Genomic DNA, 286,599 nt, shown 5'->3' on the forward strand with positions numbered 1-286,599 from the left:
CAAGAACAAATGGCAAAAGAGATGGAGAAAATTGGAATTGGATCTCAGGGAAATGAAGGACAACAGAAATATAAGAGACACCGGTGTTCCAAGAGAAGAGGAGTAAAGGGCCAGGAAGAGTAGTTGAGGAGATAATGGGGGAAAACTTCCCAACCCTTATAAAAGACATAAATATCCAAGTCAAAGAATCCCAATGATCCCTAAATGGATAAATACGATAGTCCTTCTCCAAGATACATACTAATCAGATTCTCAAATGGGGAAGGGAAGTGGCAAGTCCTGAAGCCAGTAAGAGAAAAGTGATTCACCATATAAAGGGAAGCCACATCAGACTGAGTTGGACTCCTCAGCAGGTGCCATGTTGGTGAGAAGGCAGTGTTGTAATATAGATAAGATCCTGAAAGAGGAAGACTTCCAGCCGAGAGTTCTTTATCCAGCTAAGTTGTCCTTCAAAGGTGAGGGAGAGGTTAAAATTCTCACGGACAAATGCTGAGAGAATCTGTCAACAAGAGACTTACACTGCAAGAAATACTAAAGGGAGTTCTGTCAGCTAAACTAAAAAAAGAAAGGAGAGGGAGGTCTGGAGGAGGGCACAGAACTGAAAAGTACCAGTAAGGGTAGCTTAAAGGATAAAAAGAGTAAAACGGAAAATAATATATAGATCTGACAAATAAAGTCCAAAGGATAAGGTGGTGGATTCAAGAAACGCCTTTGTAGTAATAAATGTAAATGTTAACAGACTAAACTCAGCGATGAAGAGATACAGATAGGCAGAATGAATTAGAAAAATATCAATCTATATACTGCTTACAGAAGACTCATTTTACACCCAAAGATGCGAATATGAGTAAAAGGATTGAAAAAGGTGGTCCATGCAAGCTGTAACCAAAAGAAAGCAGAAGCAGCCGGTTTGAAATAGTTATGAACCCCAGCAAAAGCCAGGCTCAGTCTTGAGGGGCCAGACCCATTGCTTCGGGTGGAACTACCTGATTAGGTTGTTGCCGTGGAGATCTGAGGCACCCGGTCTGTGGGCGAGCCCTTCTGATTAGATGGAGATTTCTTCTGCCCATTCAAAGTGGGACTTGTTGAGTTCACTGGAGTCCTTTAAAAGGGGAGACATTTTGGAAACACAGAGAGGAAGCGCAGACACAGACATTTGGAGATTCTTGGAGTGCCGGCAGAGAGAGCAGACACCTAGACACAAGCATTTGGAAATGCAGAAGCCCAGGAAATGCCAGGAGCTGAGAGAGACGACAGACGCTGGACAGGAACCAGTGCTCAGCGGTCATCGCCATGTGCCTTTCCGTGAGCTGCTAAGGCAGAGCCGGGAGAGAGCCAAGGGAAGCTAAGAAGAGAAACCCAGTGTCTATCCCCACAGAAGCTAAGCAAGGACGAGATGATGCCGGACGTGTGACCTCCCATGTGACAGAAGAAACCTGGACGCCATCCGGCTCTTTCTTCAGAGTCATGGTACCTTTCTCGGCATGCCCTAGTTTGGGCATTTTTAAGGCCTCAGAACTGTAAACTGGTAACTTCATATCCTCTTTATAAAAGCCATTCCATTTCTGGTGTATTGCATTCCGACAGCATTAGCAAGCTAAAATACTATACAAAATCATATTAAAACACTATACTAATATCTAAAACATTATATTACTATCAGACAAAATGGACTTTAAATGTGAAGATGTTGTAAGAGACAAGGGAGGACATTCCATATTAATAAAGGGGCAGCTCACCTAGAAGAAATAACAATCATAAATGAAGGAGCACCAACACGCATGAAGCAGACATTGACAAAACTGAGGGAGCCTTAGATGGTTCAACAGTAGTAGTGGGAGAATTCAACACACCACTCTCTTCCGTAGACAGAACAACCAGACAGAGGATCCACAAAGAAACAGAGAACCCAACCAACATGATGTATGAGTTAGATCTAACAGACATATATAGTTCGTTACACCCCCAAACACCAGAATATACGTTCTTCTCTAGTGCTCATGGAACATTCTCCAGGATACATCACCTGTTGGAGCACAAAACAGGTCTTGGTAAATTTAATAAGACTGAAAATATTCAAAGCACTTTCTCTGGCCACAATAGAATGAAGCTGGAGTTTAATAACTACCAAAGAACAAGAACTTTCACAAATATATGGACATTAAATAACACACTCTTAAGCGATCAATGGATCAAAGAAGAAATTGCTAGAGAAATTGGCAAATATCTGGAGACAAATGAAAATGAGGACACAGCATATGGGAACTTATGGTATGTGGCAAAGGCAGTGCTGAGAGGGAAATCTATTGCCCCCAAATGTCTATATTAAAAAGGAAGACTGGAGACCCAGGTTTGATTCCCAGTGCCTGCCCATGAAAAAAAAAAAAAGGAGGAAGAATGAACAAACACCAAGAATGTAACTGCTCACCTGGAGGAACTAGAGAAGAAACAGCAAACTAACCCCAAAGCAAATAGAAGAAGAAAAATGACAAAGATTAAAGAAATAAATGAATTGGGTAACAAGCAAGCAAACAAAAACAATAGAAAGAAGCAATAAAATAAAAATTGATTATTTGATAAAACTGGTAAAGTTGATGGACCCTTAGTGAGACAGACAGAGAAAAAAGAGATGCAAATAATATCAGAAATGAGAAAGGGTCATTACCATGGAAGCTGAAGAAATTAAAAAAAAAAATAAGAGAATGCTATGAACAACCATATGCCCAGAAACTAGACCACTTAGATGAAATGGACAAACTCTTAGAAACACAGAAACAACATACACGGACTCAAGAAGAAATAGGAGATCTCAACAAACCAATCACAAGTAAAGAGATCCAATCAGTCATCAAAAACACTCCTACAAAGAAAAGCCCATGGCCAGATGGCTTTATAGGGGAATTTTATCAAACACTCCCAAAAGAACTAACAATAATCCTCCTCAAACTCTTAAAAAAACTAAGAACAAAGAAACATTACCTGACTAATGTTATGAAGCTAACATCACTGTAATACCAAACCCAGTAAAGATGCTACAAGAAAGGAAAGCTACAGGCCAATTCCCTATGAACACAGAGGCAAAAAGCCTTAACAAAATACTAGAAAATCAAAGTCAGCAACACATTAAAAGAATTATATACAACGAACAAGTGAGGTTTATACCAGGAATGCAAGGATGGTTCAACACAAGAAAATCAATCAATGTAATACAGCATATTAACAAATAGAAAGGGAAAAATCATATGATCATCTCAATTGATGCTGAAAAAACATTCAACAAAATTCAGTATCCTTTTCTGATTTTAAAAAAAACCTTCAAAGGGTAGGAATAGATGGAAACTTCCTCAATATTGTAAGGGGCATATATGAAAAAACCCATATTGAGCACCAAACTTAATGGTGAGAGATTGAAAGCATTCACCCTAAGGTTGGAAATGAGACAAGGATGCCTTCTGTCACCAGTATTATTCAGCATTGTACTAGAAGTTCTAGTTGGACAGGAAAAATAAATAAAAGACGCTCAAATTGGAAAGGAAAAAGTAAAACTTTCATTATTTGCAGATAACATGATCCTATACTTGGGAAATCCTGAGATATCTACAACAAAGCTACTTGAGCTAATAAATAAATTCAGCAAAGTGATGGGATCCAAAAGTAGTGTACAAAAATCAATAACATTTCTATACATAAGTAACTACCTGATTGAGGAGACAATTAAGGAAAAATCCATTCATAATAATACCAAAATAATCAAGTATCTAGGAATAAACTTAACCAGGGATGTAAATGAACTGTACGTGGAAAACTATATAACATCACTAAAAGAAAATTTTAAAATATCTAAATAGATGGAAAGACATTCCCTGCTCATGAATAGAAAGGTTAAATTTAATTAAGATGTCAATTCTACCCAAACTGGTCTACAGATTCAATGTAATACCAATCAGAATTCCAACAACCTACTTAGAAGACTTGGAAAAGCCAGATACCACATTTATTTGGAAGGGAAAGAGAACTTGAATAGCTTTAAAAAAAAATCCTAAAAAGGAAGAGCGAAGTAGGAAGACTAACACGTCCTGGTTTTAAAACTTATTATAAAGCCTCAGTGGTCAAAACAAAACGGTACTGGCAGAAAAATAGAAGCATTGACCAATGGAATTGAATCAAGAGTGTGGAGGTAGACCACCAAATCTATGGACAATTGGTCTTTGACAAGGCCCTCAAATTCACTGCACTGGGACAAAATAGTTTTTTCAATAAAAAGGCATGGGAGAACTGGATATCAAAAGCTAAAAGAATGAAAGAGGATGCCTATTCTTCTACCCTATACAAAATTTATTCAAAATGGAAAAGACCTAAATATAAATAGGGAAAAAGCTTCAAGACCTAGTAATAAGAGGTAGCTTCTTAAACTTTACACCCAAAGCACAAGCAACAAAAGAAAAAAGATAGATTGGAAATCCTCAAAATCAAATGCTTCTGTGCCCCAAAAAACTTTCTCAAAAAGGTGAAGAAGCAGCCAACTCAACAGGAGGAAATAATTGAAAGATGAAAGTTTGATATCTTGTATACATAAAAAGAATCATACAACTCAACAACAAAAGAACAAACAACCCAATTCTAAAATGGGCAAAAGATATGAATGGACATTTTCCAAAGAGCAAATACAAATGGCTAAAAAACACATGAAGAGATGCTTATCTTCATTGGCTATAAGGGAAATGCAGATCAAGACTACAATGAGATACCACCTCACACCTATAAGAATGCCTGCTAATAAAAAACACAGGGGGACTTCCAGGAAGATGGCTGAGCTTAGCCCTGCTCCACAAAAAAGTTAGAGAGGAGACAGAAGGGTGACAGAGGCGACGGTTCGGGAGTGCGGCTGACCTGGGACAGCTTCAGCACCACATGGGGCAGCCCTGGTTGCAGAGGCCGAGGAACTGAGAGGTAGAAAGCTGGGGCCTGGCACAGAGGTGTGGAGCCCACGAAACTGCATGGACAGGAGTGCAGGACTAGGAAGTAAGCCAGGCCACGTTCCTTGGACGTGCTCCCCTCACCAGTGCAGCCCCGTGACCGGTAACTCACCCCACCCCCCACACACCTGAACCCTGTCACCCACTCCCATTCCCCACACTCCAGGTGCCCCCACTCCACCAGCCCCCAGTGCACATACCTACCCCACATCCCCACCCCAAGTGCAGCCCAACCTACCTCTTCTGTACCCCTCCTGAGCACTACCTCCCCCTTCCTGTTCCCTGCAGGCCGTTGCCAGTGCATAAAGTCTGCAGGCACTGACCTCCATACCTAGGCTACCCCTGCCTACCCCGCCCAGCCCATACTGTCACACAGCCTCACCCCGCCCTCCCTGAGCTCAGCACATCTGTTTATGGCACTCCCTGGCACACGTATGCACACGGACCCCCAATCACATCATTCAGCTCTGGGAACCACACTTTACAGCAGTCCTAGAACCGCATGTGCACAGCACTCAGCCTCACTGCCCAGCTCTGAGAAAGTGCCGACCTGCGCAGCCGGGTTACATCTGCCCCCAATCCATGAAGGTGTAATGCCAACCCACTGCCACAGCTCTACGCATGTGCACAAAGGGCCCCGTGCCTTAGATCAGCACACACCAGGGTTATGTCCCCCAGACTGGTGCACCCACGCAGCTACATCCTCCCAGGTTGTTGAGTGTTCACAAGCATCAGTGTAACATTCCCAACTGGCACCTATACCTGCCCTAAAACAAAATCACCACACTGAGTGCTCCACCCTGTACCCTGCTCCCCGCTGTACAACCATCCTGCAAACACAAGGCCTTGAACAACTGAAAGAAATCAACTCCCAAAGTAAATCAATCAAGATATTTACATGCCATGAGGACAGCAGACGATCACTAAGCATGTCACAATGCAGACAGATACAGCCCTGTGTAATGACCAAAATAAAATACCACAGGAGACACAGACATTGGGACAACTAATCAAAGATGTTCATACAACTCTACTTAATAAAATAAGTGGGCTGGCAAATGACATAAAGGAGATCAAGAAGACAGTAGAAGAGCACAAATTGGAATTTGAAAGGATAAATAGAAAAATAGCAGATATCACAGAGATTAAAGACTCTGTTGACCAAATAAAAAACATACTAGAGACACACAGCACTAGATCTGAACACACAGAAGAAAGAATAAGTGATATAGAGGACAGGATAATTGACTTTGAAGACTCAAAACAGGAAATAGCAAAAAAGATGGAAAAAATTGAATGGGAACACAGGAAAATGATAGACAAAAGAAAATGCACAAATATAAGAATCACTAGTGTCCCAGAAAGAGAAGAGAGGAGTAAAGGGCTAGGAAGAGTAGTTGTGGATGTAATAAGAGAAAACTTCCCAACCCTTATAAAGGACATAAATATACAAGTCAAAAAAGCCCAAAAAACTCCAAACAGAATAAATCCAAATAGGCCTTCCCCAAGGCACATAATAATCATTTTGTCAAATGTTGGAGAGAAGCAGAAAATCCTGAAAGCAGCAAGAGAAAAACAATCTACTACATACAAATAAGACTGAGTTCAGACTACTCGACTAGCACCCTGGAGGTGAGAAGGCAGTGGTATGATATATTCAAGATCCTGAAAAAGAAAGACATTCAGCCAAGAATTCTGAACCCAACCAAATTGTCCTTCGAAATTGAGGGAGAGATTAAAGTTTTCACAGACAAAGAAGTCCTGAAAGAATTTGTCAACAAGAGACCAGTCCTACAAGCAATACTAAAAGGAGTTCTGCCAGCTGAAAAAAAAAAAGACAGGAGAGGTAGGTCTGGAGGAGGGCACAGAATTGAAGAGTACCACTAAGGGTAATTTAAATAAAACACAGAGAAAGAGGGAAAGAATATACAGATCTGACAAATAAAATTAAAAAGATAAGATGGTGGAATCAAGAAACATGTTTTCAGTAATAACTTAGAAAGTTAATGGACTAAACTTACCAATTAAAAGATACAGATAGGCAGAATGGATTAAGAGACATAATCCATCTATATACTACTTACAAGAGATTCATCTTAGACACAAGGATACAAATAGATTGAAAGTGAACGGATGGAAAAAGATTTTCCACACAAGTTGTAAACAAAAGGAAGCAGGAGTAGCTATGCTAATATCAGACAAAAATATAATTTAAATGTAAAGACATCATAAGAGACAAAGAAGGACACTATGTACTGATTAAAGGGCAATTCACAAGAAGATATAACAATCATAAATGTTTATGCTCCCAATCAAGGAGTTTCAAAGTACATTAGATAGACATTGGAAAAACTGAAGAGAACGATAGACGTTTCAACAATAATAGTAGGAGACTTCAATACACCACTCTCCTCTATAGACAGAACAACCAGACAAAAGATCAACAAGGAAATAGAGAAGTTAAATAACTTGATAAATGAATTAGACCTAATGGAGATATATGGCCATTGCACCCCAAAGCACAAGGATACACGTTCTTCTCTAGTGCTCATGGAACATTCTCCAGGATAGATCATATGCTGGGGCACAAAATAGGTCTTTATACATTTTAAAACATTGAAATTATCCAAAGCATTTTCCCTGATCACAATGGGATAAAGCTGGATCTCAATAACCACCAAAGAATGAGAACATTTGCAAACATATGGAGATTAAATAACATACTCTTAAACAACCAATGGGTCAAAGATGTAAGTGCTAGAGAAATTAGTAGCTATCTGGAGATGAATGAAAATGAGAATACAACTTATCAGAACTTATGGGATGTGGCAAAGGCTGTGCTGAAAGGGAAATTTATTGCCCAAAATGCCTCTATTGAAAAACAAGAAAAAGCAAAAATCAAAGAGTTAACAGCATACCTGGAGGAACTTGAGAAAGAAAAGCAAAGTAACCCCAAAGCAACTAGGAGAAGAGAAATAACAAAGATTAAAGCAGAGGTAAATGAATGGGAGAACAAAAGAACAATAGAAAGAATCAATAAAACCAAAAGTTGGTACTTTGAGAAAATGAATAAAATTGATAGGCCACTTGCAAGATTGACAAAGAAAAAAAGAGGATGCAAATAAACAAAATCAGAAATGAGAAGAGGTGTGTTACCACAGACACTGAAGAAATAAAAGAAATCATAAGAGGATACTATGAACAACTGTATGCCAACAAACTAGACAACTTAAATGAAATAGACAAATTCCTGGAGACACATAAACATGCAACACTGACTCAGGAAGAAATAGAAGATCTCAACAAATCAATCACAAGTAAAGAGATTCAATCAGTCATCAAAAATCTTCCTACAAAGAACAAGTCCAGGGCCAGGTGGCTTCACAGGGGAGTTTTATCAAAACACTCAAAAAAGAACTAACACCAATGCTGCTCAAACTTTTCCAAAAAATTTGAGGATAAAGGAACTCTACCTAACTCATTCCATGAAGCTAATACTATTTTAATATCAAAACCGGGTAAAGATGCTATAATCTCCCTAATGAATATAGATGCAAAAATTCTCAATAAAATATTAGCAAATTGAATCCAACAACACATTATACACCATGACCAAGTGGGGTTTATACCAGGAATGCAAGGATGGTTCAAAGCAAGAAAATTAATTAATATAATACAGCACATTAACAAATCAAAAAGGAAAAATTACATGAGCATCTCCATTGATGTTGAAAAAGAATTTGACAAAATTCAGCATCTTTTTCTGACAAAAACATTCCAAAAGATAGGAATTAAAGGTAACTACCTCAATATGATAAAGGAAATATATGAAAGACCAATAGCCAGCATTGTACTCAGTGGAGAGAGACTGAAAGCTTTCCCCTAAGATCAGGTACAAGACAAAGATGCCCACTGTCTCCACAATTATTCAACATTGTGCTAGAAGTTCTAGCTAGAGCAATCAGGCAGAACAAAGAAATAAGAGCATTCAAATTGGAAAAGAAGAAGTAAAACTCTCATTATTTGCAAATGATAGGATACTGTACTTGGAAAATCCTGACAAATCTACAGCAAAGTTACTTGAGCTAATAAACAAATTCAGCAAGGTGGTGAGATATAAAATTGATGTGCAAAAATCAGTAACATTTCTATACACAAGCAATGACTTAGCTGAGGAGTCAGTTAAGGAAATAATTCCATTCAAAATAGCAACTAAAAGAATCAAGTACTTAGGAATGAAGTTAACTAGAGATGTGAAGGACTTGTACACAGAAAACTACATCACATTGCTAAAATAAATCAAAGGAGATCTAAATAGGTGGAAAGACATTCCCTGTTCATAGATAGGAAGGCTAAATATAGTTAAGATGTCAATTCTCCCCATGTTGACCTAAGATTCAACACAGTACCAGTCAAAATTCCAACAGCCTACTTTGAAGATGTGCACAAGCTAACTACCAAATTCATCTGGAAGGTAAAGAGACCCTGAATAGCTAAAAGCATCCTAAAAAGGAAGAATGAAGTGAGAAGATTAACACTCCCTGACTTTAAAACCTTTATGAAGCCACAGTGGTCAAAACAGCATGGTTCTGGCACAAAGACAGAAGCACTGACCAATGGAATTGAATCGAGACTGCAGAAATAGACCACCAAATCTATGGTCAACTGATTTTTGACAAGGCCCCCAAATCCTCTGAACTGGGATAAAATAGTCTTTTCAATAATTGGGCATAGAAGAACTGGATATCAATAGTCAAAAGAATGTAAGAGGACCCATATCTTACACCCTACACAAAAACTAACTCAAAGTGGATCAAACACCTAAATATAAGAATTAGCACCATAAAGCTTCTATAAGAAAATGTAGGGAAACATCTTCAAGACTAGTATTTGGAGGCAGCTTCCTAAACTTTACATCCAAAGCACAAGCAACAAAAGAAAAAAAATAGATAAATGGGAACTCCTTAAAATCAAATGCTGACTTCCGGAGAAGATGGCGGCTTAGTAAGACACGCGGATCTTAGTTTCTCCTCCAGGACAGCTACTAGGGGAGTAGAAACGATACAGAACAGCTCCCGGAGCCATGACAGAGATAAAAAAGACAGCATACCCCATCCTGGAATGGCTGACTGGCTGGGAGAACCCGCTCCGGTGAGATTGCCGAGGGGCGCGGGCTTCACCGGGCGGGGCGGCAAGCGGCCGGAGTCACTCCCTTCCTCCTTCCCGGGCCGGCTGGGAGAATTGGACAGGCAGTCCCCTCAAACCGTGGCGGCTGGCACCCACACCACGCGCGGCCCCCCGGACCAACTGAGAGAATTGGATCGGAAATCCCCAGGCCATGGAGAATGGTGACGGGGGGGGGGCCCTTCCAAACCCGTGACTCCCCGGGAACGGTGCACACTCCTGGGCGGGCCGCTGCGGCGGGCGCCCTCCCGCCACGCTTGTTGCCCTGGGCTGACCAGGAAATTCAGATGGGCGCTTTCCCGGGCTGCAGCGGCCAGCAACCCTCCCCACGTTCGGACCCTGGGCCGGCTGGCACTCTTCCAAGCCGCTTCGGCTAGCGAACCTCCCGGACAGCGAGAGTTTTCCAAAGTTAAAGGACCCACAGCATCTTTTACTGGTGGGACCCGCAGACAAACGTGTGCCACGAGCGCCACCTACTGGGCAGGACAAAAAAAAAACAGAACCCAGAGATTTCACAGAAAAATCTTACAACCTTGTTGGGTCCGACACCCAGGGAAATCTGACTAAATGCCCAGACACCAGCAGCAGAAGATAACTGTCCACGCTCAGAAGCTTGAGAATATGGCCCAGTCAAAGGAACAAACCAATAGTTCAAATGAGATACAAGAGCTGAGACAACTAACGCTGAATATACGAACAGAAATGGAAAACCTCTTCAAAAATTAAATCGATAAATTGAGGGAGGACATGAAGAAGACATGGGCTGAACATAAAGAAGAAATAGAAAAACTGAAAAAACAAATCACAGAACTTATGGAAGTGAAGGATAAAGTAGAAAAGATGGAAAAAACAATGGATGCCTACAATGATAGATTTAAAGAGACAGAAGATAGAATTAGTGATTTGGAGGATGGAACATCTGAATTCCAAAAAGAAACAGAAACTATCGGGAAAAGAATGGAAAAATTTGAACAGGGTATCAGGGAACTGAATGACAATATGAAGCGCACAAATATATGTGTTGTGGGTGTTCCAGAAGGAGAAGAGAAGGGAAAAGGAGGAGAAAAACTAATGGAAGAAATTATCACTGAAAATTTCCCAACTCTTATGAAAGACCTAAATTTACAGATCCAAGAAGTGCAGTGCACCCCAAAGAGATTAGACCCAAATAGGCGTTCTCCAAGACACTTACTAGTTAGAATGTCAGAGGTCAAAGAGAAAGAGAGGATCTTGAAAGCAGCAAGAGAAAAACAATCCATCACATGCAAGGGAAACCCAATAAGACTATGTGTAGATTTCTCAGCAGAAACCATGGAAGCTAGAAGACAGTGGGATGATATATTTAAATTACTAAAAGAGAAAAACTGCCAACCAAGACTCCTATATCCAGCAAAATTATCCTTCAAAAATGAGGGAGAAATTAAAACATTCTCAGACAAAAAGTCACTGAGAGAATTTGTGACCAAGAGACCAGCTCTGCAAGAAATACTAAAGGGAGCACTAGAGTCAGATACAAAAAGACAGAAGAGAGAGGTATGGAGAAGAGTGTAGAAAGAAGGAAAATCAGATATGATATGTATAATACAAAAGGCAAAATGTTAGAGGAAAATATTATCCAAACAGTAATAACACTAAATGTCAATGGACTGAATTCCCCAATCAAAAGACATAGATTGGCAGAATGAATTAAAAAACAAGATCCTTCTATATGCTGTCTACAGGAAACACATCTTAGACCCAAAGATAAACATAGGTTGAAAGTGAAAGGTTGGGAAAAGATATTTCATGCAAATAACAACCAGAAAAGAGCAGGAGTGGCTATACTAATATCCAACAAATTAGACTTCAAATGTAAAGCAGTTAAAAGAGACAAAGAAGGACACTATATACTAAAAAAAGGAACAATTAAACAAGAAGACATAACAATCATAAATATTTATGCACCGAACCAGAATGCCCCAAAATATGTGAGGAATACACTGCAAACACTGAAAAGGGAAATAAACTCATATACCATAATAGTTGGAGACTTCAATTCCCCACTCTCATCAATGGACAGAACATCTAGACAGAGGATCAATAAAGAAATAGAGAATCTGAATATTACTATAAATGAGCTAGACTTAACAGACATTTATAGGACATTACATCCCACAACAGCAGGATACACCTTTTTCTCAAGTGCTCATGGATCATTCTCAAAGACAGACCATATGCTGGGTCACAAAGCAAGTCTTAACAAATTTAAAAAGATTGAAATCATACACAACACTTTCTCGGATCATAAAGGAATGAAGTTGGAAATCAATAATAGGTGGAGTGCCAGAAAATTCACAAATACATGGAGGCTCAACAACACACTCCTAAACAACGACTGGGTCAAAGAAGAAATTGCTAGAGAAATTAGCAAATACCTCGAGGCGAATGAAAATGAAAACACAACATATCAAAACTTATGGGACGCAGCAAAGGCAGTGCTAAGAGGGAAATTTATTGCCCTAAATGCCTATATCAGAAAAGAAGAAAAGGCAAAAATTCAGGAATTAACTATCCATTTGGAAGAACTGGAGAAAGAACAGCAAACTAATCCCAAAGCAAGCAAAAGGAAAGAAATAACAAAGATTAGAGCAGAAATAAATGAAATTGAAAACATGAAAACAATAGAGAAAATCAGTAAGGTCAGAAGTTGGTTCTATGAGAAAATCAATAAGATTGATGGGCCCTTAGCAAGATTGACAAAAAGAAGAAGAGAGAGGATGCAAATAAATAAGATCAGAAATGGAAGAGGAGACATAACTACTGACCTCACAGAAATAAAGGAGGTAATAACAGGATACTATGAACAACTTTACGCTAATAAATACAACAATTTAGAGGAAATGGATGGGTTCCTGGAAAGACATGAAAAACCAACTTTGACTCAAGAAGAAATAGATGACCTCAACAAACCAATCACAAGTAAAGAAATTGAGTCAGTCATTCAAAAGCTTCCTAAAAAGAAAAGTCCAGGACCAGACGGCTTCACATGTGAATTCTATCAAACATTCCAGAAAGAATTAGTACCAACTCTCCTCAAACTCTTCAAAAAAATTGAAGCGGAGGGAAAACTACCTAATTCATTCTATGAAGCCAACATCACCCTCATACCAAAACCAGGCAAAGATATTACAAAAAAAGAAAACTACAGGCCAATCTCTCTAATGAATATAGATGCAAAAATCCCCAATAAAATTCTAGCAAATCGTATCCAACAACACATTAAAAGAATTATACATCATGACCAAGTAGGATTCATCCCAGTTATGCAAGGATGGTTCAACATAAGAAAATCAATTAATGTAATACACCATATCAACAAATCAAAGCAGAAAAATCACATGATCATCTCAATTGATGCAGAGAAGGCATTTGACAAGATTCAACATCCTTTCCTGTTGAAAACACTTCAAAGGATAGGAATACAAGGGAACTTCCTTAAAATGATAGAGGGAATATATGAAAAACCCACAGCTAATATCATCCTCAATGGGGAAAAACTGAAAACTTTCCCCCTAAGATCAGGAACAAGACAAGGATGTCCACTATCACCACTATTATTCAAAATTTTGTTGGAGGTTCTAGCCAGAGCAATTAGACAAGAAAAAGAAATACAAGGCATCAAAATTGGAAAGGAAGAAGTAAAACTATCACTGTTTGCAGACGATATGATACTATACGTCGAAAACCCGGAAAAATCCGCAACAAAACTACTAGAGCTAATAAATGAGTACAGCAAAGTAGCAGGTTACAAGATCAACATTCAAAAATCTGTAGCATTTCTATACACTAGCAATGAACAAGTGGAGGGGGAAATCAAGAAACGAATCCCATTTACAATTGCAACTAAAAGAATAAAATACCTAGGAATAAATTTAACTAAAGAGACAAAAAACCTATATAAAGAAAACTACAAAAAACTGCTAAAAGAAATCACAGAAGACCTAAACAGATGGAAGGGCATACCGTGTTCATGGATTGGAAGACTAAATATAGTTAAGATGTCAATTCTACCTAAATTGATTTACAGATTCAATGCAATACCAGTCAAAATCCCAACAACTTATTTTTCAGAAATAGAAAAACCAATAAGCAAATTTATCTGGAAGGGCAGGGTGCCCCGAATTGCTAAAAACATCTTGAGGAAAAAAAACGAAGCTGGAGGTCTTGCACTGCCTGACTTTAAGGCATATTATGAAGCCACAGTGGTCAAAACAGCATGGTATTGGCATAAAGATAGATATATCGACCAATGGAATCGAATAGAGTGCTCAGATATAGACCCTCTCATCTATGGACATTTGATCTTTGATAAGGCAGTCAAGCCAACTCACCTGGGACAGAACAGTCTCTTCAATAAATGGTGCCTAGAGAACTGGATATCCATATGCAAAAGAATGAAAGAAGACCCATATCTCACACCCTACACAAAAGTTAACTCAAAATGGATCAAAGATCTAAACATTAGGTCTAAGACCATAAAACAGTTAGAGGAAAATTTAGGGAGATATCTTATGAATCTTACAATTGGAGGCAGTTTTATGGACCTTAAACCTAAAGCAAGAGCACTGAAGAAGGAAATAAATAAATGGGAGCTCCTCAAAATTAAACACTTTTGTGCATCAAAGAACTTCATCAAGAAAGTAGAAAGACAGCCTACACAATGGGAATCAATATTTGGAAATGACATATCAGATAAAGGTCTAGTATCCAGAATTTATAATGAGATTGTTCAACTCAACAACAAAAAGACAGCCAACCCAATTACAAAATGGGAAAAAGACTTGAATAGACACCTCTGAGAGGAGGAAATACAAATGGCCAAAAGGCACATGAAGAGATGCTCAATGTCCCTGGCCATTAGAGAAATGCAAATCAAAACCACAATGAGATATCATCTCACACCCACCAGAATGGCCATTATCAACAAAACAGAAAATGACAAGTGCTGGAGAGGATGCGGAGAAAGAGGCACACTTATCCACTGTTGGTGGGAATGTCAAATGGTGCAACCACTGTGGAAGGCAGTTTGGCGGTTCCTCAAAAAGCTGAATATAGAATTGCCATACGACCCAGCAATACCATTGCTGGGAATCTACTCAAAGGAATTAAGGGCAAAAACTCAAACGGACATTTGCACACCAATGTTTATAGCAGCGTTGTTTACAATTGCAAAGAGATGGAAACAGCCAAAATGTCCATCAACAGACGAGTGGCTAAACAAACTGTGGTATATACATACGATGGAATATTATGCAGCTTTAAGGCAGGATAAACTTATGAAGCATGTAATAACATGGATGGACCTAGAGAACATTATGCTGAGTGAGTCTAGCCAAAAACTAAAAGACAAATACCGTATGGTCCCAATGATGTGAATCAACACTCGAGAATAAACTTGGAATATGTCATTGGTAACAGAGACCAGCAGGAGGTAGAAACAGGGTAAGATAATGGGTAATTGGGGCTGAAGGGATACATACTGTGCAACAGGACTAGATACAAAAACTCAAAAATGGACAGCACAATAATACCTAATTGTAAAGTAATCATGTTAAAACACTGAATGAAGCTGCATCCGAGCTATAGGTTTTTGTTTTGTTTTGTTTTGTTTTGTTCTTACTATTATTACTTTTAGTTTTTTTCTCTATGTTAACATTCTATATCTTTTTCGGTTATATTGCTAGTTCTTCTAAACCGATGCAAATGTACTAAGAAACGATGATCGTGCATCTATGTGATGATGTTAAGAATTACTGATTGCATATGTAGAATGGTATGATTTCTAAAAAAAAAAAAATGGACAGCACAATACTATCTAATTGTAATGTAATTATGTTAAAATACTGAATGAAGCTGCATCTGAGCTATAGTTTTGTTTTTTTTCTTATATATTTTTATATTTTTTATTTTTATTTTTATTTTTTCTCTATATTATCATTTTATTTCTTTTTCTGTTGTTTTGCTATTTCTTTTTCTAAATCGATGCATATGTACTAAGAAATGATGATCATACATCTATGTGATGATATTAAGAATTACTGATTGCATATGTAGAATGGAATGATTTCTAAATGTTGTGTTAGTTAATTTTTTTAATTAATAAAAAAATGAAAAAAAAATCAAATGCTTCTGCACTTCAAAAGACTTTGTCAAAAAGGTGAAGAGGCAGCCAACTCAATGGGAGAAAATATTTGGAAATCACATATAGAAAAAGGTTTGATTTCCTGTATATACAAAGAAATCATATAACTCAACAACAAAACAACAAACAACCCAATTATAAAATGGGCTAAAGATATGAGTATGCATTTTTCTGAAGAGCAAACACAGATGGCTCAAAAGCAGATGAAGAGACGCTCATTTTCACTGGCTGTAAGGGAAATGCAGATCAAGACTACAATGAGATACCACCTCACACCCATAAGAATGGCTGCTATTAAATAGAAAAGTAAACATTGGAGAGGATGTGGAGAAACTGGGACACTTCTGCACTGCTGCTGGGAATGTATAATGGTGCAGCCACTATGGACGTCTGTTTGGCGGTTCCTTAGGAAACTAAATATGAAATTGCCCTGTGACCCAGCAATAGCACTACTTGGTATACAACCAGAAGAACTGAAAGCAATGACACAAACAGACATTTGCACACCAATGTTCATAGCAGTATTATTCACAATCACCAAAAGATGGAAACAAACCAAATGCCCATCAACAGACGAGTGGATCAACAAAATGTGGTACATACATATGGTGGAATATTATGCAGCAGTAAGACAAAGTCCCTTAAGGGACAGGAGAAAAACTATGGAACAATTGAACTTTACCACCAGGGAACCCCTGATAGTGTCTTAGGCACTAGGGACTCTCAAGTCAACAGGTCAAGTCCTTGATCTTGAGGCTTGCTCTTATGAAATTTATTTCAGTATGGGAGAAGCTTAACCTATCTATAGTTATGCCTCTTTTTTTTTTGCTTAGATGTGGCCTCAGTCTCTCTAAGCCCAACTCTGCAAGTGAAATCATTGTCTTCCCCCCTACGTGGGACATGATATCCAGGGGTGAAATTCTCCCTGGTGATGTGGGAGATGACGCCCAGGGATGAGCCTGGCCCTGGCACTGTGGGATCAACAATTCCATCCCGACCAAAAGGGGGAAAAGATGTGTAACAAATAAGGTATCAGTGGCTGAGAGAGTTCAAATAGAGTCGAGAGGCTGCTCTGGAGGCTGCTTTTATATGCACTTCAGTTAGACATTGCTAATTGTCACAGTTGGCCAATCCCCGACCACCATCATTCCTGTTAATCCAGGGCTCTATCTGAGACCCTATGAAAGCTGCATGTACTAAGTTTACTTCTCAAAAACCTAAAACCTTCAGATGGTTCCTAGGCCAGAAATGTCCTGAGACCCAGAGGGCCCAGCCTCTCCAAGAACATCGACCAGTTCCGTCCCCCTACCCATATTGTCACAACACTTTTCAACAAGAGAAAGAAAGGGCAGAGCCCAAATATCCCTAGAGGTTGGGAGAAGAATCAAAGGAGAAGGAGGAGTTTTAACAGAGGAGACAGGATTTAACAAATGAGTCTGACGGCTGAATCACTATATTGACATTTCTTTTCATCTCCAGAGTCTAGGAGCAGCTAAAGGGAAAAACCTGAAATTGTGGCGCTGTAGCCCATACCAAACTCTGAAATCTGTTCTGTAACTAATTGTTAAATGCACTTGGAAATTTATTGCTTTTTTGTATATGTTATATTTCACAATTAAATATGTTAAAAAAGGAAAAAAAAAAAAAGGAATGGCTTTTCTGGGGTACTTAACAGTTTCAAACCAGCACAACCTTGTCTGGAAAAGATCATGTTATATGAAAACAAATGCTTTCCAAAAAACAAATGCTAAAATGATGAATACCCGGAATGAAAAATGAGCCGAAAACTTCAACTGACACGTCACAAAGGAAGATAAATGTGGAGAGCAGCACGCACGGGAGAACACGCTCGGTGTGGCCGGGGACGCCCAGCCCCCAGCGAGACCCACTGCAAACCTGTCATAGCTGCTAACATTTAGGAAAGTGAACACACCCAGGGTTGGGGTGGGAGCAGCTGGGATCCCAGACGCTGCGGACAAGTCGTTAATGGTGTAGCCACCTCGGAAAGTGGCCTGGCAGCTCCTTAGGAGACTGAGTTCACACTTGGTGTGCAACCCAGGAAGTCCAGTCTGGTAACCAGGAGAGATGACAACATGTGCACATGTTAAGGAGAAGTTTTATTCATAAGCCCTGGGACAATTCCAATGCCCCTCAAGAGGAGACTGGATAAAAAACGTCCCTGCAGCTGTGCTGGGGAGAACAACTTGGCAATTTAAAGAAACAGCGACTGTACATGGAGCAATGTAGACAAATCTCAGAAAGAGCTGGTGGCGTGAAAGAAGCCAGACACATAGTAAATGCCTCGTTAATTTGCAATTGCAGAACAGGGAAAATTAATCTGCGGTGGAAAACATCAGAGCACTGACAGCCTCTTAGTGGGGGTGAACTGCCTGGAAGGGGCCTAAGGAAGCACAGGGGAGGGGAGGGAGAGGCCAGGTCTAAGTTGCGAGGTCCGCAATGGCCCGTGTCCACAGCCACCGCCAGTACACATGATTCTCTGATCCTCGGCGCCGTCTTGTTAGGAACCTCCACCCCGGGAAGGGCACAGCGGGGAGAGAGGAGATGTGCAGGCTGGAGAGCAAAAGAAGGACGAGGCAGCGATCCAAGTGGACCTGGCCTTGAGAGTCCAGCAGCTGGGACATGGCATGCCACTGGGACAAGTCACTGCCCACATGCTGCTGGTGAGAACGCTCTCTCATGGGGGCAGGGCTCCCACCCGCACCCCCCCCCCAGCTCTGCAGACACCCCCAAGAGACATGCTGTTTTCATTTCCTTGATTGCTCAAGCAATGCCATGCGCCAGGCTGGCTTGGACATTGGGGACGTATCCACTCACCACTTTGAAGCGAAGGAAAGTCCGAATAAAACATCATCAAGGTGATGGTTCCTTCCAAAGCCTGGCGTCCCGGGGCTGCGGCCGGCCAGGCACACAGGGCCCCTCCCAGGCCCTCCCCTCCTCGCGGTGCCAGGGCATCGCTGCATCCTGCTCCCCAGCTGACCTGCTCTGTCTGAAGGTCACCCTCACGGAGGGCTCCATGCTAGGACTAAGCCGCGCCCCGGTGGAGGTGGCCCCCGCTGCCCGGGGTCCACAGTCTCAGGGATGGACCGGGCATAGGGGCACGCTTCCCCGGCGCATGTCCACCCCAACCCCACAGCCACCCTGCTCACCCCACAGCCATCCTTTGGGCCCTTTGCCTGGACCTGAGACGTCCTGGACCCGCCCTGTTCTCCGTGTGACCAAGCGCAGCCCACGCGCAGTAAACCCTCCCTTCGGCCGTCTCAGCTGGAAATGGAAAAGGAAAGTCTGCACATGGACGGAACCCTCCCGCTGCCCATCGTGTGTTAGTTCCACCCCCGTGAGCACGCGTGTCCGCGCAATCTTCCCTGCGAGAGGAGAGGCCGCGAGGGCGGGAGGCTCTGTCTGGAGAGGGGAAGGGGCCGAGGCGCGGGGCCACGGGTGCTGCTCGGGCTGAGGGGCAAGTCGTCCTTCAGACAGTTCACTGAGCAGAGACCCAGGTTGAACGCCGCCCGACGGCCAAGGGCCCTGCTTTCCCACGGACAAAGTTCCACTCGTGCTGAGGCCGTGATGGTGGTGGGAGGCTCTGATAAAGAGCCTGGAATAGGGAGACTTAAACAGGAGAGAGACATTTGCCCCACGTCTCGGTCTGAGCCTGAGCTAGGACGTGGCTTCCTCCATATCATCGAGCCCGGCCTTCTCTGCCTCGTCCCGCCTCCTCAACACGCTGCCTCCATCCTGTCATCCAAACCGGCTGCCTCTGTCCCTGCCAGCCCGCAGGAACGGGGCTGGGGGGCTGGAGGGCACCCCCCCTCCCCAAGGGCTTTCCCAGGAGCTGTACATCCCTGTCTGCTCCTGTGGCATCTGCCGGAACTTACCCCCATGGGCACACTTGCAAAGGACAGGGACATGCAGCCTTTACTGGGGGCTGCCACGGACCCAGATAAAATTGAGGGGCTCAGTTACCAGAAGAAAAGGGGGCATATGAGTGACAGGCTCTGCCTCAGGGCGCAGTGTGTTCAGCCCAGGTGACAGGTTGAACCTGGTCAAGCTCTGGTCCATGCTCCCCAGCCTCCCTTGCAGCTAGGGTTGCCGTGCAGACTGACCAGGGAGTCTGCTCGCAAAAGTCTGGGCTTATTGTTTCTATGGCAAAAGGGTTCCTTCCTCCTTCTTCCTGAGCGGTGCAGAGACAGTGTCAGGAGCTGTGGCAGCCATGCTGTGACCATGAGGTGGCGAGCCTGCCAAGGCCAAGAGCGTTCCAGAGAGCCTGCCCAGATGATGTCAGGTCATTAAGCAAGACCAGCAGCTGTGCAGGACTGATGCAGTGACGTAAGAAAACCCCACTCAGTTCCTGTTACTGGGAGCCAGGTGCATTCTGAAAAGGGCAGTGCATTTGCCTGGTGAACCGACCCAGACAGCTATCCCTAAGGTAAGTTCTGAAGGCTTAGTGGGCTCAGCGAGTTCTCTGGCCTTCTTCACCCAAGCTCAGGACTGGAGATGAGATGGGAGGACAGAGCCTGTGAGGCTGCTTTAAAAACCACGCCCGGTAGGGCAGGCCACGGTGGCCCAGTGACAGAGTTCTCATCTGCCATGCTGGAGACCCGGGTTCGATTCCCGGTGCTTGGCCATGCAAAATCACAAACAAGAAACCAATGCCTGGTAGTTCCACTTCTGGGTATATACCCAAAGGAAATGAAAATGGGGACTCAAGCAAGGTCCGCCGTCACCCAGTGCCATCGGATGAAGGGACGGACACAGCGTGGGGCAGCCTGCCCTGGAATCCTCCGTGAGAAGGAGGGGCGCTCCGCCACGTGCCCACAAGGACAAGCCTCGGAAACACTGAGCTGAGTGCAATCGGTCAGGCACAAAAGGACAGAGCAGGTGTGATCTGACTTATATGAAATGTCTGGAAGAAGCAAATCCACAGAGACGGAAGCAGATGACAGGGCTGCAGAGCTGCAGGGCTGCAGGGCTGAGGTGGAGACGCGGCTGCAGGGGCGCACACTTTCTGTTGGCAGCGATGGAAAGTTCTGGCAACGAAAGGTGGGGGTGGTAGAGCCCCATTGTCAGTGTAATTCAGTACCACTGAGTGCAGAACTAAGAACCTGTAAAAATGGTGGAAATGCGAAGTTAACTGTTTTATATATATCACCAATAAAAACAGTTTAATCCCCGTTGCTGACCTCGTGGCTTTCCTTCCATGTGCCAAGCTGGAGGTGGAGGCGAGAGGCGGAGGGCGTGTGTCAGCCCTTGGGTTTCCCTGCGCAGAGCTTCGTCTCCCTCCAGCACCCACCTCAGGGAAGAGGAAAGAGCAGGGTCCTCGAGGCCGTTCTCCTTGCCTGCACTTTTAAGCAAATTTCTGGAAACCTCAAGAAAAAAATAAAGACAGGGAAATAAAAACCACCACTTTCATGTATGGCTAAAAACACTGTGAAGGGAATGAGCGAGCTTCCGAGAGCCAGGCCCGAGGCTTGGGAGGGCGGCTCGGGCGGGAAACCCGCGGGCAGGCGCGGGCAGTGGGCAGCACGCAGTGGGACGCAACCTCACCCTAGGGCACCCCGAGGTCTGCCTAGCACCTGGGACTCGGAGCGCAGGTGATGGTGGGGTGGCTGCAGAGCGGCACACCTGTGGGCACTCATACCCGGGGGCTCTGACAGGGCGCTGACCTGCCTGAGGGGCGCCCACTTCCACTTCCAGGGACAAAATGACATTTCCTTATGGCTGGGCCTGTCCGGGTTGACTCCGCTGCCCCTCAGGCAGCCGGGCTCCCTGCCTGGGCAGGTCCCCACCCTCAGGTCAGCCGTCCGGGGCCCCTCCCCAGGGGAGACCCACACCCACCCCATGCCACTCTCCAGAGGGGCCGGCATGAGCCGCGCCCCCGAGGGAGGTCAGCCCCCAGCAGAGGCGCCGTCCCAGGGCCACCCGAGCACCGTGTGGGCCCCGGGGCACAGAGACGCTCCCCTTCCCTCCTGCTCCCACCCTGCTCTGGAGCGTCACAACACCTTGACCCTTTTTACCTTTTTTGAGTTTTCTCAGTATAGAGGGTTGATAAAGGCACAAGAGCTGCATCCAAGACCTAAATCCCAGAACTCGGGTCTTTTTTAGGGATCTCCAGATGAGGTCACTCTGCACTCAAGGTGGGCTCCAAATTCAGTGACCATTGTCCTTACAAGAGTCACACCGACACCTACGCATGCCTGAGAGTTACTTCTGGAGGACCTCTGCTGTTGCGCAGACGTGGCCTCAGCCTCTCTAAGCCCAACTCTGCAAGTGAGATCATTGCCCTCCCCTCTACGTGGGACATGACATCCAGGGGTGAAAGTCTCCCTTGCAACGTGGGAGAGGACTCCCAGGGATGAGTCTGGCCCTGGCACCGGGGGATCAACAATTCCATCGTGACCAAAAGAGGGAAAAGAAGTACCAGAATCGAGGTGCTACTCTGAAGTTCCTCTTATGCAAGCTTCAGTTAGACATTGCTAGTTGCCATGGTTTGCCAAACCCTAACCAAAACCATTCCTGCAAACCCTAAAGAACACCCAGGGCTCTGTCCGAGATTCTACAAGTTTCACACAGTAGGGTAACTTTCCAGAAACCTGCAACCTCCAGATGTGTCCCTGGTCCAGATAAGTCCTGACCTAGAGGGCCAGCCTCTCCAGACCATCAGCTAGTTCCATCTCCCTACCCCTTATTATCAACAGTTCCTTCCAACATGAAAAAGTTAGAATGGGCATAGCGCAAATACCCCTAAAGAGTGAGAGAAAGATCAAAGGTGATGGTGGAGTTATACAGAGAAGATAGGATTTAACAATGAATATGAATGCTGAATCATTAAACTGATATCTCTTTTAGTCTCCAGTATCTTAGAGCACCTAGAAGTAAAAACCTAAAATTGTGGAATTGTCACCCATACCAAACTCTGAAATCTGTTGTACAACTAATTGTTGCACTGTGACTTGAAATGTATTGCTTGTTTGTATATATGTTATTTTTCACAAAAAGAGAAAAAACAAGTAGATTGTGATGATATGATGACACTGTGGATGACTACATGGTATGTGATTATATAATATATATCAATAAAAGAAGTAGTGTAAGTAGTAGTTCACGCCCAGAGCAGTGACTGAGGGAGGCGAGCCCCCTAAAGCTGATGAAGCTGCCACGTACTCACTGCAGAAAGTTTGGAAAGCACAATAATGTTCTAAAGGAAGTAAACCTCACTCCACCCAGAAAATATCACTGTTAACATTTTAGTGCTTCCTTCCAGGATATTTCTATGTAAATCTGCTTACACCATTGCCTTTGTTTAATGTGCAGCCTCTTATTCCCGCACTTAGCCCTGCAGCGTCCTCTACGACCAGCCGTGGTGTGAGCGCGTGTAACATGTCCCAACACACAGAGGCACCCCAACATGTCCTTGTCCCTGGCGTACATTTAAGTGGCCTCGAGTTTTTCATATGATGCTATGACGAATTATGCAAACAGCTTTTATCGTATGAAGGAATATCACCTTAGATAGATCCCCAGAAGTGAAACTGTTTATCAGAGGGTGTAAATATCTGAACAGCATCTGCTACATTTTGTCTAATTGTTGTTGAGAAAAAGTGGAACCAAGGGCAGAGGCAGGGGTTGGCTTTGTGGCAAGTGTGGCAGTTTGGATGTTCTCAGGTTTAAAAAACATCTTTGCTGCTTCTGTAGAAAGTGAAAAATTGTGAATTGTGGTTTCAATATGCATTTCCATGGCTCTGAAACTGATTAGCTTTTCACGTGGTGGCCCCTTGTATTCCTTTGCCTTGTGGCAGCAGACACAAGGCTGAGAGTTTATGAAATCTTCTTCCTGACCCCCGTATGTCAGGGCTAATTCTCACCGACTGGACATGAGGGCCAGTGACCTGCTTTTGGAGGGAACCCTGGGTCCCTAGGACACCAGCTGGGGGGTGACGAGCAGGAGACCCTGCCCACAGCAGACTAGCTCAAGTGTAGGCGAGGCATTCCTGCGTGGGCCACCAAGACGCCGGGGCAGACGGGACTCTGCGGCCGAGCCTGGCCTCTTTTGATGCAAATATTTGCATTGTGTTCATGTATCGCCATGTGACAAAGTACCCAAAACTTAGTGGCTTAAAGAAACAGTAACCATTCCTCAGTGCTCTCAGCTTTGGAGGACTTTGGAAGGGGTTGGCCAGGGCTCTGGCTTGGAGTCCCTCGGGAGGCTGCCGTGACACCAGCCGGGCCAGAGATTGGAGGGTCGATGGGGCCAGGACGCCTCCGGGGTGACTCACTCATGGAGGCCTGGGTCCCTCCCCCCGCCGGGCTGCCGGGTGTCCTCGCGACGCGGCGGCTCTCCTGGGACAAACCGTCTGAGAGGGAAAGGCAGAGGCCACTGTGCCCCTGCGCCCAGCTCAGAGGTCCCACGGCGGCCTCTGCCTCTCTGCACCGGCCACCTCCCAGGGACAGGCAGCGTGAAGGGAGAGCACGCGGCTGTCCCCACCCAGCCAGCCCACGACACGCCACCTCCTGGCACTCACCACCCTCGTGGAGCCCACTCTCAGGAACTGGGCCTAACAGAGCAAAATCCGCCCTGTGTGCAAAGAGTCTCCTATCAGGGGAGGATGTCCGTTGCATCATAGGTTTTTAGAAGCAAAAAAAAGTAAATGTCTGTCAGGTTAGCTAAATCTCAATGTGACCGTAAAATAGAATCGTGTGCTGCATGGAAGGGTATGTGCGCCTGGGAGGGTGCGGGCGAGGGGTCCACAGGAGCCCCACGTGGCCGCCGCGCTCCGCCAAGGCCACCTGTCTGCATTGTCCAGGGGCTGGGTCCGGGGCTGGAGCCCAGGCGATGTGCCGGCTTCTGCATCCTCGCGGGTGCTTTGGGCCCGTCCCCGCCCTGCTGCTGCCAGGACAAGGATCGAGGGGCACCCGCGTCTGAGCCCGCTGCCCAGCGCCTCCGGGCGCCTGGTGTCATTTCTCTTATTGCAACACCAAAATGAGGACAGCTGTTTTCCGGGAGATGGAATTATTTCCTTATTTTCCTTACTGTCATTTTCTGTGATGAGCATACTTTTACACAAGGCGTAGGTTTTTAAGCCTATGTTTAAGGGAAACACGTTTTTGGGAAGTTCAGAAAGGAAACCGTGACCGCCTCCTCACCAGGTCTTCCGTGCTCAAGCCGCCCTGCCACCACCTCAGGACACGCTGGCGGCCGCCCTGTCCCCCTCGGCTGCACTGCGGCACTCCACGTCGCTACATGTCTGCACGATGAGCATGTACAGGGCTCATCCCCGTGAGCGCACGCAGCTGTGTGCCGTTTTCCCACAGCTGGAAATTGAGGGCATTTATACAATTTTCACATCTGGAGATCAGGGGGAAGGTTACTGCCTCTCTCAGCTGGATTTGCCTGTGCCAGGCTGTTGCAGGAGCTGCAGTTACCTGTGCACGTGCCTGCAGGAATTCGCCTCAATCCTATTCTGGAGTCAGTGCGTCCAGCCTCCCTCGTAGCTAGGGGAGGCAGATGAGATGTCAGCAGAATTTACTGAGTACGTCATTTGGAAACTCCTTAAGAAGGGACAGACAACCGGAAATGAGCCTCCCCACCCCCTACTCCCACTTTTTGCTGTGACCGTAGGATCTCCAGCAGCCATTTCAGCTGTGAGATTGCTTTGAGAGTAGAAACTACAAGCTATGCAAGGCGGAGAGGAAAGGTCCTCAGTAACACTGTAGAGTGCCAGCCCAGCCTTAGATTGCGTGTGTCCAGCCTTCTTGCAGGTGAGGAAATATATAAATCTTGTATTAATTAAGTCTTTGAATTTTAGAGTTCTGTTACCAGCAACTGAGCCACTTCTTAACCCCTCCAAAACATTCCTAGCACTGGTTTCAGAACATTAAAATGTTTTTTAAAAATGATGTGTAGGTGTGAGACGGATATGATTGTTGTTTAATGTGCATATTTTGCGGGCTGTTAGGGGCAGAAGGCATAAGGCGGGCAACGCCGTATAAGCTAGAAAGGTGAGGCCTTTTCAGGGAACATATAATTCACTTTCCTGGAGACTGACAGCCTTTCTGCTCCGACCTCACTGAGAGAAGGAAGGTGAGGCCTTCGTGTGGGGGCCCTGGATGGCAGGGGGGGCATGAGTGCTGTCGGAAATGGGGAACCCTTACAGCAGGGTATCCCAATGGAGACAAAACTGCTTCCATATCTCCCTCTCCTTCCCTCTCCTCCTCCTCCCCTCTGCTCCCTCCCCTCCTCTCCCTCCTTTCTTTCCCCATCCCTGGCGCTCTCCCTGGTATCGGTATCGGGGAGTCCCCTTGCCCAGACAAGGCGGCTTCCTTGCTGGTGAACGTGGACAAGCGGCTTGGACAAGGAGCTGGAAAACTGGAAAGCAGACACCGCCCAGGGCAGCAGAGCCAGCCCCGCTGGCACCCTGTGAAAGGCTATTTCTGTCCTCCCTGCACGCAGACGGAGCCACGCCTTCCCTGCCTGACAAACGCCCCCTTTGTGCTGGGTGCATTTCCATCAACACTGAGACGCCCCCGGCAAGGGCCGCCTGCACGCTGCCCGGCCCCCCAGCCCAGGCCCACAAGGCCTGGATCCACCAGAGCAAACGCGGTGCCTTGGGGAGCAGCCTGGAGCCCCCAGTCCCACCCAGCACAGGTGACCTCGGTGCGGACAGCTCAGGCCGAGCCAGCAGCTGGCCCCGTGGAGGCCCCACTCAGCCGGGCCACGGGGCTGGGGTCCTGAGCCCTCTGGGCAGCTCTGCCCCTGGGAGTGGGCCAGCTGCTCTCAGGCCAGGCCTCCTGCCTGCTTCTGAGGGAGCAACCCAGGTGCCCACCCCTGGGCGCTGGCGCAGGAGGGAGCATCCTGCAGAGAGCAGACCTGCAGGATAAACATATATGTAAACACAAGAGATCTACGACAGGAATTGGCTCACGTAACCATGTCAGTTGGCACGACAAATTCTGCAGGGTGGGCCTCTAATTGGAAACTCTGGTGAAGGTGCAGTTGAATTCCCCAGGAGAAGCGGCGAGCAGAAGTAGAGGCAAGAATTCTTTCTGATCTCTGAAATCTTACTTCTTGTCTTAAGACCTCCAACTGATTGGACGTGAGGCTTCTGAAGCCTCCAGCTGATTTGGATGAGGCTTCTCTCATTCCGAAGGCAATCTCCTTTGTTGGTTGTAGATGCGATCAGCCATAGATGCAATCTGCTGACTATAGATGCAAATCCATCTACGAAATACCCTCACGGTAACCATCAGGCCAGTGTTTGCTTGACCAGACCGCGGGACTCCACACCCTGGCCAGACTGACCATCACACTGAGCAGGTCATCTCCCTGCCCAACCCTCTGCATCTACTTCTTCTGCATCTATTTCTTCTGGAGTAGAGATAATAGTTGAAATATAATATATACTTGAAATCTGTATGTATGAAGTGACATATATGAAATATAATACATATTTGAAATATAATATTACAAGTTCTAAATATCATCCTTGGTTAACAGCAAGGAAAGGAACTAGAGTTTTGCAGTCAAAGCAGTATTTCCAAGAAAAACTTGGAGAGAGAAACTGTTGACACAAACATTGTGAGACCACAGAGCTCAGGCGAGTCATTCAGAGCAGGTGGGCACTGGCCGGAGGGCAAAGGGCAAAGCGACATGGTTAAAATTAAATCACCTGCTCCCTGCAGTGGCACCCTTGGCAAGCGAGATCATCGGGGCAGCTGCTTTTCAGAGCTCAGTGGTCTCTGGATTACGTCTCCTTAGCTGGACTGAGTCACGTCTACCCTGAATCGAGATGCTGCCCTGAGTTAGTCCCTCAGCCCCAGACTGGAGTCAGTGGAGGGTCTCAGCAGCCTGCTCACCACGAGCCCAGATAGCACCAGAACTGCGTTGCTCAGCCCTCACGACTTGGGAAGGGTTTCCACTCTAGACCTCTTCAATTTGTGGATATATGCAAGTAAAATAAATTCAAACGGCGCTTTCTGTTATCGTGCATTCATTTCCTCAATAGCATGCCATTAAATTAGGCGCCTCCACAACGCGTCAGCACCTGCCTGGAGTGAAGGGGCTGTGGGCGGGGTCTGGCTCGTGGCAGGGGCTCAAACGTGGGGTCCTTCCCTTCCCTTGGCCCCTCGGTCAGAGCCACGATGTGACAGAAATCCCACCCTCAGGGGCTGCTGAGGATGGCCCAGACCTCAGGCAGGATCCCGGCACCAGCCCATCAGCGCCGCTGGGAACTGGTTAGAAATGCAGATTCCGGGCCTTTACTGCCCGGCGGCGTCAGGGGGTGGGTGGAGATTCTAGCCCATGTTCCAGAGAACAGCCTGAAGCCTCAGTCTGGCAGCCCCCTGCCCGCTCTGCAGCAGAAGCGGCTGATCCGTGCTGGGCTCAAGTGGACTGGGTGCAGTTCTCAACTCTGCCCCTCCTGCCTCGGGAGCCTCGGTTTCCCCACCCAGTGTGAAATAATGCATGCCAAGCTCAGAGCATGGGCCCTGGTGGGGACCCGCTCCTTCATATCACACAGGAGCAGGAGCCCAGAACTCACGGGGCTGCTCTGAAAGCCGGCAGGGACTGCTAGAGACAGCCCCATCCTTGACTCTCAGTGGGCAGGGTCTCTGGGGGTGGCAGGACCTAGGAGAGTCTTTTGGAGTCCCCATTTCTAGCTGCCTGTGCTGGATAAAATCAAGTTTAAGCAGTGGAAGAGGTGGGGAGGTATGCCCTAGGAGCATCTGGGAGGGCTACCTGGAGGAGGTGCCCTCTTCCCAGACCTGAAGGAGGGCTTTGGTCCTGGTTGGGAGAGGGCAGGGAAGACGGGACGTGCCGTCTGGTAGCAGGCAGGGGCCTCTCCACCTGCACGCCTTCAGCAGGTCGTTTGGGAGCATCTAGACACGGCCCTGGGCTCTGAGACCCACCTGCTAAGGAGGAGCCGCTGCTGCCGAGGGGGTGCGGCTTGCCCAGGGCTGGGCCCTCAGCCAGGCCTGCTCCCGGCAAAGGCCAAGGTCAGCAGCCAGGGCTGGGCTCTTGGGCCAGGCGGCAGGGAGGTTCCCGGGCCAGCCCGGCTCTCACACCGACGTCTCCTCGCCAAGCCACAGAAAACCCAGCCTGCCTGGCCATGCTCCCGCCCTCTCTCGAGACGTAGTAGCTCTGTGGCCCGAGCCAGTGGTCACTTTCAGGACCAGGAACGAGGAGGCTGCCCTCAGCAGTGAGCTAAGTGCATCTGGGCACCGTGCCAGGAGGCCGGCAGGAGGATGTGGCTAGACATGCCCGGGCAGCCCCGGGGGTCAACAGAGCCAGGGCTCTGGTCAGCCCATCGCTGAGCTGCTGGTCCAGAGGGCAGACTGGATCCACCCATGTGTTCCCACAGCCACAGCTTCCTGGGCGTGGCTCTGTGCCGGACCCAGGCTGGGGTCCCCTGGCCTGAGGGATGCCGGGGAAGGAGGCCGGCTGGCCCTGCCCCTGTCTAAGGCCTCCGTCCGGTGCCCTGCCTCCTAGGGCTCAGGGGAAGGGGCACACACTGCCAACATAAACACACACGCCAACAAGGCACTTTGCAGTCCACACACGAGGGGGTGACCAAACAGGCCACAGGATGGAGGCGGCTGGGGGTTACTGTGGGTGGGGCATCTGTGGACCCCTCGAGTGGAGGAAAGGGGAGTGCACAGGCCCTGAGGTAGAAAGGAGCTCGATGGAACAGAAAGAGGAGCAGATGGCTGGAGCAGAGAGAGTCAGTGGGGAGGGTTGGGGGCAGAGGATGGAGGGGTCTAAGGAAGCCAGATCGTGCAAGGTTCAGAAGGGAAACTGTCATGAGAAGCTTCCACAGGGAGTTGAGCTGGCCAGTGACATAATCTAATATACTTTTCCAAAATAGGATCAGGACCAACTGTGAGCATTAAAAAAAAAGAAAGAAAGAAAAAAAAATGTAGCAGCCTAAATATTTCCTTTCTCACCCTTAAGAAGTCTGGAGGTGAGCAGTCACTGGAGGGTCTGTGCTCTGAGACACGGAGGTTCTGTCTTCTGCTCTCATGTGCAGGGTTCCTGTCCCTGACCAAGTTCTCCTCATGGTCCTGCACAGTTGCTGGAGCTCCAGCCATTGCACTGACATCCCAACCAGCAGGAAGGTCTCTTTCCTCATGTCACACGTGCCCTTCCATTGGCCACATGTGAGGAGGAGGGCTGAGAAATGCAGTTTTTATTCGGGGGGGTCATTTGCCAAACTAAAAATTAGGGTTCTGTGACCAAGGAAGAGAGGAGAACAGTCAGGGGGTGACTATGCTCCTGCATTTTTGCTCTGGTTGCTGGGGCAAGGGCTTCACTGGGCACAGACACACATAGTGCAAAGCGGCATTACACCCGGCCTTGGGGACCCTCAGCCAGGGAGAGAGATGCAGAGGAGAAGGGACCAGCGAGAGCGCCAGGCTCCAGCAGAGGAAGCGGGCTGGCTTGCTGTGTCTCCCATCTCTCCCCACCGTCCGTCACGCCAACCAGCGTCCTCTCGCGTGATGGGCGTGCACGATGTGGCTGGTGGCCCTCCAAGGCCAGCCGTGTCTCACGGGGTGTGTTAGTTTACAAGCTGCTGGAATGTGACATACCAGAACTGGAATGGCTTTTAAAAAGGCAAATTCAATAAGTTACAAGTTTATAGTTCTAAGGAAGAGAAAGTGTCCAAATTACAGCAATAACAAAAGGGTGCCTTCACTCAGGGAGGGCCAATGGGTCAGAGGCCCCTCTGTCAACTGGGGAGGCACGTGGCTGGCATCTGCTGGTCCCTTGCTCCTGGGCTCTGTGCTTTCAGCCTCTGTTCCTGTGGGGGTTCCTCCCTTTGCTTCTCCAGGGCTGGCTTTCATCTCTCGGAGTCCCTTGGTTCTCTCCAGGTTCTGACTTGCTTAACATCTCATGGCGATGTCTGCTGGGCTCCAAGCATCTCCAAGCATCCGTGTCTCTGTTCTCCACTGCCAGCATCTGTGTCAGCTCTGCTCTGAAGTTTCTCTGTTGACTCTGAGGCTTCTGTCATTTCTGACTCTCTCTAAAATGTTTCCTCTTTTAAAGGATTCTAGTGAACTAATTGAGACCCACCTGGAAAGGGTGGAGTCACATCTCCATCTACTCAAAAGTTAACACCCACGATTGGATGTGTCACCACTCCATGGAGATAATCTAATCAAAAGTTTCCCCTGCAGTACTGAATCAGGATTAAAAGAAACAGCTGCCTCCACAAGACTGAATCCAGACTAAAACATGGCTTTTCTGGAGTACACAATACTTTCAAAGTGGCACACAGGTGGACTTGAGCAGACGCCTCATCCTTGTGGGCAATGGAAGAGGACGCGGTGAGAAGAAGCCGGAGAGGGAGCTGGCCGTGGGACAGGGCGGCCAGCATGGGACGCCACAGGTTTTGGGGCAAAAGCGCTGCCCTGCCGACACCCTGGTGTGGGGCTTTCGGCCTCGGGTGCTGCCAGCCCGTGGCTTCCCCTGGGATGAGCCCACAGCAAGGGTGGCTTGTCGTGGCAGCCCGGAGACTGAGACCCAGGTCCCCCTTCCCGGCCGCTACCCACCAGCTGCGAGCACTCCACCGACCGGCTTTCCGCAGGGAGGGGCCTGGTGAGACGCCCAGGGGCGGCAGGAACGGCCGGGACCCTGCAACCGGGCTGCTTGGGGGGAGGGTGGCCCCCCGTGCACAGGGACAGGGTGGGCTGGGGCAGAGGCTGGCGCCCCTCAGCTGGTCCGGCCCCCTCCCCACACCCCCTCGGCCCCGGCCCCGAGCCACTTCCTCACAGCTCACCCCGGCTCAGACCTGTGACCAGGACGCGCCCCAGAACCCCACAGCCCCTGCCGGGGAGGCTCTCCCCAGACACAGGAGACGCTGAAGCCAGGTGGACCCTGGGGACAGGCGTGGGCAGTGTCCCTTGAAAGCTGTTTGAGTTGGGCCAGCAGTGGGTGAGCCAAGGGAGGGAGGCCTGGGGACAGTGGGAAAGTGACGTGCCACTGCCAGTGAGGACGCCCCACAGGGGAGACCCCTCCCAGGGCCCCGTGCACCTCGTCCACGCGGCTGTCCTTGCGGCTGCCCGGGGAGGGTCCGGCCACCTCTGCCCCATCTGCCAGTGAGGAAACTGAGGCTCAGAGAGGTGACCGGCCTGTCAGGGGCATGCTTTCCACGTCCTGTGGCTTCACAAACCCAGTGGCTAAGTTCCGAATTGTCAGGGGATGAGCCGTGCCGGCCCCCATGTTCTAGAAAGCAGGACCCAGGGCTGGGGGAGCCCACGGGCCCCCCTTGGAGGCTGCCTGTCCCGCCCCTGCAACCAGCACCCTGCTGGTCCCCCCCACACCCACTCAGACATAGCAGGGGCGTGCAGAATCCATCAGGGAGTGCCCCCCCAGTACAAACCAGGGCTGGGCGCCCCCCCCTAAGCTCTCTCCCCTGTCCTCGCCCCCTCCCTGCACACCTGGCCCCTCCGGTGGGTTTTGGGAGCTGCCCCTCCAGCAGAACCTGCCCTGGGGCTTCCTCCTGGCCTCGCCCGCCCCCTGCCCGAGGAGGAGCGACCAGGCCTGTTCCCGGAGCCCGAGGCCCCCCACAGGTGGAGATTTGGCTGCCCCACGCAGCAGGGGCTGTGCGAGCCCGTGGATGACCCCTACCTTTGAGCGCCCGCCTCTGCTGCTCGCGCACGTTCCGACGGGGGCCAGGGATCCAGGCTCGCTCACTGGGGACAGTAGCAGGCAGCCCACGGGGTGAGGACAGACACCACGGCCGGAACTCCTGCCCAAGGGGCCATGGCACCCCAGACCTCCCGCTGCAGCTCTGTGCTCCCGCGTGCTGGGTGGCAGGGAGAACAGCAGGTCCCAAGCCGGCCACGTTCTCACTGTGACCTGGGGGAAGTGACCATCACTCTGGGCCTCAGTTTCCTCAGCTGCGAAATAGACCCACAAGAACTTCTCCTTTACAGGACAGCCAGGAGCAGGTGGGAGGCCCCGACGGGAACAGCTGAGTCTTCGGTGGATTTGTGACTGGACAAAGCAGTGGATTCCTGCCCAGTGGGCTCAGTGACCAATTCCTGAGACCCTGGGACTCCAAAGAGAGAAAGATTTCATTACTAGGCAAGTAGTAGGAAAGCAGATGGCCTACCAGCCCAAAACCAGTCTCCCAAACTGCAGTAATTCTGATCGCTTTACAGCATCAAAAGATGGGCAGGTTCTAGGATAATGAGCACAGTGGCCCCAGATGATGTAATTAGAGGTGATCTGATTACTGAGTTTGCATGCATTGATCACATGCCAATGACAGAATGTATAACAAGGAAATGGCAGCCTTCATATGACGCTGTGATCTTTAATATTATGACGAGGTCTAGGAGACATGTCGGCTAAAGTCTGAGCTACTACGCATGTCAGGTGGGCCCACCTTGGTGAGACCAAGTCTTGGTCATCCAGATAACCCTCTATATACCAGAAAATAAGAAGGAATATCTACACAATAATTCAGTAAGCAAAATCATCCCAGTTTCTCAGTTACAACTTCTTCCTCTCATATGATATTTTCTCTCAATCTTGAGGGATATCTGGACGACGACTCTTCTAACTTCTTCATGCTAAAAAGGGGCATTGTCATTAAGGGTAGAAGGATGAAACTGGTTGTTCTTGGAGAGACTGGTTATTTTGGGTTTCAGAGCGTACCGGGCATTGGAACAATCTGGGGCTTTAAGTGTCTGGAAAAGAAACTTAATAGGTAAAACTTTTCTAGATCCCAGGGTATCCCCGAGGGTTTCCAGGAAGACTGTTGGTTGGGGGTTGCCATATTGTGGCAGTTTATAATATCTGGCTGAAATTTGCATAATAGCAGCCCCAGAATGACCTCTCAACTCGATTTCTTTTTGCCCTTTTGGTCAACTAATCCCATGGTGTCAGGGCCACGCTCAACCCCAGGAATCCTGTCCCACATTGTCAGGGAGATTTACACCCTTGGAAGTCATGTCCCACGTAGCAGGGAAGGCAGAGTTTGGCTTAGAGAGAGACATGTCTGAGCAACAAAAGAGGTTCTCTGGCCACGACTCTTAGGCCCTCGGGCACTAGATATAAGCAGGCTCAGCTGCGCCATTTCAGAAATGTTTCATAAGGGCAAGTCCTACGGTTGAGGTCTCGGCTCATTACATTGGGAGCCCTTATTGCTGAGGAAGTTTAATAGTTTTACTTTTTAGGTTCCATGTCAAATTAAGCTGAATTAGGTTGCTTAAACAAACTGACCAGACAGGTCAAACTATGTAGAGTGCCACAGAAAATTTACAGTTTGGACAAAACAACATCTCTTCTTTTGGTCTCACACAGAAGTTAAAGTTTTAAAATACAGATATTATCTTTTACCCTGTATTCTGATTTAGCTCAGTCTAAACCAGATCAGCTTCATTCACATTTTTGATTGAAGTCTGATTTCTTTTTCAGTTTTTTTTTTTTAAGTTTCTGTATAGAATAATGCTGACTTTCAGAGCTGGAGAATTCTAACTTGAGTCTCAGGTGTCACACTGATACTTAAAGTGCCAGGGAACTACCCTCTTATACAAAGACCAAATCATCTCAGAATTTTAGAAATAATAGTTAAAGTTCAAAAGTAAATGCAACAACTGTAGGAATGTACAATTTGAGCCCTTATTTTCTTGTAAGTATTTTTAAATGAAGTTACTTTCAGAAATTAAAATATTTGACAGTTGTCCTATACTGACAAACCACACTGGAGGTTTTATCCTGTGTCACCTTTACACATTTACCAGAGGTGTGTTAATTCACAGATCAAATATAATTTATGTATTTGTCCTGCCTCTCTTCTAAAGTCTCTTTGTGTGGTAGATGGAGCTCTCACCTCCAGGTGGCCACATCCACTACTTGAGCAGCCTTGGAGCAAAGCAGTGTGACTGATGAGAAAGTCTGGCTGACTCTGTGAGCTGTAGCCTTTTTCTAAACAAACTAAATCAATTATGTCATGGTCAGGTTCATGTGTCAACTTGGCCAAGGGGTGGTGCCCGTTTCTGTGGTTGGGCAAGTGCTGGCCTGTCTGTTGTGATGAGGACATTTCATAGAATTACATCATGATCACGTCAGCTGCATCCACAGCTGATTCCATTTGTAATCAGCCAAGGGGAATGTCTTCTGCAATGAGTGATGCTTAATCTAATCATTGGAAGCCTTTTAAGGAGGATTCAGAAGAGACAGGCTCTTCCTGTTTCAGCTGGTGAGCCTCTCCTGTGGAGTTCGTCCAGACCCTCCATCGGAGTCTTCAGCTTCACAGCCTGCCCTGTGGATTTTGGACTCTGCGTTTCCACCGTCATATGAGACATTTTTATAAATTTTATATTTGTGAGTGTTCCCTGTTGATTCTGTTTCTCTAGAGAACCCTAACTAATACAAATGACTAAAAATAGCATACTATTGTTTAACATCATACAGATACACTGTCAAGTTTTTAGGAATTTTTATACAATCTCTAAGTATATGAATACCATTTTACCCATACAAATTAAGCTAATGAAAGGATAGAAAATCCATTTTAAGTATTGCAGTACTTCCCAAATACTTCCTATGTAATATGTTAAACTACTTAAGAATCTCACTTTTATAAGGTGAAAGAAAAAACTATTTGTAATAGTTTTCCTTTAAAAGTGAGATGAACAATTGCAACTAAAAGAATAAAATACCTAGGAATAAATTTAACTAAGGAGACAAAAAACCTATACAAAGAAAACTACAAAAAACTGTTAAAAGAAATCACAGAAGACCTAAATAGATGGAAGGGCATACCATGTTCATGGATCGGAAGACTGAATATAGTTAAGATGTCAATCCTACCTAAATTGATTTACAGATTCAATGCAATACCAATCAAAATCCCAACAACTTATTTTTCAGAAATAGAAAAACCAATAAGCAAATTTATCTGGAAGGGCAGGGTGCCCCGAATTGCTAAAAGTATCTTGAGGAAAAAAAACGAAGCTGGAGGTCTCGCACTGCCTGACTTTAAGGCATATTATGAAGCCACAGTGGTCAAAACAGCATGGTATTGGCATAAAGATAGATATATCGACCAATGGAATCGAATAGAGTGCTCAGATATAGACCCTCTCATCTATGGACATTTGATCTTTGATAAGGCAGTCAAGCCAACTCACCTGGGACAGAACAGTCTCTTCAATAAATGGTGCCTAGAGAACTGGATATCCATATGCAAAAGAATGAAAGAGGACCCGTATCTCACACCCTATACAAAAGTTAACTCAAAATGGATCAAAGATCTAAACATTAGGTCTAAGACCATAAAACAGTTAGAGGAAAATGTAGGGAGATATCTTATGAATCTTACAATTGGAGGCAGTTTTATGGACCTTAAACCTAAAGCAAGAGCACTGAAGAAGGAAATAAATAAATGGGAACTCCTCAAAATTAAACACTTTTGTGCATCAAAGAACTTCATCAAGAAAGTAGAAAGACAGCCTACACAATGGGAGACAATATTTGGAAACGACATATCAGATAAAGGTCTAGTATCCAGAATTTATAAAGAGATTGTCCAACTCAACAACAAAAAGACAGCCAACCCAATTACAAAATGGGAAAAAGACTTGAACAGACACCTCTCAGAAGAGGAAATACAAATGGCCAAAAGGCACATGAAGAGATGCTCAATGTCCCTGGCCATTAGAGAAATGCAAATCAAAACCACAATGAGATATCATCTCACACCCACCAGAATGGCCATTATCAACAAAACAGAAAATGACAAGTGCTGGAGAGGATGCGGAGAAAGAGGTACACTTATCCACTGTTGGTGGGAATGTCAAATGGTGCAACCACTGTGGAAGGCAGTTTGGCGGTTCCTCAAAAAGCTGAATATAGAATTGCCATAAGACCCAGCAATGCCATTGCTAGGTATCTACTCAAAGGACTTAAGGGCAAAGACACAAATGGACATTTGCACACCAATGTTTATAGCAGCGTTATTTACAATTGCAAAGAGATGGAAACAGCCAAAATGTCCATCAATAGACGAGTGGCTAAACAAACTGTGGTATATACATACGATGGAATATTATGCAGCTTTAAGACAGAATAAACTTATGAAGCATGTAATAACATGGATGGACCTAGAGAACATTATGCTGAGTGAGTCTAGCCAAAAACTAAAGGACAAATACTGTATGGTCCCACTGATGTGAACCGACATTCGAGAATAAACTTGGAATATGTCATTGGTAACAGAGTCCAGCAGTAGTTAGAAACAGGGTAAGATAATGGGTAATTGGAGCTGAAGGGATACAGACTATGCAACGGGACTAGATACAAAAACTCAAAAATGGACAGCACAATAATACCTAATTGTAAAGTAATCATGTTAAAACACTGAATGAAGCTGCATCTGAGCTATAGGTTTTTTTTTGTCTGTCTGTTTGTTTGTTTGTTTGTGTCTTTTTTTCTTTTTCCTTTTCTTTTTTTTACTATTATTATTATTTTTTCTCTATATTAACATTCTATACCTTTTTCTGTTGTTTTGCTAGTTCTTTTCCTAAATCGATGCAAACGTACTAAGAAATGATGATCATGCATCTATGTGATGATGTTAAGAATTACTGATTGCATATGTAGAATGGAATGATTTCTAAATGTTGTGTTAATTTCTTTTTTCTTTAATTAATTAAAAAAAGTGAGATGACTCATTTTCTGAAATAAAGGATAATAAGGTCAATGACATTAACAAGGATATTATCCTGATTTAAAATCTTTGTCTTCTAAACAGAGTAAATGAAGGGTTAAAAAAAATTTTTTATAACTTTTCATTAAGAGCAGACCTAAATATTCACAAAGTAAAAAGTAAATTTTAGTTTTATATGAATACATGGTTTGACTCAATATCTCTTTTTCATAAAAGATTATGAACAGGCTTATCAATTTCTGGTCAGCATCAACTGTAACAGAGAGAATTCAGTGTTTTTTTTTTTTGCATGGGCAGGTACCAGGACTCGAACCCAGGTCTGTGGCACGCAGGTGAGAACTCTGCCTGCTGAGCCACCGCAGCCCGCCCGAGAGAATTCATTTTTATACACCGTCCCCAACTTCCCACGTCCTTCAGGGCTTGTAGTCAGATACAAACAAAACCCACTTTAATCAGAAAATATGATGACAGTATTGAAAGTAAGAAATCCATCCCACCTATGGTTTTGATTTATCCAGACTGCATGTAATAAGATAAATTTGATAACAAATTCACAAGACTTTTTGAACATGCATACTTTCTTCCAATAACAGTACTCATAAAGGGGAGAAGAGACAGAGATACTACAAAATAATGGAAGAAGGAAGAAATTTATGCTCGGGTTTGGAACACTTCCAAGCACGCATATACCTCATACTCACAACACACAGATGATTACTTTACAATATGCCTAAAATTTCTCAGTCCAATACTACCTCCAAAATTCAGAAGAGCCCAAGTTGGAAATACAATCAGTTTTTCAATAATTAAGGGATTTATATCTGGAAAAAACCTCAAATTTTTCTCAGCACTATTCCCAAGTGGCTTGCTTAACGTCTCATGGGAAGGGACCTGGTGACATCTGCTGGACTCCAAGCATTTCCACACACCTGTGTTCTGAACTCTCCAAAACGTTTTCTCTTTTAAAGGACTCCAGTGAATTAATCAGGACCCACCTGGAACGGGTGGAGTCACATCTCCACCTGATCAAAGGGCACACCCACGACTGGGTGTGTCACATCTTCATGGAGATCGTCTAAAATTCTGCCTTACAATATCGAATAAGGATTAAAAGAAACAGCTGCCCCCACAAGACTGGATCCGGGTTAAAACATGGCTTTTCTGGAGTGCATAATACTTTCAAACTGGCACATTAGGTCATTCTTTATCTATCTGCTTTTTAAATCTTTCCAGCATTTTAATTTCTTTATTATCACTGTCTTACATTATGCCCTAGTACACATTTATTCTAACTAGAATATGAACTCTTTGAAGCTAAGAATTATGTCTTCTCATTCATGACAGCACTTACTAACAAAACTGTACTGATTGACACTAACACAGCCACTACAAATTTGCTTTCTCCCGCACACTGGGTATTCCAGCTTGCGAGCTGACGGAATGCGATACACCAGAAACAGAATGGCTTTTGAAAGGCAGAATTTATTAAGTTGCAAGTTCACACTTCTAAGGCCGTGAAAATGTGTAAATTAAATCAAGTCTATAAAAATGTTCAAATTAAGGCACCAACAAGAGGTGACCGTCACTCAAGAAAAGCCGATAAAGTTCAGGGTTTCTCTCCCAACTGGAAAGGCACATGGCGAACAAGGCGACATCTGCTCGCTTTCTGTCCAGGCTTCCTGTTTCATGAAGCTCCCCCAGGGGTGTTTTCCTTCTTCACCTCCAAAGGTCTCTGGCTGTGTGGGCTCTCGTGGCTCTAAAGCTTTCTCCAAATTGGTTTCCTCTTTTAAAGGATTCCAGTAAACTAATCAGGACCCACCTGGAATGGGTGGAGTCACATCGCTATGGAGATAATCTAATTACGTTTCCATCCTGCAGTGCATGAGCTTTCACACCCGCACACTGAGTAACAAATGTCAAAGGAATCAAAAAGCCAAAGTCTTTGAAATCCAGATAATCGAGGTTACAAAAATCTCATTTATATTTCTTACTTATCAGCAAGCTTATATAAATTTAGGGAGAACATACTCAAGCAGAATAAAATTGCATTTGTTTAATTCAAAATTTCATCATAAAATTCCCTCTATTACAGGTTAAAAAAAGCTCTTTGTTTTCATAATATCTCAAAATTATGAACAACCTTAAAAGGGCATTGACTACTGGGTTCTGGAAAATATACTGCAATCGTTCAATTTGACCCAAGCCTAAATCCAGGAAAACTTTTCCATATCTCTCAAAGACCTTTCATTTGACTTACTAAAATGTGGTAATTAGATTTTATTCAGGTACTCCTATCCTAAGGCTATTCGTATTTAAATAATAATCTGATTGCTGCTGCTACCATTGCAAAGACATTACTGGAAAAAATAAATGTAACAGACAAGGCCTGTTCTGCAGCACCTTCTGTGCCTGCTATTTCTGATCTCTAGGCCCAGGAAAAGTAATTCTAAACCACACGCCCCCCTTTCTGCCCCGGCATCTCCCTCGTGGCAGCCTTAGCTGTAGGCCGTGGGGCAGGGCAGGAGAGACAGAAAGAATGGAGTCTGGCTTGCTGAACTTGCATTTGAAAGTTGTAGGTGAAGGCAGTGGAATTTCAGAGTTTCCTCGCCTCTGTTTTAACTATTTCTAATTATTGGGTCCAGTTCAGTCAAGGCTGGGACCGGACAATTGCAACAGGCCTTTGCCCTCTGCAGAGGCCGCCGTTCGGGCGCCTTCCACTGCCCTAGGGAGACTCCAGGGTAGTTTTTCTAATGTCCAGGTTTGTTCACTGAAATTCCAAAACTAAGGCTTGCGCCCTGCTGCCCAGGTTTTACTCTTCTTCTTTTTGGTCTTTTAACTTCGGAATTACTAATGCATACATTTATACTCTTTAAGCAATTCCAATAGAGCTCTTTAATAATAATCATAATAATTGTTAATTTGCTATTATCATCCAGAGGTGTGAGACCACACATAGACAAAAATAGAAAATTAGCCCCCCAAAAAACAGAAACACAGAAATACTCTTGAGAGGAACAAATAAAGGATTAAAAACACATCATCTTATCCCATTATCGACCTTTTGGAGAACAAATTTAGAGCCATTCTCAGGCCATTTCCCCTATATTTCACATTATACTGAGTTCAGATTGAGTTACAGAAATAAACCTCTTTCCTCACTGCTCATAACTAAAATCTTTTCACTTTTTCACAAAATTGAAATTGTACAGCCCACAGGTTCTCATTTTAAAGAATTTCCGTGATCAGTAATCAGTTAGGAGTACTGACCAACACAAACGCAGTAAAACACCAACTAACAAGTCTGAAGACGCTTAACGTTTACTTCAGTAGCACACCAATTAATAACTAGACCGAACACACCAAGTGACAATTAGACAGGCATTAAACACTCAGCACACCGATTAACAATTAAGCATGCATTAAACTATACCAGGTAACACACTGGCTAGCAGTTAACCAGGCCTACTTGATTTAATTGCACACCAGTTAATTGCTGGATTACTTATTTTCCAGTTTTTCAGCAGACAAACTCAGGTCAGGGCCGCTAACCTCGTACAGAAAACAGAAGGGGTAGTGGTCAGAGCAAGGAGGAGTGCTCTGGAAGTGGGACCCAGGCCTGCAGGTCCAGCGGACTGGACCCTCCACACCGACTCCCTGATCCACTCTTGCCCAGAGGCCCCACCCACCCAGCCAGGCGTCTGGATGTGGAATAGGATGGTTTCTCTTAGAAACTTCTTAAGGTGCCAAAAGGGTCTGGAGTCCCAGCAAACACGGCAAAACCGGTCACTGAGCCTGCAAACTAACGAGCGCAGAATGGCCGCAGAAGGCGCGGTTTCCGTGCTTACCTGCTCACCAGGCCCTAGCCCCTCAGGCAGCTGCCCTCCTCGTGTCTTAGGACCCTTCACAGTTGTGAAACTGTTACTGGACAGACGCGGCGGATTCTTGCCCAATGCCCTCGATGACGGGTCCTTGAGACACCAGGTTCCAAGGAGAAAGAGTTTACTACCAGGCACGCAGCGGGGGAGCAGAGGGCCGTGCCCCAGCTGCAGTGACTCTGCTAGGCCACAGGAGAGGGCGGGCAGCTTTAGGACGGGAGCACAGCAGCCCCAGAGGGTGAGCGTAGAGGTGGCCTGGTGGCAGTGGGGCAGTGGGGGCCAGTGGGCGATGCAGGCCGCGGGGTGGGGTGGGGAGGTTGTCCCTGCCACTGGGTGTCACCCTCGTGCCTTGGAAAGGGGAAACGCACTAAGCGAGCCCATCGGGAGCCCGCCAGGCACGTCCTGGAGACGATATACTTGAAGATCTTGGAGAGGAAAATCTGTTCTCCTTTTGAGTTTCTGGAGCCCAGGACCATCAACCTGTCAAAAGAGGACGCGACCCGCAGCAGGACTTGTTCAAGGGACACCACGGGGCAGTTGCGGGGCTCGAGCATGACCCCCTGACCGCACAGACAGAGAGGTATGCTGCAGCGCCCGGGGACCCCTGGGTGAGGGTGCTGGGCAGACTGGGCCAGCCTGTGGCTGTGGGACAGATGCCTGCTGAAGAGGTCGCCGCTGGCGCCCCGCCCACAGCCCCTGCTGCCCTTCCTCTCCCCCAGCGGCCCCGTGTGGACGCTGAGCGACGCGGACTCGCGTGTCTCCCCGAGGGCTCCGGTGGGCATCCCCCCCACAGAGTCCACCACCCACAGAGCGTCGCGAGGTCCAGCCCCTCCGGACGCTGCAGCTAAGCTACTGAAAGATGAAAATCCTAAGCGAAGGAGGGAGCTGGGCAAGGCTCCAAGCTTCTCGGGAGCTCAGACAGAAATGAGAGGTGAAGATGCTGGGGGGAGAGTGACCAACCGAATGGCCTGGGTGGGCTGAGCCCCGAGCTGAGGCCAACGGGTGATGGCGCAGAAAGTCACACACGAAAGTGAAGGAGGACATAAGTGTGCTACGGCTCCGGTCTCGCCCGTCCAGCGAGGAAACGAGGCCGTGTGTCCGGCCAGGGGCAGCTTGACCGTGGTGAAGCAAACGCCCGACGCGGCCGGGCAGGATCTCCCCGTCGGAACCACGCATGCTCTTTGATTAAGCAGCTGGTTTCTGGAGCGGAAACACGGAATCTTGTTGCTGAAATCCTAAACAGAATTCCCGAAATTAAAGAGGAGGAGGAAGAGTCTGAGGACGCGGAAACCACTTCCGGCCTGTTTGCATCCTGACATCGCTACCTGCGTTACTCAGAAATGCTGTCGTGTCTCTAAAGACGCAACCCTCCCGCAGTAAAAACAGTTATCATGAGACACTAATTCCAGTGGCAGCCAAGCGCGAGTGGCACCCACAGGGTTTATATGAACCCCATGTTGGCCAACTGTCTTATTTTGTAAACTCTGATAATCTACTGGAAGACATTTTATAAAAGCCAGTGCTTTGGGCGGGCCATGGTGGCTCAGTGGCAGAGTTCTAGCCTGCCATGCAAGACACCCGGGTTCGATTCCCTGGCCTGCCCATGCAAAAAAAAAAAAAAAAAACCAGTACTTTTTTTAAATTACTAAATATGAAAAGAGCAAAAAAGAAAGAAAGAAAATGGCAGCCTTAACGTAGCGACGGGCATGGTGTTTGGTACTCTGCCGAGGTATGGGTTTATACAAACTTAGACTTGTAGGCTGAAGTCTGAGCTACTGCACGTGGCCAGCGGGCCCACTTTGGTTCGATCTCATCTTGGTCATCTAGATGACTTTGGACTTGGGGTGGGTGAGCTCTGGGCTGACCCAAGGCCCATCATGAATAAACATCAGGGGCTGTCTTTAGTGATCACAAGACTCCAAAGTCAAAAAACTGGATAAATGGGTACAGGTAAGGTCAGTCACAAGGTTTCACAATCACGAGGACACAAGACAAAGGATGTGCGGTCATTATCAGAGACCAAGGCACTTAGACTGCTGCTCAAAGATCTCAGGACTGCTCCCGTCTACTCTAGTCCACCTGAACGCACAAAGGGGCATCTCTACAGTGAGTCAGAACCATGACCCTCCTGCAAACCTCACTTCCTAGTCACAGGTTCCCTCTGCCAGTGCCGCCTGGAGGTGGGCCGGCCCCAAGGTCTGGCGCCTGAGCTGAGTGCTGCGGGCAGGACAAGCGTCCCTGGCCTCCCGGGTTGGCCTCTACATGACCTTGACCTCCCAGCCCTTCACGTGGGCAGAGCCCTGCAATATCAAGTCCAAATCCCCAACGAACAGATGGGGATGCGCTGGCCAGACAACCAGCCCCAAGTCACCCAGTGGGTGGGGGCCGAGGTGGGGTCCTGGCCAGGGCTCCGGGCAGCCCTGGCCAGCCAGCACCCTGTGGCCCCAGCCCCTCCCTCCCATCCAACAGGCAGACAGAGGCCTGGACCAGAGCTTAGTAGGAGTGCACATTTTCGGATCAGTCCCTCTGTGGTGTTGCATTTTCTCAGGCCTTCGGTCTCACTGACAAACTCAACCTCCCAGCAGGGAGAAGCGTGGGCATGGGGAGCTCAGGAGATCCTCGGGCTACAGAGGTCAAACGGGCAAGGAAGGGTTTCTGTGACCCCTAGGTCCCCACCTCTACCAGGCCACTGGCTGGACAGGACCCTCCTTGAGGAGCGGCCAGCTCACAGGGACCTGGCCCAAAGGCAGTGGCCTAGCCTACAGCACGAGCAGGCGTGGCCGCAGGAGCTGGGTAATTTTGGCTGTGCCTTAGTTTCCCCCCACTTGCGAGGGTGTTAGGAAGACCTGAGAAGGGACAAACTGGCCACTGCCCGTAGACCTCTTGTTCACTGGCATCCCCGTCTGCTCCGTGAGGGGTCTCTGCCTTGTTCAAGGCCAGACTCCCCGCCCCCACTGCCCTCTGGGCTTAAGTTGAACTGACCCCTCTGGTCTTTAGTTTCCTTATCTGGGAGGGAAAAAAAGCCTATGCTCTCAGGGCCTGGGTCAGCCCCCCCGCCCCCCCCTTTCGCAGAGGGGGAGCCGATGCACAGCGGGGTGTCATCTGCTGAGCCCACGCACACATGGGATGTTCAGTTCCACGCCTGGCCCCTTCTTCTGCACTTAGTAAAAGTGCGAGAGCACAGTCTCCTCCCCCAGGGCGGAGAGCAGGCGGAAGGAACCGCTGCGTTCTACTCAGGGGCACTCCTTCTGGCACTTTAAGTGGAGAGAAGGCCCAGGGGTGGGGTGTGAGCTTGGCGCCAGGGGTGGGCTGGGAACGAGGTCAGGGGGAGGCGAGGGAGGGCACAGCACCGGCCTTCGCTGCGGCTGTCTGCGGTGCACCCCCCCCCCCTCGCCGCGCATGGGGCGCCCTCTCCTCCGCATCCCGCCTGGCTTCCCACCCCCAGGCCAGGGGCCCAGCGGGCGGCACCTCCTGGGAAACCAGGGCGGGGAAACCGCGGCGTGCTGCCGGCCGTTAGAGCTCGGGGCCGGGCCCGCCCAGGCGGCACGGGGCGCCGGATGCCAGCTCAGGGCGAGGCGGTCCCGCCTCCTGCGGCCCAGCGAAGGGCAGGCTGCTCGGCCCCTGGGCGCCGGGGCTGGCGGTCCGTGGGGCTCCGTCCACTTCCAGCCCCCCGGGGCCTCTGTCCCCTCGCCGAGCCTGTGCCTGGGACCCTTCCAGGCCCCCTCTCGGGGTGACAAAGCTGAGGCCCCGGGAGTGGAAGCCACGTGCCCCGGGCGTCAGGGGCGCCCCGGTGACGCACCCGCCAGTTCTCAGTTAATTTTCTGATTAAATAAAAGCTTGTCCCCCGGCCAGGCTCGCCCGAGGCCAGCGCCAGCCACAGCAGCCGGGCCCAGCGGCCTTCGCGTGGGGCCGGGGTTTCTCCAGGGGTCACCAAAACGAGGGCCCTCGCCCCGCTCTACAGCGCCAGGAAGTCGGCGCGGCGGCGCAGCGCCACGAGCCGGGGAGGCCGGGCTGCCAGCCGGGGCGGCGACTGTGCCGAGGGCGGGGACAGCCGCCGAGCCGCCTTCCCGGCCCCCGGCAGCTCTCGGAGCGGGGGCTGCTCGGGCCCGGCTGAGCCCGGAGGCTCGAGGGTGGAGCGCGCGGGCCTGCGGGCCTGTCCCGGCGTCCCCGCGCCGCCGGATCTCCCCGCCCCCGACCCGGCGCCGCCCCCGGGTGCCCGGCCGGCCTGTGGGCGGAGGCGTGCGGTGACCCGCCCGGCCGGGAGGCGGGGAGCCGGCGGCGGCTCCGGGTGCGCGGCCCGGGGGTGGAGGAGCGGCAGAGGCGGCGCGCGCCATGGACTCGGGTCCCGAGGAGTACGAGCTCAACGGCGACCTGCGCCAGGGCTCTCCCGGCTCCCCGGACACCCCGGTAAGCCCCCGCCGCGGCCGGGCCCCGCGCGCTGTGTGACCTGGGGCTGGCGCCCGCCCTCTCTGGGCCCCGCGCGCTGTGTGACCTGGGGCTGGCGCCCGCCCTCTCTGGGCCCCGCGCGCCGGCGCCTCCCGCGGGCACCTGTGGCCGTCTGGGCTGGGGCACTCCGCACTGCGGGCTGCGAGGGAAGGCCCCGCCGCCGCCTCCCTTTGCCCTCCCCTTGGGCTTGCCGGGGAGTGTTGGGGGGCGCCGAGCTGACCCGCACTGGGGTCCCCCGCGGCCCGAGGGAGGGGCTGCGGGCTCGGAGTGACCCGGGCAGTGCCCCCACCCTGGCTGCGCCCTGGCCAGAGGGGCCCAGGTGACACGGCTGCTCCGTGCCGGCCGAACCCTGGTCCCCTTCTCTCCCTCTCTTCGCCCCCTCCCTCACCACTCCTCTACTGCCAACCCCCATCCCCGACCCGGACCCCTCCAGAGCGCGCTGGGGGCCCCCGGGTGTGGGGGAGTGGCGTCACAGCCTCCCGGGCTCCAGGCCAACAGGGGCAGACGGCTACGTCAACCCTGGTCACCGCACAGTGGCATCGGCACCCTCACGGGGCCCTGAGGTTGCTGGGGCTCCAGCCGGGGTGGTAGGGGGCCCCAGAGATCCTTCCCAGCGCCACCCCCCTTAGGCAGCTCCATACCCAGGAGCAGGCTGTGTCCCCAGCTGCATCTCCCCTGGGGCCACATGTTACCAGCCCCTCTAGGGACAGGCCCAGTCTTGGGGACTGACCTTGAACGGGCTTGGAGTTTCCGACTCCCCACCAGTGGGGACTGGGAACTGGGTTTTTCCCGGGTGTGTCAGGCCTTGTGAACCACTGTGGGTAAAGCTGGCACTGTGCAGTTCCCGGGAATGGCAGGCATGAGCTGTGCCCAATCCTGGCCCAGGCCAGGAGCTGGGTGATGTCCCCAGGGGCCATGGGGAGGGGCCTGTGGGGTGTGAGTGTCCCCACCCCCAGGTGTCCTCCATCCGGCCACCGGGCACGGCTCTCCGCGGGCCTCTGCGTGTCCCCGTGTCTGGGCTGAGGTCACCAAGAGCTAAGACAGCAGCCTCGGCCAGGGCCCTGCCCCACCCCCACGCGGGATTGCTTTGGGGTGGGGGATTATCCTGTGTGTGTGACCTTGGGGGGGTGGCTTGCTCTCTCTGGGCCTCCTATGCATGGACTCATCACAGGGGTGGCCATGTCACCCCTGGCCATGCCTGCCCCCCTGGGGAGGTGCTTAGGGAGCCCTGTGGGAAGGGCAGGGCTGCTCGGCTCCCGCCTGCAGGGACTTCTCTGCCCCTCAGCCTTGGCAGCAGGGGGATCTTGTCACCTCTCAGCCTCTCAGTGAGAGGCTGGGCTGGGTCTGCCCAGGGGTCACTGCCTTGGCTCTGGGGAGCAGAGGTGAGCAAGCCCCAGACCCCCCCTGCTGAACTTAGACTCAGAGCAAAAGCCATCCCAGATGCAAAAACCCAGGGAAAAAGTGCTAAATTCCCAGGGGGCAGGTTGCACCGGTAGTGGAGAATAGAGATCAGGGAAGACTTCCTGCAGGAAGAGGCAGGCATTGGAGCTGGGCTCTGGAGAAGAGGGATCCTGCCCTCTGAGAGGTGTGGAAGGGCATCCCAGGCAGAAGGAACAGCGTGCACAAAGGCCCAGGGGCAGGAGCTGAGCAGGAGATGGGTGGCTTGTAGGGTGGGAAAGGCCTTGAGGGTGGACCACGGGGTTGCTGGGCCGCAGGGGCAGAGAGGAGGGCCGAGTGCACTCAGCGCCTTCTTCCGCCGGCCCGAGCCGGAGCCTCCGGAGGCCCCAGCGGGTCAGCGTCCGGGGTCAGTTGCGAGGGCTTCCTGGAGTGGACGGCCAGCCTTGGAGGCCACTCTGCCATCGCAGCCAGGGGGCCCGTACCTCCAGCCCCCAGCCTCCGGGACCCTGCCAGGTTATTTTCCTGGGTGTGTCACATCTGTGAATGGGCCACCACAGCGCCTCTCAGAGCAAGCTGTGAATTAAAGGGGCTGCCATATAGAATATGTTACAGTGATACACTGTACTACTGTATTATATAGTATGCTGCATAGCATGTAACAATGTATTTTATTTTTTGTGTGCACATTAAGTGCTTGGAGCACGGCCCAGCACACAGCATTGTCATCATCTTTATTATTAATATTGCTATAAGTGTTTCTCTTTTAAAAGGAAGTTTCTAGTTTCTCCTTGATAGGAATAGAAATTGTTTTTAAAGCACCGCGAAACCCAGCTGTGGGCTTAAATGGCCCCTTGCTGCCTGCGAAGCTTGGAGGGGTCGGGCGTGTTGACGGGGCCTTTCTCCCCAGGGGATGCCGAGTCCAGGACCTGAGACCCTGGCCAGTCTCGGACACCCAGCCGCATGGCCTTGGCAAGTCAGGCCCTCTGCAAGACTTTCCTCTCCTGTAAAAGGGGGTCCAGTCGTTGCCTCACCAGGGGGACTGAGGCTGAGGAAATGGTCAGTAAACCGCCCCCAGCGGGGGCTGGGCACATAGAGGATGCACCGCCAACAGCCTGGTGGTCTGCTCCCCCAGGCGGTGGGAAACCCCACAGATGCCCGGGCCCCCCAGGCAGGGCCTGACCCAGCTCTGAGGGCCTTCACCCCCAGGCCGCGGGTCCGGGCCACCTGCGAGGTATGTGGGGTGGACTCGGGGTCCCTCGTTAGCACGCTCTGTGCGCTGATGGCGGCAGCTGTCATAAAAGGAAGCTTTCACGGGGGCTGGCCGCTCCCAGCCCTGCTGCTGCGTGGGGACAGCTGTGTTGACTCCTGCAGCACACCTCTGGGCAGTGCTGTCCCCTGTTGCGAGAGGGCCCTTGGCCAGCCCTGAGCACATCATGGGGGCAGCTGGGGCAGCTGGACCCAGCCTGGGGCTCCTAGGCCCCTGCTGCCCCTCTCACGGCCTTTCAGGGGAGAAGCTGCAGGTTCCCAAGGGCCATCCAGCTGCACCTGGGCAAGTCTCGCCTCGGTCCGCCGGGCCAGTCCCCAGGCACGCCGCACTCCTGCCCACCCACCACTGCCCGGGCCCCGCGGCCTCGGCTCGCGGGAGGAAGTCCCTGTTTTCCTCTTTTCTGCCTTCCTGGCAGAGCTCCAGGCCGGTGGCGACTTGGCCAGGTTCTATGAGGCGCCCTGGTGCAGCTGGTGTCGCCATCGCGGGGTCACTCTGGCCGGGGGGCCACTCTAGCTGGGGGGCCACAGGAAGTGGGTCCGGCACAGCCCACGCTCGTGCCCAGTGCAGGCGGGTCACCGTCCCTGCTGGGCTTCCTGCTGCCCCAGCACTGCCCGCTTGGGGTTTCCTGGCAGGGACACGGTGGGGGAGGCGACTGGGAGGGGTCTGCCCGGGGCAAGGCCTGCTGTTGGGGGTAGGGGCGCAGGCCAGCACCCCCAGAGCACGCCTGTGCCACTTGGGGGGTTCCACCCATGTGAGCTCATTCAGTCCTGCGGCAGCCCTGTAGCTTTCTCCATTTTACAGATGGGGAAACCGAGGCACAGAGGTTTCCCCCAGGCACTGAGTGTTGCAGCTGGCTCACAGGGATCCAGAGGAGGGGACATGGGGAGCCCCCAGCCCAGCCTCCCCACTCCGTGGCAGGTGATGGATGGAGAAACCACATTTGCTGGGGTCCTTGGGCCCACTCTTTGGACGAGGGGACTTGGGCTTGGGGGGCACAGGGCACCCCCCGGGGTCTCCTGGTCCCAGACCCGCCTGCAGAGCCTGGACTCGGGCTGCACCGGAGGCCGTCAGCGGTGGGCAAGCCTCCTGGGTCCTGCATGTGCAGCGGGGGGCGAGGCTAGGGCAGCACGGCCAGGGCCCAGGGGCCCTCCCAGGGCCATACTGCCCTGAGCTGGCTGGGTGGCCCTGAGCCTCCGTGTCCCCCTACCCAGAACCTCTGTTAAGGCAGCAGCCCTGGGGTCCTGTCTGACCCCCTCCCCACCGCCTGAGCCGAGCACGCTCCCCAGCATGGGCCCAGGACCGGCCGCCCTGGGGGCCTCTTGCCCCCAGCAGTCCTTCCTGGCCTTTGGGGGAGCCCCCTGCCTTGGGACGCCTCCCTATAGCTCCTGTAATGCCAGTGGAGTTTCAGGAAACTCCCTCTGGCCTCAGGGACACATTGGCCAAGCAGTTTGTCCCCTGCCCTGCCTGGTCACAGAACAGGATGTCTCTGAGTGGGGGGGTATGTCCAGCACAGCTCCTGGCCGTAGGGGCAGTGCAGGGGCCCTTGCAGAGCCTCTGGTCCAGGTGGGCGGGGGCTGGCGACTCCTCCTCCCCACGACTTCAGTGCTGAGGGTGAGGTCCTCAGTCTGAGCTGAGACCCCACCGCCCTGCCCAGGAGACCTGGTATGCAGGCATTGCAGCCCCCTCCTGCCCTCCGCTGCCCACCCCCGGGCAGCCTCCTGCCCACTGTCAGGGTGGCTGGCTGAGGCCCGGGCAGTCACAGGCAGCCTTGGACGAGCTCCCTGGCTCTGAATCTCTGCCCATGGGTCAGATGGAGAGACTGAGTGCTCCCCCGGGACTAAGGGGAAGCGGGCTTGGGAGGTGGGCGGGCTTCTCATGGGGCCATCTAAGGTGACAGACGAGGAAACCGAGGCCAGGGAAGGGGAAGCACGTTGCAGGGCTGCACAGCGAGGGTGTGAGAAGCTGGGGCTCAGCCTGGGGTGCCGGAGGTGCCCGGCCTGTGTGCCTCATCACCATCGGGTTGACCAGGAAGCAGGTGGCCCGATGGCCAGGAAGCGCCTTCTGGGGGGAGTGGAGCTAGTGTCCCTCGCCTGCCGTCCACGCCTGGAAAGCAGTTGCCAGACACCACACATCCAGGGTGTCGGCTCCCGTAACACGGCGGGCCGGGACGAGCTGCCCCCACCCCAGCCCACCCCCAGGGCACCAGAGGAGACAGGCAGGATTAGCCCCCGAGGCTTCAAATCCCAGGACACCCCCGGCTCTGGGGATTTGGACAGGGGGCTCCCCTTCCAGAGCCTCAGTTTACCTGTTTCCCAGGCTAGTGAGCACAGGACAGCCTTCCTGGAGGAGGGCTTGGGGGCAGGGAAGGGCAGCAGGGGCAGAGGGTCCACGGGGCTGGGGCAGGGTGCTGGTGAAGGCTCGGCTGTACTGTTCGCTTAGTCATCCGTGGATCGGAATGCACCGTGTGACCACGTGGCTTTAAAGTGTTTACGTACTTCAGGAGAGCTCACGTGAAAGGGTCTCTCCCCCTGCCCAGAGCCCACCACACTTAGCACAGCCATATATGAGTGAGTGTGTATACAGGTGTTTGCACATGCATAAGTGTGTGTGCATGTGTAGTGTGTATGTGTGTATTTATGTTCATTTATGTATATATGTATTGCATGCTTGTGTAAGTGTGTATATGCATGTAAACATGTGTTTTTGTGTGTGCATGTGTGCATATATTTATGCATATTTGTGTGTGGATACATGTTATCTGTGTGTGTGTACAGGTGTGCACGTGTAAGTATTACGTGTGGGGGTATGTGTATGTATTGTGTGCATGCATAGGTGTGTATCCCTGTATGTAAATATGGATATGTGTACGTGTGTGTGTGTATTGATGTGTATCGATGCAGGTGTGTGAGTGTGTGTATATGTCTGTGTGTGCGTGTGACTCTCCCTTCCCGTCCCCAGAAGCCCGCGTGCTGCTCGCAGGGTCTGCGTCCTGGTCATTTCGCTTAACAGCCTATCCTGGGGTGAGGTCGGCTGAGAACTGGGCAGCCTGGAGGGAATTGGACATCAGGGGCACATGCTCACCGCCAAGGCCTTCGGGATGCCCTGCAACCAGAGGGGCACACGTGTGGTGGGTGTGGCAGCCGTGCGAGGGCAGAGCCGGGGCAAGCCCCGGGCCCTTCCAGCGTGAGCTGCCCTGTCCAGGGCCATGGCAGAGCCCAGCCCTGCGGGCTCTGCGAGACCAGGCACGGGAAGGGGGCGACACGGGGGTCCGCTGGCAGTGTCCCAGGTACCCGTCGTTGGGGGCACCCTGGGTGGAGTACAGAGCTGGGCACCCCAGAGAGGGGCAGGGCAGGCAGCCCCTCCGGGGGGGTGGAGAGCAGGCTTTCTCTGCCTTCGGAATTTCCAGCCCAGTGAATTCCCTGCTTCGATGAAAAGCAGATGGCACAGAAGCGGAGACAGGGTGCTGGAGCGCGCAGACAGATGCTGCTGCCACCGCCTCTAGAGCACTGTGCTCACCCCAGCGGAGGGCTGCACCGGAAGCACTAGTTCCCGGAGCCCTCCCGCAGCCCCTGGAGCCTCCAGCCTGCTTTCTGTTGCGTGAATGTGCTTCCTCCAGATATTTTGTGGGGCCGCAGGGTGGCCGGCCTTGGCACTCCCTCCTCCCCCAGCGTGGTGTTGGGTGCAGGCTGCGCACTTTTCCGGTTGGGACCTTCTGGGCCCCGCAGGTCGAGGCGCGTCCCGTGTGCGCTGCTGTGGCCTGGGTTGTCCCTGTTTGGGCCCCGCCCACCCTGCTCACTGCGGCTGCCTGGGTCTTCCATGAGGCTGGAAACTGGATCTCAGAACGCCTGGGGGGGCCGCGGGCTCCCCAGCCCTGCTCCCCTCCAGTGACCGGCCCCGGGAGGCTGCGTCTGGGACCGGAGGGGGCCAGGCCCGGTGCCCGCGCCAGGGGCAGCCCGGGCACCCAACTCTGCCTGTGAATGCGACGCGGAGCCAGGCAAGCAGATGCCACGGCCCGGCCCTGACCTCTGTGGCAGGGATTCTGGCCTCTGCCTCTCCCTCCTTCCTATTTCTTCTTCTTCCCCAGGAGAGAGGGGTGGGGGTGGGTGTGCGCTGTGGGGGGAAATCAGGGCAGGCTTCCTGGAGGCAGGGCCCTGAGGCACGGAGGGTGTGTGGCCAACGGGGCAGGGTGCGGGCATCAGCCAAGGTGACTTCGAAACACATGGGGGGTGGCCCTGGACGGCGAGGAACCGGCTGGCCCTCGAAGGGTCGGGAGAGCTGGGGGAGCTCTTAGGGCAGGAGAGGGGCGCCCAGCCTGGGGCGGGGGGAGGTGTCGGAGCGCAGGTTTCTGCTTATTGAAATCAAGGCAGAACTAAGCCGACTGTGGTGCATTTACCGCGCACCACTGTGCGCTGGGGGGGCCGTTGTTTCGAGGGGGGGCAACCGCGTGCAGAGACCACAGCAGCCGGGAGAGGCCGATGGCCCCTGCCCCTGCGTTCAGGGCTGACGTGTCCCCCCCCCCGCAGCCACTGCGCTGGGGCTTGAGGCACCGGCCCATCAACGTGAACCACTACGCCAACAAGAAGAGCGCGGCCGAGAGCATGCTGGACATCGCGCTGCTGATGGCCAACGCCTCCCAGCTCAAGGCTGTCATCGAGCAGGGCCCCACCTTCGCCTTCTTCGTCCCTCTCATCGTGCTCATCTCCATCTCCCTCGTGCTGCAGATCGGCGTGGGCGTGCTGCTCATCTTCCTAGGTGCGTGCTCCTCGCTTGTGCCTGCTTGCATGCCTCCCGGGACGGGCCACTCACTACGCGCCGGGCCGGCCCTGAGTGTCCGTGCACACTCGGATGTGGGGCTTCACCGGCTAGTGCTGAGCCACACGGGGCCCCTCCTGGGTGGTACCCCAGCCTCTCTCTGCTCTGGGGACACAGTCCAGGGTCCGGCTTCTGAGTGTAGTGCCCAGAGCCCCCTCCCAACCACTTGGAGGCCACAGAGGGAAACACGGTAAACATGCTGAGTTAATGTTTGTCGAGCACCGACTGTATGCCATTCCAGCCTCACAGGAGCTCCACGGGGCGGGTGCCAGCATCTTCCCCTCTTCCAGGGGGAAACTGAGGTGCAGAGGGGCTGGGCCCCACCTAGGGAGTGGCTGGGCGTCAGTGGCCCGGGAGGGGTGTCTGCCCTCAGTCCCAGCAGGAAACCTCAGCAGACCCAAGCAGCACGGGGCGGCTGGGGGCCTGGGGACTTCACGGGGGGTGGGAGGGGGCTTTGAGCCTCAGGGCCTCCTCAGGGTGCTGGGGACCAGGGTCCGTGCCCCAGGAGGATCTTAGGATCAAGAGGAAGCATCCCCACTTGTCCATCCATTCATTCGTGTGGTTCAGTGTTTGCCTGTATGTGTTTTCTTTAAACTCAGTCATTGGGAACATGCCATTTGAATAACAGCTTTAAGGCAGTGTTCTGCTTTGGCTTCTCACACAGGTCCTTTCCAGGGTTTATTTTCCCAGGTGTGTTTTTTCCATTAGGTTACCTGAGACGCGCAGGGAAAAGCCTCACCCTTTCCCCGTGCATCCTCCCCACTTGCCAGTCCCCGGGGTTCCCGGCTTACGCTTGTAGGGGTTTGACTCAAACATACACCTCCGTTCCCCTTCCCGCTCCCCGCGCAGAGCCTGGCAGGCACGCTCTGTGCTCTGCTCAGCGGTCCGCCCTGCTGACCTGTCCCCTAGGGCGTGGCTGTCGGTGGTGGCTGGGAGCCCAGGGGTGGACGGTGGGTGACAGGTGCCTGCTGCACACTCACACCAGGCCACACACGTGCAGCTGTGCGACGGGCAGCCACCACACCCTGGCTGTGTGCAAGGGATCCCCCTTGGCCCTGGGAACACAGGCGAGGTGGGACAGCCAGCCCAGCATCCCTCCCCCACAGAGCTGGGGCTGGAGGGGGTGGGGGCTGCAGTAGCTGGGGCAGGGAGGGGTAGGGTGGTCCTTAGAGAAGGTGATGCTTGAGCAGAGACCTGGAGGTGAAGAGGCTGAGTGTGAACAGTGCCCAGGTAGAGTCGTGCCCCTGGCACAGTGGCATTTGTTGAGCTCTGCTCTGTGCCCGGCCCCTGCACCCTGCGATGCTGCAGGCAGGGTTAAGTCCGACACAGGCCCTACCCCACCAAACCTCACGGTTCTGTTGGGGACAGAGACACGGGACGGGATGATGACAAACTGGCGTCATCGGGCCCCTGGAGGCTGCTGCCCCTGCCTGGGGGCTGGGGGCCATCTGGAGTGCGGTCACCTGCCCGCCAGTGGGCAGGGCAGGCTGCAGCCAGCACCTCGGCGGGGCGCCCCTGGGCAGCCGCCCCCCGTCTGGGGCCCACATCCCTGGGTGGGCCGCCGTGCTTGCCATGTCCACCCTGGGGTCTCACAGCGTCCAGCCACTCTGTAGGCCTCTCCCGACACCTGCCGTGTGCCAGCCCCCCCTTCGCCCCTCCCAGGGGTGACCGAGGCTGAGAAAGAACACCAGGTGTCATCGACACCCCTGAATTATGCATTTGGAAGTGGTTAAGATGAGAAATGCTCTGTTGTATACATGTTACCAAAATAAAAATTTTATGAAAGAAAGGAAGGGGGGAGGGTGAGAGGAAGGACGGCCCCGCGCGCTACCCCCCAGCCCTGGCCTGTGGGTCCTCAGCCTGTTGTGGCATCAGCCGGAAGGCCAGGACTTGTCATCTAAGGTCCGAGCCAGGTGAGGCCCCAGGTGAGGCTCCAGGTGCAGCTCCTATTATTCTCAAGACTGGTAGCTAAACAGGTGCATTATCTGCCTCCCCAGCCCACAAGCTCCCACACACACACCACGGTGGGAGGGGCTGGTGGTGCCCGCCGTGGGCGCTGCCATCGCGCAGGGGTGTGGGAGGCAGGCGGGGGCCGCGGCTCCGTCACTCTCCAGCCCCCAGCCGGCCTGCGCGAGGGCCTGTTGCCGTCTGTCCTGCGCCCGCCCTTGAGCCCTCCCTTTTCTTAGGGAGTCGACACGGGCCCTTTCCTCCGCTTGCTGCCTGCGTGCCAGAGACGGAAGGACCGAGGCTCCTTTTTGGTTGATTCTGTCCATTCCTTTTCATCCGCGAGGGTGATGCTTCCTTCAAGACAGGCTTTGACACATGTGGGTTTCCCCCGAAGCGCGTGGGGCCCGCCACGGGAGACGGAAGGCCTGTCCACAGGTCTGAGACGAGCCCGTTGTGTGCAGGATTCTCTGTGAGGCTGCGGAGGGACAGTGAAGGACCCTGAGAGCCCAGTGTCTTGGTTTGCTAAAGCCGCCAGGTGCAGTTCGCCAGGAGTGGGTCGGCTTTTACCGTGGGGATCTGTCAGCTTACAGATGCCCTGTTCTAAAGCCATGAAAATGCCCAAATTAAGGCATCGACAGGATGGTACCTTCTCTGAAGAAAGGCTGCTGGTGTCCGGGGCCCTTCTGTCACGTGGGAGGGCACGTGGGGGTGGTGGCTGGACCTTTACTTCTGGGTTTCATTGCTTTAAAGCCTTTGGCTTCGGTGGTCTCCTCTGTTCTGTTGGTCTCTTAGCATCTCTGGGGCTTTTCTCCAGGAGCTTTTTAACTTCGTCCCCATGAAGGACTACAGTAAAGGACTGAGGCCCACTCTAACTGGGTGGGTCACACCCCAAGTGAAGCAGCCTAATCAAGAGGCCCCGCCCACCGCAGGTCTGCCCCCACAAGGCGGAGTAAAAGAACAGCCTTGTCTGGGGTGCCTACAGCTTCACACCAGCACACCCAGCGAGGGCCTTTGAGGTCTGGAGTCCCCGGAAGGTACTCTCTCCAGAAGGTTCTGGGAGGCGGCACATCCAGGGTGGCATCTCCTGCTGTCTCCTCTGCTGAGCTCTCATCGCACCTGCCGTGAGCTAGACCCACCTGTGGGGTCCCCCGGGCCCCAGGAGAGAGGCCGGTTCCATTCCCCTCTGTCACACGACGAACACAGCATCATGGTTACCCGGGAGCCATGCGAGGCTGGGCCCCTCCGCCCCTGCCACGTCCATGCACACAGCATCCCGGCCCCTGGCAGCCCTGCCGCTTCCGAGTGAAAACCCAGATTGCAGGCTGTAGCCACCAGCACGCCACTCCTCCCCAGACCTAACGGGGGTGTCTCCCACTCCAAGACGGGGGGTGTTTCCCGCTCCGAGGAGGGGGTGTTTCCCACTGCCGACAGCACATGATAACTGAGGAGCCAGGGCTGGGTGTGGGAAACCACCCCCCCCGGGTCACTCTGGGAACGTGTGTGGGGCCAGAAGCCAATCCCGCAGTGCCCCGCGGATGAGGGGTCCCGGCTGGCAGCACCTGCCTTAACTTCACTGCATGGTGCTCAGCCCCAGATTTCCTTTACTTAAAACCAAAAAAGAAAAGAAAAGAAAAGCGAGCTTGGTGGGCACGCTCTATGCATACGCTGGAGTATGTGGGTGATTCGGAAAGAGTAGAAAAAGGAGCAAAGGGATGAAAGAAGGCCCCAGGTTCCCCGAAGAGACCCCACAGCCACGCCCACCTACAGCATCTGGGGGCCGCTGAGGCCACCGTGTGGAAGGTGGTCGGACAGCGGGAGGGTGGAGGAGCCCGCCCTGGGCCATGCTGGGGGTGGCAGAGGGGGTCCCTCCCCAGCCAGTGCTGCTCCCGCTGTGGTATTGCGGTGACCTTTTTATTATTATTATTATTATTATTATTATTATTACTATTAGAGCTGCTGTAGGTCCACAGAAAGTTTGTGCAGAAAGTTCAGCGCTCCCTTACCCCCTCCCCCACACGTTCGCACAGTTTTCCCTGTTGGTGGTACTTTCTTTTGTGGGGAGCCTTTGCTGTATGTGACCAACCAATGTTTAGTGTAATTACACTAGTAACCAGAGTCCACGGTTTACATTGGGTTCGCTGTTTGTGTTCTACAGTTCCATGGGTTTTTTTAAATTTTTATTCTGCTAACATATAAATTTGAACTGCTTTCAATGATACAATCAGTGTTGTTAAAAACATTCAGTGTTTTGTTACCATCACCACTGCCAGTGACCAAAGCGAGAGGGGACCCTACAGCTCCGGCCGCTGAGTCGACTGCTTTCTCCCCCGCCCATGCGGCAGGGGCCACCCCTGATAACCGTGTGCTCCTGTCTGTGGACTTGTTTGGGGTCACAGCTTGGGGCTGTGAGAGGCCAAGGGAAGGCATTGGTGAGGAGCGAGGAGAGGCCCTGGGTTCCCATCGCAGCTCTGTAACCTTGGACAAGTTCCTTGGCCTCTTTGTGCCTCAGTTTCCCCAGCATGGGTGTCACAGTCCAGAGCCTTGGGCAGTCACGGTGACTAAAAGGTGAGAGTGCATCCAACTTGCCCAGCAGGTGGGGTCAACATGTTATGGCCAAAAAAACCATAACAACCTGGGGAACGAGCAGTTTTTGCTTTGTGGGAACGAGTCTCAGTGTGGGGTGATTAAATAGTCTGGGAATAGACGGTGGTGAAAGCGGCATGATATTGTCGATGTACTTAACGCCACAGAATTGTCCACGTAAAAGTGGCTAAAACTGTTTTTATGTTGTATACATTTTACCACAATCAAAAATGTGTTAAACCTGGACCTTGGGGCTGGGCAGACCTGGGCTGGCCTCTCGGTGCCTTGCGCTTGGCTGTCCACCTCTCTGTGCTCCAGCCCCTACCAGAACACGGCTCTGGACGCCCCACCCCGCGGGCTCTGAGGATCAGGGCCTCGCAGCTGCCTGGGCAGGGGACGCCGTGGGGTTTTGTTCGAACGGGTGTCCTTTGCCCTGTGGGGCAGAGGTCACAAAGATGTGGCTGCAGGCGTCGTGGCCTTGGCCCTGGCGGGGACGTGGGTGGTGCTGCCGAGACCACGTCCGGCACAGCTCTGCCCCCCCACCTGCTCCTCTGTGCCCCCCCAGTCAAGTACGACCTTAACAACCCGGCCAAGCACGCCAAGCTGGACTTCCTCAACAACCTGGCCACCGGCCTGGTCTTCATCATCGTCGTGGTCAACATCTTCATCACGGCCTTCGGTGTCCAGAAGCCGATAGCCGACGTGGCACCCCGGCAGTAGGGCAGCCAGGTGAGCCGTGGGCGTGGGCCTCTCCCCCGTGTAGACCCGTCTTTCCCGCCCCGAGCCCGCATCGCTGCACATGAGATGGGCTGGTTCTGCTTCGTAGTGTCAGCGTGACGGGCTGTCGAGGAGGCTGACCGTTGCTCGAGGGCTTGCATCTCTTCGGGGGGAAGGTGTTGGTGCATTTTCGGTTGTATGCTAGGAATCGTGTCAGGCAGAAGCCCCACTGTCTTGTCTTTACTTGGAGATTAATCTGCTTTAAGGAGAGGTGTATGGGTGTCTTTCCCAGGCTGAGGGTCACTGTGGGGCCCCTCTTCACACCCAGGGCTGTGGGTGCCTTTGGCACTGGCCACCTAGTGTCCGGTATGCAGTGCTTAAATAAAAATTTTGGAGCCACCATTTAAAGATCAGGGTTCGCATCAGAATAAGATTCCAGGCTTCTCTCGAGGAACCAGTGGCTCTGCCCCCTGGGTGGGTGGGACCTGGGCCGCGGCTCTGCTGATGTAGCCCCCTCTGCTCCTGAAGGGAGGCCAGTCGGAGCATTTACTTCCTGCCCACCATGGCCCCCCGCTGTGTCTCTCTGACCCATGGGGCTGAGAAACTAGGGAAACACAGGCCGGGAAGCAGGGGTCTTGGAGCCTCCTTGGCCCAGCCTACCTGACCGGCCCCCCAGGCATTCACGTTTAGCCCCTGCCTCAGCCTGTCCAGGTTAGGCATCCCTTGCTCTGAGGCGATCAGAGGCAGCTTATGGCCGAAGCCCTGTTATAAGCCCACTCCCAGCCTCTGGGGGACGCAGGGCGGGAAGGGGTCATTTATCCTCTGGCTCAGGGAAGCTAAGCGTCTTGCCCAGGGACACACAGCCTGGGGTCGGGACTTGCAGTGAGGCCTGTGGGACTTGCACAGCCTCATGGTCACTGGGTGACTTTAGCAGAGCCCGGCCAGGTGCTGGGGCTGGGGGGCCAGGGAGGCTCGGACACACGCGGCCCCTGGAGAAGCATGCCGCGAAGCACACGCACTTCACCAGGGTGGGTGCAGAATAAAGTCAGTGGAAATGAAAACCCCTGCATCGCCCTTTCCACCTGTTCCAGCCTGGTAGCAGTGCACAGGTGAGGCGTTGGGGCTGGGGCAGGGGAGTCGTGTGTCTTGCCCCTGGAGGCAGCATAAATCACCGGGCCATACGGGCTCGAACCCAGCGGATTTGCAGTTCGGACAGAGCAACAGATAACCCCGCCCCTGCAGGGGGGAGGTCAGGGGGAGGTCAGCACGCTGCTGGGCCAGACGCCCCCGTGGAGGCTGGGGCATGGGTGTGCAAACCTCACACCTCTCCTCTCTTTGCAGAGTCCCACTGAATCACCTGCCTGCAGCCTGGCTGTGTCCTCGGGGACCTCCCACAGCAGCCGGGGCTTACCCTGGGCCCAGCCGGCCTCACCTGGCCCGCACCCAGGCCGAGCCGCCCGCCCTCGGTGCAGCCTGGGGGCACCTCCCTGCTGCCATGCTGGGTGCCTTGGGCTGGTGGCAAGTCCCAGAAGGTCAGAACTGGAGAGACTCAGGGAGCTGTGCTCCTACTTTCTGGCTGGGCCAGCGAGGCCCAGAGAGGGCCACGACCCACCCAGAGAGACACAGCTAGTCCATGAAGGGGCCAGTGCAAGTGGCCAGGGCCAGGCCAAGCCCTGGGTGTCAGGTCCTCTGTCTCAGGACATTGCAGAGGGATGAGGAGATGCACCTCTCCCTCTGCCATTGCCACCAGCTTCCCGCTCTCCGCGGGGCCTGCCCCGTCGGCTGGGTGATTTGATGCCTTCATCCGCCAGCCCATCCCGACACACGTGACAGTCCAGACCTCCCCTTCGGCCCCAGCCACAAGGCTGGAGCCGGGCCTAGTGCCTTGGCTGTGGCAGCCCCCAGGAGGGTGCACAGGGCCTGCCTGCGACCTGTGAACGCCCTGCCTGGAGCCGGCTGCCCCCACCCCCACCCCCACCCCCACCCTCCACCCTCCACCCTCCACCAGCAGGGGCGGGCTGAGCCGCAGGCCGCCCTCCCCCCTCCCCTGGCCCCGCCCTCCCCGGGCCCCGCCCATCCCAGGCCGAGCCCCCGTGTGTTTTCTAAGCCTGAAGCAACCAATAAAGCTCACATCCTCGTGTTTCTCTGTGTGAGGGTCCATGTGTGGCCAGGGCCCCTGCAGCCCCCAGACCCAGCCCGCCCCCCCGCGGCCGAGGGCGCCTCCTCCAGGGCCTGGGGTGGCCAGGGCGCAGGCTTGGGGACGTGAGGGCTCCCGGGGCCCGAGACTTTTGTTCCAGATTCGCAGGACGAGTGCGAGTGCCCCTGCCTGTCCCCACCCCACCCGCCCCCACGGGCAGCCGCATCCCTCCCTCGTGTCCCCGCGCGGCCAGCTCCCGGGGACACGCTCCTCGGCCCGCCCAGGCCTGACTGACCGGCTTGGGCACTGCCCCCTCGGCCGCACCCACGGGACCCAGCCTGGCTCCGCGATGCGCTGCTGGTGGGGGCGCGAGGCAGCCCCTGGCACCAGACCCCCCACTCAGGTGTCCTCGCGGGGCGCGGTTTGGAGACGACCACCCAAGGCCCCGCTGTGCCCAGAGGACAGCGTCCAGCACCCTGGGAGACCCCGCCAAGGCCCGAGCCCGTGTGTCCAGCCAGCCCTGGTCTTCACAGGTGCCCGGTGCAGCGAGGCCAGCCCCTTCCCCTCTGCTCGCTGGTGTCAGTGTCCCCTCAAGTTTCTGAGCCCCTCCCCCTTCCACAGACTCACAAGCCCCGTGCGGGGGGGCTTCACTGTGTGTCGCCATGCCCTGTAGAGGTGTACAGCTGTGCCTCCCTGGTCAGCACTGACATTCCAAGGCCACCATGGAGGGAGGGAGCTGGGGTGGGGAGGGGCGCACAACAGGGCCAAGGTGCCGAGGACAGGGGACTGCTGCCACCAGCTCCCGCCACCCACTCGTGCCTGCTGAAGGGGGGGCTAGAGGCCCACCCACCGTGGCCTCCTCTCACCAGACCGAGCCCCTCCCTGTGACTCCCAAGGCCCCCTTCCTGGCCCCCACCCTTCTGCAGGCTTCTGCCCCCTTAGCCCTCACAGCCCCACCTGCGCATGGCAGAAGCCAAGGGGCTTTCTTGGGTGAGGCCACCCCGTGGCCCCGTGGCCCCCGATCCTGAAGGCCCTGGCCCCCTGGCCGCCGTGCCCCCTGTGCCGAGGACTGCGCCCCCCTGCTTCTCGGGAGGTGCCTCTGTTCCTAGGTGTGTTGCCTCCACTGGCCCTCTGTCCCCCCTCCAGGCAGCCTCATTGCCTCCCCCAGCCCCGGCTCCTCTGGTGCTTCCCTCTCCCCACTCCCCCCTCTGAGGGGGCTCCAGGCCCCTCCCCTTACATGCTTGACCCCCACCCCGGCCCCAGCTGGCGGCCCAGAGAAACGTCCTGCACAGGGAGCAGCACATAGCAGCACTCTCCAGGGAAGGGGCTCATCCTGGGTTTTGCTTCAAAATACTCCAGGAAAAAAAAAAAGGGAAGCAGGTGAAACAAAATTGAGACATTATTGATCATGGCCAAGGTGTGGGAGGGGGTGCTGAGGGAGCTCCTCTCTTCACCTTTTGGGGGTTTTTTCCCATAAAGGGAATTTTAAAGAAATATTTCTCTGTGTCTGGGATGATTTCCGAGATGGCCTAAGCTGGAAAAGCCTGATGGGAAATGGGGGCTTCGAGGTACGAGGTGGGGGGCATGGACGCTGATGTCCCCTCCCTGGGCGGTTCAGCTGTGGCTTTATTCTCCTGGGGGTGAATCCGCAGAAGCCCCCTGTGCGTGTCTGGGGGTTCCGAGAGCAGCAAGGCACCCCCTGGCCTGTCCCCCGCCTCTGGACCTTCTTTGGGATCTCTACAGCCTCACACACCTGGATGCCAGCCAGCTGGACAACTCCTTGCCCCCCCCCAGGCATGTGGAGGCCTCCCCCAGTGGCCCAGAGGCAGAACTGTGGCCTGGGGGTGCTGGCACTGCAGGCTGAGGGGCCCCATGCAGCAGGCGGCCCCAGCTGGGTCCTGACCTCAAGAGGCCACACTGGGGAAGTAGTGCTGACAACAGATGGCCTGGTTCCTCCTTTGGCCAGGACAGGAAGTCCCCCCCATGGGGGACGGAAGGCCAGGCTGGGCACCAAGGGTGCTGGGCTCAGCATGGGGCCCCTACCTGCAGATCTGAGGGCTGAGGGCAGGGCTGGCGTCTGTGGGTGTGAGTGCTCCCGTCACCCCGTGCCTCACACCCAGCCCCCAGCTCCATCCGCTGGCCCTGCCCTGTGCTGCCCCCTCCCTGGTTGGTCCCTGTGCCCTCCCTTGGGTGCTCAGGCACGAGTCGCCTTCCCTCACTGGAGCAGATTGGTGTGGTGGAATGCCCCCCTGGATTTGGGGCGTCTGGACCCCCACCCCGGGAAGACCCGTGCAGGGAGCTCGGGAGGTGGCTCTGGAATGAGGGTCTGGCCCCTGCCTTCCCTGGGGCCGAGCCCTCCAAGCTCTTCTCAGGCACTGCGGCTTAGCATTCGCCTCTGTCATGGTCAGGTTCAGTGTCACCTTGGCCACATGGTGGTACCTGTTTGTCTCGTTGGGCAAGTGCTGTCCTGTCTGTTGCTGTGAGGACATTTAATAGAATTAAATCATGATCACGTCAGCTGCATCCACAGCTGATTCCATCTGTAATCAGCCAAAGGGAATGTCTTCTGCAATGAGTGATGCTTAATCTAATCACCGGAAGCCTTGTAAGGAGGATTCAGAAGAGACAGGCTCTTCCTGTTTCTTTCTGGTGAGCCTCTCCTGTGGAGTTAGTCCAGACCCTCCATCGGAATCGTTGGCCTCACAGCCTGCCCTGCAGATTTTGGGCTCTGCGTTTGCAGGTTACACGAGGCACTTTTATAAATTTTATATTTGCGAGTGTTCCCTGTTGATTCTGTTTCTCTAGAGAACCCTAATACATCTTGGTACCGGGAGTGGTTCTTAAGAAACAGAGTCTTAAAAATGGGTTTTTATGATTGGTTTTCTGCTCTGACTAGACTCAAAGGCACTAAGGACTCTGATTCCCGTAATCAGAATGACACTCCCAATCCATGGACTGAGTTGGTAAAAGAGATAGTCAAAATATCATCATTCGATTCTCCTGATGCTTCGCTTGTACGAAGCCAGGCTCTGGGGATAATGTTTTTTACACCTTTACGGAGTTTGTGGAAATAGGAGGTATAGAGATGTTGGCTGGTTGTTGTTAGATACACTGGATACATTAAGGAGTGAAAGGGACGGGCTTAAGGCTTCAAACGAGAAGCTTGAGTGCCAGCTGACAGATGTGGAAGTTTCTATGAGTATCCTGAAGGAAAATCTTATTTCCTGTAGCCGTAGACTTGAGATCTCTGAAAATCAGACTCAGAATCTTATTGTTAGAGTAGCAACTTTACGACATAAACTGAAATCTCAGTCTTGCATGGTGTCTGCCGTTAAAGTGAGGGCATTGATTGGAAAGGAGTGGGACCCTGAAAAATGGGATGGTGACATATGGATTGATAATGATGTTGGGGGTGAGGTTGAAACCCTAGACCATGCTGATCCTTCTCTAGATAACCCTGTAATAGTCTGCCCTGAGGACATAGCCGCCCCACCTCCAGCCTGCCTTGAGGAATTGGCCACCCAACCTCCTCCTGAAGGGATTAGCCCTAGAGTGATTAATCCTGTTTCACCAAATGAAACTGCAAATAAAGGCCCTGAAGCAAATGGCTTGGAAGATATTTCTAATTCTTTTCATGAACCACCCCCAGCACCCCTCATTTCTTCCAGACCTATAACTAGACTAAAGTCCCAACAGGCCCCTAAAGGTGAGGTACAAAGTATCACACATAAGGAGGTATGTTATACTCCAAAAGAACTGTGTGAGTTTTCCAATTTATATAGATAGAAATCAGGGGACTATGTGTGGTAATGGATTTTAAGAGAGTGGGATAATGGTGGGAGAAATATAAGGCTGGATCAGGCTGAATTTATTGATATGGGCCCACTAAGCAGAGATTCTGCATTCAATGTTACAGCTTGAGGGGTTGGATGGTTGGTTGAAACATGGATCAATAGGTGGCCAACATTACCTGCGGTTGAAATGCCAGAACTTCCCTAGTATAATGTAGATGAGGGGATCCAGAGGCTTAGAGAGATTGGAACATTAGAGTGGATTTATCAGGCAAAGCCTGCTCTTACACCCCAGGAATGTCCAGAGGATGCACCTTTTACCAGAACAGTGAGAAATAAATTTGTGAGACTAGCACCACCATCCCTGAAGAGCTCTGTAGTTGCACTTCTCTGTAGGTCAGATATTACTGTAGAAAACTGCTGTCACTGAGCTGGAATCCTTAAACACAATGGGGATAACCAGATTCTGAGTTGGCAGAAGCCAGGTGGCAGCACTTAATCGCCAAAGACAGGGTAGACGTGGCTATTATAATAGACAACAAACTCAAAGAAGGCATCAAAATTATATGACACGCAGAGATTTGTGGCATTGGCTAGTAAATCATGGGGTACCTAGAAATACAATAGAAGGGCAGTCTACTAAATTCTTGTTTGAGCTGTATAAACAAAAGAGTTCTAGGTCAAGGGAACAGAAGTCTAACCTGAATTACAAAAACAGAGTCACGGCCCCTTAATCAATTTCTAGACTTGAAACAGTTTACAGACCCTGAGCCCCTTGAATGAAGGGGAGGCCAGGTACCTTTGGGGGAGAGCCCTGTTATACTGCCACAAATTTATACTGTTAATCTTCCTCCAAGCCTTCCCCAAGGAGACTGATGGCCTTTTACCAGGGTCACTGTGCATTGGGGAAAAGGAAATGATCAGATATTTTGGGGATTATTAGACACTGGTTCAGAAGTGACATTAATTCCAGGGGACACAAAACATGACTCTGGACCACCAGTCAGAGTGGGGGCTTATGGAGGCCAGGTGATCACTGGAGTTTTAGCTCAGGTCTGTCTCACAGTGGGCCCAGTGGGCCCCGGACCCATCCTGTAGTTATTTCCCCAGTTCCGGAAGGTATAATTGGAATAGACATACTGAGCAACTGGCAGAATCCCCACATTGACTCTCTAACTCGTGCAGTGAGGGTTATTATGGTGGGAAAGGCCAAGTGGAAGCCACTAGAACTGCCCCTACCAAGCAAAATAGTAAATCAGAAGCAATACTGGATTCCTGGAGGGATTGCAGAGATTACTGCCACTCTTAAGGACTTGAAGGATGCAGGGGTGGTGATTCCCACCGCATCCCCGTTCAACTCTCCTATTTGGCCTGTGCAGAAAACAGATGGGTCTTGGAGAATGACAGTGGATTATCGTAAACTCAACCAGGTGGTAACCCCAATTGCAGCTGCTGTTCCAGATGTGGTATCATTGCTTGAGCAAATCAATACATCCCCTGGTACCTGGTATGCAGCTATTGATCTGGCAAATGCTTTTTTCTCAATAACTATTAGTAAGGACTACCAGAAATAGTTTGCTTTCAGCTGGCAAGGTCAGGAATATACTTTCACTGGCCTACCTCAGGGGTATATCAACTCTCCAGCCCTGTGTCATAATCTTGTTCGCAGAGACCTTGATCGTTTCTCCCTCCCACTAGACATCACACTGGTCCATTATATTGATGATATCATGTTGATTGGACCTAGTGAGCAAGAAGTAGCAACTACTCTAGATTTACTGCTAAGGCATTTGCGTGTCAGAGGATGGGAGATAAATCCAACAAAAATACAGGGGCCTTCCACCTCAGTGAAATTTCTAGGTGTCCAGTGGTGTGGGGCATGTCGAGATATCCCTTCTAAGATAAAGGATAAGTTGCTGCATCTGGCCCCTCATATGACCCAAAAAGAGGCACAATGCATAGTTGGTCTCTTTGGATTTTGGTGACAACATATTCCTCATTTGGGTGTGCTACTCTGGCCCAGTTATCGAGTGACCAGAAAAGCTGCTAATTTTGAGTGGGGACCTGAACAAGAGGAGGCTCTGCGACAGGTCCAGGCTGCTGTACAAGCTGCTCTGCCACTTGGGTCATATGATCCAGCAGATCCAATGGTGCTGGAAGTGTCAGTGGCAAACAGAGATGCTGTCTGGAGCCTTTGGCAGGCCCCTATAGGAGAATCACAGCAGAGACCCTTAGGATTTTGGAGCAAAGCCTTACCATCTGCTGCAGATAACTATTTTCCTTTTGAGAAACAGTTTATGACCTGCTACTTGGTCCTAGTAGAGACCAAACGTTTAACCATGGGCCACCAAGTTACCATGAGACCTGAGTTGCCTATCATGAGTTGGGTGTTGTCTGACTCACCAAGCCATAAAATTGGGCATATGCAGCAGCACTCTATTGTAAAATGGAAATGGTATATACGAGATGGGGCCAGAGCAGGTCCTAAAGGCACAAGTAAGTTACATGAAGAAGTGGCCCAAATGCCCATGGTCTCCACTCCTGCCACATTACCTTCTCTTTCCCAGACCAGAGCTATGGCCTCTTGGGGAGTTCCTTACAGTGAACTGACTGAGGAAGAGAAAACTCGGGCCTGGTTTACAGATGGTTCAGCATGATATGCAGGTACCACCCGAAAGTGGACAGCTGCAGCATTACAACCCCTTTCTAGGGTGTCCTTGAAGGACAGTGGTGAGGGGAAATCCTCCCAGTGGGCAGAACTTTGAGCAGTGCACCTGGTTGTTCATTTTGCTTGGGAGGAGAACTGACCAGAGGTGCATTTGTATACTGACTCGTGGCCTATTGCTAATGGTTTTGCTGGATGGTCAGGGACTTGGAAAGACCATAACTGGAAAATTGGTGACAAAGAGGTCTGGGGAAGAAGTATGTGGATAGACCTTTCTGAATGGGCTAAAAACATGAAGATATTTGTGTCCCTTGTGAATGCTCACCAGAGGGTGACTTCAGCAGAGGAAGGTTTTAATAATCAAATGGATAAGATGAGCAGTTCTGTGGATACCAGTCAGCCTCTTTCCCCAGCAACTCCTGTCATTGCCCAAATGGGCTCATGAACAAAGTGGTCATGGTGGTAGGGATGGAGGTTATGCATGGGCTCAGCTACATTGGCTTCCACTTACCAAAGCTGACCTGGCCACAACCACTGCTGAGTGCCCAATCTGCCAGCAGCAGAGACCCACACTCAGCCCCCAATATGGCACCATTCCCCGAGGTGACCAGCCAGCTACATGGTGGCAGATTGATTACATTGAATCACTCCCTTCATGGAAGGGGCAGTGATTTGATCTAACTGAAATAGACACATACTCTGGGTATGGGTTTGCTTTCCCTGCACGCAATGCTTCTGCCAAAACTACTATCCGTGGGCTTACAGAATGCCTTATCCATCGTCATGGTATTCCACATAGCATTGCTTCGGATCAAGGAACACGCTTCACAGCAAATGAAGTGCAGGAATGGGCACAGGCCCATGGAATTCTCTGGTCTTACCATGTTCCCCATCATCCAGAGGCAGCTGGATTGATAGAACGGTGGAATGGCCTTTTAAAAACTCAATTACAATGCCAACTATGTAGCAATACCTTGATGGGCTGTGGTAACGTTCTCCAGGAAACTATATGCTCTGAATCAGCGTCTGCTCTATGGTGCTGTTTCTCCCATAGTCAGGATCCATGGGTCCAGGAACTGAGGGATGGAAATGGGAGTGGCACCACTCACTATTACCCCTAGTGAGCCACTAGGAAAACTTTTGCTTCCTGTCTCTGCAACCCTGCGCTCTGCTGGTCTACAGGTTTTAGTTCCACCAGGAGAAATAACAATGATTCCACTGAACTGGAATCTAAGACTGCCACCTGGTTGCTTTGGGCTACTTATGCCACTGGATCAACAAGCCAAGAAGGGGATTACATTACTGACTGGGGTGATTGACCCTGACTATCAGGAGGAAATAGGACTGCAACTACACAATGGAGATAAAGAAGAGTTTTCCTGGAATGTAGGAGATCCCCTGCGGTGTCTTTTAGTACTACCATGCCCTGTGATTAAAATCAATGGAAAAAATTTTATTAAAATCAAAGTAACAATCCAATCCAGGTAGGGCTACTGATGGGTCTGAAACTTTAGGAATGAAAGTATGGGTCACCCCACCAGGCAAAGAACCACGGCCAGCTGAAGTGCTTGCTGAGGGTGAAGGGAACATGGAATGGGTAGTGGAAGAAGGTAGTGATAAATATGAACTATGACCACACGATCAGTTACAGAAACGAGGACTGTAATGCTGTTTTGTTAATGTTATAGTATTTAAATTGTAAGATATTGTGGTAGTTGGGTTCACTGTCACCTTGGCCAGGTGAAGGCTCCTAGTTCTCTTGCTGTGGACATGAGCCAATGGTACGTGAACCTCATCTGTTGCTGATTACATCTGCAGTCGGCTAGGAGGCGTGCCTGCTGCAGTGAATGAGGTTTGATTTAATTGGCTGGTGCTTAAATGAGAGACTCAACATAACACAGCCCAAGCAGCTCAGCATACCTCATCTCAGCACTCACAGCTCAGCCCAGGCCTTTGGAGATGCAGAAAGGAATCACCCTGGGGAAAGTTGTTGGAACCCAGGGGCCTGGAGAGGAGGCCAGCAGAGATCACCCTGTGCCTTCCCACGTAAGAAAGAACCTCAGTTGAAAGTTAGCTGCCTTTCCCCTGAAGAACTATACATTTTTAACTAAACAAATCTCCTTTTACGAAAAGCCAATCCATCTCCGGTGTGTTTCATTCCAGCAGCTAGCAAACTAGAACAGATATCAAGTTTAAGAATGAATATTACCAAAGAACTTGTCCCCTATTCTGGGGAGATTTAATGTTTCCAGTTGTATGTGGGACAGTTGAGTATTGTTATGTGAGGGGGGAAAAATGAGTCTTTTATTGTTTTCTATTTAGAGATTAAGTATGGTTAAATGTGAAGCATATAGCTGCCAAGTTGACAAGGGGTGGACTGTCATGGTCAGGTTCATGTGACAACTTGGCCAGGAGGTGGCGCCTGTTTGCCTGGTTGGGCAAGTGCTGGCCTGTCTGTTACTATGAGGACATTTAATAGAATTAAATCACGATCATGTCAGCTGCATCCACAGCTGATTCCATTTGTAATCAGCCAAGGGAATGTCTTCTGCAATGAGTGATGCTCAATCTAATTACTGGGAGCCTTTTAAGGAGGATTCAGAAGAGACAGGCTCTCTTTCCTTTCTGCTTTGGCCAGCAAGCCTCTCCTGTGGAGTTCATCCAGACCCTCCATCAGAGTCATCAGCTCCATAGCCTGCCCTGTGGATTTTGGACTCTACATTTCCACAGTTATGTGAGACACTTTTATAAATTTTATATCTACAGATATTTCCTGCTGATTCTGTTTCTCCAGAGAACCCTAGCTAATACAGCCTCCTTTAGGGCTCCTGCAGGTACGGCCCGGGCCTTGATGTGGCCTGTCTCTGCCCTAGAGGGGTACTGGGGTGGCTGGTGAGGTGGGACAGGGGGTAGGGCCTGGGGGCCAGAGAGGACACACAGAGGGCAGCCACAGAAAGCTTGCAGAACAGGCTAAGGGGGGCAGGCATGACAGGGGTGTTTCCCTTCATCTCTTTACTAATAAAAGATAGGAAAAGAGAGATATATAGATGAATGGATGGATGCATGGATATATGGACAGATGATGCATGGATGGATGGATGGATGGATGCATGAATGGATGATGCATGATGGACGGTGGATGGATAATGCATGGACGGATAATGCATGGAGGAAGGATGGATGCATGGATGGATGATGCATGGATGCACAGATAGATGAGGCATGGATGGGTAATTCATGGATGGACAGATGGATGCCTGGATGGATAGATAGATGATTGACAGACAGAGAGAGAAAGGGTGGACAGATCATAGAGCTAGATTAGATGGATGATTGACAGGTGACAGGCTAGAAGGAGGATACATTGGACAGGTAGGTAGGTAGGTAGGTAAATGGGTGATAGGATAAAGCCACCCAGAGCAAACTGGGATTTGGTGGTCACTCAAGGCAGCCCCGGAGGAGGGCAGGGGAGCAGCCAGCCCACGCGTGAAGCGACAGCACGTGCATTCAGCAGTTCCCGTAAAATGACTGTGGGAGAAGGAAAAGTAACACACTGAGGCCTGAGCTCTGGGACTTTTCAAAGCTACGCAATGAGGAACCACGAGTTATGCTTGCTTCCATGAGGGCAGATGGGAGGGAAGAGGCATGAGAGGGGAGCAGTGGGGTGCTGGGCGGCGGTGGGGGGTGTGTGGCAGAGGGGCCAGGATGCAGCTGTGGGGGCCCTGGCTTGTCCGGGTGTGTTCCCAAGGGCTGGGGTGTGTGTTCCTGGGGTGAGGGTAGGGAAGCACCTGGCCTAGGACCCCCAGCCAAGTGGCACCCTGCAGCCTCCTCTTGGCCGCTCTGACCCTGCCCTTGACCCCAGGCGGCTGTCACCCACGCTGGCCCCGCCTCCTCCACCTGGGTCAAGCTGGCCGGGTCCCCAACAGAGCAATGAAGTGCGGTGGGGGGGGGCGGGGGGCTGTGCGGTAACAAGCCTTCCAGGGTGCATCGGGAGAGCGCAGCGTGTGAGGCGCCCACGAGACCAGAGCTATAAAGAAGTGCAACAAGTGACAGCCGCGCGGGCCGTGGGGCGCCAGGGACAGGGGGTCAGGGCCACGGGGGCTCATGGCCAAGGGCTCCATCCTCGCCCAGGAGGTGCCCCTCTGCCACACACCCCCCACCGCCGCCCAGCACCCCACTGCTCCCCTCTCACGCCCCTTCCCTCCCATTTGCCCTCATGGAAGCATAACTCGTGGTTCATCATTGCGTAGCTTTGAAAAGTCCCAGAGCTCAGGGCTCGGTGTGTTACTTCTCCTTCTCCCAGTCGTTTACGGGAACCGCTGAACACACGTGCTGTCGCTTCACGTGTGGGCTGGCTGCTCCCCTGCCCTCCTCCGGGGCTGCCACAGGGCCGTGGGAGGCGCTGGGCCGAGGTTCCCCGCCGGGGCTCCCTCCCGGTGCTGGCCGGCGTGACGGTCACCTGCAGCCGGCCCATGAGCCTCTCCATCCCAGCTGCCTCTCCCAGGGCCAGGGCCGTGGTGGTGGTGGTGGGGTCCCTGACGCAGCCCCCACGGGCACCGGCACAGAACTGACCCCCTCTCTCCATCGCGGCACCCACCCCGTGCCCTGGGCCAAGGCCCCACCCTGTCCACCCAAGTCGGGGTGTGAAGGGCAGACTCAGGAAGGGGCCTGCTCCCTGTGGCCGGTGGAGGTAGGTTTGGGGGGACTGGGGTCTGGTGCAGCCCAGTGCCCACTGCGGACTGTGGGGGGCCATGGCAGGGACCCTCTGGAGCTGTCCGTAAGGGGAAGCACAGCTTGGACCCCGCAAAGGAGATGACCAGCAGGAACTGGACGTGGTGACCTGAGTTTCCAGCAGCATCTGCACCCCCAGCCCTGCACAGTCAGCGTGTTTACTTCCCCTCCAGGCCAGGAGCTCTGCCTTGTGCAAGATGCAGCTGCATTTCCGGGCCTGGAGCCTCGCGGCCCCACATCTCAGGGCCCGCCTCGTCTGTCCCCACCGCTGGACCGTCTCCTCCCCAGAGCCCTGCTGCCCAGGCCAGCGCTCCAGCCTGCACATGTCCCTCTGTGGTGGAGCTCGTCACCCCCAGGCTGCCCCCTCCAGGCCCTCACAGCCCTGGAGATGGAAGCAGTGTCCCAGGTGCTGCTGCAGCCAGCAGGAGGGACTCATCTGTTCTCACTGCAGTGTCAGGAAGGCTTCCTGGAGGTGGAGGCACTTCACCTGAGCCCTGAAGGATGCGTAGGTGGGGTGGGGCTAGTTTAAAGGGCAGTCAGAGCAGAGGTGCCGAGGCACGAAGCACGGAGGTCTGGAGGGAGCTGAGGGCAAGGGGACTGACAGCGGGGCCCCTGCATGCCAGGCAGACTCAGCCCAGAGGGTGCCAGCAATCATGCAGGGCTCCGGCAGGGGAGGTGTGGTCTGCAGTGCCCCTGACACACCTGTGGTCACATGCATCCCATGTGGCAGGGCAGGGCCTGCTGGGGTGCAGGCTGAGACCCAGACCGACACCCCACTGCCCCGGTCCTCAGTTCCCAACCCAGAACAGGAGCCCCTGGGGGGCCTCGACCAGCCGGGAGGGGGCCAAGCAGAGAGGCCGGGGCCTGGCTGGGCAGCAGAGGCCTTGGCAGGGGTCAGGGATGTCCATGACTCAGCTCCAGGTGTGGTTGGGGTGGCCAGGCAGCCCTGGGGATGGCGTCGTGGGCAACAGGGAGCCAGGGAGGGGCTCCAGGGCCAGCCCAGGGCCCGGGGGCCACGGCCAGGAAGGTGGGTAAGTGGGAGGACAGCAGTGGGCCTGGGCGGCCGGCCCTGCCCAAGCGGGGGTCAGGGGCCCGAGGCCTCGGCCGGACCAGGCTCAGGGTGTGTTTCCTGAACAGTGCCCAGTTCTGCTCAGCACCAGTATTTTCACACACACACACACACACACACACACACACACAAACACACACACAAACACACACACCTGGCCCTGGGGGCAAGTCCGCCCTGTTGGCTGGCCCCTCACCTCGCCACACCCGTCAGGGCACTGGGCAAGAAATAGAAGCTGCTCAGAGGGTTCTTTTTGTTTAAATTGTGGCGACATATGGGTAACATAAAACTTGCTGTTTTAGGCATTTTTAAGCATACAGTTCACTGCTTTAGTGACTTTCACAATGTTGGGCAACCATCACCACCGTTCACCACTAAACCCTTCATCACTCCAAACAGAAACACGGCACCACTAAGCAGGAAGTCCCCATTTCTACCCGAGGCCCCCTGCCCGGAAACCTCCCGACTCCCTGCTGTCTCTATGAACTTGCTTATTCGGGAAATGTCATAGAAGTGGAATCCTACAGTGCCTGTCCCGTTGTGTCTGGCTTATTTAGCTCAGCACGTCTTCAGGATTCGTGCATGTTGTCACATGTATCAGAACTCCATTCATTTTCACAGCTGAACAGTATTCATTCATGGATTCGTTAGTTAATGGACACTTGGGTTGTATGCTGGTTTGGAACTGTTATGCACCCCAGAAAAGGCATGTTCTCTTAATTCAATCTTGTTTGGGCAGACCTATCACTGGGTGTGACCTTTTGGTTGGGTTGTTTCCACAGACAGGTGACCCCACCCATTCACGGTGGGTTTCAATCCATTTACTTGAGTCCTTTAGGAGAGTTCATCCATGGCCGAGAGCGGAGTCAGACAGAAATACCCCAGGTGCTAAGCAAGGACTCCCAGAGTCAGCCAGAACTTAGAATGAGCCAAGGGCAGCTAGAAGGTGAAATCCAGCATTTGCTGCAGACAGCCCCCAGATGCTGGCAGGGAAAGGCACTGGCATCAGAAGCTGGAAGCAATGAACCAGGGGCAAGGACCTCAGAGGCCAGCCGCGTGTCTTCCCAGCTGACGGAGCTGTCTCAGAGGTCGGCTCTTTCCTCCTAGGCCTCGATGGTACCTTTATTTGGACATTTTCACAGCCTTAGAATTGTAGCTTGTCACTTAATAAATCCCCTTCGTAAAAGCCAGTCCCTTTCTGGCATATTGCATTCCAGCAGCTTTAGCGAACTGAAGCAGGCTGCTCCCACCTTTTGGTCATTGTGAATAATACCGCGATGAACACTGGTGTGCAAACATCTGTCCGAGTCCCTGCTTTCCATTCTTTTGGGTGTATCCCTAGAAGTGGATTTTCCAGGTCATATGGTAATTCTACATTTAACTTTTTGAGGAACTCTTCCCCAGAGGCTGCACCATTTTACACCCCACCAGCAGTGTGGGGGGCTCCTGTTTCTCCGCGTCCCCACAAGTACTACTTGTTATTCCCACTTTCCTAGCTGTGTCCATCCTAGTGCGTGTGAAATGATCTCATTTGGTTTTGATTTTCATTTCCCTGTTGGCTAATGATGTTGAGCATCTTTTTCATGTGCCATTAATATATCTTCTTTAGAGAAATGCTTATTCAAGCCCTTTGGTCATTTTTTAATCGGGTTCTTGTCCCTGTTGTTGCTGAGTGGGTAGTCTGCTGCTCTTTACATTTTTTGGATATTCAGCCCTTATCAGATATGTGATTTGCAAATCTTTTCTTCCAATCTGTAGAGGCTGTCTGCTTGTTTTCTTGATAGTGTCCTTTGAACCACAAGCATTCTTAATTTTGATGAAGTCCTGTCTGTCTCCTTCATTCCAGGGACTGGGAAGAAATTGAACGGGGATTTGGCACCGTGGGTGCCGGGGGGAAGGTCTGCAGGACCAGCTCCAGACTGGACTCCAGAACCACGTGGAGCTTAGTGCGCAGGGGCTGCTGACCTCTAGAGCCCACAGCAGTTTGGCTGAAGCTGCTGCCTGGGCCCCTGGGACTGGGGAGTCAGGGTAGGGCCACTGCCGAGAAGCCCCTGTCCCCCTGGCCTGGGCGGGCAGCCGGGAGGCAGCCTGAGGCGGAAAGGCGGCCCTGCCTGGCCCCTCGCCAGCTGCAGCCGATCAGCAGAACCTGACTTCCTGGCGGGAGGAGGGACACGCAGCTTCTAACCTTCCAGCCCTGTCCGGGGGGACTGGGGCCCAGTGCTGGGGTTCTGCCACTCCGAAGGGAAGGGGCAGGGCTGTAACTAGGGGCTGCCTCCGAGCCGGCCCAGTGGCTGGGGAGTGGGGGGCTCAGCTGGCTGGATGGCCCCCCACCCCCACCCCCGTTCTTCCCCCAGGCCTCTGCCCGGCTGACCGCCTAGGGTCCTTGTGGTCAGCCCAGTTTTGCCGGATGCTTCCCGCCGCCTGTGAGGGCTGGGGAAGGGCGTCCCCGGGGCAGGGTAGTTCCTCCTGCCCCATCATCCGGTCCCCACGCGTGCCTTCTGCCCCGCCCCACCCCAGGGAGCGCCTGCCTCCCTCCTGAGCCCTGATGGGTCCGTGCCAGGACCTCCCCCCGCAGACGGTGGTGGTACCTCTGCAAACTCCGTCCAGACGGTGGTGGTAACTCTGCAAACTCCTGGGAAAGTGCCGCCTCCCAGCTCTGCGGGTTGGCACTGGGTCTCACTCCCCTAAGAAAAGGCCCAGGGGGGCTGACAGGGAGGGCGTGGGGGGGGTGTGGAGAGGAATCCCCGGGCAGCCCAGCCCCTGCCCTCACTGGGCTGTAAGGAGATGCGAGACGCGTCTGTGCAGGGCAGGGCTGCCCCCACACAGGACTGCTCCTGGGGCCCGGAGCCGTTCCAATTCAAGGGAGGGGCTCTGTGTCCCCCAGAAACCCCGGGCGGCCTGGGGAGGGCGGGGGGAGCCTGTGCAAGGCCCTTGAAACACAACAACTGCAGGTTTTCCATCTCCAAAGGTTCTAGAAGTTTCCATGGATTGGCTCTCTTCCCTTCTGTCTGAACACATACTCGGTGGCCCTGTTTCACCGTCTCTGCCTGAAGTTCTAGTGGGGAGGGTCGTGTCTTCAGGGTGGAGTGCCGGGAAGTCCCTTGGTGTGGAGTCAGGGGCCTGGCTAGGGCAGGGGTCTGTCCGGCCCAGCGGCCCAGGCTGTGTCCATTTCCAGAAACCTCCCTGACGAGACCCAGGGACATGGTGGCCGGTGGGGGACAGGACTGAGGACTCCGGGTAGCCCGTCATGGAGCCCCGACGATGACAACGGGCTGTCCAGTGATAGGCAGGGTGACCCCAGGGACATATCGTGGGGGCTACAGGAGGGACAGCAGGAGGGGCATGGGGAGCAGGCACATGTCGCTGGAGCCCAGCGCTGGCCCGTCTCTCCTGGCTGTGCGCCCTGGGGTGGTGACCCCAGCCCTCTGCGCCTCGCTCCCCACCTCCCCACCTGAGAGCTGGGCTCCCAGTGCACAGGGGCGCTTGGGCAATGCAGGCCTCACGGACCCACAGGGAGGGCAGCGGGATGGGTGGGGCTGGGGGACAGCATTGGCGGGCACTCACACAGGCCTGCCTGGACCCCTCGGCTCTCACCTCCTGGAGGAGGTGCTGGCCAGGACCAGAGGGAGGCTGGACAGAGTTAGCATGTGGGAACAGCCTCGGCAAAGGCTCAGAGGACGGGGAGCTGGGTGTGTGTGGCTGTCACATAAGGGGGGCTATGGGGGGGGTCAGGAGGGGAAGCTTGGATTTTGATGTCCTGGGGACAGGGGGCACCTCGGAGGGTGACCCATGGGGGCGCAGAGGGAGAGGTGGGGGGGTGGGGCGCCCGGACCTGGGCCAGCGTGGCAGGCAATGCCGAGAGCATGTCAGACCCGCGGCCCCAGCTGGTGCAGCCTCAGCCCAGGAGCATCCAGAAAGCCCTCCAGAGGCGGGGCCCCTGTCCTCCCAGGGCGGGGCAGCGGAGCAGGCCGAGGTCTTCTCGGAATTTTAATTTCATTAAGTGCCTTTGCAAGGCAGAAGTCCAGGTAGTCTCACAGAAGTTATAAATAGTTAAAAATAAGAATTTACACAAAGAAATGCTCTGGGACCCGCAGCAGGGCAGGCCAGCAGTCAGGGCGCCAGCGGGCTCTGGGTGGGCAGGCCGGGGGTCCAGGGCTCTGGGTGGGGCAGGCAGGCCTCTGGGCTGCTCAGGGCACCCGCATGTCATCGGCCAGGAAGGCCAGCAGGTAGCGGCTGACGTGCCTCTGGAGGATGATGGGTGAGAAGCCAAGGACACGCCGGGCCCCGGGCAGGACCTTGGGGTCTGGAAGACGGGGGGTGGGGGACAATTAGAAGGGAGAGGACGGCACGCGAGCCGCAGGGGGCTGGGCGTGGGTCTCCCCTTTCCCGCACAGGCAGGGCTCCCAGCCCTGTGGTGTGGGCACGGGTGGAGCCTCTGGCTCCTCCACCACACGTGCTGGCGGCCTCCGTGCAACATGCCACCCGCGTCTGCCCTGCCCCACCCAGAGCCCTTGGCCATTGGCACACAAGCCGCAGCGCTGTCGGCCCTGCAGGGCAGCCGCCCTGGCCAGGCTGGGCCTGTCCTGGTGCCCATGTAAATTAGAAATGCTAATGTCCCCTTAGAGGGGGAGGCAGGGGGCCACGCTCTGCCTGGGAGGGGGGTCTGCCAGGGGCCCAAGCCCTTCCTGCTGGCCCATGGGGGAGAACCTGAGGCCCCGGGGGTGGGCAGGGCTTTGTAAACTCCCCAGCCCTGGGCTCTCTTTGTAAACTCCTGCCCTCTCCTCACAAGCGTCCCTTTTCCTTGGTTGTCTCCTTGGGGCGGGGGGGCCCTGAGAGCTGGGGGGGCACTGACACAGAAGCCCTACCAGCTTGGTCCTGCCATCATCCCACTTCACAGGGGAGGAAACCGAGGCACGGAGATGCTGAGGGAACTTGGGCCTGGGGGCGTGCGGCGTGCTGGCGGGGAGCACGAGGCTGGGACGCGGCCGGGGACCCACCTGGAGGGCAGCAGTAGATGAGGAGGGCCAGGCCCGCCGCCACGCCGAGGCAGCCCAGGAAGTGCAGGGGCCCTGGGGAGAGACAGGCATGAGTGCCCAGCTCCACGCCAGGGCTGCCAGGACCATGGGTGCTGGACCGGCCCACCCAGGGAGCACTTGGGAAGGAGTCTCTCCACCAAGACAAAGCCAGGAACTGAGACCAATGGGGTGGGGTGCTGGTCTGCAGGGAGGGAGAGAGAGCAAGAACGAGAGGGAGAGGGAGAGACAGAGGAGGAGCCCGTTACCCCTGCCACTCAGCTCGTGTCCCTCCATGCCTGAGTCCAGCTCTGTGCAATCTGAGTTTTCTGGAGACAAAATTACAGAGCAAGCATTAGTGGGGGTGTCCATGGAGAAGGGGGCCCAACACCTCCGCAGCCTCCTGGGGGCAGCTGTCCCCACAGAGCCAGGGAGAGCAGCTGTGCACGTGGGGGCCATCGGGCACCACTGCCCGCTGCCCCCTGCTCAGGCAGCCGAGTGCAGCCTGTGGGCTCCTCCTTTTGTCCAGAGCCCAGTGGCCACAGCACCAAGGCGGCCCTAAGGTGGCCTGCCCGGCGGGCAACACATGGGACGAGGTGCAGGCTGCTGCTCCAGGGGAGCAGCCCAGCCTTTGGGCAAAGGGGCTTTCCCCCCAGCCTCTAGGTGACCAGTAGGCTGGGCTCATTCCGAGGGCACCTGGGAGCCATGGCAGGTGCGTTATCCGAAGTGGGAGCATGGCCCGATCACACCTGAGTTTGGGGAAACCCCTGAGGTGCACTTGGGGGCTGAAGACAAAGAGTCCCCCTCCCAGCCTGGACTTGGGAGAAAGTCCAATCCCCAGGCCTGACTGTCCCCTGCAGAGGATGCAAACTGCCCATCAGGAGTGCCTCCTTCTCCCCAGGGCCAGCGTCGTGGCACCCCTCCTCCACAGCCCCCCCCAGGGCCAGGCCTCCACACCCCCGGCCCGGGTTAAGGGTCCAGCTCTGGCCTCCCAGGCACACTTAGTCCTCCCGGGACTGGAGGTACGGAGGCACCTCAGTCATCTCAGGACGCCCCCCCCACCCCAGCGGCCTTGTGGCAGCCGCCCCCAGGGCCTGGTCACCCTCTAAACCACAGTGACCACTAGGATGGGACCCCCAGACGGCCTCCAACCCAGCCCCTGGTCTGGGGCAGTAGTGACACTTATACAGCTAGCAGACAAGCCCCTGGGGCTGCTGGCCGGGCCGGCTCCACCCCCAGCGCTGTGCGCGGTGACCACCGAGGCGGCTGTCGGTGTCACCGGACACCGGCGATCTCCAAGAGATGCCAAGTTCACAAGGAGGGCAGAACCGTGTGTAGAACAGGCTCCCTCCGGTGTCAAAGTCCGCAGAGGGGGACGGACAGTGGTTTTCTGTCCCTGGACAGATGGATGAGAAACTGCCCGCAGGCTGGCCTCTGCGACCCAGCTGAAGAGGAGGGGAGACCCCGAACCCCAGGATCCTATGGCCAGGGTTTAAGACTTCCACGCCCAGGTCCTCTGCCCGGGGCGGGGCCCGGCTGTGGTGGGGGCGTGGCGGGAGTGGTGGTAGGGGCGGGCCTTACGCGGTGCGGGCCGGCTGGGCAGGCGGCCGTGCAGGGGCTGCGCGTGCAGGTAGAGCGCGCGGTAGAACTCCCGGCAGTCCCGCTCCCCGCTGCGCTGCAGGTGACCCAGGAGGTCGCAGAGCCGCACACGCAGAGCCGCCTGGGGGTTCCGGAACTGCAGGGCGGGAGGGCGGGTCAGGCCGCGGGGGCGGGGCGCGGCTGCCCCTCCGGAAGTAGGGGGCTCAGGCGGCTCACCCAGCCTCGGCCTCCCCCTGGGGCTCCCCACAGCCTGTTGGGCAGCACCACTGCCCCGCTGCTATGAGGCAGACCCTGGGCAACTGGCATGATTGGACACTTCGAAGCTTAAAGCTTCAGCTCTGTGACCTGGTTTCTTCACTGGTGAAGGGGGCCAGGAAACCCTCGCGGGAGGAATCTAGGGGATTAATGCGGAGATGGCGTAAACGCTAACTTGGTTTATTTTGCACTCTACAGGAGTTTGATCCAAATGCTTAAAAAATAAATCACAGTTTGGGGAGAAATGGACGGGCTCTTCTTGTGTGTGTGTGTGTGTGTGTGTGTGTGTGATGGAGAAATGCGTAGCTGTGAGTCAGGGCCAGGGCACGCGGCATGGACTGGGGATTCCGAGGCTGTGGTCTGGTGCCGCCACCTGGTGGCATCATGCGAGCCCTACATGGCAGCCTGCCAGACCAGGCAGACAGCTAACTCTAGGGACTCCAGGTCACCCCGGGAGACGAGTTTCCCGCTCGGGCGCCCCGGTGCCAGCAGGGCGAGGTGGGGTGGGCGGGGGACCCCGGGGACCCCCCTCCCCTCCTCAGCACCTTCTCCGCCGCCCTGTCGGTGAGGATCTGCGGATGGTAGCGGTTCAGCTGCAGGATGATCCTATCCACCTGCTGCTCGCTGAGGCGCCCGCGGTCGGTCAGGAAGGGCGTGTCCTGGAGCAGGCGGTCACAGTAGGTCTGGGCTGAGGACAGACAGAGCGTACGGGCAGGCTGAGCGCGCGCGGGGCCCGGCCCTGCTCTCGGCGGTAGCATGAGGGAGGGGGGCGCAGCGCGGGCGGTGGGGGCAGCGCCCCGGGGGCCTTCTGTGCGTGAGCTGCTTGCGAGGGAACTCAGGGCCCCCTCGGGGGGCCGGGCTGCTCCGGACATCCCCGGGGCTGCCGGGGGAGACCGACGGGCGCGCGGAACGCAGGCCCCGGGACGCACCCCGGGGCAGGCTCTTTCCCTGAGAAAGTCACTGCAGCACTGTCCCTTTAAAGAACGCTGTTCCTTTAAAGCTGGGGGTTGGTGGAATGGGTGGCAAGGGGTCCCCGAGGGAGGGTCCCAGCCCCCAACGGGGCACCTCCCCACAAACCCCTGGCTGCGTTCTGGTTTCCCAGCACAGGGGCGCTGCCACTTTACAGTCAAATTTAAATTCAAACTCGGAGTACACTTCATCTTGCTGTGTTGTTTGTAACGGCTGGTGCTCAGGGTACAGTTTGTAATGGACCTGAGTTTCTATTTTAAAAAAGGTCTCTAAAAGTTGGAAGTTTTCAGTTTTGTAGGATTTGGACAAAACCATTCTTGTGGGTTAAAAAAAACTTTCAGTTTCAAATGATTTGGTCAAAACTGTCTCTTCTTAAAGGTTAAAAAAAACGCCCAGCTTTTTCTTGATAAGCAATAGATTCTGCCCTGAGAGCCTGTGATTCATATAAATGTATCGAGACTTCAGAAGTTTAAAATTCATTGCTCAAGAGATGTGAGGTTCAAAAATGATAGTTAGTCAGAAGCCATCTCCTAAAATCCGATTCGGATTGACAGTTTGAAAATGTTACATGGTATGTAAGTAAATGTATACCAGGCACAGACACGTGCACTGCATACGCATCTGGTTGGTGTTCATTAGGGATGTGCTGTAGGAGCTAAGGGTTAAAACAAGACCTGCAGAATTTGTTGGGAGCAGCTGGTCTCAGGATGGCGGCAGTAAGCTGTGGAGACTGTTATGTAGAGCAGTCTGGGAGGAAGAGAATGTTTACCCCAAATGGTTATGTTAAGTAAGTTGGTATGTTATGTTTCAGTAAGAACACTGAAAGATAAGAACTTTGCTCCCTCAGGAAATGCATGCATGCCTATTGACATCCTGTGGTATATAACCAGGATCTGGCTAAGAATAAAATTGTCTGAAGTCTGTCTGAAGTAAACTCAAGCTTCAGACCCCCTGAGCCCGCCTGTGTCTTTCTTTCTTTCTTCCTTTTTTTCTTATCATTCCTTAATATCCTTCGAGCTCCATTTCAATAGGAAGCAACAGTGCGCAACGATTCTCACTCTTGTAGCTTTCCTTAAGTTTGAATTTATTTTCAAATTAAATGTTTTTTTTTTAAATCCTATTTGGACTCAACTACAAAGAGAAAAACAACCAAATTTTTAAATGAGCAAAAGACTTGGGAATAGACATCTGGAGACACACAAAAGGCCGATAAGCACAGGATAAGATGCTCACCATCATTAGCCATCAGGGAAATGCAAATCGACACCACTTCACACCCACCAGGAGGGCTACCATTTGAAAAATGGGAAATAACAACTGCTAGAGAGAATGCAGAGAAATAGGAGCTCTATTTCATTGCTGGGGGAATGTAACACGGTGCAGACAGCTTGGTGCTTCCTCAGGAAGCTAAGTACAGAATTGCCATGTCACCCAGCAATCCCACTTGTGGATACATACGCAGGAGAACTGAAAGCAGGGACCGGAACAGATACTTGCACACCATGTTCATGGCAGCATTATTCACAACTGGCAAACAATGGAAGCCACCTAAGCGTCCATCACCCGATGAATGGAGTAATAAAGTGTGGCATTTGCATGTGATAGAATATTATTTCACTGTAAAAAGGAGTGAAGTTCTGATACATGTGACAAAATGGATGAACACTGAAGACATCAGTTGTGCGAAATAAGCCAGATATAAAAGGATAAATGTTGTATAGTCTCACTTATATAAAGTCAAATAAATCCACAGATTCAGAAACTAGAGCATAGGTCACCAGGGGCTTCGGTGGGGGGAGAGAGTTTTGGGATAATGCTTCTTGGCGTGGAGTCTCTGTTTAGGGAGATGGAAAAGCGTGGTAATGGACAGCGGTGCTGGCAGCACAACACTGTGGATGTAACACCACTGAATTGTGTATGCGAATGTGGGTAAAATGGGAAATTTTAGGATGTATCTATGTTAAAAAACCTTTAAAAACAACACAAAGTGAACCCTAGTGTAATCTATGGACAACAGTTAACAGCTACATTGTAATGATGTTGTTTCACCAATTGTAACAAAGCTATGTATTAATGCAAAGTGTTAATAATAGAGAACTGTGGGAGGGTGTACATGGGAACTCTGTATTTTCTGCATGATCCTTCTGTAAGCCTGCAATTTCTCTAATAATGCAAAACAAAACAAAACAAAAATCCTACTTGGATTTCTGGTTTCCACTCTGGCACTGTAAAGAGCTTGGAAGAAGTCACCCTGATCTTCCAACAAGAAATCATCTAAACACGTTGGAAATAAAAATCTCCAGATCTATCAGAGAACTGAGCTCACGGGGCAAACTGACACCCCCAAAACTGGAGAGACGGGCGAATAGAGAAAACCACAGCTCACCGGGAGCAGAAGCTGCCAGAGCCAGGAACCGGCACCACACTTAAAATGTAAGTGACCAACTGCTGGAGGCTGTGTGTGAAGCATCTGGAGAGTTTAAAAAATCCTTAGAGGAAGACAAGCAAACAAACAACTCCTCCTGCTTCCAGCAAGGGGAGAAGAAAAGCAACTATTTTGAAATACACTCAGAGCATTCTGTTCTCCACCTGCCCTCAAGGGAAACTACTTTGCCAGAGCCTAACCTACTTGGGGGAAGGGAAATACTCAACTCCACCCCTCCAGCCTTCCTGCTCACCTAAGAGGAAGCACTTGTGAAGATGCTAACAGCCTAGGGCACAGGCTCACTGGAAGCAGGGAGCTCACAGGCCCTATTTATGAAGGAGCATCTAGGGAAACCCTATGACAAAGGGGAGACAAAACAAGGACACTAGAGGACACTTTGGCCTCTGACACCTATACACCCAGCACACAGTAAACACAACCTAACTCCTTGCCAGAGAAACACAGCCCTCACCCTTAAGTTCTCATCACCTCCTGTCCCTAGTACTTGATACAGCATGTCCGGCTTTCAACATGCTAAGGGCAAGAAAAACACAGCCTAAAGAGACTAAGAAAGCATTAGAACCAGACTCGGATATGGCAGAAATCCCGGAATTCTCAGACCAGGAATTTAAAATAAGTATGCAAGAATTAGGTTAAGGTCTCTAGTGGAAAAAGTGGACAACATGAAAAATTAGATGGATAATAGAAGCAGAGAGATGGAAATTCTAAGTAAGAATCAAAGGGAAATGTAACAGAAACGAAGAGCACCTCTGATAGGCACGCTGGTAGGGATGGGCACAGAAACAGCGAGTTTGAAGATACTCTCTTTACAAACTAAAAAGCAAGGGGGAAACAATGATAAAAATGGAATAGAATATCCAAGAACTATGGACAACTACAAACGGTGTGATGGGAACACAAGAAGAAAACACAAGAGAGAAAGGATCATAAGAAATATTTGAAGTGATAATGGCTGGAATTTTCACCAAACCACAGATCCAGAAGCTCACAGGACACCAAACAAGATAATTATCAAAAAATCTACACTGTGGCATGTCATATACATTCTGTAGAAAACCAAAAATAAAGACAAAATCTTGAAAGAAGCCAGAGGGGGAAAACACCTTACTTACGGAAAGAAGAACAAGGATTTCTCTTTATTTGGTTTCTCTTCACAAATACAAGCAAGAAGAGAGCGGAGTGAAATAGTTAAAGTATTGAAAGAAAAAAACACCAATCTAGAATTCTGTATCCAGTGAAAATATCCTTCCAAAGTACAGGGGAAATAAAGACAAACAAACCGAGGGACAAACAAAATCTGAGGGAATTTGTCACCAATAAAAGAAGTTCAGAGAGAAGGAAAGTTATAAAAGTCAGAATTCTGGACTTACATAAAAAAACAGAAGAGCATTAGAGCAGAATAAAAGAAGGCAAAAGTAAACCTTTTATTTTCTTTATTCTTAATTCATCCAATAGGTAGCTCTTTAAAACAATAATAGCAAAACTATGTTTTTAATAATAATAGCAAAACTATATGATAATAGCTAGTAGATAAGTGACACAAATGACAGCAATGTAACAAGGGAAGGGACAGAGGAATTGGTAATACCCTCTTGTGAGGTATGCACGACTTCTGAAGCAGTATAATGTTATCAGAAAGTGGGCTTGGATTAGTTGTAAACGTAGACTGCAAACTCTACAGCAACCGCTCAAATTTTTTTTCTTTTTGTTGCATGGGCAGGCACCGGGAATTGAGCCTGGTCTCCGGCATGGCCGGCTCTGCCTCTGAGCCACCGTTTGCACCGCCCTTAAAAAAAAAAACCTTAAAGAAGTATAGTCAATAAGAAAGGAGAGAAAATAGAATAGCATAAAATATTTGAAAAAAACTAGGGAAGGCAGAAAAATAGGGGGAGATTTTAAAAGAAGAAAGAATAACAGAAAACAGTTACAAATAGGATAGCTATTAAAACAACTATATCAATAACCCCCTTAAATGTGAATGGTTTCAGGACACCAATTAAAGGACAGAGACTGGACAACTGGCGGAATGAACAATGGGAACAGAACAAGGTCTGGTACACGTTGTCTGTGAGAAACCCACTTCAAATATAAAGACACAGCAAGGTTAAAAGCAGTGGATGTATACCATGCTAATACAAATTTAAAAATTAATTGGTGAATTAATTTCAAGCAAAGCAAGTGCAAGGAAACTTATCAGAGAGAAGGGGACGCCTCACATACTTAGAAAGGGGTCAACTCTCCAGGAAGATGTAACAGTCCTTAATTTCTAAGTGCCTAACAATGCAGTGTCAAAACACATGGGACAAAAACGGACAGAACTGCAAGGAGAAACAGACACATCCGTGATTGCGGCTGGCGCCTTTGACAACCCTTTGTCGGTGATGAACAGAGCCCGCAGGCACCGAGTCAGCAGGATATACACCAGGAAAGGACGGCTTCATCAACCAGCTAGAATTAACTAGCATTTATGGAATACTTCACCCAACAGCAGAAAACACACTCTTCTCCAGCGCTCATGGAACAGTCACCAAGACAGACCACATTCTGGCTCATAGAACACAAGTCAGGAATAGAGGCAGGGCTCCCGCAGTGAGCCAGGACCAGGCATGGAGGGACGGAGAGAGCCTTCCTGACCAAAAGGGGGAAGACAGAAGTGAGACCCAATTAAGTCTTACTGGGTGAGAGATTTCAAACAGAATCAAGAGGTTATCCTGGAGGTTATTCTTATGTATTATACAGATATCCCTTTTTAGTTTACGATGTATTAGAGTGGCTGGAGGGAAGTACCTGAAACTGTTGAGCTGTGTCCAGTACCCCTGATTCTTGAAGATGATTGTATAATGATACAGCTTTTACAGTGTGACTGTGTGACTGTGAAAACCTCGTGTCCGATGCTTCTTTTATCCAGGGTATGGACAGATGAGTAAAAAATAAGGAAAAATAAATAAATAATAGGGGGATAAGGGGTTAAAAAAAGGGTGGATTGAAATACTAGTGGTCAGTGAGAGGGAGGGTAAGGGGTTTGGAATGTATGAGTTTTTCTGATTCTGGAGTGATGCAAATGTTCTAAAAATGATCGTGGTGATGAATATACAACTATGTGATGATATCGTGAGCCACTGATTGTACACTATGAATGGACTGTAAAGACGCTGTGCAAAAAAAAAAAAGAAGAATAGAGACTGTGTTAGTTAGATTCGGTTGTCAACTTGGCCAGGTGAGCATACCCAGTTCTGTTGCTGCGGGCACAAGCCACCCCAGAACCGCGTGTTCTCAGAGTCAGCCTGCCCCGGCACCTGTGTGCCCACTGGCAGCAGGCTCCTCAGATGGGGCTACTTCAGTTAAGGCCTGGCCCTCCTCAGTTACGATGGCTTGTAATCCTATTACTGGAGTCCTTTATAAATGGAATGAATGTGGAGAAACGGAGAAAACCATGGATGCAAGAAGCTGAGAGCAAGAAACCAGAAGAGGAGGGAGAGACCAGCAGCTTCCATGTGCCCTGTCGTGTGGCAGGGGAGCCGAGGACCGTGGCAGCCCATCCTCGGGAAGAAATCATTGCCTTGGTGATGCTGTGATGGGAACATTTTCTCGACCTCAAAACTGTAAGATAGTAAATTCCCGTTGTTTCTGCCACCCCATTTCATAGTATCTGTTGAAGCAGCCTGGGGAACTAAAACAACAGTGCCGAAGAAAGTTATGTCTACACTAAACCGCAGTCCACTAGCTGTGCAATAGCATCATGTCTTAAAAAACAATGTACACTCAAAAGGAAAAAAGAACACAATGTACGCACTTAATTAAAATGGGACACACGGACATGAACAGAGCACGGCCGTTAGAGAAACGGTGCCGACAGATTTGCTGGATGCAGGGTTGGCACAAACCTTCAATTTGTAAAAAACACAGTATCTGTGAAGGGCAGTAAAGCGGAGTGCCACCCAGTGAAGGGTGCCTGCCTGGGAAATCTCTGCACTAGCTGCTCATTTTTCTGTAAATCTTCAACTGTTCTAAAAAATAGTCTATTGCTTTTTTAAAACCCTATTTGAAATCTGCAGAAAAAAACAAGTGGGGTCACAGACAGCAGCTCACCCCTGAGTTATGGCGGGGATTTATCTGAGAAAGGGCCCGAAGGCAGTTTCTGGAGGGCTGGAAACGTCCGTGCCCCGATTCGGACTCACATGGTAATTACGCAGGTGTGGAATTACGCAGAGGCACGGAACAGTTCACTGAGAATGAGCACATTTTCCTGTAAGTTGGGTGTACCTCAACAGAGTTGGTTTTATTTATTTTTCAAATGGGGCGGCCCGGATGGGAAAAGCAGAGCACGCTCTGCGAGTCCACAAGCGGGTGGGCACAAAGGCAGGAGCCCTCGTCTGGGTCATCTGGCTTTTTTGTTGCCACTTCCTCCCGGCTGCACTCCCCCTGCCCTCCCCAAATATGAATGTCTACATCTGAGAGCCCCGTGCCCCTGAAAGGCCTGTGGTCTGCGGGCCGAGGCTCAGGCCAGGACCCCCTACCATCTTGGGAAGCCGTCCTGTGTGGCTGCTCGGGGGCCTCAATGACATGACAGACTGGTCATGTCCTCGAGGGGCTCATGGGGTGGGGAGGGGGGCTGGCATTCACCCACTGACTGTGAGACATCTACTTGCCCACACACAGCCACCCCTCCAGAGAATAACTGGGCGGGGGCGGCGGTGCTGGTTCACAGACGCTTCCTCCCCGACCCCAGGGCACTGAGACCATCCACCATCCCATCGCCATTCGGTCCCAGGTGGAGGCGGCTGGGGGCTGCAGATACCTCCTCAGTGGACAACAGACGGACGGGCAGACTTGTCGGCACCCTGATCCCAGTGAGGAAGCTGAGCCCAGGGACACCTGCAGCCTCCTCGTGGATGGGTAGACTGAGGGACTGCGAGTAGATCGCCCAGCAGAGTCCAGGGGCCACCACTTCACCCTCCAACCTGCTGCCCTCTACTTAACACACTCATGAGCTGTGTCTCCCCAGGGGCCACAGCCCGAGGCTGTCCTGTCCTGTCCGGTGCTGCCTCCCAGAGTGCCTCTACTCCATGGGCACCAGGCACACAGTAGGCGCTCACTAAAGAATCCCGGAATGAGTGGATATAGGTCAGAGGCCTGCTGGCAAGGTTGTCAGCAGACAGGGGCCCAGCACCCTGGAGGGTCCTGCACGGGCAGCCCCCCTGCAACCCCATGGCCACTGGCAAGGCCGGGTACAGCCAAGCCAGGCCCTCCGCCACCCACGAGGGTGAGTCACCAGCATGAGTCATCCCTCCCAGGTGCCCAGCCCAGGCGGCTCCGCTCCTTCCTGCCGCTAGCCGTGGCTGTTTGTAAACTGGACACGCACACCACAGCCCAGGGAAGCCCCCTGGGGGTACGGAAAGGGCACGCGCAAAGGAAACGGCCCTGGCCCAGTCCTGAGAGGCAAGTCCCAGACCCGCTGTCACAGGGTAAGGAGACGGGGTCGCTGTGCAGGCGCCAGGCCGAGGCCCCCGACCTGCCCCCTCCCTTTCCTTGGCCTGGCATTCAAGGCCCTGCGGGAGTTGGCCCCCTCACCCTCCCTCCCAGCCCCTACGTCTAGCAGACCCCCACCCTGACAGCGTGCCCCAGGCGAGAACCCGGCTCCCTGTCTCTCCTTATGCAGCCATGTGATCAGACAAGGTCCTCCTCCTCTAAGGCCCTCCTGAGTCCCTCGGGCCAGGACTGTGACCCAGCCGCTTGGGTGTCAGTCTTGGGAAGCCCCTCTGGTCCCCACGTCTGAATGGATGAACAAGGCCGCTCACTGCCCAGCACACCTGACAGGGCAGGGACCCATCGCAGCCGCAGCTGACACCCCTCAGTCCCGCCTGCAGAGCGCCCCTCTTGCTCACAAGCGCCCCTCATGATGCCGGGTGGGGACCGAGGCGGACACTGCAGAGGCTCCAGCAGCCCCGCCCTCAGCCCAGGGCTGGCCCAGAGCGGCCCCCAAGGAGTGCGGACAGAGCGGTGAGTCCCACACGGTCCTCTCAGCCTCATTTCCCTGTCCCTAAATGAAGGGGGCAAGGGGCCTCTAGAAGGCCAGCAAGCAGATGGCAGGGAGGTGCAGTCCCACCCCCAGGGCTTGCAGGGGTCCCTGGTGGTGGGGGTCTCCCAACTCAAGGCCTCTTCCTGCAGGAAGCCTGCCCAGACCGTCCATCTCTGCTAATCTCCCCATCCTTGCCACACAAAGATCGCCTTCCCTGTGGTCCGGGCCCCTTCCGATGCCCAACGGGCTCTGCACCTCAGCCCCAGGCATCTGAGACCAACAGGGGGGTCCACAGGGAGCCGGGGGCCCAGGGCGTTGGGGCAGCGCACGCCCATGGCTGGGGGTCAGGGTTGTGACCCGAGCTCCATGTGGCCTTGTCGGGCACATCCTTGTACCTGTGCTGTCTCTTCATCTGCACTGGAATCCCACCTGTCCCAGGGAGGCAATTACCGACAGGAAGTTCCCCTGCTCTGAGACCACACCACAAATGATAAGGGACGGAGGAATGACAGAGAGGCGGCTGCTGGGGCTCTTCCTGCCAAGGCTGGGACCCAGGTGTCCTGGAAGCCATCAGGCTCCAGCCCACAAAATCGTCGTGTGTGCCAGACCAGGCTGCCTCCAGAGAGCGCTGGGAAGAGAGGGCAGGGGACTCCGGGGTCTCTGTGACCCCTGGGACCCGCAGGATGACCTCTGCTCTCACAGGAATGAGCGGTGACCTCGGCGGCCACGGGGGCTCCCCTCACCCTCCTGAGGGGCGTCCCGCCGGGCTGGGTCGGGAGGGAAGCGGGTGGGTCCCCACCTCTGCAGATGCCGTCCCAGGAAAACAGGCTGGGGCCCCGGGGCTGCCTAGCATGGAGCGCAGATGGCCTCGGGAGGCGAGTGCCATCCCGAGGACCTGGGCCTTTCTGGGGCAAGGAGCGCAGCTGCGGATGCCACGGGCACGTCCCGTCGGGCGGCAGCGGGATGAAGGGCTTCGTCCCGGGGCAGGAGGCAGGCGGGCCGCCGCGAACGCCCACGGCTGCTAGTCCCGACGCTGTCCAGCCAGCGCGCCCCCCGCCCGCCCCCAGCCCACCCCGCGGCCCGGACGCGCTCCGCGCACAGACGCCGGCCCCGGCCCGCGCGGGAGGCTCCGGGTCACCGCCTACCGACAGACCCGGGGCCGGGAGGGGCGCTTGTGGGCGGTGGAAGGAGCGGGCCCGCGCAGGGAGGCTCGGGGCGGGGCCGGTGCCCCGGGGAGGGGTGGGGGCCGGGCCGGGCGGTGCGCGCCGGACGTCCGCCCGCAGCCCCACGAGCCCCGGCCGGCCGCGGGCCCCTCACTGACCTGTCATGGCGGCAGCCAAGGTCCGCGCTCGGCTGTCCCCGGCCTGTCCGCCCTGCCCGCGCAGGGCGCCCTGCCCCAGGGCTCCGGTGACAGCCCCGCCCCTTTCCCGCAAGACCACGCCCCTTCCCGCTAGATCACGCCCCTTTCGGCGTAGGTTACGGCTCCGCGAGCATTTCCTGGCCCCGCCCCTTCCCCAGCCCCGCCCCCGTTGGAGTAAACTACGGCTTCGCGGGGAGTCCCGCGCCTCGCCCCTCTCTTCGGCCCCGCCCCCGCCGGCGTGGGCTACGGCGTCTCCAGGAACCCGGGCCCCACCCCTTCTTCAGCCACGCCCCCGATGGCGTACGCTACGACGTCGCCCGGAGCCCCAGGAACCCAGCCCTTCCTTGCAGCCTCCCCCAGCCCCCTCGGGCGTACGCTACGGCGACGCGGCGTCGCGCCCCGCCCCTTGCTTCAGCCTCGCCCCCCGGTGCGCCGCAGCCCCTCCAATAGCCGCCGCGCGCCTCCCTGGCCCCGCCCCCACCCTGGGCCGCCCCTCAGGCCACGCCCACACTGGGGCTCCCAAGTGGAGCCTGGTGGCTGGAGCGCTACCCGCCCGCGTCCCCTGCCCCGCCGCTGGGCCACCGATCCCCAACCTCGGGGCGAGGCGCTACGGCTCCGGAGGTGACATGATTTACGCAGCCTCATGCCGGAGGTCAGGAGCGATTACAGGGCAAGGCCTACTGCAGTAGCTCCGTGCGCGTCCAGGAGCCCGTGGGTCAGCCCGGGGGGGCCGCCCCCCACCGCGACGCGCTGCGGCACCCAGGGAGAGGCCGGAATCAGCTGCCTGACGGCGAAAGGAGCCGCTCACCTGCCGCGGCCCCTCACCAGGGGGCTCCTTTCGCCTTTCCGAGCCTCAGTTTCCCGGTCTGTGAAACGGGTGACCTGGGCAGAACCCTTCCCTGCCCACGCTGGCCGTCTCAGGGTGCCGGGGAGTGGATAGCGCGGGAGTGGATGTGAAGGTGCCTGGAAGGGCGGGCTCGGGGCTTTCTGGAGGTAGGAGCCCCTGATCTCCTCCCAGCTGTCCCGTGGATAACGGAATAACGGGCGCAGGGCTCAGGCAGCGTCCAAGCGCCAGGAGGGAAAGGGAGCTGGGCTGCGCAGCCAGGCTTTGTACGTGCGCGCCCTTCCCGCCGCCGCTCCCGCTGCGCGTTCTGCTCTCTGGGGCTGGAAAGGGCGGCGCCCAGTGTTCAGCTCCAGGACTGCTGCCTTCCCCGAGGTCCACGCCCTCCCTCTGAAAGCGGGTGTGGAGGGGTCTCCCTTCACGACTCGGCGCGTGGGGGATCCGCTGAATGGATGTCGGTGTCGCCCGGTGACCCCAAAGCGCCCTGAACAGAGTCGCGGTGAGCGTGGACGAGAGTCGTCGGCGTGGGGCCGCCCGTGGGGCCGTGTGTCCCATGAGGCTGGGGAGGCCGGGAGCGGATTAGGCAGCCGTGCGCAGCCCGGCTCCTCCCGAGGAACCTGGGGCGGGTGGGGGACAAGCGCGGGCAGGGCCGCCCCGAGCTCAGAAAGCGCAAACCTGGGAGCTGTCAGGCCAGGAAGCATCCCGCGGGCCTCTCTCTCGCTGAGCGTCCTCCCGCGGGGCCTGCTCCCGCTGCCTGCGCCCCGGTACCGGCCCCCACCTCGGACGCTACCTGAGCCCTGCGCCCGTTATTCCGCACCCATGCACTGGACCAAGGGCTTCGTAGCACTTAGCACTGTGTCTGTTTCTTGTCTCCCCGGGGGTGACGGACTGGGTGGACGGAGGGGACGGGTGGGAGGGGACCAGGCGCTGTTACGTCCAGGAAGCCCCGAGCCCGCCCCCTCCGGGCACCTTCACATCCACACCCGCGCCCTCATCAGGCCCACGTTACAGACGGGAAAACTGAGGCCCAGAGAGGAGACATCGACCCAATTCTAGCGCCAGTGGCTGCTTCGAGGGCCCACGAACAGTCCCCAGCCCGTGGGGGCCCGGCGGGGCGCAGGACAGCGGCGGGGGCGCCAGGGCTCCACACTGAGGGGCCCTGCCCTCCGGCCCCAAAGGGCGGGCAGCCTGCGTTGTTTCCTCGGCCCCAGGGCCGCGACGGGGCCCAGGCGCTCACAGCGAGGTGCGCTTCTGCCCGCTGCGCGGCCAGGGTGACGCTCGGGGCGGGAGGGGCCACGGCCTGGGGTCCGCTGCTGGCCCCCGCGGCCCTAACCGGCTCCGGGCAGCTCTGTGGGCCTCCCGCCGTGGCCCCCCAGCCATCACCCCCCACTTCCGGGCCCCTAGAGCGCGACTGGCGATCCGTGTCCATGGAAGTTGCAGGCGCCCAGCCCAGACTCGCTCTGTGTGCCCCACCGTTTTTGCTTCTTTTTGTTTGGTGTGTGTGGGGTGCATTGTCTGCAAACAAACTTTTTTGCTTCTTTTGAGTCTAGGCACCCCATGCATTCCTTATCTAGTCAGAAAATGCCCGTAATATGAATGGAAAGCTTATTCCTGTGTTGCCACTGCCTGCAGAGGGGGGACATTTCCACTCCACATCTTCACAGGCCTGCCCCTCCCTTTATTCAGACCCCCAAGGCCATCAGCAGAGTCCAAAGGCAGGCAAGACGGGGTAATGTTGGCAACCTATGGCAAAAAGGGCCTGGATGGGGCACATGACCAGTGCCCCTCTGACCTGCTGCTCCAGAGTCTGGGTCCCAGAGGCTCAGGGACCCCTTGGCGAGGTGGGGGGTGGCGGACTCCCACAGAGGGGAGAGGGGAAATGGGTGCACAGAGGGGAGAGGGGAACTGGGTGCAAGGCCACCAGCACCCAGCTCACTTTCAGCCCCTCTCTGGGCTCCACAGTTACCTCTTCAGGCCACAGGGCAGCAAACCCACACCCGGCAATGGGGAGGCAGTTTGGGCTCAACAGAGGAGGCTGGAGAGGGCGGCCACAGGGCACTTCATGATTCAGGAGACCTGCCCACAAGGCGTGGCGGAAGGGGTTCCACCTGCAGCAGGAGAGGCGGCTCCAAGATACCGTTTCCAGAGAATGGCTCAGGATTTTCATCCCTGCCACTCAGCGAGATACCCCAAAGGATGGACGGTGTCCGGTTCACCTACCCCCACCCTGAGACGGCCAGCCTGGGGCGCGCGCGCACACACTCACACATATACACACACACACACCCTTTGGCCCCTCCTCTAAGTACGTGTGTGTGCAGCCCCTCCCCCACCCCTGGGAGCACAGCCCTGGTCTCACCGTGCTGTGGCAGTCACCTCCAGGGCTGGTGTCGCTGCCTCCACCCACACCCTGGGCTGTTTCCACATGGCAGCCCAAGAGGCCTGTGACCCCGGGTTCCCTCTCTGCCACCACCTTCCATCCTGCCCGTGGTCAGTCTCACTTCATTTTCAAAACCTTCACGCATGCTCTGCCCTCTGCCCGGGGGTCTCCTCCCCAGCTCCTCAGGCTCTGCCCAACACCCCCCCCCCCGGGTCACCTCCCTGTCTCCCCAACTCCCTGGTTCTGGTTTCTTTTTAAAGCATTGTCACTGCCTGGAGCTACCCTGTGGGATGCCCTATCCTGAGTGTCCACTGCCCAAGGGCTGGCCTGGACAGGCGCTAAATGAGTGCACACCATCAGCTGTGCTGAGCCCTGCACAGCTGGAGCCGACCACGCAGTGGGGCCAAGGCAGGCTACAGGACCATCAAGGGGCTGCCCGGACACCCCACCCCCCACCACTTGCAGGTGCTAAATCAGACATTTGTAAAATCAGTGCACGCCTTTGGACTGAAGCCCTGAAATCTACCTTCTGGGAGCCAGTGGCCCGGCCTGGGGAGGAACGAGGGCGGAGGGCGGAGGGCCTGGTGGGGAGGGAGATGGTGGGCTCCGCAGTCCCTTCCTGGCCAGGCTGGGTCCCGGAAGCCCAAGGGCAGTGGAGGCCCCTAGCGCCCAGAGCTCAGAGCTGTCCCCACCCACGTCCCGTTCTTGGGAGCCTCGAGACCCAGCCGTCACGCCGGGAGGAGCGGCCACGCCTCAGGACCATCAGTGTCCCTGAGGGCCCCGGTTAGGGGCTGGGACGGCGGCCCGGCTGACGCGGGCGGAGGCGCTCTGGTGAGTCCTCGTGGGCCCTGCGTGACTGGTCGCCTCGGAGAAGCGCAGGCGAGTCGCCCCTGTGGCCCAGCAAAGCTGCCCACAAGGGATGACGACGTTGTGGCCACTTAAGCCACCAAGTTTGGGTGATTCAGTTTACAGCAGTGGGTCAGTGGAGCCCAAACTGCTGAGGGGTCGACTCCTGGGGCCCAAGTGCCCCCACCCCTGTGCAGCGGGCACCCTACCGGGCCGCAGGGCCACTTTGGGTCACTGGAATGGCCTCATTCCAGCTTTAAGACAGAGTCGTGTTCGTTGTGAAACTTCATTTTCATGCCAGTGGAAACCACGGGTCTTGGGTTGCCCGTGCTCCCTGGCGCACCAGACAACACGTTGGCTTCAGCAGCAGGAATCGATTGACTCCCAGTTTTGAGACTAGAACTCCAAAGTGGGCGTCAGCAAAATGCCCGCCTTCTCCCTAAAGCCTGTGACATTCGAATGCCGGCTGCTGATTTTGAAGGCTTGCTGAGCCAGGATTTAAGAAGACTGGTTTGGCTATCACGGGCTGCCACGATCCCTGGTTTGCATTCTCCTTTCCTTTCAGCCATCAGGAAGTGGACCTCACAGCCCCTCTGTGGCCGGAACGGACACATGTCTAGGTCTGGTCCACGCGTGGTGAGCAGGAGTGACGTGCGAGGCCTCCAAGCAGGAGCGTTTCACGGCTGGCACAAGATCTCAGCATTCTCTCCCCCTTCACTGGGGGTGGGGGGCTCACAGCTCCATCAGTCAGGGTCCAGGGCACGGGTCCATTCAGACCAGAGGCTCTGCCGATGCTCCCTGAGCAGGACACACAGTGTTGTGTGAGCCCCCGAGATCTGGGGGTATGTGCTCGTCTGAATCCGTGGTGGACCCCAGAAAAGCCATGCCCTTTAATCCTCATTCAGTATTGCTGGGTGGGAGTATTTTGATTGTTTCCATGAAGATGTGACCCACCCAGTTGAGGGTGGTAACTTTTGATTAGATGATTTCCATGGAGGTGTGTCTCCACCCACTGAAGTTGGAGTTGCTTGCTGGAATCCTTTAAAGAGGAAACATTTTGGAGAGAGAGTCCCTTTTTGGTAGAGCCACGTGAAAGCCAGCAGACACCGCCATGTTCACCACGTGCCCTTCCAGCTGAGAGAAACGTTGAACGTCGTCGGCCTTCTTGAACCAAGGTATCTTTCCCCGGATGCCTTGAATTGGGCATTTCTATAGACTTGTTTTAATTGGGACATTTTCTCGGCCTTAGAACTGTAAACTGGAAGCTTATTAAATTCCCCTTGTTAAAAGCCATTCTGTTTCTGGTATATTGCATTCTGGCAGCTAGCAAACTAGAACAGGGTAGTTTATTTCACAAGCATATCCTAGCAGATGCCGATGTAATAGTAACAGAAGTTAGTGGGGTTTGTTTGTTTTTTGAGCCGAGAAGAAAACGAGCAGAGCATACGCCATGTGTTCCGGGTGGAGGGAACAGCAGGTGCTGAGGCTTTAGGAGGGAACGAGCTCGGGGAGTCCAATGGACTGAATATCATCACAGCTGTTCCCTGCTCCTTTCCCCTGCCAGGAAGCTGTCTGCAGCCCCTCCACACGGGCTCCTCCTGCCCGGGTCCCACCCCCCGATCCCAACAGGGTTAGGAAATGGGGAGGTGGGTGGTGTCGGCGGGAACTCAGAGCCCAAAGAAGCTGGAGCCTTTTGTCCTCAGCGGTGAAGCCTGGCTGACCAACTTGAGCCCTACAAACTCACAGAAGCTTCAACTTGTATCACGACTGGCAGCGGCGATCTGCAGCCGGGCCAGCGTCCAGCGCAGGGCTCCACGGCACCAGGGCCACGGGGACGCACCTCACGCCTCGTAACTTAAGTCGTGCTTTCCTGAATCTACAGAGAGTCCCCACAGCTAAGCGCTGTGCTGCCGTGGCCGAGGGCTGGGTCGGCCCGTGCCCCTTTGCCTTTCTCCTGGTGGCCCACAGCTGCTCTCTCAAACGAACACCACGCGCACCCCCACCCGCGCAGCTGTCCTGCCGGGAGCCCCTGAGCCTAAAGGACGTCAGCATCGCCACCTGTGAGAGCTGGGAACGTGAAACAACCCAAGTGTCCACCAGTGGGGGACTGATGAAGTTATGGGACAGCCACCAGCTGGGCTACTCTAAGTAGCTTGTAGCCGTGAGGAAATGCATTTCCCATTATCATGAGGGCCAGTGCAGGGCGAGGAACACCAGCTGCTCAGGGCCCCTCCTGCCCCTTTTGGGTAGGAGCTTTCTTCCTTGCAGCCCCAAGGTGGCTGCTGAACCTCCGGGCAGGAAGCAGGTGGGTAAAACCTCAAGACCTGCTGAATTCTTTGCAGGAAAGCCACGCTCAGAGGCAGGACAGGTCACCACCCCACATTGTGGGGGCTGGAGGTACACTTTCAAGTGGTCTAGGACAGTGGCGGGGCCGTGGGTGAGGGCAGAGCAGGTGTGCGCTGCGTGGCCGCCTAGAGGCTGGTCCGGGACAGGCCCCAGAGCGGAGGGAGGCAAATCTGGGCGTGTAGCTGTGGAACCAGGAAGTGAAAACACGCACAAGCCCATCCGTGTAACGCATATGTAGGCAGGACAACATCGGCTGTCCTGGGGGCAAGGCTGGAGGGATGGACATGGGGTGGCTTGCAAGTCCCTGGGGTAAATGTGATTGTGATGGTTTTAAAACCCATCTGCAAATCCTTTGGTCCCCCTTCCGTCTGGAAGTGAGGGCGAAACCCCTACCCTTGATGGGGCGAGCGTCCTCTGACCCTAGGGGAATAGGACAGAGCAGAAATGACACAGGGTGACGCCGGAGGCCAGGTCACAGGAGGCCACACAGCTTCCCCCCACCGCGTGCACGTGGGACCCTCCCCTGGGAGCCGGCCACCATGTTGTGGGGAAGCAGAGGCCACGAGGAGACTCCACGGGTGGGGGCTTCAGCCGTCACGCCTGCAGTGGGGGGCCTCCACGCAGCCCTGGCAGAGCCACTTGCTGACCACCTGAGACCCTGTCAGGTGAGTAAGCCCAGAACCTGAGACGTGACAGGGAATGACCCAAATCAGGCAGCTTGGTTTGAGGTTTTGTCTCGTAGTGATTGAAAATGGGTAGTGGTTTTTACCTCTGTAAGTTTCACTATTAGAGACAAGTTTATTTCCCCCACTCCCGACTTAGAGACAACGGATGCAGAGCCCTGCTTAGGGGAAGTACATCTTGTTGAGAAAGATGCTAAAGGCTTTGTTTTGTTTTGTTTTTAAATGGTCATTTGTGAATGCTGAAAAAGACGTTTATTGCTGTTTTCTTATTCTTCTATGCAAAAGTAGTTTCTTAAAACGGCTCCTAGTCTCTGAAGGATGCGGGTTAAAGGAACACAGCCTTGCAGTGAGGGTGTGTTAACCTCAGCAGTGGTTCCAAAGAAGCCACATCTGCAAAAGCTGCCGCCCCGGGGCAGCTGTCCCCTGCTGCTTGGGGTCCACACCCCTGTCTGGTGTCAGCTCAGCCCCAAGGGGCCGCTGCCCTGGAGGCTGGTGTCCCCATGTTGTCCAGCTGGGTGCATGCCAAGGTCTGGGCAGCAGGCTGGTGGTGTCTGCTCGCCCTCGGGGGCCTCAGCGGGGCTCTGGCGTGGCCGTCACCCCAGGCTGTAGGCTGAAGGCAGTCTTGGGGTGACTGTGGCGGGCCCAGAGGCAGGTGGGGGCCACCATGGGCTCTCTGTGTGCATGGTCACCTGGGCAGGGGGGCGGCTCGAGAGGACGCAGGGGCTCAGCACGCCAGGCTCCGTGCTCCAGACGTCCTTGTCCCCGCCATGGTCCCTGCAGGGAGAGGAAGCATGAGTTGGGGGGAAGAGAGGCTGGGCCCCCCATCCTGGGCCCCTTCCCAGGACGCCCCAAACCCCAGTCAGGGCCACAGACACACACAGGCTGGGGTGGGGGGGACACCTTTACACCCCACAACCTCTCAGGCTGGCCCGACCCCCTCCATCTCATCCTCCAAACACCCACACCCGGGAACCCAGGGCAGGGAGAGGACTAAGGCCCCCACCTCCCGCTCCCGCCCGGGGCTTCCCCAGCAGCTGTGGGGGGAGGCGCTGCGGGCATCTCGACTTGTGCAGTGTCTCCAAGGCCGCCCCTGTGCAAACGGGGGGCTTCTGCCCGTGACAACGAACTGATTTTGTTTATCGACTGCAATGCATGCCCTGCGCTAATGTGAGGTGTTAGTGACAGGGAATGCATGTGCATACGTGTGTGCATGTGTGCGTGCGTGCGTGCATGCGTGTGCTGGGGGGGTGGCATATGGGCACTCTGGACTGTCTGCTTGATTTTTCCATAAACCTAAAGCTACTCTTAAAAAAAAAGGGCCCACCCCCCATGGAAAAGAGTGTTACTATCTGAAAGAGTGTGAAGCAAGTAGCACACACTGTAAGCACATGTCTGTGATATAAAAAATACAGAATGGGCAAACCTGGCTTTGCCGAAGAGAAATTTTTACGGACAACCAGTGGAAAACAGCACACCTTATCCCAGGCCTTGCCTGCAGGGCAGCGTCACCCTTGAATGGGCATGTCCAGGGGTGCTGGGCTGTGGGGCTGGGACATCCCCTGCGCCCAGGAGCCAGAAGCCAGGGGCTTTGGGGAGTCTGCCCCCACCAGGCTGGGCAGAAGGGAGCCTGCCACCCCGGGACCTGACTGGGGAGTAAGGCTCTGCCTCGAGCTCCCCCCGCTCTCTCTCTGTCTCACCCCATGCCTCACCTCCAATTTCCTGTCTCTTGAGATGCACTCACTAGAGGGGAGTGTCAGAGCGGCCCCCAAGACGGCCTCCCCTCGTGGTCTCTCAGAGCATCCTGGGGCCAGGGCCGGCCCACTCTTGGCTCTCATGACCACAGCGGAGGGGCGGGCTGTGCACTCCAGGGCATTCTCAGAAGCCCGCCCAGGGTCTACAGGGCAGGGGCAGGGCCCACCAGGTGCGATCCCCCAGGAGCTTGGGAACCCTCGGCAGCGCCTCCGCTGCACACCGCCCAGGGGCAGGACCTCCGCGCTCTTAGCGACCCCTGCCCGCCCGGTCTGCTCCCAGGCCGGGTTCCACCCCCCCACCCCCACCCCCGAGGCGCAGCCGGTGCCCACATGCTGAAGCTGCGGTTGTCACACGCCTGCCGGGCCCCTTCGGGCGCGTGTGACCGGCTCCCGGGCCTGCTGCCGCCACCCTTGATGCCGAGGTACGCGGCCTGCACGGTCTCCAAGTCCTCGCCGCGCAGCTGGCACCACAGCTGGGTTGCCCTGGGGAGACAGCGCGGGACAGGGGACACTCAGCCGGGCCGCCTCCGGGACGCATGCACCGCGCCATCACGGGGCCCACAGGGGCGGCTGGCCTCCTGGAAGGCCAGAGAGTAGATACTTGAGGCCGCACCTCAGCCCGGCAGAAGCGGCCAGAGGGCGTCTGTGGACAGGTGGCCCCAACACAACTCCACTTCCAGGAGCAGGCAGCAGGTCTGGCTGGAGGAAGGCTGCAGGTCACCAGGCAGGGCGCACAGCATGGTGGAGCCTCCGCCGCGTCCGCAGGCCTGGGCCCCTGGCAGAGGCGTGCGTCTGGCCAACTGCGCAGTTTAAAGAATAGCCACGGCCCTGGATGCACAAGCCACGCGATAGAAGCCCGTGTCCCTCCGGCCCCAACGCCTCCGTCCCGTCACCCCGTCACCCCCCCACCTCAGTGAAGGGGACACCACCCCGACATCAGAGTCTAACTGCTGCTGTCGTCTGCAGTTTCCCGGCCCTGTGTATGTCGGCAGCAGGCGGGGCGAGCCCGGAGCAGCAGGCAGGGGCTGGAGGCTCTGTCCCAGCCAGATGGCTCCCCACCTGGGTGCAGCCAGGGGACCCCAATGGAGCTGCTCTTCCATAGGCATGGACGGTAGGAGCGGCAGCCCAGGTGCACCCCAACCCTCCTTTGTGCCAACTCAGGATGAAGTGCGGCCCTTTGGACAGTGTCCTGGCCTAAGGACCGCCCGCTAACCAGGGCAGCCCCTGCACACACGCCGTCCCCTGTGCCCCGCAGAGACACCAGGCAGAGACCCGGAAGCAGTGGGGACAGGCAGGGGGACGGCATGTTCCACGTGTGCCCAGAGCCCATCTGCACAGATGCCCACACCGCCCGCCCGCACGGCCGGCCCGCACCTGTCTGAGCGCCGCTGCTCGCTCTTCTTCATGCACTTTATGAGGCAGCAGGTGAGGAAGGCCATGGACATGAGCAGGATGAGGGCACAGCTGACGATGGAGGCGACCACAGCCACCCTGAAGCCAAAGGTCTCGTACAGGGGCACAGCTGTGAGGGAGGCCAGCCAAGGGCGCAGGGTCAGGCCTGGCCCCAGGGGAGCCCCACTCTATGGCAGAAGCTGGAGGCTGAGGCAAAGGTCTGAACAAACTATTGCCATGGGTGGAGCTATCAGGGAAGATTCTCCCTGAGAGGGGGCATTTGAGCAGGGTTTTGGAGGTTGCGTAGGAGTTTGCAGAGTGACGAATGGGTAGCAGGGGGATAGCTCAGTCATTCCCACCAAGTGGAGCCCTGGCTGAGAAGTACAGGAAATATGGACCACCGAGACTGTACGATAGCAACCAGTTGTTGATGAGGCCGCAGCCAGCCCAGGGGCTTTGAGTTTTCACAATGCCCCAACTGGCAGAGCCTTCAAGGGCCAACACAACTTCTCAGGTCACCTATTAGCAAGGAGCAAAAGCAAGGAAGATGCCCAGACTTGACGGGCCTGTGTCTGGACCCTGCCTTTGGCGAGTATCAGCTGTGTAACTTCAGCTCTGCACAGAGATCTCATCTTTTGGGTTCTAAGGGATGTTCTGTGGAAAAGGGGCTCCCTGTACTCTAACTTGAGGACCACGTGGACTTTCCCCACAGTGGTGGACACTGCTCACATCCCCTCGGCACCCCTGCCCCTGCGTCTGGTCGGACACTGGCCATCTGGAATGAGGGCTGCTGTCCCAACTGCACAGGACACAGACTCATGTTCCAGCCAGTGAGACGTAGGGGGTGCCACACGCACAAATTCTAAGATCATTCCTCGAGACAGAAGGAGGCTCCCGGCCACCAGGGTGGCAGAGTGAGCCGCCCCAGGGTTTTGTCTTGCACAGAAGCTTTAAAGCAGCAAACAAGAGCCAGCAGAGGCAGCTTCCCCAAGCTGCAGAAAACAGGGCTGCAGTCAAGGGCAGCGCCGAATCAGGAAAAAGGCGACCTAGAAACAACAGGCTTGATGAGACTGAATCACTGCTTGTGCACCTTGAATGGGCTGTATGGCGTGTGACTCTATCTCAACAAAACTGCTTAAAAAAAAGAAGAAAAAAATGGTAGGCTCTCATGGAGCCGAGGCTGGCCCCCCGCCCATCCCCTTACCGGCCCGGTACAGGGCTAGCCTGCTTTCTTAGTGCGGACTGCTGGTCCCCATTCCAGAGAATCCATCGTGCACATCACAGGAGCACATATGTCCGGCCCCGTCTATCTGGCGGTGGCCTGAAGAATGAACCTGGACGCTCGTCTCAGGCTCACCCTGCCACACTTGTCCTGCCTACAGAGGCAGCTTACAGAACTCTCTAACAGGACACTGTAGGACAGCGGTTAAATCACTGCTGCCTGGGCAAAGGTTTGCTGCTGTGGGACAGACAGGGCAGTGTCCACACCAGGAGGAAACACTGTTTCCTAGGGCAGAGGGGAGGGCCGTATACGTCTGCCTCGGGCTATTCTCTAAGCTTGTTGTTAGGACAGCTAACCTCTGAAGGAAAGCATTCGCCCATGCCAGTCTGTTAAGAACCTCCTCGGAAACATTCCCACCTCTTCACCCCAGAACAAGTGCCTGGCACACAGCTGCCAACACCCTCTTGGAGGACGCAGCTGGCATCCAACAGAGTACCTGGGAGGATGGGGCCTGGGTCCCAACATGGCAGAACACTGCAGAAGCCCAGGACTGCCCATCCTGAGGTTTAAAGGTAAGAGAAATAGCACTGCTATTTTGAATTTTCTGTCTCTTGGAACCTAATTCTACCACGCATTCCTGTTCTCAGAGATTCATTCAGCACATGAGCAATTTTAAGGCTCTGAGAAGTCCTGCAGCATATAAATGTAGCTTTTTGCAAACTATTTTGATTCTGGAAGCTTTATCTGCATGATGCGCATTAAGGATTCACAGCCTCCTTTTGGAAAGGGCTGTGTCGTACCCTCAGCAGTCACTGCCTCATCTAGTCCCTCCACTGTGTACAGCAGATAAAGCTAGAAAACCATCTTCTCCTGAGATCGGGAACTCCAGGGGTCCTGCATACCCCAGAACCTAAAAGTCTTGGCACAAGGAATAAGCGTTAGCTGCACACATGGATGAGAACGAATGAATGAATGACGGCCTCTCGCTGAATAGATGGTCCAGCTCAGGCAGGACCAGTAACGCGTAAGGAACCAGCCGAGCTGGGATGCAGAGCCAAGGGCTGGGACTCACAGGCGGGTCCCACACGGGCCAGGCAGATGGACGGGCCGCCAGCCTGGGGACGAGGGTGCTGCAGCCGCCACCCACTGCCCCTCTCAGGCCACGGGAGGGGGCTCCGGGCCCACACACCCCATGGCAGCTGCTGGGGCGGGGGCTCGGGGAGCAGGCCTTACCCTTGCACACGGGCGTCCCCGAAGACCACTGGGCGGCAGTCCCCTTCCAGGCACAGGTGACGAGGCCGGGCCCCACCATGTGGTGGCCCGAGGGGCAGTGGAACAGGACGACAGTCCCCAGGGCCGTGCCGTCTCCGCGAAGCACTTGGAAGGTTCCCGGCCGGGGTGGCCGCACGTGGCTGCAGGTGCCTGGGAAGGAGAAGGGATAGGTGTGAGGGCATGGCCTTCCTGGGTGGGGACAGCGGCAGGGGCCAGGCAGCACGCCCGCAGGTGACCGCAGGTGACCACAGGGGGAGGGGGAAAGGCTGTTCTGCAGGTCACGTGGGAAAGGTCACCTCGGGCCAGCGGGGAATGGGTGGGCCAGGCCAGGGGACACTGGGGCAACCAGAGCTGGGTCCTGAAATTAAAGTGAACCCTATTAGGGTAAAGGAACATTCCGGAACGTATGGCGGTGACAGTCATTTGACACCGGGAATATAATATCATCAGAAATGGCTAAAGCAGAAAATGTTATGTTGTATATATGCTACCTCAATAAACATTTTTAGAAAAAGAACTCTGGATGTTTTTGACCGCTTCCTCGACCAGGAGGGAAAAGAGACCAACACTCGATGGAAGGGCTGTGCTGGGAGGCTCTGCCGCCGGCGGGTGAAGCCGAAGGGGGGGCCGCGGGGGAGGGGGCCCGGGGGGGAGGGGAGGGCAGGTGGGCTCTCATCGAGCTGGGGCGGGAAGCTGGCAGGTTCCCTCTGGCTGGTTCCCGGAGCAGGGGGCTGTGTTGGGAGTTGGCAGCTCTTCATTGGCGGGATTTAAGATGGAAACGCTGCTGTAGGCAGGCAGGGTTAAGGGACGCTTATCTCAAGATTACAGCTGGCGGGGGGCATGGGCTGGGGCAGGCTCGGTGGGTTTCCTAGAAATCATGAGTGGGGGAGGTTTCTTGGAATATCTGCTGGGGGCCGGTCACATCACAGGGAAAAGGGTTCTGCCTAACAGCTTTGAAGATTAAGATGTTAAAAAATATAAAACAAACATTTATACAATTTGAAGGAGGGTGGCAGAAATTTTTCCTCCTTTCCAAAGACAGATATTATGAAGGAAAAAAAGAGGGCGATATGAATACGTGCGACTTCATGAAAAGCAAAAACAAAAACTTTTGCTCAGGGTGCATGGGTAGTTCAGTGGTAGAACGATTCCTAACTGGAGGGGTTGGGTGAGTATTTGTAACCACCATGTATCAAAGGATGCTGGACCTTCTGTACACAGCATATATACACCAATAAGACAATGATATCAATAGACGGACAGACAATGACAAGTATCACAAGAGATGGACAAATTATGAAAAAACAAATGGCTCAAAAATCAAGGGGCAGGGCAATTAGGCAAGAAAAGGAAATAAAAGGCACCCAGATTGGGAAGGAAGAAATAAAATTATTGTCAGGTGACATGATCTCGTATGTAGAAAACCCTAAAGAATCCAATAAAAAAATGCCGGAAGACAAATGCATTCAGCAAGGGAGCAAATACAAGATACAAGGTCAGTGTACAAAAATCAATTACATTTCTGCACAGAGCGATGAGTACACCAAAAATAAAACTAAGTAAACAATTCCACTTATAATAGCATCAAAAAAAATAAAATGCTTAGGAATAAATGTAACAGAAGATGTGTTAAACTTATACTCCAGAAACTATAAAACATTGTTGAAAGAATTAAAGACCTAAATAAGTGGAAAAGCATCCCACGTCCATGTATCAGAAGATACTGTTAAGATGACTACACTACCAAAGGGACCTACAGGTTCAGTGCAACCTGTATCAAACTCTGTTTCGGTTTCCTGGGCTGCTCAAGCAAATACCATGGAATGGGCTGGTTTAAACAACTGGGATTGATTAGCTCAAAGTGGAGAGGTTAAGAGGAAGGCCAAATCCAGCTGTCAGCAAAGCAGTGCTTTCTCCTGGAAGACGGGCGCTCTGGTGCCAGCTGCCGGTGACCCTGGGTCCCGGGCTCCTGTCACGTGGCAGTGCCCATGCCAGCCTCTCCTGAACTCTCCTGGGTTCCACCGAACTTCAGCTTCTCGCTTCCCATGGGCTTTTCCCTGTCTAAATTTCATTCTGCTTTTTTTTTTATTAATTAAAAAAGATTAACTAACAAAACATTTAGAAATCATTCCACTCTACATGTACAATCAGTAATTCTTAACATCATCACATAGTTGCATATTCATCATTTCTTAGTACATTTGCATTGATTTATAAAAAGAAATAAAAAGACAACAGAAAAAGAAATAAAACGATAATAGAAAAAAAAACAAAAAAAACACTATACCTCACATGAACCTTCATTCAATGTTTTAACATAATTACATTACAGTTAGGTAGTATTGTACTGTCCATTTCTGAGTTTTTATATTCAGTCCTGTTGCCCAATCTGTATCCCTTCAGCTCCAATTTCCCAATATCTTACCCTATTTCTATCTCCTGATGGTCTCTGTTACCAATGAAATATTCCAAGTTTGTTCACTAATGTTAGTTCCTATCAGTGAGACCATACAGTATTTGTCCTTTAGTTTTTGGCTAGTCTCACTCAGCATAATGTTCTCTAGGTCCATCCATGTTATTACATGCTTCATAAGTTTATTCTGTCTTAGAGCTGCATAATATTCCATCGTATGTATATACCACAGTTTGTTTAGCCACTCGTCTGTTGATGGACATTTTGGCTGTTTCCATCTCTTTGCAATTGTAAATAATGCTGCTATAAACATTGGTGTGCAAATGTCCGTTTGTGTCTTTGCCCTTAAGTTCTCTGAGTAGATTCCTAGCAATGGTATTGCTGGGTCATATGGCAATTCTGTATTCAGCTTTTTGAGGAACCACCAAACTGCCTTCCACAGTGGTTGCACCATTTGACAGTCCCACCAACAGTGGATAAGTGTGCCTCTTTCTCCGCATCCTCTCCAGCACTTGTCATTTTCTGTTTTGTTGATAATGGCCATTCTGGTGGGTGTGAGATGATATCTCATTGTGGTTTTGATTTGCATTTCTCTAATGGCCAGGGACATTGAGCATCTCTTCATGTGCCTTTTGGCCATTTGTATTTCCTCTTCTGAGAGGTGTCTGTTCAAGTCTTTTTCCCATTTTGTAATTGGGTTGGCTCTCTTTTTGTTGTTGAGTTGAACAATCTCTGTATAAATTCTGGATACTAGACCTTTATCTGAGATGTCGTTTCCAAATATTGTCTCCCATTGTGTAGGCTGTCTTTTTACTTTCTTGATGAAGTTCTTTGATGCACGAAAGTGTTTAAATTTGAGGAGCTCCCATTTATTTATTTCCTTCTTCAGTGCTCTTGCTTTAGGTTTAAGGTCCATAAAACCGCCTCCAATTGTAAGTTTCATAAGATATCTCCCTACATTTTCCTCTAACTGTTTTATGGTCTTAGACCTAATGTTTAGATCTTTGATCCATTTTGAGTTAACTTTTGTATAAGGTGTGAGATATGGGTCTTCTTTCATTCTTTTGCATATGGATATCCAGTTCTCTAGGCACCATTTATTGAAGAGACTGTTCTGTCCCAGGTGAGTTGGGTGACTGCCTTATCAAAGATCAAATGTCCATAGATGAGAGGGTCTATATCTGAGCACTCTATTCGATTCCATTGGTCGATATATCTATCTTTATGCCAATACCATGCTGTTTTGACCACTGTGGCTTCATAATATGCCTTAAAGTCAGGCAGCGCGAGACTTCCAGCTTCGTTTTTTTTCCTCAAGATGTTTTTAGCAATTCGGGGCACCCTGCCCTTCCAGATAAATTTGCTTATTGGTTTTTCTATTTCTGAAAAATAAGTTGTTGGGATTTTGATTGGTATTGCATTGAATCTGTAAATCAATTTAGATAGAACTGACATCTTAACTATGTTTAGTCTTCCAATCCATGAACATGGTATGCCCTTCCATCTATTTAGGTCTTCTGTGATTTCTTTTAACAGTTTTTTGTAGTTTTCTTTGTATAGGTTGTCTCTTTAGTTAAATTTATTCCTAGGTATTTTATTCTTTTAGTTGCAATTGTAAATGGGATTCGTTTCTTGATTTCCCCCTCAGCTTGTTCATTACTAGTGTATAGAAATGCTACAGATTTTTGAATGTTGATCTTGTAACCTGCTACTTTGCTGTACTCATTTATTAGCTCTAGTAGTTTTGTTGTGGATTTTTCCAGGTTTTCGACGTATAGTATATCATCTGCAAACAGTGATAGTTTTACTTCTTCCTTTACAATTTTGATGCCTTGTATTTCTTTTTCTTGTCTAATTGCTCTGGCTAGAACCTCCAACACAATTTTGAATAATAGTGGTGATAGTGGACATCCTTGTCTTGTTCCTGATCTTAGGGGGAAAGTTTTCTATTTTTCCCCATTGCGGATGATATTAGCTGTGGGTTTTTCATATATTCCCTCTATCATTTTAAGGAAGTTCCCTTGTATTCCTATCTTTTGAAGTGTTTTCAACAGGAAAGGATGTTGAATCTTGTCAAATGCCTTCTCTGCATCAATTGAGATGATCATGTGATTTTTCTGCTTTGATTTGTTGATATGGTGTATTACATTAATTGATTTTCTTATGTTGAACCATCCTTGCATATCTGGGATGAATCCTACTTGGCCATGATGTATAATTCTTTTAATGTGTTGCTGGATTCGGTTTGCTAGAATTTTGTTGAGGATTTCTGCATCTATATTCATTAGAGAGATTGGTCTGTAGTTTTCTTTTTTTGTAATATCTTTGCCTGGTTTTGGTATGAGGGTGATGTTGGCTTCATAGAATGAATTAGGTAGCTTTCCCTCCACTTCAATTTTTTTGACGAGTTTGAGCAGGGTTGGTACTAATTCTTTCTGGAATGTTTGGTAAAACTCACATGTGAAGCCGTCTGGTCCTGGACTTTTCTTTATGGGAAGCTTTTGAATGACTGATTCAATTTCTTTACTTGTGATTGGTTTATTGAGGTCACCTATTTCTTCTTGAGTCAAAGTTGGTTGTTCATGCCTTTCTAGGAACTTGTCCTTTCATCTACATTGTTGTATTTATTAGCATAAAGTTGTTCATAGTATCCTGTTATTACCTCCTTTATTTCTGTGACGTCAGTGGTTATGTCTCCTCTTCCATTTCTGATCTTATTTATTTGCGTCCTCTCTCTTCTTCTTTTGGCCAGTCTTGCTAAGGGCCCATCAATCTTGTTGATTTTCTCATAGAACCAACTTCTGGTCTTATTGATTTTCTCTATTGTTTTCATGTTCTCAATTTCATTTATTTCTGCTCTAATCTTTGTTATTTCTTTCCTTTTGCTTGCTTTGGGGTTAGGTTGCTGTTCTTTCTCCAGTTCTTCCAAGTGGACAGTTAATTCCTGCATTTTTGCCCTTTCTTCTTTTTTGATATAGGCATTTAGGGCAATAAATTTCCCTCTTAGCACTGCCTTTGCTGCGTCCCATAGGTTTTGATATGTTGTGTTTTCATTTTCATTGGCCTCGAGATATTTACTAATTTCTCTTGTAATTTCTTCCTTGACCCACCGGTTGTTTAAGAGTGTGTTGTTGAGCCTCCACGTATTTGTGAATTTTCTGGCACTCTGCCTATTATTGATTTCCAACTTCATTCCTTTATGATCTGAGAAAGTGCTGTGTACGATTTCAATCTTTTTAAATTTGTTGAGACTTTCTTTGTGACCCAGCACATGGTCTATCTTTGAGAATGATCCATGAGCACTTGAGAAAATGTGTATCCTGCTGTTGTGGGGTGTAATGTCCTATAAATGTCTGTTAAGTCTAGCTCATTTATTGTAATATTCAAATTCTCTGTTTCTTTATTGATCCTCTGTCCAGTTGTTCTGTCCATTGATGAGAGTGGGGAATTGAAGTCTCCAACTATTATGGTAGATGTGTCTATTTTCCTTTTCAGCGTTTGCAGTGTATTCCTCACTATTTTGGGGCATTCTGGTTCGGTGCATAAATATTTATGATTGTTATGTCTTCTTGTTGAATTGTTCCTTTTATTAGTAGATAGTATCCTTCTTTATCTCTTTTAACTGTTTTACATTTGAAGTCTAATTTGTTGGATATTAGTATAGCTACTCCTGCTCTTTTCTGGTTATTTGCATGAAATATCTTTTCCCAACCTTTCACTTTCAACCTATGTTTATCTTTGGCTCTAAGATGTGTTTCCTGTAGACAGCATATAGAAGGATCCTGTTTTTTAATCCATTCTGCCAGTCTATGTCTTTTGATTGGGGAATTCAGTCCATTGACATTTAGTGTTATTAGTGTTTGGGTAATACTTTCCTCTACCATATTGCCTTTTGTATTATATATATCTTATGTAATTTTCCTTCTTTCTGCACTCTTCTCCACACCTCTCTCTTCTGTCTTTTCGTATCTGTCTCTAGTGCTCCCTTTAGTATTTCTTGCAGAGCTGGTCTCTTGGTCACAAATTCTCTCAGTGACTTTTGGCTGAAAATGTTTTAATTTCTCCCTCATTTTTGAAGGACAATTCTGCTGGATATGGGAGTCTTGGTTGGCAGTTTTTCTGTTTTAGTAATTTAAATATATCATCCCACTGTCTTCTTGCCTCCATGGTTTCTGCTGAGAAATCTACACGTAGTATTATTGGGTTTCCCTTGTATGTGATGGGTTGTTTTTCTCTTGCTGCTTTCAAGATCCTCTCTTTCTCTTTGACCTCTGACATTCTAACTAGTAAATGTCTTGGAGAACGCCTATTTGGATCTATTCTCTTTGGGGTTCGCTGCACTTCTTGGATCTGTAATTTTAGGTCTTTCATAAGAGTTGGGAAATTTTCAGTGATAATTTCTTCCATTAGTTTTTCTCCTCCTTTTCCCTTCTCTTCTCCTTCTGGGACACCCACACAACACGTATATTTGTGTGCTTCATATTATCATTCAATTCCCTGAGCCCCTGTTCAAATTTTTCCATTCTTTTCCCTATAGTTTCTGTTTCTTTTTGGATTTCAGATGTTCCATCCTCCAGTTCACTAATTCTAACCTCTGTCTCTTGAAATCTACCATTGTAGGTTTCCATTGTTTTTTTCATCTCTTCTACTGTATCTTTCATTCCCATAAGTTCTGTGATTTGTTTTTTCAGACTTTCCATTTCTTATTTTTGTTCATTCCTTGCCTTCTTCATGTCCTCCCTCAATTCATTGATTTGGTTTTTGAAGAGGTTTTCCATTTCTGTTCGTATATTCAGAATTAGTTGTCTCAGCTCCTGTATCTCATTTGAACTATTGGTTTGTTCCTTTGATTGGGCCATATCTTCAATTTTCCTGGTGTGATTTGTTATTTTTTGCTGGCCTCTGGACATTTAATTACCTTAATTAGTTTATTCTGGAGATTGCTTTCACTTATCTTACCTAGGGTTTTCTTGCTAGATGAGTTTATTGTCTATCTGTTCATTGACCTTCAGTTCAGCCTTTTCTGGGCCTCTAGCTTAAGTTTTGTTTAACAGAGGGTAATTTTTCAGTTCTTATTTTCTTGTTTCTTGTCCTGCTTGTAAGGTGCGTTTTCCCTCCCCACCCTTAGGAGGGCCTACATAGGTATTACAGACTCCAGCCAGGTTTTCCCGGACTAAACTGGCCTCCTTTCGGGGGGAAGGAATCACCTGCGTCAGTTTTCCCTGAGTGTGAGACCCAGCAGGTTGAAAGACTTTCCTGTGAAGTCTCTGGGCTCTGTTTTTCTTATCCTGCCCAGTATGTGGTGCTTGTCTGTCTGCGGGTCCCACCAGCAAAATATGTTGTGGCTCCTTTAACTTTGGAAGGCTCTCCCTGCTGGGGGTGTGGTGGAGACAGAGGAAAGGTTGTAGGCTGGTTTTAATGACTTCAAATTGCCAAGCCCTGGGGTCTGAATTCCTTGGGAGAGGGACTCCACCTGAGTTGCGTTTCACCCCTCCCGTGGGGAAGGTTCAGGTGGGAGACAGCCCTGAAAGCAGCCTGTTTCTGCGTTTGGGGCCGCTGCAGCCTGTGCAATCCCGGCGCTGAGTCCAAAGGCAACCTATCCTCCGCAGAAACAGCCGCAGAAGGCTCCGTTTCGTCCCCCTTCCTCTCTTTCAGTTAGCCCAACAGGAACCTCCACCCCGATCAGTTTCGCCTGAGCTGGGGACCCACCCCTAGTAGTCAGAATTTGTCCATCAATGCCACCACTGGTGTTTGGTTGGACTCAGTCCCTGCTACTGTTGGAGACTCTTTCCTTTCCCTCCGGGAAGCCACCCGTTGGGGAGAGGCGCTGGCTGCCGGCCGCCGCAGCTTGGGAAACTCGCCGTTCCGAGACTCGCAGCCGGTCCAGGAAGCCGCCTGTGGGGGAGGGGCGCCGGTCGCCGGCCGCCGCGGCTTGGGGAAGCACGCGCTGCTCGGGAAACTCACCGCTGCGGAGACTCGCAGCCGGTCCAGCTGGTCCAGACTGGGGTACGCTATGTGTCCAGTCTCTGCCGTGGCTCCGGGAGCTGTTCTGTACTGATTCTGGTCACTTAGTAGTTGCTCTGGAGGACGAACTAAAATGCGCACACCTTACCAAGCCGCCATCTTGGCCCCCTCCCCTCATTCTGCTTTTAAAAGACTCCAGGAACAGTATTAAGACCCATCCTCATTGAGGTGGGTCACATCTAACTGAAGGAACCACTTATGATGTGTGCACACCCACAGCAGTGGGCTGATTTAAGAACATGTTTTCTGGGGCACATGCATCTCCAGACCACCACAAATTCCCATCTGACTTCGTTGCAGAAATTGACAGGCTGATCCTAAAATTCACATGGAAATGCCAGAATAGCCAAAACAATCTTGAAAATGAAAAACAAAGTAGGAAAGTTCATACTTTCAAATTTCAAAAGTTATTACAAAAATAAAGATTTCAAATCAGAGCTCTAACTGCAAAACTGGAAGATTAAAAAAAAAGACCAAACTATACCTAAAAGGAGCCCCAGAAAGGAAATAACAAAGATTAGAGCAGAGATAAATTAAATAGAGAAAAAAAGAGAGCAAGAACCAGCAAAACAAAAATTATCAAATCTTTACCTAGACTGACTAAGAAAAAAGAGGATATAAATAATTAAACTCAGAAATGGAAAGGGGGAAATTACTACCAGCCCCACAGAAACAAAAGGGAGTACAAAAGATGATGAATTGTGTATGCCAACAAATTAGATAAACTTGACAAAATGGACAAATTCCTAGAAACATACAACCACCTACACTGACTCAAGAAGAAAACAGAAGATCTCAACAAAGCAATAACTGAAAAACAGATTGACTCAGTAATAAAAAATCTCCAACAGAGAGCATCAACCAGTTACACCCCCCCACCCCATAATGCCGATACCCCTTTTTCAACATGAGGAAGTTAGAATGGTCATTGCCCAAATATCCCTAAAGAGTAGGAGAAGGGTCAAAGGAGAAGGCATTGTATCAAAGATAGGATTTTAAAAATGATTACTGAATCATTATATTAATATTTGTTTTTAGTCTCTAGTGTCTTAGGGCAACTAGAAGGAAACACCTAAAATGGTGGAACTGTAAAACCCAGGCCATACCTTGAAATTTGTTCTAAAACTACTTGGTCAAATGTACTTTGAAATTTTTCACTTTTTTTGTATATGTGCTATATTTCACAATTTAGAAATATTAAAAAAAAAAGAAAGGCAGACAAAAAAATAAAATCTCCCAACAAAGAAAAGTGCAGGACCAGGTGGCTCCACAGAAGCCAAACACTGCAAGAAAAATTAACAACAATCCTGCTCAAATTCTTCCAAAACACTGAAGAGGCGGGAACATCCCTGAATTCATTCTACAAAGCTAACATCACCTTCATACCAAAGCCAGATAAAGAGACCACACGAAAAGAAAATTACAGACCCAATATCGTTTATGAATATAGACGCAAAAATCCTCCACAAAATATTAGGAAACCAAATCCAATAGCACATTAAAAGGGCTATTCAGAATGATTAAGTGGGATTTATCCCAGGTGTGCAAAGTTGACTGAACAAAAGAAAATCAATTAATATGATACAGAATGAGAGGGGGAAAGAAGACATGATCATCTCAATTGATATAAAAAAGACATTTAACAAAATCCAGTACGCCTTCATGAAAATACAGTTAGAAAACTAGGAATAGAAGGGAACTTCCTCCACATGACGAAGGGCATGACGTTGAGCAAACACCAACCTCGATGGAGAAAGACTGAGAGCTTTCCCTCTAAGACAAGGAACAAGACAATTGACCACTGTCACCACTGATACTCAACACTGTGCTGGAAGTTCCAGCCAGAGCAATCAGGCAAGAAAAAGAAAAGGTATCCAAATTGGAAAGGAAGGAGTACAACTTTCCCTATTTGCAGATGATATGATCCAATATGTAGAAAATCAAAGAAATCTTCTAGAGCTAATAAAAGAATTCAGCAACATGGCAGGATACAAGATCAACATACAAAAATCAGTAGTGTTTCTATATAAAGCAATGAAGCATCAGAAGAAGAAATCAAGAAAACAATCCCATTTACAATAGCAACTAAAAGAATCAGATACCTAGAAATAAATTTAATGAAAGGACTTCTACACAGAAAATTATAAAACATTGCTAAAAGATATCAAAGAGCTAAATAAATGGAAGACATTCCATGTTCATGGGTTGGAAGATTAAATACTAAGACATCCTATCCAATACAGATTCAAGGCAGCCCCCATCGAAATTCCAGCAACCTCTGTGCAGAAATGGCAAAGACAAGCATCACTTATAAGGAAGGGTAAGGGGCCCCAAATAGCCAAAGCCATCTCAAAAAAGAAGACCACGGTTGGAGCACTCACACTTCTTCATCCAAAAACTTACTACAAAGGCACAGTAATCCAAAACAGCATGGTACCAGAAGGAAAGACAGAAGATAGCGACTGGGACGGCAGCTGAGGAATACCTGGAGCGGACAATGATGATGAGTAAACGTACAAACACAGGAGTGCTTTTATACAAGGGAGAACAAATGGCTGTCAACATTGCAAGGTGTTAAAAATGGGAGGGCATAGGGGTAGGGGGTGCCAACACAAGACCCACAGGCTAGGGTCTGCAGTCAACAGTAACGGTGTGACACGCTTCCGTCAGATGTAACAGAGGCATTATGCCAGAACTAAGCGTCGGTGAGCAGGGGAACTGGGGGACAGTTACAGGAAGAAAAGGAAACGTCTTCGCATGGACTGTGGTGGTGAAGGCATGGCTGCGTGATTACACCAGGAAGGCTGACTTTTCACTTAGGCTGGATGTACGACGTGAATAAAACTCTCCATGCTGGAGAAAATGCAAAAGAGATGTACGTATTCGCTGTCGGCACGGCAGCCGAGAGGCGCAGCCCCATGGAGGGCAGCGTGGTGGCTCCACAGGAGGCTGGGCTGGGGCTGCCGTAGGACCCCACAACCCCGTTGCTCAGTGTATGCATGGAGGAGCTGAGTGTGGGGACACGCGTGGACATTTGCACACTGGTGTGTATGGCAGCAGTGCCGATGGAGGAGTGGAAGGGGGCACGTCGGCTGAGGACTGGAACAGGCGCTGTGGTGTGTACAGATAATGGACAATTGAGCAAACTCAAGAAGGAGTGAAGTGGTGAGCCATGCAACCAGGTGAATGAACCCTGGGGACAATATGGTGAATGAGATAAGCCAGAAACGAAAAAAAACAAATATTCTGACGCCTCACTCTGTGGACTAGCTGTAACGTGCAAACCCTGAGAACTGAGTGAAAAAACATGGGCTATGAGGTGAAGGCCTGTGGTAGAGGGTCCTAGGCTGTGAGCCCTGACAGCGTCACATCGATTCTGGGGTTGTAACTGCTATTACTAAACGCTGAGGGGCTGGGCTCTTAGTGTTCCTGGCCGTTCCCTGGAGCTCCGGGTGTCTCTGTGACACCTGAGACTCAGGCTGGAGCTCTGCAGCTCCGGAAGTCAGCACTGCCCCACACAGCAACGGCCACAAACCCTGAAAAGGGATCAGACTTCAACTAGAGCTATGAATGAAGCAGATCTGGGTAGGAAAAGGTAAATGAGGTGAAAGGGTAAAGGATGATATTGACTGCATTTTAAAATTTCAACTTCAGTGTGAGACCAAAGGGAGAGATGTTTACTTGGGGCAAAACTTGTATTTTCAGTAGCACATTATCTAATTTAACTTATATTTGAACACCATAATTACATGGAAACTTGAACAGGGAGTGAGATCTTGTTGGTCTGTACAGGTTGGTGAGATGCCCCGATACATCCCAGAGTAGTCTGGACACAGATTAAAAAGTATTTGCAGCCCTCCCCTCTTTGTCCGCCGGCCCGCCATGCGGTGCCCACGCCCCGCAGCAGCCGACCCGCCCGCACTCCTCTCCCCTTTGTCCGCCAGCCTGCCGCGCGGCGCCCATGCCCCGCAGCAGCCGACCCGCCCGCCCTGCTCTCCCCTCTTCCCCCTCCTGCTCCGGCGGCTCTCCAACCACCACGGTGCCCTCTTCCGCCTCCACCGGCTCCTCCGCCACCAGCCTCAACAGCCATGCCACCCTCACCTTTCCTCCTCCAGAACAGCTACTGGGGGAGTGGAGACAATACAGAGCAGCTCCCGAAGCCACAACGGAGATCAAAGGGACGGCGTTCCCCATCCTGGAATGGCTGACTGTTTGGGAGAACCAGCTCTGGTGAAATTGCCGAGGGGTGCGGGCTTTTCCGGGCGGGACGGCAAGCGGCCGGAGTCCCTCCCTTCCACCTTCGCAGGCCAGCTGGTAGAATTGGACAGGCGGTCCCCTTAGGCCGCGGCGACTGGGGCCCCCACCACGCGAGGCCCCCCGGACCAACTGAGAGAGTTGGGTCGGAAATCCCCAGACTGCAGAGAACAGTGACCAGGGGGTCCCTTTCAAACACGTGACTCCCCGGTCCGCCTGGGAACAGTGTACTCTCCCGGGCTGCGACAGCTGGCACCCTCCCGCCACGCTTGGTGCCCCGGGCAGACTAGGAAATTCGGTCGGGCGCTCTCCCGTGCTGCGGTGGCCGGCGACCCTCCCCATGTTCGGACCCCGGGCCGGCTGGCACTCTTCCAAGATGCTTCGGCTGCCAAACCTCCCCTACGGCGAGAGTTTTCCAGAGTTAAAGGACCCACAGCAACTTTTACTGGTGGAACCCACAGACAAACGTGTGCCACGAGCGCCACCTACTGGGCAGGATAAGAAAAGAGATCCCAGAGATTTCACAGAAAAATCTTACAACCTGTGGGGTCCAACACTCAGGGAAATCTGACTAAATGCCCAGACGCCAGCAGAAGATAACAGATCACGCTCAGAAAATTGAAAATATGGCCCAGTCAAAGGAACAAACCAATAGTTCAAATGAGATACAGGAGCTGAAACAACTAATGCTGAATATACGAACAGAAATGGAAAACCTCTTCAAAAACCAAATCGATAAATTGAGGGAGGACATGAAGAAGACATGGGCTGAACAAAAAGAAGAAATAGAAAAACTGAAAAAACAAATCACAGAACTTATGGAAGTGAAGGATAAAGTAGAAAAGATGGAAAAAACAATGGATACCTACAATGATAGATTTAAAGAGACAGAAGATAGAATTAGTGATTTGGAGGATGGAACATCTGAATTCCAAAAAGAAACAGAAACTATCCAGAAAAGAATGGAAAAATTCGAACAGGGTATCAGGGAACTCAAGGACAATATGAACCGCACAAATATACGTGTTGTGGGTGTCCCAGAAGGAGAAGAGAAGGGAAAAGGAGGAGAAAAACTAATGGAAGAAATTATCACTGAAAATTTCCCAACTCTTATGAAAGACCTAAAACTACAGACCCAAGAAGTGCAGCGCACCCCAAAGAGATTAGACCCAAATAGGCGTTCCCCAAGACACTTATTAGTTAGAATGTCAGAGGTCAAAGAGAAAGAGAGGATCTTGAAAGCAGCGAGAGAGAAGCAATCCATCACATACAAGGGAAACCCAATAAGACTATGTGTAGATTTCTCAGCAGAAACCATGGAAGCTAGAAGACAGTGGGATGATATATTTAAGTTACTAAAAGAAAAAAACTGCCAACCAAGACTCCTGTATCCAGCAAAATTGTCCTTCAAAAATGAGGGAGAAATTAAAACATTCTCAGACAAAAAGTCACTGAGAGAATTTGTGACCAAGAGACCAGCTCTGCAAGAAATACTAAAAGGAGCACTAGAGTCAGATACAAAAAGACAGAAGAGAGAGACATGGAGAAGAGTGTAGAAAGAAGGAAAGTCAGATATGATATATATAATACAAAAGGCAAAATGGTAGAGGAAAATGTTATCCAAACAGTAATAACTCTAAATGTTAATGGACTGAATTCCCCAATCAAAAGACATAGACTGGCAGAATGGATTAAAAAACAGGATCCTTCTATATGCTGTCTATAGGAAACACATCTTAGACCCAAAGATAAATATAGGTTGAAAGTGAAAGGTTGGGAAAAGATATTTCATGCAAATAACAGCCAGAAAAGAGCAGGAGTGGCTATACTAATATCCAACAAATTAGACTTCAAATGTAAAACAGTTAAAAGAGACAAAGAAGGACACTATATACTAATAAAAGGAACAATTAAACAAGAAGACATAACAATCAGAAATATTTACGCACCGAACCAGAATGCCCCAAAATACGTGAGGAATACACTGCAAACACTGAAAAGGGAAATAGACACATATACCATAATAGTTGGAGACTTCAATTCACCACTCTCATCAATGGACAGAACATCTACACAGAGGATCAATAAAGAAATAGAGAATCTGAATATTACTATAAATGAGCTAGACTTAACAGACATTTATAGGACATTACACCCCACAACAGCAGGATACACCTTTTTCTCAAGTGCTCATGGATCATTCTCAAAGATAGACCATATGCTGGGTCACAAAGCAAGTCTCAACAAATTTAAAAAGAGTGAAATCATACACAACACTTTCTCGGATCATAAAGGAATGAAGCTGGAAATCAATAATAGGCGGAGTGCCAGAAAATTCACAAATAGATGGAGGCTCAACAACACACTATTAAACAACAAGTGGGTCAAAGAAGAAATTGCAAGAGAAATTAGTAAATACCTAGAGGCGAATGAAAATGAAAACACAACATATCAAAACTTATGGGACGCAGCAAAGGCAGTGCTAAGAGGGAAATTTATTGCCCTAAATGCCTTTATCAGAAAAGAAGAAAAGGCAAAAATGCAGGAATTAACTGTCCACTTGGAAGAACTGGAGAAAGAACAGCAAACTAATCCCAAAGCAAGCAAAAGGAAAGAAATAACAAAGATTAGAACAGAAATAAATGAAATTGAAAACATGAAAACAATAGAGAAAATCAATAAGACCAGAAGTTGGTTCTATGAGAAAATCAGTAAGATTGATGGGCCCTTAGCAAGATTGACAAAAAGAAGAAGAGAGAGGATGCAAATAAATAAGATCAGAAATGAAAGAGGAGACATAACTACTGACCTCACAGAAATAAAGGAGGTAATAACAGGATACTATGAACAACTTTACGCTAATAAATACAACAATGTAGATGAAATGGATGGGTTCCTGGAAAGACATGAACAACCAACTTTGACTCAAGAAGAAATAAATGACCTCAACAAACCAATCACAAGTAAAGAGATTGAATTAGTCATTCAAAAGCTTCCCATAAAGAAAAGTCCAGGACCAGACGGATTCACATGTGAATTCTATCAAACATTCCAGAAAGAATTAGTACCAACTCTCCTCAAACTCTTCAAAATAATCGAAGTGGAGGGAAAACTACCTAATTCATTCTATGAAGCCAACATCACCCTCATACCAAAACCAGGCAAAGATATTACAAAAAAAGAAAACTACAGACCAATCTCTCTAATGAATATAGATGCAAAAATCCTCAACAAAATTCTAGCAAATCGTATCCAACAACACATTAAAAGAATTATACATCATGACCAAGTAGGATTCATCCCAGGTATGCAAGGATGGTTCAACATAAGAAAATCAATTAATGTAATACACCATATCAACAAATCAAAGCAGAAAAATCACATGATCATCTCAATTGATGCAGAGAAGGCATTTGACAAGATTCAACATCCTTTCCTGTTGAAAACACCTCAAAGGATAGGAATACAAGGGAACTTCCTTAAAATGATAGAGGGAATATATGAAAAACCCACAGCTAATATCATCCTCAATGGGGAAAAACTGAAAACTTTCCCCCTAAGATCAGGAACAAGACAAGGATGTCCACTATCACCACTATTATTCAAAATTGTGTTGGAAGTTCTAGCCAAAGCAAATAGACAAGAAAAAGAAATACAAGGCATCAAAATTGTAAAGGAAGAAGTAAAACTATCACTGTTTGCAGACGATATGATACTATATGTTGAAAACCCAGAAAAATCCACAACAAAACTACTAGAGCTAATAAATGAGTACAGCAAAGTAGCAGGCTACCAGATCAACATTCAAAAATCTGTAGCATTTCTATACACTAGTAATGAACAAGCTGAGGGGGAAATCAAGAAACGAATCCTATTTACAATTGCAACTAAAAGAATAAAATACCTAGGAATAAATTTAACTAAAGAGACAAAAAACCTATACAAAGAAAACTACAAAAAACTGTTAAAAGAAATCACAGAAGACCTAAATAGATGGAAGGGCATATCGTGTTCATGGATTGGAAGACTAAATATAATTAAGATGTCAATCCTACTTAAACTGATCTACAGATTCAATGCAATATCAATCAAAATCCCAACAACTTATTTTTCAGAAATAGAAAAACCAATAAGCAAATTTATCTGGAAGGGCAGGGTGCCCCGAATTGCTAAAAACATCTTGAGGAAAAAAAACGAAGCTGGAGGTCTCGCGATGCCGGACTTTAAGGCATATTATGAAGCCACAGTGGTCAAAACAGCATGGTATTGGCATAAAGATAGATATATTGACCAATGGAATCGAATAGAGTGCTCAGATATAGACCCTCTCATCTATGGACATTTGATCTTTGATAAGGCAGTCAAGCCAACTCACCTGGGACAGAACAGTCTCTTCAATAAATCGTGCCTAGAGAACTGGATATCCATATGTAAAAGAATGAAAGAAGACCCGCATCTCACACCTTATACAAAAGTTAACTCAAAATGGATCAAAGATCTAAACATTAGGTCTAAGACCATAAAACAGTTCAAGGAAAATGTAGGGAGATATCTTATGAATCTTACAACTGGAGGTGGTTTTATGGACCTTAAACCTAAAGCAAGAGCACTGAAGAAGGAAATAAATAAATGGGAGCTCCTCAAAATTAAACACTTTTGTGCATCAAAGAACTTCATCAAGAAAGTAGAAAGACAGCCTACACAATGGGAGACAATATTTGGAAATGACATATCAGATAAAGGTCTAGTATCCAGAATATATAAAGAGATTGTTCAACTCAACAACAAAAAGACAGCCAACCCAATTACAAAATGGGAAAAAGACTTGAACAGACACCTACCAGAAGAGGAAATACGGATGGCCAAGAGGCACATGAAGAGATGCTCAATGTCCCTGGCCATTAGAGAAATGGAAATCAAAACCACAATGAGATATCATCTCACACCCACCAGAATGGCCATTATCAACAAAACAGAAAATGACAAGTGCTGGAGAGGATGTGGAGAAAGAGGCACACTTATCCACTGTTGGTGGGAATGTCAAATGGTGCAACCACTGTGGAAGGCAGTTTGGCGGTTCCTCAAAAACCTGAATATAGAATTGCCATACGACCCAGCAATACCATTGCTAGGTATCTACTCAGCAGACTTAAGGGCAAAGACACAAACGGACATTTGCACACCAATGTTTATAGCAGCGTTATTTACAATTGCAAAGAGATGGAAACAGCCAAAATGTCCATCAACAGAAGAATGGCTAAATAAACTGTGGTATATACATACGATGGAATATTATGCAGCTTTAAGACAAGATAAACTTATGAAGCATGTAATAACATGGATGGACCTAGAGAATATTATGCTGAGTGAGTCCAGACAAAAACTAAAGGACAAAAACTGTATGGTCCCACTGATGTGAACAGACATTCGAGAATAAACTTGAAATATGTCATTGGTAACAGAGTCCAGCAGGAGTTGGAAACAGGGTAAGATAATGGGTAATTGGAGCTGAAGGGATACAGACTGTGCAACAGGACTAGATACAAAAACTCAAAAATGGACAGCACAATAATACCTAATTGTAAAGTAATCATGTTAAAACACTGAATGAAGCTGCATCTGAGCTATAGGGTTTTTTTGTTTTTGTTTCTTACTATTATTACTACTTTTATTTCTTTTCTCTATATTAACATTTTATATCTTTTTCTGTTGTGTTGCTAGTTCCTCTAAACCGATGCAAATGTACTAAGAAACGATGATCATGCATCTATGTGATGATCTTAAGAATTATTGAGTGCATATGTAGAACGGTATGATTTCTAAATGTTGTGTTAATTTCTTTTTTTTTCTTTCTTTCCGTTAATAAAAAATAAATAAATAAATAAAAAAGTATTTGCAGTGAGCCATTGATGGTACACTGTGCCAGTCTGAAAGGATTTGTGCACTCTAGAAAAGCCATGCTTTCTAGGATTAATTAGGATTATTCAGGATTAATCTTAATCTAATCTTGTGGAAGCAACCATTTCTCTTAAACTCTATTCAGTGCTGTATGTTGGAAACTTGATTAGATTATCTCCACGGAGCTGTGACTAACCAAATTGTGGGTATTAAACTTTGATTAGAGGGAGATGTGACTCTACCCATTCCAGGTGGGTCTTGATTGGTTTACTGGGATCCTTTGAAAGAAGCAAGCATGTCTGAAAGCACCACAAAGCAGAGAGTCCATGCCACCAGAGACCTTTGGAGATGAAGAAGGAAAACGCCCCTGGGGGAGCTTCATGAAACAAGAGGCCTGGAGAGAAAGCTACCAGACATCACCATGTTCGCCATGTGCCTTTCCAGTTGAAACCCTGAACGTCATCAGCTTTTCTCGAGTGAAGGTAACCTCTTATTAGTGCCTTAACTTGGACATTTTTTATAGACTTGCTTTAATTGGGACATTTTCTTGTTCTTAGAACTGTAAACTAGCAACTTATTAAATTCCCCTCTTTAAAAAAAAGCATTCCATTTCTGGTATATTGCATTCCAGCAGTTAGCAAACTAGAACATACACCATGTATGGAATGTATGTTGTGTGAGGATTTGTCAATAAAAATATATTTTTTTTAAATGCAAAGTTTCCTTGAGGGACTAGGAGAAAAGGTGGAAATATTAAACTTTCTCACCTGATATTCCTGCAGTCATTGGTGACTGTCAATTTGATGGGGCTTGACCTTGGGGTTCACCCCTATGAAACTTATTCCTGCAAAGGAGAAGCTAAGCCTACTTATAATGATGCCTTAGAGTCACCCCAGAGACTCTTGTCGCTCAGATGTGGTCTCTCTCTCAGCCAACTCCGCAGGTGAACTCACTGCCCGCCCCCTACGTGGGACATGACTCTCAGGGGTGTACATCTCCCTGGCGATCCGAGACATGACTCCCGGGATAAGCCTGGCCCTGGCATCATGGGATTGAGAAAGACTTCTTGACCAAAAGAGGAAGAGAAATGAAACAAAATAAAGTGTCAGTGGCTGAGAGATTTCAAATAGAGTTGAGAGGTCATTCTGGCGGTTATTCTCGTGCACTACATAGATACCCCTAAAAGTTTTTTGAAGTATTCGGGTAGCTAGAGGGAAATACCTGAAACTGTTGAACTAAAATCCAACAGCATTGATTCTTGAGGATGGCTGAATAACTAAAGAGCTTTTAAGGTGTGACGATGTGATTGTGAAAACCTTGTGACTAGCCCTCCCTTTATCCAGCGTATGGACAGATGTGCCAGGAGATAAAAAAAAGAGAGACAAAAAAATAAATAAATAATAGGGAGGGGGGATATGGGATGTTTTGGCTGTTCTTTTTTACTCTTATTTTTATTCTTATTTTTATTTTTGGAGTAAAGAAAATGTTAAAACTCTAATGACAAATGCACAGTTATAGGGATACTGTGAACCACTGACTGTACACTTTGGATGATTATATGGTATGTGAACATATAACACATCTCACTAAAATTGCATTTTTTAAAAAACTGCACGGTACTGGCACAAGGACAGACACATAGACCAACGGACTAGAACTGAGCTCAGAAACCAAGAGGGTTGGTTTATGTCACATAAATGTAAGGACACTTATGGCCAGCAGATTTTGACAAGGGGAGAAAGACCACTCAATTGGGAAAGAATCATCTCTTCAACAAATGGTGCTGGGCAAACAGGATGTCCACATACATGAGAATGAGGGTGGTCCCCGCATACCCTTTAGAGAAAACCACTCAAAATGCACCTGAATATCAGAGCCAGAACCATCGAGCTCCTGAAGAAAACACAGGCTAGCATCTTCAGGACCTTCAGTGAGGCAGTGGTTTCTCAGACATTTCACCCAAAGCACAAGCAACAAAAGACAAAATAAATCGAACCTCATTAAAATTACAAGTGTTTGTGCCTCAGAGGACGTTATCCTGACAGTAAAATGACCTAAACAGGGTTTGTGGCAACCTGAGTCGAGCAAGTTGAGCGGCACCATTTTTTCAACTTCCTGTCTCTGTGTCACATTTTGATACTTCTCGTGATATTTCAAACTTTTTCATTACTATTACATCCGCTGTGGTGTTCTGTGAGCAGTGATCTTTGAGGTTTCTGCTGCCATTGTTTTGGGTGCCACAAACTGTGTCCATACAGGATGATAAGCGTGCTCCATCAGTGCTGTGTGTGACAGCTCCAGCCACTGACCAGTCACTCTCGCTCCCCTCCTCTGGCCTCCCTAGCTGCTGAGATGCAACCATATTGAAATTAGGTCAGTTAATAGCCCTACGTTGGCCTCTAAGTGTTCAACTGAAAGGAAGGTCACACGTTTCTCGGTTCTATCAAAAGCTAGAGAAGATGGAAGTCGGTGAGGGAGGCATGTCTAATGCTGACAGAAGCTGAAAGCAAGGTCTCTTGTGCCAGGAGTCAGCCAAGTTGTGAATGAAAAAGAAAAGTTCTTGAAGGAAATGAAAAGTGCTACTCCAGGGTGCACACAAATGATATAATGAAACAGCCCATTGTGGGTCTGGACAGAAGATCAAACCAGCCACAGTTCCCTTAAGCCAAAGCCAAATCCTATCTAGAAGAAGGTCTAATTCTCTTCAATTCCATGAAGGCTGAGAGAAGTGAGGAGGTAGGAGAAGAAAAGCCTGAAGCTAGCAGAGGTTGGGTCATGGGGTTTAAGGAAAGAAGCCGTCTTCGCAACAGGAAAGTGGAAAACGAAACAGCAAGAGCTGATGCAGAAGCTGCAGCGAGTTACCAGATCTGGCTACGAGAACTGATGGAGGTAACTACACTGAACCACAGACTTTCAGTGTAGATGAAGCAGCCTTCTACTGGAAGAAGATGCCATCTAGGGCTTTCACAGGTAGAAAAGAGAGGTCACTGCCTGGCTTCAAAGGGCAGCATGACTCTCATGTGAGGGGCTAATGCGGCTGATGACTTTAAGACGAAGCCAGTGCTCATTTACAGCTCTGAAAACCTAGGGCCTCAAGAATTATGGTAAATCTACCCTGCCTGCACTCTATAAAATGAACAGAGAACATAGATGACAGCTCATCTGTTCACCACATGGTTTACTGGATACTTTAAGCCCACTAATTGAGACCTACTGCTCAGGAAAAAAAGATTCCTTTCAAAGGATGACTGCTCGCTGACAATGCACCTGGCCACCCAAGAGCCCTGCTGGAGATGGACGATGAGGTGAACGCTGTTTTCATGCCTGCCAAACCAGCATCCACTCTGCAGCCCTTGGATCAAGGAGTCGTGTCCACATCAAGTCTTATTATTTAACAAAGACATTTTGTAAGGTTGTGGCTGCCATCGACGGTGAGTCGTCTGGTGGAGCTGCGAAAAACCAAGTAAAAACCTTCTGGCAAGGTTTACCATTCTAGACGCCATTAAGAACCTGTGTGGTTCGTGGAAAGAGGTCAGATACCAATACGCACAGGAGTCTGGGAGAAGTTGGGTTCGTGGAAAGAGGTCAGATACCAATACGCACAGGAGTCTGGGAGAAGTTGGGTTCGTGGAAAGAGGTCAGATACCAATACGCACAGGAGTCTGGGAGAAGTTGGGTTCGTGGAAAGAGGTCAGATACCAATACGCACAGGAGTCTGGGAGAAGTTGGGTTCGTGGAAAGAGGTCAGATACCAATACGCACAGGAGTCTGGGAGAAGTTGGGTTCGTGGAAAGAGGTCAGATACCAATACGCACAGGAGTCTGGGAGAAGCTGGTTCCAACCCTTAGGGATGCTGTTCAGGGGTTCAGGACTTAAGTGGAGGAATTAACTGCAGATGTGGTGGAAACTGCAAGAAAACGAGAATTAGAAGTGCGGCCTGAAGATGGGACTGAATGGCTGCAATTTCATGGTAAAATTTTAATGAATAAGGGGTTACTTCTTATGGACGAGCAAAGAAAGTGGTTTCTTGAGATGGAATCTACTCCTGGCAAAGATGCTATGAACACTATTGAAATATCAAAGGATTTAGACTATTACATAAACTCAGTTGATAAAGCAGTGGCAGCGTTTGAGAGGACTGACTCCAATTTTGAAAGAAGTTCTCCTGTGGGTAAAATGCTATCAAACAGCATCAAGTGCTACAAAGAAATCTTTTCTGAAAGGAAGAGACAATCATGTGGCAAACTTCTGTTGTCTTATTTTAAGAAATTGCCACAGCCACCCAGCGTTCAGCACCCACCATGCTGATCAGTCAGAGCTTCCTCAAGGCGGGACCTCCACCACCAAAAGGTTATGACTCACTGAAGGCCTGGAGATGGTTAGCACTTTTTATCAATAAAGGAAGGCATGCATTTTTTAAATTAAGGTATGTATATATCTTTTAAATATAATGCCCCTAACAGACTAAAGTATAGTGTAAATATAATTTTTATATGCACTGAGAAGCCAAAAAATTAGTGCCTTGCTTTATTGCAGTATTCATTATATTGCAGTGGTCTGGAACTGAATCTTCAATATTTCTGAGGTGTAACTGTATTAAAAAACAAAAACACAAACAGAAAATTGCAAGTGTTTGGAGAGGATGTGCAGAAATGGGAGCACTCATTCCTTACTGATGGCATGTAAAACGCTGCGGCTGCTGTGGAAGACAGTTTGGCAGTTCCCCGGAAGCTAAGTACAGAACTGCCATATGATCTGGGAATTCCACTACGTGTTAAATTCCCCAAAGAACGGAGAGCAGGGACTTGAACAGGTATTTGCACACCAATTTCATAGAAACATTATTCACAGTTGCCAAAAGATGGAAGCAACTCACGTATGCATCAACCAATCACTGGATGGACTAAATGTGGTAACTGCACACAATGGAGTATTATTCGGCCATAAAAAGGGCAATCGGGATGACCCTGGGAGACATCACATTGAGTGAAATAGGCCAGACACAAAAGGACAAACACTGTTGAGCAAACTGACAGGAAATCATTAGAATAAGCAAATTTACAGAGTCAGAGTCTAGAAGATGGGTCACCAAGGGACAGGCCAGGCACCGGGAGCCAGACGCGGAGACTCACAGCACACAGGCTCCTTTTGGGAACGACGGAAATGTTTGGTGCTGGGTGGTGTGATTCCCAGCACTGAACTGGGCCTCTGAGTGTGGTTAAAGGGGAAGTGTTAGGTATATGATGCTAGAATAATTTTTTTTTAAGTCCATGGACCTGTAGTATACAACAAGCCCTATGTTAGACCATGGACTATGGTTAATAGTACAACTATAAAAATGTGCCTTAATCGTATGAGATGATCCGCAACAGAGCAAGGCATTAACAGTGGGTGGCAGATGCGAATCCTGTAGTTTATGCATGACTGTTCTACACACCCACAAGTTGTTCATTAGAAAAAAATAAGTTATTTCAAAGCTACAGAAATCAAGACGGTGTGAAACTAACATAAAGACAGACATGCAGATCAAGGGAATAGAATTGGGAGTCCAGAAATAAACCTGTATGTCTGTGGTAAACTGATTTTCAACAAGGGTGCCAAGACAAATTAATCAGGAAAGTATAGTCTCTTCAACAAGTACTGTTGGAACAACTGGATTTCCATATGCAAAAGAATGAATGTATACCCCTACCTCACACCATATATAAAAATCAACTCAGGTGGGCCACAGTGGCTCAGCAGGCAGAGTTCTCGCCTGCCATGCTGGAGACCCAGGTTTGATTCCTGGTGCCTGCCCATGCAAAGAAGAAAAGAAAAGAAAAGAAACTACGTCAAAATGGACCAGCAACCTAAACATGAACACAGAAAAACAAAAATCTTGGAAGAAAGCAGGTATAAATCTCTACGACCTTGTACTAGGCAGTGCCCTTTATCTTTTTAAGGCAATGCCTTTTTCAATGTGACATCCAAAGCACAAGAAATGAACAAAAAATCAATAAATTAGATTTCATCAAAATTAAATATAAAAAAACCATAAAACTCTTATGCTTCAAAGGATACTATCAAGAAAGTAAAAAGACAACCCAGAGAATGGAAGAAAATACTTGCAAGCTATTTATCTGATAAGGTCTAATATCCAGAACTCAATACTAAAAAGACAAGTAACCCAACTTTTAAAATGGGCAAAGGATGTGAATTTATAGCTCTCTGCATTAGATCTGCAAATGCCGAGAAGCACAGGAAAAGATGCTCAGCATCATTAGCCAATAGGGAAATGCAAATCACAACCACAACAGGGTACCATCATTTCACACCCACCACGATGGCCACAATCAAAAAGGCAGACAAAAACAAGTGGTGGCGAGGATGAGGACGAACTGGGACTCTAACAGGTCGCTGGTGGGAATGCAAAATGCTGCACCCATTTTGGAAAACAGTCTGGCAGTTCTTTAAACAGTTAAACAGAGTTACCATGTGATCCAGTAATTCCTGTCCTGAGAAGTGAAACATATGTCCACACAAAAACTTCTGCACAAATGTTCATAGCAGTCTTATTCATAGTAGCCAAATAGCGGAAACCATTCAAATGCCAGTCAACTGATGACTGGATAAATAAATTGTGGTCTATCCATACAATGGATTGTTATTATTCAGCAAAATAAAGAGGGATGAGGGGGCGGGCCACGGTAGCTCAATGGCAGAGTTCTCGCCCGGTGTCTGCCCATGCAAAAAAAAAAAAGGTATGAGGTACTGATACATGCTTCAACATGGATGAACCTGAAAATATTAAGTGGAAGAAGCCAGTCACAAAAAAGGCTGCATATTGTATGGTTCCATTTATATGCAATGTCCAGGACAGGCAAATCCATAGAGACAGAAAGACTGGGGGCTGCCGAGGACCGGGGATGGTGGGGTACAAGGTTTCTTTCCGAGGTGATGCAAATGTTCCCAAATTGACTGTGGTGAATGTGCAACTCCAAATACACTGAAGTACACACTGAACCGTATACTTTAAATGGCTGGGTTGGTACAGTATGTGAATTAGTTCAATGAAGCTATTAAAATCAGGGGGAAATATTTTTCCATCCATCAAAGAAATGCAAATTTAAAACCCAAGTTATTAGAGTTTGCCCTTAGCTTGGTCAAGAGGAGAGAGACTTACCACATCAAGCTGGTGGGGCATAGGGGAAGGGACCCCCACTGCGTGGGGTGGCATGCAGGGCGGGGCAGGGTTGTCCCATCTTGGCACAGTCAGTGGGTTGAGCCCAGGAGAGCGCTGGGGAGGCTGGGAGCAGAGCAGCTTCCCCTCAGGCACAGCCTTCCCTGTACCACTCGAAACCTGGGGCCTGAATTATGCCACTTCAGCTCACGATTACCCTCCGTGGCCTCAGGCCCTAGCTGTCGGGGACTCTCACTGCCGCAGGGACAACACCCACGCATGGGGGAGCGAGCAGAGGACCCACGGCCACAGCCTGCCCGGGCAGATGAGGCACGAGCAGAGCGTCTCGGGGAAGGGGCAGTTGTCTTTCAGCCTGGCTATGTGTGTCCATCCCTGGGCTCAGGACCCAGGGCGGGCACAGCGGGGCAGCCCCAGGGGCTCCTCGGCTAGGCGGCACCCTCCCCAGTCCTCGATTCAGAGCTGCACCTTCTCCATTCTCCTGCGGCTGCGTGTGCCGTCTCTCCCCAGCCCCCACGCCCGCAGCACTGGTGGAGAGGAGCCCCCAGGCCTGCCCCTCTCTGCAGGGCGCTGCAGGCCCCAGAGCCAGGGTGACCCCCAGGAGCACCTACCCTGGGCTCCCAACCCCCACCCCCACGCAGCCCAGCCCCTTTCCAGGGGGGCCCCCCCAGGCTCAGAACCCCTGCCCCCTAGCACCAGGTGGGCCCAGGATTCTATGGGAAGAGACAGAAGGCAGATTAAGATCCTTTGAAGGAGGGATCAAAGGTAAAGTGCACACATAGTTGTTTTGTTTTCCTTTTGGTGTCACACTCAGAATTGTAACATTTTTGTTGAGTTTCAATCTGTTGAATCTTCACTCTTTCTGTTGTTGCTGTTGCTTCCTTTACTCTTGCTTTTGATGAGAGAAGTTGCAGATTTACAGAAAAATCGCAGAAGCGTGGCTCTCTATGATGGTCAAACTTGCACTTTTGGAGGTCGGCTTGTGGGGCCATCGACAAGCCCTTAGGAGGCTGAAGGTCCGTGCTGTGGGCAGGAGGGGACTTTCCGAACCCCTGCCCGGGTCTAGGCCCCCGTCCGTCCAGGGGTCCTGGCTCCTTCTACTGAGCGCGGTGCTCAGAGCCCACGCGCTGAGTGTGCCAGGTCCACAGCAGCTTATCAGAGTCACAGAGACAAAGCACCATTTACTTTGCTGGTTACTTTTTCTAGGAAATTAATCAAGAATTCATATTGCTACTTCTGACTCAGATGTAAGTTTAAAGGGTTTGTAATTTAAAAATTGTAATTTAGAAACAGGCTTCGCTGTTCAGGAACGGAGCGAGCTGCCTGAAGGAGGGAGTGAGCGTCCCACCCTGGAGGGTATGTAAGCGGGGGCAGCTGGCCACTGGAAGGTCGGTTTGCTGAAGCTGCTGGAATGCAATATACCAGAGACGAGCTGGCCTCTAAACACAGACTTATCTTACAGTTCACAGTTCTTAGGCTGTGAACACGTCCAAATGAAGGCCTGAGCAGGACGATACTTTCTTGGAGGAAAGGCTGCTGGCGTCCGGGACTCCCGTCTCATGGGAAAGTGTGTGGCCAGGGAAGGCTGGCCCTTCGCTCCCGGGCTTCACTGCTCTCAGCTTCTGATTCCAGTGGTCCCTCTCGCTTCCGTGGGTCCTTCTTGGCTTCTCCAGGGCTTTTCTCTCTCTTTGAGCTCTCTGGACCCCAGTAAGGGATTAAGACCCACCTTGAACGGGTGGGTCACATCTCCATGGAAACAACCCAATTAAAAGGTCCCAGCCGCAATGGGTCTGCACCTACAGGGAGGGATTAAAAGAACACGGCCTTTTCGGGGGTGCATACAGCTTCAAACCAGCACCCGGGGAAGGGATTTGCAGTGGAACTCCAACACGCCAGCTGCAAGGACCCACCGGTGAAGACCCCGAGCCCTTGTTGTGAAGGAAGCACCTCTACTGACCAGTGGCTGTGGCCTCTGGGGAGCTGCAGGGACTTGACCCCAGGGCTCAGGCTGGGCAGGGCTTGCTGGGACCTACAGGAGAGTTCCCTCTTCCTAAATATACTTTGTCTCATAAATCCTTCTGTTTCCAAGGAGAATGTGAAGCGGGGTCCAGGGCTGAAAGGCAGCCACCCTGCGTCCCAGGCTTGGCTCTGGTTGTGTGGCCTGGGACAAGGCTTTCTCACCCTTGGCCCTTCTTTTCCCACCAGGCAAGCAAGGAATGTGAACCAAGTCCAGGGTGGCAAAGCATAGCGCATACACTCCACCGTCCCCACTGCTCAGCCTGGGGCAGACATCACTAATCGAGCCCAGCACTGCCGCCCAAGGAGGACAACCTCGCTGGTGAGATAAGGATGGTTTTCTTACAGAGCCCCGTCCTGCCACCACCACTTCGCAGCAGCCAAATCCTACTAGCTCGTCCTCCAACTCTTCCCCGTCTCCACCTGATGCCCTTGTCCCTGCTCTGTCCTCGTCGCCCCAAGCCCCTCGAGTGACGTCCCAGAGACCCAGAGGCAGTGACTGCTGCAGCCCCAGCAGCCTGGGAGTAGCCCTGACCCCCGGAGGGAGCACCTCCAGCCTGGCAGCTCCACTCCCCACACGCATCCCAGTGCCCCCTCCCCGCCCGGCCTCACCCACCATCCCAGGGCCCTCGTGGTCTCGTCAGGCGCCACCCTTGTCCTAGGACTTTCCCAACAGTGACCCGGAGAAACCTCCTCTCGGGCCACAGCCCGGCTGCTCCCAACCCCAGCTCGTGCCCCACCCACCCCGAGCCTGGGCCGCCCCTGCCCCACAGCCCCCCGAAAGCTTCCCCGGATGCGGGCATTACAGCTGCTCGCTCAGGGCAGAGGGCACAGGCCGTCCCTGCGGTGTCCCCCACGGAGCCAGGCCAGGCACAGGGGTAGTGCCCGGGTGGCAGTGGCTGCACGGACGCGGGGACAGAGGGGTGAAGGGCAGCGGGGGCTGCTGGCCCAGGGGGGCGGCACTGGGAGGACACGCGTCCGCTCAGCAGGCGCCTGAGGCAGGCCAGACGGGCAAACTCGAATCCACCCCTTCAAGCACCTAACGCGAGGGCAGGCCACGGGGCCAGTTTCTGCTGCCACACTGGAGACCCGGGTGCGATCCCCAGTGCCTGCCCGTGCAAAAAATAAAAATAAAATAAAAACCGAACACGAGTGAGTGGTGGCGAAGATCTGGCCAGGGCGCTGCGAGCCCTCAAGGGGCAGTGATGGGGTGTGGTGCATGTGACACACCAGAGAGGGACCCAAGACTCAACCCCGCTGTAAACTACTGACTTCAGTTAGTCACAGAATCATGGTACTATTTGCCCGTTCATTGTTGCAAAGACGCCACACTAAGGCAAAATGCCAATGATCAGAACACTGTATGGGGGGGGGCTACAGGGGAACGCTACCCTCTGCATAGTTTTTCTATAAACCCAACTATGCTAAAAATAAAATAATGAACCCGGAAAAAAATGTTTTAAATAAAACTAAAACTTCACGAGAAAAATAAGAGGCACCAATGGGTGGATAAAAGTTGGTGAGATGGAGACATACACACTAAATCAGGTACAGTAAAATGTCCATGATGGAATCCAACTGGCAGGTACAGGGGTACAAAATCCTTCTGACCTCACTGTCCATCTGAAAAGATGTACGATCAAAGGTCGGGAGACAACCTCACACACCAGGCCGGCAGGTGAGTGGCCATCTGGTACCTCCCATATCCCCTGCACCCCGTGACCCACCTCCTGGCTCAGAGCCCAGGGCAGAGATGCTGCCGACAGTGTGGGCCACCCACAGATGAGCTTGGGGTCCCCAGAAGACAGTGGCTCTGCTGAATGAGCCTGGCATGGCGCAGATGGGAAAGGAGGCGCCCAGGAGAGGAAGGGGACACCTGTCTAACGGGGGGCCACCAAACCCTGCCTTAGGACCACGTGGAGCTGTGTGACCTGGGCTAGTCACTTTACCCCTCTGGGCCTGTTTCCTCTGTGGAAAATGCAGAGGGCAGTACGGTCTCCTGGGCAGGGCCGGGTGAGGATTTGAGGGCCTGGCATAAAGCCCTTCTCCCAACCCAACCTGCAGGGGAGACCCCCGCTGCGGCCCTTCTCTGCATCTATCTCAGAAAGAGGAGGCACTGCCCAGCAGTGTGCTGTGTCTGTGGATGGTGGGGGAAGAGGCATCACCATCCCCTGGAAAAAACAAGGTCAGCAGGGCCCGTCTCGGTTCACACTTCATCTGCCACAACAGCCACATCCTGTGCTCTCCACCTGCAAACATCCCACCAGCTTGGGTTTCGCTGTGCACGAAGATGCATGTCCCTGAGACAGCAGCTGCAGGACGGTTTCATTTCACAGGGAGGGCCTTCAAATGGGTTCCCCTTCCGTACCCGCAGCCTCTTCCTGCTCACGCAGAATGAAAGGGCCCCGTCCACAGCCCAAGATGTCATGCATTTAAAAGGACAGACGTGGCCCCTTCCTGAAAGCTGTCATGCCCACCTGGGCTGCATAAGAATTCGTGGGGAGGGTTACCTAAAAGAATGAATGCCAACTACAGCCACAGACACCTAAAGATGCCCAGGGCATGCTGTCCAGTTAAAAGACTTGAATAAAAAAAACAAAGGCACTTACAGTATGAGTCCAATACAAACAATCCTATCCCGAAAATCAGGAATAGAAGGAAACCTCCTCAACATGGTAAAGTGCGTAGATGAAAAACATCATACTCAATGGTAAAAGACTGACAGCCTTTCCTCCAAGAGAGGCACAAGACAAGGATGTCCGCTGTCACCACTGCTACTCAATCTGTTAGGCGAGAAAAAAGCAATAAAAGGCATTCAAATTGGAAAGAAGAAGGAAAATGAGCCCTGTTCACAGATGACATGATTCTATACACAGAAAATCCCAAAAATCTGCAAGAAAGCCACTAGAGCTAATAAAAGAATTCAGCAAAGTGACGGGGTACAAGACCAACCCGCAAAAATACCAGCAATGACCAATCCGAAAGGGAGGTCAATAAAGCAATTCCATTTACAATAGTAATTAAAAGATTAAAATAGCTAGGAATAAATCTAACCATGGATGTAAAGGACTTGTACATAGAAAACTACAAAGCATTACTGAAAGAAACGAAAGAAGACTGCCATGGTCAGGTTCATGTGTCACCTTGGCCAGGTGGTGGTGCCCAGTTGTCTGGTTGGGCAAGTGCTGGCCGGTCTGATGCTATGAGGACATTTCATGGACTGAAATCGTGACCACACTGGCTGCATCCTTGGCTGATTACAAATGCAAGCAACTAAGAGGAGTGTCTTCTGCAATGAGTGACGCTTAATCTAATCCCAGACGGCTTTTAAGGAGGATTCAGAAGAGACAGCCATTCTTCCCGCTTCAACCGGTGAGCCTCTCCTGTGAAGTTTGTCCAGATCTTTCACTGGAGTTACCAGCTCACAGCCTGCCATGCGGATTTTGGACTCTTCCATTCCCACAGTTGTCCAGCCAGCCTCTCCTGAGAATCTGCTGAGAGACCTTCACTGGAGTCACCAGCTCACAGCCTGCCCTACAGACCTTGGATTCTACATCCCCACAGCTGCTTTTATAGATTTTATATTTACGGATATCTCCTGCTGATTCTGTTTCTCTAGAGAATGCAATGCTAGCTAATTCAAAGACCAGGCACGGATTAGAAGACTTAATACCACAGAGATGTCAATATTAACCAAAGTGATTTACAGATTCAACAGGACCCCAATCAAAATTCCAGCAGCTTTCTTTGTAGAAGTGGAAAAGCTAATCATCAAATGCAGTGGAGGGGCAAGGAGCCCCAAACAGCCACATCACCTTGAAGAAGGACAAAGTTGGAGGACCCACTCTTCTGGATTTCAAAACTTACTACAAAGCTGCAGTCATCAAAACAGCATGGTACGGGCACAGGGGCAGACACATACACCAATGGCACAGAATTCGGAATTCAGGAACAAACCCTCGCGGGATTTTTTTTTGGACAAAGTTGCCAAACCCGTTCAACGAAGACTAGTCTCTTCAACAAATGGTGCCAGGACAACCAGATATTTACATACAAAAGAATGATAGTGGATCCCTACCTCACACAACATAGTAAAAATGAACTCCAAATGGATCAGCGACCTAAATATAAGAACTGAAACTATAAAATTCTTAGAAGAAAACAGAGAAATATCTTCAGGACCTTGATTTGGAAACCACATATCTAATAAAGGTTTAATATTTAGAATTCATAAAGAACTCTTACAACTCAGCAACAAAAAGACAAACAGCCCATTTAAATAAGGGCAAAAAACTTGAATGGACATTTCTACAAAGAAGTTACACAAATGACCAATAAGAATATGGAAAGATAGGCAACATCATTAGCCATTAGGGAAATGCAAGTCAAAACTACAATGAGATACCTTTTCTCACTAGAATGGCTACTATTAAAAAAATGGAAAATGACAAGTGTTGGATAGGGTGGGGAGAAACAGGTGCACTCATCCATTGTGGGTTGAATGTAAATGGTGCAGCCACCACGGAAGAGAGTTTGGCAGTTCCTCTAAAAGTTAAGTATAGAATTATCATTATGACCTGGCAATCCCACTTCTAGGTATATACCCCAAAGAACTGAAAGCAGGGACTGCAATGAACAGTCGCACACTTATGTTCACAGTGGCACTATGCACAATCGCCAAAAGGTGGAAGCAACCCAAGTGTCCATCAACCAATGACGGGATAAACAGGTCTGGTGGAATATTATTCAGCCACAAAAAGGAATGGCACTCTGATCCATATGCAACAACGTGGATGAATCCTGAAGACGTCATGTTGAGTAAAATAAGACAGACACAAAAACCAAAAAGGGACAGATAATATATGACTCCACTTACATGAAATACTTAAAAGAGGCAAATTCATAGAGTCCAAAAGTGGAGCACAGGTCATGGGTGGGGGCGGGGGAGCGGGAAGGAGTGTGGGCAGCTAATGTAAAGAGGTGCCAGGTGTCTAGAATGGTGGAAAAGCCTGGAAATGGTCGATGGTGATGGCAGCTCAACACTGTGAGTGTTTCATGCCACTTACTCATACGCTCACGAGTGGTGGAGATGGAAAGTGTGAGGGTGTGCACGTTACACAATGATAAAAGGAAAGACTGAAGAGAGAAGAAAATGAAAATTAGTTGCAATGTGTGATCCTGGCCTGTACCTAGCAATGGAGAAGAAAATGCCCAAAAGGACATTACTGGGACAATTGAAAAAAACAGAATACAGACCTTAAGCTTTATGTCCATGTTAAATTCCTTGAGTTTGATCATTGTAGTTAACTTAGTTACATAAGTGGCTATTCTTGTTCTTAGGAAACGTACCTGGAAGGGGTAAAGGAGCATGATGTGCTCAATCTATAATCAATGTATAGGGATATCAGTAGGTAGGTGGGTAGATAGAAGATTAATATAAGAAATGCAATAACATGTTAAAGGTTGGCAAATCTAGGTATCTGAGTAGGGGTTAAATTGAGGTTTTCTGTATTATTTCTGCAACTTTCCTGTAAGTCTGAAATTATTTCAAAATAAAAAGTAAAAAAACAAACAAAAAAACCGTATTCACTCAGTTCTGAACTAACATAATTTGTGGCACTCTATTTCATTAAAACTGTCATATGTGTTTCGTAAACTGTTTAGAATTCAGTGAAGCATATTTCACTCCACTCTGAAAACCATGCAACATATGTGATTTACAGCCTTCTGTAAGTTTCATCAAAACGGCATATGTGTGAAGTAAAGTTTTTAGAAGCCAGTGAAACATGCATTTCACTGGGTTCTGAGAACCATGCAACATGTGTGATTTACAGCCTCCTGTGAGCAAGTTTCATTAAATAAAGCAAACAACCCGACCCTCTCAACTAAACGCGCAGAGTGTGCGCGGAGAGAAGGATCTGGAAGGACCCAGCCGAGCACGAGCGCAGCCAGCCGCGCGCATTCCGAGACCCTGCGCGGGGTCTCCCAGCGGAAGGGGAGGGGCACGGCGCAGCCTCGGGCCCTTCCTCGCCCCAGGCCTGTCTGCAAGGACCTGGACTCCTGTGTGCAGAGTTCCTACGTGTACCTGCCCCCCAGGGGTGCCCAGGAATCCCCAGGGTCCAGCAGGGGCCGAACTCTGTCCTTACCTACTGCGCAAGGCAGAGACCACCCCTCACACCCCGCAGCCTGGAGACCTCTGCCCCATCCCTCCCCATGTTCACCTACCCTCCCCCCCCCAGCCTGGAGAACCCCGCCTCCACTTACCCTCCTCCCCCAAGCCTGGAGACCCCCGCCTCCACTTCCTCTCCCCCTCCCCCAGCTTGGAGACCCCTGCCCATCCTCCCCGCCTCCCCGGTAGCCCCTCCCAAGCCTACTGTCCAAGGCCAGTCAGGCCTCACCCTTCCCCTCCTCCGCAGCCTTTCTCTGGCCTCTGCCTCAGGACGCAGCGTCCCGGGCACGGCCCCTGCCAAGGACCTCCTGGCCTCCCCTACCCAGCCGCCCTGGAGGACCCGGTAGGTCCACTCTGTGCTGTGACCGCACCAGGCCCTCCCGAACACAGGGGCCCTCTGGAGACCCCTCCTCAGGCCTTGCCCCTCCCACGCTGCACAGGTCTGCCAGGACGCCTGACCTCCAGGCTCCAGGCTCGATTTTCACTCCATGCTCCATGCCCCTTTGGTTAATATGGGCAAATAAATCTTGAAGGAGAACAGAATAAATAAGTTGATTGGACTTGATGCAAACAGAATCAAAAAAAAAAAAAACCACCAAAGGGGAGCACTGGCCCTCACAGGGCCCCTGAGGGCATGGCCATGGATACCGCCACCCACGGGGGCCGAGGGCAGCCCTGGGAGACCGGTTAGGGTTAGACTGGGCCAGCCGTGAGACTGCCCAGTGGGGGGCCACCGTCTGCTCTCACGGGGGAGGGCAGAGTAACGGGGGCGCCTGACCTGACTTGAGGGGGCCTGCCCCCAGACCAGCATGGGCAGCCCGCATCTGAGAATGCGCCTGTTAGTCTTTTACCCGGAACCCGGGACCGCAAGCCTGCCCCTTCCGTCTCCCGCTCAGTAGCCCTGAGCCCCACACACCCGACCTTGCCCGCTGCAGGCCCAGGTAAATGAGTAACCGCTCAGGCTGGCTGCAGCTGCAGGAGAGAGGGGCCAGCCAGCCCTGCCCACTGCTGGCGACTCTGTGTGACCCTGGAAAGCTGCCTTCACCTGAGGCCTTGGCTTTCCCAAATGCAAATGGGGCATGCACAAGGGATTCCAGGACTGTTCAAGGATGGCAAATGCAAACAGAAGGCACTCAGAGAGCAGAGTGCAGGCCCCCGGAACCCCTTCTATCTCCAGGCCTGCCTATAGAAGGCCAGGCCTGGGCTCACGTTGTGCCCCATGGTGGGCTTGCTGTGCCTCCTCAGGCAAGTACCTTGCCTTCTCTGAGCCACACTCCCCACGGAGGTGGGTGCCCAGGCTTTAAGCCACAGCAGGCAAGGGCCATGTCCACATCTGGGTCTCCCAGGGGGTAGATCAGCCTCGCACCCATGGCATATTCTCCACTGAAGAAGGAGGCCAGTCCCAAGGCACCGTGGCCCCTTACCCCAGGGAACTGTGCTTCCTTCATCCAGCAGCTCCGCCAACACCCAGGCAGGAAGCCATGGCTGGGCACTCAAGGGGGTATGCCAACTTTGCCCTGCTTCACACCCATTTCTCTGGGGGCCTCAGCCTCTCCCCTGTAAAACGGGTGCAGCCCAGCTGGGTGGCGGAGCTGCAGAGAGTGCAGTCAAGGGAGAGAACCACCCCCCCACCGCCCCGCCAGGGGCCCCTCCCCCTCACCAGGCTCAGCCCTCCAAGGTTCCCGGCAGGCACACAGGGTGGCTGCCCCCGCTGCTGAGCCCCGTGTTCCCAGACAACCCCCCCAGGAAGGGAGAGCGGGGGTGGCCTGGGAACGAGGCCAGGGACTCGGCTGGGGGAGGGGGCCTGGCAGCCTCACCCAGGGAGGGGCCCTAATCCCAAGGACAAGGTCACACACTACCCCCGCCCCCCCAAGTCCCAATCCCTCTGGACCCTCGCGCTGCCCACCGAGTCTGGCTGGCTCATTTTCATACCTGTTCTGGGGAGGGCAGATGGTGATAGGCCCATTTTACATACGCCAACCGTTCCAAAAGCACCCTCCTACCCGCGCCTTCCTGCCCTTCGCGGGCCCCAGGAAGAGGTGGCCCTGCCACTTCCCAGCTGGTGTGGCTGAGGCTGCCGCACGGTGCAATGGAAGCTGGAGAAATAATGGCCAGAGAGCAGGTGCCTAAGAGACCCTTCCCTGGGCTCCCCTGTCCCATCCACAGGCCCAGGGACAGGTAGACAGTGCCTCCAATTTGCACACGGGGAAACTGAGGCTGGGGGGTAGGATGATTTGCCCAAGGTCAGAGGTGGAATTCCAACCCCAAATTTCATGGGAGGAGGGGACCTGGGACAGCCTCAGGCCCCCAGGAGACCAGGCAGAAGCGGCAGGCGAGGGACTGCCCGTGGCCAGACCTGGTCCTGGAGACCCTTTTGCCACCAAGGTCAGCCAGCCTTTGACGGGCAAATACGCAAGCGCGCACCCACCCCCCAGGGCGAGAGTCCCAGGCCAACCTCTGGCCAGTTTCAGAGGGGCGAGTGTCCGGTCAGCACACGCAGGCCCCCACCATCCACCTCCCAGGGCTCATTAAGGGGTGCAGACATCCGAGCCCCACTAAGCAGCGCCCGGAGGGCAAACGTACACAGCCGAGTGCTCCTGGCCGCTACAGACCCCGGGGCCCGCAGCCTGGGGGACACAAACCAAATACAACCAAACGCAGAGCAGGGGACGGCCGAGGCCCCACGCAGCCCTGCTGAGCTGTGCACCTCTGGGCAGTGACTTGACTTAGAGTCTCTGGGCCTCAAGTTCCCCACCTGCGAGAAGGAGCCAGCCCCGGCCGCGGTACGTAAATCCCCGCCCAAGCCTGGTGTCTTACAAATTCACGAAGGTCTCCACCTGCGCCGGACTCAGTTTCCCCATCTGTAAAGCCGGCCTTCGCCGAGGCCAAGGGGCCGGGAAGAACCGCGCAGGCCGAGAAGCCCGGGCGGTCGGGGCGCGGAGCCGCGGGGCAAGGAGCGGAGCCGAGTTCCCTCTTCCCTCTTCCCCAGGCCCGTGGCGCGAGGACCGACGCGCGGCTCGGGAGGCGGGGCTCGGGCGCGCGAGGGGGCCTCAGTTTCCCTGGGCGCTCTCTCCAGGAGACGCGTGGAACGGCCCCGCCCCGACCTCCGGCTGCACGCCCGCCGCCGGGTTCCCGCCCCGCCGTCCGGGGAGGGAGGGTCAGGCTGGGCCCCGCCACCCCTCAAGCCCTCAAGCCCTCAAGCCCCCAAGCCCCCAAGCCCCGGCTGGACGGCCCCGTAGTGCTCTCCCGCCCCCGGCTGCCCCGCAGGCGCCTCACCTGTGCGGTTGCCCCGGGCCGACGTGACGGCCTCCGCCCGCCCCGCGGGCCTCGCCCGGCCCCGGAGGTGCGCTACTGCCCGGGGCATCCCTGCGCGCTGGGCGCCGCTCGGCCGGACTGCGGACGGGGGCGGCGGGGGGAGGCGGGCAGGACAAGGGGAGACACGCCCCGGGACACGCCCCCCGTAGGCGGTGGGGGCGGGGCCTCAGGCCGAGGCCCCAGGGGCAAGGGGGGCGGGTGCCGGAAGTCTCGCTCCAGGGGCTCTGCCGGGCGCTTCCCTCGGCCCCGCCCCCCACCCCACCCCCTCCCTCCCGCCCCCCACGGGGCGCCCGTCCCTGGCCTCCCCACCTGCTAGGCCTTCCTGCGCCCGAGGGGTTTTCTCGGCTGTGGCATGGATTGAGTTTGGGAGTCGGCTGAGTTCTCAGGTGCAGATTCAGCAGGTGCCGGCCGGGGCCTCCCCAGGCATTGTTCTTCAGAGGCCGTTCTACCCCTAAGGACCTCTTGGCGGGTGCCGTTCGCAGGGCCTCAGTGAGGACGGAATAGTGCCCGGGGCCGCGGTGAGGGGCATCCCCGCCTGCCTGCCCGCTCCTCTTGCACCCTCACCCCCTCCCCCAGGGGCCCCTGGGCGACCGTGGGCTCTGGAGCTGTGGTCCAGCCTCTCCCTCTGCCCCCCACCCCCAGCCCCTCTTGGCCGGGCCCAGCTGCAGACCCCGCCCACGGAGGGCTGGGGGCTGCCCAGCAAGGGCTCCTGCCGACAGCTGCCGCCCTGCACACTCCCGCAGGGCTGCAGGAGCAGCAGGTGCAAAGGCCCTGCGGTAGAACCTGTCTGGGGGCCTGAGGGCAGTCCCGTGTCCAGGATGGCCAGGCGAGGAGAGCCCTGGGCGTCCCTGGAACGGAGCCCCGCGTCGGGGTTGCCCCAGGCCCCATCATTCTGGCCCAGGCTGCCAGGAATCCAAAACTGCACCTAGTGAGCCGGGCCACTGGGGGCCTTATCGGGGAGGAGAGGAGCGCGTGTCCCTGTCCTGTTTCACAACTGGTCGCTGGGTTTCTGGACGTTGACTGCAGGCACGCAGAAGCCCACATCCTTTTGTGTTCTGGCTGGACGGTCAGGGATGGCCCGGGACCTGTCCCATTCTCCAGGATTAGTTCACCAAGTCTCAGAGCCATCTTCCGAAGCAGGTGACTCCAGTCCCCATCGGGACTGTCCCTGTCTTCCCCTGAGGCTTGTCCAAGGCCATCCACACCCTTTGTGGGGGCCCCTTGGAATGAAGAGTTCCTGTAAAGCCCCCACCAACTCTGACAGCTTGCAGGGAGGGAAACTGAGGCCCGTGGAGCAAAAGGTACGGCCGAGCAAGGATGACCCACTGCAACCCCCTGTGCATTGCCACCACGATGCCCATCCGCATGGAGCCTGACGCCCTCTGACACCCTCTCTGCCCCCCGGGCAGGGCTGGGTGCCATCTCACTGAGCCCTCATTTCCTCGTCTCTGAAATGGAGATGGTACTGCGAACCCCTCCCCCAGGGATAGAGAGAGCCCATGAGGAGACGTGTCCTCTAAACTAGGATGTGCAGCCCCCCGCTGGTGTCGGGTTTGCTCTGCTCCCCCACCTCCCCCCAGGCTCTCCCGGCTGCCCCAGACCCCAGGCTGTCCCAGCTGGGGACCATCCCTGCCAGAGTGGGAGCAGTGCCTGGCTGGGGATCTGCTTATCTTCAGGGCTCAGCCTCCTCCAAACCTCCCTGATCCAGCAGGGTCCAGAGCAGAAGCTGCTGGGGGAGCCAGATGGAGCCAATCCATGCTAACTGGCCTCAGGGCTGCAGCTGCCCTCCCGGCTGTGTACAGCGGCGTGAATCTAAAGCACCTGCTGAACTGGAGCAGCAGGGGTCCTGACGCTCGGGGTTCAGTTCTGTGAAGTGGGCTTGTAGCCTGTGCTGCCAGAGACTTCCAGGGGATGGTGAGGGTCTGCCTGGGGAGAGGGCGTGGGGTCTTCTCTTTCCTCAGAGCTTACCTGAGATGTCACCTCCCCCAGGAAGCCCTCCTCACTGACTCCCCTGGTGACCGGGAAGGGACGGATGAATAAGGGAGGGTGTGTGCTTCACTTGGTGGGTTTCCATCAAATTGCATAATTGTAAAAATGTAATCTTTGTTTCCTTTAAAACATTCTTGATTTTAGCTTCCATTCAATAGAAAAGTTAGGCTTTCATGATGAAAACTTCACACAGTGGGCGAACTCCAGAAGGCTCCACTGAGAAACGGAAACAACCCAGAAAGCAGGCGGGCCTCACGGGCTTTGTCTCTTTTCAGTTGTCTTTTATAATTAAAGCAATTTAAAACAAAAAACTCACTTGAGCTTGGTACTTTCGATGAGCTGGATATTTGGGGGGATAGAATTTTCCCAAGAAAGTGTTCTTTCTTAGGTGTGTATTTGTAAGCCTGAGGCATGATGGAATAGAGGTACAATATAGAGAACCTGGCTCTGCCGTGGGATGAGGCTGATGTTGTTCATGATGATTTATCACATACCTGGAGGCACTACCTGCTCTGCTGCAAAAGAGCCCTGCTTGTGGTCACCTGAGACTGGCAGGATGCTTGGGCTCACCCCCCCACCCCGGCAGCCCCCACGTCAGCAACCCCCTGCACCCCGGGGAGGGAGTAGGCTCGCCCCCACGGGGCTGAGAGTGGCAGAGGCAGTGGCCATTGGCCCTCAGCGGCTGGCAGGCTGCTGCGCCCTCTGCACGCACCCCCCCACCCCGCCCCGGCTCGTCCTCTCAGCCCCAGGCCCAGCTCCACCTCAGTTGAGCAAAAGCGGGCAGCAGGGAGTCCCGCCTGAAGCCCCACCTGATTGGCAATTGGGCAGGTGCCCCTGCGGAGCTCAGGTGCTCAGCCCTGCACCGGGCGGGGTCCCGCCTGGCACCAGCGCATCGTGGTTTTGGCTTTCAGGAGAGACGGAATGAGGGAGATGTAAGTGTCACCCGGTGACATTGCGTCCCCGCCCGTAGGTTCAGAAAGCAGGACGCCGGGCTCACGGGGGCCAATACCGCGCGGGCCAGGCTGTCCAGGCACCAGCGACATGGGGGCACAGGGTGGACAGGCCTGCTTGGTGGCTGGACTCTGCTTGGCCACCCCCAGCCCGCCTCCATCCTCCCCCGCCTTGGGTGGGAGATGACAGGGGCTGCTTTCCCGCCTCTGGGCCCCTCCCTGTGCCACGTGGGTCGTCTGCAATGAGCCTCTATTTATTGTTTAATCAGGAAGAGAAAACTGGTGGAAGGTTTCAGACGCCACCTGCATGTCAGTGATTGCCAACATCTGCAGGACAGTTCTGAATTCCACGTGTCTGAAAACACGTAGCCCCACCCCCATTTCACTCGGGGAAACTGAGGCTCAGAGACGGGAAAATGCCACGTCCATGGTCGCTGAGCTCTAAGGGTTACACCTCATCGTCAGTCTCTAAGGAGTTAATATGTGCGGCTAGGACTCCAGGTGCCCCCCCACACCAGCGTGGGGGCTCCCCCACCCTGGCTGAGCTTCTGCATTGGCTAAGCTGCTCCGGGTTGAGCCAGGAGGTGAGAAGATGCAGGGGTGGGTCAAGGGCAGCTCAGAGGCTTAGTGCCTGTGAGCTGGTTAAGCTTCTTTGATGCCCGGCACCTGCCAGGTGAGCAGGGCAGGGGCCCCTGGACTCCGCCCCAGGGAGAGGTGGGCGGGGCTGGCCTCACCATCCCTCCGCCCCCCAGGTGCCCTGCGCCCCTCACCCCCGGGCCCCAGTCTACTCCCCCAGGCTCCGTACAGGCCTCCCCAGTCCCTAAGGCTCGGGATGTCTCAGCCCCTGCGTCTTCACCCTGTCCTGCCTCGCCTCACCCCTCTGTGACCCTAGGGAAGCCCCGAGCCTTTTTGCCCCCACGTCCCCCAAAAGGGGCTGCATGGGACCGTGCTGATATGCCTGCCGGGCCGCCTCCGAGGCCCAAGCCCAGCCACGCTGCCCCTGGGGGGACACTCCTGGGGCTTGCCCAGGGGTCAGCTTCGGGTGCAGCCCTCAGGCAGCACCTGGCCCGGGGAGGCCAGGCCAGCCAAGAGAGCTGTGAGGCTGTTGGAGGCTGTCTGTTTCACAGACAGGGAGACTGAGGTCTGGGGCAGGGTCTGCCCCCGACCCCGAGCCACACAGCTCATCCAGACCCCTCCCTAAGGTGCTCAGGGCAGACTGCTGGTGGACCTGGGTCCCGGGCAGGCCACCAACCTCTCGGTGCTTCCATTTTTCCACCTGCAAAATGGGCACGGTGACCATCCTGGAGGGACCATCCTGGAGGGACAGTATTGGGACAACTGAAAGAACTGGCCTTAGAGAACGTTGGATTTCTTCAACTTGATGGATGTGACATAAGTGAATGTCCTCATTCTTAGGAAATGAGCGTGGAAGGATTGTGTGTCCAGGGAGCAGGATGTATACAATCTATTCTCACATGGCTAGAAAATAGGTGCATAGATAGGTTAGGGGGATGGATGGATGGATGGATGGATACAGATAGAACAAATGATATAGCAAATGTGGCAAAACATTGCAACTTAGTAAATCTGAGTGTCTGGATAAGGGGTATGGTGGAGTTCTCTGTGTTGTTTCTGTACTACTCTTGCAACTTAACTGTAAGTTTGAAATTGTTTCAAAATTTAAAAACAAGCTGGTGGGGGTGGTACAAGGTAATTCAGTGGTAGAGTTCTCGCCTGCCGTGCAGGAAACCTGGGTTCGATTCCCAGCCCATGCACTTCCCAAACAAGAAAACCAAATAAACAAAAAATTCAGCAAATGGTGCTGCAAAAATGGGATACTCACATGGAGAAAGGATGAAATGTGACCCTGCCATGCAACATTAAAAAAAAATAGCATAGAGGACTCTTCCAAGGGCCGACAGAGGAGTGAAAATGAGAGCGGCTTCCGAGCAGTTAGGAGCTTCAGACAGGGCGTGGGCTGGAGGTCGTCGGGGGAGCTTGTCTCTGCAGGGAGGCGGAGCGTGGGAAAAATCTGCCCCGTGCCTGGTCAGGTCTGGGCTCATTGCCTACACCCCTGCCATGGACAGTCTTGCTTTTCTGATAACAGTCTCACTACCTTGGCTGAGCCCATCACTGTCCCCATTTCACGGATGAGCCACTGAGGCTCAGGCTGGTGGGCGTGCATCCGGTATGTCATTGCCTTACTTGGTTGCAAGGAACGGAAACACAAGTTAAGCCAGCTCAGTGAGAGGAAACCCAGGGCGCCCTCCCGATGGAGGCGTCTACAGGGTCCTCTCCCTCTTGCCTTCTCAGGGGGTGCCTCCCTCTGAGTGCAGAAGGTCCCCAGCCATTCCCCATGCCCCCTCCCACCCCCCCATGGCCAGGGGAGGCAGCTGATGACAGTGTGAGAGTTCTGAGAAGGTCCTTGCAGCTCATGGGTCCAGGGGACGGGTGGGTGGATGGACGGAGGGTGGGTGGGTGATAGATGATAGGGAGATGACAGATAGATGATGGATAGATCTCTCTCCCACCGTCCTGCCTAGCCTAGCTTGGTCCTGGTGCAATCACGATGGCCCCTCTGACTGGTCTGTGTTCTGGGTATCTGCTGCCACGTAAGGATGGATGCTGCTTAGAAGAACACCTGTTGTTTATTTTGGTCACGGCTCTGCGGACCTGGTTCTGTGGTTCCGGCCCACCTGGAATGTCTAAGACGGCCCCTCCCTCACTGACCAGGTGGCACAAGCAGTCACTGCTTGAGCTTCCTCACGGCGTGGCAGCTGGGGTCCCGGGCCGGCCTGCCAGGAGTGCAGGTGGAAGCGTTCCGGCCTGGAAAGGTCACTTCTGTCGTTTTCTGTTTGTCAAGACCTCACCTTTCAGTGGGAGGGCTGCCAACAGACTCGGGGAGCAGGTCACAGAACTGCCGTGGTCGGCCTGGTCAGAGGCCCCGGGTGGCCAGAGCCTGTGTGTCCGACCTGGACAGTCCTAACTGCTTTTTGGGGACCTGCCTGGCCCCTGAGGCCTGGGGGTCTGCTCAGAATTAGAAAACAAAGCCGGGTTCAGACCCAAAATGTAAGTATGATCCTTTCATTGTTAAAGTGCAGACGCCCAGACAGACACCGAGAAAGAGCTGGAGGGGCCCTGAGTGCCTGGGGCTCGCGCTGGGTGGGGGTGTTGACAGTCCTCACCCTCATTCTTTGTGATGCTTCTCCTCATTTTCTGACCAGGCTGAGAGAACGCACCGTCCCCCCTGCCACCCTGGGTGACGTGAGGACGGCTGCCTCCGTCATTTACAGCTGTAGCCATACTTTGTTCCCCCCTCCTTCTAGAAAAACTTGAGCTATCAAATCATAGAGCCACTCCCCTTTGCCCTTCCGATGAGCAAACAATCCAGCCCTGCTTCCTTGAACCCTCCCCCAAATCACCTAACACAAGCCCCTGTTCTGCCCTCAGCCATTCTGCCACCTCTTACTGAGATGCCCCTTGCCCCCCAGGGCCTGTGCTCCCCCTGTGGCAACAAGTCTACAGACCTCACTTTATTTAAGTACAGGCGAGTTCCTGACAGTCTTTTTTTTTTTTTTGTAGTATCTTTATTGTAAACAACAAACAAACATTCTTGGCATACAAACACTCTACACGTGTTACAGTCTGTGGCTCACAGTATCATCACACAGCTGTGTACTCATCACCATGATCATTTTTTTTGAACATTTGCATCTCTCCTGCAAAAGAAATAAAACAGAAACTCATACATGCCATACCCCTTACCCCTCCCTCTCATCGACCACTAGTATTTCAATCTACTCAATTTATTTTGACCTTTGTTCCCCCATTATTTGTTTATTTTTTACCCATATTTTTTACTCATCTGTCCATAAGGTACATAGAAGCAGCATCAGACACAAGGTTTTCACAATCACACAGTCACATTGTAAAAGCTATATCATTATACAATCATCTTCAAGAAACATGGCTACTGGAACACAGCTCTACAGTTTCAGGTACTTCCCTCTAGCCTCTCTAATACACCTTAAACTAAAAAGGGGATATCTATATATAATGCATAAGAATAACCTCCAGGAGAACGTCTCAACTCTGCTTGGAATCCTCAGCCAGTGACACTTCATTTTGTCTCATTTCTCTCTTTCCCCTTTCAGTTGAGAAGGCTTTCTCAATCCCTCGATGCTGAGTCCCAGCTCATCCCAGGATTTCTGTCCCACGTTGCCAGGGAGGTTTACACCCTTGGGAGTCATGTCCCACGTAGAGAGGGCGAGGGCAGTGAGTTCACTTGCTGTGTTGGCTGAGAGAGAGAGAAGCCACATCTGAGCCAAAAAAGAGGTTCTCTGGGGATTACTCTTAGGCCTAATTTTAAGCAGGCTTAGCCTATCCTTTGCAGGAATAAGTTTCATATGGGGCAAACCCCAAGATCGAGGGTTCAGCCTATTGATTTGGTTGTCCCCACTGCTTGCAAGAATATCAGGAATTCTCCAAATGGGGAAGTTGAATTTTCCCCCTTTCTCACCATTCCCCCAAAGGGACTTTGCAAATACTTCTTTATTTACTGTTCAAATCACTCTGGGATTTATTGGGGCATCACACTAACCTGGACAAACCATCAAAATCTCATGCCCTATTCAAGGGCCCATGTGCTTACGGTGTTCAATTAAACTGTCCATACATGTTAAATGAGGAAATTCCTGGTGGGCTTTGCCCAGAGGTAGGGAGCTCCCCCCACAAGTTGCCTACAAAGCTGAGTTGCTGCTAAGCCACGCTGTATTGCTTCCTTCCCATTTCCACCTCATTCTCTTCTCCCCTACTCCATGCTTCCCAGGTCACCTCTGACACTGCTTGCATTCGAGTCTGTGTGAGTCTGGGGCACCCCCTCAGCCCCACTCCCGGCTCTGAGCAGCCAAGGTCTCCTCCGGAAAGTGGGGGCAAGAACCTTCGCAGAGGTTTTGTGGGGTCAGGGGAGGGAGACCTGTCGGGCACTGGGTTTGGGACTCCCCATGGGGCAGAAGCTCTGGGAAACAGGGTGCTTCGGGACTGGCCCCGGTATTATTTTCTCTAGAAGTGGGATGGGCTGTAATACAAAAGTGTTGATAGTTTTCAGATGCTGCCTCTTTGGGGGCAGATGTTGTTGGGGTACTTTACTTCTCTGAGTTTTGACTAAACAAAGAGAAAGCCCAGCTCCCTTTTTGGGATGGAGAATTCAGGAGAAGGCAACCCGCTGTGCACCCTGAGGTGAAATCTGCACCGATAGTGGACAGAGCAGGAGCACTGAAGCCGCTGCTTCCTGGGCAGGCAAGTCTGACGCTGGTGGGAAAAGGAAGGGGTTTCTGAGTCCCTCCCAGAGATGCTGAAAACTGGAGTTCCGGAGTGGCTGAGGCAGCCCGTTTTGGAAGGATATAGGCTGGCACCTGCAAAACGGCGACTACTCAGCATGGTGGCGTAGCAGCTGGCATGCTTTCAGGCGAAGGAGACAGAAATTCTGACTCCAGATGAGGTCTGTCCACTCTCATAGCTGGTTTAGACGAAGCCTGATCTGTCAGATTGAGGGTGTCTCAGAGATGGGGTTTCTTTCTGACTCCATTGTTCTGTCTGGGTTTCCCACTGGGGCTGCCTCTTCCTCTGCATTCCAAGACGGCTGCCAGAGCTCATGCCATTGCATCCAGCAGGGATGAGAGGCCATCTTGGATCATCCCTGCCCCATACCAATCACTGCGCCAAGGGAATGGTGTATGCTGATTGGCCCGGCTATGGCAGAGTCTCCACCCCTGCAGCCCAGGGTGGAGTCAGCTTCCCTGCCCACTTCTGACCTTGCAGAAATCTGAAGCTGTTGGAAGGGGGGAAGAGACAACCGATGCTGAGAAATGGACATCCAGCTACATCCCCAGCAGAGGGAGGGGCGTGGCCTCGGGTGGCCCACGGCCTCCAGCTCCTCCTCTGCGCTTTCCTTGCCACTGTCCCGTGCCCTGGGACACGACTCACATCGCTGGTTCAGAGGGGCTGAGTCCAGCATGGGGGCAGCGTGGCTCATCCATCAGCAAGGGGGGGACAGGCGTCGGGAAGGACACGGCACGGGTGCGCGGCCCGTCTCCAGGGCCCCCAGGAATGCACGCACTGTCAGGGCCTGAGGGTCTCAGGAGACGCGGAGCCCACAGCTGGGGAAAGTGGCGTCTGAACACCATCTGGGTTCCAGGGTTATCGTCTGACCCCATTATAGGGACAATCGAAAAAATCGGCGTACAGACTGCAAGCTTTATGCTGGCATTAAAGTTCTTGAAGTCTCTGACGCACTTACGGAGAAGTATATTGGAGTTCTCTGCATTGTTTTTGTATTATATTTTCATTTTTTAAGTTACATCTTTTAGTTTTTGAATTATTTTTGCAACTTTCCTGTGCATTTGACATCATTTCAGAATGAAAAGTTTAAAAAACAAATAGAGCAGCCCTTCCCAATGCCTGCTGGGTGCCCCATCCTGTCCCCCATCAGAGCTTTGCAGCTGGCAAGCAGGGCATGGAGCCCCCAAACCCATCAGCTCAGAAGGACGGGCAGGGCCAGCCCTAGAACCTGGCAGGGCTGTGGAGACACCCCCTTTCTAAGAAGGAATGCACGGAATGTGGGACGGGGCCTGGCTGGTCCTTCAGCGCCTGCCCTGGCCCCCTGGCCCCAACCCCTGCCTCTCCTGGATGCCAGCTGGCACTGAGGGAGCCTGGACTTAGGGCACGGTACCCTGGTCCCTCGGTAGCTCCCTGCCCCCCTCCCCATAAAATGGGGGTGGAAATTCCTCCTGCGCAGACGGACGGCAGATGTGAGAAGGGTCTTGCGGTCAGGGGCCTCTGGCGCAGCCGGCGCTTTTGTCCCCAGAGAGTGGACCGCCGAGGCGCAGGTGGCACTGTGGGCTGGCTTGACCCGTGGGCCCCACTGGCTGAGGCAGGGCAGACACCGGGCCGGCCCGCTGGCGGAGGTCTCTGGACGTTGGGGGCGCCACTCAGGATGGATGCCCAGATTCCCCCCATCCCGGAGCCAAGGAGTCTCTGCCCGCTGAGAGCCCCATAAAGGGGGCGCCGTGGTGGGGGGCCCGGAAGGAGCAGGCAGGGCCTGGGAGAACCGTCCAGAAGGGTTGGTTGGTCTGCCCAGACGGAGCCAGTGGCTGCGGGAGGAAGGCAGCCTGGACACCCGGGGCCGGGACTGGCTACTTGAAGGGCCCAGCAGACCCTGGCCGTGGGGCGGGAAGGAGCCGAGGGGCCCATGGAGGCTGGCGTGGGGACGTGGCCCCAAAGGAGGCGGGTGCCTGGTCCCAAGGGGACATTGGGCCGCAGCTGGCCCCCTGCCCCAGGTCCTGTGCCTCTGGGGTGCCTCGGCCCGTCCCTCTGCCCCAGGGCTGGGGGGCAGCTCCCGGCACTTCTCACTCCCCCCAACCCTGGCCCTGCTGGGGACTTGCGTGCAGGGCAGGCTGGCGGCACCACTTCTCCTCAAGGCAGGACGCGGCTCTCGCTGTTGTGTGGGGCCCACTGGGCGCACGCCTGCCCCAGGTTCTCTCTTTTCTTTCTCCTCTGCTCTCACCCCCGTGAAAACCTCTGTGCCCGGGTGAGCTCCAGAGCTCCAAGCCCAGGCCTTGCCCTGCAGCGCGATGCCGGGTGCCAGGAACCCCCAGGCTGGCGGCAGGGAAGGGACAGCCCCTGGGGTGGGGGGGTGCAGAGAAGCCCCTGCCCAGCCCTCAGGCCCTGGGCTGCCCCATCTGCAGGGCCCAGACACCCCGGCAGCCCCTCTGGGTCACTCAGGGAACGGCCTCCACTGGCCTTGGACAGACCCTCCCAGCCAGAGGGGCACTGTGACAGGTGGGGGAGGTCCCCAGGGGGAGGCCTGTGGGCTCTTGGCTCATTCGGACCTCCCGTCCCGCAGCCCTGGCCTCACACTGGGGAGCGAACCCCTCCCTCGGAAGGCGTCCTCCAGTCTTCATCGCCTTCCTGTGGGGCAGACCCAGGGGTGAAGGGCACCCTTTATTTTTTCCTTTTTAACTTATTTTGTTGTATAGTATAACATATATACAAAGGAAGAAAAAGCAGTAGTTTTGAAAGCACTCTTCAACAAGCAGTCACAGGTCAGATCCCAGAGGCTGTCGTGGGCTACCATACCATCCTCTCAGATTTTTCCTTCTAGCTGCTCCAGGATATAGGACACTAGAGGGCTTATCGTATAGTGACTCAGCTGTCATACTAGTTTCTTAGATCTCATTTTCCCTTCTCCCTCCTTCTCTGAGCCTTCTCCCACTCTGTAGGATCTTCGGGCAGTGCCTGCTCGGACGTCTTCATGTTGAGAGGGGGTGTCCACACTAAAGGACAGGGGGGTGGAATCAGTAGATAATCCTGGAGAGGCTGGTCCCTCTGGGTTTCAGGATTTATCTGACCTAGGAACCCTCTGGGAATTATAGGTCCCAGGAAAGCAAGTGCAGGGAACCTGTACAGATAGCGTCTCAGAGCCTTGGGTGTTGTTGAGTCAACAGGAGAGATGTTGGTTGGGGTTTAGGAAACCATGGCCATCAGTACCATCTGACTGAAGCTTACGTGAGAGCTGCCCCCAGAATAGCCTCTTGACTCCGTTTGCTCTCTCTCGGCCACTGATGCCTTATTTTATTATACTTCTTTCCCCCTTCTTTTCCCAGAAGGTGCTGATCCCACAGTGCCAGGGCCAGACTCATACCTGGGAGTCACGCCCCACGTTGTCAGGGAGCCTGTCGCCCTGATGTCATGTCCCACGAATGGGGGGGGGGCACTGATGCAAAGAGAGAGAGAACATCTGAGCAACAGCGAGGCTTCCTGGAAGCAACTCTCCAGCCTCGTCATGGGTGGTCTTAGCGTCTCCACTGCAGAAGTGAGTTTCGTAAGGGCAGGCCTCGAAATCCAGGGTTTGGCAGGTTTTCTCAGGCATCCCCAATGGTTGAGAGGGTACCCAGGGCCTCCCAGGGGGAGAGTTTAATAGTTCCACACACACATAAAATATTTTGAATAGAATAGGACCTTTTAGAGAGCTGGTCTAGAGGAGGCCAAACCAGGAGAGGCCTGCATCCGGGTGGCAGGGCCTTAGGAAGAGAGGGCGCTCGGACACAGACTCCGAAGCCAGAAACCAGAAGTGAGGGGACGCCAGGGCGCCGGCACGGGGCCCAGCTCCACCAGCGCGGGGTCCTGCCAACGCCTTGGAAGTCCTGGACTTCCCGCCTCCAAGCCCCAAGCACAACAGCCCTGCCGCTGAAGCCAGCGACGGTGCAATCTGTCGCCTGAGACCACAGCTAGCGCAGCTATTCTCCGCGGGCCTCCGACCCGAGCCAGGGGGTGTGGCCACGGGCGGTGGAGCCACCTCTCCCGAGGCCCAGGCACAAGGGACCCTGCAGCCCAGGGGACACCCCGGACCTGCATGCTGTCAGGACCTGGGGCCGTGCCCCCCGGGGCTGGGTCTGCAGCCCGGAGCTAGTTGCTGATGTTTACTCATCAGGGCATTTCACAGAACATCCGGATTTCTTTCACCTTTTAAGAAACAGGAAGCTCTGAGCACACAGGTCCATGCTACGGGGGCACAGCTGGCCCAAGGCGTGGGGTGGGGGCTGCCCCTCGGGACGCTGGGCCCCCAACTTCCTCCTAGACCTCTGCGGGGGCCCGTCGCCTCCTTCCCGCTCTCCACCCTCGGCAACCAGCGGGGTCTGCAAAACCCCAGTCCAGAAGCAGGGATCTGAACAGACGCGTGCACACGCCCTCACAGCACCACTCATCACAGCTGAAGAGAGAACTGCCCAAGGGGCCGCCGACCCACGAATAAACAAAACGTGGCAGTGGGCTGCTACTCAGCCAGAGAAAGGGGGGAGGTCCCGAAGCACCGGCAACACTGGCGAGCCTTGAAGCTGCGTGCACTCATGCTGAGGGACGTGAGGCAGGCACAAAGGACAGCTATTGTGTGGCCTCACTAGCATGAAATAATTAGAACAAGCAAATCATCGCGTCGGAACCCAGAATGTAGGTTACCAGGGGATGGGGTCAGGGTAGGGAATAGGGTAGGCAAGCTTCAATTCTGCAGTTTCTGTTTGGGGTGATGGAAAATTCTGGCAATTGTGAACACGATTCTTTATTTGTACATGCTTAAAAGGGAAGATGTTAGGTCGTATATATGTTACTACAATACAATAAAATAAAATAATCCCTAGGCCTGTACAAAGTAATCCAGGGACTATAGTTAAAAGTACAATTATAAAAATGTTCTTTCATCAAACCGTAACAAATGTGTCACAGTAAGGCAAGCTGTTAGCAATAAGATGGCATTTGGGAACTCTAATTTATGCATGATTTTTCTGTAAACGTATACCTTCTCCAATTAGAAAAGGAAAACAACCAAACCCCCAAACCCAGGCCAACCCACGTCCCTCCTAGGCTCACAGCCCCTGCAGCTCCGCGCCTGCGACTGAGGGGACGGGCACCGCCCCAGGGCCTCAGCCCAGCCGCGCCTCCCACTGTGCTGCCCTGAGGCCTCAGTCCTGCCCTCCAACCAAGCACCCCTGAAGGTCCTCTTGGCGCCCGCCTCGCCAACTCCAGGGTGTCCTGCCCACCCTGCCTACCCCATCCCCTCCCCCCTTTTCTCTCCCAAACCCGCATCACTTCCCATAGCTGCATATTCGCTTACTCGGTGTCTCCCCGACAAGAGCGTCAATGAAGGAGGAGTCTGTTTTGATCCCACTGTCCTCAGGGCTCAGCACACTGTCCAAAGGGCACAGTTGGCACATTGGACATTTTTCTCGAACAAGGAGTAGTTGGATGGATGGGTGGGTGGGTAGATGGGTGATTGAAGGAATGGATAGGTGGGTGGGTGGATGGTAGGTGAATGGATGGATGGACAGATGGTTGGACGGATGGGTGGGTGGGTAGATGGGTGATTGAAGGAATGGATAGGTGGGTGGGTGGATGGTAGGTGAATGGATGGATGGACAGATGGTTGGACGGATGGGTGGGTGGGTGGATGGAGGAATGGTTGAATGGATGAACGGGAGGTTGTTATGTATTTATGGACAGATGGACAGATAATTGGAGGGACGGATGGTTGAGTAGGTGGGTGGATGGCTGAATGGCTGAATGAATGGATGGGAGGGTGTATGTATTTATGGACAGACAGATGGACAGACAGTTGGAGGGACGGATGGTTGAGTAGGTGGGTGGATGGCTGAATGAATGGATGGGAGGGTGTATGTATTTATGGACAGACAGATGGACAGACAGTTGGAGGGACGGATGGTTGAGTAGGTGGGTGGATGGATGAATGGTTGAATGGATGGATGGGTGGGTAGGTGCATGTATGTATAGACAGATAAACAGACAGTTGGAGGGGTGAATGGTGGGTGGTTAGATGAACGGGTAGATGGACAGATGGACACATGGTTGGAAGGATGGATGGACAGATGGATGGAGGGATGACTGACTGGCTGGCTGGTTTCCAGCTGCAACCACAGCCTGTGGGTTGACATTTCCTGCCTCCCCCCTCTCCACCACCGGCCCCAGGCCTCTGTTACTGACAATGATCAAATGTAATGCTCTAGTTCACCTCCTTGCCAGCCCTGGGTGTGTGGAGTGAGGGGGTCACAGCAGATGCCCGCCACATGGGGACTCCGACCAGGCTGGCTGGGAGTGGAGGGAGAAGGGGGTCTCAGCCTGCACGGGTGGACAGAGGGCTCAGGAGGGGCCATGGCCTTGGGACCCTCACACAGTCTCTGGGCTCGAAGCCCCAGCCCCTGTTGGTGCTGCCCACGGGGCTCTCTGGCCAAGGCAAGAGATCACGGCCCCCTCCCCCAGCAGTCCCATCTGGAGCTGGCTCGGGGGCTTAGCCGGGGGCTGCCTCCATGACTCAGTTTCTCCAGCTGCCCAGAGGGCTGTGCTGAGATAATGCCAACGACAGCCGCTACTGCCGGCCCCTCCCAGAGCTCCGAGGGCACCTGTGGACGGGGAAGCTGCTCTCACGGCAGCAAGTGGAGGAGGAAAAGTGCCTCAGAAGCGGCGGGGTTGGCGGTACGGGGCCAGGAGCTGACCCTGACCCAGCCCAGCGGGTGGGGTCGTGGCCGCAGAAGAGGCAGAGGAAGCAACCAGAGGCCTCAAGGGCTCCCTGGGACTGGGCAGGCCCTGAGTGGCCAAAGCACCTGGGCTCTCCCTCCTGCTCACCCGGCAGGTGCACACCTGCACCTCAGGTTCCCCCCGGGGGAAAGGGGCGAGGAGGCCCCCGCAGGCGGTGCACGCTCACGACATCAGGAGCCTGGCACGTAGCGGGCACTCAGCAGGTGGTGGCTGCATGCCCGGGGGGCACCCGAGGGGCAGGGGGCTCCTCCCGGGCTCACCTGAGCCTGGCCCACCTCACCTGTGACCAGCAGCTCACCTTTGGTTCCTCCCAAGGGGGCTGACCCCCAAGGCCGTACAGGGCTGGGCAGGGGCCACCCCCCTGGCAGCACGTGCATGAGTCTGGGCGGCAGCGGGAGGTGAGGTCCCCCTTTTCAGCAGGTCCCCGCCCGCCGGGGGCTGGATGGCCCTCCATCTCAGGTCCTTCATGCCTCCCCCTTTCTCCCGCAGGCCTTGGGGCCTGTCGGCACACAAAGCCCCCACACCCCGCCCTTCGTTCCCTTGTCCAGTGTGTCTTCATGGTGCAGTGTCCCCATCCCCTGACACATGGGACGCGGGGACAGGGCCATGTCGCAGACTTGGGCTGCATGCCCCACACCCCCTCCTCAGGCTGCAGCCTGGGGCCCCCCCCGCAGCCTCTTGCTAGGAGCAACGTGGTCGGAGCGAGCCCCACACTGCCCCAGACCCAGCGCCCTCGTTCCCTCACCCCCACCTTGCCTGCTGAGGAGGGAACGGCGCAGGGGGGCCGCATGGAGCTCGCACAGGCCTCCTGCCGGCGGCCTTTATTGACAGATGCCACCGCCTGCTGGCCCCCGGAGGGGTCTCGTTCACGGTCCTCACGCCCCCACTGCACAGCAGCTGGCTGGGCTTCCAGGTGGGCCCCCACCTCCAGCCCTCCCTGCGGGCGCCCCACGTGTCCGGCCCCAGGCCCCAAGCTGCAAGGTGGTGGGGGGCTGACCCGCAGCCCCCCAAGACCTCCAGACCCGAGGCAGCGGCCGCAGTTCAGCCCCACGCAGCGCCGGCGTGGCGGACGGGGCTCCCGTGGCCTGCCGTGGGGTGATGAGGCCCGAACAGCCCGGTCCGGCATTCCTGCGCCTCGGGAAGGCCCTGGCGCCTGGGCACAGACGCGGCACTTCGCAGAGGTGGTTTCACGGCTGCCCGCCGCCCCCAAGCCTGGTCTGCAGTTGGACCGTCAGTTCCAGGCTGGCTGGGCAACCTGGGGCGGCCGATGCTCCTCTTTGGGCCTCAGTCTCCTCGTCTCTGAAATGGGGGGAAGCCCCCAGTGCTGAGTGCGTCAAGCCCTGGGCAGGTTAGGCCAGGCCCAGCCCCTCGGCAGTCCTTCCCGCCGACGCCACACTCCGCGGGCAGCGCGGGGACCCGGCCTAGTGGCTGTGGTGGAGGCGGCTGCAGGCACCCTGGGGGCCCAGCCCTGCGCAGACACGGGGCCTGGGACGCAGGTGTCACATCCCAGCTGCTGGCTCGGGCGGGGCTCACGGAGCAGCTGTGTCCTCGGGCTGGGCCTGGGGCTGCGGGGAGCCCGGGCTGGGCTGGGCCGTGTCCCCGCGGGCAGCGGCCTCCAGGGCCTCCAGCCACTGCCGCTGCAGCTCGACCGTCTGGACGCGTAGATAGAGGGGTGGGGCTGGGGCCCGCTGCAGGCGCACCGCGTGCCTGGCGTCGAGCTCCTCCTCGGGCTCGGGGGCGCTCACCGTGCAGCCCGACAGGGGGATGGCGCGGGGTTGCGGGCCGTCCTGCAGCGGAGAGGGGGGTGTGAGTGAGTGGGGGCCATGCTGGCCTCCAGGAACCCCTCCCCGGGGGTGCCCAACACATGGTTGAGATGCCCACTCTGCTGTGGACGGCTGGACGGTCCCTCGGTCAATGGGACCAAGAGCCACCAGGTCTCCAGAGAGGGTGCCGGGGGGTTGTGGGTGTATGGGGTGGGCAAGACCCTCAGCGAGGAGGGAGGGAGGGGGCCCCTGGGGCGGGAGTAGCCCTTTCTTCCTGGCCCCGGACGCCCTGCTGGGGGCTCAGTGGGACCGAGGCCTGGGCTGCAAATGCTGCGCCACCTCCGCCCCTCTGGCATGCACTCCCCTACCTCTGACCCGGGCAGTGGGGCAGGGCAGGGGGGCATTGAGCCGTGCCTAATGGGCTCTGCAGCGCCCGCATCTCCCCCTCCCCACAGCAGGCATGGAGGAAGGAATACACACGGGAAGAGAGGTGCCAGCACTCTGGGACGCCCCCTTCCTCGGCACCTGGGAGGACCCAGGTCAGCAGGGGGTGGAGAGGGGGCGGGGTGGGCACTGGCCTCACCCTCCTGTCTGGCATTCCTGACTGGCTGGGCAGCAGAGGCCGGGGTTGCATGTCCCTGACAACACCCTGTGAGGCAGCCTGGGGTCTGACTGGAGGGGCCAACAGGAGCCCCCCACCCAAAGCCCTGCCTTGGCTCAGGCCCCCCACAGCCCAGCTCGCAGGCTGGGGCCCGGGGTCTCCTGGGCCAGGCAGCATCTGCCCTGGGTTTCTGCGTCCTGGCCTGAGGTTAGGGACAGGAAAGGACAGGTGTTAGGGCATCAGCTGGAAGCCGGGCTTCTGGAAAACACTCTGAGGAACCTGCTCGGCAAGGATCTGGGGGAGGCAGGGATCAGTCTGCTCGCACCCTGGCTATGAGACCGGTGGGTGACCCCGGCCAGACCACCCTGCCTCCCTGCAGAATCTGGCTGTCCCTGCAGACTCTCAGCTCACTCAGCCTCGCCACCACCCAGGGGACAGGGGCTGCTGCGCCCATGTGACAGCTGAGGGTACGGTGGCCCAGAGTCTGGGCTTGGCGAGGCCACCCAGCCTGAACTCAGCCAGCGTGCTGGGGCCCACGCTCACTGCCCCCCCACCAGCTTCTTCCTGGGCCCTGCAGCCGCTCCCTCTGAGGCTCGGGCTGTAGAGGGGAGAGGGGACGCTGCCCCCGGGTACCCCCGGGGCAGGGGTGGGGAAGGGCACACACCTGGCCGAGCCCCTGCACGTGCAGCACCCGTGGGTCCGTCTTGGGGATGGACGCCCACACTGCATCCCAGGCCGCGCCGTCCCACAGCTGCAGGGGGCTGCAGAGCAGGCTCTGTTGGGGGTTCATGGCGGGCAGCTGCTGGGAGACACAGATCACTCGGGCTCAGGGGCAGGGCTGCGTGCAGGACGCAGGCGAGGGAAGAAGCCTTTGCCAGCCTTTGCCCCACCTCCCAAAGGAGTGGCCACGTCCCCCTCCCCAGGGTGGCCTTGAACAGAGCTGACATTAGCTGCCATGGACCTCGTGGGCACAAACGGCATCATGGGCTGTGATGGCAGAGACCCCCACACGTGCGCACATGTGCATGACGGTTTGCAATCAATTGTAGGGTGCTTCAGAGGCTCCCCCAGGGCTCCCTCGGGTCAGTGGGCCCCTCGGTGAGACCCTCCTGTGTCTATCCTGGTCCCGGGAAGCCCACAGCCCTCATGGCTCTGACAGTACGGCAGAGTCTGCCAATGAGGCCACAGAAGGAATGGGGGGGGGGAACGTGTCCTGGGTGCCCCCCCATGCTGCCCGCCCCGCAGGGCCAGGAGCCAGGTCCACCCACCTCTGCATCCTTCCTAGGCTCGGCAGGTTCTTCAGAGCTGGGGCTCTGGGGATCCGCTGACTGTGCCAGGAAACACTCCTTGCAGACACGGCTCTGCCGGCTGTTCTCGGCTCTGAACTCAGAGCACTTCCCACAGATGACCTGGGGACAGGAGAGGCCCTGTGACCCTACCTGGGGACAGGAGAGGCTGGAGGGCCAGGGTGGAGCCAGAGGAAGAGTAAGAGCCCAGGCTAATGCAGAGGGCAAAGCACTTCTCCAGGGGAGGGGCCTGGAGGCAGAGAGCCACCTGGGCAGGTGGATGCCTGCCCCCTGATCCCAGGGTGGGCTGGGGTCTGGGTGCACAGAGAACAGGCTGGAAGGAAACCCACAGGAACGTGGGCGGCAGGCAACACCCACACTGTCATTTCCAGGGAGGCTGAGCAGGTTTCCCTGCATGGAGCGGTGGGGGAGCCGGCAGGTGGGAAACTGATAGCAAAAAAAGGCATACCTGGTTCCCTGAGACCTGAGGTACGGGCCCACCTGCCCCAGCAAGGCCACCTTTCCAGGTGTCATTACCTAGAGCTGCCCATGGACCCACCCCATGTGTGAGGTATGGAGGGAGGGGCCGAGGGTGGGACAGGCTGGGGCTGGCCGCCAGGTGTGGGTAGGGCCAGCTGATGGACATGGGACTGCCACCTAGGGGAGGGGACAGCTGAGTGGTCAGAGGTCCGCAGGCCAGGAGGGGCTTCTAGGGTGGTGACATCTGGGTACCCCCAGGGGCCCAGGACGGTGTGGGGGACACAAAACTATGCAGGAAGTGAGATCCCAGCTGCTCATCTCATGGGTGTTGGAGACCAAAACAAGGCTCTGGGTTCGGAGGCCGGTGATAATGGAACCAGGGGCAGCAGCCAAGGACGGGAGGGATTAGGGCTTGTGGGAAAGGAGCATCGAGGGCACTCCAGGACCCAGCCTGAGAAGGGAGGAGAGGCTTTCTGTAGGAGCCAAGTGTTAAAACAACACCTGCAGAATTTGTTGGAAGCAGCTGGCCTCAGGATGGCGGCAGTAAACTGTGGAGATTGTTAGGTAGAGCAGTCTGGGAGGAAGAGAATGTTTACCCCAAATGGTTATGTTAAGTATGAAGGAAGAGAGCACTGAAAAATAAGTTCTCTGCTCTTTCAAGAAATGCATGCATGCCTTTTGTCACCCTGCAGTATTTAAGTAGGCTCTGGATAAGAATAAAGTTGTCTGAAGTCTGTCTGAAGTAAACTCAAGCTTCAGACCCCCTGAGCCCGTCTGTGTCTTTCTTTCTTTCTTCCTTTTTTTCCTCATCATTCCTTAATATCCTTCGAGCTCCGTTTCAATAGGAAGCGACAGCCTTCTCAGTGATTTAGCCTGAGAGACACGAGGGAGGCTGAAGGCAGGAGAGATTGCACGAGGCCCTAAAGAGTCGTAAGGGGTTAGAACAGAGGGACTTAGGAGGAAGCAAAGGGAAACTGCACCAAAAGTTTCCATTTCTGCTAGCAGTTGGGGTGGGGCAGGGTACTGGGTAAGGAGGGCTGTAATACTCATTGAGGGCGCCACTGGTTCAATTTCCATTCACCCACCCTTCCATACATCCAATCACCCATCTATCTAATCACCCATCCATCCATCCACCTATTCACATATCTATCCATCCTTCCTTACTTTTACCGACCCACCACATCCATCCGTCCATCGACCAGCCCACCCACCCATCCATCCCTCTCATCCGTTTATTGCCTCTCGCCCAGCGTGGTAAGATTTAACCCACCACTCTGGGTTCCGGCTGGCCGGTGTCCTCTGGGGAAATAGCACCATCCTGGCCTCAGGACAGCGCTGTGCTGAGGTCCACTTGCTAATTTATTACTGACTTACAAATACTACATCTAAAAACATCTGAATCGATAGAAATAGGGTAAGATATTGGGTAATTGGAGCTGAAGGGATACAGACTGTGCAACAGGACTGTATACAAAAACTCAGAAATGGACAGCACAATACTACCTAACTGTAATATAATTATGTTAAAACACTGAATGAAGTTGCATGTGAGAATGATAGAGGGAGGAGGGCTGGGGACATAGATGAAATCAGAAAGATAGATGTTAAAGATTGAGATGGTATAATCTAGGAATGACTAGAGTGTATAATAACAGTGAAATGTACAAGGTACAATTTAAAAAATGTTTTTGCATGAGAAAGAACAAAGGAATGTCATTATTGCAGGGTACTGAAAATAGATGGTAATCAATATTTTTAAATGTCACCTTCTGTGTGAGACTAAAGCAAAAAATGTTTATTTGTTACAAAATTAATATTTTGACTAGAGCATTTCCTAATATAACTTATGTAGATAGTTTGATTGAATGCCATAAGTATTTGGAATCTCAGGTAGGACATGAGATTTTGCTGGTTTGTCCAGAGTGATGCCCTGATGAATCCCAGAGTGATTCGATCAGTGAGTGGAAAAGTATCTGCAAAGCCCCCTTTGGGGAGTGGTGATAACGGGGAGAAAGTCAACTTCCCCAAGTTGAATTCTTGATATTCTCACAAACAGTGTGGACAACCAAAGCTATAGGTAGAGCCCCCAGTCTTGGGGTTTGTTCATATAAAACTTAACCCCGCAAAAGATAAGTCAAGTCTACTTAAAATTTAGGCCTAAGAGTCACCCCCAAGAGAGCCTCTTTTGTTGCTCAGATGTGGCCTCTCTCTCCAGCCAACACGATGAGCAGTCTCACCACCCTCGCCCTCTCTACGTGGGACATGACTCCCAGGGGTGTGGACCTTCCTGGCAACGTGGGACAGAGATCTTGGAATGAGCGGAGACTCAGCATCAAGGGATTGAGAAAACCTTCTGGACCAAAAGGGGGAAGAGGGAAATGAGACAAAGTGTCAATGGCTGAGAGATTCCAAACAGAGTGGAGAGGTTATCCTGGAGGTTATTCTTATGCATCAAGTAGATATCACCTTGTTATTCAAGATGTAATGGAGAGGCTGGAGGGAACTGCCTGAAAATTAGAGCTGTGTTCCAGTAGCCATGTTTCTTGAGGATGACTGAATAATGATACAGCTTTCACAATGTGACGGTGTGATTGTGAAAACCTTGTGTCTGATGCTCCTTTTATCTACCTTGTGAACAGATGAGTAGAACATATGGAATAAAAATAAATAATAGGGGGAATAAATGTTAAAATAAATTTGGTTTGAAATGCTAGTGATCAATGAAAGCGAGGGGTAAGGGGTATGGTATGTAAATTTTTTTTTCTGTTTTTGTTTTATTTTTCTGTTGTCTTTTTATGTCTTTTTCTGAATTGATGCAAATGTGTGGGAAATGATCATGATGATGAATATGCAACCATGTGATGATATTGTGAATTGCTGAGTGTATGTGTTGAGAATGTTTGTGCTTCTTGTAATATTTTTTTAATTAATAAAAAAATTAAATAAATAAAAACATCTGAATCAACAGCCTTCCCTTCCTCGGGGATAACTCTGCTTTCAGTATTGAGAGCCCAGTGCGAGGAGAAAGGCCTGGGGGGTGGAGGAGGAGGCATGGAGAGGGTGGGCACTGGGGGCAGGCGGTGGAGGGGCCCACTGGGTGGGCGGGCCTCCAGAAGCCCAGGGACCTCCGGGAGCAGCTGCAGGGTGGGCCACTCATTTGGCGTGAGGCTACTGTCACCCCATCTGACTCAAGAACTGGCCGAGCCACGCTCACCGGGCCTGGGTTCCCAAATCGAGCACTTGTCCAAATGCAACGAGTGTGGGCTGGAAAGCAAAGCCGGCCTGAGTAAGGCCCTCAGTTGAGGCTTTGGGGTGAGCCATTTGCATCAACACAAGAACTCTGACTTCTGCTCATCGGTGAAACGCGTATGCCGGGGGTGGCTAGCAGGGCTGCGTGGCCTTCACCGTGCCTACGAACCCTGGGCAGCGGGCACGCTGGCCACGCTCGGGCATGGCTGCGCAGGGCCACCGGGCCATCAGCAGAAAGCAGGCCGGGCTCTCTTCTGGGCCCCCGTGGGTCTGCGCCCCCAGCGCCATGGCTCCTCCTTCTCCCCGGGACGGTGCCCTCCCGGGCCCCCCAGGCACTCACGGCCCCGCACTGCTTGCAGCGGTGCCTCCTCTTGGTGATGGAGTTGAAGGCCTCGCCGCAGCTCTTGCAGCTCTGCTTTTCCTTGTCGCGCCGGCTTCGGGAGGACGGCTTTCTGGAATCCAGCTGGAAGGAGGCAGGCAGCTGCGGTCAGCTCCCGCAGGCGTGCACCCGGCCCTCGGGGAGCGCGGACGTGGGCAGCGCCACCCCCGCCATCGGGGCGCACCCCCACGCCCCGTCTCTCCCCCGGGGGGCCAAGGGGTCGTTTCGCTTTGAATCTGCCTTTGTGATGGCAGAGGCCGCGCTCAGCAGGGTCCGCGACTGCCGCGCCTGGCACTGGGGGAGTTCGGGAGGCGACTGGTGACCGGAGGAGAAATAGCCGAGCATGATGCGCACGACGGAACGACAGGCTCGGGAGGTTAAGGCGGGAGCTGCCGTGCGGTGCAGATTCCGGGCAACAAAGGAGGGCCAAACGGTGCAGGCGTGGGCCAAGTGAAAGCGAAGGTCCGCCAGGGCCCCCGCCCGCCCCCGAGGCCGCCCCGCGCAGTGGGCGAGGGTCCAGGGTCCAGGTCCCCGACGGAGCGCCCACCCACCCGCGCACCAGCCCGGCTGCAAGCTCCCCTCGGGGAGGGGAGGCGCCACGCCGCGCCCCGCTCCAGGACATTTAAAGACCGCGCCCCGCACCTGCCCTGTGATTGGAGGAGGCCTGTGGACGCGGGCCACGCCCCTACCAGTGATTGGTCTAGGTCTGCCATGTGACCCTGGCCGGCCAATGGGCAGGAGGGAAGGTCTGCTGGGGGCTCTCTAGGACTGATATTTCCTGCATGATAAAAGAGAGGCGTGGAGGGGAAGCCCCTTAGCTGCCCCTCCCCGCCCGGTCCACCCGGGTCTGGAGGGAGCTCGGGCTTGAGCTGCTGCAGCTACTTTGCTACCCGGAGGAGAAGACACAGAGGTTTGTGGGCACATCCCCAGCAACCCAACACCAAGCAGCCCTGAACCCATTTCCTGGGGTATTTATTCCTTTCATAGTTAAAATTAAAAAAATTTTATTTTCAGCTGACACTGTCCATCAGAAAAGACCTGGTTATATATGATCTGCAGAGAGGCAGCCACTAAAATGACACTTTAAAAAACTTAAAGGTCAGGCCACGGTTGCTCAGCACACAACATACTCGCCTGCCATACCGTGGATCCGGGTTTGATTCCTCCTGCCTGCCATGTAAAAAAAAAAAAAAACTGTTTAAAGGTGTCAAGTAAAAAAAATTTTTTTTTTAATACATGGGCAGGCACCGGGAATTGAACCTGGGTCCTCTGGCATGGCAGGCAAGCATTCTTGCCTGCTGAGCCACCGTGGCCCACCCTCAAGTAAAATTTTTAAGGGGCAAAAAAGCAAATTACCAGGTAGCATACAGTAGCATTCAGCTTTTATGCCAATTTAAGAGTACTGATATGCATGGAAAAAGAGGCTGGATAGTTTCCCAGACCCTATACTCAAAGCACAAGAAACACAAGTAAAAACTAGATAAATGGAAAATCCTCAAAACTGAATATTTCTGTCCTTTAAAGAACTTTGTCAAAAAGTGAAAAGGCAGCCTACTCAATGGGAGAAAATACTTGGAAACCACATACCTGATAAGAGTTTGATATCCAGAATATATAAAGAAATCCTACAACTCAGCAATAAAAAGACAAACAACCCAATTAAAAAGAGCAAAAGACATGAGTAGACATTTTCCCAAAGAGGAAATATAAATGGCCAAAAAGCATATGAAAAGATACTCAACATCACTAGCCACTAGGGAAATGCAAACCATCACACACCTACTGGAATGGCTGCTATTAAACAAACAGGAAACTGCAAACGTCGCAGAGGATGTGGAGAAACTGGGACACTTATGCACTGCTGCTGGGAATGTAGAATGGGGCAGCCGCTGTGGAGGGGGTGCTTCCTCAGGAAGCCAAGTATAGAGTTGCCTCATGACTCGGCAATCCCACTACTCGGGATACCCCCAGAAGCTCTGAAAGCCAGGCTCAGACATCTGCACACCCCTGTTCACAGAAGCATTATTCATGTTTGCTGAAAGATGGAAACAACCCAAGTGTCCATCCACAGAGGAATGGATAAACAGAATGTGGTATTTATATACAGTGGGCTATCATGCAGCTGTAAGACAGAAGTTCATCAATTACATTGAGGAAGTTATATTGAGTAAAGTAAGTCTGAAAAAGGACAATTATTGTATGATCATACACATTCAATATTTCAATATTTCACTGATATGAACTAATTAAAATATGTAAACTAATAGACATAAAATGTAGGATATAGAGCTAGGCTAAAGAATGGGGAGCAGCTGCTTAATATGTGTAGAATGTTCGGTTAGGGTGAAGTCAAATGTCTGGACGTGGACACAGGTGACGACAGCACGTTATTGTGAGAATCGCTGCGGCGTGTGAGTGTGGTGCGAGGGGAGCAGAGAGGCAGGTGTGTCACCAGCAGGAAAGCTGGGGTTAAACATGGGAATGTAGAACACAGTGAATCTTGTGGTCGACAATGTCTGTGATTAACAGTACAAATATAAAAAAGTTATTTCATAAACTAGAGCAAGCATATGACACTATCCAAGAAGTTAACAATAGAGGGTAAATGGGGAAAAAATGTACCTATTGCAGACTACAGGACAACAGTCAACAGAAATATTGGATTTTCTTTCATCAACAGTAACAAACGAGCTGCACCAGTGCTAGGGGCCAATGATGGGGGTTGGTGGTGAGGGTCTGGGAGGATGAGGGTTTTCTTTTCTCTCTCTCTCTCCTGGAGGAGTGCCAAGGCTCTGGAACTGCCCCGCGTGCCGGCAAGTGTACACCGTAGATGGGCCCTGTGGTGTGTGAACACCTCTCAGTAAAAGTGCAGTAAGAAAAGGACAGAGACTGGAAGGAAATGCCTCAAAATGTTACTTGGGTTACTTCACAGAAGAGGGATAACATATTTTCTAAACTGTTCCCCACGGACATTTTGTAAAAGAGGAAGAAAACCAACAAACATGTAGGGCCAACAAGCCCACCAGACAGTCTCCCCCAGGGCCCTCTCCCCTCCCCCAGATGCCTTCCCCCCTCCCCCAGAGCCCTCTCCCCTCCCCCAGATGCCTTCCCCCCTCCCCCAGAGCCCTCTCCCCTCCCCTCAGGGCACTCTCCCCTCCCCCAGGGCCCTCTCCCCTCCCCCAGACACCCTCCCCCCTCCCCTCAGGGCCCTCTCTCCTCTCCCTAGGGCACTGTCCCCTCCCCCAGGGCCCTCTCCCCTCCCCCAGACGCCCTCCCCCCACCCCCAGGACCCTCGCAAGGAACAACCCTGTGGCCCAAGGCTGGGTGCTCACCAAGCCTCCTGCCTGAGCCTCAGTTTCCCTGCCTGACTGCGAGGTATGGGCCACCTGCACTGGCTGGGAGAGCCTGGACAAGCCACTCTGCCTCTCCGAGCTCTGGTTTCTTCTATACAACGGGGGCACATCACCCTTCTGCCTCGTGACCTGCATTCCAGCACCTGAAATCCTCACTGGCTCTGCCGAGTTGCTGACTCATGTCCTTTTCAGCTAAATCGCCAGGAAGGCCTCCAGGCTGCAGTGAAATTGCTTCCTGGGCTGTTGGAACTGCATCCCCCCGCCCCCAGCACACCCTAATGCTTCCCCTCTAGGGCTGGGGGTGTCTGCTGGGAGGAGGCCAGGGTGCCCCCGCCTGGCAGGGCCTCTCCCGGCAATTTGTCGTTGGCAGCAGAGAACCCAGTCAATTCAGAACCTAAGAGGCTTGTGAGCAGCGCCCAAGGATAGACTGCATCCCCAGGATGCGGGGGCTAGAACAGCCACGGGAAACACCTCTCTGCACCTCTCACATGCCCAGGTGGGGAAACTGAGGCCTGGAGGCATTATTTAACTCCTTCATGTTGACAATTGAAATGAAATGAAGTCTGAGCTTTGTTTTAAAATATTACAGCAAAATAGAAAGCCTGGGTATAGGCGGGCCGGGCAGGTGGGCAAGAAACCAGAGCACGCAGCTCAAGCTGCTGGGGGCTGGGGGGACTGTGTGGGGACTTGCACCCTCACCTCCCCTTCTGTGCCCTGCCTCCCGGCTTCTCAAACCACCCCCCACAACCCCGTCACCCCAGCACCGAGAAGCAGGGTAGGAGGCCCAGGGCTGCTGGAAACCTCCCCCCAGGAAGGGCAGCTCCAGCTTAGACAAAGGATGGGGGGCCTCCTCCACCATCGGGGAGAGCTTCCTGTGTGCCCACAGCCTGGGGCCTGGAGGGTGGGGGGGGCAGGGCTTTCGTACTCTGAGATTTCTGTGCTTCTGTGGACGGCGACTACACTTGTGCAAAATGGGGAAGGCAGAGAACTTGGCAAGGCCCTCTTGCAAAACTTCCTGAGTTGGGTTTAGTGTCTCTTAGGAAAGAGGAGACTCGGGGGGACTGAAAGACGGAAGTCAGGGCTCAGGCAGTCAGACCATCAGCTCGTGAATGGACTTCCTTCCTTCCCGAGCACACCGGGGGAGGAAGAGACACCATTCTTAGGCATGGCGCATTGCAGCAAAGGTCGCGCCATCTGGTGTCAAAATTAAGACTCATCTTTCAAAGTTACGACTCATCTTTGAATGGTGTGTGCTTTAACAAAAGTTCCCAGGGCTTCCCACACCCTGTGGAGGGGCAACTCCACCCATGCGGACCACCCTGAGCTCGATGGACACAGGCTGAGCACCCTGGATGTCACTAAGTCTGGACTCATGGTTTCTCCTCACAGAGGAAGACCAGGTGAGAGAAACCCAGTCGAGGCCAACGCACGCCGAGGCCCTGGGAGCTGGGGGGCAGCAGGGCTGTGTCAGGGCGGCCTGGGCCCCCCCTGCAGTGGGGACAGAGCCAAGGGGACCCGGCCCCACCCTGAGCTCTAGCACAGGCCCCCACCCCTCACCCAGCCTCCCTGTGCTAGAGGGAACCCTGCTCCAGCGCTCGCTGTTCCCATGGAGAAGGTCCTCTCGCCTCTGTTTTGCATTCCTGGGTCTCCCCCACCCAGACAGCGTGAGCACTCCCTCACGTGCACACACACACACGTGTCCACATACATGCTCTTCCATGTACACACACGTACACATACATACTTTTCCACATGCGCACACACATGTCCGCATACGTGCTCTTCCACACGCACACACATGTACACATACATGCTCTCACATGCACACACATCTACAGATACATGCTCTCTCATGTGCACACACGTGCACACACATGCACATGCTGCCTCCAGGGAGTCTTCCCTGACTAAGGCAGCAGGATGGACTGGCTGACCCCAGAGCGCCTTCTCCCTACAGAGGCGCTTCCCACCTGAATTGTGGCGTGTGTGTTAAACTTGACCTCGGTCCTGCTGAGGACTAAGCGGGCACTCAGGCCCAGTTCAAGTGCGCGTGGGAACATTACACACACAGTGTGTGGGCCGTGTGGGCTGGTTTGCACATGTCCCAGCCACTTGTCAGTCAAAGGCTGGTGGATGGGCGGACTCCAGGGGAAGCCCCTGCGCGGCCCCGGGGACGAGCTGCCTCCCTGCAGGGCTGGGGCACCAGCCGGGCCTCCCACTGCTGGGGCCGTGGAAAGGCCCAGGGCGCTGAGCAGGGCGCGGGGGGCGGGGCCCCACTGCAGGGCCACCAGGGCGGCAGCTGCGGCCACAGCCCACCCCCGCCCGGACCCCCGCTGGGACCCCGCCCGGACCCTGCCTGAGGCTCGCGGACCTTCGGGGTGGGTGGGGCCGGGCGCCCCGCTCTGCTCAGCGGTGCCACCGTGCGGCCTCGGGCGCTGACTCCACGCGCCCCCCACCCTGCGTTGGCCTTTATCCCACGCCCTACGCCCCACCCCATCCCCACCCGCGCTGCGGCCGGTGGCCTGCAGCAACGCCTTGTCCCTGACCCCCGCTTCGCTGCGCCAGCGCCGGCAGCCTGCAAAGGCGGGTCCACGAGGGGCTGCAGCTGCCCGATGGGACAGATGGAAGACCCCAGGGAGGACGGCGGAGGCTCCGCCCGCGGCGGGGGAGCTGGGCTACTGGCTCCAACCAGGACCCCCTTCCCAGCCCGGCTGGGCCATGGGCACCCCCTACCCTGAGTCACCCTATTTCCCATTCCATAAAATGGGGGTGATCCTAACCAAAAGTCCCAGAACAGCTGGGGTCATTGTGGGGTAAGGTTTGGAGCCTGAGGGGTGGGGGAGGGTGGGGAGGGAGGGGGGATGTTGGGAGGGGAGGCGAGGGCTGCGATACAGGTGGGAGACAGGAGCGAGGGAGGGAGAGAGGAGGCACGGGTGCGGCACGCAGGAGAGGATGGGGTCAGGGGCACCCTCCGTCTCGCCCCCCACCCCCGAGCCTGGAGAAGAGCGGACACAACGCTGAGGCCAGAGAGACTCAAAGGAGCGCCGCAGTCCTGGCTAGGCAGGGGTCTGGGGCCACATGCTGCCGTGAGCACTAACAGTTACTTGGCCCAGCACTGACCAACAGCCCCCATTTATTGAACACCTGCCACTTGCCCTAATTGGTCTCATCAGAGGTTTCCCTACATAAGGAGGCAGTGGCCAGAGGACGGGGGGACATGTCTTGAGGGAGACGGACAGGTTCAGAGGGAGAGGGACACATCCTGAGGGTGGAGGGACACATCCAGGGGGAGGGGAAACACGTCCAGAGGGTGGGGGGACATGTCCAGAGGGCGGGGGGGACACGTCCCGAGGGAGACGGACACGTCCAGAGCAAGGGGGGACACATCCCGAGGGTGGGGGGACACATCCAGGGGGAGGGGGAACACGTCCAGAGGGAGGGGGGACATGTCCAGAGGGAGGGGGGACACGTCCAAAGGGTGGGGGGACACGTCCAGAGGGAGGGGGGACATGTCCAGAGGGAGGGGGGACACGTCCAGGGGGAGGGGGAACACATCCAGGGGGAGGGGGGACACGTCCAGAGGGTGGAGGGACACGTCCAGAGGGAGGGGGGACACGTCCAAAGTGAAGGGGGACATGTCCAGGGACACACAGCAGGGCCCTGGCCTGGGGGTGTCCACCCAGCCCTCCCTGACCCCAAGTGCTCACCTCTGGCGTGTGGCCTGAGCCTGCAGCGGAGTCCCCTGCAGCCCCCATCCCCACCCCGACAGACGTCCCAATGGCACCTCCTTGCGCCTCCAGGAAGCCCTCCATGCACCTGCCGGTGCCCACACCCCATGGCCAGGGCTGCGCGTCCCCACGCACCCCCCCACCTCAGCACAGCCCCCACTGTCCCCACCCAGCCCACTTTGCGGCCGCGCCCTGGGTCACTCACCCCTCCGGTGACCCCGCCACTGTCGGCCGCCCATGTGGGCTCCACGGAGCTGGGCCCCAGCACCTGGGGGGGGGACACAGACAGCGGCATGAGGGCCACGGCCATGGGGGCCCTGGGCACTGCCCACCGCGGCCACTCAGGGAGGCCGCGCAGCTTCTCCGCCTTGCCCTGTGGCCTGAGGGCAGAGCCCCAAGTGTGGTGAAGCCCAAGACCCCCTGGCGCTGACCCCAGCCACACTGCCCCCACAGAGGGCACACCCCAGGGCCGGGAGGCTGTAGGACACACCCCAGGGCCAGGGGCTTGGAGGACACACCCCAGGGCCCCTGGGAGGCTGCAGGACACACCCCAGGGCCCCCAGGAGGCTGCAGGACACACCCCAGGGCCCCCAGGAGGCTGCAGGACACACCCCAGGGCCTCCAGGAGGCTGCAAGACACACCCCAGGGCCAGGGGCTTGGAGGACACACCCCCGGGCCAGGAGGCTGCAGGACACACCCCAGGGCCCCTGGGAGGCTGCAGGACACACCCCTGGGCCAGGAGGCTGCAGGACACATCCCCGGGCCAGGAGGCTGCAGGACACACCCCAGGGCCTGGTACTCACGGGGGTGTCCGGTGTGGGGACGGGGTCCTCCTCCTGGCTGGGGGCGCTGCTGAAGGCTCTGAAGGTCTCACTGTTGTGCTTGTGCTTCTCGATGGTGGCTCTGATGACCTAAAGGGTCACCACAAAGGTCACCCACCAGAGGGCACCGAGGGCGGGAGCTGGGCACACCCCCGGCCCGAGGACAGGGCCCACTGCCCAGCCATCGCACCCCTGACCAAGAGCTCTGGGCACAGGTATTGGCAACAGCCCCATATTCCCAGTGAGGAAACTGAGGCTCGGGGTGGGAATGCGCCGATGACCCCGCGCCTTCGGCTGATAGAGGACCAGCGCCCGAAGGCCCCGTGCCCGGCCGGCTGTGCCTGCGCTCCAGCGCCCTGGCTCCACCCGCCGCCTGCTTCCACCCGCCGTCAGCTTTCTCGCCTGGGGATTCCCTGGAGGCTGCGGATGGGACAAGAGGCCCCCCCTGCCGGGCCCGGGAAGGAGGGAGTCGGGGTCCCGGCCTCACTCTGTCTGTCTTCTCCCCAACCTTCCCCTATGGGGCAGAGGCCCCCCACAAGGCCAGACTTTGGTCCCTGGCCTGTCCTGTCCCCACCCTGGCTGGTGTGGAGTCCCCTGGAAAGCTGTGACCAACTGCGCTCTGTTCGCCGGGAAAACCGCCTCCTGCCTCCCAGCCAGCAGGTCGCAGTCACCCCTGGCCCCCAGAAGCCCTTGTGCTTCACACGGAGAGAAGACAGCGGGCAGGTCTTCCCTGGAGCTCCCCAGAGGTGCACCAAAGGCCCCCAGCCTGGACCACCCAGGGCCCCCCGCATAAGGATGCTCGGCCTGCCTGCCTCTCAGTCCCCTGCATTTTTATTTTTGGGCTTAGCAGGGACAGGGGAGCCTGGGGCAGCTAATGGGCTGAGAGGCTCGTGGGGCGTGGAGGCTTGTGGGGTGTGGAGGTGCTGCTGAGAGCGAGTCACTGCCACCGCATTTGCTGCAGGACCAGGCCGGCAGGCTGGACAGCGCTCAAGAACTGCCCATGTGGTTACTTCAAAACGTCAGCAGCTTCACCTGAATCCACTCTTTCTTCTCTTCTTCTGTCCTGTAAAACCAAAAACAGGTCAGCCAGCCAGCCTTGGGTCGATCAGCAACCACAGACATTCTCAAGCCTGGCAGTGTTTCACCACATGCTGTGTGTAAATGCAACTCTAGGGTGGCCCTGAGGACGGCAAATCACTCAAGGCCAGGTGTGGCCAGGTGCGGCCAGGTGCAGCCAGGTGCGGCCAGGTGCCGTGTGTGTGGCCCCTCTGCACTTCACCTGATAGTGAATACAAATCCCTGCTTCCCTGAGGTTTTGGTTATTACAAAAATCTCACATAGTTGGGGGCTGCGTGACAGCTCTCCTGTGCCACGTGGTCAGAGCACAGGCCGGCCGCTACCTGAAAGAGGACTGATGAGAGCCATCGGAATTCAAAGGCCATCTCTGCCCTTTCTACTTCGGGAATCGTCTTAGGGCCCTCAGAACACATGTGGAGCTGTTCACCTCAGCAGGACCCTGGAGGAGCCCAGAGCCTGCCCCCGGGAGCTGCCCCGTAACGGTGGTGGCAAACGACCCTGCTGTTGGAAATGGTGCTGGATACAAAGCCTTTGAGAGATTAAATGAAAAAATAAAAAAGGCCAGCTGCTCAACAGGCTACATTTCTGTCATTTCTGACATTTAAAATTCAATATATATGCATGGGCACAGAGAATTCTGAACACTTAAGAGATGGTTAAGAACATGTGCCGGGGCAGACAACAGGAGGTACAGTAGAGGTTTAATTTTCACTGACTTCTCCTTAATAGTGTTCAGTTTGAAACCATGAAGAAATAAATGAATAAAACAAATAAATAGATAAATACATGTCACAAGACTATCTAGCTTAGAAAAAGATAGAACCACCTAAACAACCACCTAAAATTTAAAATCAGATATTTACACAGTAGCAGACACTTAGAAACAACCACCTAAAATTTAAAATCAGATATTTACACAGTAGCAGACACTTAGAAACAGACCCTGCCTTACCGGGTCTGCAGCTCCAAGGACCTTTTCTTCCCAGTTATTATAAATGTAGGGGCTGCATTTGGCTTGACAATATCCTGCACCTGAAGAAACAATGACAAAAAAGAACATGTCCTGTTAACCAGCCTCATGACTGCGGTCTCACCCCTCTTCAACGTAGAACACTTTTCCTGAGGAGGTGGAAGAGAAGCCTGTGACCCCAGTGGCCCACAGGTCTGCAAGGAAGGAGGTGCTGGCCGAAGGCAGGATCTACTCGATGCTGGATTTTATACCCCCCCACCGCGTGACAATCAATTATGGTGCACGGGAAAGAAGGGGTACTGCTGAGTAGGTCAGAGCCTGCATACGGCACATGCTGATTTTAGAGACTGTAAATATGAGGAGGGCATCTCAAAATGGAAATGGCCACTTTTTTTGCACAACAACACCCTCCTGCATCACTCCATGAGATCAGATGGCACCTGGGCAGCTGCGGGGCTCTCAGGGGTCCTCGGACCGAGTGGTGAAGCACCTGTTGCCTTGGGGATGCACCCATTGGGGTGCTGTGCAGCCCCTCGGGGCGGGGCCTCGGCAGCGGGGCCTCCCCCTAAAGCTGTGAGGTTGAAACTCCTGCGTCAACTGAGTATGACTGATATCATAAGGCAACGTTAGAAAGGAGGCTTCTTCCAACTAAGGAAAAGGGATATTTTCCTCCAGTTAGTCAATATTTTTAGTGGCGTTTCTTAATGTGGCTTTGGAGAATTTCCAGGTAAGAAGGGATCTGGGGGTGTCACTGAGACCAGTCTGGAGCTTTTGGGATGACCGAGTATTCTTGATTTAGCACATGCCTGGGGAGTGCCCAGGAAGCACAGCCGCCCTGCACAGGAGACGGGCCCTTCCCGGCTCACCCGGAGTAGCTCCCAGGGGAGACGGCTCCTTGTGGACTGGGCGGCACGGGGGCCTGAGACCTCCCCCCGGGCCTGCTACCACCAGTGCGCACCCCGCGGGCCCCTTTAGCCTCCACCCTCACCTTCGGACCTGTGAATGGGACCCCGAGCGCTGCAGGTGACAGGGGTCAGCAGGGGCGCACCGCAGGGTCCAGGCATCCAGGCAAACGGAGACCCCTCCCTGCTGCGCCCCAAGGCCACTTCTCTCCCCCAAGCGCGCTGGCGCGGGGACAGCCTCTGCAGCCGAGGCTGGCGGCCCGGAGGAAGGCCCGTCACAGAAGCAAGACCCTGGGGGAGACCCTGCCCAGCCCCTCACCCCCGGTCCGGCTCGGGGAGGGTCGGCCCACCCACCTGCACGTCCGAGATGTCCATCTTCTCCCGCACGCTGAACTTCTGGCCCATGAGCCGCAGCCGGGGCACGCAGTAAAGGACCATGCTGCTGAACTGCAGGGGTGGGCGCGGTGAGGGGCGGGGGGGCACAGGGGGGCATGGGGGGTACGGGGAGGGGCACGGAGGGGTATGGGGAGGGGTATGGGGGAGCACGGGGAGGGGCACGGGGGGCACATGGAGGCACACAGGGAGGGGCACACGGGGAGGGGCACAGGGGGGCACGGGGAGGGGCACGGAGGGGTACGGGGAGGGGTATGGGGGAGCACAGGGAGGGGCACTGGGGGCGTATGGGGAGGGGTATGGGGGAGCACGGGGAGGGGCATGGGGGGCACATGGAGGTACACAGGGAGGGGCACACGGGGAGGGGCACATGGGGAGGGGCACGGGGGGCACGGGGAGGGGCACGGAGGGGTACGGGGAGGGGTATGGGGGAGCACGGGGAGGGGCATGGGGGGCACATGGAGGCACACGGGGAGGGGCACACGGGGAGGGGCATGGGGAGGGGCACGGGGGCACATGGAGGTACACAGGGAGGGGCACACGGGGAGGGGCACAGGGGGGCACATGGAGGCACACAGGGAGGGGCACACGGGGAGGGGCACAGGGGGGCACATGGAGGCACACAGGGAGGGGCACACGGGGAGGGGCACAGGGGGGCACATAGGGAGGGACATGCGGGCCACAGGCCACCCTGCCTGGAAGCCCCCAGTGGCGCCTCACTAGGGGCTCTAGCAGTGTTTTTGAAAAAAGTGTCAGAAAGTAAAATATATTTAAGCAACGAGCTGCGCCCAGTCATTTGAAGGGCGCTTGCATCTTTGGGCAATGAGACCAGAGACGATGCCTCTACTTTGGGCATGTTTCTGTTTTTCAATTTGCCAGCCATGAGCACAGGTTAATTGTGTAGTTAAGAAACAACACTGGGAAGGAGCTATTGCAACAATGTGGAAACATGTTTCAAATGCATCAGGTCCAGTGAAAGAAGCCTGGGGAGTCTCATGACATTCCGGAAAAGGTGAAATTATGGGGACAGGGAACCCACCCGGGGCCGCCAGATCTGGGGTTGGGGGGAGCACTTAACTACATAGGAGCAGTTAAATGTAAATGGTTGTACATTTTACAAAACTGGTTGAATCTTGCTCCTAGCCAGGAAGGCTGTGGTCAGACTCCCTTCGGGTGGCTTCCCTCCCTGCAGGCCAGGGTTTGGTCCAGGGCGCAGCGAGACTGCACCACCCCGTGCCCTCTGCCACACGCCAGAGGCTGCATGACTTGAGAAGCAGGGTGGGCAGAACTCGGGGGGGATGAAAACATGAAACATGAGTGGCAAGGGGCTGAGCTGCTGAAAGGGGTGGGGGGCCGCGGGGAGCCGCCGGAGCTGCTAGGCGCCCCGGGCCCGAGGATGGCGGGGCAGGATGGCCCCTGGGAGCTCACCAGGAAGAGGTGGCGGTCCTGGGCAGTGCCGTTCTTGGCCGACAGCTTCTGGATGTGACCCTCCTTGACCAGCTCGTCTGCGGGGTTCACGATGTCCTCCTCCCCGCCCAGCTGCTCGTGCACCTCCAGGAGCTTGTGCATCTTCTCCTGCAGACACAGGCAGGCTGTGGGACAGGAGCCTCCGGAACCAGTCTCAGGGGAGGGGCCACGGGCGGGGGAGAGGGAAGCACAGGGTGGAAGTGACATTGCAGTTGGCCTCTGAAGGATGAATAGGAGTTCACCATGCAGAGAATACTACTGCTAATAAAACCACCATGGCTTGCCAGGGCAGGCCCTGTTCCACACACGATAGTGTGTTGACTCTTATCCTCCCCCCACCCTGTGAGGAAGGAACCACCATCACCGTTTACAGACAAGGGAACGGAAACAGGGAGAGCGAGTGGAGCGCTGCAGGTGTTTAAGCAAACCAGGACAGGGCCCAGAACCTGCCCTCCCGGCCTCCACCCTGGCTTCCTCTTGAGAGAGGGGGTGCAGTGAGCAACAATGTAGGGGTGCAGTGAGCGACAATGTGGGGGTGCAGTGAGCGACAATGTGGGGGTGCAGTGAGCGACAATGTGGGGGTGCAGTGAGCGACAACGTGGGCAGCCGCCAGCCTTCCTACTATATCAGCCCTGGGAACCCGGGCCAGGATTTCTGGTCCATTCTCATCCACGGACCCGGGGCCGGGCATGTGCCCTAAGCCTCAGCCCATCGACACAGGGCCTTCCCCTGCAGCCAGAGTGGTGGTTCCGGGCCCACCCGTGCCCAGGGGGTGTGGGGGGCACCCACGCAGCTGCAGAGTGGTGCAGGCGCTGGGTCCAAGCGCTGCATCCAGCCACCTGCAGTCGCCACCCTGGACCTCAAGCTGGCCCGGCAATGCCCCGAGCAGGCCGGAGGCGGGCTCTGCTGCCCCTTGCATGGATGACAGTGCGCCTGGGGGCTATGGGGGGCTGCGGGGGGCTGCAGGGTTCTGAACAGGGGAGCACAAAGAAGGTGGCTGCAGGAGGCGGGGGCCCAGGAGGGGTGAGGTCGTGGAGACTGGAAACGGGAGGCAGGAGCAGGTGCAGGGCGTCCCTGGACAGAGACCCCTCTTCCCCCTTCCCCCCAGCACAGGACGAGAACCCCTAAAATTCCAGGATCCCTCAGGCCTGGCAGGTCCAGTGCAGGGCACTCCTGGGAGGTGACTGTGTGCAGACTGCAGCAGGCAGAGGCTTCCTGAGACACCTCGACTTCTCGGAACCCCACGTTAATCAACACACTAATGGCAGGCCCAGAAAGGGACCAGTGATGGGGCCAGACTGCCGCCTTCCAGCTGGGGGAAGGCCAGATGGCCTCAGGGCCGGGGGTTCAGTGGGAGTCCCCCACATCCACAGGCTCCGCGTCAGCTGCATGGCCGTGGAGCTTTCAGGAACAGCTTCTTCTTTCAGTAGATTTAGTTTGGGGGAGATTGAAGGGGAGCTGCAGTGAGGGCTACCCAGGCCTGGGGACCCCTACCCCACTGCCAGTGGACAAGCACCCGGGGGCCACACACAGGAAGAGCTGCTCCCAAACAGGCGGGCCGTCTCACATACTCGCTTTGGGGAGAGATTTAAAGTCAAGGAAACGTTTCACTTTCCTTGTTCTTCTAGGGAGAGAACCGTGTTCGCGTGAGATGGACAGCGGCCAGCGCTGGGGCTCAGGAAGGGGACAGGCAGCGGGGACCAGGGCTTCCAGAGTCTTCCAGAAGACTTTGGTTTTCCTGAGAAACCTCCCGATGCCTCATTGTGGGGAGACAAATACACATGCACATGTTTTCACAACCCTGCCCGGGAGCCCGTGTGCAGGGGCGCCCGGGAGGCCCTGCTCTGATGCAGGCAGCCCCTCGCAGGTCCTGGGACCGGCCACGGTGCAGACCTCACCACGCGGCGCTTCAGGGTCCCGGCCCGGCCCTGGCAGGGAGCCCACGCGAGGGTGAGCGCTGAACGCGGAGGGCTCGGCCTGAGGGGCTGCTCCGGCGCTCCACGCAGCCGGGCCGCAGAGGCCCCACTGCAGCCCCGTGAGACGGTCTGTCTGTGTCCCCATCGCACAGACGGGGACACTGAGGCACGGGGCCTGGGATGACGTCGCAAAGACCGCAGAGCTGGGGGCAGCAGGCCTGTGGGACGGATGGAGGACGGGGACTGGGGGCCCTGCTGCCCCCCAGCCCCAGACTCACCAGCTTGCGGATGGCGGCGTTGGAGTGGTTGGAGGCCGTGGAGATGAGCTCCAGGGACCCTGCAGGGGAGAGGCGGCGGGGGGGAGGGGCTCAGGCAGCCCTGGCACTGAGGCTCTGCTGTGGGCACCCCCCGGGGCTGGACCGCCCTGAAGACACACAGTGGGCAGGGGGCGTCCCGAGGGGCTGCAGCAGGGGGGCTTCCCCAGCTCCCACCCCGAGCCCGCCTGGTGTGGCTGGTGCGCCAGGAGTGTGGGGCTCAGGCCATGCTCCTGCTCGGGCCCCCCACTCCTGCTCGGTCCCCCCACTCCTGCTCGGTCCCCCATCCTCCTGCTGCAGCCCCACGCTCCTGCTCGGGCCCCCACACTCCCACTCGGGCCCCCCACGCTCCTGCTCATTCCCCCAAGCTCCTGCCACAGAATTCTAGGGCGATTCGTCTCTGCCTTGGAGGCCCTGGGCCCCTCTCTCTTTCGGGTTTTCTGCAAGCCCCCTGCTCTTGGTTCATGGGACCACACGCTGCCCCCCCAGGAGCCCCCCCCCAGCTCACTCTCGGCATCCTTCCGGTCTGGCGCGTCTGCGGGGAGCCTCTTCAGGTAATCCTTGAGCAGCAGCTCGTAGCGGGGGAGCCTCTGCACGGGCTCCAGCATGTGGTGCTGTAGCGTCAAGTTCCCGCACAGCTCCTGCTTCTGGGGGCGCAGGCCAGACAGCCGTGTGGGCATGGCGCCACTCCCACCCCCCAGCGACGTGCACGCACATGCACACACATACACACACACACACGCACATACACACACACACACACGCACACACGCACGCACACACACACGCGCACGCACATGCACACACACACGCACATGCACACGCACACACACACGCACATGCTCACACACACACACACACACGCGCACACACACACGCACATGCACACACACGCACGCACATGGACACACGCACACACATACACACACGCACACACACATGCACATACACACACGCACGCACACGCACACACACACGCACACACGCACGCATATGCACACACACGCACGCACGCATATGCACACACACGCACATGCACACACACACGCACACACGCGCACGCACGCACGCACACACACACGCACACACGCGCACGCACGCACGCACACACACGCGCACACACACACACATGCACACACACACACACGCACACACACACACCTGCACGCATAGCCAGGAGCCCCCACTCGGCTCCTGCACCGCAGCCCCGAGAGGCAGCCCTTACAGTTCACAGCCCACAAGTCACAGGTGGGGAAGCTGACGGAGCTAGGATTGGACCCTGGTGGGTTGCCCTGAACCCACTGCTCACTGTGTCTCCCTCCTCGTCTGAGAAAATAAATGCATGGACAAAGACTGGCGCTCTCCCTAAAACTACGACTTTTTTCGTTCACTTGGGCATGCAGGACTGAAGCCAAGCCCCTGCTTCGGAGCATCCCGCGGCTTCTACTCGCTGTGGGAATATTTTGGTGGGTGAGGCCCAAGGTGGCACGTGTGTGTGCAGAGACCCCTGCAGCCCCTACCCCACAGTCCTGAGGGCCCCCCAAGTCCCTGTGAGGTACAGCCTTCCAGCTCTCAGCCGGCAGCACCTCTTCACTGCTGGGTGCCACCTGAGCCCCAGCCCTGACCTCAGTGTGAATTTCCCCACTGACCCGCAGGCCCACCACTCCGGCTACCTGTCAGAGTCCTCTCGTCTCTCCTCAGTGCCCACCCGTCTGCTGAGTCTGGGCTGAGAAGTCCTGCCTCCCTCTTGCACAAGCAGCTCTCACAACTGCACGTGCTTGTGGAAGCACACGGAATCTTCTGGCACTGTCCTGCGTCCACCCACTGGGCACCCCTGGTCCTCAGTCTCCTCTCCCGGCACAGGGCTGGGAACAACCGCCAGGTCAGGGGCAAAGGAGCTCAAAACACGGTGGGTTCGGCAGGGCTAGACAACCACTAGCCTGCAGTGATCACAGCAACTGTTTCAGGCAAGCATCACCCAGGGACAGTGGAGAATCAGATATTGACATCATCTCAAAGTATCTGAAAGTATCTCCCCGCAGAAAACTTATTAACAGACAGACAAAGGCAGCTCCACAGCCAGGAGCCCCGCCGGGGGCATCTGCAGCCCCCTGTGCAGCGAGGTGGACTCAGCACGTCTGGAATTCCTGCCCAGAATGCACGGCCTGCATCGAGTCACATAGAAACAGAGGGAACCCAAACCGAGAGCGAGCCCGCACGGAGCTGCCCTGCAGTCTGCAGAAGTGCCAAGGCCAGGAGTGACGGATACTGAGCCCCTGCTCCAGACCAAGGGAGACAGATATGCTGACCAGTGGGTGATCCTGAGTTGGGTTATGGGGCAGAAAATGAAAAGAAAAAGGAACATTGTTGGGTCAGATGCCGAAACACAACTGTCGCCAGTGGATTAGATAGTATTATTGTATCAAGGACAAATTTCCTGATTCCGATAATCAGGAGGAGAATGGCCCCATTCACAGCTGCTGATAAAGGCTACAGTGTCTCAGCTTGCTCCCCAAGGTTCAAAACCTACAATGCCCTGTGTGGGCATCTAGAGGATGATTAGGAAAACAAGACAAAATGTGAACAGCTCACCAGTTCTGCAACTTTCCTGTAAACGTTGGAAAATATTTGAAAATACAAGTTAGAAAAAATGCTCAGAATCTGAACAGACCCTTAAGCAGCTGTAAAACAGAATAAAGTCATGAAGCATGTAATAATGTGGGTGGAGCTTGAGGACGTTATGCTGAATGGAATTAACCAGAAACAAAAGGACAAATACTGTATGGTCTCAGTGATATGAACTAACATGAATGAGTGAACTTGGAGAATTTCAGTTAAGAACAGAGACCATCAGGAGATAGAAATAGGATAGATATTGGGTAATTGGAGCTGAAGGGATACAGATTGTGCAACAGGACTGATTGTAAAAATTCAGAAATGATAGCACAAAACTACCTGACTGTAGCACAATAATGTTAGTACACTGAATGAAGCTGAATGTGAGAATGATAGAGGGAGGAGGGCTGGGGGCACAGATGAAATCAAAAGGAAAGATAGACGATAAAGACTGAGATGGTATAATCTAGGAATGCCTAGAGTGTACAATGATAGTGACTAAATGTACAAATTAAATAGTGTTTTTGCATGAGGAAGAACAAAGGAATGTCAGTATTGCAGGGTGTTGAAAATAGACGGTCATTCAAATTTTAAAACTTCAACTTTTGTGTGAGACTAAAGCAAGAAATGTTTATTTGGTACAAAATTTTTATTTTGACTAGTGCATTTCCAAATTTAACTTGTATGGACAGTTTAATTGAACACCTTAAGTACATGGGACCTTGAACAGGGCATGAGATTTTGATGCCCCAATAAATTTCAGCATGATATGAACAGTGCATAAAGAAGTATTTGCAAAGTTTTCTTGGGGAAATGGGGAGAACGGGGAAATTCAACTTCCCCATTTGGAGAATTCCTAGTATTCTTGCTGGCAGAGGGACAACCAAATCAATAGGCCAAGCCCTCAATCTTGGGGTTTATTCATATGAAACTTATACCTGCAAAGGATAGGCTAAGCCTACTTAAAATTAAGCCTAAGAGTCATCCCCAGAGAACGTCTTCTGTTGCTCAGATGTGGCCTCTCTCTCTCAGCCAACACGACAAGAAAATTCACTGCCCTCCCCCTGTCTACGTGGGACATGACTCCCAGGGGTGTGGACCTTCCTGGCAACGTGGGACAGAAATCCTAGAACGAGCTGGGACTCAGCATCAAGGGATTGAGAAAACCTTTGACCAAAAGGGGGAAGAGAGAAATGAGACAAAATAAAGTGTCAGTGGCTGAGAGATTTCAAACAGGGTTGAGAGATTATCCTGGAGGTTATTCTTATGCATTATATAGATATCCCCTTTTTAGTTTAAGGTGTATTAGAGAGGCTAGAGGGAACTGCCTGAAACTGTAGAGCTGTGTTCCAGTAGCCATGTTTCTTGAAGATGATTGTATAATGATGCAGCTTTCACAAGGTGACTGTGTGATTGTGAAAACCTTGTTCTGATGCTCCTTTTATCTATGGTATGGACAGATGAGTAAAAAACATGGATAAAAAATAAACACATAATAGGGAGGACAAAGGTTAAAATAAATTGAGTAGACGGAAATATTAGTGATCAATGAGAGGGACGGGTAAGTGGTATGGCATGTATGAGTTTTTTCTTCTTTCTTTCTTTTTCTGAAGTGATGCAAATGTTCAAAACATGACCGTGGTGATGAGTACACAGCTCTGTGGTGATGTGACCATTGGGGCCACCTCTGCTGGCGTGGGGGGCTGAGGCACCCCCGATTCCACCCACTGGGTGCCAGCAGCGTCCCCCCGAGTGGTAACCCCCAGACGCGCCCGCAGACATGGCACAGGTTCCCATAAACCTGTGGGACATTATGTGATGCGAAATAAGCCAGAAAAGAAAGAGCAAATATCGTATGGTCTCATTCAGAAAATGCTGATCAGAAAACCGGGTCTAGACTGTGAGCTCTTACAGCAGCCACATTTAGTCCATAGCAGTGACTGTTCTTTCTAGATGCTGCGTTGCTGTGCTATGTGTTTACAACCTGGGGTTTCCCTGGAGCTCTGGGAACCTGTGTGCCCCCAAGGCTCAGAGTAGGATTTCTGCAGTTCTGCAGGTCCCCATCGCCACACACAGCAACTGCCAAACTGAAAAAGAGATCAGGCTTCAATAAGAGATAAGAACGAAGCTGTTCTGGTTGGGACTAAGGAAAATCAGAACACAGGGGTAAAGAGGACACTGTCTGTATTTTAGAACTGCGTCTACTCTGTGAGACCAAAGGAAGAGAGGTTTATTTTGTCCAGAACCTAAATTTTATGTAGCACATAATCTAACTTAACCTGTCTGCATAGATCATTTAATCAACTCAAACACAGAGCCCAGAGCAGGAATGCATCCTTGTAAACCTGTAGAGCTTAATGTAATGCCCAGATACATCCAAGAGGATGTGGGCAAAGAATTAAAAAGTATTGGTAAAGTCCCCTGAGGGACAAGAGAAAAAATATGGAACTATTAAACTTTACCACCAGGGAAACCCCTGATACTGTCTCAAACATTAAGGACACCCAAATCAATAGGCTGAGTCCTTGACTGAGGCTTGCTCTTGTGAAGCTTATGTAGGTAGTAGAGAAGCTTAGACTACCTACAGGCATGCCTAAGAGTTACTTCCAGAAAACCTCTGTGGTTGCTCAGACGTGGCCTCAGTCTCTCTAAGCCCAACTCTGCAAATGAAATCATTGCCCTCCCGCTACGTGGGACATGACATCCAGGGGTGAAAGTCTCCCTGGCGATGTGGGAGAGGACTCCCAGGGATGAGCCTGGCCCTGGCACTGTGGGATCAACAATGCCATCCTGACCAAAAGTGGGGAAAGAAGTGTAATAAAGAAGGTATCAGTGGCAGAGAGAGTTCAAATAGAGTCAAGAGGCTACTCTGGAGGTTGCTCTTACACAAGCTTCAGCTAGATGCTGCTACTTACCATGGTTTGCCAAACCTCAACCAAAACTGATCCCGCCAGCCTAAAGAACACCTAGGGTTTTAAATGAGATTCTACAAAGGTTCCATGCACTACAATTACTTAACAGAAACCTTCAAGCTCCGATTGGGTTTGAAGACCAGATAAATTCTGAAACCCAGAGAACCCAGCCTCTCCAGAACACCAACTAGGTCCATCTCCCCACCCCATATTATCGACAGCCCCTTCCAACATGAAAAACTTAGAATGGCCATAGCCCAAATACCCCTAAAGAGTGGGAGAAAGATCAAAGGTGATGGTGGAGGTATACAGAGAAGGTAGGGTTTAACAAATGAGTATGAGTGTTGAATCATTATATTGATACTATTTTAGTCTCCAGTGTCTTGGAGCAACTAGAAGCAAAACCTAAAATTGTGGAATTATAAGTCATACCAAACTTTGAAATCCATTCTACAACTAATTGTTGTTGTATGCTTTAAAATTATTGCTTTTTTGCATATACATTATTTTTCACAATAAAAAAGTATGTATATATACATATACATATATATATATATACATATATATATATAGTTCAGTAGTAGAATTCTTGCCTGCCATGCAGGAGACCTGGATTCAATTCCTGGCCCATGCACCACCCCCTCAAAAAAGAAGTATACACACACACACACACAAACATGCATGTGTGTGCACACATGCATAGTTAATTTGTTTTCTTAGGGACCAATAATGATCATTTAGAAAATATGAATCAGAAAATGACCCAATTCACTATAGCAAAAAAATCCTACAGTACCAAGGAAAACAGTTAATGAGAAATACGCAGTTCTAGAAACATCTTGAGGAATTTACGGAAGGATCTGAGGATAAGGAGAGAGAGGATGTGCTCAGAGTCGGGGCGCTGCTGCCACCCCCGGCTGACCTAGACATTCAACCTAATCGAACGTGTGAGTTTTTATGGAGAGGAGAGAACTTGACAAAATCAGCATGCAGAAATCACCAGAAAATCGGTTAACAGCATCATTATTTAAGTAATCATCCTGCAGGATTCGAAAGTGTACAATAAAGCTGCAATAACCAAGCCCTGAGATCCAAGCGCTTTGTTGCCCAGGGAACTGGTATGCAAGGAGGGCAGCCTTCCGGTCAGTGTGTGTGTGTGTGTGTGTGTGTGTGTGTGTGCGTGCGCGTGCGCTCGCATGTACGTTTGCATGTGTGTGTGCCTGAAAGCGTGTGTGCATATGAACGTGCTCGCATGCACGTTTGCATGTGTGTGCTTGCACGCGCATATGCAGGGTCCTTGGTGGTGTTGGGACAAGTGGTCAGCTATCCAGAAAAAGAAAACTGGATTCTCACCTCCTACAGCAGTCCATTTGGAAGCTTTTCTGGGACAGTCTCTCCCACTTTTAAAATGAAGCCATTAGATATAACTTACATAATTTTGGGGTGGGAAATGTATTTATACAAATTACTTTAAAGGCTTTCCCCCCCCCCCCAAAGCATTACTTTAGAAATAAATGGTGAACATGACCGCTTAAAAATAAAGCACCTTGTCTGCCCAATAGCATGACAAATAAAACATAAGTAGGGGGAAATAATTTGTACCATTTGGGACAGATAACGAATGACATCCTTAACATATAAAAACAGTTCGAAATCCATGAGAAAAGACCAACATCGCAGCAGACAAAACAGCTGCAGATATGAACAGGCAATTTGCAGAAAAAGTAAAAGGTCAGTATAGCATTTAAATTGTCTGCCACTAGATACTGAGGAGCATTTCATCTTTTAAAATCTCTTCATTCCTCTCCTTTTTGGGAAAGGAATTTGGGAGCAGGTATAATGGGCTTAAAAACGTATCATAAGGAAACTAATGAGAGATATGCAACGAGATGCTTACTGAAACGTACCAATAGCAAAAAAATTACAAACAAACTCGGCATCCCTAAACCACAGTGACTCTTCAAAGTACAAACAGTACCAAGCCTTTACATGAATGTTGGGCATTGACACGGAACGCGCTCTAGGATTTTATAGAATTTTAGGATCTAAAATTCTATAATTAGTATCGGCCCAGAGAAAGTGGTAAGTAGGCATGGAGAAAATGTTTTCATAACTAGGTCAAAACATGAACAGTGCTTTCTTGGGTGAAAAGCAAACGTATTTTGGAGTCTGAGCCCAGGTTTCTGCAACAATAATGTGTGATGAAAAGTGGATTGCAAAACCTCTCTGGGCCGCAGTTTTCCCATCTGTGAAATGGGATGATAATTTAGGTCTCTGTAAGGATGGAGCCAAAACTTAGCATTCGGGACACACCCCTAATTTATTTATGCTCTCCAGGTCCCGGGTGCTGAGTTGCGGCATACATAACCTTCCCTGAGTGAGAAAAAAGTCCAATTTGAAAAGCCCCGCGGCGCGGCCCGGGACCCACCTGGATGCTGTGGATGACGTCCTTGAACGGCAGGGACCGCTGCGTCCACGCGCCCACCAGCCCCATGGCCCGGTCGAAGTTCTTCACGTACTCGCCGTACATCTTGAGGAACGGCGCCAGCTTCTGCAGGATGTCCCCGAGCCGCGGCTTGGCCTCCCTGGGGGGCAGAGTCAGGGCTGAGACCAGGTGGGGGGGTGGGGGGAGTCGCGGCGGGCGGGCGTGGGCCGCAGAGGGCCGTCCCCGCTGGCTGGCACTGCCCTTCCCCAGGGGACCGCCCAGCACAGACGCCCCCTCCCGGGAAGGCCCCCCCCGGGCCCCCCCACATAACATGGGAGAGAAAAGGGAACACAGTAAGGCCCTTCAGCAGTGGCAGCAGAGGGCGGTGCTACAGCTACGGGGGGCCCTAAGCTGTGAGGCAGTTAGTGAGATGCATGTCACCCTTGGAAATAAATGAGCAAAGATAAAAATTAGGGGAACACCCAGGGCTGGCGGTTTTATGGGGAGAGTAGCACTGCGTTTCACCGGTGGTGGAAACCAACTGCTGGTTTGGACGGGAGCGTGGAAATGTGAGGAGAAGATTAACCAGGAAGAGAAAGAGAGAAACGCACGGGGCCACCGCTGCAGGGCAGCCACCCAAATCAGCGCCTTAGTGGGCCGGGGCTGGGGTGGGTGGGAAAGCGCCAGTGGGGCTGTCGTCACTCAGTGGTGGGGGCAATGCCAGCATCACGCCGAGCAGCAGCACGTGCCCTCCATCTGCGGGTGGGGGGAGCCGCGGGAGCCCCGGGTCAGGGGGGCTCGGGGGGGCCCGTCCTCAGCTCTGACCCCAACACCCATCCCGGGTCAGGGGGGCTCGGGGGGGGCCCGTCCTCAGCTCTGACCCCAACACCCATCCCGGGTCAGGGGGGCTCGGGGGGGCCCGTCCTCAGCTCTGACCCCAACACCCATCCCGGGTCAGGGGGGCTCGGGGGGGCCCGTCCTCAGCTCTGACCCCAACACCCATCCCGGGTCAGGTGGGGCTCGGGGGGGCCCGTCCTCAGCTCTGACCCCAACACCCATCCCGGGTCAGGTGGGGCTCGGGGGGGCCCGTCCTCAGCTCTGACCCCAACACCCATCCCGGGTCAGGGGGGCTCGGGGGGGCCCGTCCTCAGCTCTGACCCCAACACCCATCCCGGGTCAGGGGGGCTCGGGGGGGCCCGTCCTCAGCTCTGACCCCAACACCCATCCCGGGTCAGGGGGGCTCGGGGGAGCCCGTCCTCAGCTCTGACCCCAACACCCATCCCGGGTCAGGGGGGCTCGGGGGGGCCCGTCCTCAGCTCTGACCCCAACACCCATCCCGGGTCAGGGGGGCTCGGGGGGGCCCGTCCTCAGCTCTGACCCCAACACCCATCCCGGGTCAGGGGGCCTCGGGGGGGCCCGTCCTCAGCTCTGACCCCAACACCCATCCCGGGTCAGGGGGGCTCGGGGGGGCCCGTCCTCAGCTCTGACCCCAACACCCATCCCGGGTCAGGGGGCCTCGGGGGGGCCCGTCCTCAGCTCTGACCCCAACACCCATCCCAGGTCAGGCAGGGCGCGGTGAGGGATTTAGAGACCTGCCAGGGAAGTGAGCCATGCCGGCCCCAGGGGAAGGGACGCTGCCCGGCTGGGGGAGCAGCCAGCTGCGGGGTCAGAACCCATCCCACCACGAGGGCACCACTTAACCTGCAGCTGCCTTTCTCCTTTAGGGTCAAAACCAGTGTTTGCTGTTGATGGTGGTGGTTTCTGGTCTTTTCTTTTCCTTTGTAAACGAGGGAACCAGAGCGGCTGCAGTGGAGACGCAGACTGTGGGTTCAGCCAGCCACAGAGTGTCCCGGAAGGGAGGGCAGTGTCCAGCCTGGGCAGTGTCTGGGCTGGTCCTGGGTGGGGCGCGGTGCCCACCTCCCTGCTTGCCCCCCACCAGCCCACCTCACGCTCTCTGGAGGGGCCCTGACGCCCTCTCCTCTCCCTGGTCATCTGCTGGCCCCTCCCGCCCCGCCTGTGTGACTCGGGGTGTCCCGCCACAGGAGTGTGACACAGGTGTGCAAGGTGAGGCGGGACGCGCAGGGAGGTGGGGGAGGGAGCCAGGAGGGAGGGGGCCGGCCGTGAGGGGGGGGCGGGTGGGCAGCTGAGCCCCCCACTGCGGAACACTCCGGGGAGAAGCAGGGGCCGCGTGCCCCGGGGCTGGGCGTGGAGCCGACCCTCAGCCACCAGGGGACACGGGCCCTGCCCTCCCTGCCCCATGCACCGGCCAGCCGACCCCTGCGGGGATGAGCTGGGTTCCAACCCCAGGCCGCTGTGGGACCAGTGAGCGGCTGCGCCCACCCGTGGGGGCAGCAGGACAAACGGGCAGGCGCTGCCGGGACATGGCCCTGGGGAGGGCCCAGGGGCAGAGGCTGAAGGGGACAGGGTGTCACACTGGACACGCAGCAGCCCGGGCTGGAGGGGACTGCATGGCTGAGTGACAGCAGGGAGGCGGGGCACCGCGGGGGCCGACCCCTCCAGGCCCTGCGGGGAACCTGCTCCCAGTGGGCAGGGGCTCGGCATGGCTGCACCCAACCTGATGGCCCTCCGACTACCCCAAGGACACACTGCGGCCGCGGCACGGAGGCCAGGCGTCCTTCCCAGGGCGAGGCCCTCCCGCCCGTGCTACTCCCCACCCGGCTCCCGATGCCCCAGGGAGGAAGCAAGGGGCCCGGACCCCAGCTAGGCCAGCCCAGCCGGCCGCCAGCAGAGACCCTGAAACACCCTGGAGCAGCATCCTGGAAAGGGGGAGGGAGACACAGAGGGCAGACGGCGAGGGACACCCCACGAGGACCAGCCCAGCCACCCCTGCTGAGAATGACTGGAGGCCACAGAGGAAGGGGATGGATGCTGGGGGGGGGGGTGCTCACTAGAAAAGAGATCCTGGTGGGGGCATAGGTTAGTGTGATGCCCTGACACATCCCAGGATAACCTGGGCAGAGAATACAGAAGTATTTGCAAAGTCCCCTTGGGGCACGGGGGAGAAAGGAGGAAATATTCGACTTCCACATCTGGGCAATTCCTGATATTCCCACAAGCAGTGGGACAACCAATTCAATAGACTGAGCCCTCCCTCTTGGGGATCGCCCCTGTGAGGCTTCTCCCCACAAAGAATAGGCTAAGCCTAGTTAAAATTAGGCCTAAAAGTCACCCCCAGAGAACCTCTTTTGTTGCTCAGATGTGGCCTCTCTCTAAACCAACTTGGCAGGTGAGCTCACTGCCCTCCCCTATGTGGCTCAGGACTCCCAGGATGAGCTGGGACCCAGCAGCAAGGGATTGAGAAAACCTCCTTGACCAAAAGGGGGAAGAGAGAAATGAATTTAAATGAAATTTAAATAAAGTTTAAATGGCTGAGAGATTTCAGAGTCTGGAGGTGGTTCTTATGCATTCTATAGATATCTCCTTTTTAATTTATGGTGCAGTAGAGTGGGTGGGAGGAAACACCGAAACTGCTTAGCTGTGTTCCAGTAGCTTTGGTTCCTGAAGATGATTGTATAAAGCTTTTAAGGTGTGACTGTGATTGTGAAAACCTTGTGTCTGACACTGCCTTTATCCAAGGTATGGACAGATGAGTAAAAAAATAAGGACAAAAAATAAGGAATGGTGGGGTGGATAAGGAGTAAAAAAAAAATTGAATAGTGGGCAATACTGGCAGTCAATGAGAGGGAGGGGGAAGGGGCATGGGATGTATGAGCTTTTTCTTTTTTCTTTTTACTTCTTTTTCTGGAGTGACGCAAATGTTGCGCATGGGAAGTTCAGTGGAAGAATGCTTGCCTGCTCTGTGGGAAACCCAGATTTCAGTCCTGGTCCAAGCACCCCCAAAAAAACAAAAAAGGCAGAACAAAGAAAAAAATACAGCAAAACAAACAAACAGAAAAACCAAAAATATATATAAGAAGAAGAAAAAAATAATAAAAAATACAAAAAAAGCAAAGGCACAGCACACCTAGGAATTACTCATTCCCAGCACTTGGTGGTTTCAGCTGTTCTCAGGGGCGGCAGCGTGTCCCCCAAAAAGCGAAGCTAAGCCCGGGTCCCGTGAACGTGGCTTTATCTGGAAACAGGGTCTTTGCAGAGTTAATGAGGAAGGCGAGGTCACATTGGAGTAGGTGCCCTCAGAAGAAGAGGGAAATTCACGCCCAGGGACAGACAGACATAGGGAGGTCGGCCACGTGAAGACAGAGGCAGAGACAGAGGCCGTGTCCACAGGCCAAGGGGCCCAGGATGGCGGGAAGCTGCAGAGAGACAAGGAGGACTCTCTCCTGGGTCTCCAGAGACAGCGGGCCCTGCCGGGACCTCGTCTCGGACCTCAGGCCTCCAGCGCTGGAGACAGGACATGCAGCTGTTCCAGGCGGCCAGCCAGGGTGTCCACACATCTGTCCCCACAGAGCCCCATGCTGTGGGCACTGAGGTCTGACGATCTTGCAGATGGAGAACCCGGGGCTTAGGACATTGACCGGTCCCGGTCACTCAGCCGGGAAGCAGGGTCCAGAATGGGCCAGGACCCTAGCTGTGCCCTGTGGGCTCTGCCCCTCGCCGTGCCCACTCTCGGGAGAGGATGGAGTCAGCCCGGGGGGACAGACCCCTAGCGCCTGCTTGGCTTGCAGCCCATGGGCTGGGAGAACACTCAGTCCACTCCACCACCGCGACAGAACACCTGCCACGCTCGGCCACGAACCTGCTTGCGCCGAAGCCCCCCTGGGGTGGGGGGTTAAGGCTGAAGCGCCAGCAGGCCTCTGGGTGACGGGAAGCTTCAGGCGGGGTGGGTGGGGATGGTGGCACAGCACAGAGAACGTGACAACCCTGCCTGAAAACGGTTAGGTGGAAGATGTTCTGTTTATGTATGGTACCGTGATAAAAGTAAAACAAAAGAAGACTCTCCGGAAGTTCTGTGGCCACCAGCCCCGTGTGGGCCCCAGCCCACTCACCACTCCCGTGTGATCCGTGTCTGCAGCTCCGGCAGCAGGAACTGGCCGTGGAAGCGGTAGATGGAGGAGATATTGGAGAAAATGCCCGTGGTGACGTCCGGAGGGATGCCTGCCTCGGTCAGCTTGGTGCAGAAAACCTGGGGGGTGGAGGCACCGGACACACGTCACCGGGCGAGGCCCCAGGGCTGGCTTTGCCGCCGGGCCCCGCTGTGGGCTGTGACATCTCAGGAGTGGGCGCCGGCTGCCCCGCAGTTTTTCTTAATGGACTTCACGGACTTGGAAGTCATCACCCGCCCTGTTTCGTTAATCTGATTGGAACCGCCTCACAGCCTCATGGCGGCTTCACCCGTGGCTAGTTCAGCCCCGCAGATTTCGGAGACGGCTGGAAGCTCCCCTGGGACAGGCCACCCTGGCAGGTGGTTCTGCCACTCGCAATGGGCGGTCCATCGGCCTCGTCCTGGTCTATGAGAGGCACTGAGAATCTGCCCACGTTTTAGCAACCGGGCCATTCATGTCCAGCCAGGAGACGCAGCCCTCGGCTGCTGGACTCTGGGAATGGGGCAGGTGGCCAGAGCCCCACAGTTTACCTGGTCCAGCAGGTGCAGCCGCCTCACGTACGCCTCCTCCGTGTGCAGAAGTTCCCGTGCGATGTGGAGCAGCTCCTGGGGCTCGGGGCCCTGGGGAGAGAGAAGACCCCGCGTCCTGGGCAGCCGGGCCTCGGGACAGGCCGGCCAGGTGCCACGCTCAGGGCCAGGAGGCCTGGGAAAGGCCCCTCAGGCGTGAATGTAGCTTCTCTTCCCGTGGACGGCATTCCACCGAGACAGCCAGGGGAAGGCACGGCGGTTCCATCAACCCCGGAAAGGCCTTCACAGCCCAGGGATGGCCCTTTCCGTCCTGCGGCTATGGCCACAGAGCAGCTGCCGCGACCACGTCACAGGACGCTGGCCAACAGGAGGCGGCGTATCCGGGTGGAAGCCAGAAATGAGAGAAAAAGCAGAACGAGGTGACAGAGAGACCGATGGACTTTTCCTCTCCAGGATGAAAAGCTGGGGCTTGTGTGCCACCCCCTAAGTTCTAGGATTCCCGCCACCTAGCCTAAAAAAGCCAGGACAATGCGAGCCACTCGCCATGAAAATACATCCAAGGGCATCTCTGGCAGGCCTCCAGAACTCATCCCACGAGTTTTGCCTCCTCATTGCAGCCAAGTTCCCAAAGGCCCTTGTTCTGCATACCCTCTTCATAGCCCCCTTCCTAGACACCACTCATTAAGCACGCACTGAGCACTGGGCACTGAGCACTGAGCACTGTGCACTGAGCACTGTGCACTGAGCACTGCACACTGAGCACTGAGCTCTGAGCACTGCACACTGAGCACTGAGCTCTGAGCATTGCACACTGAGCTCTGACCACTGCATACCGCCAGCTGAGCACTGGGCACTGAGCATTGGGTACTGAGCACTGAGCACCGTGCACTGGATTGAACACTGAGCACTGCACACTGGGCACTGAGAACTGGGCACTGAGCACTGCACACTGAGCTCTGAATACTGCTCACTGAGCACTGAGCTCTAAGTACTGCATACCACCAGCTGAGTATTGGGCACTGAGCACTGCACACTGAGCTCTGAGTACTGCGCACTGAGCACTGAGCTCTGCCCACTGCATACCACCAGCTGAGTACTGGGCACTGAGCACTGCACACTGAGCTCTGAGCACCGTGCACTGGACTGAACACTGGGCACTGCACACTGGGCACTGAGCACTGGGAACTGAGCAGCTCATGTGAGGTGGATCAGTGCTTGGCCACCAAGGCACACAAGCAGCATCAGCCCAGTGTGGTCCCCCGCTGCCCCGCTGCACTGTTTTGGGAGGAGACCTTGGAGGGTTGGTGGCTCCTAGCAGATGGCACAGCTCTCCCAGGATGGAGCACAGGCCACGGGGAACCAGCCCGCTGTGCTCAGAGTCTCTGAGTGGCCTAGGATTCTTCTGAAAGATCCACTCAACCCTCTCCCCGCCCCCTGCCTCAGTGGTTGTGGGGTTCACACAGGAATTGGCAAACTCTTTCTGTGAAGAGCCTGAGAGTAAATTTCCAGGCATGGCAGGCCTGGGCCACCACCACTCGTGGATGAAAACAGCCGTGGCAAACTGGACACTTGTGGCTGTTCCAATAAAGCTTTATTTACAAAAACACGCAGAGGGCCGGACTTGGCTTGCCAACCCCTGCATCCCAGCATCTCTTGCTGCGCACGAGCACTGACGAGGCCAATTAAAAACAAAACAAAACACCAGGAGGTGGGCAGGGAGCCCCCAGAGTCCTCGCAGGGTTTATGGTGGATCCGAGACATGTGTTCTTTAAAGCTCTTGGGTGGTTTTGGTACCCAGCCAGGACTGACAGACACAGTCCTCACCAGCGACAAGGCCCATGACTTCATCTTTGAGAACTTTGACCCCTGAGAAGCCCCCACCCCACCCCCGGCCCTCCCGCTGCCTCACTAACTACAGCCTCAGTCCGGCCCTCAGCAGCCCTGAGTTGGAGACCCCTTCTCCATGCATTCAAACTTGTGTGCAGTCACAGTAAACACACAGTCTGCGCTCTGTGTTCTGACGTTTCCATTTCACCCTCAGCAATAGATTTCCTCCTCTTTTTCCACCTGAAGACGTAGAGTAGCAGGGAACTGGACACTCACCTTCTGTGGCCTGGGACAGGTCACCCGCTCCCCTGGCCCCTGTTTAATGGGGATGCCGGCACTTGGACACAGAGGAGAGGCCGCCTTGATTTTCAGGCCTCAGCTGGGCGTCTGGACCCAACACTGCACCTCTACTTGTCACTGCTGCCAAGAAAACAGGACCCTGCGTCCCCTCTGCAGCCCACATCTGTTGCCCACCCCTCCCACGGCCTGCCGCTGCTTTGGGACCGTCCCCTCAAGGCTTCCCCACATCCTGGGAAAACTCTAGCTTTTCCTCAGTTTGGTGACGCCCCATGGCCCCCCTATCTGCAGCTCCCTCACTGCAGCAGGGCGAGCTTTGTCAGGCGATGAGGGGGTCCTGGAACTCAGGCCATGTGCTGGGTGGGACACTCACAACCACCCGAGAGTATCCTTCCGAATACAGAACGTGCAACACAACTGATGGTAAAACTTCAGAAATGGTAGCACAGCACTACCTGACGGTAGCACAAGAACATAAGTGCACGGAATGAAGCTGAATGTGGGTATGGGTGAGGGAGAAGGGCTGGGGGGGCACGTATGACATCAGAAGGAAAGATAGAGGATAAAGACTGAGACGGTATTACTTAGGAATGCCTAGAGTGGACAATGATGGCGATCAAATGTACAAAACATAAAACGTTTTTGCATAGGAGGAACAAATGAATGTCAGCATGGCAAGGGGTTGAAAATAGGATGGTATACAGGAAAAAGTACAAACAGTACAAGCTAGGGTCTATAGCCAACAGTAACACTGTAGCATGTTTCCACTGAATGTAACAAAGGGTCAAAACCAAATGTCCACAGGTGGGGGGCATGGGAAAGGGGTATGGATTCTTTGTGGAAGAAAAGGAAATGTCTTCATATGGATTACAGAGGTGAAGGCATGTCTATATACTTAGGTTGGATTGTATGATGTGTGAATAAAACCATTTAAAAATGAACAGAGAGAAACGAATGTTGGAGAAAATGCGGAGAGGGAGATGCCCCTGTTCACTGTGGTAGGGAAGCCGAGAGGTACAGCCCCGTGGAGGGCAGTGTGGCGGCTCCGCAGGAGGCCAGGGGTGGGGCTTCTGTGTGATCCTGCAGCCCCATCACTCAGCATACGCGTGGAGGAGCTGACTGTGGGGACATGCGTAGACATTTGCACACTGGGGTCTATGGCAGCAGCGCTCTCCACAAGGGATGGAGGTGGCCTGAGGGTACCACGGCTGAGGGATGGAGGGGGAACTGTGGTGTGTTACATACAATGGACTACTGAGTGGACACAAGAAGGAATGACGTGGTGAGGCATGCAACCCTTAAGAGCTGTATGTTGAAGGAAATGTCAGGAACAAAAAGACAAATACAATCACTCACTCATCTGGACTAACCATAATATAAAAACTCAGTGAACTAAAGTCAAGAGCATGGGTTGTCAGGTTGGAGCCTGTTGTGAAGGGTCCCGGACTGTGAGCTCTGACAGCAGTCACATCGATTCGGGAGGTGTAACTGTTATTTCTAAACTCTGAGATACTGAGCAGTTTGTATATAACCTGGTTGTTCCCAGAAACTTCGGGTATTTATGTGACACCTGAGACTCTGAGTTAAAGCTCTGAAGCTATGAAAGTCAGCAGTACCCCATACAGGAGCTGCTCAAAAAGTGGAAAAAGTGATCAGACTTCAGCTACAGATATGAATGAATGAAGCTGATCTGGACAGGGCTAAGGTCAACCAGAATACAGGGTAAAGGATGATGTGGTCCATATTTCAAAACTTCAACTTCTATGTGAGACCAAAGGGAGAGATATTTGGTGCAAAATGTATATCTTGGGTCACACATTATCTAATTTAACCTGGATGGTCAGTTTATTTGAACACCATAATTACATGGAACTTTAAATAGGGCGTGAGGTCTTGTTGGTTTGTACAGGTCAGTGTGATGCCCTGACATGTCCCAGGGCAATTTGGGCAGTGAATAAAAAAGTATTTGCAAAGTCTTCTTGGGGGACTGGGGAGAAAGGAGGAAATATTAAGCTTCCTCATTCGGAGAATTTCTGATCTTCTCACAAGCAGTGGGACAACCAATTCAACAGGCTGAGCCCTCCATCTTGGGGCTCACCCCAATCAAGTTTATTCCTGATGATTATACCTGAGTCACTCCCAGAGAACCTCTTTTGTTACACTGATGGAGCCCCTCTCTCTAAGCCAACTCGGCAGGTCACCCTCCCCCTACGTGGGACATGACTCCCAGGGGTGTAAATATCCCTGGAAACATGGGACAAGACCCCTGGGATGATCCACGACCCAGCATCATGGGACTGAGGAAACCTTCTTGACCAAAAGGGGGAAGAGAGAAATGAGACAAAATAAAGTGTCAGTGGCTGAGAGATTTCAGAGTCAAGAGGTTACCCTGGAGGTTATTCTTACACATTATCCAGGTATCCCTTTTTAGTTTATGGTGTATTGGAGAGGCTGGAGGGAAGTGCCTGAAACCATTGAACTGTGTTCCAGTAGCCTGGATTCTTGAAGACGACTGTGTGACTATACAGCTTTTACAGCGTGACTGTGTGATTGTGAAAACCTTGTGTCTGATGCTTCTCTTCTCTAGGGTATGGACAGATGAGTGAGAAAATAAGGGTAAAAAAAACCCAAATAAATAATGGTGGGGGGATAAAGCATAAAAATAAATTGGGTAGATTGAAATACTAGTGGTCAATGAGGGTGGAGGAAGGCTATGGGATGCATGGATTTTTTTCTTTTTTCCTTTTATTTCTTTTTCCGGAGTGATGCAAATGCTCTAAAAATGATCATGGTGGTGAACACACAACCATGTGATGACACTGTGAGCCACTGGTTGTGTACCATGGATGAGCTGTATGTGTGTGAAGATGTCTCAATAAAAATATTTTTAAAAAAGGAAAAAAAGAGAAGAAAATCAATTGACCATGAAGTTTCATGCACTAAGTTTGCCTCCCTGGTCCCCACAATTCCAGAGGGTTCCTAGGCCAGATCAACCCTGAAGCCCAGAGGGACCAGCCTCTCCAGGATGGTCAACTAACTACCTCCCGCTTTCTGTTAGTGCGGATGCCCCTTCTCAACACGAGAAAGTGAGATGGGGCTTTGCTTAAATATCCCTGCAGGAGAAGGCGTGAAGGAGGAGCATAACAGAGAAGGCAGGATTTAACAGCGCGTATGGCTGCTGGGTCACTATGCTGAGATTTCTTCTACTGTCCAGCACTCCGGTGCAGCCAGACTGGAAGGAAAACCTGAAAGAGTGGGATGGTACCCAGGACAAACTCTGGGATCTGTCCTTTAACTACTTGTCGAAGAGTGCTTTTGAAATCATTGCTTCTTCTTCCTGTTCTTTGTATATATATTTTACAATTTAAAAAGTTGAAAAAAAAAAAAAAAACCAGCGTCCATATCTGGCCCCCAATACTCTTCCCTGGGGAGCCCCAGGTCCCGACCTGACCTCCTGACCTCCTGACCTCCAGGTCCATCAACTGCAGCTCAGCAAACGTGGGGTTCCAAGACGCAGGGGCCGCCCTGATACCACCCGCCCTGCTGCTGCCACCCCGCTGGCCCTGGGTCAGTCGTGCCCCCAACCCACTGCCCCGGGCCCCCCCTCGCCAGCCCCAGCTGCCCCTGGACCACCCGCAGCGTCATCTTTCAGAGTGAGCCAAGAGCTTCTCCTCACTGCCCCAGCAGCTCCCACAGGCTGCACAGCGCCCCACTCCTTATCCCGGAACCCCATCCCGCCGTGCGACTGGGGCAGCGCGGCCCTGCAAAGACAGGTGAGGGGCACTGGGTGCCCTGCGATGCCTGGCCGACTCCCAGGTCTCCTGACGAGCACTGGGCAGTGCAGGTGAGAGCACGGGGGACAGGGAGAGGATGGACAAAGCAAGTGGAGCTGCCCGCAGTGCACCCCGGGATGGGTGGTGGGCATCCCTGCCAGCGTCCGGGTGCAATCCCTTCCTAGCTGGGGCTTCTGAGAGCCCCGCCTGCCACGTCCCCTCCTGGGCTGCCCTCTACGCCCAGGAGCCAGCAGTGGAACACAGTGGACACGGCAGCTGCTCCCTCCCTGCCCCCTGGCCCTGAGCCTGCTGGGGGGGGGGGGGCGGCCCAAAGAGAAGCCAGGCGCTCCCGGGGACGAGTGCACAGATGCTGATGCCAGGGGGGTCGCCGCCCCCTGCCCACTGCCCCCGAGGTCAGTCGCGTGCCCTTCTCGCAGGTCTGCTGCTGTGCCCTGACCCAGGCCTGCCATCCTGCACTGAACGGCCTCCGCTGGACCATCCCTCGACTCCTCTGACCCTCAGGCCCTGTCTGTGCAGGGTGGGGTCCACTCCCACCCCGGGTGGGGCCTGTTGCCCGGCACTGACCAGAGCTCCTTCATCCTTCCAAGGACTCACCGTCCCAGGAGAAACTGAGCAAGGGAACCGCCAGGGCCCAGACCCTGCCCAGGCGGCGCGTGCACGGGCTTCCTGGGGAGAGGGAGCAGGCTGGACGCGGACACAGGGAAGCCCTGGGGTGGGACAAGGGTGGCGACCCGAGGGCCCCCCACAACCCGACCCCCCACCCCAGTCCAGGAGCAGGGAGGCGGGAGGGAGAGGGAGGCGTGTGCGGTTTAGAAACCGTTTCTGGAAGCGGTGTGGACGGAGGTCAGCTGTGGCAGGTGCCCAGTGGTCACCCAGGCGAGGGCAGGGCCATGGGGAGGGGGAAGAAGGGACCCCCGAGAAGGGGTGAGGAAGTGTGAGGGGTCAGGGCGCACCAGACGCTCCCCGCTAGGGAACCGCAGCAGGGCCCCAAACCAGCACTGGGGAGGGCCAGGCCTACCTTGGCCGCGTCCTGTCCCGTGTCCGCCCTCTGGGGCTCGGGCTCCTCGCCGCTGTCGGCCTCCGCCTGCGGGGCGCGCTCTGTGGGGCTGCTGTCCGGGCCCCTCTCGAGGGGCAGCCCCAGGGTCGGGGGGCCCTTGCCGGCCTCCCTGCCCTCCTCGCAGGGGAAGCTCTCGCCGACCACGCTGCAGGACGGGCTGTCGATCCCGCTGTCCCGATTTGGGAGTTTCTCGCCCAGCTGGCCCGTGGGGCCTGTGTCTGGGGCGCCTGCCCCAGTGGCCGCCTGCAAGCCCAGGCCGCCGGCCCGACTCTGGGGGCCAGGTCCGAGGGGGAGCTCCAGGGCCTTCCCGATGCCTGGACTGTGGAGCTGCAGCGGCAGCAGCGTCCCGGCCTCAGCCTCCTCCTGGGGCGAGCAGCCAGGCCCAGCGTCCAGCCCCCCTAAGGCAGCAGGGGGCCCCAAGGGAGGTGAGGAGCCCACCGTCGACTCCATGCGCCACGCTGAGCTGACCAGGCTCCGGGAGGGGCCAAGAGGGGGCTTCCTGTGGGGAGGAAGGGGACTGGCTCAGGCTGTGCCCAGCACCGGCTCAACGCCAGCACTGCCCATGGAGCCCGGGACAGGGAGACGGAGCCTGAGGGCCACTAACTGCCCACCCTGCAGTGAAGTCCACATCAGGACACAAGCTGCGGCTGGGGTGCAAGGCCACAGCCCAGTCCTCCCACTCCTGGGACATGTGCCCCCAGCCCTGTGGCGGGTCTCTGGGTGATAGATGAACACCCTCGGCAGGTTCAGTTGGGTCCTTTCTACAGGGGCTTTTGGACAATGGCAAGTGAAAAATATTTTATTTTTAAACACATTTCTTTTATGTGAAAAAGGAAATTCTGTGGCATGAAGCTATCTGCAACCCCATATATTTAAAATACATGTGCAAAAGTAATAATACCCAACGTAAGTACAGTGGTTTCCATTTATAAAGTATGTTCCCATCCACTGGGTTACTCAGTCCTCATGATGATCTTCAGGTAAGGCAGTTACTAGGGCAACCACCATCACCACTACTTCCTTCATTATCACCACCATCATCACCATCACTACCACCTCCACCACCACCTTCATCATCTCCACCATCACCACCACCACCACCACCATCATCACCTCCACCACCACCACCTCCACCATCATCATCACCACCACCATCACCACCACCTCCGCCATCACCTCCACCATCACCACCACCACCATTTCCACCACCACGACCACCTCCATCACCACCATTACTACCACCTCCGCCATCACCACCATCACCACCTCCATCACCACCTCCATTACTACCACCACCATCACCATCACCACCACCATCACCACCATCATCACCACCTCCACCACCACCGCCGCCATCATCACCACCACCACCATGACCACCATCACCATCATCATCACCATCACTACCACCTCCACCACCACCTTCATCACCTCCACCATCACCACCTCCGCCATCACCACCACCTCCACCACCACCACCTCCACCACCACCACCTCCACCACCACCACCTCCATCACCACCTCCATAACCACCTCCATTACTACCACCACCATCACCACCACCTCCACCTTCATCACCTCCACCTCCACCACCTCCGCCATCACCACCATCACCACCTCCATCACCACCTCCATTACTACCACCACCATCACCACCACCTCCACCTTCATCACCTCCACCACCACCACCTCCACCACCACCACCTCCACCACCACCACCTCCACCACCACCACCTCCATCACCACCATTACTACCACCTCCACCACCACCACCACCACCATCACCTCCATCACCACCATTACTACCACCTCCACCACCACCACCACCACCATCACCACCACCTTCATCACCTTCATCACTACCACAATCGCCACCATCATTATGATTTTACAGGTGAGAAATGAAAACTTCTCGTGACTGGTGACCCGCAGGCATCAGCCTTGGCACCCTCACCAACTCTCATTACCCCCCAGGCCACAGGGCAGGGACCTGGCCAATGAGCTGGGGCTTTGCCTGAGGACATGAACCCAGGATTTTGCCTCCAAATTCCAGGTTCTTTCTCCTCCTCACATCACCCCTCACCTGAAAACCTTCAGGCAGCATAAGCAAGCTAGAGTGTTAACTGCAGTGTACAGGAATTTCAGCCGAGGAGGGCTGAAAGGTGAAAATGAAGCATTCACTGAAATGTCCCATGAACCTGAGGTGGAGCTGTAAGGACAAGGGACGAATCGGCTGACCTTCCTCTCAGATGACATCCAGGTTACCTGATGCTTTCAAACTTCCCGATGAGGGTGCTGACGGACGTGGGGGCGGGTGCCAGGCTCTGTCTTGGCCACAGGGTCCCCGAGCGCCTTGGGGTGGCTGGCAGAGGCCGCTGCGGGGCTGGAGGGATCCGTTGAAAATGTCTTTCTTGCCCAGCAGGTCTGAAGTGGAGAGGTTTAGGAGGTACTGGGAAAAAAAAAATTAAAGGAAAATGAAAACCCACCTCTCCTAACAGGCACTTGGGGCAGGTGGGGGCCAAGCCTCAGTTCTACAAGGGAAGGGTGGAAGAGACCAGCTGGCACATCTGCCTGGTGCACACCGAGGGGACTCTCCCCCGGGCCAGTCCTTTCTGGAGAGTGTGGTGGAGGGCTGCAGGGTGGACACAGTAGGCCGCGTCCTCAGCCACCGGACACGCATGGAAGGGCAGGGCAAACCCAGAACCAAGAGGCAGCTTCTCCACGTCTGTGCACCACCACCCCAATGTGAGGGGTCTCCTCACACCTTCCCCAGCTTACACCAAGCACAGCCACAAATCCCCACCCTCAGACGGCCTCCCATTTCATTCTCACACACGCCATCACAGACATACACTGACACACTCTGTCACACCTATACGCAGACACACTCTTCCAGCTGAATTCTCACACACACGCTCACACCAACACACTAACGCACACAAGTCACAGACACTGACACACTCACACTTTCACCTACACTCACACGCTCACCCACACACTTTCTCACACACTCACATACACTGACATGACAACTCACACTCAGTTGTTCTTCTGCCAGCAGCTCCTTTACATGTTCCCTTTCTCAATGGCTAATAAATTGAGGAATAAAGACTGGCCAATGAGAAGCAGACCTCACAGACAACAGAATGAAAACATGGACCCAGCAGTGACCACAGCGGCTTCGTGCAGACAGGACCGCTTCCGGGGAGGGTGCAGGGGGAAGCCCGGCGCTCGGCTGCTTCTCCGCCTACTGCTCGGAGGTTGACGTGATCAGGGCAGATGCGCCTCCCCCCACCCCTGCCAAAGCTGCACAAACTCTCACTTTTCTCACATGACGAAAACCACTTTTGAGTAGAACTTTCTTTAAGAGGGACACCAAAATCCATTCAAGATGGGCGTCTCTCTGTGCTACTGCCGCATTCTTAAAGTGAGCTTAATGGGGAGAAATATTAACATTTCTAAACAGAAAATACTCGTTTTACTGCGTTCTTCTCATAGCACAGGAGATAAACTCAAGTTTCCAGAACTCAGACATGACCCAGCAACAAAAATATGTCCAATGGAATGCAAGTTGTGCCTTCAGCCTCGGTGTACTCAGATGTAGGGCTGTCAGCTGTTTGGCACAAGACAGAGCCTGGTTCGAATCCTACCTCAGGAAGATTACAGAAACCAGACTTACTCTCCCATCCAAAACAACTCCAAAATGGACAAACCATGTATAACAACAGCTTGCAAGACACTGTGTATTTGGCAGCCAAGCACAGCCATCCCTGAAAGAGCCTTGAACAAATGCGCTAAGCTCTGGTCCAGCGTGCTGCCTGGGGACAGTTTCTGGCCACTGTGCAGGGAAGAGAAGCCCAGGTGCAGCCCAGTGGACCTCCAGAGCTGAAGAGACGGGCTGAGGGTCTGGGGCCAGAGCTGCTAAGACTGAGCAGCAGAGAGGAGAGAGCTGCCAGAGAGAGAGAATTTCAAAGAGCTGCAGGAGGGAACTCAGCTGAGCGGTGTTGAGTGCATGTGTGGGGAAATCGCATGAGGCCAGGGAAGGAACCGCCTGAAGAAACTGCAGGGAGCCTGTTCTGGCCCTCCCTCGTGCAGGGGACAGCGCTGTCCCCACCAGCCAGAGTGGACACCTCGCGGTTCACAGGGCACGGTGGTGGGCCTGCAGGGTCTTGCTGCTACAGTGGAGAGGAGTTACCCTTGCAGTGATCTGCTCTGGTCCTACCTAACAAATCTTGAAAGCAAGACCCCAAAAGATTAAACTGTTCCCAAGCAGTTTAACTGCCTTGGAGGTGGATTGAACAATGCACCCAGTTCAGAACTGGTCCTTGTCCCAGTCCCGCTCCTGGCGCGTGAACCCACAGGACCTCTGGAGGATGTCATCTTCAGACTTGGTGTGGCCAGCTGAGCGGCTTCCTAATCTGATCACTGGAGGCCTTAGGAAGAGCCAGTAGGCGGCAGTCAGCAAGAACCCAGAAGAGAAAGGAGAGGATGTCGCCACGTGGCAGGAAAGCCGAGGAGCCCGGGGACTGCCAGTCAGCGGTCGGAACACCACAGCCTTCGGGGAGAAAACCTGGCCTCGCTGACACCTTGATTCTGTGCTTAAGGCTTCTGAATGCGTGAGCCCGTCGATTCCCGTTGTTTAAGGCAACCCATCGTGTGGCATCTGCAACAGATGCTCGGCGAATAACACAAAATCCCTGAGCTTTGAATACCTACCACAAATATCCAGTACCCAACAAGGTAAGACCCACATTGTCTGGAATCCAGTGCAAAATTACTAGGCATGCAAAGAAGCAGGAATATGCATCCCACAAGGAAGAGATTAATCAAATAATTGAAACTGACCCATAATTGATAAAGATGTTAGAATTAGCAGAAGAGAACATTATAACACTTAGACCTGTTTTCCATTACATTCAAAAGTTAAGTAGATGGAGAACACAGACACGGATATTTGGAGATGCTTGGAGCCCAGCAGACATCACCATGAGGTGTTAAGCAAGCCAGAACCTGGAGAGAGCCAAGGGAAGCCAAGACATGAAAGCCAGCCCTGGAGAAGCAAAGGGAGGAACCCCCACAGGAACAGAGGCTGAAAGCACAGAGCCCAGGAGCAAGGGACCAGCAGATGCCAGCCACGTGCCTCCCCACTTAATGGAGGTGTTCCTGACCCATTGGCTTTTCTTGAATTAAGGTATCTCTCCCTGGATGCCTTAGTTGGGACATTTTTATAGGCTTAGAACTGTAAACTTGTAACTTTATTAAGTTCCCCCTTTTAAAAAAAAGTTAAGAAAAGACATAAGATCTACATGAAACTTCTAGAGATGACAACTATAAAGTCTGAGTTAAAAAATACACTGGAAAGTACTAATGGCAGATTAGACACTATAAAAGGAAAGACTAGTGAGCCGGAAGAGACTGCAATAGAATCTATCTCAAATGGAATGGAAAGAAAGGAAGAGAGGAAAGAGCATCAGGTTGATGTATGGAGACTACTAGCAGCATAATACACATGTAGCTGGAATCCCCCAAAAAGGGGTAAGTAGGGAAAAGATTTGAGGAAATAATGACCAAGTTTTTTTCCCCAGATTTGACAAAAATGATAAATCCACAGATCTAAGAGGCTCAAGGAGCTCCAAGCCCAAGAAATGTTTGTACTTAAAAATTTTCACTCATGGGAAAAACCTGAGGCTTAGATGGCTTCACTGGTGAATCCCAGGAAACAGTTAAGGAAGAAATTATACCAATGTTTATAAACCATTCTAGCAAACTGAAAAGGAGGGAATACTTTCCTAGAGCATGGATGACTCTAGAAATGCTCACGCGCTGTGTATAGCACCCACTGCTGGTGGTTTAGCAGTCGGGATGTGCAGACACTTGCCTTGGGGTTTCAGTGCGTGGGACGCCCTGGCCACAGGTCTGCCTCCCACCTGCAGAGGACGGCGTGCTGGGCCGAGCAGCTGCGGGCAGCCCTGTGCTCTGGAAAGGGGGTGGAGGTCAGCGGGACATCGCAGCAGTGTAGGGGGGCGAGGACGAGCTGTGTGGAAGAAAGACAGAGAGAAATCAGCCGAGCGACTTCTGTGTTTCTGGACGCGTCCTCCAATCAAATAAAACTCAGTGTCATGGGTGCGAGGGGGTTCCGTGGTAGGATTCTCACCTGCCATGTGGGAGACCCGGGTTTGATTCCTGGACCAGGCACTTTCTCCAACAAACAAGCAAACAAACAAAAAAACCAAAAAAAAGCAAAAAGTTCAACAAATGGTGCTGCATTAGGGGGATGCTCACATGGAAAAAGAAAGAAATGTGACCCTGCCATACAGCATACCAAAATAATAATAATAATAATAATACACTATCATATTTTTCAAAATTACTCCTGCTTTCCAAATCCTATGAATGACAAGTCCTCTTTGGATGATTTAGAAGTTACAGAGAGACAACCGAAGTAAAAATCAGCCATCACCCTAAAGCAGCAGCCCCCCCATGCAGGGCTGGCTGCGTGAGCAGGTTTGCGTGCACGATGGCTTGGAGAGGTTCTCTCCAAGTCCCACGTGAACTCCAGCTTCTCTTAGAGCCGCGCCAGCTGTTCCAACACCGGTTTCCAGCACGAGTCCCCTGTGCCCTCAGGAATGCACTTCAGCGAGTTTCTCCCCAGAACTTCTGTGAACTGGTCCCAAGATGATGGGACATTTTAATTCTTTTTCCCAAAAATTTAATCATGGTCGTGTATGTATACATTTTCCATTTTAATCACTGTACAATTCAGGGGCATCCGCTGAATTTACGATGCTGGCTGCCCATCTCCAGCAACATGACCAAAGCTTTTCACTGACCGGAGCACAGGCCCTGCCCGCCCAGGCCAGGCCCCCACCCCTGCCCCCAGCCCCGGACAATCGCGAATGCGCGTCGGTCTGCACACACCTGCCTCTTCCAGATTTCTCTGTTCTCAACTGCTGTGGACCGGGTAACACATGACCCACCCACGACCCCGCTGCCACCCTTCCGCCTGGACGAGACCCCCAGATGCCCGCCCAGATGCGCAAACACCAAGGGCCAGAGGGGCGGGGCCGGTGCCTGGTGCCACCTTCGCCTACCCAGCGCCCACCACAGGGGACTGTGCCAGAGCCACGGCTGCCCCAGCTCAGGGCCCCCTGGCTGCGAGGCTGTGCCACACCTGACACCCCCACAGGCGTCTGAAGGCCCCCTCATCGCGTGACCCTGGCACGGTCGCCCCCATCTCAGTGCTCGTCTGTACACACAGGTGTGGTCAGCGTGGGGGACACGCTGTCAGTGTCCCCGCAGGACAGACTGCCCTCCCAGGGCGTGGAGGGACGGTGTGCACGCTCCCCGCAGGCGAGGGGGCCCCAGGCCGCCCAACATGGCCCCAGGCTGACCCTCAGTTCTCTTGGGTGGGACAAGGCGGCCCCAAGGCACTGGACTGGCCAGCAGCATCCTGCCCTGCTTCCCTCTATCATGTGAGTGATGGAGGAGAAATTCAACTCCCCGAGCCTTAGCCTTCTTGTCTGTAAAACGGGGATGCGAACAGTCACGTGGGGGGCCCTGAAACGTGAGGCTGCCCACAAACTGGTTGTTCCGTGTGTTCTCAGCATTCCTGGCGGGCACACAGCCATGATACCCCCACCTGTCCATCCGCACCGGCCGCAGGTGCCCACGGCCCCCTCCCCGGCCAGCTCCCCACGCGGCCCCGAGGCTCCACCAGCCACAGCAGGATGTCCGGCCACACGGCCTCTGCCTGAGGCTGGACCGGCACAGGTGGGGTGGCAGCAAGCTCAGGACCGACTCAGCCCGTCATTCCCTGACCTCCCAGGCCACGTCCTCCGGCGTACGTCCCTGGGGGACGCCAACATGACCCCCCATGTGCTGGTCTAGCGGACACAGGCCTGCGCGCTTGAGAACCGGGCGCTCCCAGTGCCTTCGCCAGCCTCTCCCAGCAGGGAAGAGGAGATCTGGGGCCCGTGGGAGACCTGGGGTCCGCGGGGAGAGCCGGGGTCCCCGGGGAGATCAAGCCCAGCTGTCTTGGCCTCATCCTAACAGACCAGACCCTTAGGGCCCCATCTGCAAACGGGGTTTGCGCCCATGGGGCCAGGGGTTGGGACTCGAGCACAACTTTGTGGGGGACAGAGTCGGCCAAGGGCACGAGGCCCCCGGGGCCTAGAAGGGAGAAGCCAGGCCCGCCCACACATGATCTCTGCGTAGGGGTGGGTGAACAGCCGCCCCGCAGGGGGGCTCTATGGGGGGGTCTCTCGGGGCCGGCGGGGGGAGCATCCCGTGGACAGGCAGCAGGGAAGCGGGTCTGAGGTCAGATCCTGCTGGTAAGGCTGGGCTGGGGCAGCCGCCGAGGCTGGGACATGCCACCGCAGCACAGCTCAGGGGCCAGCAGACCAGGCGAGGACGGGTCAGCAGGGCCACCCTGTCAGGGGACCAAGCCACCAGCCCCAGGCCGCTGGACACGGCACGCGCTGAGGCGTCAGCATTTACAGTTTCAGCCGCGCGGCGGTATTGGGATGGTATTTTTAAGAAAAGAGGCCTTGTCTTTAAGGAAGACGAAGGGAAATGCTCACAGATGAAATAAGGAGACTGGCTCGGGTCGTCGGGCTGGGAAGGGCTGGGGCGGGGCTGGAAGGCGCTGCTGGCTCCTCCCCCAGCTGCGTGCTGGGAGCTTTCCACCGTAAAGTAATAACCAGTTAAGTAAGAAAGTAACCAGGTCGGGATTTGAAACATGCAGATGGGACCACATTAGAAAAAACAGGATGGCCCTTGACGAGGAAGCCTTCCCCAGGGACAAGCCCAGCCGGGGCGCAGCTTGTCCGCGCGTCTGTCTGCGCATCTGTCCACATGCACCCTGCCAGCAGCCAGGAGGGCCACAGGCTGGGACCCCCGTTTGCAATGAGGAAACGGAGGAAGTGTGCCCAGCTCACCCCACCAGGGTACGTCAGGGAGAAGCACGGTGCTGGTCTCTCATCTAAATCCTCAGCCCAGACCTCAGAAATGGAGAGGCACAGAGATGGGTGATCGAGCTCACCCACCCCAAACCAGAGAGGCGCAGTGACCTCCCTGACGTCACACAGCTTCTTAGGAGTGGGCTGACCTCACGCGCATCCTCACCCAGGGCCCGAGCTGCAGAGCCTAGAGGGCGGTTCTCTCGGTAGCAGGCAGCTCCCTGCCCCAGACCTCGCCTCCTGGCCTGGCCGTGTGCCGTGGTGAGCGGGAGCTGCCTGGCACATCTCCTCCCCACTGCCCCAGCCGCTGGCTGCCCTTGCAGTCAGAGCTTCTCAAGTCCCGAGTGCGTCTGGGAGACATTCCACCTGCACTTTTTAACTTAATATTTTCCTTTAATACATTCCTTTAATCTAAAAGAAATTGTATATTACAGCCACAGAAGGAAAACCACTGTCCCTTGCCATAAATACAAAGGCACTATAAAATCACAACCCTTAAAATAAGAAAAATAATTCCCTAGAGATAAGGCAAGCAGAATCTCGGCAGTGGACACATGGGCATTTGCTGCAAACTTCTTTGAACTTTGCTATATGCTTAAAAATTCCATAATAAAGTGTTGGGGTGGGGAAGCGTGATCTGGCAATACACATCTGGGGGGAGCCTCCTGGATTCTGTTCTTTCCGGGAGTTCAGACTGTACACCTTGAGTTCACTACATAATTCTCTCTACTGTTGATCATGTTTGAAATTTGCTTTTGAAAAAGTAAAGAGAGTAAACAAATGCAAAAAATAATAATAATAACAAGCAAAAAACCCTTCAGGTGATTTCCATTGCACACTGAAGTCCTTACTGCATCTGTGTGCTCCAGCCTCACCCTCTGAGCCTCCCCTGCTCCCTGGGCCTCCTCAGGCCCTTTGCACAGGTGGGCCCCGCTGGCCCAGCTCCCTGCACAGCTCAGGCCACTTCCCTCAGGTCTCTGCTGGGTGACAGCACCCCCCCCACCTGCCCAGCTGTCCATTCCCACTCTACCACCCTCTGCGGTGCTAACAGCATGGCTCACTCGCCACCTTCTCCTTCCCCGCCTGCCCTCTCACCAGGACAATGACAAAGGTGGGACGCCTCTCCTACACAGGTGCCAGGACTGGCCCCGTGGGGGGTGGCAGGACTGAGCGGATGACCAGGCCCGAGCAGCCCCCGTCCTTGCCCAGGGCTCCATCAGGAGCCCTAAAGAAATGAAAACCCCCTGATCTGACCTTAGGAGGCACTCAGTGTATATTCTGGAAAGGGTAAATGAACGGATGAATCTCAACTGGCACCACAAGCAGTTTTTATTTCCCTTCTGTTACATACTTTTACATAAAAATGCAAAAATATGGGTCTAGTCCAGATTTTCACAGAAAAATAGAAAATCTCAAATGAGATCACAAAAGGCCCAAGCCCCTCTCCTGCAGTCAGGACCCTGGCTTCCCCCATGTGGCTTCATTTAAGCTGCACAGAAACCCTGCCATCCCTGTGGAAGAGGAGGCCCAGAGAGGTGAATCCACCTCCCCAGAGCCACACAGCAGCAACAAGAGTTCGCAATTCCTGGACACCAGCCAGGCTCCCAGGGACCCTCCCATGGGCATCCTTCCCGCTGACAGGGGTGCAGAGTGGCCAGCTGGCCAACACCACCCTCTGTCCATGCCCCCACGCCAGTCCGCAGCCCTCCAGGGGATGCTGAGCCACCCCCGAGCCACCCAGAATCCCTGACCATGCGCCCCTCCCCCATCAGGACACTGGCCTGGGCACAGCTGGGTCCACCCGACCTGCCCAGCCCACCTGGGCCCCTGGGGTAGCCTCCTGCCCAATGTCCCTGGAGCCACCCCAGCCCCGTGGCACCCACCCCCACCCCCCTCCTGCGAGAGCCTGGAGCTCACCCCTCCTCTCTGCAGACTCTGGGGGACTCTGGCCTCCCCCACACTCCACTGTCCTGCCAGATCCCACTTGGGATGCCCGCAGGTTGCAGGCAGGGCAGCTTGTTTGGGTCTGTGCACCGGGAGCTATGTAAATTGGTTGGGTGCTCCTCTGTGCATGCCCTAAATGCTTCTGAAGCATCTCCCATGCCAGGAACAGCCCCCAGACAGAGGGAACAGTGTGTGCAAATGCAAACATAATTGAGGCAGGTCGTCTGAAGATCTGACTGTGGGGCTGAGCTCAGGAGGGAGGGAGTCGGGGCAGAGGCCAGTGGCTCTACAGCTCCCTGCTGACCTCCCTGCATGGCAGGCTGGCTGGCAGCGTGCTGGGGAGCCACGGGGGGCAGGCGGGGGGCACTTCATTCAGATGGTGAAAGGGCCCTGAGATGCCCAGGGGAGGCAGCAGGACCCTCCAGGAGCTGAGGGGCAGGCGGGCAGGGTGCTTGGATGGACTGGGGTGAGCGTCACGGTCAGGGCTCCATCTCAGGTCCCTGCCCAAGTCCCAGAGAGGGTGGGGGGAGCAGGTGCACAGGGAGGCCATGGGCCTGTCCTGGACACGCAGGTGGGGGCCGCCATGCGATGACCAGAAGAGGTCACTCAGGAGCCGTCGGCGTGTGGCCAGACTGATTTCCCTCCAGGTGGTCTCTGCCAGAGCCCCTCCCCTGAGGCCTCCCACCCTCAGCCCTGCCCCCCGCCCCTGTCCGCCCCACTGGACACCAGCCTCCCTGCGGTGGCTGCAGTGCACGGGCCCTCCCAGAGCACTGCGGGCGAAGGAATCCGTGCCCAAAGGGAGAGGAGCCCTGCAAACCCTGAGAGCGTCAGGGCGAACCTCCCCTCCCCCGCCCTGCCAGACTGGAGGTCCCCCCTTCCCGGTTCCCGGGGCGCCTGCCAGGACCCCTCTTGTCCCTGACAGTCGCAGCCTGGCTCCCGGGCAGGGCCTGTTCTCTGCCCTTCCTTGTTCATTCTTTTCACCACATGTGGTCACTAAAGCTCTTTTGTGGTTGCCAGAATTTCTCACCAACGTAATCTTTGTTGTTTTAATTTTGAAGTAACTACAAACTTACTGGAAAGTTGCAAAAATAATACAAAAACAAAACATAAAACTCCAACCTAACTTTCACCCAGATACCGAGATTTATCAACTTTTAATATTTTGGCACATTTCTTGTATCATCCTGAATACTCATCTGTCCATCCATCGTCCACCCATCATCCATCTGTCCGTCTGTCCATCTGTCCATCCACCTTCTAAACATTTGCACGTAGGTCGTACACACCACCCTTGGCTCCTGGCTACATCATGATCCCTCCAGGGACACTTCCTAAGCACAAGGTCTTCACGCGTGTAAGCGCTGCAGGTTCAGGCATCGAGCTCAAGAAACCCAGCGCTGGTGGAGAGCTTGCAGTCTGCTCTCGGTTTTCACAGCTGCCCCAGTGGTGTAGCCTAACCCTGCCCTGGCTCACATGTGCCCTACAGGTGTGTCTGCCTGCACAGGGCTGCGTTATTCCAGCGCTTCCTTCTCCAAGAGATGTGTCGGCTCCAGGCTGACGCCTTTTGTGTGTGTGGGGGTCGTGCCAGGCCCTCACACCTGGGTGGGGGGACAGCCTCTTGGGGCAGGGCCAACCCGGCAACACGCGTGTCCAGCTCCCCTGCGACCCTCCCTCAGTAACGGCCTCTCTGGATGGTGTGTGCAGAGGGTAGTTCCCACACGGCTTCGAGGGTCCCCAGCATTCGGTGACACTGGTCTTCGGGCAGAGACGAGGTCAGCCACCCCAGAGCTGGGCTGCGGTCTGGGGCCTGCTCTGACAGCCGGGGACAAACCACTTCCTCCTCCACCCCCACCACGCCCCTCCTGGGCCCCCCGCCGCCAAGCAAGCAGCTGGGCTCACAAGATTTTGGTTTGGGCCCAGCTGGGCAGCCCACTGCGGGGTCCTGGGGAAGCCGGTGAAGTTCTGTGCCTCAGTTTCCCCTTCTGCACGAAGAGCCGAGCACTATCCACCCTGGGTGGAGCAGAGCTGTGCCCGCCGGGGGCTGGGGTCTGCCACCTCCTGCCCTGCCTCTGGGAGCCCGGCATAGCTCAACCCCCACTTTGCAGGGCGCCGTGGCTCCTGCCCCAGAGGCCACCCTGGGGCTTCCCTTCCAAATCAAACACTGCCGCCCGCACTCACACCCCTTGTTTTGCAGCCTCAGTTTCCTCTTTGGCACAGCAGGGGGGCGGTCAGGCCCACCTGGGGGGCGGTCAGGCCCACCTGGGGGATGCAGAGGCCGTAGCTGGTGGCACCTACAGGCCAGGGGTCCCTCTGCCACCTGGGGCTTGGCTGTCTCTTCTCCACTGGTGCCTGCACAGTCCCCGGGGCCCAGCCACGCGCCAACGGCGACCCCCTCCCCAGAGCAGCTCGGCGACCCTCAGGAGCCCCATAAAAGGGCCCCGCGTGGCAGTAACAGGGAGGCCGGCTGCGCCCAGCCAGGACCACCCCAGGTCCAGGGCTTTGGGCCCTGCACGCCCCCCACCCCAGCTGCGGGCCATCCCGCCTCGGCCCCACGCTCCTATGTGACCCTTCGGACCACACCGGTAGGGCCCGGCCCCTTGGCCGGCCTCTTTTGGGCATGCAGAACTGGGGCTTCCAGACAGACCGGAAGGCAGGGGCAGCCTGAAGGTGGGGGCTGGACCCACGGGGCGCGAGGCTGGGGGGCCCGGGAGACAGAGCACCACCCCCAAACCAATCGCCAGCACCGACGGGGCGCCTGGCGGTTCACAAAGGCTGCTCAGATGCCCCACGTAAGGCCGCAGCAGCTCCCTTGACCAGCATCGCTGGTGGCACGACAGAGGGCTGGGGACAAGACAGCCTCCTGCACCCGCCCCAGCGGCTTCCTGCCTCGAGCACCTCGGCGCCCTCAGATGGCTCCGGCTCTGAGCTCCCCCCAGGGCCGCCCCGCCCGACAGCACCCCCTACAAAACCCCAGAGAGACCTCGGGGGTCCTGAGAGGCTCCAGGAGCTCATCTCACTCACCGGCCCCCGCACGCGCGCCTTTCTCCTAGGGGCTCGAACTTCATGCGACAGCAAAGTAGGACTTCCTTTTTCTAATTTTCACAATATGGGTCACAAAATGACAGCGCATTTGCATTTCCGCAGTGTCGCAGGAAAGGGACGGGGCTTGCACAGTGGTGAAGAGGAGAGAAAAGATGATCAAAACCCGCCGGCGTGTGGGCAACGCGCCCTGCGTAAGCCAGGCCAGGCCAGGCGGGCACCAGGAAACAGCCGGGGGGAGACTTGTGGGCTGGGGGTGCACCCCGCCCTGGCAGTCATCCCTCTGCTCTTGTCCTGGGGAGCTCGGCAGGCCCCCCAAGGCCCAGCCCCCAGCAGCAGAGGGGCAGCGGTACCAGCAGAGGCTTCTCGGAGCTTCTAGGGTGCAAACAGCGGGAATGAATGTTCCAAGGCAGCTGGAACGAAGCAGCCTAGCTGAAAATGAATGGTCTCAGGTGCTTCCACGCGGGAGGAGCCAGACCCCACCTGGGGAGCAGCTGCCCTCACGTGGACCTGCCCCGCCAGGCTGGAGCACACCCCCGGGAGGGCACCTGTCTTTCCTTTTGTGGTTTTAAGAAGAAAACTCATGAATAGAGACACTGCTTCCTAACAGGCCTGTGATGCATTGGGATCCAACTAAGCAATGTCTGCTTTCTAAATCCAGTTTTAAAGGCTGTTTTTTTAAAAGCAAGGTGATGTCTCTGAACGTCAGGTCCCCCGAGTCAGATGGGGGCAGAATGGGTGTTGAACGGGTGGCTGTGTAAGCGTGTGACAAACGAAACAAAAACAAGGAACAATACCCACACACGGAAACTTTCGTGCAGTGCTTTCTCCAATCACAGGGAGCATCCGTTCACACTTCCATGGGGCATGTTGTCGAGGGTGTGGCTTTAAATCACATCACCATGGCTGAAACAGAAACCTCGTTCCCACCTTTAGCTCCTTCAAAGAGTTGCCCAATTCGGGGGGGGGGGGCAAAATAAGTGCGAGGCTGGGAGCGGCTACCCCACGCTGGCCTCCTGGGGTCTACACAGCTGGCAGGCTCTGAGATGCCACGTGCTGGGCCCAGCGGGGGCAGAGACCAGCCTGCAGAGCTCAGCTATGGGCGACTCCCCCACATCTGAACACCAAGGTGATGGCAGAGCTCGTTCTCCAGCTCCGGTCTCTTGCTGGCTGCCACCCATTGCTGGGGACCCAGGATGGCCACTGCTCAGGATGGCCTGGTCTCACAGAGGGAGACAGGGCTTGGACCCGGGTTCAAATCCTGGCTCCACTGGCCGTGTGACCTTGGGGAAGTCACTGAGCCTCTCTGGGCCTGGATTTCTTCCTCCACCCAGTAGAGAAAGTGCAGAACACATGCTCTGGAATTTCTGAGCATGAGGAGGGCCTGCCTTGGCAGGTACTTCAGGGACATCAGCTGCTGTCCTCTGAGTAGCTGTGGCTGCAGCTGCTAAATGCCCCAGACCCTGAGTCTCCGCTCCCGAGGTGCTCCTGTGGACCACTCAGTTGCTTCCAGCTCAGGCCAGGAAAGAGCCTCTGCCACCGTCACCTGAGACCCTCCCCTCCACTGACAGCCCAGGACCTGGACACGGGGTGTGGGGTCCCACCAGGACCTGGGGCCCCCGATCTGGGTCCACCAAGAGCCACTGGAGACAGTGGAATTAGAAGTTCTCTGAGCACTGTGTTCTGGGAGGCTCCGGGAGACTCTATAAAACTTAGTGAGTCTGTCCCAGGCCAGGAAACAGCACCCCCTCCAGCCCCAAACCTGGTGGACACTACAGACTGGGGACATGGGGAGGAAAGCATGCCTAAGCATTCAGAGCTGGCCTAAGAAGGTCAAACTGGCTTCCGGGCAGCCAGCGCCAGCCAGGTGTGACCACCTGGAAGGCGAGGGGCGTGGGAGAAGCGGCAGCTCAGCTGGGAGGGGAAGCACAGTTGTGGTGGCAGCTGCCCCGCAGCCCTGGTGGGCCTCGCCAACTGGGATTCACGCTCCTGGACAGCCCCCTCTCCTGGGCACAGGGCTGCCTGTGTGACCAATGCAATGAGGCAGGGGTGCTGGGGGGCGTCTGCAGCTCGGTCCAAAGGCACTGCCGCTCCACCCTGCCCCACCTGTCTGTGCCGTGAGGACACTCAGGCAGCCCCGTGGGAAGGGTCACAGGGGGGCAGGGCGGCCTCCTGAGGCCACAGTCCCCGTCCCGGCCTCCAAGTCTCCTGCCACTATGGAAGAGGAGCCTCATAAAGCCGTCGGAGGATGGCAGCCTCCGGACCCGAAGCCAGCGTCAGGGGGACCCCAATTCCTCATCTACTTTACTAGTCGGAGGTAACAAAGGTCAGCTGCTGTTTTAAGGGGCTGAGTTTTGGGTGACCGTCATGTGTGAGGAGCGGCGTGGAGGGGACAGGGGACACCAGGCCACACCACATGAGGTGTCCGGAAACGGCGCCACGCGCTCGGGCCACGCTATCTGGGTATTTCACTGAACGTCCAAGCTCTGGGCTGGAGCTCTGCCGCACAGGGCTGCCTGCACAAGGGGCTTCACAGCAGTGAGGGGTCTGCCCTGTGCCACCCAGACGCGGGCGAAGGCCATGGGGCTCTCGTGATGTCCCCCATCGTCCTCAGGGGGCTGCTTGCCCCAGGACGAGCACTCCAAGGAGGGGCCTCCTGCTCGCCCTGCAGCTTCTCTCCGGGCCCTGCTCTATGCTAGAGACCCCCAGCCCCACCTGCCAGAATGGACAGCCATGCCCTGGGGTGCTGACCAGGGCCCCAAGCACCCCCAGACCCGGGGTCAGAGAGGGGAAGGCAGGGGGCCCTGTGAGAAGGGACCAGAAGTGACCCAGGAGGAACTGAAAAGGAGAACTGAAGAGAGCCTTCTAAACACCGGCAGGGAAATGGGGTCATGACACCAGGGTGTTCCCCCAAGAGCGTCCCTGGGGCCAGCAGGGAGGAGCAGGTTCAGGGCATGCCGGACACATGGTGCCCACACTGCAACCTGACAGGCCACCCCCTGCCTGGCGCTGCTGGAAGACCCCACCAGGCCCACTCAGACCCCAGAGGAAGGGCGGGCACCAGACAGCAGCGGCCTCCTTTCCAATAAGGGACAGGCTGGCTAGAGGGAAGGGAGGGCAGCGGCCAAGCCACAGGCTGCTTCCCAGGAAGCGTCACACAAAGCACAGGGCAGAGAAGGAAGAGGCTCAGAACGTGCAGTCAACAGTCTACAGGCTCCATAGAGCTTTCTTGTTTCCCACCCACTCCTAATGCACTCATTCACCCATTCACCCAAAGGCAGGTGTTAGCACCCACTGTGCACCAAGCACTCATTCCCCTGTGCACCAAGCAACCACATCCACAGTGCATCAAGCACTCACATCCACCTGCATCCACTGTGTGCCAAGCACTCACACCACTGTGCACCAAGCACTTGCACCACTGTGCACCAAGCACCCACACCCACTGTGTGCCAAGCACCCACACCACTGTCTGTTAACCACCCAGAATTCAAAGATGCCTATTAATAATGGGCATCGTGTACAAGTGCTTATTGTGCACCAAGCATCACAATCAGCACTTCACACGCACCACCATGTTTAATCCGCACAGGAAACCTATGCATGTGGTGGTAATATCCCTACTTTAGGAGGTTCAGAGAGGGGAACATGGGTTGCCCAAAATGTCACAGCTAGTAAAAGGAAGAGCAAAAATTTAAAACTGGTTGGAGTCCGCAGCGAAGCTCTGAAGGCCTGACGTGGTCCTTGCCTTGGGGTGCTCAGGGGGTAGTGAGGAGAGACTGGAAAGCCCAAGGAAGTGCCAGGTGTGACACCGAAGGTGGGTGATGCTATGGGGGTGTGTGTGTCACAGCACACATACAGAAACATGCCAGAGATGGCATCGCACACCCACCAGTGAGGGAACGGTGGACTACTCAGAACCTGGGGAAGGGTGAAACGGGGTCCCCCTGCGATGGTTTGGTGCCGCGTGTGCCCCGGGGATGTGCTGCTAAGCCTCAGCCCTCCCGAGCCTGTGGCCCCTGCACGCCCCGGACGCGCTCCGCCAGCTGGGGGGTTCCTCGGCCAGGGGGCTCCGCCCTATGCTGGGGCCCTTCGCAGGAGAATGAAATCCAGACAGAGGCACCCACGGGGATGGGACCCCGCTATCCAGCAGACAGCAGGAGAGAGGGGACGGGAGAGGCCGCCTCATGCCCTGCCACGTGCAGGCCCAGGACACCAGCACCTGGGGAGAACGCGTCATCTGGACGACCCCTGCTTTGGGCTTTCCTCAGCCTCCAGGCCACGACTGGAGTGACCCCCATGGTGTAACTGACCCACCTCGTGGTGTTCGCCTCGCAGCCTGGGAGCTGAAACACATACCCCAGCATGGACGAGCACGCCCCAGGGGACACGACAAGTGCAGGAAGGAAGAGAGCCTGAGAGCATTCAGGCCCAAATTAATGAAAAATGTCTGTGTGACTCCTGGTAAGAGGAACTTCTTACGCACAAACCCAGAAGGAAAAGGACTAGTAAATCAGACGTGAAAATCTCGACCATCTACAGGACAAAAGAAACCAAAACCAGAGGGGAGCAGCCAGGGGGCCTGGGAGGGTGCCCCCCACCCCCACAAGCTGCGCCAGAGGCTTCATCCAGAGGGGCCCAGGGCGGGGGTGTGGGGTACAGGGGCTGGGGGGGGCTTCTTGGCTGGCCTGAGGGGCCCCGGAAAGGGGAGCAGACAGAGGAGCCGGGCAGAGGGTTTCAGCAGCTGTGGCGGCCGGGCAGCGGGAGGGGAGAAGGGCACCGGGGGAGGGTCAGGGCTGGCGGCTTGCGGGCACACCTGACCCAATCCAAGCATGTGTCCTTAGGGGATTTTGATTTTTACATCTTTGTATCTATTTTTTAAGGATGTAATGCTGTAGAAGGTATGAAAATTCCAAAGGTTCAAAATAAGGCACGACATGAGGTGTCTCAGCCCTGCCCTCCAAGAAGTGTCAGAGCCAGGCTTGCCCACGTCCCTGCTGGGTCAGTACACGGCACCAGGACATGCTGGCCGGGACCCCACTTTCCTCACCAAAGCGCACGCTTCTGTGCGGCCACGTTCTCGAAGGGGCTGCGTGATTCTCCGCTGCATGGGCGCACGGCCGAACCGTGCGTTCCTGAGCCAGTCCCCTCCTAATCTTCAAGCAAAGCAACGATATTCTTAGAGTGCAATCTCGCCAGATATTTATAAGCAAGTCTTCTGGGTTGCAAAAATTTAGGAGATTTCATTATGCAGAAATAATCCATGGAATTAAGTACAGGATGATGGGCAGCCAGCCTTCAGGAACCAGACCTGGGGAATCACTGTGCAGTCAGGAGGGTTTTGAAGGCTATGTAGGAGTTTTCCAAACAAGTTCTGGCCAAAAGGAGGAGCATGAGTATGGCGTGTTGGGGGTCTGCGTAGCTGTGGTGACGCATGAATGAGGGGAGAAGGCAGCTGGAGAGGCAGGTAGGGGTCAGACCTTCAAAGGCCTGTAGCACTGGGGGAGCCAGGGAGGAATTTGAGGCAAGGGAAGCTCAACTAGTGGAAATTTGACAAGCAATGACAGCTTGGAGTCAGTTTACTCTCAGATGTGCTGGCCACTGCCCGGCCAATCCCTGCACACACACACTTCCCTCGTGGAACCTGAAGGCAGAGGGACCCCAAGCAGTGTCAAATCCACATCCCTAGGTTACCATGGAAATATAGAGAAACAGGCCCTTTTTGGAGTGTCTTCTTATAAATATCTGTTTTCTGTTCAAGGGCCTACAGAGGCTATCCAACATGTTGCAAAGCCTTGAGTCCCACTTCGCACCTCCCTGCTCCCAAGCCTGTGAGCGGCAGAGAATGTTCTCTTCGCCGTGACGGGGTGACACGGTGCGCGCCATCCCTGCCGGGCTCACAGACAGCGCGTGTTCAAAGACAATGCTGCCCAGAGGAAACACTACATCCAGCCCGGTTACGGCCGGCAGGGTCAGCAGATTCAAATACAGCCTGCCTGGTGACATGTGAAGTCCAGATCTATAGCACACCACTTTGCAGCATAAATAGATCCCGTGCGATGTTCGGGACAAACTTACACTGAAAAATTATTTGTGGTTGATCTGAGACTCAAATTAAATTGAGCATCCTGTATTTTACAGACCAACCCTATTTTCACGCTGGCAACGCAAGATGAGACAGCCCACGAGAGCCCAAAGGCCAGCTTACAGCAGCGGCACCTAACTGGACACGAGTGTTTCCTTCCACGGCTGCACGCACTTCCTGACAAACGGCACCGGGCACCTCGGCATGCAGTGACCCTATTCGGGAATGATAGCTCCAAGGTGTTGACCGTGTGCTCCCAGCCGGGCAGTCTGGCAGAGGTTCCGACCTCAAATAATGCCACAGTCTTGAACGTTCTTTTGGAAAACGCTCTCTTCCCTCCCTGCCCAGGGGTGTGCGCTCATCGAAAGCCCAGCACGCCGCTGTGCCCAGTGGAGGCAGTGGGGTGTGGGAAGTCACCCGCGATGGCTCGGGGTGCCAGGCTTCTCTGCAGAAGGTGGGACGATACACTCAAGCCTTCACCGCACACAGCACTTAATGACAGAAAGCGGCATGCACTAGGCCTCTAGAAATTAGCATGTTAAACTGACTCGATGGGAGCACACACACACAGGGCTGGTTTTCCAAAGAAAAGCATTGTTTAGGGCAGCACAATTTCTAAGACTGCCGACGCTGTCATAAAGCGAAGGGAAGGCTCATAGGCTCGCCTGGGGACATGTGCCCAAATCCTGGTAACACATACTGGTGAATAAAAAGGAAAGTTGTGTGAAAAAATAATAGTAAAAATATTAAGTGGCGCCTCGGGGTTGTTTTCTATTTGCATTACTTAGAGTACTAGGGCCGTGGAGCATGTTGTCTCCACCTGCATTTTCTTCTTTTTTTGGAGGGGTGTATGGTCAGGGAATCGAACCCAGGTCTCCTGCATGGAAGGCGAGCATTTTACCACTGAACCACCCATGCAGCTCTGCATGCTTTTGAAGGGTGATCTATCACATTGCAACAAACCTAAGATGCCATCAATGACAGATGCACTGCAGTTTTATGTACAGCTAAGAAAGAAAAATCACTGCCAATCAGAGTTGTAAGATGCCAATACCTATAAGACAAATTCCTGATTTGGGGGATAGGAAAAGTAGCTCAGAACCAGTGAATGTCATCTCAGAGTTACTGGTGCTTGGGCAGGTTTACGTGTATGGTAGAGGGGGTCCCATGCCCACCCAAAATGCTCCTCCATTCTTGGGCATCCCGGAGGGCCAGGCTTGCCAGCGTCTGCGGCCCAGCTCTGGACAGAGGTGATGTGTGCCTCCGGTGGGCATACGTGGGTGGCGAGGCCCCAGAGGCTGAGGCAGGTCTAGGGGTGGGCGCGGGCTCTGCATGGTACTCCAGGGACTGGGCTGGGCCTGCCCCTCCAGCTGGCTTTGAGCTAGGGCTGCACAAAAGAGCAGCGTGCGGGCAATTTGGAAGGCAGAAGCGAAGGGCACAGTGACGGGACGCCGGGAGAGAAAGGCGCAGGGGTGCTGGCAGATTCGAGGTCAGCCTTGCTCTTCCCTGCTCGGTGTCTAAGGTTCATCCAAAAGGACAAACCATTTCCGACCCAATGCAGGGGCTGCAGCTTTCCACCAGCATCCTCACCGGCTTGCCCTCACTGGTTTCTCTGCTGACCCTTACTCACCCTGCTGCTCTCACATGTGGGTGCCACCCTGCTCCTGTGAGAACCCCCTTTCCAGCACATCACTCGGGCAGGCCCTGGTCCCCAGTGAAACCCTGACCAGGACAGGTCCGAATGGACCACCTGCCACTGGGCAGCGTTGGACCACGACCGGGCAGGAACAAACCTCTGCCACGTAGACCCTGGGTGGCTTGTGCAGCAGCTGCCTGGCCCGGCCTCCCTGGCCACCGGTTTCATTCCCAGCTTATCCTTCATGGAGGGACGAGCTGAAACTTTGGAGCGCATTTTCACCCACAGTGCTTTTTAAGACTTTGAATGGAGTTCTTAGGAGGAACGCAAGTACATTTATTAAGCACGCACCAGAAGGCAGACCCTGCGAGCATTTAAGGGCTCCCGGCATTTCATCCTTTGCACATCTGCTGTCACGAGCTGTCAGGGTTCCTTCAACGTGAAGTTATTTTGGTTCTCGTCCACACTGCCTTCCTCTTTTATGTCACGGGTCCACCTTCGCTGAGTTCCTCCGGCCGCACATGGAGGGGTCTCCTGAATTGTGAAGCGTCCACACCCTGCAGTCAGCAGCTCCTTCTAGGGTCCGGGAACGGCGGAGTGGAATTTCACTCCCACTGGTGCTGCTTCTGTGGTTTGCTGCCACACATTCACCCCCGCTGGCCGGCTCCCTCTTTTCTTTGCAAACGTCTCACATTTGATCACTGGGAGGCAAGAGGGACTGGGAAGGAAGCGCCCGGGCTGGTGGGCCATGCACGGGGCGCGGATGGAGGCGCATGGACTGTAGAGCACACACCTCAGGGACTCGGGTGTGGACCGAGCTGCGCCACTTGCAGCCCGCACACCTGCAGCTGGGCCAGCCGGGGTCTCCTGCACTCAGGCGTGCGGCCACACGCCCTCTGCTGCAATCACTCAGCTCTCCTGCCATTCCAAAGGCAGTTGGTCACAAGCTATGGTTGGCCTGATTTACATCAGGGGTGCTTAAAGGGTGGCTCCTGGACCCCTGGGAACTTGCCCAAAATGCAAATTCTCAGCCCCATCCCAGACCTCTGAAGCAATGCTGCCTATAGTTTAAAACAGAGGCTTCAGACCACACCCAAACCATGTCACGGGGCCCTCCCTCCATAGGGGCTCTCCCTATCACCTAGAATGAAACCTCTGAGGCCCAGCAGTGAAGTGGGGCTTGCCCAGGTCACCCGGTGGGACAGGAGAAGGTGGGGGTCAAAGCCAGACCTCGTGAGACCCTGGAAACAGACAGCCTGGCAGGGACTAAATCTGACCGGCTCCGGCAGCCCAGCCCAGGGGTAATCCAGACCCCTCTTCACTGCAGAGATGTCTCCATGAAGTGAGTTCAGTGATGTGGACTTCACGGGATTGTTGTGAGGTGAAATAGCACATAGAGCCCCTGCCCTGCCTGCTGGGGAGCCGAGACGTGTGTGAGGATGTGATGGCAGGAATGGAGGCAGCTATCTTGCAACCACGAGGCCCCACCTTCTGAGGAGGAAATGAGGTCGTATATGTGGAAATGCTGGGTGACCCAGGGAACTTGATAAAAATTATCTGCTCCTAGGGACATGAACAGACATTTGCACCCAATGCTCTAGCAGCATTATTCACAATTACAGAAAGATGGAAACAACCCAGATGTCCATCAAGAGATGAGTGGATATACAATATGTGGCATATATATTTGATGGATTATTATTCAGCAGTAAGAAAGAATGAAATCCTGAAGCACACAGCAACACAGATGAATCTTGAGGACATTACGTTAAATAAAATAAGTCAGACACAAAGGACAAATATCGTTTGATCTCACTGACATGAACTAATTACACTATGTAAACTCATGGACATAAAATATAGGAGATAGGTTACTAGGGTATAGAATGAGGCTAAAGAAAGGGGAGCAGTAGCTTAATGTGTGCAGAATGTTTAGCTATGGGGAACTTAAGCGTTGGGACATGGACAGAGGCGACGACAGCACGCTGTTGTGAGAATGACATTGCTATGGCGTGTGAGTGTGGAAGGGGAGGGAGAGGCAGGTGTGCCACCAGCAGGAAAGCTGGAGTGAAACACGGGAATGTGTGACACAGTGACGCTTGTGGTGGGCAACGTCTGTGATTAATAGTGCAAGTATCAAAAATCTCCTTCATGAACTAGAGCAGATGTAAGAAACTATTACAAAGAGTTAACACTAGAGGGGTATATGGGGGAAAATGTACTGATTGCAAACTGTGGGTTACAGTTAACAGTTATACTTAGTATAAGAACGAGGCCTTTTACCTCGGTCTCAAGGTCTCAGTAAATTATCAGTAGATGTAGGTTTACAGGACAGAGTTTTCATAACCCCCTCCCAGGCAGATTTCCCTGCTATGCACATTTTCTATCACTGGGGTACTTTTGTTACAATTGTTGAAGCAATAATATTATAATGAGCTATTCTGCTATTAACTTTAGCCTCCTGGGGTTCACTCTCTGGTTTGTTTCTGTGTGCGTGGTAACTTGTACACAACCTAAAATCTCCCATTTTACCCCTTTTCAAATATCTAGCTTGGTGGTATTAACGACATCCCAAAAGCTGTGCCTCCGTCACCGGCCCCTTGCCAAGATTTCCCCATCACCTCAAACAGAAATACCCTCCTAATCAAACGCTGACACCTGCACCCCCCACACCCCACGCCACCAGCCCCAGGAGCCTGAATTCTAATTTCTGACTTTACAAATTTGCATATTCTGCTTAGTTCACAGAAGTGAGATCATACAGCATTCGTCTTTTTGTGCCCAGCTGGGAACTGTCTTTTAACAGAATTCTGGGCACAGACGAAATTAAAATTCCATCTTTAGTACATGTAACACGGTCTCCGGGCCTGGGTACCCGTGCAGGGAAAGGGCATTAGTGAAATCTGAATGAAGCTTGCAGTGAATGGCATTCTACCAAAGCAGCTTTCTCAGCAAACACACCACACTACACACAAATGTAACACTAGGGGAAGTCTGCACTATCTTTACAACTTTTCTGTACATCTAAAAACTTCAAAATAAAGCAGTTTTTAGGTGCAACATTTACTGCTTTTATAAGCTGCTGATATCCTGTTGTGGGGCGGGTACTGATCAGCTTTCTCCCCATCTCGGCCACAGAGAGACCCTGCAGGGCTCCGAGGCTGCGAGGAAGCTGGAGCCACTGGGGAGAGTGAGTGTCGGACTGAGGAAAGAGCCACGTAAAGGAAAGGTGGCAGGATCGCGCCTGCCTGTGCCCTCACCCGCCCCACCAGCACTGCCGCTGGCACGTGTCCGGGTCCCGGGTCGGGGCAGCAGCGCCTCCTCGGACGCGTCCCGCGATCACGCGGGTCTGGCCCAGCCTGTCTAGCTGTGGCCTGTGGGACTCACGGTCCCGAGCTGGTGGAAAGCTGGACTCTCTGACACGGGCTGTGGGAAAGCAGCCAAGCCCTGTGGCCTGGGGCGAGGGATAGCTGGCTTAGGACAACAGGGCAGCGCCCAGGACGCACGAGGAGGCTGTTTCCTGGCAGGCGGGGACAGGGAAGTCCTCGGGCCTGTCCAGCAAGGGAGGTTCCACACTTTGGCCTGGAGCTGCTCTCTGAACTCATCGTATGGATAACAGGCCAATCTGCAAAGACTCAGAAAGGCGTGTCTCTCCTCCTTCCTCTCCTGCTGGCACCTGGAAGGTGAGGAAAGGTCTGTCTCCACACTTGCTGGAGAGGAGCTTAAGGAGTGGATGCCTCAAAGTCTAAATCCCAGTGGTAACAGACAAAAGTATCACAACGTCCAGGTTTCAGAAAAAGCTTGCCAAACATACAAAGAAGCAGGAAGCAAGGGCCCAGGCAAAGGAGAAGATGAAAGGGTTACAAACAATCAACGGGCAGGGCCAGATCGGGACAATCCATTCACAGACTTTAAAAAGTGGTCCAGGGTATCCTCAAAGAACTGATGGAAAACACAGACAAAGAACTAAAGGAATCAAGGAAAGTGATAGATGCGCACAAAGAGAATACTAATAGAGGGATGGAAATGACAAAAAGGAACCAAAGAGAACTGGAGACCACGAGAACAGAAATCAAAATTCCCTAGAGGGGTTCAGCAGCAGACGAGGTGTCAGGAGAAAGCATAAGAGAACTTGAAGATAAAACAATTTGAATCATCCCATTTGAGGGGCAGGAAAGGAAAGAACAAAGAAAAGTGGACAGAGCCTGAGGCCCTGTGGGACACCATCAAGTGACCCGATATATTTATGCATGCAGGAGTCCCAGAGCGAGAAGAGAGGAAGCGGCAGAAAGGACACTCAAAGAAATAACAGTGGGAAACTTCCCAAACTTAACAGAGACATGAATATACACGTTCAAGTTTCTTAGAATTCTTAGAGCAGAAGCATAAAATGAACTCCAAACAGGACACATCCAGATAGATCTACACCACACCACTTTATCATCAAACTGTCAAACGCCAAAAAATAAAGGGAAAAATTTTAAAGCCACAAGAGAAAAGCGATGTGCCACACACAAGGGAGCTTCAGTGGGTTTAGGGGCAGATATCTCATCGGAAATCATGGAGGCAAGAAGGCAGTGAAATGACATATTAAACGTGCTGAAAGCAAAAAATTGTCAAACAAGAATTCTATAGCCGGCAACACTATCTTTCCAAAAACGAGGGAGAGCTGCATAGGCCTGGGAGGGGGCGGCACTCCCACACGTGTGGGAGGGTCCCTGCAGTGGGCCCAGGCCTGCCCACAGGGGAGGCAGCACTGCTCGGGCCGAGGCCGAGTGGAGCCCCAGCGCACGGTTCCCCCCGACCCACAGAGCCTGCCGGCCACAGCCAGCAACGCAGAGAAGACTGAGTGTCTGGTTTCGTCCCCCAGCACTGGGCGCATGTTCTCACAGCTCTGTTAGTGGCAGATACATCAGAACGGAAGCCGAATAAAGATGCTTTTCTCACAACCTGGTTATTGACACATGCATTGGCGTCGTTAATGGTTTGTGTGGCATACCACACCTGCCACTTACAGAGCTGTTTTATTAATAAGGATATCCTCCAGTGACATCAGTTCATATGGCCTTGAAGTATGCTTTCTTGGCATCATGTGCCCTTCGTTTTCAGAGAAAGATTCTTGAATTGGAAGGTAAGTTTTACAACTGCTATATCATGAAAAGCCTTTTGTTTGAACCCGTGGTCAAAGCATTTCTCAACGGCAGATTCCGGCACAATCTGATGAACTCTACTGTATCAAGATGTTTGAATTCTTAGAGCAGAGGCATAAAATCATTAACCGCTCACGTAACTGAAAATTACTGGAAAGCTCTGGAAGATGGAGCTTATGTACAGATATCGAAAGGATTGAAATTGAACAAAAAGAAAGGCAAAATAATCCCAAACATGAGCACATGCTTTCCATTGTGAGGGGTCAGAGGTGGAGAAGGCAGGCCAGGCAGTAGAGAGGGAGAGGTGTGGTTTCACACAGGCGGAGATGGCACGGATGACGGAGGGGCCGCAGGGCCCCCCCCTCCAACAAAACTGAAACTGACGGTGACATCATGGACTGGATAAGTAAATTCATGCAAAGGAACAAATTAAAAGAAAGCAAAGAAAAGAAGGTGCTTCTGAAAATGAATGTTTCTTGTCGGCAGAACCCAAGTTTGAAGCTTTCCTTCTCTAGTGGAACAAAGATGCACCCTGCCAGCCTGTCCCCTGCAACACAGGTGCCGGGCTGTCCAGGCCCTGGACGTGCCCCGAAGACCCGTCTCAGGTGGAGGGTCGCCACCGAGCGAGGCTCCTGGTCTGGGGATGACCCCGATGATGAAGATGAAGACAAGGAGAGACTCTACCACAGCCAGCAGCAGCAAAGTCTGAATGGTGACACGGGCAACTGTCCCCACTCGGTGCCTGTTGGAAACACCAGCTCTCTACCTCTCCCCCCACCACAAGGTAGGGGGCCCTGTGAGTGACCCGTGACCTCAGCTCATCAAGGGCCAACTTGGTGGAGCAGGGGGAGGGCACGGTCCACGCGGGGGGGACGAGGGTCTCAGCGCTCCAGCTCGGCCCTCAGCACAGGGCAGGGGTTTGGGAAGAGGGATTTGGGCTGGTCAGTTGCGAGAATTGGAATATGCTTTCTCGGATCCTGTTTGCAACTCAGAAGAATGGGTTTCTCAGCTGCAGCTCTTCACCTGCTAAGAATGCCAGCGGTTTCCTCATGTACAGAGACCCCCCTTTAAAATCACACATTCAGAGCAGTTTAGCCAAGCTATAAGAGGGGAGGGGCAAATGCAAAGTTTTCTCTTTTTCATTTGTTCCTTTTGCCCTTCAAAGTGCAGATTTTTAATTTTTTTTGAAGTGGGAATTTGTCCAACTTGATAAAAGAAACTGAGTGGAATTCTAGATGTGGTCATTTGTTCTTCGTTTCATTTTGTTTTTTTTCTTGCTCCCCTGTGTGTATGCTTGTTGTGTATGCTGTGTGTATGCTTAGTTGTCAAGTATCTATATTTGGGACCATCAAAGCTTTTTTGATGTGATGTCACCTTGATTCCTGCTTTACAATATGTAAGTTTTGCCTTCCATCACAGTTAATTTTTTTTTAAGTTTTATGAAAGATGTTATAGTCTTTATAGACAAAAAGCAAAGTAATAGTACAACTATGTGCCTACAAAAGCAATACTGTTTTGTGACTAAATATTTTATATTAAAATTTACATCAGCGACTGCCTTGAGAATTCAGGAATATAGAGCGAATTGAAAACTTCAACTCTTTTGTTGAACCTAGAAACGTGAAGTTTGTATCCCAAAGAGATTCTGAAATGTCCTATCTTGGAAAAATGATGGCGCATTAATGTAAATTGAGGATGGACGATTCCAAAATAACATTTAACTTTGGAGAAATAAAATTGAAGAGCGTGAGTTAAAAATAAATAAATATATAAGAGCGCCGTGAAGACCTTCCCAGTAAACAAAGCTGAGGGACTTACTGGTCCACTCGGCCTGCCCGAGGAGACGCTAACGGGAGCACTGAGGTGAAAGCAAAGCCCAAGAGAAACGAGACCAAAGACACGAGAAGGAACAAGGGCCTCTGGTGAGGGCAATGGCACGGGTAGGTATAAATGCTCATGTTTGGGTTTGTAACTCCACTTTTTACTTCTTACAGGATCTAAAAGGCAAACGCGTGAGAAGTAATGCTAAACCAGTGGTTTGGGACTCGTAATGTATCACCGTGTAATTGGTGACAAGAACTACATGTGTGTGTGTGTGTGTGTGTGTGTGTGTGTGTGTGTGTGCTGGGGACGTGCAGGAAAATAGTTTTGTATATTATTCAAGTTAAGCTGGTACCAAAGCGAACAAGACTGTGACTGATTTAGGATGTTAAATTTAAACCATCTGGTAACTACAAAGAAAATATCAGAATCCACAACCTCACAGAGGAGGAAATTAGAGTACAGATTGTCGGGAGGGTACGGGGGGGGGGGGAGTTAAAGCTCATGGGGGAGTCTCGGTGGGGAGAGATGGGGGTTTCAGAAATGGCAGGCAGTGAAGGCACTGCAATAATCTCTAGCGGCAGGCTTGGGAGGGGTTGAAATGGGAAAGTTTATGCTGCGTATATGCTCCTACGATGGAAAAAAAAAGAAAAAGCAATTAACAAGACAATGATAATTAAGTGCAACTCATGGATGGGATCTAACGAGGGAGGAGAAAAGGCTCAAAGGGACATTTTTGTGACACACAGAAATTGGAGTTGGACCAGACAAGTCCTGAAATGCAGAGCGCCCAACCTCTCCAGAATATCTGCTAGTTCCATCTCCTGTTCCAGTATCAACAGCCCCTTCCAACATGAAAAAGTTAGCGCAGGAATAGCCCAAATGCCCCTAAAGAGTGGGAGAAAGATTAAAGGTGATGGTGGAGTTACACAGAGAAGGTCGGGTTCAATAAATGATTATGAGTGCTGAATCTTTATAGTGACATTTCTTTTCGCCTCCAGTACCTTAGAGCAACTAGAAGAAAAACCTAAAATTGTGGGATTGTAACCCACACCAAACTCTGAAATCTGTTCTACAACGAATTGTTGCAATGTACTTTGAAATCTATTGCTTTTTTGGTACATAGGTAATTTTTCACAAGAAAAGAAAAACAAACAAAAAAGAATTGTGATTTGTAGGATGTTGGCTTGAAGATTGATTTCAAGATCTTTTTTTTGTAATTTGAATATGTACAGTGTGCAGGGAGTGTATTTGTTAATGAAAAAATACAGTACTTTTCCCCCTAAAGTAGAATAACTGATTGCTGCAGAATGAGAAACGGGAATGCGTAGGACAAAATGGATGGATGTAGAGAGTTGTAGGAGTCTTGTCGGAAGCGAATTTTATTGGTTGTGGTTAAGGTTGCTAAGTTATAGTTTTATGAGATTTTTAATAGTTTTCTTATCAGATGTATCTTCCTGCAAAACAAGAATTTGTTTTTCACCCTGTTAAAATGACAGTGTTTGCTTGGATTATTTGTTTGCTCTTAGTGAGAAGCAATACAAGGTTTTTAACCATCTGAGTAATCTGCTGAGGGGACAAAGATTCTAGGGCTTATCAAACCAATATACTTATTGACATGTATAGTGACGATTCAGACAACATGGCTTCACTTAAAAAAAATTGTCTTTTTAAAATCATGTTAACTCCTCTGTTACCTTTCAAACTTTTATGTCACCTTTCAAACTTTTATGTCCCCTTGATTAAATAAAAAGCCAAAAAAATTGGAGTGTAGACTGTAAGCTTTACATCAATGTTAAATTTCTAGAATTTGTTACGGCTCTTAAGGTGGTTACATATATGGATATTCTTGCTCATAGGAAATATACATGGAAATACTGTATTCAGGGGGCAAGATGGATTACAACCTGTACTCAAGTGTTTCCAGAAAAAGGATTGATAAATAGAAAGAAAGAACGGTAATCGTGGCAAAATTTTAAAACGGGTGGATCTGGACATGTGGGCGGATGGAGGGATATTGGATTTCTCTGAGGCTTGTGTTACTTATGTAACTGTAAAGCTGCAAGTCTTTTGAAATAAAATGTTAAAAATGAAAAAAAAAGTCTCACCTCTTATGTCATTTGATGTTCTGAATGAATCCTGGTTTCCATGTTGGTCAGTGAGACAGACCGACAGACGGAGAGATGACAAAACCCTTACCAAATACAAAAGGAGGGGTTTGACGTGTGCTGGTCTCCGCGCAGGGTAGGGGACTGCATTTGACTTAACCTACATTGGGCTGTTTCCTACGATTTGAAGCCTCGGGTGGCTGACAGCCGAGCCCCCCTCCATCCTTCAGCTGGGGGGGGGACTGGTGGGGGGCACAGCGGGGGGTGGAGGGAGGACAGTGAGTGCGCTACGGAACGAGCCAGAAAAAGGTTCCTCCAGCCAAGGACAGGAATTCCTGTGAAATCCACAGAAAAAGGAAACGTAAGTGGCTCCCGAACACGTGCAAAGCGGCTCCACCTTCCTCACCCCGAGAGTCTCAACGACAGAGGCCCTGAAGATCACGGGCAGGCGCGTGGGAAGAGGCCTCCGCGGGCGCTGCGGGTGGGCGGGCGCGTGGGAAGAGGCCCCCGTGGGCGCTGCGGGTGGGTGGGTGCGGCGGGACGGCCCCTGCGATGCCCCCAGGCAGGCTGTCCGACCTGCTGAGGCCCCTGCACCCCGATACAGCCCTCACCTCGCCGGGGTCCGGGGCTCAGGCGCGGCGACCTGCCCAGGGACCCGGTGAGAGCACGAGACTGTTCACTGCACCAGGCGTGCACAGACAGGGACCGCCCAGTGTCCAGCAGTGAGTGGACTCGGGGCCACCCGCTTCCTGCGGGAGGACATGTGCACGTGGAAGGGTCTGGCAAAGCCGCCTTCACGGAGCGGCAAAGCTTGGCATTAGTGACGATGATTGAGCCAACGCTATGGGCTGGAATGGAAACGTTCCAGGGGGAGACGCCGACCCTGTGCCTCGGGGTAAGAGACGACCCAGGCAAATCCAGGACAGGGCTGTGCTGGGAAACAGCTGCCCTGGGCTCTTACAAGATGCTGACGTCTGTGATAACAAACAAGCCACAAATCTACGGTGCTACACAGCAGCCAGCTGGGCCTTGATCCCAGCGCAGAAAGAAAGGGGGAAAAGCAGCCATAAGGGCCACTTGTGGCTGGTGGGGAGACGTCTAGCCCTGAGGCGGTATTCCCGCACCAACGCCTGCTCCCTGGTCCTGGGGACACGCCTTGCCCCACAGGGATGGCAGAGGACGGTGATGTCCTATAGCCCGGCTGCAGGGCGAGCGGCTCAGACAGAAAAACGTCCACCCGCAGAGACGGGCTCCCCACAGCAGAGGCCGCCAAATATTGACACTTGAGTGAATCCACTTTTCTGCAAGTTTGAAACATTTTGTAAACAGTTAAAAATGAGTATCTATGGCTGATGGGAGCAAAAGGTGGCAGGTGAGAAAAGGGGTAGGAGAGCAACTTCTCTTGTAACTTTTTTCTGTTTCTTTTTTTTCCCTTTCTTTTTCCATTTCTTTAAAAACCATGTAAACATATTGTTTATTTTAGAAATTCAAGCATTTAAAAAACAATTATAATAAAACAAACAAACAAAATCCAGCATACCCACCCCAAGGCCTGTGTCCACTGGGCAGAGGGAGGGCAGAGAGAGCTTGGAGAGGAAGCAGAGGGTATGTGAAGGGCAGGTGGAGAGAGGGAGAGGGGGTAGAGAAAGGGGGAGGGGTGGAGAGGGGGAGGGGTAGAGAGGGGGAGGGGTGGTAAAGGAACAGAGGAGGGGTACAGAGGGGAGCCCCCAGGGGGAACAGAAGGGAAGCTTCTGGCTGAAGGGGCCTGGGGGGTCTGGGGGTGCTTGACTATGCCCAGAAAGGCAGGAGAGCCTGAAGAAGGGGGTACCAGCAGGGAGGGGCTGGGGAGGGGTAGAAACTGACAACTAAATTAGCCAAAAAGGTGGCGCTCACAGGCAGTACACTCAAGACGTGCACCTAAGTATACCTAGAAAAAAGAAATACTCCACCAAAAAATTTAAATAAAGGCAAAGTAACAAAAAACTTTTTTTAATCGACTTATATTGATATATTTTCTTAATATTCATGAAGCAAGGGAAGCGGACTGTGCTTTGCAGTTCATGTCCAATTGCACCTTCATTTCATGGCCACCCCACCCCTAGCAGCCCCCGCAGGGCAGTGGCTCTGAGAATGGTCTAGAAGGGGGCACCTCAGCCTGCCAGAGTCGGGAGGCGACACCTGTGCTGCCGTATACCGGGACTCTATGTGAAAAGCATCTTCACTTTTACAGTTTAAAAAGAAACAGGAGTTCCAGGTCAAGATGGCGGCTTAACAACATGCGCGTTTTAGTTCGTCCTCTAGAACAACTGCTAAATAACCAGAAACAGTACAGAACAGCTCCTGGGGCCACGTCAGTGACCAGACACACAGCGTACCCCAGTCTGGACCAGCTGGACCGGCTGCGAGCACCCCCCAAAACCGTGAGTTCCCAAAGCTGCGGTGGCCAGCGCCCCTCCCCCACAGGCTGCTTCCCAGAGGGGAAAGGAAAGGACTTTACCAGCAGCAGTGACTGGTCACAATCAAACACCAATTGTGGAACTAATTAACAAATTCTGACTACTAAAAATAGGCCCCCAGCTTAGGTGAACCCAGTCAAAGCGGAGGTTGCTCATTTTTGCCCCGGCACCAAGGGGGCAGGACTGACAGAAAAAGGGGGAAAAAAAAAGAAGGAAACAGGTTTTTGTGGCTGTGTATCTACAAAGGCTTGACTGCCTCTGGATACAGTGGCAGGACTTTTCAGGCTGCAACTGCCCCAGGTATAGGCAGAAGTGAGCTCTTTTGGGGCTTATCTGGAGCTTGTGCCTTCCCCAGGGGAGGGGTGAAGCCCCACCCAGATGGAATCCCTCCATCATGGAATTCAGGCACCAGGGCTTGGTAATTTGAAGCCATTAAAACCAGCCTACAACCTCTCCTCTGTCTCCACCACGCCCCCAGCAGGGAGAGTCTGCCAAAGTTAAAGGTACCACATCATCTTACGCTGGTGGGACCTGCAGTCAGACAAGCGCTACACACAGGGCAGGATAAGAAAAACAGAGTCCAGAGACTTCACAGGAAAGTCTTTCAATCTGCTGGGTCTCACCCTCAGGGAAAACCGATGCAGGTGACTCTTTCCTCCTGATAGGAGGCCAGTTTGGTCTGGGAAAATCTGGCTGGGGTCTATAATATCTAAGCAGACCCTCCTAAGTGTGTGGGGGGAAGGCACCACACAAGCAGGGCAAAAAACAAGAAAATAAGAACTGAAAAATTCTCCTCTGTCAAACAAAACTTAAGCTAAAGGTTCAGATAAAGCTGAACAGAATGTCAAAGAACAGATAGACAACAAATTCATCCAGCAAGAAAACCCTAGATAAAAGAAGTGAAAGCAATCTCCAGAATAAACTAATTAAGGTAATTAAATGCCTAGACACCAGCAAAAAATAGTAAATCACACTAGGATAATTGAAGATACGGCTCAGTCATAGGAACAAACCAACAATTTAAATGACATACAGGAGCTGAAACAATCAATTCAGAATGTACGAACAGACATGGAAAACCTCATCAAAAACCAAATCAATGAATTGAGGGAGGATATAAAAAAGGCAAGGAAGGAACAAAAAGAAGAAACTGAAAGTCTGAAAAAACAAATCACAGAACTTATGGGAATGAAAGACACAGTAGAAGAGATGAAAAAAAACAATGGAAACCTAAAATGGTAGATTTCGAGAGACAGAACATAGGATTTCTGAACTGGAGGACAGAACATCTGAAATCCGACAAGAAACAGAAACTATAGGAAAAAAAATGGAAAAATATGAGCAGGGACTCAGGGAATTGAAAGACAATATGAAGCGCATGAATATACGTGTTGTGGGTGTCCCAGAAGGAGAAGAGAAGGGAAAAGGAGGAGAAAAACTAATGGAGGAAATTATCACTGAAAATTTCCCAACTCTTATGAAAGACTTAAAATTACAGATCCAAGAAGTGCAGCATACCCCAAAGAGAACAGATCCAAATAGACATACTCCAAGACATTTAATAATCAGAATGTCAGAGGTCAAAGAGAAAGAGAGAATCTTGAAAGCAGCAAGAAAAAAGCAATCCATCACATACAAGGGAAGCCCAGTAAGACTATGCGCAGATCTCTCAGCAGAAACCATGGAGGCGAGAAGACAGTGGGATAATATATTTAAATTATTAAAAGAGAAAAACTGCCAACCAAGAATTCTATATCCAGCAAAATTGTCCTTCAAAAATGAGGGAGAAATGAAAACATTTTCAGACAAAAAATCACTGAGAGAATTTGTGACCAAGAGACCAGCTCTGCAAGAAATACTAAAGGGAACACTAGAGACAGATATGAAGACAGAAGAGACAGGTGTGGAGAAGAGTGTAGAAAGGAAGACTATGAGTAAAGGTAAAAGGAAGGAAAATTAGATATGACATATAAAATCCAGAAGGCAAAATAGTAGAAGAAAGTACTACCCATGCAGTAATAACAATGAATGTTAATGGATTAAACTCTCCAATCAAAAGACATAGTCTGGCAGAATGGTTTAAAAAACAGGACCCATGTATATGCTGTCTCTACTCAAAGGTCACGAGGCCAAGGACAAAAATGGACATTTACATGTTTATAGCAGCATTATTAACAATTACCAAGTGATGGAAACAGCCAAAATGTCCATCAACAGACAGTTGACTAAACAAACTGTGACATTTACATAAGATGGAATATTATGCAGCTGTAAGACAGAATAAAGTTATGAAGTATGTAACAACATGAATGGACCTTAAGGACATTATGCTGAGTGTGATTAGCCAGAAACAAAAGGACAAATACTGTATGGTCTCACTTACATGAACTGACGTTAGTGAATAAACTTAGAATATTTCCTTGGTAACAGAGATCATCAGGAGATAGAAATAGGGTGAGATATTGGGTGATTGGAGCTGAAGGGATACAGATTGTGCAACAGGACTGAATATAAAATCTCAGATATGGACAGCACAATACTACCTACCAGTAATGTAATTATGTTAAAACAGTGAATGAAGCTGCATGTGAGAATGATAGAGGGAGGAGGGCTGGGGACATAGATGAAATCAGAAAGAAAGATGGATGTTAGAGATTGAGATGGTATAATCTAGGAATGCCTAGAGTGTATAATAATAGTGAAATGTACAATGTACAAATTTAAGAAATGTTTTTGCCTGAGGAAGAACAAAGGAATGTCATTATTGCAGGGTGTTGAAAATAGGTGATAATTAATACTTTAAAATGTCACCTTATGTGTGAGACTAAAGCAAAAAATGTTTATTTGTTACAAAATTTATATTTTGACTAGAGCATTTCCTAATATAACTCATGTAGATAGTCTGACTGAATGTCATAAGTACTTGGAATCTCAGGTAGGACATGAGAATTTGTTGGTTTGTCCAGAGTGATCTCCCAATGAATCCCAGAATGATTTGATCAGTGACTGGGAAAGTATTTCCAAGCCCCTTTCGGGGAATGGTGAGAGTGGGGAGAAATTCAACTTCCCCAAGTTGAATTCTTGATATTCTCACAAGCAATGTGGACAACCAAAGCTATAGGCTGAGCCCCCAGGCTTGGGGTTTGTTCACATGAAACTCAACCCCACAAAGGATAGGTCAAGTCTACTTAAAATTTAGGCCTAAGAGTCACCCCCAGGAGAGCCTCTTTTGTTGCTCAGATGTGGCCCCTCTCTCCAGCCAACACAACGAGCAGTCTCACCACCCTCCCCCTCTCTGCGTGGGACATGACTCCCAGGGGTGTGGACCTTCCTGGCAACGTGGGACGGGGATCCTGGAATGAGCTGAGGCTCAGTGTCAAGGGACTGAGAAAAACCCTAGAATGAGCTGAGACTTAGCATCAAGGGATTGAGAGAACCTTCTCGACCAAAGGGGGAAGAGTGAAATGAGACAAAGTGTCAATGGCTGAGAGATTCCAAACAGAGTTGAGAGGTTATCCTGGAGGTTATTCTTATGCATTAAGTACATATCACCTTGTTGTTCAAGATGTAGTGGAGAGGCTGGAGGGAACTGCCTGAAAATGTAGAGCTGTGTTCCAGTAGCCATGTTTCTTGATGATGATTGAACAATGATATAGCTTTCACAAGGAGACTCTGCGAATATGAAAACCTTGTGTCGGATGCTCCTTTTAGCTACTATATCAGCAGAAGAGTAGAACATATGGAATAAAAATAAATAATAGGGGGAACAAATTTTAAAATAAATTTAGTTTGAGATGCTAGTGGTAAATGAAAGCGAGGGGTAAGGGGTATGGTATGTATAATCTTTTTTTTCTCTGTTATCATTTTATTTCTTTTTCTAAATTGATGCAAATGTTCTAAGAAATGATGAATATGCAACTATGTGATGATATTAAGAATTACCGATTGTATATGTAGAATGGAATGATCTCTTAATGTTTTGCTTGTTAATTTTTTTAATTAATAAAAAAAGTTAAAAAAAAAAAAAAAGAAACAGGGGGCCATGGTGGCTCAGTGGCACAGTTCCCACCTGCCATGCAGGAGACCCAGGTTCGACTTCTGGTGCCCGTCCATGTAGAAATAAATAAATACATAAACCAATGTTCCCAAATCATTTGATGAATCTAGTATTACCCTGATCGCAAAATCAGACAAAACAAACAGTACACTAAAAAAAGAAAAAGAAAAAGATGCTACATGTCACTATTCCTCATGAATATAGGTGCAAAAGTCCTTAACAAAATATTAGCAAATAGGATTCAATAATATGTAAAAAGAATAAACACCAGGACCAAGGAGGATTTAGTGCAGGGATGTAAGGCTCGTTCAATATTTGAAAATAAATCAATAAATCTTGTGTTAACAGGTCAAAGAAGAAAAATCATACCATATCAAGGGGTGCAGGAAAAGAAATTGGCAAAACTCAACATTTATTTGTGATAAAAACCTCTCAGGGGTGGGCAACAGTGGCTCAGTGGCAGAGTTCTCACCTGCCATGCCAGAGGCCCAGGTTCAATTCCCAGAGCCTGCCCATACCAAAAACAAAACAAAACAAAAACTCTCAGAAATTAGAGGAGAACTTCCTCAATTTGATAAATAGCATTTACAAAAACCCCTACATTAACATTATAATAAATTGGGAAAGATAGAAAACTTTCCCCATAAGAAAGAGAACCAGGCAAGGGCATCTTCACTCACTATTCTTATTCAAAAGAGTGCTGGAAGTTCTAGCCAGTGTAATAAGGCAAGAAAAAGAAATAAATTAGATACAGAGCAGAAATGAAGAAATAAAACTGTCCTTATTTGCAGAAAACAAGATTGTCTACCAGGAAAACCCCAAGAGTCTACAAACACCAAACCCTCTAGAACAAGTGAGTCCCGCGATGCCATAGGCACAAGTTTAACATACAGAAAAATCCATTGTATTTCATTCTCCACCACCCAACTGAAACCACAATAAAGCCAAAAACTACAACAAAGAAATAAAGTTTTATTCTGAGCATTCTAGTAACTTTTTTTGAGTATTTGCTTAGCTGCATTATAAGTAGGTGGTTTGTATGGGATGGTTAAAAAGGCCAAAGAGATAAGTTTTAACCCCCTCCCCCACTTTTTCTTGTCTTTGTTTACTTAATTATTTTTGGCCTGTTTAATGTGTGAAACAGAGTTGTCCAACAATTAACTGAAATTTCATTTTGCTGAGTTCGTTCTAAAAAAAAATCAATTGTATTTCTACATACTGGCAACAAACATGCAGTCACTAAACTAAAAAACATAATACCATTAACAAGCACACACGAAAAAGAGAAAAAAGTAAAAAGAAAAAAATACTTATGTGTAAATCTAACAAAACAGGTACAAGACTTGTATGGCTAACACTAAAAAACACTGATGGAAGAAAACAAGGATCTAAATAAATAGACATATTGGGTTCATAGATTGATGACACAATATAGTTAAGTTGGCAATTCTCCCCAAAATGATCTACAGGAATAATGTAGTACCTAACAAAATATCAGCAAGATTTTTTCTAGATATAGACAAGTTTATCCTAAAATGCATATGGAAAACAAATTTTGGAAAGGAAGAATAAAGTGGGAAGAATCACTTTGCCTGACATTAATACTAGTTATATGGCCACACAGATCAATGGAACAAGAGAAAGCCCAGAGATAGATGCACACAAATATGCCCAACTGATTTTTGCAGGTACAAAAGCAATCCAGTGGTTCAACAATAAAAAGACAAACGACCCAATTAAAAAATGAGCAAAAGACTTGAATAGATATTTCTCAAAAGATATGCAAATGGTCCCTAAGCACATGGGAAGATGCTCAACAGTATTAGCCATTAGAGAAATGCTTATCAAAACCACAGTGAGCTACCGTCTCCTACCCTAGAGTGGATACTACTTTAAATGCAGTTAAGTAATAAGTGTTGGCAAGGATGTGGAGACATTGGAACTCTCATACATTGTTGGTGGGATTGCAAAATGGCATAAGTTTGATAGTTCCTCAAAAAGTTAAACATAGAACTACCACCTGACTTGGCAATGCCACTTCTAGGTATGTAGCCAAAAGATTTGAAAGCAGAAAGTTGGACAAATATTTGCACCCTGATACTCATAGTGGCATTATTCACAATTGCCAAAGGTGGAAGCAACACAAGTGTCTACCAACCGATGAATGGATAAATGGAATGAGCTATCTGCACACGACGGAATAGGACTTGGCGGCAGAATGGAATGAAGTTCTGATGGATGTGACCATGTGGCTCGCCCTTGAAGACATCAGGTTCAATGAATTAGCTAGATACAAAAGAACAGACATTGAATGAGTCCACATAAATGACATAACTAGAACAGGCAAATTCACAGAAACAGAAAGCAGAGTACAGGACTGGGAGGGGGCAGGGGGAGCTGATGCAGAGTAGATGCGGGGTCTTTCTGGGGTGAGGGGAAAGCTCAGGCAGTAGTGGCTGGCGATGTCAGTACACCGTCATGAACATGGGTTATGCCATGAACCTGCATGCCTGGGAGCAGATGAGATCGTAAGTTAAAGTTGGATATATTTCCCCACCATTAAAACAACAAAAAAGAGCAACTAAAGAAACTATGACAACTGAATGCAATACATGATCCTGGACTGGATCTAACAATGGAGGAAAAAAGGCTCAAAATGACATTACTGGAACATATAAAAGTTGGAACGTACACTGTAAGCTTTATATCAGTGTTTAAATTTTAAACTTGATAACTGCACTTAAGGTGGTTACATGAGTAAACATCTATGTTCTTAGGAAATGCATGTGGAAGGATTACGTATTCAAGGTGCAGGATGCATGCAACCTACTCCCAAATGCTTAGAGATTGATTAGGTAGCTAGATAGATGGATAGATGGATGGATGGATGGATGGATGGATGGATGGATGGATGGATGAATGGATGGATGGATGGATGGATGGATAGATGGATGGATGGATGGATGGGTGGGTGGATGGATGGATGGATGGATGGATGGATGGATGGATGGACGGACGGATGGATGGACGTATGGAGAGATAGATGGATGGATGGATGGGTGGATGGATGGATGGATAGAATGGAACAGCAGACGTGGAAGGTGTTAAAGTTGGTGAACTGGGTGCCAGAGTTTTCTGTATGGAGTTCATATTATTTCTGCAATTGTCCTGTAAGTTTGAAATTATCTCAAAATGAAAAGTTTGAAGACAGAGAGAGAGAAATAAAAATAATTCAGTGGAGGCAAAACAGCCTTTGCAACACAAGGTGCTGGAGCAATTGGATATTCATAGGTAAAACAATGGGTGTCAGCCTAAACCTCATACCTTATACAAAGATTAATTCAAAATGGATCACGGACTAAAATGTAAAACTATAAACTGTAAAGAAAAAAATAGAAGTTTTTCAAGAGCTACGGCTAGGCAAAGAGTTCCTAGACTGCTCCCAAAACACGGTCCATGAAAGGAAATACTTCATCAAAATTTACAACTTCTGCTCTGGGGAAAACCCAGGGGATGAAAAGACGAGCTACTTAAAGCTACATCTTTAGACGAGCTAAAAGATGAAAAGAGAGGGAGAAAATCCTTGCAAACCACACACGTCCAGCAAAGGACTAATACATAAAATATGAAGACAACTCTGAAGGCTCAACAGGAAAAAAACCAAGCACTCCTGTGAGAAACTGGGCAAAAGAGCGGGTTTCACCGAAGATGAGATATGGGCAGGAAGCAGGTGAACGGGCATGCAAGGCCTTTGGCCAAGAGGGCCCTGCAAACCAAAGCCACGATGAGCTGCCACCTCACGCCGATCAGAATTGATAAAAACAGAAAGTCACGTCACCAAACGCTGGGGAGGGGGCCCAGAAACTGGTCGGAATGCAAACTGGTACGGGCACACCGGAAAACAGTTTGGTAATTTCTTTTTAAAAAGGCAGCAGTCCAGGGATGAAGATTCCCTTCAGTTAAAAACCCATCCCTGAACATTCATAGCGGCTGGATTTGGAAAAGCCCTGGGAAAAGAAATAAAACAAAAATAGTCCCCACGGCTAAAGGGATTTAAAACGGAATCAGGAGCCCCCTGATAGGGTGGCTGTTCCGCAAACCTCAGCCAGACATCACAAACTGCCAAGGAGCACAACGCCTCAAGCAACAAATTTCCTCAAAGCCTAAGGCTATCTGGGCACCAGACAAACCACAAGACCAAGGAACCGGTCAGCTATCTGACCGGAAGGCCGTTCCGCAAGCCCTGAATACCCACCCCTCGCAAACCACTTACATAACCTTGGACTTTTCCTTAAAAGCCCTTGCCTGCCTGCACCACGGCGTGACTTCTCCGCGGACAGCCCCAGACTGGAGCGAGCCCGGTGCCCTGGTGGTTCCACAGACTGGACAGAGTGAGCTGCTGAGGTGCACACAAAGCCGCCTGGATCCCCGAAGATTTATGCAACGGGAAAAATTCCGGTTCCAAAATGTCGCCGACCCCATGAGGCCATTTACACAGTAATCGCAAACCATTTCAGAAGTGGAGAAAGGCGGTCGCAAGGTGCGGAGGGAAGGGGGTGCGGAGGGAAGGGGGTGCACCTGTGCAGAGGCGGTGGGCGGGCTCCCGTGCTGGCTGCTGTAAGGTCCGGCTGGGAATGGGGTACCCCCTGGACGAGGCTGGGGTTGGGCTCACGGGATGTCTAGATTAGTTCCTATGACTGCAAATAAAATGTTTCATTTGAAAACAAAGAAAAGAAAAAGCTGATGGCGTCAGCTTGGCTCTGGACAGGAGAAACAGAGAGACCAGGGAGACACACAGGAATGGCCAGAGACAGGTGGGGCCGCCCCGGGCCCTGCCACCCCCCCCTCCGGGAACCCAGCCTCACTGCTCCTTCCTCCAGGCTCTCCCGCTGCTGCCGGCTGCCTGCCCCCACCTCTCCTCACCCAAACCAGCCCAAGTCTCCTCTGCTGGAACCTTCTCCTCGGGGCACTCGCCCTCAGGCTACACTGTACCCTACCCAGGCCAGTGGGGCCCAGGGTGGGGCAGCCGTAGGGCCCCTGTGATCTCACTTCTCCGTGTCCAGAGGAAGCCGAGGTTCAGAGAGAAGAGGAGGCATCAAGGTCACAGCCCTGGAGGCCTAGAGGAGACCCCAGAGGTGGGGGTGGGGCCTGGAGGACTTCCTGGAGGAGGGGGAACCCGGAGGGTGAGTTCCTTTGAACCAAGGAAGAAACTGAGGTTCAGGGACTTTAAACACTTCCTTGGGTCAGTCAACAAACACTGGCTGAGCAGTGACCAGGGACAAAGACTCTGCAGCAGCCTAGAATCGGAGCCCCCCTGGAGGACCCACTAGCCAGGGAATAGCAGCCAGGTGGCCAAGTCCAGTACCAGCCTGTGGCCTGCTTTTGTACAGTCCACAAGCTAAAAAATGTTAGTTTTTGTTTTGTTTTTACATTTTAAGGAGTTGTAAGAAGGAAGCAAGGAAAAGGAAAAGGTTGCCTATTATATGAAGCCATTTAGACAATAATCTTGAAATGACAAAATTACAGAAATAGAGAACAGATGGTTTCTAAACAATTTCTTGCTCTCTCAAAGCTGGTCTTTTAAAAAGATTTGAGGTAATAATAATTTTTACATTTAATTATTAACTACCTGTATGACGAAGTAACTTATAGGAAATCACTGAATACCGACATTTTCGTAGGGTTCTTTATTCTGAGACGAACAGCTATGAGCTAAGATATGTAAAGTGCTGTAGAGATGAAGACGTGAGATTTTTAAACTCATACATCATAGTGATGAAAAGTGCGTGCACAAACTTTTGGGGGTAAATGTTGCTGTGACAGTTGTCTAGAAATGTACATCACTTCTGGGTTGCGAGCAGGACTTTCAGAATTAAATCTGTCCTTGACAGTGCCTTCCACAACAGGGCAAACTGCATCTTTGTACCTCCACGCCTCCTTGTCTTTTCAGGTGTGTCATCGGATGAGAATACTTGAATGCTAAATTCAAATGGGGGCGTGTTTATGTGGGGCGGGACTGTATGTGGGGGTGTGTGTATGTGGGGTGTGTATGCAGGGGGGTGTATGCGGGGTGTGTTTATGCAGGGGGGGTGTATGCGGGGTGTGCTTATGCAGGGGGTGTGTGTCTCTGCAGTGGGTAGGGTCTCTGCAGGGGTGTCTCTGCAGCGGGTGGGGTGTGTCTCTGCAGCGGGGGATGTCTCTGCAGCGGGGTGGTCTCTGCAGGGGGGGTCTCTGTGGCACCCTGGAAGCGACTCCCAGTGAGGGCAGAGGTGGTGGTCACCGTGGGATCTGCCCAGAGCTCAGGATGGCCCAGGACCCCTCCTCGCAGCCCAACAGCTCTTTACACCACTGACACGCTCTCAGGACCAAGGGCTGTGGACCCGGCCATGCTGGATTTACCTGAAGCCCCTGATACTGGAAAGCGGACAGGTGAGAGCGCCTTGAGTTTCCGTCCAAGCTGACCCTCACCTCCCTCAGTGCGAGCGAAGCTCAGAGAGCGCGAGGGCCCTGATCTCCCACCCTCACCCCCGCCTGCAGAACCCAGACCACATGCCCCCGGCCACTTGCATAAGCCCTCCGGCCTGCCCTCCCTGCCCGGACCCCTCCTGCCCTCAGCCTCAGGGGAGTGGACCGCCCCCTCCCGCCCCCCTGAGAGCCCCATCTGCCTGCACAGCAGCCACCCTCCCGCGCTCTCTTGCTGCTGCAAATGGCTTGGGTGAAGACATCGTGCCTGTTAACTCTGTCTCTTGCATGGCCCAGCTGCCCTTCCCGGACACTCACATGCCCGGGGGATGACAGAGGATGCACGCACTTCTCCTGGGCTCCAGAACACAAGCCCAAGCCACAGAAACACGGCCCCAGCGGGGGCTGGGGGGAAGCCGGAGGCCAGGACCCTCACTTCACAGCCAGCGCGGGGTGGGCCCTGGCCGGGCTGGGAGGACACCTTTGTCTGCTCTCACCACCCAAGACACGTTTTACTGATGCTTCGACCTAAAATTAGACAAGACCCGGAAGAGGTGGCTTCCCAGAAGCAGCGTGAAATGCTGACTGTGGTTATCGCGGGGTGACCAGCTTCTGGGACCCTTCCCAATAAAATATGAGTTTCTACAAACATGTATTATATTTGCAATCGGAGGGATAAACAATTGATTTGAAAATAAGACCAAAAAAAAAGTTTCTGGACTTCCAGAGAAGATGGCGGCTTAGTAAGGTGCGCGCGTCTTAGTTCCTCCTCGAGAACAACTACTAAATAACTAGAAACAGTGCAGAACAGCTCCCAGAAGGAGAAGAGAAGGGAAAAGGAGGAGAAAAAATAATGGAAGAAATTATCACTGAAAATTTCCCAACTCTTATGAAAGACCTAAAATTACAGATCCAAGAAGTGCAGCGCACCCCAAAGAGAATAGATCCAAATAGGCATTCTCCAAGACACTTACTAGTTAGAATGTCAGAGGTCAAAGAGAAAGAGAGGATCTTGAAAGCAGCAAGAGAAAAACAACCCATCACATACAAGGGAAACCCAGTAATACTACGTGTAGATTTCTCAGCAGAAACCATGGAGGCAAGAAGACAGTGGGATGATATATTTAAATTACTAAACGAGAAAAACTGCCAACCAAGACTTCTATATCCAGCAAAATTGCCTTCAAAAATGAGGGAGAAATTAAAACATTTTCAGAAAAAAAGTCATTGAGAGAATTTGTGACCAAGAGACCAGCTCTGCAAGAAATACTAAAGGGAGCACTAGAGTCAGATATGAAAAGACAGAAGAGAGAGGTATGGAGAAGAGTGTAGAAAGGAGGAAAATCAGATATGATATATATAATACAAAAGGCAAAATGGTAGAGGAAAGTATTACCCAAACAGTAATAACACTAAATGTTAATGGACTGAATTCCCCAATCAAAAGACATAGACTGGCAGAATGGATTAAAAAACAGGATCCTTCTATATGCGGTTTACAGGAAACACATCTTAGACCCAAAGATAAACATAGGTTGAAAGTGAAAGGTTGGGAAAAGATATTTCATGCAAATAACAACCAGAAAAGAGCAGGAGTAGCTATACTAATATCCAACAAATTAGACTTCAAATGTAAAACAGTTAAAAGAGACAAAGAAGGATACTATCTACTAATAAAAGGAACAATTCAACAAGAAGACATAACAATCATTAATATCTAGGCACCGAATCAAAATGCCCCAAAATACATGAGGAATACACTGCAATCACTGAAAAGGGAAATAGACACATCTACCATAGTAGTTGGAGACTTCAGTTCGCCACTCTCATCAATGGACAGAACATCTAGACAGAGGATCAATAAAGAAACAGAGAACTTTATATTACAATAAATGAGCTAGACTTAACAGACATTTATAGGACATTACACCCCACAACAGCAGGATATACCTTTTTCTCAAGTGCTCATGGATCATTCTCAAAGATAGACCATATGCTGGGTCACAAAGCAAGTCTCAACAAATTTAAAAAGATTGAAATCATACACAACACTTTCTCAAATCATAAAGGAATGAAGTTGGAATTCAATAATAGGCAGAGTGCCAGAAAATTCACAAATACGTGGAGGCTCAACAACACACTCTTAAACAACCAGTGGTACAAGGAAGAAATTACAAGAGAAATTAGTAAATATCTCGAGGCGAATGAAAATGAAAACACAACATATCAAAACCTATGGGACGCAGCAAAGGCAGTGCTAAGAGGGAAATTTATTGCCCTAAATACCTATATCAGAAAAGAAGAAAGGGCAAAAATTTGGGAATTAACTGTCCACTTGGAAGAACTGGAGAAAGAACAGCAAACTAACCCCAAAGCAAGCAAAAGGAAAGAAATAACAAAGATCAGAGCAGAAATAAATGAAATTGAGAACATGAAAACAATAGAGAAAATCAATAAAACCAGAAGTTGGTTCTATGAGAAAATCAACAAGACTGATGGCCCTTAGCAAGATTGACAAAAAGAAGAAGAGAGACAACGCAAATAAATAAGATCAGAAATGGAAGAGGAGACATAACCACTGACCTCACAGAAATAAAGGAGGTAATAACAGGATACTATGAACAACTTTACACTAATAAATACAACAATGTAGATGAAATGGACAAATTCCTAGAAAGGCATGAACAACCAACTTTGACTCAAGAAGAAATAGATGACCTCAACAAACCAATCACAAGTAAAGAAATTGAATCAGTCATTCAAAAGCTTCCCCAAAAGAAAAGTCCAGGACCAGACGGCTTCACATGTGAATTCTACCAAACATTCCAGAAAGAATTAGTACCAACTCTCCTCAAGCTCTTCAAAAAAATTGAAGTGGAGGGAAAGCTACCTAATTCATTCTATGAAGCCAACATCACCCTCATACCAAAACCAGGCAAAAATATTACAAAAAAAGAAAACTACAGACCAATCGCTCTAATGAATATAGATGCAAAAATCCTCAATAAAATTCTAGCAAATCGAATCCAGCAACACATTAAAAGAATTATACATCATGGCCAAGTAGGATTCATCCCAGGTATGCAAGGATGGTTCAACATAAGAAAATCAATTAATGTAATACACCATATCAACAAATCAAAGCAGAAAAATCACATGATCATCTCAATTGATGCAGAGAAGGCATTTGACAAGATTCAACATCCTTTCCTGTTGAAAACACTTCAAAGGATAGGAATACAAGGGAACCTCCTTAAAATGATAGAGGGAATATATGAAAAACCCACAGCTAATATCATCCTCAATGGGGAAAAATTGAAAACTTTCCCCCTAAGATCAGGAACAAGACAAGGATGTCCATTATCACCACTACTATTCAACATTGTGTTGGAGGTTCTAGCCAGAGCAATTAGACAAGAAAAAGAAATACAAGGCATCAAAATAGGAAAGGAAGGAGTAAAACTATCACTGTTTGCAGACGATATGATACTATACGTCGAAAACCTAGAAAAATCCACAACAAAACTACTAGAGCTAATAAATGAGTGCAGCAAAGTAGCAGGTTACAAGATCAACATTTAAAAATCTGTAGTGTTTCTATACACTAGCAATGAACAAGCTGAGGGGGAAATCAAGAAAGGAATTCCATTTACAATTGCAACTAAAAGAATAAAATACTTAGGAATAAATTTAACTAAAGAGACAAAGACCTATACAAAGAAAACTACAAAAAACTGTTAAAAGAAATCACAGAAGACCTAAACAGATGGAAGGGCATACTGTGTTCATGGATTGGAAGACTAAATATAGTTAAGATGTCAATTCTACTTTAATTGATTTACAGATTCAACGCAATACCAATCAAAATCCCAACAACTTATTTTTCAGAAATAGAAAAACCAATAAGCAAATTTTTCCGGAAGGGCAGGGTGCCCCGAATTGCTAAAAGTATCTTGAGGAAAAAAAACGAAGCTGGAGGTCTCACGCTGCCTAACTTTAAGGCATATTATGAAGCCACAGTGGTCAAAACAGCATGGTACTGGCATAAAGATAGATATATCGACCAATGGAATCAAATAGAGTGCTCAGATATAGACCCTCTCATCTATGGACATTTGATCTTTGATAAGGCAGTCAAGCCAACTCACCTGGGACAGAACAGTCTCTTCAATAAATGGTGCCTAGAGAACTGGATGTCCATATGCAAAAGAATGAAAGAGGACCCGTATCTCACACCCTATATAAAAGTTAACTCAAAATGGATCAAAGATCTAAACATTAGGTCTAAGACCATAAAACAGAGGAAAATGTAGGGAGATATCTTATGAATCTTACAATTGGAGGTGGTTTTATGGACCTTAAACCTAAAGCAAGAGCACTGAAGAAAGAAAGAAAGAAATGGGAGCTCCTCAAAATTAAACACTTTTGTGCATCAAAGAACTTCATCAAGAAAGTAGTAAGACAGCCTACACAATGGGAGACAATATTTGGAAATGACATATCAGATAAAGGTCTAGTATCCAGAATTTATAAAGAGATTGTTCATCTCAACAACAAAAGACAGCCAACCCAATTACAAAATGGGAAAAAGACTTGAACAGACACCTCTCAGAAGAGGAAATATGGATGGCCAAAAGACACATGAAGAGATGCTCAATGTCCCTGGCCATTAGAGAAATGCAAATCAAAACCACAATGAGATATCATCTCACACCCACCAGAATGGCCATTATCAACAAAACAGAAAATGACAAGTGCTGGAGAGGATGCGGAGAAAGAGGCACACTTATCCACTGTTGGTGGGAATGTCAAATGGTGCAACCACTGTGGAAGGCAGTTTGGCAGTTCCTCAAAAAGCTGAATATAGAATTGCCATACGACCCAGCAATACCATTGCTAGGTATCTACTCAAAGGACTTAAGGGCAAAGACACAAACGGACATTTGCACACCAATGTTTATAGCAGCATTATTTACAATTGCAAAGAGATGGAAACAGCCAAAATCTCCATCCACAGAAGAGTGGCTAAACAAACTGTGGTATATACATACGATGGAATATTATGCAGCTTTAAGACAAGATAAACTTATGAAGCATGTAATAACATGGATGGACCTAGAGAACATTATGCTGAGTGAGACTAGCCAAAAACTAAAGGACGAATACTGTATGGTCCCACTGATGTGAACCGACATTCGAGAATAAACTTGGAATATGTCATTGGTAACAGAGACCATCAGGAGTTAGAAGCAGGGTAAGATAATGGGTAATTGGAGCTGAAGGGATACAGACTGTGCAACAGGACTAAATATGAAAACTCAAAAATGGACAGCACAACACTACCTAATTGTAATGTAATTATGTTAAAACACTGAATGAAGCTGCATCTGAGCTATAGTTTTGTTTTTTACATATATATTTTTTTATTTTTATTTTTTCTATTATCATTTTATTTCTTTTTCTGTTGTCTTGCTATTTCTTTTTTAAATCGATGCAAATGTACTAAGAAATGATGATCATACATCTATGTGATGATACTAAGATTAGTGATTGTATATGTAGAATGGAATGATTTCTAAATGTTGTGTTAGTTAATTTTTTTTAATTAAAAAAAAAAAAGTTTCTCCACTGTATCATTCAAACTCCCAAACCTCTAGTGATTACACAATAAAAACCAACTGTCTCTGTGCTTGTTTATGTATGGAAAATTTATTTTCTACTTAGCTCTCCTAAGTTTCCTGAAGGAAAAATTTGGCTAAGACACCAAAAAAAGAAGGGATGTTGAGTATAATTTTACTTTCTGAAAATGCACTTTAGCAAAAGAGTTTCCCAATTTGCTTTAAACTGAAACTGCATTTTGTTTGGAGGCAGAAAATATTCCCTATATTTTTTGCACTGCCTTTAACTTTATCTGTATCTCCTGTTCAGGCAGCCAGGAGGTGGGAAAGTTCAGGACTTAGAATCAGTGAATCCTGAGGGTGAAATCTGTCTGGATCACTTCTGAGTTGGGAGAGGTTGAATGTCTTCACCCCTCTGAACCCCAACAAGGGAAAATATCTCCCCTCACCCCGCCCGGCCACGAGGCCATAGGGAATTCCTAGCAAAATGTCGTAAAATGCTAAGATGTGGGCTGTGACTCAATAACTGATTAATCACCGTTCATTTTACTTCCTTATTCAAAAAAAAAAAAAGCTGAATTGCCTCAAAAAAATTTGACGGTTTCATCTTAGCCAAAAGGAACCTTTAGCATTGTACTTGAAAAGCAATCCAAGCTTTAAATGCTTAGATGAAGTGACATTTTGAAAGCTTTCCAGAAAGGATCTGATAATTACAGAGCAGACTCTGGCAGTCTGCTAGGAAAACAGCTGAGCCCGAAGGGGAACCAATTGTTTCTTTTCTTTAGCAAAGAGCTCCGATGTTTCTATGTTTAAAAGCACTGGGCTGGGCCCCTTTTTAAAAAACATCTCCTATAAAAAAAAAAATCAATGTATGAAGAGTGTGATCCATAAAGAAGTAGGGATTGGAGGGTGGCCACGCCCCCTCCGCCATGCCAGCAGGGAGAAGGGGGACACAGCATTGTTGGGTCCACTTGTCAACCAGGACAACACAGAAGCCCAGGGACGCTGCCACTCCTTTTCCTTTCTTTCTTTTGTTTTTAACAACAAAACACATTGCTATTAGAAGGGTTGCTAGTACCAAGCATTTTTCTAGGTGCTTCATGTATATCATTTAATAACTTAACTCAGTCACAAGAGTCACTGAAGCTCTCTCATAAAATCATCATGTCTTTATATCTCTATATCTATAGAATATTACAAATGGCCTTGGGGAGTCACTTGCGTGCTCCGGCTGCAGAGATGCAACATCCAGCTCACTGCTGCATAAAAGTACAGACTTTCTTCCTGGCCGTGGGATGTGGAGTCTGCTCTTTACTGGAGTCATCACAGTACAATCATACCCTGTCTATCCTTCTGAGTCTGGCTTATTTCACGCAGCACCCCTTTCTCCCTAACGTCCCATGCAGACCCCCAGTTCTGCCGCCACGTGGACTGCCTCTTCGCTCCAGGTTCTGAGTCTGGACCGGAGTGTCCGGGTGGCCGAAAGCCACGAGCAGGTGGGTGTTCACAGACATCCTTTAAGGGCTCTGGGCTTTATTGGGGCCCACAGCAGGACTCCTGGAAGCGGGGGGCAGGGCCGAGAAGCCCCCTTTGCCACTGAAGATCTTAGCATCTCTGAGAGGTGTCGCTAAGCTATGCAGACTGACCACACGAGGTAGGGAGGCGGGTGGGAGGTGGGAGGAGAAGGAGGCCCTCTCTGCAGGGAGCAAGCAGGGGGCAGCTCCTAGCGTAAAGGGCCACCCCCAGCCCCAGCTCTGGGTTTCCTGCACACGGACACGCAGGCACTACACCAGCTTCCTCCTGCCTCTCCTGACCCCTGCCAGCCCCAACCGTGACCCTTTACTGTACCAAGAAGGGATCAGCCTCACTTCCCACGGCCTCGCCCTTGGAGAAGCGACACGATCCACGTGAGGTCTCGCTGGACGCCTAAGGCCTGGGGTGTGCCAAGATAAGCCCAGCTGCGGCGGGGCCAGGTCTGTCGGCCGACGGCTTCCTCCGGGAAGCTGCGAGCTCAGCGTGGGCAGCCTTTGGCCAAAGTCCCAGCCCAAAGCAGGGGAGACCAGCGGGGACATTCTGAAATGGTCTGCGCAGAGAAGACAGGCTGGAAATTACTGGAATCACTGGCGATAGATGCCTTGGGGACAAGAAGGCCCTCTTGCTTGCTCGTTCTGAAAGCAGGCATCGAAGGCAATCATTTTCATTTTCAAAGCTCCACGTGCACATTCCTAAAAAAGCCAGGGGCTGAAGCCAGTGCTGGGATTCCTAAGCCAGCAGGGGACACAGCCTGGGGCTCCCCAACCCAGGGACCCCCTGCCCCCCACTGCCCTGTCTTTGGGAGGACGAACGCGGGGGCTGCCTCTCGCCTCTCACCTGCTTTGTTTCCGCTCATTTTCGGCAGGGACGGGAAAAGCTGGGACCCAGGGGGTCAGGTGAGTCCAGGGCCCCCGGGGTGAGAAGCAGAGCTTCAGTCCCCAGAGAGGAAGGGGATGGGGTCTCACCCTCTCCTTCCCGGGCTCCCTCACCACAACACACCCACTCCTGGTAAAGGAAAGTCCCCCAGGGCAGGGGGGGGTGGCACATGTCCTTGAGCCTCCCCAAGGTCACCTGGGGGCTCCGCCCCTCCAGACCACCTCCCACAGCGTCCCGGGGCGGAGCTCGCGGGGGTCCCACCCAGGGATGGGGGGGCATGGACTAAATCTTGCCAGCGCTGGACCCACACCCTCCCCAGCCCCAGCAGGCGCTCACAGCCCATCTCCCGTCCCTCAGGCGCAGTGGGGACTCCGAGGGACTGGCTTCTGGCCAGCCTCCCCAGCCATCCGCTCTCGGGAAGGCGCGCTTCGGGGGCTCGAGGCCTTGGGTGACACGGGGGTCACAGCTGAGAGGGCTGCAGCCTCTCCCCCCACGGGACTCGCTATCACTTTCTCTCCTACAAGCTCTGTCTGGCAAAAGCAACTCACTCTTAACTTATATACATATATATTTTAGTTATTAAAAAATTAAATGACAAGTGCTGGCAAGGATGTGAAGAGCCTGGAGCCCATGTACACGGTGGGAGGGGATGCAGGACGGAGCAGCCACTGGGGAGCATTCTGCAGTTCCTTAGGAAGTGAAGCTCAGACCACCCACGCCCCCGCCCTCCCTCTTCATTCCCCAGGGAACCAAAAACGGGGACTCCAACAGGTGCTGTGCACCAGTGTCACCGCAGCACAACTCACCACAGCCAAAAGGTGGAAGCAACACACCTGTTTCAGTCTGCTAACGCCGCCAGAACGCAACACACGAGAGAGGCACCGGCTCCTAATGAAGGGATTTACTCAGTTGAAAACTTACAGCTCTTCAGAGGAAGGGCAGCTGGCTTCCACCTGAGGCTCTGTTACACGGGAAGGCACGTGGCGACGTCTGCTGGCTCCTGAGTTCCAACAGCTTTCCTGGAGGGATTCCTTTCTGCATCTCCACATGCCTGGCTGAGCCGCTGAGCTCTGTTCTGCCCTCTCTCTTTTAAGCCCCCAGCTAATTAAATTGAACCTTGCTCATTGCTGAAGGCACTCCCCTCAGCCGACCTGCAATCAGCCACAGATGAGTCTCACACACTGGTGATTTAAAGTCCACAGAACAGAACAATGGGGAGTTGTCACCTGCCCGAGTGGACACCTGCGCCTAACCACCACAACACCCAGAGTCCATCAACAGGGGAATGGATAAGCAAAATGCTACTGAAATAAATGGAATGTTATTCAGCTGTAAAAGGAATGAAGTCCTGACATACACTACAACACAGATGAACCTTGAAAAGACAATGTTGCGTGAAATAAACCAGACACAAAAGGACACATAGTGCATGTTTTCACTTATATGAAATACCTAAAATAAGCAAATTCATAGAGACAGGAGGAGGATGACAGGGTACCGGGAATGCGAGTTACAGCCTAATGGACGCAGAGTTTCAGCCCGGGACGATGGAAAGCTGTGCTCACGGATGGGGGTGGTGGCAGCACAACATTGCGAGTGCAACCAAGACTGCTGAATTGTAGGCTGGAAAGTGGCTTAAATGGGAAAGGTGTTGTACATATGCTGCTACAGTAAAATTTGAAAAAAAAAGGTGGGGGGAAGGATGGGGAGTGCGGTCAAAAGGGAGCAGAGTGGGAAGGCAGGAAGTGGAGTGGCCGCTGACGCATGGTGGGGGCTGCTGAGCTGAACCCAGGCGGCAGGGGAGCCTGTCCTGGAATCCCCGGGGAACGGGGCCCACTGGGGGCGTCCCTGCAGGGAGGGTGTGGCGAGGCCCGTCCCCCCACCCCCTGCACACAGGGACCCAGCGCTGTGCACGCCAGCCCTGGGGCAGGGGTGGGGGCAGCAGCACCCAGCAAGCACCTGGCCTCACCTTGGGCACGCAGGGGCCACACAAGCCCCTCCACGTTTTCCAGACACATCCCTGCAAACCGGGGCATGTCGCCCTCGCTGCAGCTGAGACCAGCACCCAGGACCCAAGCTGTATGGAGCTCACTGGCGCCCTGGGGTGGCTCGAGGACCCCGACCCATGGCCGACACTGACCCACATGCAGCCCAAAGGCTCTGCCATGCACTCCGTCCTCGGGCTGGCCTGGAAAACGCGGATGCCTCCCTCCGGCCCCCAACCCCCCCCCCCAGCCGACCCCCAGGCAGAGCTGAAGCTGCGATGCAGCCAGGGCCATGCCTGCTGGCTTGGAGGGCGGCAGGCGAGGGGACGAGAAGGACATGCGAGGACAGGCTTGGCCCCTCGCGCAGCCGGGCAGCCGGACCCCTGCTCGGGACAGCCCCAGAGAGGAGGGAGTCTGCGGCACCTCCGACCAGGAGCCGGCCACCGCACGGCAGATTCGGACCCTGGTCCCTCTGGCCTGTACCGCTCGCACCACCTGCCTAGTCTCCCTGGAACCCCCACAGGGAGAGCGTGGACAACCCTGGGTGTGCCCCGGGGCCTGGGACAAGACACCCTGCCACATCTCAGGCCACGGAAGGGGCCACCTGGCCCGGCCGACCCTTGGGACAGCGCAGAGACGGCCCCACACCCAGGGCCAGCTGGCTGGGCAGCAGCAGCCTCATGTGCCCCCCCCCCCCCCCCCACCGAGTGCGGCCCACCTCCGCCCCAGCGCAGAGCTCCTCCCTGCTGGGGCTGGCCGGCCAGTTTGTTAGCTCAACAAAATTAGGTTCTACCCCCATTATCCATGCATGCTCATGACCCGCGTGTAACACACATACAGCTCCCACAGCCGTACTTTTCCCTTCAAGCTGATTTTAGATGATAATGCAGGGCATCCCCCTACAGTCCTGGAAAGTCACGTCAGATAACACATCCAGCCCTCCTGATGTCACAGTCACAGAGCTGAAAAAGCACACCGCACACCCCAAGAGCCAGGGAAAATGCGGCATCCCCAAAGGACCCCAGGCACAAACCACAAACCAGCCGCTGCACATTTACAGCCTCTTATTAAAAAAGAAGACAAAAAGCAGTCCCTAAATCCACACTTCCTCATAAGCCGGGTTTACTTAATGAGCCTCCCATGTCCCCAGGACAGGAGACTCAAGAGGTGCCAGCTGGGGGACACATCTGGAGGCAGTAGTGAAATTTTAAAAAAGTCAAAAGCCAATTCCAACACCTGAAACTGGGTCTCTAGCAACTTGACAGGCGATGACAGTGTCAGGCGGGTTGTTGGTTTGTTGGTTTGAACTATGAGCCCTGGTTTTCCCTGACCATCCGGCTGAAAAGAAACAGGGACAGTGGGATGAGAGTGGGGGAAACGCAGGGTCTGCCCGTGACACAGCTTCAGCAGCCGCCCGCACCGCACCGCCTGGGACCTGTCGTGGGCCACTCCAGCCCCAGGCGCGGGTGCTCCGCGGCAGGAGGAGCTCCGCGCGCCCGAGGGAAAGGGAGGGACCCGGTTCCGGCCCGCGCAGGGCAGCTCCTCGCCCGCCCCCACACAGGGGTCCGCCCCGGCCCACCTTGGAAAAGCAGCCACAGGTGCACTCGGCTTTCCACCCCGGAAAAGGAATCACACAGACTGCAAGGCCACCTGAGGCCGAGGGTCTCCGCCTCTGCGACCCCGGCACCCTCGGCGCCTCCCCGGGTAGGAAGGCACGGGGAGCCCCGCGCGCAGCAGCCAGGCACGGCCGGCCCCTCGGACACCCCCCCCACCTCCACGCGCGCGGGCTGCCCACCTTCTGCAGGAGCCGGGCCGCGGGGGCGGTGGGGGGCGGCGGGGGGCGCCCAGGCGGGTTCCGCCCTTCTCCTGGGTTACGCCGCCAGAGCGGTCAGCCTGGGCCACCGCACAGCCACGCCGCCCTGGGCCTCTCCGCCCGCTTCGCGCACAGCTGCCGGCACACACTGAGCCTTTGACAAAGCCAGCCTGGGGGTGACAGCCCGGGGGGGGGGCGGGGCGGGGCCCAGGGAGGCGGCAGGACCGTCACCATGGCAACAGGGGGGGCGGGGGAGGCGCTGGGCGGGCCCCACAAGGAGGGAAAGTGCTTGAACCCGTCCCGGGAAACCGGCTTCCTGGCACTGCTGGATTCACTGACCACATGCCACCACAGCATTATACACACACACACACACACACACACACACACACACACACACACACTTCATCACACACACACCCCATCACACACACAATCACACACCCCGTCACACACACACCATCACACACACAATCACACACCCCATCACACACACACATACCCATCACACACACACCCTCCATCACACACACACCCTCCATCACACACACACACCATCACACACACACCCCATCACACACACACACACCATCACACACACACACACCCATCACACACACAATCACACACCCCATCACACACACTCATACCCATCACACACACACCCTCCATCACACACACACACCATCACACACACACCCTCATCACACACACACACACCATCACACACACACCCTCATCACACACACACACACCCATCACACACACACTTCCTCCACCTCCTCTTCTTCAAGAAGCATCTCATGTGTCATGTGTTAGGTGTTGAGAATTACTTACTGACATCTTCAGAAATTTAGTCATATTTAGGCTGGGACAGTGTTTTTACATACCACAAAGAAGTCTGGCATCTTGTTTCCAAAGTCTTAGGTCTTACTCATCAGCGCGTGGACGGCTCCTCTTTTAGAGACAAGGATGGTGTCCCCACGTTTTCTGATATGCGTGTTTTTCACTATTGCGCCTTCCTGAATCAAAGCAGCGGAGTTTTATTCAAGCTCCTTGTCATTTCCTCCAATAATTACCTCCACTGTCTGGGCTTGAGATGCTGAACAAGTAACGCCTGGCCCCATCTGAACCTGCAAATACATTATTCACCCCCAGAATTTCGGATTTTAGGTAGAGACCGACTGTCCTGAGCGCAGCTGGGACAAGAGAGCACGAGCCCTCATCTCGCAGCAGCCTGACCCCACGTCCCGTGCGTGGTCACAGACAGCAAAGTGCAGCCAGCTCCTGTCCCCCAGCTGTCCACCCAGCTGTCCACCTGAAGCCTCTTTTCTTCCCAAGGAGACTGGTGCCCTACGTTGATGGGGCTGACGTCCCCTGCAGCTTCCTCCGGGGCCCTGCGCGACGCCGCCGCCCCCTGCGCGACACCGCTGGCCCCTGCGCGACGCCGCTGGCCCCCTGCCCGACACCGCTGTCCCCTACCCGACGCCGCTGTCCCCCTGCGCGCCGCCGCCACCCCCTGCGCGACGCCGCCGCCCCCTGCCCGACACCGCCGCCCCCTGCCCGACACCGCTGTCCACTGCCCGACGCCGCCGCCCCCTGCCCGACGCCGCCGGCCCCTACCCGACGCCGCTGGCCCCTACCCGACGCCGCTGGCCCCTGCACTAGCCAGCAGCTCCTGGCCCGTCCACCACCTGCCTGCAGGGACGGGCTTCCTTCTCACTGCAGATGCGCAGGGGGCCCGGGCGACTTTTGAAGGAGAATCTACCATATTTGGGGTTTCAGGATGTGCCCATATGCTTTGTTGTTGTTTTCTCCTGGTTTTAAAATAATTTATTTCATAGGCCTGTTTAGCATCATGTCTCAGAGCTTGCATTACTTAACCAAGAGGTGCTGGGCTCAGGTTCGAAAAAGGGAAGAAACATTTAGGACAGGAATCGGCTGGATAGGCTTTGCTTAAATGAGAACCAACTGTATACACTGCTTTAGGGTGTGCTTCGCACTGCGCAAACCCCCTTAGTCAGTACTCTGCACAGCACTGACCGTGGGCCGGCCCGCTGCCCCCCTGCAGGGCTGTTGCCAGCGTCTCCCACCACTGCCCCTCCAGCTGCCCGGGCGGGGGCCGCGAGGGAATCGGCTGCGAGGTGCATCTCCTCCTCCTCTGCGGGGCTCCCCCCACTCCCATGGCCACCACACAGCGGCTGGAACCACCCCTCGGCCAGGCGTCCTGGCACTGCCCCAAGCAGGTGGCCCAACGTGCTCCAGGTTTCCTGGTCCTTTATGAACTGGAAAGGTGGGGTCCCTTGGGCCGGGCCCCTCCCGCAGATGCACATTCCGGGGTATTTCCTTGTCTGGGCACCTCCTCGCAGGAGGGGGGCAGCTCAGCCAGGCCCTGGGTCCCACGAAGCCCCACCCTCCGGCCACGTGGCCTTACAGGTGTGCCACCCCTTTGGGGCTCCGAGCACCGGCCTCGGGGACAAGAAAGCAGAGGGACGCCAGTGTCAGCTGGGGAGGCTGGGACCTGCCCCGTGGTGTAAATTGCCAGGGACGAGTCCTCTGAGCCCGGGGGTCGCGTAGGGGGCTCCCAGTGGCCTATAGATAACGGCGGCACCGGGCAGGGTCACACGCTTCCCCCCAACCCCTCACCTAGTGGCAGCAGGCGTGTCCCCAGCTGGCCTGGACCTGCCCTGAAACTCCATGCAAATAAAAGCATCACTTGTTGTCTGGGAACAAGGCCTTTGCTTCACTAAATGCTTTCGGTCCGGAAAAGCTGATGCCTGAAACATTATGTGGCCATTAAAATAAGTCTGAGGGTTTTGTAGCAATGTGGGAAAACACTCAGAGGGAAAAAAGGCAAGGATGGTAGACGCTGTGATTATCACTTTGTAAAAATTTTTTTAGCCAGCGAGAAGGAGACAGAGTATACGGGTGGTGGGACTGTAGGCGAATGTTCTTTTTCTCCTAATTGCACTCTTCTGCCATCGGGATGAAAAATGTCTAGTGAATAAAAACGAGGAAAGGAGGGAAGAGACTTGGTTTTCAGAGTACCCGTTTAGGCCAGGCACTTTCTGGAGGTGACCTCATCAGTCGGCTTGGTCAATGTGCCAGGCGCCCCCGGCAAGGGGTGGCAGAACTCAGATCCCAAATCTGCATCTTTTCAACCCAAAGCCACTCCAGACTGTCTCTCAGGGGAATGCTTCCTCACAACTCTTCCAAACAGTTGGGGTGGGGGTGGGGGGCTAACACTACAGCATTTTCAAGACTCAATCCTTCTTCTCTCTCTCAGCCAACTCGGCAGGTGAACTCGCTGCCCTCCCCCCAACATGGGATGTGACTCCCAGGGGTGTAAATCTCCCTGGCAATGTGGGGCAGGACTCCTGGGATAAGCCAGGACACAGCATCAAGGGATTGAGAAAGCCTTCTTGACCAAAAGGGGGAAAAGTGGCTGAGAGATTTCAAACAGAGTCTAGAGGTTCTCCTGGAGGTTATTCTTATGCATTATATAGATAATCCTTTTTAGTCTCTGGGTGTCTTGGAGAAGCTGGAGGGAAGTACCTGAAACTGTTGAGCTGTGTTCCAGTAGCCTAGACTCTTGAAAATGATTGTATAACTATATAGATTTTATAATGTGACTGTGTGATTGTGAAAAGCTTGTCTCTGATGCTCCTTTTTTCCAGGGTATGAACAGATAACTAAAAGTATGGATAAAAAATAAAAAAATAATAGGAGTACAAAGGTTAAAATAAATTGGGTTGATGGAAATACTAGTGGTCAATGAGAGGGGAAAGGTAAGGGGTATGGGATGTATGAGTTTTTTTCTTTTTTCTTTCTTTTTCTGGAGTGATGCAAATGCTCTAAAAATGATCATGGTGATGAATACACAACTATGTGATGATATTGTGAGCCACTGATTGTACACCATGTATGGAATGCTTATATGTTAAGATTTATCAATTAAAAAAAAAAGACTCACCTCCAAATCTGCCACACTCCATCCCCGCCCCGCTAAGAAAACCTTTGCCCCTGGTGTCGCCCACACACAGGCCTGGCCAGGGGTCACCAAGCCAACTCTTCACCAAGGGTCCCCCATGATTGGCTTCTTGATAAGAAAATCTCAGCAAAGAGGAACAGCGATGTTTCCTTGATGTTTGTAGAGTGCGGATCTTCCCAGGGCAAGCAGAAAAACTGCAGAAACGCCTTCATGTCAGACATCTATCTGCCTTGGGTTTGAAAATACCCAAGCTGCCAGCCAAGCAAATGCGACTTTCTCCTTTTGCTGCCAACACTGAATGAGAAAGTGCCCTCCTCCTCGGAAAGCAGGACAGGCTTTCTGTTCTTTGCAGCACCTGCCTGTGAAGTTTTGACATTTCAGTGGGAGAAGTGACTGAACTTCCTGCTACCTCCTGCGACACAGCCTCGAACCCGCATCCTCGGCCCCCAGCAGAGAAAGGGGTGGCTTACCCTCAGCCCCCCAGCTGGCCAGACCTGGAGCTTCCCAGGTCTGACACCAAGTTCTCCCTGGGCCGCCACCCTGCTGGTTTGCAGAAGTTGGCAGACATGCGGGGCCCGGCAGACACGCGGAGCACGTGCCAGCTCCAGGCCCTGCCTCTGGCCCCCGCTCTCTCCCACGACTCCCACAGAGAATCTCAATCCTATCATGATCCTCCGAGCAAAGCACAGCAGCTGAAGCAGAGTCAAGAGGCAGCTCCTTGCTCACAGCTGTTCACGTGTCTTCCTCTGGGCACGTAAATGAGGTAAAGAACAGCATGTTGGCAATCTGGGAAAAGGGTTCAAAATCCACGTCAGCTCTCCCTGGGAAAATAGCATATTGTGAAATCTCTATCTGGTAAACTTCCTCCACTGAGCAAAGATGACCACCTGGGGACCTAGAGGCCCGGGTGAGACCACTGCCTTGGCTTCCCCTTAGCTAGAAAAACCTGTCTGTGGAGGAGAGAAGACTCTGCACCCTGACCCACTTCCAGGGGCAGCAGCCAACCCCCCTTGCCATACCCTCTCCAGGTGCCTCAGGGTCCATCAATGCTGCACCTAAGGCCCCTTACAGGGAGTGGGGTCTCACTGCCCCAGGCCTTATCCTCAGCTTCCCACCTCTCTGTAGAGAGACTCTTCCAAGGACTCTGATGTCACAGTTCACAGAAAAAAACAAATCCACTGGGGAAGAAAAATGAACCACTGGTGTTGCATTAGAATCAGAGGTATCAGTATAATATATATATATAATCTGTACATAGATAAATGTAGAACTATAGATATGTACATAGGATTATTACACATGCATGCATTTCCTCCTTTGTCCACTGAGACCAGGCTTAAAAGCAGTGATGCCCAGTAACTGTAAGCACCCCTGGTGCCCAGAGTTAAGTCTCTAAACACCATTCTCCAACAAAAGGAAACAAGACTCCTAGGGGAGTGGTTGATTTCAGGGCATGGGCAGGGAAAATATAAGATGAGGGTGGAATATCTGTGGTGCCTGAAAGTAAGGACATACTCAAAAAAGGATGGGAACTTATCAAAGTAAGACAGGCTTGACCTGTGGGAGCTCCCAGCTGCCAAAGCTGGAAGAATTTGAGCCACAAAAGAAATGAAAATTACATTTTAACTCACAGAACACAATTACTATCCACAAGTAACTATGTTGATATAAATAACCAAAGAGGAAAGAGTGAGACAGAGAGAGAGAGGAGAGGAAAAACAAAGGAAGGAAGGGTGGAAGGAAGCTGCCAGAGTAGAGGCAGCTCTCTCTCACAGAAGAACTCTATTTAATAAATGCAGACAGAAAGAGAAAATAGAGAATCACCATTAGGGAACACCACAGTAATAAAATTTGCCAACAAAACCCATCAACAGATGCTAAACTTGTTGGATGGAAACTTGAGGAGAAGCAAGGTCTGCATACGCGGTGGTCTGAAGCTCTTCATGCCCCAAGCGTAACCCATCCTGCGGGTGAGGGCCCATTAAACAGGACCCTGGATGCGGCTCCTGGAGTTAGGGTGGGGACCACCTCAGCCAGGGCGGGGCTGCACCCCATCGTGGCAGCCCTTCATAAGAAAAGAGAGAGCAGCCAGAAGCAAACCCCAAGGGGACCCCAAGAGAGAGGAGAGGCCAGGAGACGCTGCCAGGGGCCTTGTCAAGGATACTTCGGGAAGAAGGCTTCACCTTGTGCATGCTCCATTTGCACGTTCCCCCCAACCTCAAAACCAGGAGCCAATAAATCCCTCTTGGTTAATCCGGCCCACGCCATGGTATTTGCTAGAGTAGGTCAGGAAAAGAAAGCACAGCGTCTTCCCCAAGACACCTGTCAACTGCAAAGGGAGAGCAAGTAGCCTTAGATGGAGAAACCAGCCAAGGGACCCCAGCAAGCAGCAGTGAGAAGGCGTCATACGTCCCCTGATACAGCACACCGAGGGAGGGTGCAGCATCACTTTCGTGGGATTCTTGCCCAAAATGCATAGCCTCACTCTGCTCGTGGGGAAACAGAGGACAAACCCAAACTGAGGCGCATTCTACAAAATAACTTATTGGCATTCTTTAATAAGATAGCAGAAGAGAAGGAAGGACTGAAGGGCTGCTACAGCTGATGGGAAACTAGAGAAATAACTGAATACAGTGTGGGGTCCTGGAACAGGAAAAGCCTGGAGTGGAGAGTTTAGGGAAATCTGAAAAGGTATGCACTTTAGTTAATAACATCACACTAATACAAATGTTCTTGCTTGATCATTATACAACGGTTATGTAAGAGTTTATGTTAAGGGAACTCTGTACTATTTTTTGTTTCACTTTGTTTTTACATTTCCTGTGTGTTGGTTTCTTAAAATTGTGGTAAAATACAAGTAACATAAATTTTTACATTTTTAAGAGTATAATTAGGTGGTATTAAATACACATTCACCAGGCTGTGTAGCCATCACCTATATTTATTTGAGCATTTATTTATATTTATTTATTTATTTTTATTGAAAAATCTTCACACTCATACATTCCATACACAGTGTACAAGTAATGGCTCACAATATCATCACATAGTTGTGTATTCATCACCACGATAATTTTTTAGAACATTTGCATCACTCCAGAAAAAGAAATAAATAGAAAAAACTCATACATACCCCTCCCTCTTATTGACCACTAGTGTTTTCATGTACCCAATTTATTTTACCCTTTGTGCCCCCTATTATTTGTTCATTTTTCATCCATATTTTTTACTCATCTGTCCATACCCTGGATATAAGGCACATCAGACACAAGGTTTTCACAATCACAGTCACATAGTAAAAGCTATATCATTATACAATCATCCTCAAGAATCTAGGCTACTGGAACACAGCTCTACAGTTTCAGGTACTTCCCTCCAGCCACTCCAATAAACCATAAACTAAAAAGGGATATCTATATAATGTATAAGAATAACCGCCAGGATAACCTCTAGACTCTGTTTGAAATCTCTCAGCCACTGACACTTTATTTTGTCTCATTTCTATCTTTCCCCTTGTTCTAGTTTGCTGACTGCCAGAATGCTATCCACTGGAAACAGAATGGCTTTTAAAAAGGAGAATTTAATAAGTGGCTAGTTTACAGTTCCAAGGCCGAGAAAATGTTCCAATTAAAGCAATTAAAGCATTGTAAAATGTTCAATCTAAGGCATCAGGCAAAGATACCTTGGTTCCAGAAGGCCCATCAAGTTCAGCATTTCTCTCTCAACTTTAGGAAAGGCACGTGGTGACACCTGTTAGCTTTCTCACCAGGTCTCTTGCTTCATGAAGCTCCCCCAGGGGCATATTCCTTCTTTATCTCTGAAGGTCTCTGGTTGCATGGACTCTGGCTTTTGTCATTCTCAAAACAGGGACTCTCCAAAATAATTCTTCTTTTAAAGGTTTAATGGGTGGAGTCCCAACTCCATGGGTCAAAAGTTACCACCCCAAATTGGGTGGTGGGGTCACATCTCCATAGGAACAATCAAAATGCTCCCAGACAGCAATATTGAATGAGGAGTAAAGGACATGGCTTTTCTGGGGTTCACCACAGATCCAAACCAGCACACCCCTTTTGGTCAAGAAGGCTTTCTCAATCTCTTGGTGCCGGGTCCCAGCTTATCCCAGGCTTTCTGTCCCATGTTGCCAGGGAGATTGACAGCCTCCTGTCCCATGTAGTGGGGAGGGCAGTGAATTCACCTGCTGAGTCAGCTTAGAGAGAGAGGCCACATGTGAGCAACAAAAGAGGTTCTCTGGAACCTCTTTTCTTATGCATAATTTAATAGGCTTAGCCCATCCTTTGCAGGAATACGTTTCATAGGGGTGAACCCCAGGATAACTCTATTTATTTAGAAACTTTATATCATCCCAAACAAACCTTATACCCATTAAGCAAGAACTCCCCATTCTTTACCCCATACTACTATCCTACTCTCTGTCATTATAGAATTTGCCTATTCTAGACATTTCATATTCATGGAATCATAGAATACATGGGCTTTTGTGTTTGGCTTCTTTTACTTAGCATAATACTTTCAAAGTTCATCCACACTGTAGCATGAATCAGAACTTCATGCCTCTGTACTGCTGAATAATAATACATTATGTATAATCATTGTCTAGACATTTTGTTTATCCATTCACCTGTTGATGGACACCGGGTTGTTTCCACCTTTTGGCTGTTGTGAATAACACTGCTATGAGCATCGGTGCACAAATGTCAGTCTGAGCATCTGTGTTCACTCCTTTGGGTCTATACCTGTGAGGAGGACCCCTGGGCCATATGGTGACCCTATGTTTATTTTTAAGGAACAGCGAAACTGTTTTACTCGGCGGCTACATCACCTTATGTTCTGTCCAACAATGTACGAAGGTTCCTATTTCCCTGCATCCTTGTTAGCACTTGTGATTTTCTGGGTTTTTTGAATTATAGTCATGTTAGTAGGTGTGAAGTGGGATTCACTGCGGTTTTGATGTGCATTTCCAGAATGACTAATGATGTTGGGTATCATGCTATTTGCTTCTTTGCATACCTCCTTTAGAGAAATAGCTATTGAAACCTTTCGCCCATTTTTAAGTTGGGTTGCTTGTCTTTTTGTGGTTGAGTGAAGGAACTCTTTATAAGGTATTTTATTCTTTTGGACGTTGTTATAAATGGAATTCCTTTATCAATGTTCTTTTTTATTGTTCATTGCTAGTGTATAGAAACACAACTAAATGTGCACGTTGATTTTGTAGCATGTAAACTTGCTACATTTATTTAACTATAACAGGTTTTTTGGGGTGGGGGGTGGATTCTCAAAAACCTCCAAGAAATAAGGTCATGCTATCTGCAAATACAGGAAGTCATTCTCCATCCTTTCCAATCTGGATGACTTTCATTTCCTTTTCTCACCAATTGCTCTGGCCAGGACTTCTCATATGTGGTGAAAGTGGCCATCCTTGTCTTGTTCCTGATCTTAGAAGAAGAGCTTTCAGTTAGGGTTTGGGACTTTTCAGCCATTATTTGTTTAATAAAGGCTGAAATTCTGCCCCTTTCTCCCTCTCCTGTCCTTCTAGAACTCTAGTGACGCATCTGCTGGAATGCTTGATGGTGCTGACAGCTCCCTCAGGCACTGTTGATTTTTCTTCATCATTTTTTCTTTTTGCTCCTCACCCTGGATAATTTCAATAGTCTCCTCTTCAAGTGTGTTGGTCCTTTCTTTTCCTTGTTCAAATCTGCTGCTGAATCTATCTAATGAGTTTCTCATTTCAATTACCACACACCGCAGCTCGAAAACGTCTGTTTGCTTTCTTTTATAATTTCCACCTCTCTACTTTTTTCACAGAACACTTTCCTTTTTTCCTTTAGCTCTTTGTGTATGGATTCCTTTCACTCACTGAACATGGTTGAAACAGTTGGTCTTTGACTCATGGTTTCAATGTGTGACCATCCTCAGAGATGCTTTCTGGCAAAGTCTTTTCTTGTGAATGGGCCACAGTTCCTGCTTCTTTGTGTGTATTGCAATTTTTTGTTGAGAACTGGACCTTCTGAGTACTATATTGTCATAACTCTGGAGATCTTTTTTCCCCATTCCTCTGGGATTACTAAATTTGTTGTTGTTGTTGAAGACAGGAGTTGTCAATTTGACTTTTCCAAAGTATTTTTGTTCCCAAGCAGGAAATGGAAAGAAAAAAAGAGAAAAAAGGGTACGGCCTCTTGAAGACCCCTCTGTAGCTTTTCCCTGAGGGGTTGGGGCAGTGGCCCCCCACAAGCTGGGCCCCCAGGGAGCTGGTGTAGCTGGACGAAGGCAGCGGTCAGCAGTCAGATACGAATCCCCGGGTGTGGAGGGCTGGGTAAGTCTAGCCCAGCCTGGCCCCGATGCTGCCCCAGGAGCCCGGGCTGCTGGGCCCCCACTGCCTTCAATCTAGGTGGTGGACGAGGAGTGGCCACTGCTGCCTGGAGGGGACGCTCACGGGTGATTACACAACTCACCAGCCTCTTCCTTTAGTCTCCCCTGCGTGCTGCACAGGGCTCACCCCCAAAATAGTTGGCTCAGACAGATCCTGCCAGCTCAATAGCTATTTTGGTAGAAGGACGGATTCCTGGAGCTTTCTATTCTGCCATCTTCCTACCATCCTCTCCCTTTTGGTACTATTTTTGCAGCTTTCCTTTAAGTCAGAAATTAGCTCACAATAAAAATGCTAAAAGAAATAAGACTTCAATGGTTCCTGTGGTCCCGGGACGAAGGATAAATTTCCTGAACCACAGTTTGACTGTGGTTCTACCTCCCCCTCGCTCCTCTTCTCAAAGCCTAAAAAGCATTTCTTTCTTTTGTTTTTTTTTTCCTAGCAAAAGAACATTTTGTTCAACCCTTAAGAAAAAACGCTGTTCTGGTTAAAGTAAAGTTGAGGACCACACATTACCGTTCTCGTGCCCTTCACATCTGTCTCAGAGGCCTGTCCTCACAGACACCCCAACCCCCCCACCCACCAGGCCAGACCCTTCCCTCCTCTGAGCTCTGGGGCATCTCACAGCACGCACACCTCTCCCCTCCATCTAGGGAGGCAGCAGAGTAGAGTGGGTACGGGCTTTGTGACTCATATACACACCCCAGCTGTGTGTCCTTGGGCTACTTATTTACCCTTTCTGAGCCTCTATTTCTACATCTATATAATGGGAATCCTAAGAGTAACAATCTCTCACCGTTATTGAGAGAATTAAAAGAGGCAACACATGTAAAGAGCTTAGCACAGAGCCTGGCATCTGGTCAACCCCTTATCTTGGCCCTTATTTCAGCCACTTGATACCATCTCCCCACGGGACGAGGAGTCCCTCAGAAGTAGAGACCACGGCCTGGACTGACCTATGACTCACCTCTGACATTCACTGCAGCACTCAGAGCAGGGCTCAACCCCACGTCACCACGAGCCCGCTGGAGCAGCAGAGCTGAACTCAAACAGAACTCCTGTGCTCAGCGTGCCTCAGCACCATTACTGCCCCCACTCTTCACCTCAGCACACTCACCAAGTTCAGATACTGCCAACTGCCGGCCGTCAGACACTGCCGTACCCGCTGCCGCGTGGGGCACAGCGCCCTCTCCAGGTCATCTTCTAGCCCACTTACTTTGGCTCCTGAGAGACGAGCTATGTCTTGCCCCATGCTGGGTCCAATAATTTGTGAATGAACTTTTTTTTTTTAACATTTCATTGAGGTAATATACAAACAAGTCAAAATTTTCCATTTTAACCACCTCAATGTGGGCAATTCAGCAGCATTAATTGTATTCACGAAGTTGTGCTACCAACATCCATTACAGAAGCTTTTTCATTAACCCAAATAGAAGCTCTGTACCCATTAACTCCCCAGCCCCTGGAAACCTCTACTTTCCCTTCTCTTTCCATGAATTTGCTTATTCTAGGTATTTCATATGAGGGGAATTACACAGTATTTTCCCTTTGGTATCTGGCTCATTTCACTCTTGATGTCTTCAAGGTTAATCCATGTTGTAGCACACATCAGAACTTTGTGGAAGGAACTCCTAAGAAATCTCCAGAATTATGTAACTCAACCGCCCATCACCCATTGAATATCTACTTAATCCCAAAGGCATTTGGCCCAGGCACTGCTCCACCCTCCACGTCCCTGAAATTTCTCAACAGAATATTTCAACAGCAGCAAAGCACCCGCTATTAAAAAAATAATTTAAAAAAAACATGTTTTTAATCTGGGAAAAAAAATGACCAAATATCAGGGGCATATGTTTTGTTTTAATACTTAAGAATAATGCAACATTGTAAATTATGAAGCTCATGGCAAAATCTGTTTAAAGTTTTTAGATTTAATATAGAATGGGGGAAAACTCTACAGGGGGGAGTTCAACAGCATATTTATGTTAAAATAAACCCAAAGAGAAGTCCTTGGTGATAGCAGAGGGATACTGAGTCTTCTTTCCTGCCCCCTCCCCTATCCAACCTCCCAAATTGTACCTGTTCTTTTTAACTCAGTGTGAAGAAAACGTGTAGAAAACTGCGAGACTATGGAAATTGTAGAAAACTGATATTAATGAAAATGATTCTTCTCCATAAAATTGCAAATGAACTGCATATGCTGAGAATGCAACTGACTGCATCCCGTGGATGGGCCAATTTGGCATATGTCTGTACGTTCCTTTGATGTTTTTCGATGCCTGTATGTGTGGTCTTTGAATTCTCCTTTCAACGGTGTAGCAACTCATTGACTCACTATTTAATGAATTAAATAAAATCTCTGGCATGTGCTTATTTTGTATCTGTATGAATCATGAATTTACCTTTTCAAAAAGTTAAAGGAATTTCATGAACAAGCTTTATTCAAATACCCAGACTCTGGCATTTCAATTACCATATGAATATCAAATATCAACATACTTGAAAAAGATCCCTCTTGGGGCTGTTGGCTCCCACCCGGGGTTTTGTTCTCAAAAAATGCCTGTGAATTGAACATTGAACGGGGTGCTACAGAAAAACCCAATCTTGTACCATATTGTGGGAGCCTCCGCAGTTCCTTTGTGAAGTCAGGTCTCAAGCACTGCAGCCGTGCTGACCCCAAGTTTTAAGCACTTCAAACTAGGGCCTCCCATCACTTTCCTTTAGAAACACCTGCATATTGGAAGTTGAAAAAATAATGTAAGCCTGGAAGGATAGGGGCATTGAAGTTTGAAGAATAGATCTTACCAAGCTCTCTTTTCTGAAAAGGAGATTTTTAAAACCATGATGCATTACGAACATGAGTAAAGAGAGAAACAAGACTTGTACATTTCACTTCTGCTCAGAAGCAGCCTCTGACCCCAGGCAGTAGGCGCGTTGTCAGTGCCCTGCGCTAACCTGCTGCCCATGTGAGCTTCCCCAACACACGGCATCAGCACGGTTGTCTGCAAAGAGGAATAAAGGCGGCCGTCTCCCAACCTCGCTGCCGAGCTTCCCGAGAGAGCAGATACACCCCAGGTCAACCCCTTCAATTCTCTACCACCAGAGAGATCACAAAGCCAGTGCCAGGTCTTGCTGGAGGAGCCCAGACCCCATAGTTTAAAGGCGGAAAAAAAGGCTCAGAGAAGGGCAGGAACGACCACACAGCCCGCAAGAGGGGCCCTTCTCCAGCACCCCGACCACGGAGTGCCGCCCGGCCCCGCCCCGCAAGGCCCCTGCCCGGCCCCACCCAACTCTGTGCAGCCGCCGCCTCCAGCTGCCCCCTAAGGAGCTGCAGCCCGGACCGCCCCCCGACACTGGCCCCACGGGGTGCGTTGTGTGGGTGGGGTGGGGTGCGGTCTGACTTTCCCCATCGGTACCCTCACCACCCGGCTTGTCCCTGCCGGGGCCACCAGTCCCCCTCAGTGTTTTGGTGGGGGGCGCGTTGCAAGGCTGCCCTGCCTGGGGACGCGGCCGCGGGGGTCGCGGGCCACCGCTGCCTGCCTCTAGCTGACCCGCTGCGCGGGGCCGGGGTCCGGGCAGGTCACGCTGTCCACCCAGCACCGCCCCTGACGCCCGTCACGTCACCCCCTGCCCACCTCCCACCCGCGCACCGAGCCTGCAGCCGGCCCGAGTGCCCCGCGGATAGGCGCCCCCCCCACCCCCTCGCCCACCCCTCGCCCCTCCCCAGCCCCTTCGCCCCCCTCCCCCGGCCCTCGTCCCCTCCCCCCCGCCAGAAGCAGAGTGGCCACACCTTTCTAATACCTTCAGCCAAGGCCGGTCTCTCCCTCCGGTGGCCTCAGTTCCCCATCTGGGGGGACAGCAAAGGCTTCTGCCAGGATTTCTGGAGCAGGTCTGAGGAAGGAGCCGCTCCTTCCTCCCAGAGATGCCCCCAACCCACCGGCCCCTGGGGGCCAGACCAGAGCAGGGGACACGGATAAAAGAGCCCGTGGGGGTGTAGGAAACTCCTACCAGGGACATCTGAGCCAGGGCCAAGGGGAGCTGTGGGGGCTGAATCCAATCCCCCAGAAAACCGTGCTCTTCACCCCAGCCCACCCTGCCGTGTGTGGGCCCACTGTAAATGCAACCGTTTTATTTTTAATATTTTTATTGACAAATCTCCGCATACATACGGCCCATATATAGTGTACGGTCAGTGGCTCACAACATCATCAGATGGTTGTGGATTCATCACCATGATCATTTCTCAGACCATCTACATCACTCCAGAAAAAGAAATAAAAAGAAAAAATATATACACATCCCATACCCCTTACCCCTCGCTCTCATTGACCACTAGTATTTCCATCTACTCAATTTATTTTAGCCCTTATCCCCCCATTACTTATTTATCTTTCATCCATATTTTTTTACTCATCTGTCCATATCCTGGACAAAAGGAGCATCAAACACGAGGTTTTCACAATCACACAGTCACACTGTAAAAGCTGTATCGTTACACAATCATCTTCAAGAATCAAGGCTACTGGACACAGCTCTACAGTTTCAGGTACTTCCCTCCAGCCTGTCCACTCCACCGTAAACTAATAAGGGGATATCTGTATAATGCGTAAGAATAACCTCCAGGAGAACCTGTCAGCTCTGTTTGAAATCTCTCGGCCACTGACACTTTATTGTCTCATTCCTCTCTTCCCCCTTTTGGTCAAGAAGGTTTTCTCACTCCCATGATGTCGGATTCAGGCGAATACCAAGAGTCCTGTCCCATGTTGCCAGGGAGATTTACACTCCTGGAAGTCATGGGACTTTTTTAAGATATATTTTTGTTTAGAAATATCCACACACATCCAGGCCAAACATCAGTGGCTCACAATATCATCACATAGTTGTGTATTCATCACCAAGATCATTGTTAGAACATTTGCATCACTCCAGAAAAAGAAATAAAGAGAAGAAAAAACTCACACATCCCATACCTCTTACCCCTCCCCTCTTGATTTTTTAAACTGATCTGTCCTACCCTGGATAAAAGGAGCATCAGACAAGGTTTTCACAATCACACAGTCACATTGCAAAAGCTATATCATTATACAATCGTCTTCCAGAATCAAGGCTACTGGACACAGCTCTACAGTTTTAGGCACTTCCCTCCAGCCTCTCCACTACCATAGACTAAAAAGGGATATCTATAAAATGCATAAGAATAATCTCCAGGATAACCTCTCCACTCTGAAATCTCTCAGCCACTGACGCGTTATTCTGTCTCTAACTGGGACGCTTTGAAGATGTTATTTTTATTAAGGTATGGCTAACTGAATCAGTTTGGACTTTAACCCAGATTTCGGGAGTCCTTGTAGGCAGAATAAGGTTCAGACACAGAGAGAGATCCAGGAAGCAAGAAGCTGGAAGGCAGCACAACCTGAAGAGAAAGGAGAAGGCAACTCCGTGTGCACTGCCCTGTGACGGGAAAGCCCGGGTTGGAGGGTGCCGGTGGCCAGAGACACCATCCTTCCAGGGCCTCTATATTTGTTTTTTCTAACTTCGTATTTTGACATAATTTCAAACTTACAGGACAGTTGCAAAACTAATACAAACCCATACAGAAAGCTCCAACCTACCCCCTCCAAGGAGCCCAGACCCACTAGCTTTTACTATTTTGCACCTTTGCTGTATCTGTCTACCCATCCATCCATCCATCGCCTATGTCTATTTATCTATTTTCTTACCATTTGAGAGTAGATTGTATATATCATGCTTTTTGCCACTTAATACTTCCATGCATATTTCCTAAGAACAAGTGCAGTAATCAAATTCAATAAATTCAGCACTGATATCAAGCTTAGAGTCTATACTACAACTTTTTAAAATGTCTCAACAATGTCCTTTTGAGCTTTTTCTCCACCATTATTAGATCCTGTCCAGGATTTGCTTTTGGTGGGTGGACCGAAGCCTTCTTTGGAGGGCCATGAGAAGGACACAAAGTTGGCCGGCTGTCACCTTTCCTTCTACCTCCCAGAGCGTCAGGTAAGGGGTTCTGGAATACTGCCGAGAGCAGCTGGGGCCAACACTCACCTCCAGTTCAGACAAAACAGAAACTAACCTTTGCTCCCATTTCCTACTTTTCTCAAGTGGAATGTAGAATGGATGCACCAAGAAAATCTCTCTCCTTATCATTTCCTGCCTTTGGGACCCAGATTGAAAACATCTGTATCAAGCACATGTTTAAAAAGATGGCAAGTCCATTCCAGATGGGTCCCTGCAGCATCTTCAGAACATGAGCTAGTTCCGTCTCCCTATCCTGTATGGGCATAGCCCAAATACCCCTAAAGAGTGGGAGAAACACCAAAGGTGATGATAAGGTTATAAAGAGAAGGCAGGGTTTAACAAATGAGTATGGTGCCGAATCATTACACGGATATTTCTTTTAGTCCCCAGTATCTTAGAGCAGCTAGAAGTAAAAACCACTAAAATTGTGAGATTGTAACCCATGTCAAACTCTGCAATCTGTTCTACAACTAATTGTTGTGATGTGCCTTGAAATTTATTGCTTGTTTGAATATATGTTATTTATCACACACAAAAAAAAGAAAGAGAAAAGAAGGAGTATAACAGAGAAGATAGGGTTTAACAAATGAGTATGGCTGCTGAATCATTATATTAATATTTCTTTTGGTCTCCAGTGTCTTGGAGCAGCTAGAAGGAAAAACGGAAAATCGTGAAACTATAACCCAAACCAAACTCTAAAATCTGTTCTATAACTACTTGTTCCAGTGCACTTGGAAATGTATTGCTTTTATATATATATGGTATATTTCACAATAAAAAAGTTAAAAAAAAAAAAAAAAGAAGGCGGAAGCCCAGCAGCTCAGCAGCCTGACAGCTGTGGTTTGCTGGTCTCACAAGAACAGTGCCCCCCATGAGGAGCCTTCTTTAGAAGAGTCTCTAGAATCTCCTTTAGAATGTTCTTTACTGAACATTCATTTAAGTGTGGGCGGTGCCCCGGTGTCGGGGAAGCTGCCCTGGCCCTGCCACACCTGTGTCCTCTGTCCCTGCTGCCCCCTTGGAACCTCGGTGTCTCACCTACAGGGTGGAGGCGACAGGAGGCCCAGGGCTGAAGGCCTGAGGAGACGGTGGCAGGGACACAGCCGGCCTCACCGCCGCCCCTCGATGGTCGCGTGCAGACGCTGAGCAGATGGAGCTCAGTGATGAGGATGGAGCCCAAAGCCAGCCAGCCTCCTGCTGCCTTAGCGTCCGCGGGAAACTTCCTGAGGCTGACCTTGGTTTGACTTTTCATTATGGACATTTCAAATACTTACAAAAGTAAGAAAATACTATTCTGAGCCCCTTGCCCACCCCGTGTCAGCAGCTGCCACCTCCCGCCCGGGGTCACCTGCCCCCACTCCCAACCTGGCAGCCTCCGTGGCCTGCACAAGCCCCAGACTTGCACGGTTTCCTCTGTAGCATGTGATCGCACCTAAAAGATATCAGCAATTCACAGCATCCCCTCATGGCCAGCCCGACAACTGGGTCTCCAAGTTCTGAGACCCAGCCAGGTTTCAACCTGCACTAAAGTGAGAGAAGGCGAGCTGAGAGCCAGGGTGCAGGATGGGGCGCCGGGGACACCCCACAGCTGGCCACTGGAGCAGGACCTGCCGCAGAGAAAGAAATGCAGCCCCAAGAGGCCCACCCGGCTCCCGCCGCTGCCCCTGCCCCAAGGCCACCGTCCGGCCCCTGCAGGATGCGGCCCCCAGGCCCCCGTTACACAAGCCCCCCGCTGGCCCCCTGCGGGTCCATCGAACAGCACTCAGCCCGGGAGGAGCCCACGTGGGCGGCCTCTCCTCCTTTCCTCTCGCACTAGCCCTGAGGAGGGGCCATTCCTATTCCCGCTGACAAGTAGGGACGCAGGGCCCAGGGAGCCCCAGTCCCACGCCCTGGACACGGCCCCTATGACCCAGTGGACTGGCTGCAGCGCTGACCTCTATGCCCCCCTGACACCCTCTGGGTCCCAGAGCCATGGACACAGGTCAGGGGTGCAGGGAATATTTCCCCCCTTATTCTTAACATTTGCATTCCTGTGGCACAGTGTCCTTATGATTACATGATTAACTGAAGTGATAGTTTGCTTTAGGGCTCGCTCTTTGGGTTATACAGTTCTGTTCTGTGTTGTTTTATTTTGTTCAGGGAAGCTATGGGTTTACAAAACTGGCGTGCATGAAATACAGGGTTCTCGCTTCCACCTTATCACTACGCCTTGCACTGGTGGGGCACCTTTGTTACAATTGGTGAGAACACGTTTTTATCATTAAAACTATTAACTAGAGTTCATGCTTTAACTGAAAGCTCACTGTTTGGGCTGTGCAGTTCCATAGATTTTTTAAAAATTCTCATTATCAGGATTTTAAAAAATTCTAGAAACATGTATACAACTAAGAATTTCCCTTTTTCACCACATTCTATGTTTCCGTGCTGTTAATTACACTCGCCACGTGCTGCCATCACCCCCCACCCATGACCAGAACTTTTCCATCGTCCTAACACATTCTATTTTAACTTTGCTTTTTGGAGTAGGGGTAGGATTTAGTAGGGCTTATGTGAGTGCGCCTACTGGATATAGCGAACATAAATATTTCCCATTTTCACGTCTTTCAAGTAAACGATTCAGCGGCGTTCGTCACAGCCACGGTGCTGGGTCACCATCACCACCACAAGGACCAAAACTTTTGCAAATGAGTCTTTCTCGCTTCCAGCACTTCCACAAAGCACCCCAGCCTTTCCCCCCGTTCTCACCACGGCCCCCCACGGAACACAGTCAACGGGGCGACTCGCCATCCCAGGACGCTGCCCCTGCCGGCCTCGGAAACCACCCTCTCCCCACTCCACCCCCGAAGTGCACAGAGCCAACCCCATGTGGCGGCGAGGATGGGGGGCCACAGGGACTTCCGGCCTGCCTGCTAAGACTGGACACATGCACCCCTCAGCCAGCCACTCCTGGGGGCAGCCCAAGGGAAACCTAGAGGGTCCGACACACGTGTAAGAAGGGGGGCGGCGGGCGTGCTCCCAGGAGACACAGAATGGACACCACCCAAGCAGTCAGCACCAAGGGAGCAGACTGGGCTCTCGCACCCCAGCGGGAACGCGCCCATTCCAGAATCAAGCACGCACTTCATCGTCATGACCTCTCCAGTCTCTCTCCTAACTGCAGAAACATACAGACTACTAAATCCTCCCAGCTCAGCCCCTCCCAAGCCTACCGTTCAGTAGAATGAATCACACCCCCAGTCTCCCATCACCATCCATTTCCAGAATGTTCCTTACACCCCAAACAAAATCCCTGCGCTAAGGATGAATCCCCTCCCCGTTGTTCTGTCTCCGCCCCACAACCTTTACTCGATGTTCTGTCTCTACGGGTTTGCACATTCTCTGATGTTCTCTTTGTGGTTTACCATGGGGCTTAAATTTAACATCCCAAACCTATAAAAACACTCATTTGCTTTTATACCAACTTAATAACTTCAGTAGTGCACACAAGCTGTGCTTCTCTACCCCTGTCCCCCCACCTTTAGATGGTTCTTGTCACGAGTGACATATCTATACAGTAAGAGCCCAAAACCATTGATACATTACCACACTTTATGCCTTCACCTTTTAAATCCCGTAGAAAGAAAAAGCGGAGATACAAATAAAAAATGCGATAGGACTGAGATTTATATTTTACCTGTCATTACCTTCACTGGATGTCTTTATTTTCTCGTGTGGCTTTACTCAACTGTCTCGCGTCCTTCCCTTTCCTGCAGATCTCTCTTCAGCATTTCTTGGAGGACAAGCTCAGTGGTGACCAAGTCCCTCCATATAGGTGGGAGTGTCTGAATTCCTCCCTCATATGAAAGACAGTCTTGCTGCATACAAGATTGTTGGTTGGCCATCTTTTGCTTTCAGCACTTTAAATATGTTATCCCCCGACCTCCTTGCATCTGTGGTTTCTGATGGGAAATCAGTACTTAATCTTCTTGACACTCTCTTGTCATGACACGTTGCTTCTCTCTTGCGGCAGTCAGGACTCTCTTTATCTTTGACATCCGGCAGTTAGTTATGACATGGTGTGGTTTAACATGAGGCTATTTGGGTTCATCCTGTTTGGAGTTCATTGAGTGTCTTGGAAGTGCATATTCATGACTATCTTTAAATTGGGGGGAGGTTTCAGCCGTCATTTCTTAGAGTACGCTCTCTGCCCTTTCTCTCTGGGCTCCCGCCGTGCACACATCACTGCACGCGATGGTGTCCCCCAGGAGTCCAGGCTCTGCCACTTCATTCTCTTCTCTTTCTGCTCCTCAGGCTGGATGATTTCAACCGTCTGACCTCCAAGGCATTCTTCTATCAGCTCCCATCTGCCGTCGTTACCCCTCTCGGGAACGTCTGGTTTCTGTTTCTGTGGTCATCTCCTGTCCCTGGTCTCCATCTCTCTATGATATCTGTTTATGTTCATCTATCATTTTCCATATTTCCTTTACCTCTTTGACCATATTTAAGACCGTTTTTTTCATTGTACAAATTAGTTTGTCTTCTATTTAACTAAACCTGTCAATACCCATTGCTTTCACTCACTGCAGACTGTATTATTGATTTTTTTCCGCTTTTTTTGAAATACTTTTTATTGTGAAACATAACTTATATACAAAAAAGTGATAAATTTCAAACTACATTTTAACAAGTAGTTATAGAACAAATTTCGAAGTATGGTATGGGTTACAATTCCACAATTTCAGGTACTTCCCTCTAGCGGCTCTAAGACACTGGAGACAAAAAGAAATAGCAATGTCATGACTCAGCAGTCATGCCCACTTGTTAAACCCTGTCTTCCCCGGGGCAGCCCCTCCTTCCCTCTCCTTTGTCCGTCTCCCAGTCTTCAGGGGTACTTGGGCAGGGACTGTTCTAACGTCTTCAGGTTGAGGGCTGTCGGTGTTACAGGGTACAGGGATGCAAATGGCTGATGCTCTGGGAGAGTCTGGTGCCTCTGGGTTTCAGGACTTATCTGGCCTGGGAACCATTGGAGGTTTTAGGTTTCTAAAAAATAAACTTAGTGAGTGAAACTTTTATAGAGTAGGACCATTTTTAAAAGAATTTGTCTGGTCTGTCCCAGGCCTGGGCCTCTTTATCAGTGGTTTCTAATGCTCTGATCACTTCCTTAACCTGAGTCATCGCTTCCTGTTTCTTTGTGTGTTTTGTAATCTTTTGTTGAAACCTGGACAATTTGATATTTTACTGTGTTTCAGCTGGAATGTAACTCTGAAGCATCTGTACCTTAAGCTTGTATCCAGTTTGTGTCAATGCAGAGCTTTCCTTGAATGCCAGGAGCTAACAACAACAAAAGAAGCAAAACAAGAAAGTATCTTTCCCACTGTTTGCAGCGTGACCTGTGTGAGTGCTGATCTCCAGGGCTTATCCATATCCGCAGGGCAAAGCACAGGGGCCTCCTGATTTTTTCTGCAGATGCACATATGGCCCTAGGAATTCCCCTGTGTACACAGATACAAATGTCCCCTCTTCCCTAGGAAACAATTTCTTCACAGTTTAGGGCACTGTGTCATATGTCCTGCAGGCAGCAGTCCCTGCCCCAGGCAGCACAGCTTCTCCATGCAGGGCAAGTTCTGGGACACTGAGTCCTGGGGTCACCACCAGACAGCCGGGTCCGGAAGCACAGGCTCTCACAATGTGCACAAGGGCTGCTCAGCTCCCCGGGGGCTGGGACGCTGCTCCATGTCCAGCCAGGGGGCCAGGGAGGGGCCGGCCAGGGCACCACAAGATCCTTCTGATTTTAAGTGTCCTCTCTCTGGTTCGGTGCCCACCCTGCCAAGGCAATGCCCTAACTGCTTTCTGGAGCTGTGAGAAAAATGTTCCTGCCAAATCGTGCTGGTTGTTCAGAGTTTCTGTGGAACCCTGAAGGGTCTCACTCTATTCTCTTGATTGGGACAGGACCTTAATAAACTTTTTATTTTGAAATAATTTCAGACTTACAAAATACAGTTACAAAAATAATGTATATACACACAAAATAATGCACAAGCCATACAGAGAACTCCAACACACCCAACACCCAGATCCCCCAACTTCTAACATTTTGTCACATAGGCCAGCCTTTCTATCTGTCTGTCTACCTATCTGTCCATCTATCCATCTATTTTCCTGCAGTGTGTGAAAGCAACGGGAACTGACGTGGTGTATACAGGTTGAGAGTATGCTGTATACACCACGCTCTTTGAACAGTTAATACTTCCACGTACAATTCTGAAAAACAGGACATCCACTTATGTAGCTACAGCTATCAAGTTCAAGAAATTTTACACTGATATAAAGCTGACAGCCTATATTACAGTTGTTCATATTTAACCCTAACATCAGCCCATAAGGTAAGTATCATTATCCTCTTACAGAGAGGGAAACTGAGGCTAAACAGCCAGGTGCATGGCTGGCATGTAGCAGTCACCCACAGACATCTGCTGAAAGGAACTGAACACAGATGGGATCCTCTTGCCTGGGGTAAAGCTGTAGTAGCGTTTGCCCAGCTCTTCACTCTGCTCTGGACCTCAGCCCTCTGCAAGTCTATAGAGCCCTGGCTTTCTCCACAGAGATCAGGACTGTGCCCTCCAGGGGGAGTCTCTACATTCACTCCAGATAATCTCAAAAGTCCCAGTGCCCCCCAAGAGAGCCTCTTTTGTTGCTCAGATGTGGCCCCTCTCTCCAGCTAACACAACAAGCAAACTCACCACCCTCCCTCTCTACGTGGGACATGACTCCCAGGGATGTGGACCTTCCTGGCAACATGGGACAGAGATCCTAGAATGAGCTGAGACTCAGCATCAAGGGATTGAGAAAAACCCTAAAATAAGCTGAGACTCAGAATCAAGGGACTGAGAAAACCTTCCCAACCAAAGTGAAATGAGACAAAGTGTCAATGGCTGAGAGATTCTAAACAGAGCTGAGAGGTTATCCTGGAGGTTATTCTTATGCATTAAATAGATATCACCTGTTTAGTTAAGGTATAATGGAGAGGCTGGAGGGAACTGCCTGAAAATGTAGAGCCGTGTTCCAGTAGCCATGTTTCTTGAAGATGACTATATAACTATATAGATTTTATAATGTGACTGCATGATTGTGAAAACCTTGTGTCTGATGCTCCTTTTATCTACCTTATGGACAGATGAGTAAAACATACAGATTAAAAATAAATAAACAATAGGGGGAACAAATGTTAAAATAAACTTAGTTTGAAATGCTAGTGATCAATGAAAGGAGGGATAAGGGGTATGGTATGTATGGATTTTTTTCTCTTTTCTTTTTATTTCTTTTTCTGAACTGATGCAGATGTTCTAAGAAATTATCATGATGATGAATATGTAACTATGTGATGAAAAAAAAGAACATTCATATTGTATGGCTGATTTCTCTAGCCATTTTTTCCTTGACCCACTGATTATTTAAGAGTGTATTGTTTAATCCCTATATATTTGTGAAAGCTCTGGTTCTTTGGTGATTATTGATTTCCAACTTTATTCTGTTGCAATTAAATTAGGGCAGGAAATTTTACTGCCCTAAACTATGTGAACATTCTTTTAAATAAAAAAATTTTTTTAAAAAGTCCCAGTGCTGGAAAACACAGCCACAATAAAATATTAGCAAATGAAATTCAACATGAATAAAGAGGATTATACACCATAATTGGGTGGTCTCTATCTGAGGAATGCAAGCTGGGTTAACTACAAGCTCGGAATAGAGGAAAATTCCACAAGCGGATCAAAGGCATTGAGGAAGAGCCCGCGGCTAACACCACGCTTCATGTGAAAACACTCACTGCTTCCTCCTAAGATTAGAAAATGGCAAAGCTGTCCACTCTTGCCACGTTAGTTCAACGTTGTACTAGAGGTTATAGACAGGGTGAGAAGGCAAGAAAGTGAAGTAAAAGTCACCCAAACTGGAAAGAATGATGTAAAACTATCTCTCTGACATACCTTGAGCATGGAAATCCTACAGAAAGCATGAAAAACTGTTGGAGGGGACTTCTGGAAGATGGCAGAGCAGGGAGGAGTGAGTTCACCCCTGCTCCATGAAACAGGATAGGGGGCGGGAAGGAAATGACCAGGACTGCAGGTCCCAGAGCTGAGTAAACAAGGAGGGTCGTCAGGCAGTTTTGGGAGGAGAGCATCAGCAGGATCGGGCAGGAGAGTGAGTGGGTCGGGGGACAGGACCCCCACCAGGTGGGCTGCAGTGCACCGGGAGGTACAAGAGGAGGGAGCTGACCCTCCTGGGCTCCAGCTGCACAGCGGCTGGCTGGAGAAACTCCCCACGTGGCTGGAGTGGACAGCACCCATGGGGAGACGAGAGGCCAAGTGTCCACGGTGGGGGCCAGGCCTCCGGCAGGGGCAGCGATCACCTGGCCGGGTGTGGGAATAGCTGATCCACAGTCGCGGTGTCTGGCAGGTCGGCTTCCCAGCCCCCTGGCAGAGACCCGCCAGACCCCAGGTGGAGCTGCCCCCTGTCCAGCACACCACATGAGCCAGGAGGGGTGGGGCTGGGGGAGAAGGCGCCCCATGGTCACCACCTGCTGGGGAGAAGGGCCTGGGAGTCGATAGTATTGGACAAAATAGACTTTCGATGTAAAGATGTCACGAGAGATAAAGAAGGATACTACAGATCAATAAAGGGGACAGTTCAACAGAAAGAAATAACAATCATAAATGTATATGCTCCCAATCAAGGAGCTCCAAAGTACATGAGGCACATATTGGAAACACTGAAAGGAGCGACAGACGTATCAACAGTAATAGTGGAAGACGTCAATACACCACCCTTCACTATAGATAGCACAACCACACAGAGGATCAACAAGGAAATAGAGAACCTAAACAATGGGATAAATTAATTAGATCTAATAGACATATAAATCATTACATCCCAAAACACCAGGATATATGTTCTTCTCTAGTGTACATGGAACATTCTCCAAGATAGATCATAAGCTGGGATGCAAACTGAGTCTTTATAAATTTAATAAGATTGAAATTATCCAAAGCATTTTCTCTGATCACAACAGAATAAAGTTGGAAATTAATAATCACCAAAGAACCAGAGCTTTCACAAATATATAGAGATTAAACAATACACTCTTAAATAATCAGTGGGTCAAGGAAAAAATGGCTAGAGAAATAGGTAAGTATCTGGAGATGAATAATAATGAGAATACGACATATCAAAACTTATGGGATGTAGCAAAGGCTGTGCTGAGAGGAAATTTTACTGCCCTAAACACCCATATTAAAAAAACAGAATGAGCAAAACTTGAGGATTTAATTGCTTACCTGGAGAATTTAGGGAAAAAAAACAGCAAACTAACCCCAAATCAAATAAAGGAAGAGAAATAATAAAGACTGAAGCAAAAATAAACAAACTGGAGAACGTAAAACAATAGAAAGAATCAACAAAACTAAAAGCTGATTCTTTGAGAAAAATCAATAAAATTGATGGTCCTCTAGTCAGACTAATGAAGAAAAAAGGAGCAAAGACACAAATAAACAAAATCAGATATGGGGGGGGTCATTATCACAGATAATGAAGAAATTTTAAAAATCATAAGAGAATATTATGAACAACAATATGCCAACAAACTAGACAACTTAGATGAAATGAGCAAATTCCTAGAAACACATGAATTCCTATACTGACTCAAGAAGAAACAGAAGATCTCAACAAGCCAATTACGAGTAAAGAGATCCAATCATCCATCACATAAAAAACCCCAGGACCAGATGGCTTCACAGAGAATGTTTTCAAACATTTCAAAAAGAACTAACATCAATCCTGCTCAAACTCTTCAAAAAATTTGAGAAAAAGAATGCTACCTAACTCATTTTATGAAGCTAACAGCACTCTAATAACAAAATTGAACAAAGATGATACAAAAAAAGAAAACTACAGCCTAATCTCCCTAATGGACATATATGTGAAAATTCTTAACAAAATACTAGCAAATCATATCCAACACCATATTAAAAGAATTATACATCATGACAAAGTAGAAATTCCACTTTTTTTTTTTAAGTGGGATTCATATGAGGAATGCAAGGGTGGTTCAGCATAAGAAAATCAATCAACATAATCCAGCACATTAACATGTCAAAAGGGAAAAATCGTATGATCATATCAATTGATACTGAAAAAGCATTTAATAAAATCCAGCATTCTTTCTTGATAAAAACACTTCACAAGTTAGGAATCAAAGGAAACTTTCTCAATTTCATAAAGGGTGTATGTGAAAAATCCATAGCCAGCATCACACTTAATGGTGAAAAACTTGAAAGCATTCCCCTTGAGATCAGGAATGAGACAAGGATGCCCATTGTCACCACTATTATTCAACATTGTATTAGAAGTACTAGCTGGAGCAATTAGACGAGAAAGAATGTAGGAGCCAAGGGTTAAAACAAGACCTGCAGGTTTTGTTGGGAGCAGCTGGCCTCACAATGGTGGCAGTAAACTGTGGAGATTGTTATGTAGAGCAGTCTGGGAGGAAGAGAATGTTTACCCCAAATGGTTATTTTAAGTATGAAGGAAGAACACTGAAAGATAAGAACTTTGTTCCCTCAGGAAATGCATGCATGCCTATTTTCATCCTGTGGTATATAACCAGGATCTGGTTAAGAATAAAATTGTCTGAAGTCTGTCTGAAGTAAACTCAAGCTTCAGACCCCCTGAGCCGTCTGTGTCTGTCTTTCTCTCCTTCTTCCTTTCTTTCTTTCTCATCATTCCTTAAATATCCTTCGAGCTCCATTTCAACAGGAAGCAACAAAAGAAATAAAAGGCATCCAAATAGGAAGGGAACAAGTACAACTTTCATTATTGGCAAATATCATGATCCTATACTTAGAAAATTCTGAGAAATCTATAGTAAAACTACTTGAGCTGATAAACAAATTCAGCAAAGTGGCAGGATACAAGATTAATATACAAAAATCAGTAATGTTTCTATATACAAGCAATGACTATCTGAGGTGACAACTAAGGAAAAAATTCTATTCAGAATAGTGGCCAGAGGAACCAGATCTCTAAGAATATGCCTAACCAGGAATGTCAAGGACTTTTACACAAAAAATTGCTAAAAGAAATAAAAATGACCTAAATAGATGGGAAGATAATCCATGCTCATGGACAGGAAGGTTGAATATCATAAAGATGTCAGTTCTACCCAAAGTGATCTATGGGTTCAAAGCAATACCAATAAAAATCCCAACAACCTTCTTTGAAGACTTGGAAAAGCTGGTGTGGTAGTTAGGTTCAGGTGTCAACTTGGCCAGGTGATGGTGCTAGTTCTGTTGCTGTGGATTTGAGTCATTAGCCTGTGAAACTCATCAATGGCTGATTACATCTGCAGTTTCTAAGGGGAGTGTCTTCCACAATGAATGATGTTTAATTTAATTCATGGGAAGCTTAAAAGAGAGCTCAATGCAGCACAGCCCAAGCAGCTCCACACACCTCATCTCAGCACTCACAGCTCAGCCCAGACCTTTGGAGATGCTGAAAGGAATCACCCCAGGGAAAGCTGTTGGAACTCAGAAGCCTGGAAATAAGGCCAGCAGAGAGTGTCCTGTGCCTTCCTGTAAGAGAGAACCTCAGATGAAAGTTAGCTGCCTTTCCTCTGAAGAACTAGATGTTTTTAACTAAATAAATCCTCTTTTTTTAAAAGCCTATCCATCTCTGGTATGTTGCATTTTGGCAGCTTTGGTAGACTAAAAGAGTTGGTTATCAAATTTATATGGAAGGGAAAGAGACCGCGAATAGCTAAAGATATCCTAAAAAAGAAGAGTGGATGGAAGGACTATCACTTCCTGACTTTAAAGCTTACTATAGGGCCACAGTGGTCAAAAGAGCATGGTACTGGTACAAATATCAAAAGATTGACTAGTAGAATCAAATCAAGAGTGCAGAAATTCACCACCAGATTTATGGACATTTGATCTTCGATAAGGCCCCTAAGCCCACTGAATTGAGACAGAATAGTCTTTTCAATAAATGGGAATGGGAGAACTGGATTTCAATAGCCAAAAGAATGAAAGAGGACCCTTACCTTACACCCTATACAAAAAATAACTTAAAATGGAGTTCCAGGAAAATGGCAGATGAGGATAGGTCAAATTCACCCCTGCTCCAAGGAACAGCTAGAGAAGGGATGGGAGGGACACTGAGATGGCAATTCCAGAGTGTAAGTGACCTGGGAGAGTCTTCTGCACCACCTAGAGTGACCCTGGTTGCAAAAGCTGAGGAACTGAGAAGCAGAGAACTGGAGTCCATCTGGCTGGTGTGAACAGCCTTACACAGAAGTGAGGAGCCCACAGGAGTGCACAAACAGGCCGGGGACTAGGAAGTAAGCCAAGCCATGTTCCTTGAACGCACTACCCTCACCAGTGCAGCCCTGTGACCTGCGACTCACCCCACCACAAGCACCTGAACCCCTTCACCCACCCACACTCCCTGTGCTCCAAGTGCCCCCGCCCCGCCAACTCCTCACACAGGTACCTGCCCCATACCCACACCCCAAGTACACCCCAACCCACCTCTCGTGTAACCCTCCCAAGCAGTGCTTCTCTCTCCCTGCTCCTTGCAGGCTGATGCCAGCACATAAAGGCTGCGGGCGCTTACTTCCATACCCAGGCTACACCCGCTCCCACCCCATACAGTCACACAGCCCTACCCCACACCTTGAAGCTCTGCTCATGGGTATATCTGTATAAAGTACTCCTAAATCCGCGCACGTGCACAGCCCCCAGCCGTGCCCCCCAGCTTTGGGAAAGCGCTAACCTGCACAGCCAGGTCACATCTGCCCCCAGCACATGCAGGCGTAATGGTTACCTGCTGCCATAGCTCTGCACATGTGCACAAAGGGTCCCACGCCCTAGACCAGCACACACCTGGGCCATGCCCCCCAGGTGTGTGCACCCACACAGCTACAGCCTCTCCATGCCACTGGGCACACACATTCACAGGCACCAGCAGAGCATCCCCAGCTTGCACGTAGAACTGTGCTGCAACATACTGCTGTGCCCCGCCCTGAGTCCTGCATCCTGCTGCACATCCATCCCACTAAGACAAGGCTCTAGACTACTGAAGGAAATCTACTTCCAAAGTAAACACATCAAGACACTTACATGCAGCAAAAATAATAGATCACTAAGCACATCACAATGCAGACAGAAATAGCCCAACCTAATGACAAAATTAAAACACCAGAGGAGACACAAACATTGGAACAACTAATCAAAGACGTTCATATAACTCTACTAAATAAAATAAATGAGATGGCTAATGACATAAAGATCAAGAAGACAAGAGCAGAGCACAAAGAGGAATTTGAGAGGAAAAACAGAAAAACAGAAGATATCACAGAGATTAAAGATTCTGCAGACCAAATAAAAAAAATGCTAGAGACACACAGCAGCAGATTTGAAGAGGCAGAAGAAAGAATAAGTGAACTAGAGGACAGGACAACTGATTTTGAACAATCAAAACAGCAAATGGCAAAATGATGGAAAAATTTGAATCAGATCTCAGGGAAATCATAGACAAAACAAGGCACACAAACATAAGAATCATTGGTGACCCAGAAGGAGAAGAGAGGGTAAAGGGCTAGAAATATTAGTTGAGGAAATAATGGTGGGAACATCCCAACCCTTATAAAGGACATAAATATACAAGTCAAAGAAACTCAATGAACTCCGAATAGAATAAATCCAAATAAGCCTTCCCCAAGACACATACTAATCAGTCTGTCCAATGTTGAAGAGAAGCAGAAAATCCTGAGAGCAGAAAGAGAAAAACAATCTACTACATACAAGGGAAATCAAATAAGACTGACTTCAGACTATTCAACTAGCACCCTGGAGACGAGAAGGCAGTGGTATGATATATTTAAGATCCTGAAAGAGAAAGACTTCAAGCCAAGAATTCTGTACCCATCTAAATTGTCCTTCAAAATTGAGGGAGAGATTAAAATTTTCACAGACAAGCAAGTCGTGAAAGAATTTGTCAACAAGAGACCAGCCCTACAAGAACCACTAAAGGGAGCTCCGTCAGTTGAAAAAAAAATGACAAATGGTGGGCTGAAGGAGGACAGAGAAGTAAAGAGTGCCAGTAAGGGTAACTTAAAGAATAAAAGAGAAAGAGGGAAAAGAACATATAGATCTGACAAATGAAATCCAAAAGATAAGATGGTGGATTCAAGAAATGTTTTTCAGTCATAACTTTGAATATTAATGGACTAAATTTACCAATTAAAAGTTACAGATTGGCAGAATGGATTAAGAAATATAATCCAGCTAAATGCTGCTTACAGGAAACTCATCTTAGACACAGGGATAAAATAGAATGAAAATGAAATGATGGAAAAAGATTTTCCACACAAGTTATAACCAAAAGAAAACAGGAGCGGCTATACTAATATCAGCCAAAATAGACTTTAAATGTAAAGACATCATAAGAGACAAAGAAGGACACTATATATTAATCAAAGGGATAATTCACCAAGAAGAAATAACAATCATAAATGTTTATGCTCCAATCAAGGAGCTCCACAGTACATGAGACAGACATTGGCAAAACTGAAGGGAGTGATAGATGTTTCAACAATAATAGTAGGAGACTTCAATACACCATTCTCCTCTATACATAGGACAACTAGACAGATAATCAACAAGGAAATAGAGAAGTTAAACAGCTTGATAAATTAATTAGACCAAACAGACATACATAGGTCATCTCACCCCAAAACACCAGGATATACATTTTTCTCTAGTGCTCATGGAACATTCTCCAGGATAGATCATATGCTGAGGCACAAAACAGGTCTTTATGAATTTAAAAACACTGAAATTATTCAAAGCACTTTCTCTGGTCACAATGGAACGAAGCTAGAGCTCAATAACCACCAAAGAATGAGAATATTCACAAAAATATGGAGATGAAATAATGCACCCTTAAATAACCAGTGAGTCAAAGAAGAAATGACTAAAGAAATCAGTAGCTATTTGGAGACAAATGAAAGTGAGAACATAATATATCAGAACTTATGGGATGCAGCAAAGCCTGTGTTGAAAGGGGGAATTTGTTGCCCTAAAAATGTCTATATTAAAAACAAAAAAGAACAAAAATCAAGGATTTAACTGCTCACCTGGAGGCACTTGAGAAAGAACAGCAAACAAGCCTTAAAGCAAATAGGAGAAGAGAAATAACAAAGATTAAAGCACTGTTAAAGGAATGAGAGAATAAAAGAACAATAGAAATAATCAACAAAACCAAAAG

At 51.9% G+C, this 286,599-nt stretch overlaps 4 protein-coding genes across 10 annotated transcripts; 1 reads left to right on the forward strand and 3 right to left on the reverse strand.

The window, feature by feature from the left end:
- The first annotated feature begins 46,178 nt into the window (after positions 1-46,178).
- NINJ1 (ninjurin 1) lies at positions 46,179-61,094 on the forward strand. Its single transcript, XM_077138671.1, has 4 exons — positions 46,179-46,312; positions 53,540-53,768; positions 58,924-59,087; positions 60,417-61,094. Exons 1-3 carry the CDS (start codon positions 46,238-46,240, stop codon positions 59,076-59,078), a joined length of 459 nt encoding a protein of 152 aa, XP_076994786.1. The 5' UTR covers positions 46,179-46,237; the 3' UTR covers positions 59,079-59,087; positions 60,417-61,094.
- A 12,613-nt stretch (positions 61,095-73,707) lies between these two features.
- Positions 73,708-91,180, reverse strand: CARD19 (caspase recruitment domain family member 19). 2 transcript variants are annotated; one of them, XR_013166818.1, is made up of 7 exons: positions 91,090-91,180; positions 80,880-81,022; positions 80,062-80,215; positions 78,750-78,809; positions 78,466-78,537; positions 76,057-77,771; positions 73,708-75,317 (listed from the first exon to the last, which is right to left on the reverse strand). XR_013166818.1 is itself a non-coding variant. In XM_077138672.1 (6 exons), the coding sequence occupies exons 1-6, from the start codon at positions 91,094-91,096 to the stop codon at positions 77,656-77,658; spliced, it is 552 nt and encodes a 183-aa protein (XP_076994787.1). In that variant the 5' UTR covers positions 91,097-91,180; the 3' UTR covers positions 73,708-77,655. The 2 variants fall into 2 exon arrangements, 1 of the variants encoding a protein (XP_076994787.1); XM_077138672.1 differs by having other exon boundaries at positions 73,708-77,771.
- Positions 91,181-98,263: 7,083 nt separating this feature from the next.
- SUSD3 (sushi domain containing 3) lies at positions 98,264-141,209 on the reverse strand. 3 transcript variants are annotated; one of them, XM_077138677.1, is made up of 5 exons: positions 141,089-141,209; positions 103,823-104,011; positions 101,350-101,497; positions 100,306-100,458; positions 98,320-98,998 (listed from the first exon to the last, which is right to left on the reverse strand). In XM_077138677.1, the coding sequence occupies exons 1-5, from the start codon at positions 141,174-141,176 to the stop codon at positions 98,818-98,820; spliced, it is 759 nt and encodes a 252-aa protein (XP_076994792.1). In that variant the 5' UTR covers positions 141,177-141,209; the 3' UTR covers positions 98,320-98,817. The 3 variants fall into 3 exon arrangements, with proteins under 3 accessions (XP_076994808.1, XP_076994792.1, XP_076994797.1); XM_077138682.1 differs by lacking the exon at positions 141,089-141,209 and adding an exon at positions 138,591-138,651; XM_077138693.1 differs by lacking the exons at positions 100,306-100,458; positions 101,350-101,497 and adding an exon at positions 112,239-112,366 and having other exon boundaries at positions 98,264-98,998.
- A 12,956-nt stretch (positions 141,210-154,165) lies between these two features.
- Positions 154,166-213,443, reverse strand: FGD3 (FYVE, RhoGEF and PH domain containing 3). 4 transcript variants are annotated; one of them, XM_077138697.1, is made up of 18 exons: positions 213,273-213,443; positions 201,616-201,799; positions 199,312-199,849; positions 192,379-192,468; positions 191,792-191,928; positions 186,828-186,984; positions 179,380-179,518; positions 178,836-178,894; positions 176,603-176,749; positions 175,136-175,228; positions 173,862-173,941; positions 172,865-172,895; positions 171,815-171,922; positions 171,216-171,278; positions 163,891-164,013; positions 159,801-159,941; positions 159,197-159,334; positions 154,166-157,955 (listed from the first exon to the last, which is right to left on the reverse strand). In XM_077138697.1, exons 3-18 carry the CDS (start codon positions 199,798-199,800, stop codon positions 157,698-157,700), a joined length of 2,253 nt encoding a protein of 750 aa, XP_076994812.1. In that variant the 5' UTR covers positions 199,801-199,849; positions 201,616-201,799; positions 213,273-213,443; the 3' UTR covers positions 154,166-157,697. The 4 variants fall into 4 exon arrangements, with proteins under 4 accessions (XP_076994812.1, XP_076994814.1, XP_076994811.1 ...); XM_077138699.1 differs by lacking the exon at positions 213,273-213,443 and adding an exon at positions 205,229-205,379; XM_077138696.1 differs by lacking the exon at positions 213,273-213,443 and adding an exon at positions 202,388-203,146.
- Between the last annotated feature and the right edge of the window lie 73,156 nt (positions 213,444-286,599).

The sequence above is a fragment of the Tamandua tetradactyla genome, chromosome 2 (assembly GCF_023851605.1).
Source record: "Tamandua tetradactyla isolate mTamTet1 chromosome 2, mTamTet1.pri, whole genome shotgun sequence".
Lineage (NCBI taxonomy): Eukaryota > Metazoa > Chordata > Mammalia > Pilosa > Myrmecophagidae > Tamandua > Tamandua tetradactyla.

Bases quoted from the DNA above. Each gene is read 5' to 3' on its own strand.
- NINJ1 (XM_077138671.1), top strand. From the start codon at position 46,238: ATGGACTCGGGTCCCGAGGAGTACGAGCTCAACGGCGACCTGCGCCAG. The intron at 46,313-53,539 runs GTAAGCCCCCGC...CCCCCCCCGCAG, and splicing joins CCGGCTCCCCGGACACCCCG to CCACTGCGCTGGGGCTTGAG. The intron at 53,769-58,923 runs GTGCGTGCTCCT...GTGCCCCCCCAG, and splicing joins CGTGCTGCTCATCTTCCTAG to TCAAGTACGACCTTAACAAC.
- CARD19 (XM_077138672.1), bottom strand. The intron at 80,216-80,879 runs GTGCTGAGGAGG...CCCGCCCTGCAG, and splicing joins CCGACAGGGCGGCGGAGAAG to TTCCGGAACCCCCAGGCGGC. The intron at 78,810-80,061 runs GTAAGGCCCGCC...TTTTGTCTCCAG, and splicing joins GCCCAGCCGGCCCGCACCGC to AAAACTCAGATTGCACAGAG.
- SUSD3 (XM_077138677.1), bottom strand. From the start codon at position 141,176: ATGCCCCGGGCAGTAGCGCACCTCCGGGGCCGGGCGAGGCCCGCGGGG. The intron at 100,459-101,349 runs GTGCGGGCCGGC...CTGTCTCCCCAG, and splicing joins GAGCAGCGGCGCTCAGACAG to GGCAACCCAGCTGTGGTGCC. The intron at 98,999-100,305 runs GTGGGCACCGGC...CTCTCCCTGCAG, and splicing joins GACAACCGCAGCTTCAGCAT to GGACCATGGCGGGGACAAGG.
- FGD3 (XM_077138697.1), bottom strand. From the start codon at position 199,800: ATGGAGTCGACGGTGGGCTCCTCACCTCCCTTGGGGCCCCCTGCTGCC. The intron at 159,942-163,890 runs GTGAGTGCCTGG...TCCTGTCCCCAG, and splicing joins GCTGCAAGCAGTGCGGGGCC to GTCATCTGTGGGAAGTGCTC. The intron at 157,956-159,196 runs GTGTGTGCCCTT...TCTCCGCTGCAG, and splicing joins ACGTGCAGGGGCTCGGCCAG to GACGGCCCGCAACCCCGCGC.